General features: G+C 35.7%; 4 protein-coding genes across 17 annotated transcripts; 2 read left to right on the top strand and 2 right to left on the bottom strand.

Annotated features, from left to right (window-relative positions):
• Positions 1-38,795: 38,795 nt before the first annotated feature.
• On the bottom strand, positions 38,796-176,824 carry DZANK1 (double zinc ribbon and ankyrin repeat domains 1). 14 transcript variants are annotated; one of them, XM_074287769.1, is made up of 21 exons: positions 176,712-176,824; positions 170,222-170,345; positions 148,244-148,397; positions 145,650-145,767; positions 144,292-144,385; positions 143,913-143,983; positions 141,116-141,201; positions 140,038-140,155; positions 116,697-116,810; positions 113,407-113,499; positions 107,867-107,944; positions 106,876-107,025; positions 103,651-103,852; positions 77,207-77,310; positions 71,210-71,281; positions 63,657-63,753; positions 63,222-63,316; positions 54,497-54,577; positions 51,191-51,318; positions 40,246-40,320; positions 38,939-39,776 (listed from the first exon to the last, which is right to left on the bottom strand). In XM_074287769.1, the coding sequence occupies exons 2-21, from the start codon at positions 170,328-170,330 to the stop codon at positions 39,611-39,613; spliced, it is 2,205 nt and encodes a 734-aa protein (XP_074143870.1). In that variant the 5' UTR covers positions 170,331-170,345; positions 176,712-176,824; the 3' UTR covers positions 38,939-39,610. The 14 variants fall into 14 exon arrangements, with proteins under 14 accessions (XP_074143876.1, XP_074143877.1, XP_074143880.1 ...); XM_074287766.1 differs by having other exon boundaries at positions 38,940-39,776; positions 107,867-107,989; XM_074287768.1 differs by having other exon boundaries at positions 38,940-39,776; positions 107,867-107,947.
• A 277-nt stretch (positions 176,825-177,101) lies between these two features.
• On the top strand, positions 177,102-193,565 carry POLR3F (RNA polymerase III subunit F). The gene is made up of 9 exons (XM_074287763.1): positions 177,102-177,262; positions 182,445-182,562; positions 183,441-183,508; positions 183,644-183,711; positions 185,709-185,821; positions 186,499-186,642; positions 186,834-186,941; positions 189,510-189,701; positions 192,779-193,565. Exons 1-9 carry the CDS (start codon positions 177,201-177,203, stop codon positions 192,854-192,856), a joined length of 951 nt encoding a protein of 316 aa, XP_074143864.1. The 5' UTR covers positions 177,102-177,200; the 3' UTR covers positions 192,857-193,565.
• An 8,317-nt stretch (positions 193,566-201,882) lies between these two features.
• On the bottom strand, positions 201,883-211,284 carry RBBP9 (RB binding protein 9, serine hydrolase). The gene is made up of 5 exons (XM_074287765.1): positions 210,345-211,284; positions 207,093-207,135; positions 206,304-206,409; positions 203,113-203,198; positions 201,883-202,201 (listed from the first exon to the last, which is right to left on the bottom strand). Exons 1-5 carry the CDS (start codon positions 210,444-210,446, stop codon positions 201,975-201,977), a joined length of 564 nt encoding a protein of 187 aa, XP_074143866.1. The 5' UTR covers positions 210,447-211,284; the 3' UTR covers positions 201,883-201,974.
• Positions 211,285-228,265: 16,981 nt separating this feature from the next.
• On the top strand, positions 228,266-260,907 carry SEC23B (SEC23 homolog B, COPII coat complex component). Its single transcript, XM_074287759.1, is given in 21 exon segments — positions 228,266-228,390; positions 231,683-231,906; positions 232,747-232,804; positions 233,860-233,946; positions 235,612-235,848; positions 235,943-236,028; positions 237,253-237,397; positions 238,616-238,774; positions 239,497-239,612; positions 241,898-242,021; positions 243,679-243,759; positions 245,706-245,795; positions 247,115-247,221; positions 247,872-248,025; positions 249,031-249,108; positions 249,429-249,590; positions 250,881-250,931; positions 250,933-250,968; positions 254,307-254,462; positions 255,294-255,359; positions 260,416-260,907. Coding segments are annotated over 20 exon segments (2,304 nt in total). The 5' UTR covers positions 228,266-228,390; positions 231,683-231,685; the 3' UTR covers positions 260,506-260,907.
• Positions 260,908-262,703: the final 1,796 nt, after the last annotated feature.

Genomic DNA, 262,703 nt, shown 5'->3' with positions numbered 1-262,703 from the left:
TGCTGAATGCTTTTGCTAATAGTTTGGGGATGATATTAAGTTTCTTGTTAATAATCCTGCTCATATTTACATAGTTGGGCTTTTTGTTGTTAGGTTGGGTTTTTTTGTTGTTTTTGTTTTGCTTTTGTTGAGGCGATGGGGGTTAAGTGACTTGTCCAGGGTCACACAGCTAGGAAGTGTTAAGTGTCTTGAGACCCGATTTAAACTCAGGTCCTCTTGACTTCAGCTGCCCCTAAAAGATTCTTACAGTAATCTTTAAGCCTATAAAGCAACTGGATATTTCAGAAGAATCTCTGTGAAGAAAGTAGCTATTTGAGTTTATTTAGCAAAATTCCTTTTCTCAGTTATTACCTAAAATTGTATTGCTTCATATTTTGGAGCCAGAGTAGGGTTTAGTGTAAACCATGGCCCCAAAGCCAAGGTGTGAAAGGGGACACTAATCTGGGCCTGCGCAGAATGGGGGAGCAATATGGCCTAGTGTCAGATCAGTTTCCTGAAGTCTTGGCAAGTTTGCATGCTTACACAATTACCTCCATCATAACCCTGCACAAGGATCTTGGGAATAGGTTGTGAATAGTCTACATTCTTGACAGGTTCTGCTTGTAAATTGGCTGGTGATAGGTGGAAGAATATAGATGAATAAAGAACTGGGGCTACCTTAATGTCTTGCAAAAGTAAACTGCTTCAAATGAGTTAAATTATCTTGAGGCCTGTGGGGAGCACCATGGGTTTTTTGTTTCCTTTTTGGAAACCAGACCTAATCAAGGGATGGTGCCAAATTTAGAATGCTGCTTTCAAAGTGGTAGCACTTTTCCCTTAATTGGTAATTGGTAGTTTTGTTTTTTTCATTTACAGATAGTTTACATGAAAAATATCAACAGGTTGCAAGCCCTTCTACAGAGATGATTGAGGGAGAATAGTTCCTACTGTCATATTGTTAGAGGACTATTTTTACAACACTTTCCATGGGTCTGAGTGTGTTTGTACCAGGCTTGTGATGACCAGTTGTTGCTTCCATATAAGCCCAACAAAAGTTGTCATGTACCAGAGATCTGTAAGGATTGACATCAGGCCAGAAAAAAGCCCTGGAAGCTAGTATTGTTGAAGAAAGCATGAATAGGAGCGGCTATTTCAATTATTCTATATTCCCTACAAAAAGGAATAGAAATGCTCTCTTCCTCCATCCCCAACACACAAACTCATGTTTCATAAGAGGGAAAAAAGATTGAGGGAAGACTATAACTTTTTTTTTTTTTTTTTTTTTTTTGGGGGGGGGTTGAGGCTAGGGTTAGGTGACTTGCCCAAGGTCACACAGCTAGGAAGTGTTAAGTGTCTGAGACCAGATTTGAATTCAGGTCCTCCTGAATTTAAGGCTGGTGCTCTATCCACTGCGCCATCTAGCCGCCCCCCAAGACTATAACTTCTGAGGAAGTTAGAAAACGAGAATAGGACTAACGAGGGAGAGGGGAAAGCTGAAGAACCAAGAAAACAAAGTTCAGCTCAAGTGCCACTGGGTAACTTCTAAATCTTTCCATTTGCTAGTATCTTTCCACCTTTACCTTTTATTTTTCATATACTTGCAAATGTGTGTATCTCCATAGAAAGGTGTAAGTTCTTTGAGGAAGGAGGCTTTTTTTACTTTTTACATTTAGACTAAGGGAGCATAGGCCCAAGCACACAGTAGGTGCTTAATCTATGCACAGGGCATCTCTGAGTCATTATGGTTACCTTGCTGCTGAGGAAGTCCCCTGGATCCTCTCATTACCACAGGCAATTAAGGCTTTAAATTGAAACAGTTGTTGATCTGCCCTAAGCTGCTGAAATCACTGGTCTAGATAAAAAGGAAACCACCAAATGCCACTGGGCATTATAAGCTTCCCATCCCTGGAACTGCATTTGTAACATTTCTCCACTGCCCTCCCACAGTACCTGCCATAGCTTAGTAGTCCTCAGTCGCCATTAAGACATCATGGCTCAAGATCAAAGATCAGGACGTACTCTAGAAATGTCCCATTGGTCCTCGATTTGGAGGTGAGGAGGCCTGAAAGTGAAGTCATTTCCAGAGTGATAGAGAAAGGAACAGGCTGTCTCTTTTCTGACTTGTAGATCAGTGCTCATGCTGGACTTTGTTCTTGCCTCCTAAGGTGATGTTTAAAAAAAAAAAAAAAGAAGTTTTAATATAAAATTTTTCAGTAAGTAAAGTTGCTTGACTGGGATCCAAAGTAGGACCAATTTAATGCTGGCTTATTTTGCTCTATATAAATAAGTATTCTTAGCAAATTCCTGTGAATTTAGAAAATGGAAATAGGATTACAAGGGATAGAGAGGGAAGCCTAAAAGGACAAGTAATAAAAATAGTTAAAAGCAAACACATCATCCACATTTTGCCAAATTGTCTCATAGTTAAAGGTAAGTTAAATTAAAATATATGGCCAGTGAATGATTCAGCACTCTGGGAAACAAAGCTTCCTTTGATATCCTGTGAAAGTTTTTGGAAAAATAATGTTTTTGTTTTTTTTGTTTTTTTTAAAGGTTTATTATGGGGTTTAGAAGTAAAGTTAAAGTCTAGTTAGTAATAACTTGAAGGTAGAGACAAAGGGCCACCAGAAATAGGCTTCTAGTGGACAGAGATCCTTGGCAGACAGGCGTAAGGCTGCCATGTTAGGAACCTCTGCCGGAAAAATAATATTTACTCAGTTTAGAAAATTGTGGCCTAGCTGTCATGTTTACTTGTGCTGTGCTCATAGTCACTGTAGAGATACAGCAGCAAATGTGAATCAAGAAGATTAGTTTAATTAAATCACACAGCAGAATAGAAAAGAGGATTCTGCATGAAATCATGACTGCATTTGATAATGTTTGCTTTTTATAATAAAGTTACGAATAGTACATTTTTAAAACATAACTTTGGGGATATCATTTATCTATTTGTTTTCAAAATACATGCAAAGATAGTTAACATTCACTCTTGCAAAACCTTGTGTTCCAAATTTTTATCCCTCCCTTAGATAGCAAGTAATCCCAACATGTTAAATATGTACAATTATTCTACACATATTTCTATATTTATCATGCTGCATAAGAAAAAATCAGATCAAAAAGGAGAAGAAAAATAAGAAAGAAACAAAAGGCAACAAAAAAGATGAAAATACTGTTGTCCCTATTTTAAAAATTGTTTATTTTGTTTTTCATTTGGGAATAAAAAGTATTTCCAAAAGGGGGGAAAAAAAAAGATTGCTCTATTACTAACTTATAAGTACCATTACCAGCCCTCCATTAAAAACCAAGAGAAAAAATTTATGAAAAATAAACAATCAGGGGCAGGCACAGTGGTTAGAGCACCAATCCTGGAGTCAAATTCAGTTTCAGATTTAATGCTTCCTAGCTATATGACCCTGGGCAAGTCAATCCCAACTACCTCAAAAAAGGAATGAAAACTAATAAGCATATCCTAGCAAAAGGAATCTAGGCTGTTGGAACATGTTCAAAAGTTGACAAACTGTCAAGAGGTAGGGTAATTGAACATTGTGTTGATCAGAATTCTTACATCTTTCAAACCTGTTTTTTCTTGGTAATATTTCTGCCCTCGTATGAGTTAATGTTTTAATCACTTCTCTGTGTCAGTTCACACACTTTAACATTCTATGAAATCTCTTTCATAATTTCTTGTGTAATTAATAATCTTTACATTCATATTTACACACAGTTTGCTTAGACATTCCTCAGTTATTTGAGTCCATTTTAGGTACCCCTTTTAGATTGTAGTTCTTTCCCTCTATTCTCTTTAATACACCTTTCAGGATGGTTTATTTCTCTTGGAATTATTTTCTCCTCAATATTATCTTCCTTCTTAATCCTCACCCCCTACCCCTCCTTCCTGGAGGAGTATAAACATATATGTTTATACCTGATTGTTTCCTGGCTTGTGGGTTCACTCATCTTTGTCCATTTTAGATGAGTGAGGTTTATCTGATGCTGCCCTTTATGAAGATTATTTTGGTAAATGAAATGGTAGATGCACTGGATTGGGAGGAAACAGGGAGACCAACCAGAGGGCAATAGCAATACCTGTTTGAGGAGAGGAGAACCTGTACCAGGATGGTGGCTTCGATCTCAGCAAGGGATAAAAAGCATTCCCTTTCTCAAATGTTGGCTCCCTCCTCTTGGTGCTAGGCCATTAATCTACTCTCTGAGAATGAAAAATCACAAAAAGATAAGGATACCTTTTTAAAACAAATTTAAGTAATATTTCCCTTCCCCCAATTACATGTAAAGGTAGTCATTTAAAAAAATTGAGTTCCCAAATTTCAAACTTCCTTTTTCACCTCCCTCTTGTGAAGTTGAATGAATTACAGTAAAAAATTGATTTTAATAAAGTTATACTAGTGGGTGACTTCATCTTTCCCATCTCAGAAGTAGATAAAACTACAAAAACAATAAACAGGAAAGAAGTTAAGGAAGTGAATAAAATTCTGGAAAAATAATATATAATAGAACTCTGGAAAAATTTGAATGGGAATAGAAAGGAACATGCTTTTTCTCTTTGGTACATGGCACCTATACAAAAATTGTATGTATTATTACATAAAAACCTCACAATCAAATGCAGAAAAGCAGAAATATAATGTATCCTTGTTGGATCATAATGCAATAAAAATTACTTTCAATAATGGATAATAGAAACATTAAAAATTAATTGATACCTAAATCAAGAAAAGCCAAAACAGAGAAAGAAATGTATATATCAATCAATCTAATGAATATTGATGCAAAACTTTATAACATTAATTAAGAGATTATAGTAATACACTGTGACCAAGTAGAATTTATGTCAGGGATGCAGGGCTGGTTTAGTGTCAGAAAAACTATCAACATTATTGACCATATCAATAACAAAACAAATCGTGTAATTATCTCATTAGATATAGAAAAAGCCTTTAACAAAATACAACACTCATTTCTATTAAAAACACCAAAGTATAGGACTATCAAGTGAATCATTGAAAAAAAATGAAAGAATGTGGTCTAGCTGGATCAGATCTCAAACTGTATCATAAACTAGTAATTATAGAACAGTTTGATACTAGCTAAAAAATAGTGGGGTAGGTAAGATTCTGGGGAGATGGTGGAATAGGTCATAAAATTCCAAACTCTTCAGATTTTCCCTACAAACAAAACAAAATTGGCTTCAGGGTGGAAAACAAGTAAGACTGGGGCAGAACAGGGTCCTCCCAGCACAGCACAAGAAGACCTGAAGAAAGATTTCTGGACTAGGGTTTAACTGGTATGATAAATAAACACCCTTAGGCTGGCTCAGCAAAAACAGCAATTAGGTGGCTCTTTTCAGCAGCAAGGTGATTGAGGCCAATTCCAATGGCCTTGCTATGGAGAGAACCTCTGCATGCAGAGAGGGATCTGGACACTGACTGTGGATCACAACATAGCATTTTCACCTTTTTGATGGTGGTTTGCTTTTTGTTTTTTTTATTTTTTTCCCCTTTTGGATGTGATTTTTCTTGTGCAACATGACAATTGTGGAAATATATATAGAAGAATTGCACATGTTTAACATATTGGATTACTTGCCTCTAGGGGAGGGGGAAGGGGAAAGAGAGGGAGAAAAAAATTTGGAACACATGGTTTTGTAAGAGTGAATGCTGAAAACTGCATATATTTTGAAAATAAAAAGCTTAAAGAAAAAAAAGCAGTCAGGGAACTCTGAGGCTAGCTGGGTTTGGAGTAACAACTAGAACCACAGGAGCTTTCACCTGGTCAGCATGGGGAGTTGGGAGTCTGAGTCCAGGAAGACAGGGGAACTTCATCTGATAAAGAACACTAGGCCCAGCTGTGCTGCTGAGACACTGCCCTGGGCCAGAAGGAACCAGCATCTTTTGGGGTAAATGCCGAGGCTGGGGGGCAAGGAAGCTGCGGGCTGCTGGTTTTTATAGGAGGGTGGAGCTCTTGGTTTAGGGTTCCAGGCCAGAGGGGATAGCTCAAGAGAAACTAGAAGCACTGTCTCCCCTATCCTAGGAGTAAAGGTAATTATACTAATAAATTCTCATTTAAAAAAAAGAAAAAAAAAACCAGGTAAAGAAGAACCCAACCATGTAAACTTACTATGGGAATAGGGAAGACCAAGATTCATCTTCAGAGGAGAACACAAGTTAAAAAAACAAAACACTCCTACCCCAAAGAGTAATGTTAAAGGGTTACCGGCCCAGAAAGACTTTATCGAAGAACTCAAAAAAAGACTTCAATCAAATGAGAGAGGTTGGAGGAAAAACTTTTTTAAAAAATAAGAACTACCCAAGAAAAACAAGATTTTGAAAAGAAAGTCAACCAACTAGAATAAGAGATTCAGAGTTTTAAAGGAGAAAATAATTTTTGAAAATTAGAATTGGTCAAGGGGAAGCCAGTGAACCTATAAGAAATCAAATAGTAAAACAAATTCTAAAGAATGAAAAAAATAGAACAGAATGTGAAAACATAAGAAAAACAACAGAGGCAAAATGTTTGTGGCAGCCTTTTTTGTAGTGGCTAGAAACTGGAAGATGAATGGATGTCCATCAATTGGAGAATGGTTGAGTAAATTATGATATATGAATGTTATGGAATATTATTGTTCTGTAAGAAATGACCAACGGGAGGAATACAGAGAGGCCTGGAGAGACTTACATCAACTGATGCTGAGTGAAATGAGCAGAACCAGGAGATCATTATACACTTCAACAACAATACTGTATGAAGAGGTATTCTGATGGATGTGGATATCTTCAGAATAAAGAAGATCCAACTCACTTCCAGTTGATCAATGATGGACAGAAACAGCTACACCCAGAGAAGGAACACTGGGAAGTGAATGTAAACTGTTTGCACTATTGTCTTTTTACCCAGGTTACTTATACCTTTGAAATCCAATTCTTAACATGCAACAAGAAAATTGGATTTACACACATATATTATATCTAGATTACACTGTAACATATGTATTATGTATGGGATTGCCTGTCTTCTAGGGGAGGGAATAGAGGGAGGGAGAGGAAAATTTGGAAAAATGAATACAAGGGATAATGTTATTAAAAAAAATTACTCATGCATATATATGTACTGTCAAAAATTTTTTTATAATTTTATAATTATAAAATTAATAAATAACAATTTTTAAAATATATTTTTATAATTTTGATGAATTTTAATGTAAGTAATATATAATGAAATAAAATTTTATTTAAAAAAAAAGAAAAACAACAGATATGGAGAACAAATAGTTCTGAGCTATGTGAAAGTTATGATAAAGAACCTTCATATAATTATACAAGAAATAATCAAAGAAAATTGTCCTGAAGTGAAAGAATAAGAGGAGAAAGTAGAAACAGAAAAACCACTGAAAGAGATCCTACAAAGAAAACATAGGAACATCATTGGTAAATTTTGAAACCCCTAGATCAAAGAAAAATTTTTACAAGAAACAAAAACTTTTAAAATATGCTGAAGCTCAGTGCTACTACTGGGATTATATCCCAAAGAAATACTTAAGAAAGGAAAGGGACCTGTATGTGCCAAAATGTTTGTGGCAGCCCTTTTTGTAATGGCTAGAAACTGGAAGATGAATAGATGTCCATCAATTGGAAAATGGTTGGGTAAATTGTGGTATATAAATGTTATGGAATATTATTGCTCTATAAGAAACGACCAGCAGGATGAATACAGAGAGGCTTGGAGAGACTTACATGAACTGATGCTGAGTGAAATGAGCAGAACCAGGAGATCATTATACACTTCAACAACAATACTGTATGAGGATGTATTCTGATGGAAGTGGATATCTTCGAAGATCTAATTCAGTTCCAATTGACCAATGATGGACAGAATCATCTACACCCAGAGAAGGAACACTGGGAAATGAGTGTAAACTGTTTGCATTTTTGTTTTTCTTCCCAGGTTATTTTTACCTTCTGAATCCAGTTCTTCTTGTGCAACAAGAAATTTGGTTCTGCACACACATATTGTATCTAGGATATACTATAACACATTTAACATGTATGGGACTGCCTGCTATCTAGGGGAGGGGGTGGAGGGAGGGAGGGGGAAAATCAGAACAGAAGGGAGTACAAGAGATAATGTTGTAAAAAATTTGCCATGCTAATACATACTGTCAAAAAAAAGTTATAATTATAAAATTAATTAAAAAAATAAAGTATAAAAATATGCTGAAGCTACAGTAAGAATTATAAAATCTATTAGCGACTACAGTAAAAAAAAAATAAAACAAAACTGCAGGTCTTAGAATATTATATCTCAACAATCAAAAGAAAATCAGAACAGAAGGGAGTACAAGAGATAATGTTGTAAAAAATTAGCCATGCTAATACATACTGTCAAAAAAAAGTTATAATTATAACTTTTTTAAAAAATTTTTATTTTGTTTTATAATTATAACATTTTTTGACAGTACATATGCATGGGTAATTTTTTACAACATTATCCCTTGCACTTACTTCTATTCAGATTTTTTTCCCTTCCTCCCCCAACCCCCTCCCCCTGATGGCAAGCAGTCTTATATATATTAAATATATTATAATATATTCTAGATACAATATATGTGTGTAGAACCGAATTTTTTGTTGCACAGGAAGAATTGGATTCAGAAGGTAGAAATAACAGTTTACACTCATTTCCCAGTGTTCCTTTTCTGGATGTAGCTGGTTCTGTCCCATCATTAATCAATTGGAATTGGATTAGCTCTTCTCTATGTTGAAGATATCCACTTCCATCAGAATACATCCTCGTACAGTATCATTGTTGAAGTGTATAATGATCTTCTGGTTCTGCTCGTTTCACTCAGCATCAGTTGATGTAAGTCTCTCCAAGCCTCTCTGTATTTCTCCTGTTGGTCATTTCTTATAGAACAATAATATTCCATAACATTCATATACCATAGTTTACCCAACCATTCTCCAATTGATGGACATCCATTCATCTTCCAGCTTCTAGCCACTATGAAAAGGGCTGCCACAAACATTTTGGCACATACAGGTCCCTTTCCCTTCTTTAGTATTTCCTTGGGGTATAAGCCCAGTAGTAGTATGGCTGGGTCAAAGGGTGTGCACATTTTGATAACTTTTTGGGCATAATTCCAGATTGCTCTCCAGAATGGTTGGATTCTTTCGCAACTCCACCAACAATGCATCAGTGTCCCAGTTTTCCCACAGCCCCTCCAACATTCATCATTATTTGTTCCTGTCATCTTAGCCAATCTGACAGGTGTGCAATGATACCTCAGAGTTGTCTTAATTTGCATTTCTCTGATCAATAGTGATTTGGAACACTCTTTCATATGAGTGGAAATAGTTTTAATTTCATCATCTGAAAATTGTCTGTTTATATCCTTTGACCATTTATCAATTGGAGAATGGCTTGATTTCTTATAAATTAAAGTCAATTCTCTATATATTTTGGAGATGAGGCCTTTATCAGAACCTTTAACTGTAAAAATTTTTTCCCAATTTGTTACTTCCCTTCTAATCTTGTTTGCATTCGTTTTGTTTGTGCAGAAACTTTTTAATTTGGTGTAATCAAAATGTTCTATTTGTGATCAATAATGGTCTCTAGTTCTCCCTTGGACACAAACTCCTTCCTCCTCCACAAGTCTGAGAGGTAAACCATCCCATGTTCCTCCAATTTATTTATGATTTCGTTCTTTATGCCTAAATCTTGGACCCATTTTGATCTAATCTTAGTATGTGGTGTTAAATGTGGGTCCATGCCTAGTTTCTGCCATACTAATTTCCAGTTTTCCCAGCAGTTTTTGTCAAATAATGAATTCTTATCCCAAAAGTTGGGATCTTTGGGTTTGTCAAAGATTAGATTGCTATTTTTATTCACTATCTTGCCCTGTGAACCTAACCTATGCCACTGATCAACTAGTCTATTTCTTAGCCAATACCAAATGGTTTTGGTGACTGCTGCTATATAATATAGCTTTAAATCAGGTACACTTAGACCACCTTCCTCTGACTTTTTTTTCATTAGTTCCCTTGCAATTCTCGACCTTTTATTCTTCCATATGAATTTTGTTATTTTTTCTAGGTCATTAAAATAGTTTCTTGGGAGTCTGATTGGTATAGCACTAAATAAATAGATTAGTTTGGGGAGTATTGTCATCTTTATTATATTCGCTCGGCCTATCCAAGAGCACTGAATGTCTTTCCAATTATTTAAATCTGACTTTATTTTTGTGGCAAGTGTTTTGTAATTTTGCTCATATAATTCCTGACTCTCCTTTGGTAGATATATTCCCAAATATTTTATACTATCGACTGTTATTTTGAATGGAATTTCTCTTTGTATCTCTTGTTGTTGGATTGTGTTGGTAATGTATAAAAATCCTGAGGATTTATGTGGATTTATTTTGTATCCTGCAACTTTGCTAAAATTCTGAATTATTTCTAAATAATTATAAAATTAATTAAAAAAATAAAGTATAAAAATATGCTGAAGCTACAGTAAGAATTATAAAATCTATTAGCGACTACAGTAAAAAAAAAATAAAACAAAACTGCAGGTCTTAGAATATTATATCTCAACAATCAAAAGAACTAGGCCTGTGGCCAAAATATTATATTCAGCAAAATTAAGCAAAAAATTGAATGAAAAAAAAAAGACATTCAATGATCTTGCAAATTTTAAGGATTTGTCTTAAACTTGAATTCAATAAAAAATATAACATTAAGAGCTAACATGAAAGACTAAGTTCAAGGGACTCAATAATGACCAATTGTTTATGTTTTAAACATGAAAATATAATCTATATCTAAGCTTGACATTAGTAACTAGGAAGTCCAAAAAGAAAAATTGGTACAGGCCTGAGTATGATCTGACTCTAAAAACCAAAATCATCTAGGAAAAGGTAAAAATAGTCATTATGTTTTACAGATGAGGTGCAGAGGAAGAACTGACAGAGGCATTAGAAGAGGGAGAAAGGCTGGTAGTTCTGAAATCTATTTACATCAGAAATGGGTTAAATAAGGAACAATTCATATACACACATATACCATTAAGGGTATAACACCTTCCAAAAATGTATAAAGAAACAATAAGGAAAGGAATGAGATCAGGTGGAAGATAGAGGAGAGTATTAAAGGGAGCGGGATAAGGTGTGTAGATTAATGGAAATGGAATAAAGAGAAAGGGGAAAGGGATGGGAAAGCAGATAAGGGAGGGATCCAGGGGGAAGGGGAAGTTAAGTAATAGCAAGTCAAGTTAAGGAGTAGAATTAAAATAGAAGACTTAACCGGGATAGGAAAAAAGAGACATACACAAACACTATAAGGATCCAGAGTGGAATTTAATAGGGAAAAAAAAAAAAGAGCTAGTAATAAAATCAAATTTTAAAATTCAATCAAGTGAGAAATCTACAGTGCATGACAGCCATATTAATATTATTTTAGATGCATGTCTACATGAGTGTAAATGTATCTGTGTGTATTATAGACATATTTTACGCCATTAAACAAACTAGGGAAGGGATGTAAGGAGGGGATAGAATTTGGAACTCAAAAGTTTAACTAAAAATGTTTAAAAATTGGAAAAAATAATAAATGATGCATTCATTTTGCACCTTATCTTGGTATACAATGTAGGATGTTGATTTAAACCTAGTTTCTGTCATACTGTTTTCCAGTTTTCTCAGCAATTTTTGTTAGTGATTTCTTGTCCCAAAAGCTGGGGTCTTTTTAAATACTAGATTACAGAGGTCATTTGACAACACTATGTCTTGTGTACTACTCTATTCTACTTATTCTCCAGGATAGGGTTTCTTTTCTTTGTTAAAAAAGCAACAAATTTTTTTCTAGAAAGCAAATTTTTAAAAACTTTATTAGCATGATTTTTAGGTTAAAAATGTAGGGGCATTCTCAAATAACTCTAAGAGGAGTCCAATGAAAAATAAAAATATTTGAGCCATAAAGTTCTGGTTTTCAGATAATCTGATAATTGTTATGTTTCTTTTAAACACTTTACTGAATTATCACAGCATCATGAAATTTCAGTGTAAAGGAGGATGGGTGGTATCTAGTCCTAAAAAAAAATTATCTTTTCCATAATCCTGGGGCTTTTCTTACTATTGAAGAAAGGCTCTTCAACTCAACAGGACAAAGAATTCTGGGTCTGACATCAGTCAGGCCGTACCTGCTCCCTGTGGCAGACTTTTCATCAGGAGGAATGGGGGCGGAGAAGCGATGATGAGAACATCTATACAATGTGTGTCCCTGCCTCCGGAGGAATAGGGGATTCTCAATCAGAACAAATTATTCTAGCTTCTAATTTCACTCGTACTATCAGGACCCCACCTTGCTATGCTATTTTCTGTGGCAAATTTATCCTCATTTGCTTAGATTTGGGTGGCTCAGAATGTAAATAGTAGTTGCCTCTGCTCTGGCCACAGCTCAGCGGTCTTCCCTTCCCAAACTGAAGCCTTCATTTTGCCTTGCCTTTAGTCACCAAATGGACATTGTCTCAGACGAACGAAGACCTCCTGGTGCCCCCTGGCTCTGGCCACCAGGAAGGATGCCTCAGGAGGAGAGTTAGGGGCTGATGACTGCACAGTTCTGCCTCCCTGAAATCCAGTGCAAGACAAGCCATTGTTCCCCTGACTCCACTGCTCCCCTTCGAGAATGAAATACAAGCATCTGCCTGCAGAGCTGGGACTCCAGGAGGAATGTGGCTGCACACACACGTATGTGGGTACAGAAGAGCCAGGAGTGCCCAGAGCTAGTGAGGTTCTAGTGAAACAGCTCCCCTCCCCCCCCAGCTCCAGGGCTACAGAGCATCCAGCTTCTCTAAGCCTTTCCTTTGGCGGGTTTCTCCTCTGGAAGAGAGCAATGGGTAAAGTGTTCATAAAATGTTTGACCAGGAAGCTCCAGAACCAGTAGAGAGCCCCAAGGATAGTGAGTTCCGCTGGCTTCTTCCCGGTCTAGTCGTACCATTAGTGTCCAGTCTTGCTCCAGTTGGTTTCTGTGGCAGCTCCCCTATGGAGGGCCAGAAAGCAAAGATAAGAATATTTTATATCATGTATGACCAGTTGTTGCCTTAGCTAGTAGGGATTTCCAGCCAGAACATGTTGTTCTAGCTTCTAACTGCAGTGGGCCATCAGGGACCAGCCTTCAATAAATGATATCATGTAAGAATTATATTGGATCTATCTGAACTGATAGAACTCAATTGATGGCAGAGCCAAATTTTAGTCTATAAGCTCTAAGTTAAAAAATGGCTTTATACAAGTTGGGCAGATTACATGCTTCATAGTCACATATTAAGACACATGAGTAAGGAACTACATAGAGACTTTTAATTTAATTTTTCAGTGAACAAAAATTTGCTTTCTTTACCTTCCCCACTCCCAAAGAAAAACAAAACCCTTGTAACAAATATGTAAGTGTAAATAAAAAACATTCCCACATTGTCCATATCCAAAAGGGTATGTCCCATCTTGCAATTAAGGGGACTTGGAGTCAATAAGAGCTAAATTTAACTCCAACCTCAGACATTTGAATTGTGTGATCCTGAGTGAATGATGTCATTTGCCTTAATTTCCTCTACTGTTAAAATGGGGAAAATAATAGTACCTACTTTGTAGGGATTTTGTGAAGATCAAATGAAATATTTGTAAAGTTCTTGGCACATATTAAGCATTTAATAAATACTTATTAGCCACTTAAGAGGCAAGCCTACCCATTAGTATTATATGTTTTAAATTTTAAATATGAAAATTACAAATTGTTTAATCAATACTTGTGCATGTAGATTAAGACAATTCTGAGGTATCATACGCACTTCTGAGATTGGCTAAGATGACAGGAAAAGATAATGACAAATGTTGGAGGGGATGTGGGAACTGGGACACTGAGAAAACTACATCAGAGAAATTCTAATAGACTTGTGATGGAGTGAGCCACTTACACCCAGAGAGAGGACGCTGTGGATCACAACATAGCATTTTCACTTTTTTTGTTGTTGTTTCCTTGCTTGCGAAGAGAAATGAGCAGAATCAGGAGATCATTACACACATTACACATTACACAAGAAGAAGAAGATTTATATGATGATCAACTCTGATGGATGGGATTCTTTTCAACAATGAGGTGATCAGAGCAATTCCAATAGACTTGTGATGGAGAAGGCCTCTGTACCCAAAGAGAGGACTGTGGGAACTACATGTGGATCACAAGATAGTATTTTCATGTCTTTTTGTTGTTTGTTTGCTTGCTTTTTTTTCCTTTTTGATGTGATTTTTCTTGTGCAGCAAGTTATATGTGGAAATATATTTAAAAGAAATGCACATGTTTAATCTATATTGGATAGAATTTTGCAAGGGTGAATGTTGAAGATGTATTTTTTGCATGTATTTTGAAAAATAAAAATCTATTATAAAATTTAAAAAAATATCTGTGTGTGTTATGCTTATTATATATTTAAGATTTTTATGTTACAAAAGAAATTCTTAATTTTATTTTTTTTTCTTTTTTCTTTTTTTTTTTTTTGAGGCTGGGGTTAAGTGACTTGCCCAGGGTCACACAGCTAGGAAGTGTTAAGTGTCTGAGACCAGATTTGAACTCTGGTCCTCCTGAATTCAAGGCTGGTGCTCTATCCACTGCACCACCTAGCTGCCCCCCTTAATTTTATTTTAATAAAATGAGCCAAACATTAGTTGTAAGGAGCATATAATAATTTTTTGTTGCCAAACACATTTGCTAAATGAATAAAGGAAGGTATCACACAATAGAATTATTCTGTCAGCAAAAGGTGGATCAGTGGATAGAGGATTGAAGAACAAATAAGGAATAATAAGAAGAAGAAAAATAAAAATTCAGCATGTTTCTAATACAAACTAAAGCTTTGTGCTTTGAGAGAAATAATTTCTCTCGGTGCCCTTGCCAACTCCATGAAGTTACAAATTAGTGATAAGTTACTGATTTCTTTCTGTATCTTTCCACATCTGGAGTACCCCCACACCAACCAGAAAAATCACAACTCACACTTACATATATAATAGAGCTTCCCTTTCACTAAGCCTATGAGGTATCTACTTCAAATATTATTCCCATTTTACTGACAAAAAAACAAACTGAGGCTCGGAAAAGTTAAGTGATTTGTTTACAATCTTATACCTCAGTAAACAATCGAGGGAATTCCAAGTCATTTTTAACTGACTCCACATCTAGTATTCTATTTACTAAGCACTAAAGCTTCCAGGACATATTTCTCACTAATTGGCTCAGGAAACACTACTCTTCACACTTACTGTGTGCAGGGCACAGTATTAGGTTTTATAGAGGAAGTACAGCATTGTATCATGGGTACAAAAATCCCAGATAAAATGTCCAGGCTCTGTAAATGTTCAGTAGGATCCTACGATTCAGGGCCAAGCCAAATGTCATCTTAAATCTTTTCAGTTTATTAATTTCTTTCTGCTTTATGTCCCTAAACATTTCCTTGTCAACTAGCCCCCAGTTATTTCAATTGTGTCAGCTCTTTTACTTGGCAGAGATACTGGAGTGTTTTGCCACTTCCTTCTCTACCTCATTTCACAGATGAAGAACTGAATCAAACAGGGTTCAGTGACTTGTCCAGAATCACACGGCTGATGAGAGTTGGAACCTGCAAAGATGAGTCCTCCTGACTCAGCCCAGGGCTCTCTCCACTGTCACTAGGCCAGACTAAGTCCTGAGGGGTCCTACCTGTCTGGGTCCTACAAATGAGGCAATCTGGTAAATAAATGAAGTTTCAACCTCCTTCTTTAAGGAAAGAAGAGAAGAGACCTTCCTTGTGTTGACAGAAGCTTTAGTTGAAGGCAAAGAGATTTCAATATCTAATGGATTCTTGATATGTAAATTGGAAATCAAGGAGATTCTTTATGATATGATAAACAAGTATTAATTTTCCTTTTCTTCTCCTTGTACAAGCTCTGGAAATAAAAATAATGAAGAGAAAGTTCCTGCTCTTAAAGAGCTCATAATCCAGTGGGAGAAGACAGTAGTCAAAAGGAAGCTAAAAAGGATAATATGGCGTGATAATAATGGTGGAGACATGTTTTGCTACAGAGCAACTGGTGGCAAAAGAAGAGATTAGTGGGATTGGAAATTTTTACTCCTCCCTTCAGAGTCCATCCAATCAGAGGGGCAGAAACTACTCCAGGTACCAAAACGGAACTAATCTCCCTGATCTTGACTATGTGGTGATGAGTTTAGAGGGTAGGAGTGGGAGATTGGGAACAAAGCAGGAAAGGCAGGGGGGAGGGGAGGGAGCCACTGGAGAACCAATCAGCTGGTAGCAAATAATCCAATAATGCCTAGGGAAGCTTTCTTGGAAAAATAGAAAAATTATTAGGTCTGCATCTAAATTAGTTTCCTAATTTGCAAGATGGTGATCATATTTCTGTACTATATACTTCAGGGTTGTTGTAAGGATATCATTAAATGTGAGTTGCTATGATTCATAAGGGTTTCTCTGAAAATATCAAAATAGGGTTGGAATTCCTGGGTCAGCAGATGCATTTGGAATATTCCTGTAGTGGGAACCGCAAACCTTCTGTCCAGGTCAGCAGCCTGACCTGGGATTCACACTGTCCCCTATAGATCACTGATTTGCATAACCTGGACCAGCTTCTGGGGAGGGAAATGGAAAATAAATTATGAACCCTGACAAGATTCATTAGGAAGCGTGCTGCTGGTCCTGCTAAGTGAGGCAGCTTCTCCTGAGCAGGCCCAGGGTAGAAAATGCACCTCTGAGGTGGTATAAAAAATACGTTTCTAAAACTATCTGAAAATTCACAGCACTTGGGAATGTGGAAACTGAAGGTAAAACAATAGAAATCAACCATGCTTCAGGGACAGAAATCCTAGAGCTATGTTCCCTTCCTGGCTGTACTTCTGACTCTCTGGGCTTTGCCCGGGGACTCATGGAATACCCACAATGCCCAGGTTTGTGTGCTAGCCCTCATTCCAGAACACCCTCCTCTCACTGGGGAGTTCCTTTCCAGGGCCTTCATTTTGGACGCAATCATAAGCTGACCACACTTCATTCCTTTCCCTAGTTCTGATACCCTCCACATTTATTTCACAGCTCTGCTGCTATGTAGGTGCCTTCTCCCCCACAGGCCCCCACTTTCCAGGCCCATATTATATGTTGTCTTCCCCTCCTAGCAGGTAAGTTCCCTGAGGGCAGGAACAGTTTGTTTCTTTTTTATTTTCAAAATATATTCAATGGATGCTTTCAACATTCACACTTAAAAAACATTGTATTCCAATTTTTTCTCCCTCCCTTCCCCTACCCTCTCCTCTAGATGGCAAGTAATCCAATATATGTTAAACGTGCAATTCCTCTGTACATATTGACACAGTTATTCTGCACACGAAAAATCAGGGGAAAAAGGGAAAAAATGAGATAGAAAACAAAAAAGCAAGCAAATAACAAAAAAGGTGAAATGTTACATTGTGATCCACATTCATTCTCTCAGTCCTCTCTGTGGATGCAGATGGCTCCCTTCATCACAAGTTTGTTGGAACTGGCCTGAATCATTATGGAAAACAGCCATGTCCATCAGAATTGATCATTGTATAATCTTGTTGTTGCCGTGTGTAATCTCCTGGTCCTGCTCATTTCACTCAGCATCAGTTCTTGTAAGTCTCTCCAGGCCTTTCTGAAATCATCCAGTTGGTCATTTCTTACAGAACAATAATATTCCATAATATTCATATACCACAATTTATTCAGCCATTCTCAGTTTCCGGCTCCTTGCCGCCACAAAAAGGGCTGCCACAAACATTTTTGCACATGTGGGTCTCTTTCACTGTTATATGATCTCTTTGGAATAAAATCCATGGAGACACTGCTGGGTCTTAAATTCTGGGTCAAGGACTTTTTTTTGTCCTTTGTACTTGAAGAGCCTGTGACATGAAGTTGGTGAAGTCATGACATGCAGGTGAATAGGATCACAGAGACTGCAAGCAAACTAGCCTGGCTTTCTCCTCCGGAACCATGGAGATCAGTGGCTAGAGGTAGATCGGGGGCCTGGAGATGGCCCTCTGATTTGCTTTAGAGGCAATAGGAAGGAAGGCAAAGTCAAGCTTATCAGTTACATCCCCGGTTCTACTTTGTGGGGAGCAATGACCTCAAGAAGTGACCATCCTTGGAGGACTCCGGGTCCTTTGGGTTAGGGGGAGACAAGGGCCCGAGCCTCCCCCAGTGGAGCCGAGCTGCTCTCTGTACCTTGGGAGCCTGAGAAGCGGGGCTGTCAGAAACAGCAGTAGATCAGGGCCTCCTAAGGGCCCAGGACCGGGCAGAGCCTGATTCGCTTCAGTTTAGTTTTTGCGGCAGAAGTTGCTGTCTCTACCCTCAGGTAGTTTCACCGAGGTAATGGTTGGATCTTGCCTTTCCTTTTTTTCCTTCCCTTTTGTGGGTGTGTCGCGGGAGTAGAAAGATGTGAAATCATAGCCCCAGAAAGCTAGAGAGGAAACCCACTTGGCGAGTTCTCAGCAGAGTGAAGCATGTTACCAGTAGACTTCTTTAATAATAGCTTTTTATCTTTCAAAATACGTCTAAAGACAGTTTTCAGCATTCACCCTTGCAAAACCTTGTGTTCCATATTTTTCTTCCTTCCTCCTCCCCTACATTGCAAGTAACTCAATATAGGTTAAACATGTGCAGTTCTTCTAAACGTACCAATAGACTTTGGATGGAGAATGCCATCTGTATCCGCATGGAAACTGAATATGGACTAAAGTACACTATTTTCACTGTATTATTGTTTTCTCACGGTATTCCCCTTTTGTTCTAATTTTTCTTTCTCAACATGACTCATATGCAAATAGGTTAAAAATTGATTATAAATGTATAGCTCATATAAATTTTTTATTTCTTGCTGTCTTGGAGAGGGGGAAGGTAAGGGAGGGAGGGAGAACAATTTGGAACAAAGTCTTATGAAAATGAATGTTGAAAACTATTTTTACAGGTATTTGGAATAAAATACTATTTTAAAAAATAAATTCGTGTGTTCAAAGCCTGAGCTCTGGGGCATATTTGATTGTCCAAAGGGCACCGTGGAGGGAAGGATAGATATTTCTCTTTATCCTCCTTCTACCCCTTCCTCCCCCTTCCATTAGACACGGATCTAGGAGCAGAGCAGGACATAGTCCATTCAGCAGTTTGACTGAGTGAGAGAGAACAAACTCTACATAGATACCATGCTGAAAGGCAGTCCCTTGAGGAAGGAAGCAGATTTGAATTATAGGGTCTCTCCAATAGCATCTGGGCTCCCATTAAGCAAGTGGATTTTGAAAACGACCAGCATGGAGTCGCCAGCTCAATCTAGACAGGTGGTATAAGGCATTCAGAGCACCCTCTCCTATTTCCTCAGGTTGGGATGAAAAGACAGGCTATAGATGCAAGAGATTTCACCATGAAAATCTTGAGTAGGGAAAGGATTAGACTCTGGGATCCTGCCAGCAAGCTCCCATAGAGTTTCTGCATGAGAACTCTCTCTCTGAAGAGGACAGAACTTCTAGGCTCTGTGATACCAGGAGTTCTATGTTGCTTTGGCCACAGATCTCTGCCTTTTTTCCCTTTTACTTATTTTTAATTTATTTTGTTTTCAATTCATGGAACAAAACAAGCATTTCCGTAAGAGTACAATAAAAGATGATTACACATGAAACTGGAAATCTGTTATTGTAGTTAAAATGACTTAGTCACTCAAAGGCATTTTAAAAACATTTTCAGTAGTATTTTATTTTTCCAAATACATATACAAATAGCTTCAATATTCATTTTTGTAAGATTTTGCAGCCCAAGTTTTTCTTCTTTCCTCCCCCAGACAGCAAGCCATCTGATCTATTTCTGTGTGTGTGTGTGTGTGTGTGTGTGTGTGTGTGTGTGTGTGTGTACTTGTTTTGTTTCAGGTGGAAGAATTGAAATGTGAGCTCCTGTAGCCTGGGAAGGAATATTAACACATCAGCAAACATTAGGCACCTACGGTGTGCCAGGTATTACGCCAGGAAAAAGACAAAATGAAAGTAGTTGCTGCCATCAAATACAAACTTTTTAAAGGCAGCAACCATTTTCCTTTTATCTTTTTGACAAGATGGAAGATGATTAATGAAAAGGCTCACTTCTTGAAATGCAATAATTTTCCTTAAAAGGCATTGAAGGCCAGGACTGACAGTTTCTGACCAAAGAACACCCAACCCAATCTATTCTGTGTGTCAGTAATCTCTTTAGCCTTAAGTGTCACCATTTGGATGATGTAATTCCCGTGGATGCCACGGAAAATCCGAGGGCATTGCAAAGGGAGGAGAGAAGGAAGCAGCCAACAGTGCTGGAGCTTGGCTGAGGGCCACCAATGATGATTTTTTTAAGGACACTGAACTCGCCCTTTCACATCTTCCTAGGTAGAATCACCAGGTTAGAACTCGGGGAAATTTCAGAGTTCATCTCTTGTGAACTCTTTGTTTTAGAGCTGAGGAAGTGGCTGAGTGACCTGCCAAGGCCACGTTGGTTGGAAGCAGCAAAGCCGGGGTGGAACCTCAGTTGGGCTGGAGCTCCTGGGGACAAATTGCAAAAGGAGCCGTTACTACAGGACGGGCCTCTCATTAAGCCAGTGGATTCTGATAATGGCTAGAATGGAGCTGCTGCCCCCTCTCCTATCTACTCTCTGAGGGTAGACGGGGACCGGAGGTGGGATGGCCTAGTGTCCCCAACTGCACCGCTGTCAGCTTTCAGGGAAACAGAAAACGGAGGTGGCTGTGTCTCCCTCCCCAGCTCCTCTCTCCTAAATTATTTCATGAATGAGGGGAGGAGCACAGATGGAAATCTGAAAGTTGCAAACTTCTCTAGCAAACTAGAGTTCCAAACATATCTTCAGACACCGGAGAAAATATGTCTTATGTTGTTCTCTCCATTAACCTTCACAATTCCATGAAATTCCCCCTTTACCTGACAATAATGATCCCTTGGCAAAACAGGGAGAGGTTTAGAGGGACTCTGATCCTAAAAGAAGTCCCATTCTCTTCCTCTCCCCTCTCCCCCCATAAATACTAAAATTTTTCTTTTTTTTATAAATAAAACTTCATTGCTATTTTAAAAAATTTCACTTGCATTTCAAAATGTATTTCTGCTAGATCACCTTCATACCAACCATCATGACATGGCTCTCTTCAACAGTGAGATGATTCCAAATGAAGGTGGTCTAGCTGTACCTGATCTAGAACTATATTAAAAAGCAGCAGTCACTAAAACCATTTGGTATTGGCTAAGAAATAGACTAGTTGATCAGTGGAATAGGTTAGGTTCACAGGACAAAATAGTGAATAACTATAGCAATCTAGTATTTGACAAACCCAAAGATCCTAACTTTTGGATAAGAACTATTATTTGACAAAAATTGCTGGAAAAACTGGAAATTAGTATGGCAGAAACTAGGCATGGACCCACATTTAATACCACATACTAAGATAAGATCAAAATGGGTCCATGATTTAAGCATAAAGAATGAAATCATAAATAAATTAGAGGAACAGAGGATAGTTTACCTCTCAGACCTGTGGAGGAGGAAGGAATTTGTGACCCAAGGAGAATTAGAGATCATTAGTGATCACAAAATAGAAGATTTTAATTATATTAAATTAAAAAGCCTTTATATAAACAAAACTAATACAAACAAGATTAGAAGGGGAGTAACAAACTGGGAAAATATTTTTACAGTTAAAGGTTCTGATAAAGGTCTAATTTCCAAAACATATAGAGAATTGACTCTAATTTATAAGAAATCAAGCCATTCTCCAATTGATAAATGGTCAAAAATATATACAGACAAATCAGATGATGAAATCGAAACTATCTCCACTCATATGGAAGAGTGTTCCAAATCACTATTGATCAGAGAAATGCAAATTAAGACAACTCTGAGATATCATTACACACCTGTCAGATTGGCTAAGATGACAGGAACAAATAACGATGAATGTTGGAGGGGCTGTGGGGAAACTGGGACACTGATGCATTGTTGGTGGAGTTGTGAAAGAATTCAACCATTCTGGAGAACAATCCGGAATTATGCCCAAAAAGTTATCAAACTGTGCATACCCTTTGACCCAGCAGTACTACTACTGGGCTTATACCCCAAGGAAATACTAAAGAAGGGAAAGAGACCTGTATGTGCCAAAATGTTTGTGGCAACCCTTTATGTAGTGGCTAGAAACTGGAAAATGAGTGGATGCCCATCAAATGGAGAATGGTTGGGTAAATTATGGTATATGAATGTTATGGAATATTATTGCTCTGTAAGAAATGACCAGCAGGAGGAATACAGAGAGTCTTGGAGAGACTTACATGAACTGATGCTGAGTGAAATGAGCAGAACCAGGAGATCATTATACACTTCAACAATGACACTGTATGAGGATGTATTCTGATGGAAGAGGATATCTTCGACAAAGAGAAGATCTAATTCAGTTCCAATTGATCAATGATGGACAGAATCATCTACACCTAGAAAAGGAACACTGGGAAATGAATGTGGATTACTTGCATTTTTGTTTTTCTTCCCAGGTTATTTTTACTTCTGAATCCAATTCTCCCTGTGCAACAAGAATTGCACAGAACCAAACAGTTGTTTGGTGCTGCATACATATACTGTTATATAGGATATAGTATAACATAATTTACACGTATAAGACTGCTTGCCATCTAGGGGAGGGGCTGGAGGGAGGGAAGGGAAAAGTCAGAATAGATGCGAGGGCAAGGGACAATGTTGTAAAAAATTATCCAGGCATATGTTCTGTCAATAAAAAGTTATAATTAAAAAAATACAACAATAACAAAAAAGATTCATTTGCAAAATTAAAAAAAAAAAAACAAAAACAAAATAATGAGATGATTCAAACCAATTCCAATTCTTCAGTGATGAAGAGAGCCATCTACACCTAGAGAGAAAACCGTGGGAACAGAGTGTGGACCACAACATAGCATTCTCACTCTCTCTGTTGTTTGCTTACATTTTTTTGTTTTCCTTCTCAGATTTCTTTCCTTCTAGATCCAATTTTTCTTGTGCAGCAAGATAACTGTATAAATATGTATACATACATTGTATTTAACATATACTTTAACATATTCAACATGTATTGGACTACCTGCCATTTAGGGGAGAAGGTGGGGGAAGGAGGGGATAAGTTGGAACAGAAGGTTTTGTAAGAGTCAATGCTGTTTTGTAAATAAAAAGTTATAATAATAAAAAAGCAACCATCATATTAAGAAAGATTTGACATTGTACATAGTGTTTTACCCTTAGTCCCCATCTTACTACCTAGTCCCCAACTTTTACAAAGCAGATGAAGAGTTGCTCTTTCATATCTTTTCTTTGAGACCAAACTTGGTCCTGCTTCTTGTAGGATTTGGACAACTTCTCTAGGTCAGAGAGCCTGGGATCTCGTTTTCCAAAATACATTCTGTTTTTGATTTCACAAGGCTTTTGCCTATTATAATAGAATTATTGGGAACAGTTTCTCTAGCCCTAACGAGTAGTATTAACTACATTATTAATGTTAGCGCACTTGGTATATATAGATTGGTCCAGGAAAAGGCTATTTATGGTGACTCCTATTAAGGATTATAAATATTATCCTATTGTTCTGTATACCTAAAATTATGATTCTCAAACCTGGAACTTTCACATAACACCATTCTGATTGATACAAATAGTTCTGCTGCTTTTTGTATCCCTAGAACTTAGCACGTTACCTGACACATAGGAGTATCTTAATAAATATTTATTAATTGAAAGTTAAAACTAACCTGGTTATATTAAAAAAAAAAAAAAAGAAGGGGGGGTGGAGCTAGCATAACAAGAAAAAGGAGTTAGAAAATATTTCCATCATAGAGGCAGCTCAGAGGTAGATAAAATATTGGACTTAGAATCAGAAAGAAATGAGTTCAAATATGACCTTAGAAACTTAATAACCACATGACTCATTTTATTTCTGGGCTTAGGTTTCCTCAATAGTTTTTAAAAAACAGGATAACAATAGCATCTACCTTACATGGTTGTTGTGAAGATCAAATAAGATAACTTTTATAAAGTGCTATCCAAATGCTAGCTTTTATTATATTCCTAGGAACTTTCTCACAAATGTACATCCATGGGAAGAATGTCAAATAGATTTTTAAAAATTTTATTAATTTTTGACCTTTACTTTTACAATATTTTCATTTCCATTTTCCCCCCTCATCTCTCTACCCTTCCCCAAGATGGCAATCTGATATCGGTTATACATGTACAATCATATTAAACATATTTCCACATTGGTCATATTGTGAAGGAAGAATCAGAACAAAATAAAAAAGCAAAAACAAAAAAAGTGAAAATATGTTTCAATCTGCACTGAGACTCCATAGTTCTTTCTCTGGATGTGGATAGCATTTTCTATCATGAGTATTTAAGAATTGTCTTAGATCATGGATTGCTGAGAAGAGCAGAATCTCTCGGAGTTGATCATGTGCATAACGTTGCTGTTACTGTGTACAATGTTCTTGCTCGGCTTGCTTCATGTAAGTCTTTTTCTGAAATTTTTTTCCCTGAAATCTCATCATTTCTTTTTTTTTTTTTTTTTTTTTTTTTTTTTTACATTTAAAAAAATTAATTTTATAATTATAACATTTTTGACAGTACATATGCTTGGGTAATTTTTTACAACATTATCCCTTGCACTCACATCTACTCTGAATTTTCCCTCCTTCCCTCCATTCAGTTTCTAGCCACTACAAAAAGGGCTGCCACAAACATTTTGGCACATACAGGTCCCTTTGCCTTCTTTAAGTATTTCTTTGGGATATAAGCCAATCTCATTATTTCTTATAGCACAATAGTACTCTATTACAATCATACATCACAATTTGTTCAGCCATTCCCCAAATGAGGAGCATCCCCTCAGTTTCCAATTTTTTGCCACCACAAAAGAGCTGAATTTAATAACAAGGCACATACGTAGTGAAGACATGTGGTCAGGACAATTACCATTTCTGAGACTTCAGGGCTTTGATGACTTTTTTCCTCTTGCAGGGCCTTGCCTTCCTGGCCCCAGTTAATGCCACAGCTTGGGCAAGATTTCGTTTCTCGCCACCCCTCGAGTCTTGGTTGCCAGTGGAGTTTTCCCTCCAATTCACTTGATTCCCTCTCTGCTGCCAGGTCATGCTCTTTGAAGGGGCTTTCTCCTTTGAGTCACTGCCTTTCCGTGTCAGTGTGGCCATAAAGAGTCTGTCTGCTTCAAACTGAATGTTGCTCAGTTGTGCCTCAGACTTTCTTGAACTGCTAACTGGAATGTCTCCTACTGACTCCATCGCTCTCCCGTGTCCTCCATGCAGGAAGGACAGAAAAATCTCTAATTTCCTTCTCAGTGTCTGATACTGACTGAAATGGTAGTGAGCTCTCAGCCTTTCAAGGGCCCATCAGGGTCATTGGTGAGATTCCCTTTCCAATTTAATCAACAGTTGAATTCCACCAAGGACAAATTTTTTCCCCCTTTTAAAAAAGAGATAGAGTCTAGTGACAGTCTTTAAAATTAATTGAACATTTCCTTATACCTCAGACTTTCTGATTATACTTGGGATCCCTGGGCTGGGGAGTAAAGCTCTACTACCTTAAAATGTTGTTCAGATGGAAATTCTCACCCTTTGATGAGTGTCTTTAGGTATATCATATGTATCTGGGTAAAAAGACCATTATCTGCTCCCAGTGTCTCTAAGCTGATGGCAAGATGGGAGAGGACTCAAAAGGAAAGCAGGACGGGAAAGCGGAACTGGGTTTGCTAATATAATTTTTATATAATAATATAATAAATAATTGTATTTGCTAATGTAAAATTAATCAGCTCTGCCTAAATCTCAGAATATGGCATCTCATAGTTGATTAAACTCTTCCTCCCTTTCTCTCATGGTTCCACCAACCAGTTGATGTCTCAGATATCCAGAAACCCGTTTATTTTCTCAAAATACATTTTTGCTCCTACACGAGTTGAACCCAAACTACAACTGTTGTCTCATCTTCCTTTGCTAGTTTACTCAAGCTGCTCTTTCACGTGCTCTGGGAGGAAGTTTTATTAGGTCTGCAGGGTGGAACAGAAGCACAGACTACAGGAACGTTTACAGTAGTACATCCAGTGCTAATGAATCAGCCACGTTTGAGCTGTGTAGCTCACGGAGAGTTCAGTACATTTATTGCCTGGCCCCGAGGGAATGTGAGCTGGCAGCAACCTCCACTCCTCATTAAGGAGATTGCAGATCACAGTAGTTGGAGATAAGGTCCCAAATTATTCATGAGGATCTGAGAAGAGGTGTTCAGCTTTGTGATGGCTTCAAAGGGCTAAAAAAGTGGAGATTGGAAAAATTCACTCATAGGCACACAATCTTAAATTAAGTAAATATAAAGGAAGGAAGGAAACGCAGAAGAAAGGAAAGAAGGAAGGAAGGGAGAGGACTGAGGAAGGGGAAAGAGGAAGTCTTGGAGTATGTGGAGTGCTGGGACATGGATGGCCAGGGTTTCCTCTGAAAGAATTCAGGTTCAGAGCGTCTCCCAATCAACCAAGGCATTTATTTGGGCATTTACTGGGGAGAAAGGATGACACATCTCAAGGGCCACAGCTGAGAGAGTGGAGAGATTTTATAGAGAAAGGAAAGTAAGACAGATAAGGAGAATTGGGCAGAGCAGGAAAGTTTTGCTTGCCTTTGGCTAATCTTCCATAACACGGGCCTGGGAAAAGTCCCAGTGGTTGATTTATTTGGGATAAGGACAAAGAGAGAAAATTAGAAGACCACATTCTAGTTCTCTGCTTCTTAACCCACCCTCTTTTTCCCCTCCAATGTTCTTCTTCCCAAATGGAACACAAACTCCTTGAGAGCAGGCAGTGTTTTGTTTTGGAAGGGAGGCTGTGGTCTCCGGAGTTCCTGTAATGATTCCTAAGGTTAAAACGCGATTGACTGGAATACTGGCCATTCCGCTCACATCCCTGTGACTAAATCAGGAGGGGGTTAAGGTAACACGGAAAGCCAGTAACTTGGCCTTCCTCCTCTGGCATCCCCATGAGTTGTAAGTTAGCTGAAAAGAAGGTTGCTTCTCTAAGCAATCCCAAGTTAATTTTCCTTCAGTCTACAAAGGAGATGGCACTGTGAACCTGGGAGGTGGTATGAGGAGGAAGAAAAGTACTCCTTATAAAGAGGAAGAATTGTTTATGGGCAATTATGAGTTCCTTATGGGTTTTCTGAAGCATTTGTGGAACAAAATAAAAGCTTCATTATACTTCTCGTGGCACACAATATCTCAGCGGCCTGAGCACACTTCCCTTTATTCTGCCATCACCGATTACCTTGCTGCTCCATGCTATCCCTATTCCTCACCCCTTATCTAATCTTGGAACCATAATCAAACCAACACTTCCATTTTTTCTGGAAAGAATACGTCAGTCTAATAACCTGTAGTCCCACTCACTATAGCTTTCCAGACCAAGAACGCCCCTCCCTGAGCATCACTTGTATTGTCTCTCTTACTAGAATGTAAACTCAATGAGGGAAGACTCTTCACTTTATCTTTATATCCCAAGAGCTTAGTGCTTGGTGCATCGTAAACGGACATAGTAAAAATTTAATAAATGCTTTTTCATTCATTCATTTATCAAGGACGCCTTGTTATTAGCTGGTTCTTGGAAAACTTGCCATACTCAAAATTGTGTTTTTTACTGACAAAGTTCTTGGAAAACCAAAGTCACTTTCATACCAACAAGAAAGATAAGAGTATAACTTTCTGGAATTATTTAAAAATACTTGGATTTCAGCTCAGCAGTAATGTTGAAGTTCAGAAGGAGACCCCAAAAGGTTGGGGCTGTAGAGCAGTATCTCGAGGTGTCTCAAAAGAATTTGCAGGTTTGAACCCATCTCCAAGTCAAGGGGCAAAGCTTATTGTAATTGTAGTGTCAGGATTTAGCAAAGAACCAGGAGCAAGAAGGCAAATTTTTAGGAAAAGATCCAGTTCTTCATGTCACTGATCCGCTAATTTTATGACTCAGAAGTAGAACTGAGAAGGGGTCCATTCACTATTGTCTCAGGAACTTGGTTATCACTGACTATTTGACAGCAACGTCTGCAGGAGTATCCTAAGGCCAGAAGACTTTCGAATCACTGAGGGATTGTTAGAGCAGAAGCCCTCTAAGGTCAGGGGACCTTCGCATCACTGCTATATTTCCCCCAGACGCTGTACCTGCTTTGGTGAGAAACAAACATGTCAATAGGCAATCTCTATAACATGAAGCTTTTTTTTTTTTTTTATCCATCCTGTCTGTATAATGGGACTCTGGGGCATTCGAGACCACTGAGATGGTGTCTCTTCCTGTAAGAGAAAGTGATTACATGTAAGCAATAATAATGGGGAAACATGGCTGGTAGGGTTTAAGGAAAGATTCCTAGATGTACCCTGGAAGCCTGAGGGAGCAATGCAGCAGAGCTGATCTAGGAGAGGCTGCATTCTACATCTAGAGTGGAGCTCTACAAAGTAAAGTTATTATTCCGATAACACTGTTAGTTCTCATTTATAAGGATTAGCCTACCCATACCTTCACTTTTCCCTCTCACCCATGGGAACAGATAATTGGGCACTGCCCCAGAGAGCAGCTACATCATCTTTCTCAATAGTGCATGTGGCCTTGAGCCCAATGAGAAGATAGGTTTTTATATGAGAAAACTGACACTGAAGGTTTGTATCCTTTTGATTCATCCAGAGCCAAAATGAAAACCCAGAGGTCAGACTTGCATGCCTCCTGGGCCCAGTGGTAGTTTTAGGTCTCCAGTGAGACTTTATGTGAAAAAATGCTTTGAAAAATAACAAATTCCTCCACGCAGCTAATCAGAGAACCAGGGCTATCAGGGTGCAAGTTGGGGCTAAGGACCAATATGGTACAGCTACTAGGGGAAACAGAGCAGTAATGCGAAGGTCCCCTGACCTTAGAGGGCTTCTGCTCTAACAATCCGTCAGTGATTCTAGAGTCTTCTGGTTCTGGAATCTGTGATCCCAAGGTCGCTATTCCCCAAACTCGGAGTGCTATTGTTCTGGCAATCTGTCTGTCAATGAGTGTAAAAGTCTTCTGGCCTAGGAATATAACAACATTTCTTCCCTTAGACTTTAGTGATCCTGAGACTCTCTAACCTTAGGATGCTATTGTTCTGACAATCTGTCAATGATTCTAAAGTCTTCTGGCCTTAGGATAGCCCCAGATTTACTGGTCAGTGATAACCTAATTCTGAGACCACTCCTCAGTTCTACCTCTAGGCCATAAAATTAGCATGTCAGTGACATGAAATAGATAAATTTGTCTCCTGGCTCCAGGTTCTTGGCTAAATTTTTTCGGAATTTAGCCCGTTTCCATGGTGTTATAATTATGACAAACTTTGCCCCTTGACTTGGATATGGGCTCAAGCCTGCACATTCTTCTGAGACCCTTTGAGGAAGGGAACCGGGAACTGAGTGGATGCCCGTCAGCCGGAGAATGTCTGAATGAATTGTGGTAGGTGAGTGTCGTGGAACACTTGTTCTGTAAGAAACGATCAAGAGGATTTTAGAGAGGCCTGGGGAGACTCATGTAAACGGATGCTGAGTGGAGGGAGCAGAGCCGGATCCTTACACACAGCAACAAGACTATGTGATGATCAATGCTGAGGGAGGCGGCCCTCTCCAACAGTGAGACGATTCCAGGCAATTCCAAAGATTTTGTGAGGAAGAGCCCTGGGCCCCAGCGTGAGGCCTGTGGGAGCCGTGTGGACACAACGCAGCACGGTCACTCTTTTCATTGTTTGCTGGCATTTTGTTTTCTTCCTCATTTTTTTCTGGTTTGATTTGAGTTTTCTTGTGTAGCAAGATCATTGTATAACTATGCGTATCTTGGATTCAATTTATATTTCTACCCTGTTTATTATTTATTGGGTTACTTACCATCTAGGGGAGGAGGGGGGAGAGGAGAATTTGGAAAACACATTCCCCCTCCCCCCAAGGGAATTGGGGTCAAGTGACTTGCCCAGGGTCACACAACCAGGAAGTGTTCAGTGTCTGAGATCAGATTTAAACTCCAGTCCTCCGAAATTCAGGGCTGGTGCTCTGTCCACTGCGCCACCTAGCGGCCCCGGAACACAAGTTTTTGCAAGGGTCAATGTTGAAAAATTATCCATGCATATGATTCAAAAATAAAAGACTTTTTTGCCTCAGCAAAAAAAAAAAAAGTTTGTAATTTAAAAAAAAAAAAAAAAAAAGAAAGAAAAGAAAATGGCCCCAATCTCCCAGATGGGAAGCCAGGAGGCAGTTTCTAAAGGCCGCAGGGCACAATGTTGGGCTCCACTCAGAGTTCCGGGTTCTCCACCCCGTCCCCAGTAGCACCCAGAGAACACGGGGAAGTGCACGTGGGGCTCTGCGGCTGGGAGGGGCCGCCAACGGGTTTCTTTTTCAGCCCAAGGTTTTCTCAGGACGGGATCTTGTCATCTGGGACCTCAAACCGACAGTTCCAGTTCCTCCGGCCCACCTTCTTCGGCCCCTTCACGCACCCTTTCCTCCCCATTCCCGAAGGGGCTGACTGGGAAACATTCCTCCCTACCCCTCATTCCCCTTCCCCTCCTCCCCACTTCTCCCCCCCTCCTCTTCTCCTCTCCCCATTCCCCTTCCCCCTCCTCTTCCTCTTTCCCCCCTCCCCTTCTCCTCTTCCCCTCCCCCCACTCCCCTTCCCCCTCCCCCCCGCCGGAACCGAGCTCCTCACCAAAAGCCCCGCCTGGGGGCGAACCCTCGGCCTCATTACCACTTCAATGGGCCCAGCTGCAGGCGCTAGCTTGCAGCCTCCACCCCGCCCCCGCCCTTCTTCCCCAGTCCCCGGGGCTCCCGGCTGGGAGCTGCTGCTTTCCCAAGCAGTCTCACCTTCCCTCGAGGGGCTGGGCCCCAGTCCCGGCCCCGCCCGCCCGGTTCCCAAGGTGTCATCCATCCCCAGTCCCGCGGCCGGAGGCCCAAGGCTAAGTCCTCCCTCCCCGCCGGGCCGCACCCAAACCCGAGCCTGGCCTGAAACTCCGGGCTGCGGGTGAAAGTTAGGAGAGTCTTTAGGTTAATCCTTCTCCTCCCCACAGTCTAATTAATTGGGTTGTTAACCGCTTTCTGCGGTCCCTGAGGACCTCTCCATCCCTCCCAGACTTTCCCGCCGACCGCCCCAATTTCTCCTAAACTCTCCTAGCGGCGCCCCGAGAGAACTGGCGACGGGGTGAATCCGCTACTCTCCTCCGGGGGCTGCAATATTTCCCACAGTTACAACCTAATTCTGTCTCTCTCCCTTTTTTCAATTATACTTAATGTATTACACATCAAAAATCCTCTACTTTCAAGAGAAAAGGAGGTGTACTTTCCTTTTTTATAAAGATTTTTATTTTCTAAATATATGCTTATAGTTTTCAAGATTCACTGTTGCAAAACATTGTGTTCCAAATGTTTTTCTCCCTCCCTTCCTCCCACCGCCTCCCTAGACGGGAAGTAATCCAGTATATGTTAGACATAGGCAATTTTGGCTGTGTGACCCTGGGCAAGTCACGACCCCAATTGCCTCAGCAAAAAACAAAAACAAAAAGTGAAATTCTTCTATGCATATTTCCACAATCCTCCTGCTACACAAGAAAAATCAGATCCAAAAAGAAAAAACGAGAAAGAAGTCCACAGTGCAAAGGCCAGCGAGGTGTCATTAAGGCAATTCTCATTTTATTAGTAACACCCAAAGCATCATAGTCCGGGATAGGTTGGACACCAGCCACCTTCTCTCTATCGGGAGAGCTTCTTATCCATACGAATAACTGGGGTATTATTGGCAGGGAGTCAGTCAGTGAGTGTTTTAAGAGCACCTACTATATTCCCGAGGCACTGTGCAAAGTCCTGGATGGTGGAGATCGCCCTCAATTTTTTTTTAGAGACTCGAGTACAGTGCCTGGCACAAAGTAGGTGCTTAATAAATGTTAATTAATTGATTATTAGACTCAATGGTCAAAGGAAACTTAATGATGGCATAGTAATAAATTTGTTCCTGCTGAGTGCCCACTTTCTAGGGACACTTGTGTTATCTTCAAAGAATTTTGGAGGGGGCAGCTAGGTGGTGCAATGGAGAGGGCACCAGCCCTGAAATCAGGAAGATCTGAGTTCAAATCTGGCCTCAGACCTTAACACTTCCTGACTGTGTGACTCTGGGCAAGTCACTTAACCCCAGCCCCAAGGGGAAAAAAAGGAAGGAAGGAAGGAATAGGCAAAGAATCTTGGGTGTCAGAAAATGATGGATATTTGGATTTTCTTTTTTTATGTGGGTCCACAGACCCTTCATCTCTGCTTTTTTGGTCTTAAATTATTTGATTTGACTTCTGTCTTGGGGAGAAAGCTCATTTTTTCTTTGCCTAATTGTCATGATGGAGAAAAATGATGAAATAATATTGTTTTCTCATCAGTGTATGTCCTTAGAGGCAGTATGACATAGCGGATAGTTTCTGGGAGATCTGGATTCAAATCCTACTTTCATCCTCTAAGTTTGTGACCATGAGAAAATCTCTTAGCTTCTTTGAGCCTCAGTTTCTTCATCTATCAAATGGGAATAATTCTATTGTGAGGATCAAATCGGATTCCATATGGAAAGGTTTTGTTACCCTTAAAGTGCTATAGAAATATAAGATGATTTTTTTTTCTCCAGGAGAATATAACTGTAATGAAAGCAGGAACATTTTGGCTTTTGTTGTTATAATCCTGGTGCCTTGTACACAGTGGGTACTTAATAAATGCTGTGGTAGTCCTGAGTTCCAGAGCACAAGTAAGGAGAGGAGAATCCCAAGCAGAGGCAGGTTCAAAGTGTAGTAATGATTTCTTTTCTGGCTTTCCGAGTCTCGAGGAAAGTCAGAAGAAGAGAACGGGGGTCCCTCATTTTATACTGTGGGATCAGGCAGGATCCAGATACTGCCTCTGCCCTTTCCCTCCAAGACTTCAGGGCTCCCTTTGTTGCTAGGGTGACCAGAGATGAGAGGACCAGAGACACAGTGGTGACGCTACAGGAGGACATCCCCTACTGCCTCCGCATCTGGACCAGGGGAGGAGGCGGCTCTCCGGGGACTGCCAGATTCATCGGGCGGACAGTTGTTAGGGGGAGAAGGATCCAGGAGAGCGTCTAGTGAATGTCTCCCTCCCTGCCCCATGACTCACTGCCCCTCCTCCTCTTAGCTTAAAAAAAAATCTAGCAGCCATTAAAGCCTTGTCTGGGAGATTGATGCTGGCGCTGGCTAAGGGAGAGGATGGGATTTTGTAGAGGGAGCACTACTAGCACTAGCACGGCTGAGGCACATGTGGAGGAAGAAGAGACAGATTCCATTACAGAAAATGTAATGAAGTTATATTGAAATTATTCTCCTAGACTAGTGTTCTACAAACAGGAGAACAAAAATGAGGGAGTTTACATATATGTGTATGTTTAAATTATCTATAATAATATTTATATATTTAAATTCTATATAAAGTCATAAATATAGTACTTATAAACTATATTTTGTGATATTTAGATTTTATTTGCATATTTATAATATATAAATTATAAATAAATGAGAAAACAAATATACATATATTTTCTCTCTCAGTCTCTTTCTCCACATATATACAACACACCTATTTATATTTAAATTTAGTAGAAGTAGGAAGGGCTCAAACTCAGGGACTGAAGCCAAGCCTAGGAAATGGGGTTATACCCCAGAGAAACCTCTCATCATTCATCACTCTTGGGAACACAGTCCAATATCCCTCCAAACCTAAATCTAGAGTCTCTTGGTGAGAATCTATCTGCAGCTATTTTGTGACCCGTAGGAACCATACAATCCCCTAGTATTCATTCTTCTTCAGTGTTAACACTGATTGAACTAAATAGTCCATTGAGATAATACATTAGTCATTCATTCTTTATCCCTGTTGCAATATCTAATAAAGATTGATTTTGAATTTTAAATTCATTCATTCATTCATTCATTCAGCAATATTTATTAAAGACTGGATCTTTAATATACAAATATAACTCACAGGTGACTTCAGGCAAGTCACTTAACCCTATTTGTCGCAGTTTACTCATCTGTAAAATAGGCTTAAGAAGAAAATGACAAACTACTCCAAGAACTAGGAGGATCCTTGGAGATCACCTAGACCAGCTCCATAATTTTACAGATGAGGAAACTGAGCTCACCCAGGGCTGGGAGTCGATCAGCTATTTGTTGCACTATGAAAGAGGGTTGGATCCGTAGGAGAGCTACTGGGTTCAAGTCTTAGTGTACAATCTACTGCTGAAGTCACTTCCCCAAATCTCGGGTTCTTCATTGTTAAAATGGGGATAGCATTCCATGTTTTGTTGTCAGTCATATCTGACTTTTCATGACCCCATTTGGGGTTTTCTTGGCAAAGATACTGGAGGGCTTTGCCACTTCTTTCTCCAGCCCATTTTACAGATAAGGAAACTGAGGCAAACAAGTTTAAGTGACTTGCTGAGGGTCACCCTGCTAGTAAGTGTCTAAGATCAGATATGAACTTAGGAAATTGAGTCTTCCCGACTTGGGATCCGCACTCTCCTGCACCACCCATCTCCCCTTGTTTCCTTCTCTTACTTACCTCAGAGAGTTTTGGGGGGATTGAATGAGATGATATACATTTTTATATCTACATACATTCTATACAAAAATGTAGATGTGTATCTCTATGTATAACACACATCTTCCTACCTACCTATCTATATTGCATAAACATGAATTTTTATTTCCTCACTCTCACATATCTTTCTTCAGGCCACCTGGTATGGTCTGACATGCTCTCCAATCAGGGCTGGAGAACAAAATGTGCTGCTTATATGGACAAATACAATCATATTAGAAATCACTCACCTAGATTGAGCCCAGATCATACTATTTTTTAAGAGAGCACGAGAGAAACCATTAGTTAAATGCACCAATTAGTTACTTAATGTTATGCTCCTGCTGGATAAACAGATCAGAGTGGTCAGTCCAGGGAGTGTGACTTCTAATTTTCACACATTCCCCAAAGTTCCTAGGACACTGCTGGGTACACATCAGGTGTTTAGGCAGTGGTTGATCTTCATGCTTGAAAAGATCTAAAATGACATCACTGCATGGGAGTCGGGGTATCTGACGGCTTGGAAGGCTCTACCACAGGTGGGGCACAAAAGTCCCTATGAACATTTGGAATGGAGATGTCTCTAAATTTGCACAGCTGTTCAGAATGTTCAACCTGAATTACTGAATTTATGAAGCATACAACTTAAAATGTCATTTTCTAGTTCTCTAGGAAAACCTGTCTTTCACTATTTGTGAATCATGTAATATATGCAAATCTTATGCAAATTGTAACCATTACGAAGTTCTTGTTTCCAAAAAAAAATGTCAACTTTAGTTTGAAAGGAATACAATATAACTAAGTATTTTAAATGTGGGAACATTGTGCATAAATTCAGGATTTTCTGATGAAATTATTTAGTGTGTATGCAATAATAGAGGCATTAATTAGCTTTAGATTTCCCTGATCTCAATAAAAAGTTCAGTTTAATAAACACTTTTTAGCCACTAGATCTATGTCTTTCAAAGATATTTTTGGCACAATGTGAAAGATGAATTTTAGTGGGGAATAACCAGAGGCAAGGAAACCAGTTAGGATGCTTTTATAATAATCCAGGTGAGAGGTAATGAGAGCCTGAACTAGACCAAGGAGGATGAAGACTGGAAAAGTCATTGCATTTGAGAGCCATTTCAGTAAATGGAAAACACTATAAAGGGCGGAGAAATGAGTGGGTGGTGAGAGGCAAGAGGTACCTGCCTTGCTTTCTTCGAGACAGCTCACATCCCACCTTCCGCAAGAAGCCTTGCCTTGCTTTTTCCCCATTCTGTCCCCTTCTAACTTTGAAGACTATTTTATCTCAGCAGCTCTTATTGTAATAGCAAATAATTGGAAATTGAGGGGATGTCCATTATGGGGTGGCTGAACAAGTTGTGGTATATGAATGTAATGGAATACTGTTGTACTATAAGAAAAATAAGTAGGTGGATTTCAGAAAAGCTTTGAAAGACTTCCATGAACTGATGCTGAGGGAAGCGAACAGAACCAGATCATGGTACCCAGGAACAGCAACATTGTATGATCATCAGCTGTGACTAACAGCTCTTCTCAACAATTTGATGATTTAAGACAATCCCAAAAAGACTCACTATGAGAAATGCTATCACATCCAGGGAAAGAATGGAAGGAGTCTGACTGCAGATTGAAGCTTACTAACTTTGTTTTTGTGTGTGTTTTGTGTGTGTTTGTGTTTTCCCTTTTGTTCTGTTTCTTCTTTCACCACATGAGTAATGTGGAAATGTGTTTTAAATGATTACACATGCATAACCTGTATCAATTGCTTGCCATCTTGGAGAGGAGGGAAAGGAAGGAAAAAGGGGAAAAAATTTGGAACTTAAAATCTAAAAAAAAAAAAAAAAATGAGAATTGAAAATTGTCCTTACATGTAATTGGAAAAAATAAAATGTTTACATTAAAAAAGACTTTTATATCTATCATCTGCTATATACACATATATTCACACTTATATGTGTATAGATAAGATTGAATGTTGCTTCCTCTATTAGAGGGCAGGGTCCTTGAGGACAGGGACTGTATTTTTGCTTTTCTTTGAATCCCCAGTGCTTAGCCCAATTTCTGACACACAGTAAATATTTTATAAATGTGTGTGGATAGATTAATTGATTTTTAAAAAGTTTGCTAGAAAAAGAGAAGATGAAGATGGAATCACTAGCTCTAAGGGGGAAGGATGTTGGGATGCAATTATTTTTTGGATAGGGAAACATGAGTATGTTTATAGGCAGAGAAGAAAAAGTCAGGAGTAAAAAGAAATAGAGCAAATTAGCAGAGGTGGAATAGATAGAGGTAGGTTGGTCTTCCTAGAAGGAGGATTAATAGAAGCAGGAAGAATAAAGCATTCCTAAAACTCATGTCTGATGATGTTATCCCACTTTTTCAATAAACTCCTATGGTTTCCTATGAGTTGTAAGATCACATACAAAATGCCCTGTTTAGTATTTAAAACCCTTCATTTTTAATTCCTTTTCTTTCTTTACAATTCCACCAAAATGGCCTCCTTGCTGTTTTTCACATTACATACTTCATGTTCCATCTCTATGTCTTTGCCCTGGTTGTCCCCATGACCATAATATAGTTCTTCTTCACCTCCAACTTCTTTATCTCCTTCTTAGCTTCATCCAAAGCCCAGAGGAAAGGCCATTTCCTATTCTGATTCCCCCCGTCCCCCCTCCAACTTAGCTACTATTATCTCCTCCTCTAGCCCTTGCAAATTATCTCATATTTATTCTCATCTTAATATATGCACTTAGTGTCTTCCTAGAAAGAATCTAAGCTCCTTTAAATCAGAGACTTAATTATGTGTATGTGTGTGTATACGCACGCACACACACACACACACACACACACACACACACATATATGTCATGTTTGCAAGGGTTATCTGCTTAAGATGGTAGGGGTTCAAGTTGACGGTGGGCAGAGGTGAGTGGGAAGGCTGGGTTAAGGTTTTGAGTGGAAAAGGTTTGGAGCAGATGCTACAGAGTAGGGAAAAAAGATTACTGAGCAGAATCCAGTTTAAATAACAGAAATAGATAGTGAACGCAGTCCCTAAACTTGAGAACAGAGAAAGCAGGTAAGAAGGGAAGGAGGGGAAGGAGGGAGGAATAATTCAAAGAAAGAGGGAGAAAGGGCATAGACATTTATATAACAGCTCTACATACCAGGCTCTATGCTAAGAACTTCAAAAATAGTATCTCATTTGGATTAATTAGTAACGCCTCTTTTAGGCTCAATGTGGGGACTAAATGAGTCACTCATACTTTGCTGGATGATTAACAAAAGGAGATTTACTTTGCTCTCGTACAGAAAAGTTTCTCTGGATGTGGGCTCCCTTGTCTCCATTTAGAAAGGTGTACCTGTGGTCACAGAGGGCCCTGTGTCTACCTGGATTTTTGTATCCCTAGGTCACCAGGAGGCTGGGTCAAAGGAGGCAAAGGCCAATTAAATTTCAGGGACACCTTTGTTGCCTTTTAAGAAAAGTAATTAAAAAAAAAAAAAAAAAAGAAAAGTAATTCCCTTGGCAGGGAAATAGACCCCTGGTCCCATTCCATAGGAATTGTTGATTTGCAGATTGTACTAGCAGGTTGAAGGGGTCTAGAGTATTGGTGAATACCAAGTGAATTGCAAAGATTTCAGGCTGGGTGGTGGCAAAGGGAATCAGAATGGTGATCTACTGGGAGAATAGGAGAGAAGTGAGAAGAAGCAGAGTGAGGGACTGGGAGAAATATAGGGGCAGGAAACTGGCCAAAAAGAATTTGAGAACTGGGATCTTGGAATGGAATATCATCTGATGGTTAAATTTAAGATGCAGAAACATTTGTGGGTATCTGGAATGAAAAAATGAAATCATATCCATGTATCTTAAAGGCAGTTGCATCAAATTAGGAATATTCATCCTTCTTTTTCTTTTGGAATTTTTTTTAATTGACTTTACAAAAGATTTCCATCAAGTTGTTGTCCCAGATGGTAGCCACTGAACCACTTCTCTTCCCAAGGTTTTCTGGGAGAAGCAGCAGACAAAAGCTTAAGTACCTATTCTCTATGTCCTTACCCTTCACCCCAAACTTGTCATCAAATCATTGGAAATCAAAAGTAGATCCCATTCGGAAAAGTTGGGGGACTCACTGAACTACTTGATCACACACAAATTGGAATATCCAAAAAAGAAACAAAGTTGTGTGTTTGCATAATGATTTATTCAAACATGATTTATAGAGTTAAAGGTTAAATAAAAATATCTGACATAAACTGTTCACAAATATAACAGAAAAAATTTTCAGAAGTTTACAAGCAAGTATAGATGTATTTATCACAATAAGCAATAAATAGGGAATGGCTTTGTATGTTGGTTCTATTCTCCTCATTTAATAATTCTCATAAATATATAATGTCCTAACTGGCTAAACTGAACCTACTTAAATTAAAAATTAAATTAAAACTAAAAGATATTAAATTAAAAATGAATTGATCCAATAGACTTGTGATGGAAAGAGCCATCTGCAGCCAGAAAGAGAATTATGGAGTCTGAATGTGGATCAAAGCATTGTATTTTCACTTTTTTTTTTTCTCATTTTTTCTTTCATCTTTTGATCTGATTTTTCTTGTGCAGCATGAAGAATATGGAAATAGGTTTAGAATAATTGCACATATTTAATCTATATTGGATTGCTTGCTATCTATAGAATGAGTTTGGTCAGAGGGAGAAAAATTTGGAATGCAAAGTTTTGTAAAGGTGAATGTTGAAAACTTTCTTTGCATATTTGGAAAATTTTTCAAAATTAGTTGAGAATGTTGTGTGTTTATTAGCAATTTTCCTTAAATAAAGCCAAACTGGCATTCAGGAGTAAGGAAATAGGGTCAAAAGTCTTTGAGACTGAGGTTCTTAGATTGGGTATGTTGGTCTAGGATTCCTTGATCAAGTTTTGCAGCAAATAATGAGATAATTTCATCATTCCCCGTCTTCAGAGCTAAATCATATGCTGATTCTCCTTCTTCATTTTTCTTTTGGATATTTGCATTATATCTGCAAATGAAATAATATATGAAAGTGGAAGTGGCTTAGGGAAAGGTCGTCTAGTTAGCTATATTCATCATATATCATAGAGCTCAATCACCTGGCTTTCATACGGAGGTATGAATATATCTGGCTTGAGAAATAGGTGTGCATTTGGTAAATAAAGAAAAGCATAAGATTGGTACATTTTATACTTCATTTTGAGGGAATTTATTGATATAAAAAATACAATTATAAATCTTGGGCAATGTTCCTTGGGCAATCCAAGTAAACTGAAGATGAGTGACAGTGCTTTCATTGTGCCTTTGAAAGTTGTTTATTTGCCAAGCCAGTGTCTCAGTGGCCTAATAGGGCTTTTTTTACAGGGGAGGCTTTTCAATACCAGGAAAACCCCCTTTAGCAACTTTTTTTCCAGCAGGATTGCTTCTATGCCCACATTTTCCTTCCATCTTTCCAATATCCAACTCAATAAACTTACCTCAATAAGGCTGCTACGCATTTCTTCCCTTCTGGGCCCAGCAGACATGCTTCATGAAGAGCTGTGTTTCCCAGCCTGTTGGAGGAGGAGGAAAGTTTGCTTATTTCTGACCAAGGCTTCGATATTATAACACTGTAAGGAGAGGATGGGCACTAGTGGGTAGGTACTGCATAATGCTAAGAACTGACACGGATTCTACCTCAAAGTTCATCACTGACATACTCACTAATTGTGGAAGATCCTATCAGTGTCCTCCTTTATCCTTTGTTTATAGAGAGGCTGTGAAGATGAATGAGTTTAAGTTGCAGAGAGAAAGAGAAGTCTTATTAAACTAAAATTAAATGTAGATTTAAATCAATATGAATATGAATAACCACATATGACTTTTGTATCAAAGACATCCTCCTTAAATGAAGGGCACAAATCAGATATATATATATATACATATATATATATTGTATTTATGTGCATCTTTGTTTCTCAAGATATATATAAATAAATGTAAACCTAAATATTCTTACACACATATTTTGAGAACTTTTTACTTCTCCAGCTTATCTGTCAATGCCCAAGTGCAGTCTGGGAACTTCAGTGGCTAGCACCCCCTGCAAGCTTCTCCTTGTGCTCACAAGGCTTCAAAGCAGCCAGTACAAACCACAGAAAACCCTCCTGCCTGAGTCCATGGAGAGTCATCCCTTTCTCTTTCTGGTGGTCTCCGCCTGTCCTACCTGAGGGGCCGCCAGCAGGGAAGAGGACAGCAGAAGCCCCCAGTGACTCGCCTGACTCACAATGTTAGATGGGCAGGCTCCATAGGTAAGGGCTCAGGGCTCACTGTTGGATAGCCCCTGACTAATGTCTCCTGGGCTCTGGCTCTGTCTCTGCCCCATATCGCTATCAGGGATCACGGGTCCCTGTGGCTTTGTCTCTGAACTTTTTCTCACTCCTTTCCTCAGCTTTACTTGGGTATTTGCTGTTGTTCACTCTCTCCTCAGGAAATGGTGTCAGCAGCAGATCATGAAAGGATCACACTAGAATCTCAGCTTGGATTTTAGAGCCAGGATGCCCAAAGACCCTCCCCTGGACCCATAGGCCTGTGGCTTGACGCTTTAGGCAAAGGCTCAGAGTATGACTTCTCTCCACAACCACCTGCCCCTGCTTAGTTCAGGGAGCAGATCTCATTTCTCTTTCTTTTGGCTGTCGGCATTTCCAGGGGCATCTGGGCAGAGGGGAGAGATGCAGAAAAGCTCACCCTCTTTTCCCATTTCCCTTCTCCCCATCCTATTCCTGGGGGGGCTGGACTTTGCCAGGCAAGTTACCCACATCCCTTCTCTATGGATCTCTGAAGGAGAAATGAGGAGGAAGGGGAGTCAGTGGGAGACGCCACCTCTGACCCCCCAGACCACTGGAGAGTCACCGTCCTATCTTATGACAGGATTGCACATACTGAACAACTTTGGTATGAGTTCACGGAGACCACTCTCTTGAATCTGCCATATTTCTATATACTTATTATTCATAACATAAGTCACATAATGCGCTCTCCCCTCCCCTTGCCATTGCCACCACCTTGGTACAGGCCCTCAGCAGCAGCCGAGACATGATCTCCCACCTTGAGTCCATCCTCCACTCAGTTTTCAAAGGGATCTCTGAAAGTGTCGTGTAACTTACCCTACTCAAGAAACTCCAGGAGTTCCTTTTTTCTCTAGGATCAAACATAAAATCTTCTGTTTGGAGTTCAAAGTCCTTATAACTGCTCCCCCCCTTTCCAGCCTTATACTCTTTGGCAGATGTACTTTGTGACCAGTGACAACAGCCTCCTGGCTGTTCCTTACGTGACACTCCATCTCTCAACTTCAAGACTTCTTTACCGGTGGTCCTTCATACCTGGAATGCCCCTTCTCATTTTCTCCTCTGAGCTCCCCTGGTTTCCTTCAAATCCTGGCCCAAATCCTACCTTCTATAGAAAGCATTTCCTAATCTTCCTTAATTGAAGCACCTTCTGTTTATTTTCAGTTTCCCCTGTATTTAACATGTTTGTATATAGTTGTTTTCATATTGAGTCTCCTAATAGATTATGAACACTTTGGGAACAGGGATTGCTCTTGGTATTTCTATCACTTAACATAGTGTCTGACACATAGTAGGTGCTTAATAGATGTTTATATCTGATTTAATGCATATTATTTTGCCAGTCTGACAGAGGCAAAACCACTTACAAGACTTAAGTTAGCTTATCTTGTAGGATTGATTTATCATGAGAATAAATCTTGATCAATAGATCAAGGAACTAAAAGGAAATCAGTGCCTATGGAAATCAATCAAAAGGCTTCCTGGGAATAAGGCAATTGAAATAAACTTAGGCAGTAGGAATTGAATTTCTTTATGCTTGTCATTTTTGTTATTATTTACTTTTTAAGTGTCTGTTGTGAACTGGAATGTTTCTTATATATATATGTTATAAAGCAGTTTTCACCCATTTAGAAAAGCACTAGTTTTCTCCTTCCCTGTTTTAGTTTTAGTTTTTCATGTATTTCTCCCTCCCGGGACCCAAGAGTCAGGCAGCCTTCAATGAGTTTTGGCTTCACGCCTGGATAGAAAGAGCTTTCTCTTCCTCCTTTTCATTTTCAGTGGGACAGAGTATTCCGGGATGAGCAGATATTTGTGATCTGTATAGCAGATCTCCTATTTCCCTCCCCCACCCCCTTTTCTTAAATTCCCTATTTGTCAGTCATCACCATCCTAATCTTGGTGTCCTTCCCAATGCTCCCATACACTCCAACAGTTGCCCATAACTGTCACTTCTCTGCACTCCCACAACCACTGCCCTAATTCAGACTTCATCATCACTCACTGCAGTGGCCTCCTGGGAGTCTCTCTCCCATTCTTCCCACTACTGCCAAAAGGATTTTCCTCAAGAACAGGACTGATGATGGGACTGCTCTAATAAGCTCCAGTGGTTAACTACCGAATCTATGAGCATTTTAATCTCTTTTTATGCTTATTTAAAAATATATATTAACATAGTAGTGAATATATAATTTATAAATACATATGTGGGCATATTTTTTCCTTTTTACTAATGGGATGTATGATGTTTGGAGACTGCTACTTTATCTAACTGTATAAGGACCTGGACCTTGTTTCTTCTTGGGTTCACTTTGGCCATCCCTAACTGCTCCCCACACCCCTTTGTGATCATCTCTAGTCAGTCAGCCAAATGTCATCTGGACTGTTAATGGGCTTTCTGTTTTGAACCGAAACACATGTTTCCTAGTTACCAGCTTCAATTTGTCTTCCTGGAATCTTTACCTTCTACTGTCTGTTTTCCTTGCCTCAGTGCAGAATAGGGAAGCCACATACCATGAAGGTGGTTCCTACCCTATTCTCTCTCCCCCTTCCAGAGAAGCCTTCTCTTGGACTCCCCACATGTAAAAAAGTTGCCTCTTTGTGCTAGACAACCTCTTGGCCCCGGTCCTTGGAGAGCCGAGTTCTTACTCCATGGTTTCCCCTGAGCTTCAGGCTGCAAGAAATTTAAAGTGATTGGCACATAATGTTTAATAAATGCTGATTGATCCACATGTACCTTTCTTACTGTTGGAATCCAAGTTCTTATCCCTATTGCAACTGTGTGGGCTTAGCTAGGTTAAAACCTAACATTTCTGTACAATAGGTATTCCTCTTCCTTCCAATATACCCACACCATGTGCCCCTGCATTCCTGTGACCCAAGAGGTGTGGCAGGTACCCCTCAAAGGGCTCTGTGCTCTAGGACGGTGGATGGCAAGAGCTTCACTGTCCCCCAACCTTCTTTTCATTTTTAAGGGGACATCAATATTCCATTGGACATACTAATGTTCAGCTTTGAAAAACTATTCAGAAATTCCTCATTACCTTTGATTTTCTTCTTAATTGATCTGACTGAAGTAAATCCAACAATCTCTTAGGATGGCTGGTTCATCCTATATTAGTGACCTTGCTGTACAGGACCATATGAGTACCTTTCTCTATAACTTCATGTGGCTAGGCACCTATTCCTGAATTAATCTTGGGATCTCCATTTTGCTCCCAATCTTCCCTTCAGTATCCTTTTCTCTTCTAAGAGATGACTTGGAGTCATCAAGGTCTAGATTTTGAATTCCTTAGAAACTACTGGAGTGTTCTGGGGAAGGTCACTTAATCTCTCTACAATTTTATCAGCTGTAAAATCACTGGATAATAGTCAATATTCTCTAAAGTCCCTTCAGTATCTAAATTCAAGGAACCTTCCATTAAATCCCTGATTCTGGGCTCACAGCTCTTTGTAAGAGAGACATAACTGGTACATCCTTATGGCAGATCAATTATGGACTTTCTTGGCCCTCCTATTTAATCTTCCTATATATCTTACTGCTTTTATAATATCCTGAATCACTGAGCCATAGAACATGTTCCTGCTCTGGTACATGGAAGGAAAAGAAGGAATGAAATTTTAATCATATAGTAAGTAACATTAAACCATTACTTTTCATCTGTCAAGGTAGGCTCATGAAATCAAAAACACATATTGCTGGTAGGAACATCCTTCCAAAGGACACTCAATGATATCGTCTATAATTGGCATATGGGGGACATTATAGCCTGGGAGCATTTGTAGGAGGCTACAACTTTTCAATTGTTAGAAACATGGATAAGAAGCAGTCTGTGAGAAAACTGACTCAGTTCTTTCTAGATACTGAGGCCAGGACCAGATGTCCTAAGATTTACCAGACCAGGATGTTTTGATGAAATGTGAAATTTACTAAAGAGAAAAGTTTGTTTTAATTCATATTTTCATCCAAAATTCATCCAAAACACAGATCTTACCAAGTTTTAAAAGGTGAGATTAATGTCTTAAGAAAAAAGTACAGAGTTTTGAATTAGAATAGACCACAGAAATCAGTTATTCCTGCATCACATTTTATAGAACTATAATAGAATCCCCTATCATTCATGTCCATTGGCTACCTAATAACTTAGCTAGCTAAAACTCTTGATGTCAAGGAGAATTAAGTCATGTAGCTGGCCATTTTCCCATTATGCTTTACCAGAGGAAATCCAAGATTGTCCAGATGATTGCCATTGTGCTAGGCAGCAGAAATGTCTGCATTTTCAAAGGGCTGGGCTAGATCATTAGACTTCCCTCTTATCTCCAAAAACTTAGCTATCACATCTCTAGGCCTGGGTTTGTTTAACCTATAAAATGAGGAAGTTGGACCATGCAGCCTCTAAGGCCCTTTCTTGCAGTAAATTTTATGACCCTATGATTTTATGATGGTGCTTTCCATTGTGCCAAATCAGCCTCTTATTACCCCATTAAGAGATGATAATATTATGTCCAATCTCAACCACAATGAGTGATGGTGTGAGAAGGAATTTTGAATATTCTTATTTGCTGCAAAACTCTAATCTGGGAATATTTTTCAGTTAAGGAGTTCTTACTTTGGATGAATTTTAAAAAATACATTATCCTCAAAGCCTCTGGGAGTTTCCTTCTTTACAATGAAGATTGGCTTTCCTCACTGTCTGGTGAAAAGGCTGAAGCCTTTCTTTAGTAGACCAATTCTTCTACTATGATCAACTTCCACAATATAGTTAATTTATTTGATTGATTTAACAGTGACTATCTGCAAAGAAATCTGAGGCTAGCTTCAGTTCCCAGGATTCTCCTGGCTGAGGGTGGAAAGTTGGAGCACAGAATACCAGGACCCAATTTCTGGCCTGACCTAGAAAAAGGTCCTTGCTCTGAACCCTTCGGAGGCAAAAAAGTTTCAGATACATCAGGGGTTGTGGCATATTATCCCTAGTGAGAAACAGAAATCAAGCTACCAACTGGAACAGGAGTTGAGAGCTACTTTGGTCCCCTACTCCCAGAGAGGCAGGCCCTCAGATGGGATAAGTCAATGAAGGCACATATTGAGCAATATTTTAATGGTTGAAAACTTGAGATGTTAGGCAATAGACCTGTGGTAAAGGTATGGTGGGTCAATCAACCAACCGCATTTAATTGTCTACTATGTGTCCGGTATTCTCAGAGGGGAATGTTCAGTAGTCACAGGCTCTACAGGTAACATGGGCCATTTTGGTAAGAATAGAGAAAAATTCCTCAGGTCTAAGTAGTTTTCAGTCTCTGAGGGTGGGATAAAAGAATGGAAGAGAAAAGGAATAAGTGCTTATCATGCCTCTATTTATTATAAACAGGACTGAGGTGACCTAGTTACTTGGCTGCTTATCCTGAGCTATGAAATCAGGCACTATTGGGTCTGGGAGAGCCAGCTCCTAGGAGATAGGCTTGAAGCCCAGATTTTAATAATTTGGCTGAAAAATCTCTCGAATCAAAGTCAGGACATTAGAGTTCCAGTGTCCTTTCTGACACTAATTCTGGGTCTCTATTTCTTCTGCCTAGTCATCTCTGAGCAGTTCTAAATCTGTGAGTCTGAGATTTGAGCTCTATCTGATTCTGTCTCAATTACATGGAAGGTTGAATGATCCTTCCTCTATGGCCAGAACAAGTCATTTCCCCTCTCTGGGCCGCCAATTGCCTTCTGTAAAATGGAGGTGTTGCACTAGAGTAGGGGATCTTAACCTGTTAACTTACATTTCACTAAGGTTAAGTGAACTTGTTTTAAAAATATTTTGTTAACTATACCATATTTCAATATATTTGGTTTTCTTTGTAATCCTCTGTATTTTATTTCATGCATTTCTGTTTATTTTTGACCATTTGATCATGAATCGGTACCTTAGAGAAAGCAGCCTTTTCAGCTTTAACATTTTACAAAATGTGATGGAAATGAAAGTTCTAAGAATGTTGGGTGACATCTATAGGTATACCCTAAAAGAATTAAGATTGAAACAGTTCTTCTCACATTCTTTTTACCTTATCCACTAGAAATTCCAATGTTTGTTGCTTTTTTAAAAGAAATTCTATCAGCTGTTATTTCTCTATACCCTTTCCATACAAATACCATCTAATAGTTTAATTTTCTTTACCTGCTACTATAAATTAGTCTCCAATTCCATTTTAAGGTTGGGACTGTCAAGTAAAATTACTTGCCACTCCTCATATTTTACTCTCTCTTATACAAATCATTTAGTTAAGCTGGAATGTTTTCTCCTTGCTACTACATTTGCCACAAAGCCCTTTCTCTTTCAAAATTTACTTTTAAAAATAATTCCTCTCAGCATAATCCCATTTAGTCACTCCAGTCATTCAAATCATCTTTTTCATCTTCATCTTTCTCAGCTTCTTGATTACCTATAATTTTAATGTATTCCTTTTGAAACACTGAAATTGGTTCTATATATACTCATGTTTCCCTCATTTGGACTGATATGCATAAATTGGTCTCTTCTAGTAGATTGGAAGTTAAATGAAGAACAGCTATCTTTTTCATTTGAGTCCATTCACAGCTTAGTTTAAGTGTTCTATAAACAATATGGATTGAACTGATGACTAGATTTAACTAATGTCTTATTTGTTGTGAGAATCTCTCAATAGTGACATTATAAGCATCTGAAATGTGATAGTAGAATTCTGTAATTGACAATATTTTGTATTAATTACCTCTTGGTTACTATTGATTTCATGCAATACTCTTCAAATAACTGGATTGTACTGTGATAAAATATACTTTAGAATACAATGACTGTAGAAATCTGATGTGTCTTTAAGTCCTCTGGAGAGTATCTCTTATTTAGCAGAGACTCAATTAAATACATGTTTTATTAAGACCATAATGAGAAGTACAAAACACTATATAGAATTGGGGATCCAAAGACAGAAGTGAGCTTCCAATCTATTTACATACTACATTAAATACTGTGCATAGCCCATCACAGCTGGTATATGTAGCTTCTATCAACCAAATGTTATCTTCAGAATCTAAGAATCATGGTGAATTAAGGAAAATTTCTTCCTAGAAAATCTTACCAATTAAGGGAACAATTCTCCTCAATTAAATAAAAAAATATGGGAAAGAAGAAAGAGAGATTATTTTAACTCATTGGGAGACACAAATGTAAGTATATTTGAATATGGTAAATTTGAGAATTGAGACTTGTGTGCACTTTATGCAAATACTTTCCTGTCATTTTTTCAAATTGTCCAGCTAACAGTCTCAATCTAGTCTCTGTTTTACTTTTTCTAGAAGAAACTATGATTTAGTAAGAATATAGGTTAAGTGTCTTCATTTTTGCTGGTGAACATGTATTTCTCCTTATCAGTTTCCATCAGGTGCAGAGATTCATTATAGAATACAAAATCATGGAACACTCCTAGCAAGCAGTCTGCAGTTTGCTAACCAATTCAGTGGAAAATCTAACTTGTAGGCAGTAACCTGGGCTGTGCTTCCCTCTGTCTGGCAGGTGGGTGAGAGAAGAACACAGTGCAAATGTTTATTTGTCAGTGATCATTATCTTGAAAAAGAAACATAACTACCCCCCAAAAATCCTAAATAACATTAACCACTGTTCATTATTCTATAATCTTTGAGAGCATGAGATTTGATATTTATTTATTAGTATATCTATACATTAATTTATTTATTTAACCTGCCTTCATTGAGATACTGGGATAGGAAGAGAGATAATCTTCTATTTTGCTCAGGGAGAGGCCACTTGTTCCACTTTACTCCTTCACCTAAATGTGATCTGAATCAAATCAATAACAATGATGATAATAATAATAAGAATTATAAGAGTTTTGTAAAATGCAGGTAAATCATTATTATAATGATTTATTATATTATTGTTATATTATACTTAGAAGAAACATTTAAAAATCTTATACAGAAAGAGTAAATTGGTCTACTAGATACTGGGGATCCAAAGACAGTTTCCAACCTATTTACATACTATATTAAATTATGTGCTTAGTCCAATAAAGCTGGTATAGCTTATACCAACCAAAATATCTTCAGAATCTAAGAACTGTGGTGGATTAAAGTAAACTTCTTCCTAGAAAACCTTAGCAATTAAGGAAAAAAATCTCCTCAATTAAACAAAAAAAATTTGGGAAAAAAGAGAAAAATTATTTTAACTCATTTTTTGACTCACTATTTTGACTCTGGAGTTAAAATAAATATGGAAAATTGGAGAATATAGTATATCAAACATCACCTCTGTTAGATATCTCACAGAACTTTTGTATTTTAGGAACAGTGAAAAAAAGTGCTTCTACATAGTTCTATGATCAGGTTTTCTTCTAATAAAAACTACTATTGTACATTAGGCCAACTGAGTTAATGTTATAAAACCAGAATCATCTATTAGAAAAATACATACATAAGCCCAGTATAAAAATGCTATTAATAACACTTTAGCAATTAGCCCTTAAAAAGAAACTGACAAAAGAATTCACAAAGTACTTTTAAGATCAAAGGCTAACAACATTTGAAACAATTATCTGTACAATAAATCTTCAAGAGCTAGTTAAGATATTCTGCTATTTGATAAAATAATACTAAAAACTGAAAAGAAGCTAAGTAGAGGGGAGGAGGGACTGCATTCCAGGCATGGGGGACAGCCAGAGAACTTTATAATCTTCCATCATTTTTTTCATAATAATTTACAAATGAATTTATATTTCAGCAGCAGCATAGTAAAGTGAATAGGGCACAGAAGGCCAGGGTTCAAATAATACCTCAAATATTACTGGCTCTGTGACTCTGAATAAATCATTATATTTTTCTGTGCCTCAGCTTCCTCCTCCAGGAAATGAAAGTTGGCTTTTAATATCCCTTCTAGCTTTAACTCTTATGATCTTATCATATTCGACATGGGCAGTGTCTTTGGCTGCCATATTGTTCCACTTTGCATATGTAAAGTATTTGCTGACTAATGTGTCTTTTAGGCCTCAGGTTTCTCAATTACAGAAATTTGTTTATATTGATTAAATTTCTACATGAAATTGTTATAAACATAATTGATGTCCTTTCTTTTATCCACTTCTCCTTTTGGGCAGTTTGTTCAAATAGGTCAGATTGAAATTGTTATAAATCTACTCCAGATTTGTCCCACTTTTATTTTCTTCTAACTTTGTATGAATTTTTATTCATATTCTAGAATATTCTTGATGAAAACACAGGAAGGGCACATGTAGACTTTTACAGCTGTTTTCCTATAGTAGATTACATTATCATAATGATTTAATGATTTTATACAAGAAAAAAATTTCACACTAGATGGCATAGTGGCCCTAAAGTCAGGAAGATCTGAGTTCAAATCCAGCCTCAGTTATTTACTTAACACTTAGCTGTGTAACCCTGGAACTTAATGCCAACTGACTCACTCACACACACAAAATCTCACTCTATCTATTGTTTGTTGATTAGCAACAAATATTTGGTGAAGAAGAACAAGATGGAAAAGGCTTTCCACTAGCAATGAGTCTTCCATGCCAGTGTAAAATGAAACAAGATTCAGAAATGTGTAATCATGGAAATAATTTTATTTACTGATTTTCTAAGTATGAACATCAAAAGAGACATCTTATAGGGAGATAGATGCTCAAAGGTATTTGCTAGTGTTAAAGTGCTCTGTTGAGACCTATCACCTAAAATGATATGCATGTGAGAAGTAGTATAAACATATATAATGGGAGCTGGTAATATAGCAAGAACAGATGGAAAGCCTGAGTTGTGCAATAGTATCTAAGAGATATTTTTTAAAAGCCAAAAGGAGACTTTTAGCTTGTTGGCTTTATGGGAAGATAGGGACAAGAGTAATATAGGCTAAGAGTTTGGATACATTTCAGTTTGTGCCAGCAGGAGTATCCAAACCAAAAAAACCACAAACCCATTAAAGTATAAGAAACAGCATTTAAAATTGGAGTTTTCCACTCTACATTCTGTAAATTTGTAAATTTTGTAGTTCATTCCTAAAGAAAATGAAAATATTTTAGCTGATGCTATTCAGTTGGGATTACTTACGGTCCTGACTGGTGGTCAATGTCTGCACCTTTTTGCAGAAGAACTGGTATTGCTTCATGGTGCTTATTTAAAACAGCCACAGTTAAAGAAGGTCTGTCTTCATTATTGGTGCAGTTGGGATCAGCTCCCTACAATGGATAGAAAAAGAGATAATTTTAATAAAAGCAGAGTGATTGCAGAAATTAGTAAAAAACATGAACTAAAGGAGAGGAACTTCAAGAGTTGAGATCAGACTTATAGATGATCTAGAAGTGTGAAGAAACAAATATTGATTCTGTAAAATAGAGAAAAGGCATTATTATTTGCAATTCCTCGAGTTATGGGAAAGAGGATTTCCTGGCTCATCATGAGTCGAAATTTTAACCTTTCTTTACAAAGAACCCTCAGGGCAGGTGTTGAAGTTATGCTTAGAAAAGTGTGAACTTGGAACTCATTCATGCCCTTTCAGCCAGAAATCCTACTATTAGATATATACTCCAAAGAGGTTAAAAACAGAAGAGTTCCATAAATAACAAAACATTCATAACAGTTCTTTTGTGTCAGAAAAAAAAACCAACTAGAAACAAAGGGTAGCCATTTATAAAGGGATAACTAGCTGAACAAATCCTGGTTTATGAAATAACAGAACATTATTATTCCTTATGAAAGGCAAATATGAGAAATTCAGAGACATGTGGAAAGATACATGAATTTATGTGAAGCAAAGAAAACAGAATGAAAAGACTAATATGCATAATAACTATAGTAATGAAATCTAAAGATACCAAAAAGCCACTGAATATTAATTTCAATGACAAATCTTGGTCTCAGAGAGTGATAATGAAATATATTCTTTTTTTTTATTAGCACAGAGGCAGGAGACTATAGGTGCATAATATATTGACAAGTTTGTTTTTTTGGTTAGTTCAGTTGTTTTTCTTTGTTACAAGAAAAATTTCTTGGTCAAAGGATATGAACAGACAATTTTCAGATGAAGAAATTGAAACCATTTCTAGTCACATGAAAAGATGCTCTAAATCACTATTGATTAGAGAAATGCAAATTAAGACAACTCTGAGGTATCCACTACACACCTCTCAGATTGGCTAAGATGACAGAAAAAGATAATGACAAATGTTGGAGAGGATGCAGGAAAACTGGAACAATAATACATTGCTGGTGGAGTTGTGAATGAATACAACCATTCTGGAGAGCAATTTGGAACTAGGCCTAAAGGATTATCACACTGTGCATATCCTTTGATCCAGCAGTGTTACTACTGGGCTTCTATCCCAAAGAGATCTTAAAGAAGGGAAAGGAACCCACATGTGCAAAAATGTTTGTGGCAGCTCTCATTGTAGTGGCTAGAAACTAGAAACTGAGGGGATGCCCATCAATTGGAGAATGGCTAAGTAAATTGTGGTGTATGAATGTTATGGAATATTATTGTTCTGTAAAAAATGCCCAGCAGGATGATTTCAGAGAGTCCTAGAGAGACTTACATGATCTGATGCTGAGTGAAGTGAGTAGAACCAAGAAAACATTGTATACAGTAACAATTATGGAATCAATTCTGATGGACTTGGCTCTTTACAACAATGAGATGATTCAAGCCAGTTCCAATGATCTTGTGATGAAGAGAGCCATCTACTTACAGAGAGAGGACTGTGGGAACTCTATGGATCACAACACAATATTTTATTTTATTTTTTTTGTTATTTGCTTGCAATTTGTTTTCTTTCTCATTTCCCCCTTTTTAATATGATTTTTCTTGTACAGCATGATAATTGTGGAAATATGTATAGAAGAATTGCACATGTTTACCATATATTGGATTACTTGTCAACTAGGGGAAAGGATGGTGGGAAGGGAAGGAAAAAATTTGGAACACACTTTCACAAGGGTGAATGTTGAAAATTATCTATGCCTATGTTTTGAAAATAAAAAGCTTTGCATTGTTTTCTTTTTCATTTTCCCCCCTTTTGATCTGATTTTTCTTGTGCAGCAAGATAATTGTATAAATATATATACATATATTGGATTTAACATATATTTTAATATGTTGAACATATATTGGATTACCTGTCATATAGGGAAGGGGTTGAGGGGAACGAGGGGAAAGTTTGGAACACAAAGTTTTGCAAGGGTCAATGTTGAAAAATTATCCATGCATATGTTTTGAAAATAAAAAGCTTTAAAAAATAAAATAAAATAAAAAGGAAAAATTTCTGGAAGTAGGTGCGGGTGAGAGGGAGAGTATTTAGGAAAATTAATGTGGTATTAAAAAACAACCATTAGTCAATTCAATTTTCTGTATCACCGCACTGTGTACTCTCTTTTCCCCATAACCACTCCTTACCCAGCAAATATTTTTTTTAAAAAATAGCTCTTGCAATACCTTGTGTTCCAAATTTTTCTCCTTTTCCTCCCCACCCTCTCTTCTAGACAGCAAGTAATCCAAAATATGCTAACCATGTACAATTCTTCTATACATATTTCTACTTTTAGCAAGCTGCACAAGAAAAATCAGCTCAAAAAGAAAAAAAAATGACAAAGAAAACAAAAAGCAAGCAAACAACAACAAAAAGAGTGAAAATGCTATGTTGTGATCCAGTCTAAGTTCCCACAGTCCTCTTTCTGGGTGTAGATGGCTTTCTTCATCACAAGATTATTGGAACTGGCCTCAATCATTTAATTGTTGAAAAGATCCATGTCCATCAGAATTCATCATATAATATTAATATTGCAATGCACAGTGATCTCCTGGTTCTGCTCATTCTACTCAGCATCAGTTTAAGTCTCTCCAAACTTCTCTAAAACCATCCTGCTGGTCGTCTCTTATAGAACAGTAATATTCCATAACATTCATATACCAAAATTTATTCAGTTCTTCTCCAGTTGAGCATCCACTCAGTTTCCAGTTTCTGGTCACTACAAAGAGGGCTGCCACAAACATTTTTGCACATGTGGGTCCCTTTCCCTTCTTTACAATCTCTTTGGGATACATACTCAATAGAGATACTGCTGGGATCAAAGGATATACACAGTTTGATAACCTTTTGGACATAGTTCCAAATCAGCAAATCTATTTTTAAAGACATGTAAAACTTTCTAAAACTGTACTTATTACCAGTATATTTTTAAAGCTGAAAGTAGGTAACATTTAGCTTAAAGTTTTTAATCTAGTGTTTAGATCCATATTAAAACAGCTTTTTAAATTTAACATATAGGCTTAAAAAAATTGAAAAAAATGTTATCAGAAACAACTGGACAGGAGGCAGTATATTTGGCAGTTTTGAAGAGGGTCTTGGTTGTTATTACACTTACTTCATCAAGCATTTGTTCAACCACAGAGATTCTTCCATCTCCTTTTAGACTTATTTCCTTCAGTAGGTGTCTACTTTCAGGCTACAGAAATACAGAAGATGGTTTATAAACATTCTCTTCTGAATTATATCTTTCCAATCTTTATCTCAGGCTTAATCATGGGAGCAAACCTCTTGAAGAGTCAGTTGCTTAAAGATTAAAGTGATATCGAAATAGGTTTACTTCAATCACCAATATTGACAAGTTAACATGGGACCACAAATACCTGATAGAGAAGCTGAGAATTTGATGGCATGAAAGAAATAAGGAAATAAGCGTGAATCAAGTATTTACTATGTACCAGGCACTGGGCTAAGCACTTTTTACAAATATAGGCTCTTTGCTCTCACAACTCTGCAAGTGAGGATCATCATCCTCATTTTACAGCTGAAGAAACTAAGGCAGTCAAAGTGAAGTGACTTGCCCAAATCCAGCTACTAATTGTCTGAATCAGGATTTGAACTCAGATCTTTCTAACTCATTGCCTCACTGATATGGCTGTTGGCAAACAAATTGAAGTGTTAGTGTATAATGGTTTGTTATAAAATCTGTATTTGAATTATTTATGGGATGCTTTAGATCTTTTGGGTTTGTAACATTATCTTGTTATATTGTACCATGTTTTCATTGTCACTATAGGATCTGAGTGCATTCCTCTTCCCCTCTTTTTCTGTTTTTCTCTTAAGACCATCAAGACATAATAGAATCACTCCCAGACCTTGTCTAAATATATTTCTTCTATGACCCTTGATGATGATAGGGTTCAGAGGAGACACATGGATCATTTCCCATATTTGAACATAAGCAGTTAGTGTCATTAATGGTCATTCATGTTTGCCTTTCTGTTTCTTTTAACTTCTCTGAATTTAAATTTCTATGTCAATCTGGTCTTTTCATCAGGAAAGCTTAAAAGATCTTAGAAGTGGACGCCCATTAATTGGAGAATGACTGAATAAATTATGGTGTATGAATATTATGAAATATTATTGTTCTGTAAGAAATGACCAGCAGGATGATTTCAGAAAGGCCTGAAGAGACTTGCATGAACTGATGCTGAGTGAAATGAGTAGGAACAGGAGATCATTATACAGTTCAACAACAATACTATATGATGATCAATTCTGATGGACGTGGCTCTTTTCAACAATGAGATGAACCAAATCAGTTCCATTTGTTCAATAATGAAGAGAACCCACTACACGCAGCGAAAGGACCCTGGGAAATGAGTGTGAACCATAACATAACATTTCCACTCTCTGTGTTTTTGTCCCCTTTCATTTTTGATTTCCTTCTCAGGTTGTTTTTACCTTATTTCTAAGTCCGATTTTTCTTGTGCAGAAAAATAACTGTATGGACATGTATACATATATTGTATTTAATATATACTTTAACATATTTAACATGTATTGGTCTACCTGCCATCTAAGGGAGGGGGTGGGGGGAAGGAGGGGAAAAGTTGGAACAGAAGATTTTGCAAGGGTCAATGCTGAAAAATTACCCATGCATAAATCTTGTAAATAAAAAGCTGTAATAATAAATAAATAAATAATTAAAAAAAAAAGTTATTCTTGGCTGTAAACTCACAGCCTTCTAGAATACTACATTTCAAGTTCTTTGCTCCTCTACAGTAATGACTATTAAAATATGTATGATTCTGACTATGGCTTCACAGTAATTGAATTATTTTTTGCTTATAGTATTTTTCTTTGATCTGGAAACTTTGGATTTTGGTTATGATGGTCCTAAAATTTTTTACCTGGAGTTTTTTTCAATAGAGGGTGGCCTTCTGCTAACCCAAACGTCCCTGTTTTTATTGAGGGCCTCATCATCCTTTCAGTTACTAGCTTGCAACTTCAGCATTATGCCCCACTCCTTATTCTCCTGTACTTACACATAATTAAGCAGGTGTCAAATGTTGTTTCTAGCTCCCCAACATCCTCTGATCTGTCCCTTCCTCTCCATTCACATGGTCATTCCCAAATTCACACCCTTATTCTGTTATATTAAAAAATAGCATTAGTGATTCCATTTTGTCTTTACCCCCTATTTTATGAAGTTAAGCATATAAGTCACCTGATTTTGGAGAAGTCACAAGATTTACTCCCCCTCACCATGGTCACCTAATTTATGGAATATCACAAATACCTTTCTTCCTCTCACCTGTCTCCTGATCCTCTCCACCAATAAGAAATCAGGTGTCTTAATCCCTACATCTTATTGTTCCTGTTTTTCACTCTCTCCAAATCTTACATTAATTGTGTAGAAACCAATGGTCAACATCCTTTGCTAAAGAGGACCTTTGGACCTAATTTGTTTCTGCAATTGAATGCACAGCTAAATAAACCATTTGTCTGGATGAAACGTAGTTTCTTTAGTCCATTGTAACAATCCCCTTTCATCTAGTTAAGTATAATAGTCTATTTGGGTCAGAAACCTCAGTGTCTTTTCCTTTCAGACTGATTTTAAAAAATGATATTAAAAGAACATTCTTTGCCTCATTTCTTTCTTACCTAGTCTTAATCAACAAATGGACAAAACTTCTGTCAGTCTAAGACCTGTTGAAGACCTTACCTTAAAAAGGTCAAGATCTCCTACTGTATTCAGGGCCATCTCCGATTGGCTCTTGAGGGGTAAGGAAAGCAGATGACCTTCCTCAGCCCTCCCCCTCTTAAATCCAATTCACTTGCATGTCATGGCACACTCTCCATACTATCATAGTCATCTTTAAGAACAAAGGACAAACAAAAACTTCTGCAACAGCCTATTATTTGATTTCCCTGCTTCAAGTCTCTCCCTATGCCATATTACTGTCAAAATGATTTTCTAAAGGAAAATGTCACTTTCATATTCAATAAACTCCAGTAACAACCTACTGCCTCTAGGATAGTTTTTTTTTTTTTTTTTTTTGGCTTTTAAAGCCAACTTTTACAACTTGTAATTCCATGATGCAGCTATATGGGCACAACCAATGGCTCTCTATCATCTCTAGGATCACATATAAATTCTTATTTGGCTCTTTATCCTGAGGTAGCTAAATAGGACAACTAGTGGCTTCCTATATATATTATAGAAATATATAATATATAAACTCTATTTGCCTTTCAAAGTACTTCACCCTAATAAACAATAAATGTTTATTGCCTCCAATCTCCTGTGTCCAACTACCTTTCAGACATCTCAAATTGTTTGTCCAGTAGACCTCTTCAAACTCAATATGATCAAATAGAACTTATTATCTTTCCCCCTAAATCTCTCACTTCCTATCTTCCCTGTTATACCACCATCCCCCCAGTCCCTCAGGCTCACAACATGGGTATCCCCCAAGACTCCTCACTATATCTTACTACTTCCTCCCCATCATCCAGTCTGTTGCTAAGCTCTGTCTCTCGAATATGCCCCATTCCCTCCTCTGACACTGCCCCCAATCTGATACAGGCTCTTATCACTTTACAATTGGATTACTACAATAGCCTACTGGTGGGTCTGCCTGTATCAAATCTTTCCTGACTCCAATCTGTCTTCCATTCAGTGGCTAAAGTTATTTTCTTAACTTAAAGGTCTGATCATGTTTCTTCCCTACCCTACCCTACTTTCTAGGAGCAACACAAAATGCTTTTTTCAGCCTTCAGATCCTTTCATAAGCTAGCCCTCCTACCTGTCTGGTGGTCTTATGCCTCACTCCCTGACAACATTACTCTTTGATCCAGCAACACTGGCCTCCTGGCTGTCTCATAAACAAATACTTTATCTCTTAGCTCTGAGCATTTTCTCTGACTCTCCTCCCTGCCCTTTCTTTGCTTGGGTGCCCTTTAAGTCCCAACAAAAATCCCATTTTCTACAGAAAGCCTTTCCTAACCCTTTTCCTAGTGCATTCCCTCTGTTCTATATCCTAGGAACCCGCATAGAGCTTGTGGATCCATGCTGCTTTATGTCTTCCCCATTAGGCTGGGAGCTCTTTGAGGACAGGGAGGACCTTTTGTCCTCCCCCAGGGTTTAGCTCGGGGCCTGGCACATGTTTTCTGACTGACCCACACATGACTTTATAACACAATAAAACAATTGGAGGCAGAAGTAGATATAGTGCCAGATGTCCTGATTGGACACTTGGAGAAAGCAAAACCAGAAGTAGGCTAGCAAAGATAGGGGATTAATTTGGGCCAGGAGATAAACTATCTGAGAAAATTTGTAATCAGTCAGATAAGTGCACTACCCAGGTAGGGCAAGGAACTGGTGAAGGGGAGAGAGACTCCAAGCGGTTCAAGTCTATAAGAGGACTTTCCTTTTGCCAAGAACTTCTGAGCTGCCTGCGTTACTGAGATTGGGAGAATTTGGTAGTGAGAAATTCTAAGTGGTTTGAGTCCGAAAAGGTTCTTCCATTTTCCTTTGGTAAGATTGGGTGAGTCCTCCATCAAAAAGGATAAAATACGGTGAACCTGGGGAAAGGAAGGTAGCTGGCTCTAAATACCCCATCTAAGTGTTTTGAAAAGATAGCCCCTTAGGAAGAATGGGGATGGAGTATCAAAATGATATTAAATACTGTTGTTTTGTTTGGGCAGGTGCCTTACTCAGAGGAACTGTCAATCCTCACTGGATGTAAATTCAAAGGGGATTTTGATTCTGGGGTTTTTGAGACTAATGATTAAATTGCTTGGTATTATCTCTATCAGCTAACTTCAGTTAGTCTATTGTATTTTTAAGGAAGCCTTATTTACATGATTAAAATTCTGAAGGCCTAAGCCTGAGACTTGCAGAAGGATTCCAAAAGGAAAAAAAAAAATGCCCTCTCTGGGATTTTCCATGCTTCTCTCACTTGGAGAAACTTGTGGAATCTGTTCTGACTAGGCTGGTGTTTCTGGATGATAGAGTGTATTCTATATTCTATGGGTTTTAATTGGTTGTATAGAATCATTTTAAAGTTTTTCCCATTGTTTAGGGAGATTCTGAGAAAATGGTCTATCTTTATCCTTTTGAACATGATTAATACCTGAATATGTTTTGCTATAGCTTAGTTTTTGAGTACCTTAAAGTAAAATGATTTGTGTAATGTTGAATTTAAATCCCATCTATTTAGATATGAAGATGTAAACTTTCTAGAATGAATCTCTGTTATCAGTGTAATATTATAGTCAATACCTATTTAAGATATGTGATCCTTGAATGCTAAATTCACCTGAACCTTTGATTAATGAGACTTGTTATTTGAAATAAAATCTCTTGAGACTTTAGCTGCTATTACTTGGAATTATGAATTCAGGTATGATTATATGATGGATCATCAAGCCAGTGATCCACCATCTGAAAGGAATATGCCAAAATCTACTCAGAAGAATGTGATCCTGATTTGTTATAGATACTAACTTCTAGTATCTGGGTAAGAGTTGGGAGGACATCCTTGGCTTCCACTTAAGGTGGGCTCCTTCTGACTCAGTTTTCCAGGGGTGTTCCTTTGAATAACGCACCTGATTATTCCTGAGTCTGGTCTAAGGTGCCCTTGTTATTGCATTGCATTGAACTTGCAAGCAATTGTTATTGTACACAATTAGCTAAGGATGCTTTATCCTGTCATGTATGTGCTCTCAGGCTGAGGATTGAAGGACCACTTTTTGATTATAATCATGTCCCTGCTTTTTCCTCAAACAAATTTCTATAATGAGGGCAAGGGTTCAGTAGAAGCTATGAGCACAATTCAAGTGTGTCAGATCTTTCCTATCTGAAAATATGTGGTCATTATATCCTAAATAAGTAGTTAAGTATTTGGCCTAGTCATCTATCTGTTGCTAGATGCATATATCTGTCTGTTTCTTTTAGCATTCTGTTGTTGCTGACTTTACAGATAGGCATCTTTATTTGTGAAGAGTTGCCTACTCTAATTACTGGAGACACAAATGGTAGGGGGGGAAAGATGGCCCTAGATGGGAGTTGGGAGGTACAGAACCCTAATTTGTATGCTGAATAGGCTCATTAGACTTCAGGCCATGGTCAAAATAATTACTAACCAGACAACAAAAGTAGTGGATTTGTTAGCAGACTACAAAAATTAGAGAAGCAGTACTTAGACTAAAGAAACAGTACTCCAGCATAGAATGGTATTAGACTACTTGTTGGCTAAAGAAGGTAGTGTTTGTGGGAAATTAAATTTTTGCAGAGTGAAAATTGATAACAATGGACAGGTAGTAATGGAAATTGCCAAAGACATCAGAAAACTGGCCCATGTCCCATTCCAGACCTGGTCTTACTGATATGATTTATGGTGTGAGGTTTATCACAAAATGATGGCAGGGACCAAAAGTTGGGGTTTGGTCATATGAAGAGTTTCTGGTGGCCATTCTTTTTGTAAAAGGGTAAATTTATTTGGGGGAATAGGCAAAATGAAAGAATATGGTGAACATCAGGAATGGTAAATATGAAATAGAGTTGGGAAAGCATATAAAGACAAGTTCCCCCATGAGGTGGGAGAAAGCCATTGTCTGGCAGACTGACCAGAGTTAGCTACAGGAAAGGTACTGTGAGGGAGGAAAAGAGTCTTATAGTGGGCTTGGTTCTAAAGAGAATGTAGCAAAAGTTTTCATCATAAGCATATCTTTTATGGGGAAAATGTAGCCTTGGGGATTGCTAAGGTGCAAACTGAAGAGGGAGGGTCAGAAAGACAGACAGCTGACCAGGTCCCAGACCATGCCATCAAGATAGTCTGTAAAGCTTAACTTCTCCCCCCCTCCCACCCCAAGGCTGGGGTTAAGTGACTTGCTCAGGGCCACACAGGTAGGAAGTGTTAAGTGTCTGAGACCAGATTTGAACTCAGGTTCTCCTGAATTCAAGGCTGGTGCTCTATCCACTGTGCCACCTAGTTGCCCCAAAGCTTAACTTCTTTTTTTTTTTTTTAATTAATTTTATAATTATATATTTTTTGACAGTATATATGCATGAGTAATTTTTTTTATAACATTATCCCTTGTATTCATTTTTCCAGATTTTCCCCTCCCTCCCTTTACTCCCTCCCCTAGATGACAGGCAATCTCATACATTTTACATGTATTACAGTATAACCTAGATACAATATATGTGTAAAACCAATTTTCTTGTTGCACATTAATTATTAGCTTCCGAAGGTATAAGTAACCTGGGTAGATAGACAGTAGTGCTAACAATTTACATTCACTTCCCAGTGTTCCTTCTCTGGGTGTAGTTGTTTCTGTCCATCATTGATCAGCTGGAAGTGAGTTGGTTTTTCTTTATGTTGAAGATTTCCACTTCCATCAGAATACATCTTCATACAGTATTGTTGTTGAAGTGTATAGTGATCTTCTGGTTCTGCTCATTTCACTCAAAAGCTTAACTTCTTAACTTATGATAATAAGACAGCCTGGGAAAGCTAAATTCCCATTGAGATTGTCTCAAAGATTGTTGTGTCTGTCTTTAAAGATGCTAACTAGATTGGAAACAGGATGGAGGAATTAACAATGGATTACAGACATTATTGGTCAGGATGATAAAAATCAAACAACCTGGAGGGGGAGTCCAGTTAGACTTGAAATATTAAAAGACAAGGATGGGCCCCAGTAAAGAAAAAAAGGACAAATCAGGTCCAGAGGGACTGGAAACGGAGAAAAGATGGTTAAGAAATGTATCAAAAATAGTTTGAGAGGTCTGCAAAGGTTAATAAATAAAGAGGAGGGATTGATGGGATAAACTGAGTGAAGACCTCTCATAATGTGGCTTCGACCTAAGCTCTAATTGTGACTTGAGACTTTGTAATAACAAATTGAGCTATAACTAAAAAGTTGCAGATGTTCAATTGTCTTGGATGAACATTTTCTCTCCTGTTTCCCATATACACACACTTCTTAGTTAGTATTTAGTACTTGATGGGTAAAGAGTTTGTTATTTATTAGTATTTTTGTTTTGTTTTGTTTTGTTCTGGGATAAATTTCCACATTTAGAGTGTAAGCCTAGACTCCCCCAGACAATGGGAGAATAGGTCGGGAGGAGGGGGACTTTTGCATTTGGGTCTATTTAATCTTGTGTTTTGCAGTTTGCACTTTGCACTCCTCTACTAATACCTTGTCTGTTAGGAGTTGTCCTCTCTCATGAGATAGTAATAAATCCTTTTTTGCTTTTTACCTTGAAAGTCTCTGATTTTCATTTGGGTTGGGGTCATAGCTGTCCTACATAGCAAGTAATTGTACTTTACCGAATCTCCATTTCCTAATTCATAAAATGGGAATAATAAGACTTTCATCTATTTATCATACAGGGTGGTTATACAAAAAAGTACTTTGAGATATTTGTAAATGTCATTTGGACCCTCCAAAAGATTTTTGTAATAAATTCCCTTTTTAATAGGTCTTTAAAACAGTTTCTAAGAATTTGAGAGATTAATTAAAAGGCAGAATTATACAATGGAAAAAGAAAACCTAAACTGGATGAAAAACTGAGGAGACAGGAGCAATAGTTCTTGCCACAGTCCAGTTAGTGATTTAGATCATTATTTAACCTCATTTAACTTTTTTCTTTATTTGAAAAATAAAAGGGTTAGACTATTTCACCTCTCAGAATTTTAAAATTCCTAAAATTCTGTGATTGTTTATTAAATGTATTCATTTTCTATTTCTCCATTTAATTGTTATAAATGGCAGTGCTATCTTTTGTCCTAGAGAAGGCAAGCACAAAGAATAAAGATTGTACATACTGAAAGAAAGTCTTCCCTTCTTTGAAATGGTCTTATCTTCCTTTTATTCATTATGTCTCTTGTAGAGTCTGAAGTGCTTTGGTTGTTTTCATTGACTAAAGAAGAACATAAAAGAGTTAAGATTCAAAGAAATATTCTCTCCCTGCAATGCAATAGCATATAAGACAATTTGTGATCAAGGGGAAATCAGGGAATAAAAAAAATTAGATGGGAGAAGTTTTCTCTTAACCAAGCCCCAAAACCTCATTATGGTACTTCTGGGGCATTTCAGCTGGTATAGCCTTAATTCCAAGAAATTGTCAAATAAGCAGAGAGGTATCCATATATAAATTATTGTAATGGGTAGTCAAGTACATGATTTTCAGGTTCTCTGTTGTCATTAACAAGTTTTATGTGATACTCTTCAGTTGCTGAAAACATTAAGGGAAAACTCACCAGTATACAAATGTCTACCATAATATCCATTTTGACCTTCTGTTGTTGGGCTTGGAAAATACTTCTCATAATTTATTGGCTTGTTGGAAAAAATAGTCTGGCAAATGACATAAAGAATGCATTTTAAAAGATAACCCTGAAATACTTTTTTTTTTTTAAAATGAGTACACAGCAATTAGCTAGGGCTAATTCAAGATTTTTAAAAAAGGCAATATCTGAAACAAAAAGAAAGAATGAAAAATAAAAGTTAGCAAATTAATCCTCAAAAACAATGAGCTTTTATATAATACATATGTAAAATATGTATCTAGATTCATTTAATTTTAGAACTCTTAGTATGTCAAGGAAAAAAGATAGCCTAGAGAATCCAGAGCAGATATCCATGATGATAGAAACTTCAAAAGAAAGTGAAAGACCTCACATTTAAAAAAGATATTACATATTAATTTAGACAAGAATCTGCAGGGAGAAGATAGGGAATAATGATTGCAAGTTCGAATATTGACTAGAACATCAAGTAGAAGCAATGTATTTAAAAGTAGATAAAAATATTTCAGGATATAAAGGAACTGACAATCTGCCAAAAAACAAACACCATTACCAATATCAGTGGAGATAAGAAAACTTATAAAAAAGATTTTTAAGAGTTGGTGGATTAGAATGCTAAGAAAGATTGAGGTGAAAGATATATAGTAAGGGAACAGCTAGAGGGGACAGTTGATGATCCTGGAGTCAGGAGGATCTAAGTTCAAATCTGCTCTTAAACACTTAACACTAGATGAGTGTTCCTGGGCAAGTCACTTAACCCCAAATGTCAATCAAAAACAAAACCACCAAAGAAAGATATAAAGTACAATCATTGAGTAAATAAGAGTATAATGAGAACTGTACAGTATAAACAATATCTTTTCACAAATGGTTTCTTTCTACAAAGATTAAAAAATGTAGGTGTAGAACTGTTCTATGGAGTTCTGTGGAGAACTAAGACCCAAAGCTAGACTATACATCACCTCGAGAAGTGAATTTAAACTTTATTATCTTAATGACACAAACAAGTGAGAAATAATTCCAATAGCTATGGTAAAATATGTTATATGTTTATGTTTAAGTATTTTAAGAAATGAGGTGGGCTATCTTCTGATTCAGTTTCAAAAAAAAAAAACCAAAAAACAAAAAACCCAAAAAAACCAAACCAAGGCATTTAAATATAGAAATCAGGGTGATGATATGTACTGTCTATGGCAATTCATGTAACCTATCAGTACCTCTGACACAATCAGGTAGGACAGTATAACAGAAGTTACTTATTTGCATTAGTAGTGTGTTGCCTAATTTGGCACTCATTCCCTTCCCTAATGAAGTCATAGGTTCAAATTCCAAACCTGAAATCAGAAGTAAAAGAAACCTAAATGTGTGGAAACTTGAGCCAGACATATGGATTTAGAACTGCAAGGATTTCAGGGGTCATCTAGTCCAATACCCTTATTTTACAGATGAAGAAATAGGGTTGGTGGTTAAATGACTTGCCCAGGCCCACAGAGGCAGTGGGTACTACTCCAAATCTAAGACTATTTGTGCCACATTAGCGGTCTCTGTAATAAATGTAGAAAACAATAATGCTGCATATTTAAAAAAGCTAATCATTGACATTAGCTTTGTGAATATGGATAAGTCCTTTGTAACACTATCTTTGGGGACACTCTTTATAGCATGTTATGGTTGGTTAACGCCTTAAAAACTTTTTTTTTTCTCAATCAATCAGCATTTATCCTTTCATCCTTCACTGGGGGAGAAGGGGGTTGTTATTAGAGGTATTCATAGTCTCTGTTGACTATTTTCAAATCTAGCCATTCTTCTCCAACCTCTCTGCTCACTTCCAATCACTTTTCAGATATCTTGAATTGAATGTCCAGTGGACATCCTCAATTTAAGACGTCCAAAACAGATCTGATCTTTCTCCCTAAATCCTGCTTTCCTAGCACCTTTCCTCCACCAAACTCCTGTGCCCCCATTTCTCCTATTACTGAACAGCATTAACACCATTCTTCAAGTCCGAGGCCTGGTGATTTCAACTTTAAATTTTTTTTTTTTTATCTCTTAAGTTCCCTCCTCTGAGAGAAATATCTCTCCCCCTGACAGAGCCACCTAGCTAATACAGGCTGTTATCTCCTCACACCTCTCAATAGCGATTGAAATCTTCTGTTGGCAGGTCTGCTGGCTTCGAGTCTCTCCCTATTCCAACCCATCTTCTGTTCAGACAATAAAGTGATTTTCTTCTTTCTCTCACTCTTTCCCTTCCCTCCCTCCCTCCCTGTTTCTTTCTCTCCCCCTCTTCCTCTCTCTCCCTCCTTTTCTCCCTCTATGTGTGTGTGTGTCTCTCTCTCTTCACACACACACAATATGCTATTTTTTCTTAAGCAATCAAGAGAGTTTTCAACATTCATTTTTATAAGATTTTCAGTTCCAATTTTTTTCTCTCCCTTTCCTGTTTCCCAAGACAAGCAATGCGATGTTATACATGTGCAATCATGTTAAACATATTTCTAGATTAGTCATGTTGTGAAAGAACCAGAACAAAAGGGAAAAACCACAAGAAAAAAAATACACACAAAAAGTGAAAAAGGTATGCTTCCATCTGTATTCAGACTCCATGGTTCTTTCCCTGGCTGTGGATAGCACTGATTTTCAAAAATGCAGTCTGATCACAACACGCTCCTCTGTAAACTCCAGTGGCTCCTTACTGCCTTCAATGCTAGGTTTGGCATTCAAAGTTCTTGGACCCCTCACAGCTTTTTTATCTTTCATTCCCTGAGATGTATTCCTTGACTTAGAAATTGACAATTCTCCTTTCTCAACTTTGCCTACTGACTTCTCTGGCTTCCTCTAAGTCCCAACTAAAATCCCATCTTTTACAGTAAGGTTTTTCAATGCCTCTTAGTTCTAGTGCCTTTTCTTCTGTTAATTATTTCCTATTTATCCTTATTGTATATATTTATTACATCATATATATTTATATACATTATATGTATATATTTAAATATATATTTATTTGCTTCTCTGCTGGATTGTAAGCTCCTTAAAAGCAGGAACTATCCTTTACCTCTTTTTGTATCCATAGTGCTTAACACAGTGCCTGCACATAGCCAGGCCCTTAATAATTGCTGGAGTTTTTGGGGTTTTTTGATAAACAAATTCCCACATTCGTTATGTCCAAAAATATATTTCATTTGGCATCTTAAATCCATCACCTTTTTGTCAAGAATTAGTACTACTTCCTTTCTTAGGATCCTGGAGGTAATGCTGAGCATTTGGCTTTCTAATTACATTATTCATTAGCCCTCTCTACTATGTCTCTTTCCAAAAATTATGATTAACAGACATTTAGAAAAGGTATTAAGAAAATTGAATAAGAATAGTTTATACAAAAGAAATCTTCCAAATTCTGGGACATACTATCTAAAATATATAAATATACAGGTCCATGGTGAGAAATAGTAGTAGGATTCATGTAAGGCAAAGGGATAACTCCCAGATCCTGTTGCTTTGTGGTGTGGATGTACCTTTTTGAATCCATAGCTGGCATTCTCAATAGGACTGGGAGTGGAGGCATCCAAAAGACAAACTGTCCTACCTATAAAAGTAGTTTCCAGTTGGGGCTTTGTTCTGTCTTTGGAAGTGGGTATTTCCTGTGTGCTATATGATTTCATTCAAGGGCTAATATCCTAAAATTCTATAAGATGTATTAGGTGTTTACTCACAAATTGTGTTGAAATCGAACGAAAATTCCTTAGTACCCAGTATACTGATTCAATTGAAGCATCTGGGACTTCTATGATTATGTTAATTTGGATAGAGATATCTCCACCCTTTATACACTTAATCTTCTGGATCCTCATTTTCAAAACCTAGCCCCAATGGGTGGGGAATGGGATGGAGGGGGTAAGAGAATTTAGAACTGAAAATAAAATTAAAATGGAAAAAAATCTCAGATCATCCATTTATTAGCTATATAAACTTAGGTAAGTTTAGACTTCATTTTTCCCATTCTTAACTTTCCTCATCTGTAAACTGGAGACAAAAATGCCTATTCTCTCCAGGATTATGAGGCTCAAATTAAGTTCGTGTATGAACGTTTTTAAGAACGTCCAAGGGTAATATAAACGGGAGCTCATCTACTTCTTCCTTCTTCTTTGTTCTTCTCCTTTTTCTTCTCCCTCTTCCTCTCCCTCCTCCTCTTTCTTCTCTTGCCTTCTTCTCTGTCAAAATCACCCTTGTTTATTTCATCAATACAGAAAGTATTCTGTGAAAAACTCCCTTTACCAATAATCTCAGCTATATGAGTTAACTTATTTTTAGAGAGTTGTCTAAGTCACTGAAAGGTTAAATGATGTAATCTAGGTGATATTTGTTAGAAATAAGTTTTGTATGTCTTTCTGACTGGGAGGCTATGCTACCACTCACATATTCATTGATGAATTAAAAAGTAATAAAAATTTAGTTGCTTTATTTTAAAAGGCAACTTTCTTAGACTGTAACTGGTAGAAGTAGCTTTCTCACCTGTAAGTTCCTTATATTAATGAAATCACAAGTCTAGTGTTGAGTTGTTTTCAGTCATGTCTGACTCTCTAAGACCCCACTTGGAATTTTCTTGGCAAAAATACTGGAGTGGTTTGTCATTCCCTTCTCCAGCTCATTTTATAGAGGAGGAACGGAGGCAAAAAGGGGTAAGTGACTTGTCCAGGGTCACATAACTAAGGCCAGATTTGAACTTAGGCCCTTCTGCCTCCATGGATGGGACTCTATCCACTGTGCCACCTAGCTACCCTGTTCAAATCTAGCACATATTCCTTTTCCTTTCTGTTTTAAATTTTTATTAATGTCTTTTTTTTTTTCATGACTATAGTTGCTCCCAGTATCCCTCCTTATTGGCTTCCAAAGAGGTACTTCAAATAAGAAGTATTTTAAAGGCAAAAAGAAAAGGAGGGAAAATCTGTATGATCTATACAATAATAAAGTCTAAAAGTACATGCAACGTACAACACTTGTGGACCTTTCATCTCTTAAAAGAGATAGAATGGGATTGTTTTTTCATATGTCTTTCAAGCCATGCTTATTCATTTAAATTTTTAAATATTCATTTTTTATTTTGGGGGAAGTAATGAATCAATTTGGTATAAGAACAAAAAGTAGAACTTCTGTTATATATATATGTTTCCTGCTCTTTTAAAAAAAAAAGAAAGGAAGTTTTTCTGCATTTACCATGCAAATGACATTGGTGATCTCAATTGATCCATATGTCAGATGACTATGTGTGACACATAGTATATTAAGTTTCTGGTTTTGCTTTGATTTTTTTTTTTTTCTCTGAGACAATTGGGGTTAAGTGACTTACCTAGGGTCACATAGCTAGGAAGTGTTAAGTGTCTGAGGCCACATTTGAACTCAGTTCTCCTGACTTCATGCCTGGTGCTCTATCTACTACACCAACTAGCTACCCCTAGTATATTAAGTATTTTAAGGGAAAAATGTAATTCCACAAAATGATAGGGTCAACAGTGATACCCTCATTCTTTCATTTGTGTATTTCAATGTATTGAATTTACATACACTTGGCTAAGTGGTTTCATTATCTAGTTTTAAGTAAACACAATAGATAAGTTGATTTAAAAGATTTTTGCAAAGGACTTGAGTTTTAAGATCCTAGTAATAATGGGAGCACAAGATTCCCAACAACAAGAAAATGTTTGTAAAGCTATCACTTCTAATCTTAGCAGCAGCCCTTCATTAGGCACATTAAAAAGTAAAAATAATAAAGACTGAATCAGAATTGATAAGAAGTGTAATTAGAAATTATCAAAATTATGATTTTAAATATGGATTTATATCAATTGTTGTTTATACTGAATCTCACGCTTAAACAATTAACTAATGATAGTATAAAGCCATCATAGTTAGCAAGTTATTTAAAAAAACATTCAGAGTTGTGAATAATTTTTTATTGTTATTCAAAGTCATATAATAATCCAGCACCATATCAAATTTTGCTGAAGGTAAATGTTTATGTTATTTCTTTTTCTTTTTTTTAGGTTTCTTATTGAATACCGAAAGACAAAAGCCACATGCTTTTGGAGAAACTCATATTCTTGTTGTCATAGTAAAAATGACTGAAATAAAACTTGGAAAACAATACCATATCAGACTAAAATTCATTCCTTTGTCAGATAATACTTTTGGAAGACTTATAGAAAACATCATTGAAAATTAAAAGAAATGTGTAGAGGGGGCAGCTAGGTGGCACAGTGGATAGAGCACCAGCCCTGAAGTCAGGAGGACCTGAGTTCAAATCTGATCTCAGACAATTAACACTTCTCGGCTGTGTGGCCCTGGGCAAGTCATTTAATCCCAATTACCTCACAGGAAAAAAAAAAAAAAAGAAAAAGAAATATATCGAAAATTACACAGTGTGGGAAGTTTGATTCTCACAGAGTTGGATGAAAAATACAAATATGTCTAACATGCTTAATTTTTGTTGTTGCTTAATCATTTCAGTTGTGTTCAACTCTGATCTCCATTTGGGATTTTCTTTTCAAAGATAGTGGAGTGGCTTGCCATTTCCTTCTCCAGCTCATTTTATAGATGAGTAAATGGAGGCAAAGAGGGTTAAGTGATTTGCCCAGAGTCACAGTTAGTAAGAGTCTGAGGTCAGATTTGAATTCAGGAAGGTGAATCTTCCTGACTTCAGTGGTTATCACTCTCTCCACTACACCACTTAGCTGCCCCTAATATGCTTTATGTTGTGATAGTTGCTACATTGCTTTGTTTTGTTATTTTGTTGGTGAAACATGAAAGATATATTGGAGAAGATATGGTTTCAATAGTAAGGTTGTTTTTATTTTTTAAAAACCTTACTACTGAAACCATATCTTCTCTAGTATATCTAACCATATATAAAATGGAGAAACTGTCAAAGTGTAGCTACTGAGGGAGCAACTACACTGGAAAAAGGATTTCAAGGTAAAGTTACCGAGACATAATTGCATTAAACATGAAATTCATTCAGTGTATCATCTATGATCAAGTCACCGTAGTGAAGAAGAGAATAAAGGGCTATAAGGTATTGCTGATGTGGTTATGGTTATTTATTTATTTAATAAATTAAATTAAAATATTTATTAAATATATTAAAATAAGATCTTCAAATAACTATCTTCATAAACTTTGTATTGCAGAGGCAAGGGGCCATAAAAATCTTTTCTATCACATGGAGTACATTGACAAAATGCTGAAAAGACCTTAAGGATGAGTTCTGCATTGTTCTCTCTTGAGTATTTTATCTTGGTCAGACACATACCTTAGACCCAGTGCCTAGGTTTAGTCTATTTTTCAGTTCCATATTATTATATGACTTGCTTATTATGAATTTTAAAAATGTTTCAAGACAAATGAAAGCATTACCATGAATTTTTAACTCAAAAACAAGAAAATAAATAGATCTCCAAATTTAGTGTTTTTGTTATTGTTGATGTTTTAACAATGTGACTTTTGCTACCCACCTTTGTGATTTGCATGTAATTCAGTCTAATGCTGACTGAATAATTGTCTTCATGGACTGTAGCTGAGAGAAGCTGTTAAAGAAAGAAAGAAAAAAACCCAAACATATAAAGTAGGCATTAACAATTGTTTGATACTCATTGACCTGAAAAATAACCTAGAAAGTAAGGGGCTTTGAGCTATATGTTTGATCTGCTTGTGGATCCTTAGATATTTAATTTTAAACTAGTATCTCTTCTTTGTGAAAGGATAGAGTTCAGGAAAGAAAACAATGGAAACATACTGGTTAGATCTGAGAAATCACTTAATTGTTTCTGTTAAATTATCTTGTCTAAAAATAGAAGGATTAGATTATGTATTCATTAGGAAAGACTTTTATCCTTGAGATTATAAAACAATAAAGTAAGCTGACAAAAATAGATTATGTAATATTTAATAATAAGAGAGATAATTTATATGAGATATTTTTATTATATCTTAGTGTTGTCAGGGGGTAGACAAGATTAGGGGATCTCAGAACCACAGTTTCCAAGTCATATTAAGCAGCCTTCTGTTTAGATGAATATTTAAATACATTAACAAATTTTTATGAAGAAAAATATAGATTGAAATAGTAATATTAATACCTAAATAGGATGCAGCATATAATTACCTAAGAATACCATGGAATGTAAAAAGTGACTTAAAAGATAGCATCAAAGAGATGTGTCAACACCTGTAAGATTGGCTAGAATGACAGGGAAAGGTAATGCAGAATGTTGGAGGGGATGTGGGAAAACTGGGACACTGATACATTGTTGGTGGAACTGTGAATACATCTAGCCATTCTCGAGAGCAATTTGGAACTATGCTCAAAAAGTTATCAAACTGTGCATACCCTTTGACCCAGCAGTGCTACTACTGGGTTTGTATCCTAAAAAGATCTTAAAGAAAGGAAAGGGACCTGTATGTGCAAGAATGTTTGTGGCAGCCCTCTTTGTGGTGGCCAGAAGCTGGAAACTACGTGGATGTCCATCATTTGGAGAATGGCTGAATAAATTGTGGTATATGAATATTATGGAATATTATTGTTCTGTAATAAATGACCAACAGGATGATTTCAGAAAGGCCTGGAGAGATTTACATGAACTGATGCTGAGTGATGAGCAGGACCAGGAGATCATTATATACTTCAACAACAATACTATATGATGATCAATTCTGATGGATGCTGCCATTTTCAACAATGAGATGAACCAAATCAGTTCCAATAGAGCAGTAATAAACTGAACCAGCTACACCCAGGGAAAGAACTCTCCACTACATAGAATTTCCAATCCCTCTAATTTTGCACACCTGCATTTTGGATTTCCTTCACAGGCTAATTGTACACCATTTCAAAATCCGATTCTTTTTGTACAGCAAAACAACTGTTTGGTCATGTATATATATATTGTATTTAATTTATACTCTAACATATTTAACATGTATTGGTCAACCTACCATATTGGGGGGGGGGGAAGGAGGGGAAAAATTAGAACAAAAGGTTTGGCAATTGTCAATGTTGTAAAATTACCCATGAATATATCTGGTAAATAAAAACTATTAAAATAAAAAAAAAGAGAGATGTGTCAAATTACATTAAAAAATAGCATTAGTAACTCCATTTGCCTTTGTCCACCTTTTTGTGAAGTTGGTTTCAGATGCTTGAAAGTCACCTAGTCTTGGAGAAGTCTCAAAGGTCACCCAACTTAAGGAATATCACAAAATTAACCTTTTCATTCTGAACTCAGTATCACCTGATCTTTACCAATCAGGTAATCAGATATTTCAAATCTTATAATCCTCTTTTTCATTCTTTCCAATTATATACTAACTGTAAAAATGAAAAATCATTATCCCTGCCTATCAAGAGCTTTGGTCCTGGTTTGTTTCTACCACATAAATTTCTATAAATAAATCATTGTTTGGATACTGCTTTGATTTCTTTATTCCATGTAATAGTTATAGTGACCAACAAAGGAACTGAGGTTGTGTAACTTACTGGACTCTTGCTGAAGGAACACCTAAGGGTGTTTTTTTAAATTAAAAAAATTTTTTTTATAGTTTTATTTATCAGATATATCTGAGGGTGTTTTTTGATAAGATTTCTTCTGAAGGACCTCTTATCTCTGGACCTCCATGTACTAAATTATATTGAGTCTAGTTACTGATATATTTTAGTATAATTGCCAAGGAATCTGCAAATGATTTGGAAGCTGAGAAGTAGATCATCTAGAAGTTCTCTTCAGAACTTCCCTGAGGATGAGGTCTACTTTAGGATGTCCAAGATGTTTCTACAGACCACACAACTATTTAGGACCTCTGGGACTCAAGATGAAATACACTGATTAAGTGGACATTAAGAGTGGGTTATAGGATTAGAAGGAAACAACATTATTTAATATTAATGATTATTATTGTTTTGCTTTGGTTTTTTGTTTCATGGTATTTGTATTTATTGAATTTTCTTAATTACCTTGGTGACCTCTCCTCTCAAATTAGTCCATGATGAGCCCACTAAACAGTTGATTTGACCAAGTAGCCTGACTATAGGTTCACCTATAGAATCTATTTAACAAGATTTGTCTCTTTAGGGGATATATGAAATTATGACTCTGGTTGTACACTGTTCCTCTTTACTCTTTGATGACGCTTAAGGTAGGCTATCATTCTGTCCTGAAATTCTTGATAAAGCATTTGACTCCTTTTTGACTTCATCCAGCATTTTGGGAATATAAGTTACCTGATTTGGGAGAAGTCATAAGATAGACACCTTCTCCCAGAGGTCACTTAACTTAATAAATGTCACAACATTAACCTCCTTCCTCTCATTTCAGTGTCACTTGATCCTTTTCCACAAATAAGAAACAATCTCTATAATTCTGTTTTTCTCTCCAAATTGTATATTAACTTTGTAGAAACTTATGGTCATTGTCCTTGGTCTTGTCCATCAGCCTTGAACCTGATTTATTTCTGCAACTACACACACATAAGTCACTATATGGATATTACTATTCCATTTCTTTATTCCATTGTAACAATGACCAGAGAAAAGATGGGCTGGTCATGTGATGAGCACAAACAGTCTATGGGCTATCAAGAGACCTAGAAGATTGCTAGAAGTTGGGTGGACACCCATTGTGGAAGGTTTATAAATAAAGTACTAAGCACAGATGGGGTGTACCTTATACCTTTAGGGAGGACCCATATTGATAAGCTCACAGATTTAATGAAGAACTTTAAAAAGTGAAAAAGCATTAAGAAATTAATCAGATCAACAAAATATTCAAACAATTTGAGGTGAAGACCATTAAACTAGACCTGACACTTCCTTCTAAATACTATGAGTCTGTTAATCTTCTGTAACATAGAATACTTTGGAAAATATATAATCAAGTAGTTCAGCCCCTACAAATGTTAAAATACTTGAAGGAAAATTGAGATTTTTTTCTCTGACCATACTAAAGCACCAAAACAACTAGGTTTAATGATGGCATATACATAATAGAAGCAGGAATGTGGGCTAAGTGGGTAAAGAACAATGCTCTTGCTTTTTCACCTTTTGCTTGGCTTGATTTTTTTTTTTTTTTTCATGCTAAGCCAGAGGAAAACTTGTATCTAAGAATCTCTAACCTAACCTAGATAGTTATCTAGATAAGGGAAGACCTTATCTCAATCTTGGTTTTTGTTAACTGGGTATAGTGGTTATGACTAAAGAACTGTGAGATTCTTGCCACAATATCCTAGCACAAAGCTTCTTAAGCAACTCATTAGTATACAAATTTGCTTTCATCTTTAATAAATAATAAAATTATATGTATACCAAAGAACTGTTTTAAAATTTCTTAAAGACTTTTTATAAGTAAATGTTAGATTTGTATACCTATTTTATATACCTACTAAAAATTTATTACTAAAATTTTCTTGAACAAAAAAGGATCATGAGTGGAAAAAGTTTAAGAATATTTGCCTTAGCAGCCTGGGAAACTGAGATGACTTGAGTGGCCCTGATATAATATAGCTTCTAGGGGAAACAGAAATAATTCTAAGGTACCTTGACCTTAGGGAGCTTCTGTTTTTAACAATCTGTCAGTGATTCCAAATCTTCTGGCTTTGGAATCTGTGATCCTGAGGCTCTCTGATCTAAGAATGCTACTATTCTGTCAATGATTACAAAAGTTTTCTGGCCTAGGAATATAATAATATTTCTTCCTTTAAACTTTAGGGAAGATATATTAGTGATCGTGAGACTCTCTAACCTTAGGATGCTATTATTCTGACAATTTTGTCTGTCAATGATTCTAAAGTCTGTTAATGATTCTAGGACAATCCTAGATTCACTGGTCAGTGATAATCAAATTCTAGGCCATAAAATTAGCATATCAATGACATGAAGAACTGGATAAATTTGTCTCCTTGTTCCAGGTTCTTTGCTAAACTCTTAGACTTTAGCCCGCTTCAAATGGCATTACAATTACAATAAACTTTGCCCCTTGACTTGGATGTGAGTTCAAGCCTGTTCAAACAAAACAATACACCCAATAGAAATGTCATGATACCAGAAATACCATGGGGCCATAAAATGAACAGAACAATGTGCCAATGGATATTTCATGCATTGTAGTCACCAATACACCTACAAGCTCTATTGCAGATCCAGCTGTTTCCTCCAATATCCAGCAGAGATGCCATGCTCAGCAGGCCCAATGAGAGCAGTTTGTTGAACAAAAGCTATCAGTGGACCAGCACCAGTAGAGGTATGAGTTCTTTCTCCACATACCTTTGCTACATGTTCCTTATACATGCACAACTTTTTTGTGATCTCTATATTATACATACATATAAATATACACATATATTTATAGATACACAGACATAGACATGAGGAGGCAGTTAAGTGGTAGAGTAGATAGAGTGCTGATCTTGAAGCAGGAAGATGATTCTTGCTGAGTTCAAATCTATTATTCTATTATATTAATACCTAATTATTAATTTATACTCTCTCCTCTGTACCACCTAACTGGCCCTGTTCTTAGAAAGTTGCCTTGAACACTGACTTGTCCAGGGTCATACAACTAACTGGTATACATAGAGATGGGATATGCATTCTGGTGTAAGCTGCCTCGAAGCTTTAGCTCCATCTTAAATGGACTCTCTAACAATGCATGTACTTGCTACTAAATAATTCACTGATTCTTCAAGCAACAAGGCTAGACAAGTAAGTTTGGGGACTTCCAAGTTACTGGTAGTGTCCTTAAACTGGACATGGATTCTACACTGACTCAGAAAAAAAGATTCTTTGTCTGAGTCATCATGATCATTTTTAGCAATACCTGGCTATTTTTTTATTTTTCTGGTCAACTTCCTTGCTGGGCCTGCCTAACCTGACTCTATGTAAAGCTCTCATAAGATTATAACATGAGGTGCTACAGCTGTAGGCCAAACATTATAAGGACTTTGCTTGGGAAAAAAACAAAAACAAAAAACAAACCCCCCAAAACCACTTTCAGCCAGAGTGGAACAAATATTGGCAGAGCTTGACAATCCATGATTCCTGGATTTTTTATACTTTTTTTGCTGGATTTATATGCACAAAAAAATGAGAGTTAATACATTGTAGGAAAATTTACAGAGATAACAAATGATGATGTTTAGTCATATATCACGTTTCTAGAAAAACTCTAAAAATGTGCCTAGTTTGTAGCTGTGCCTACTAAGTAGGCCAATAGGACTTGAAAGTGTTTTTAAAAAGATATCTTTTTGGGGCTGCTAGGTGGCGCAGTGGATAGAGCATCAGCCCTGAAGTCAGGAGGACTGGAGTTCAAATCTGGTCTCAGACACTTTTAACACTTCCTAGCTGTGTGACCCTGGGTGAATTAATTAATCCAAGTTGCCTCAGGGGAAAAAAAGAGTCATATTATTACTATTCTTTGACCTGTCTTTTTTATCCATATATTTTACACTTTTTGTTTTTTTACCTTTCCCATTCTTGGTTCTCCAACTAAAGCCCTGAAATTAGGGTTGTTCTGGGCATAACTTTTGAGATGAGCAAAGATGTGATCCAGCTGTTTCCTCCAATATCCTGAAAGATAGAAAAAGAAAAAAAAAAAAAAAGCAGTCATTTTGATCATTCTGTTACTTTATAGAACTGAGAGAAAAAAAAAAGTTCAAATGAGAATTTTTTTGTTCATGTCTTATGCTTTGTTTTTAAACATTTGAATATTTTCGGTAGCTAATTTTTTGAAGTCAGTATTAGAATGTCATTATAATTACTGATTCTTAAGGCACAGAGAATAGCTATTCCAATCCTCTCATTGTGTAGAGGAGAAAACTGATCCTGAGAGCTAAGAGGTTTGCTTATTGTCACACACATAATTAGTGGCAGAATTAGAATTAAAACCTAGGTTTTTAAAAATTCTCAATCCATTATTTTTCCCAAGACCTCAACTTCTCTCTAATAGTTCAATTTGTCTCAAAATGATTCCTAGATCTGGGGGAGGGGGGGAATCCAGGTTTCTTTTTTAGTGTTGGTTGGCAAGGAGATTTGGATTCTATGCTTAGCAACAGTATTGCTAGGGTAACATGATTGTAAATTCACTGGAAACTCATTTGATCTTTTTATAGTTAAATAACAACAATAATAATAGTGATGATTACATTCATGTAAATAACACATTCAAGTACATAGTGAAAATATGAAAAAAAATTGGATAGCTGCCAAAATGTCTTATTAATTTCAATCAAGTAGACAATGGAATGATGTCAGAACCTTTTACTATGTTTTTGTATGGCACAGACATATACTATTCAAAGTTATATTTAAATGATGCAACCATTCTTCAACTATTTGACAACTACTTTGTTTCCAGTTTCCCTCCGTGACTTATTTACCCTAATTCTCCATTTGATGAATTTAATTCTATATATCACCAAATGGTAAGTGATAAAGGGCTTGAGCCTCTGTCTTATTTTTTTTTTCTTAAGGATTAAAAAAAAAAATCTACCAGAGACTTAGGACTGCAAGTATTTCCCTTAACTGTCCATTTTTTTTTTTTTAAATTTGGTTCCCCTTAACGTTCAAAAACCAAAATATAATTTAAAAAAAAAAAAAAAAAAAGCTTGCACATTTTTTGCCTCTAGAAAGATTCTGAGATAACAGCTGGAACTTCTTTCTGCTCCTAACAGTTTTCCATCTTCCAGGACACATTCACAGAGACTTCCCAAGAAGTCTTCTCTTCAATAGTTTCATCTTCAGGGTAATAATAGTTAGAGGAAGAAATTGCTGAAGTTGCAAATTCTTGCCTCTCATCCAACTTCTTCTCCTACCTAGCTCAAGGGAAGATTAAGGCCAAAAATGCCAAAGGGGGAAATAACTATAATTTCATCATCCTACCACACCTTTTACTATGATGCTTTCACCTTTGTCCTCCCAATAAGAACCTGGAGTCCCAAGAAGTTAAGCCAATGGTCCACTTTAGAGGAAAAAACAAAGAGTAAAATGCATGATTTAGGATCCTCTTAAAGTTTTCAAGACTTAGACATTGGCTTAAATAATCCACCCTTCTTCCCAATGTTTTCTCCACAAAGTCATATCATTTGAGGAGCCTACTGACAGAGGAGGAAGCAGGTTCAAAGCCTTGCCATAGTCCCACAATTCACATCAGAGAGAGGTTTCAAGGTCCAGTCTTCTAAGTTTGGTTCTCTTTCTGTTACATGACATTAGTCATGGTAATCCAATTGCTCTGAAACATTTTTCTTTTTTGTTGCCATTAAAGAAGGCTTTTTATCACTTTTCAAAATCCAAGTAATCTTTATTTATAGCTGTTTCCATTCAGCAGTGGTAGTAGATTCACAAGTCTTAGCTTTGGAAATCATTTAGTTCATTTACCATGTGAAATCACGTGATGTATTGCTGATTACCTTTTTATGGGTATAGTTCCTCAGACCAACTAGATTATAATAAAAGTAGCTAACATCTATATAGCATATACTCTACATCACATTCTTTACAACCATTATATTCTTTAATGTTCACAACTACCTTGGGAGGTAGCTTCTATTATTATCCCCATTTTGCTGATGAAGAAATTGAGGCAAACAGTGGTCAAGTGACTGTAAGGTCACAAAACTGGTAAATAACTGAGACAATATTTGAACTCATAACTTGTTGATTTCCAGCTCAGTGTTCTACCCACCTCAGCACTTAGTTGTTACTTTTTGAGGGTTAAAAAGCATTAATTATTTGTCTTCTCATGAGATAGACTGTCAAATATTGTTTTTTATGTTCAATATAGTCATTACGAGTGATTCGTGTTAAACAATAAAATGGAAACAAGTATTCCTATGAATTTCAAAATAAAATCTATTATCGCTTGTGGGTTAAGTCTGAAGATAATGGAATGGAATTAGTCATGGCAAACAGATCCCTTTGGTTTTATGATCCCATGATTCAAATTTAATATACAAAACTTCTTTGTTATTATGCTTCATATTCAATATATCTTTAAAATTACTTGGTCCCTTCTTATTTTTTAATTAAAGCTTTTTATTTTCAAAACATATGCCTGGGTAATTTTTCAACACTGACTCTTGCAAAGCCTTATTATTCCACATTCCCCCCTTCCCTTACTCTCCTCTCCTAAATGGCAAGTAATCTAATACATGTTAAATATGTTAAAATACAATATATGTATAAATATACAATTATCTTGCTGCACAAGAAAAATCAGATCAAAAATGAAAAAAAAACAAAATGCAAGCAAACAACAAAAGGAGTGAAAATGCTATTTTGTGATCCACAATCAATTCCCTTTCTGGATGCAGATGGCTCTCTTCATCACAACATCATTGGTCCTTTTCGTATTTCTTCCTTCTCTCTATAATTACCAATTTACTTTCATTTTCCTTCAGAATAGTTCACTTAATCCTTTTCTTCCTTAACAATAAGGTCTTGGTTAAAGAATCAAAATTTTAGAATGGAAAAGAAATAGGAAATGGTCTAATATCATCCTCCCTTATTATAATGTTTTTTTAGCAGTATTCTTTGGGTTTAATATTCTCTGAGAGAATTTTAGTGGAATACTAGTGGAACTGCAATTCTACTTGAAGGAAAAAAATATGTTTAAAATTAAACCTCACCCAATACATTATGAATGTGCTCCATTAGCAAAATATATACTGATCCATTTAGCACAAGTCAGAATACCAGATCAATGATAATTCTGAAAGATATACTTAGTTATTAAGAGATACTTAAATTTTTTCATATACATTAGCATAAAAATTAATTATCTCTTAGAAATTTTGCCTTCTGAAGCTGGGAATATGTTTTATTTGGTAAAGCTACTTTACTGACCCAGATATTTAAATCAACTTATTCTTTCAGCAAGCTTTAACTTCTCTAAAGCTTAGTGTCTAATGATTTGCCTTCACTTGCAAATTTCATCAGAATGAATTCTCTAAAAAATGAGATCAAAGAATTTTTTGTGTTAATCTTTTTATTTATATCATCTTCATTTCTTAATTAATATTGACCCAAGGAGTCATCTCTTGTAACAAAGAACAAAAGAAAAGTGGGGGAGTGGGGGGAAAAGGTGTAATAAAATTAACTAAGACACACCTAGCAACACATGTATGAGAACTAAGCACTTTAAAATATAAAACCTTCTGAAAGAGATGTCAAGTGCTTGCATCATATTCCTGCTACTTACTCTAGACCCCACACTATTCAATGTACTTTTCTTCTCCAAGTATCCCTTCACCATCAGTCTCCAGCACAAAATATTGGTGACTTGTATACAAAAGCACCTGATTATTGAAGAAGTATTGCAAGTACCTAAGACATATTCATGAAGATAAAAAGTGATATTAAAAAAAATTTGATTTTTAAAGAAACACTATATTCAAATCAATGCTGTATTTTGTGTCTGATAATTATAAAGATCTAAATCCTGTGAAACAATGTGTATATTATAGCACTGTAAAGATCCTTTTAATCAATATAAGGAGGCTATTTTAAAAGGTGCCATTTAATTTAACCGAGCTTCAATAAGTGATTCTTCTCTTCTGGGATTCTGTATTAGTCTTCTGTCAAACTTCGTAACACTACAATATAAGGATTTTTGGGTATTATCAATCAAGAGCTTAACTTTTCTTTAAACATAATTAATGATTAATATAACATAATAATCTTATTTAAATCAAATAAGTTCCTTTTTTGGAGATTATAAAATTCAAGAAATCATAAAATAATTCTCTTTAAAGCTCCCAACCTCTTAGAACTAAAGGACAAAATGAAAATGAAAAGAATGCACTGATCATTTGAAAAAAATTCCAAAATGAAAACTTGGAGACTCCCAAACACTGAGCTAGTTCTGGAAATGTGTATGTCAACTCATAATCAATATGTACATCCCTGGAAAGTAAACTGCCAAGATAAGTGATCTTATCTACAGCATCCAGAATTTCTCCATTTGTTATAACTGATAGCTCCATGTATAGATGGCATGGTGCTGGCTGTTGGAGAACCTCTTTAATTGTTAGTTAAAATTGGGCAAATAGAAGAAAAATGATCCATATTTTGTTGTATCTCAGCCTCAGAGGCTATATTGAGTGTACAATCATCTGTAAACAAAAAGTCATGCACCAATTCTCCCTTTGCTTTACTCTTTGACTAAATTCACTTTAATGCATTTTTGTCTTAGTTGAAAACATTGACAACATCAGTGAAAACATCATGTTAAAAAGCATTGGAGTAAAACATGGGTCTATTTTATTCTATTTGTGGCTGGGAAAATGCAAAAGCCTTGTCCATTATTTAGAACCTGTGCAAGAATGCCATCTTGAAACTGGAATACAATACTGATGATACAATACTTCTCAGGGCATCTACATTTTGCTATGATCATCCACAAGCACTTATAGACTAACAGTTTCAAAAGTTGTGGTTAGATAGATAAATTTCATAATCAGACCCCTGTTCTGCTCCTGGCATTTCTCCTGATGTGGTTAGGCAGCAATATCATGTTGACCATTCCTCAGCCCTTTCTGATGCCATATTGGCTCTTGGGTAGATGACAGTAACAAACTATTCACACGTGGAAAAGCACTAACGCATTCTAATCAATTGATGTTGAGCTTTCTGATAGCTGTCTTGCCTTGGAGCACTGTTTCTGCTGACTGTGAATGTTTAGCTTGAGGATGAGTCTATGATTGCTGGATAATGCACTCTCACTTCCTCTGTGTTTTCCCTTTATGATACATGGTTTATTGAAAGCCAATGTTTGTTGTGAGGGTGCATCCATGACATTTTGTTGTGTTTAGATAAATGGAAGACAGTGTTGGTGATGAGAAGTCATAAGACACATATCTTCAGTAGTAAGTGACTGTTGCTGTTTCCAACTTCATTCCTTGCAAGGACTCTCTGCCATGTTTGACAGTCTTACTTTGACATTTAAGTCACACAAAATTACTTGTCCTCTTTCAGCACTCTGAAGAGGAGGATCTCCAGGTTTTCATAAAATTTTTTACTTCATCTAGCTTCATTATAGTGGGAGCACATGCACTGATGATGATGATGTAGCACTTTATTTCAAGTAGCAATTGCATTATCATGAGCCTGTCATTCACTCCTTTTGAGAAACATACAAGCTTGCTGACTATATTAGACGTGATGCAAAATTGATACCAGTTTCACAATGTTTCCATCACTGTGGCAGCTCTAGAAAAACATGTATCCAGCTCTAAATTTGGTAAGCTACTCTTCATTTGCCAATCTTGTTTTACTCAGGACTACTATATGGATGTGATACCTGCTGGGTTCTCTTGTGACAAGAGCTGTTTATCTTTCAGGTCCAATGGATTTCTTTTTATCCATATGTGTGTGCCCATTCCATGTACTGCAGGAAGTGGAATCATCTTCACAAAAGTTTTTGTACTGCTGAATACTATAAATGCTTATCTGTTTCTGTAAGGGCTTCTACAGGAGTTTCCTTTGAAAACCACATGAAATATATTGTATTTAACTTATACTTTAACATGTTTATTTAACATGTATTGGTCAACCTGCTATCTAGGGGAAAGGGTAAGGGGAAGGACGGGAAAAGTTGGAACAAAAGGTTTTGCAATTGTCAATGCTGAAAAATTACCCATTTACCTTGTAAATAAAAAGCTATAATAATAATAAAAAAAAGAAAGCCACATGAAACCGAGCTTCTGGACAGGGTCTGACAGAATGGAGCCCCTCTGCAATTCAAGAAACTTGAAAACTTCCAAGAAAGGTCAGTCTCATTGGGTGAAAAGAGGTTTTAGCCCAGCTCAAACAGACTCTGGGAAAGCCAGTGAGAAAGTTTTAATCACAGCAGATCAGTCGGTCCTGGCTCAGCAGAGGAGGACAGCAGGGGGCAGCCTCCAGTCCCAGATCAGAAGACAAACTTTGAGAAACCAGGCTGTTTCCTGAAAAGAACAGGCAGAGCTACCCCTGCAAAAACACAAGGGGACACTGTGCTCAAAGCCAAGGCTCAGAACTGCACCGGAAGCTTGGGATAGCTCCTCCCCTATACCCCAGGAGCAGATCTCAACCATAAGTTACAAAAGAGGAAATACCAAAAGAAAAGGAGCAAGAAACAGAAAAGGACCTTGACCAGAGAAATCTACTATGGTGACAGAGCAGACAAAAGCACAAACTCAGAGGAGGGCAGAATGTCCACATAGGAAATTTCAAAATTGGTCTCAAGCCCAAAGAGTCTTCTTGGAAATGCTCAAAAAAAAGACTTCAAAAGGCAAATGAAAGAAGTAGAAGAAAAAAATGAGAAAAGAAATGAGAAATATGCATGAGAGAATCAGTAGTTTAGAAAAGGAAAGAAAAAAAATTGTCTGAAAAAAACAATTCCTTAAACAGTAGGAAAAACCAAGTGGAAAGAGAGATACAAGAGCTTCTGCAGGAATTCTATCGTCTCTGGATGCTGCCATGTCTTAGGCTAAGAAAGTCCATTATGTCCCTGGTCTTTGACTTATGCTTAGAAAGCAATTTAGAAAGGCAAGGATGGCCAGGAATTTGAGGTCCAGACTTTTCCTTAGATAAGCTGCTTACTTATTATTTGCTAGAGGGATGGAGAGGTAAAGAAGAAGATAGAGGGGAAAAGCCCATCCCTTCAGAGGCAAAAACTCCCTCCCATTCACTTTGCTATACTCCAAAAGAAAGATGTAAAGGAAAAGATGGAGGCTGAGAATGTTTGTTGGCAAATTGTACACTGTCCTCTTAACAAGGTGCCAAATAGGTATGTTTATATTGCATAGTGGGAGAGATATGCTCATCAAATTGACCAAGAGAAATTCCCTTGATCAACATCTCCTTAAATTGAAATCCTATATCCATGTGGCATAGTTTGCCTGACATAAATTTCATATTCAGAGAGGTAGATTACTTCTCTCTTCACTTCAAAACTCATGCTATCCTGTTTCTGACACCACCAAATCTTTCAGCTAACAGAAAATTGTAATCACACCTATTAAAACTATGAAAATTTTACAGGCTTCATAGAAGCCTAAAATGAGAAAGAGCTTTTCCAAGAGGGTATGTACCATTTCAAAATATGAATGATGGATGACATAGAACCCAAAGAAATCCCTTCTGAACACTTGATGTCATTTAAGATCTCAATACTTCCATACTAGGGTGGACCCATGATCACAGCATTGTGAGTACTTCCTCCCCCTAATCAGAATGCATTCTTTCTTTGTCCTTTCTTATCATCCTAGGTGATTTTTTTTTCATCTTTTTCTGTGAATCTTTAATAATGAATATGCACTACCCTTTGACCCAGCAGTGTTACTATTGGGCTTATATCCCAAAGAGATTTTAAAGAAGGTAAAGGGACCTGTATGTGCAAGAATGTTTGTGGCAGCCCTCTTTGTAATGGCCAGAAACTGGAAACTGAGTGGATGCCCAACAATTGGAAAATGGCTGAATAAGTTATGGTATATGAATACTATGGAATACTACTGATTCCAATAAGAAATGACCAGCAGGATGATTTCAGAGAGGCCTGGAGAGACTTACATGAGCTGATGCTAAGTGTAGTAAGCAGAACCAGGAAATCATTATACACTGCAACAAGAAGACTATATGATGATCAATTCTGATGGACGTGGCTCTCTTCAACAATGAGATGAACCAAATCAGTTCCAATAGAGCAGTAATGAACTGAACCAGCTACACCCAGGGAAAGGACTCTGGGAGATGAGTATGAACCACTACATAGAATTCCCAATTCCTCTATTTTTGTCCATCTGCATTTTTGATTTCCTTCACAGGTTAATTGTACATTATTTCAAAGTCTGATTTTTTTTTTGTGCAGCAAAATAACTATGTAGATTGTGTGTGTGTATATTTTTTACATATACACACACACATATAGTATTTAACATATACTTTAACATATTTAACGTGTATTGGTCTACCTACCATCTCAGGGAGGGGGTGGGGGGAAAGAGGGGAAAAGTTGGAACAAAAGGCTTGGCAATTGTCCTTGCTGAAAAATTACCCATGCATATATCTTGTAAATAAAAAGCTATAATAAAAATAATGAATATGCACAATGCATAGGAGTATTATCTATTAATCCTTTAATATTTTATGAATACAGCATTTGGGATTTACATGGTTTCCCTTACTATTACTAAATGACATAATACTTTTTTATAATAAAAAATTGAAGTTAAAGCATGTCTCTATTTTGAGGCCCATTCAATTGAGATTTAGTTATTTCAGCACCAGAAAGGTAGTCTATACTATAAACTTAGAAGATAATGTTCTATCAAATCTCTACTATAGAGGAATAAAGACAGGAAATTTATTGAGGCAAAATTTCTGAGTTTAGTTCTTGGTCTGCCAATTGCTCACTTTATTATAAATTTACATTAGTTCTCTAGTAATAATAATAATAATAATAAATTCACAAAGTGCTTAAAGATTGGCAAAATACTTTAAAAAAAGGACTTTGTGATATTTGTGAAAAAATAGAGGAATTGTTCAACATATGTTGGATCACTTGCTAATGGGGGGAAAGGATAGAGAAAGGGAGGGGAAAAAATTGGAACACAGGATTTTGCAGGGGTAAATGTCAAAAATTATCCATGTATATATTTTGAAAATAAAAAGCTTTCATTAAAAAAAAAGAACAAAAAAAAAAAAAAAAAAGAAATTTGTGAATGAAGTGAGAAGAGCCAGGAACACTGAACACAGTAATAGCAACACTGTACAGAAATCAACAATAATTAACTTAGCTCTTCTCAGCAACATAATGATCCAAGACAACTCAAAAGACTCATGATGGAAAAGGATATCCACATCCAGAGAAAGAATTTGTGAAATGTGAATATAGATTGAAACATACTATTTTTTCTTTCTTTTTTTCTTTTTTAAATTGTAATTTTTTTTACAAACTGCTTCTTCTTTCCCAACATAACTAATCTGGAAATATGTCTTACATGTTTGCACATACATAACCTAGATCAAATTATTTACCATCCTAATTAGGGAGAGGCGAGAGAAGGGAAAAATTTTGGAACTCAAAATTTTGTCAAAAATGAATGTTAAAAATTGTCTTTAAATATAACTGGAAAATACTATTTGAGTATTTTTTAAAAAGAACTTCGTGAAATTATCCTTATTTTATGACTGAGGGGAAAAGATTCAGCAGGATGAAGTTAGCTCATTGTCACTAAGACTACTGGACTTGGAGCTGTAATTTAAACCTGTCTTCTGGTTCTAAGTCAAAAATATTTTCTACAATTCTATTCTATTTATCTAGGTTTATTCTGAATTCTATATATGAATGTATATATGAATGCCAATTAAATCTTGTCCTTTTATTTCATTACTAATATTTATCTGAATTGACTTAGATGGTAGAATGATACTTTTGCTCTGAAATACAGGTATAAAGACACAAAGATTCACATAACTATGCAATACAAGTAACAATGTAATTTTGTTTACATGAAAATGAGATGTCATCATGATTTTGTTATTCCCTCTTATGGAACTACATGAGTATATTAGAAATGCCTCTACAAAATAGGTTACAAAACTGTATCTTATTTTTTTTAAGGTCATTAAAAGGATATTGTTTTTCCTTCAATTACATGTAAAAACAATTTTAACTGTTTTCTTTTTTAAATTTTGAATTCCCAATTATCTCCTTCCTTACTCTCCCCCCAATTAGCAAGCAATTAGACATAGGTTATACATGCATAGTCATGCAAAACACATTTTCATGTGAGTCTTGCTATGAAATAAATCATAGGAAAAAAACCTCAACCCCAAAATAAAGAAAAAGTGCACCAATTTTTTCTCTGTAGATGGATAGCACCTTTAATCACATATCCTTCAGAATTGTCTTAGGTCATCGTACTGCTGAGAAGAGCTGTTTGGTACAGTTAGATGGCACAGTGGATAAAGCACTGGCCCTGGACTCAGGAGATTAGCTGTCATTCACATTGCATATCATATAACATTGCTGTTACTGTGTACAATGTTTTCCTGGTTCTGCTCATTTCATTTTACATCAGTTCATGTAAGTTTTTTCCAGGTTTTTCTGAATAGCCTGCTTGCTATTTCTCATAGAAGTATATCACACACACACACACACACACACACACACACAGATATGTACATGTATGTATGTATGCACAAAAATAGCACTATCACAATCAACTACTTCTTCAGCCATTCACCAACTGATAGACATAAGCTCTTTGCCACCACTAAATGAGCTACTATAAATATTTTTGTACATTTTTTTGCTTCTCATCTTTCTGCGATTCAGATGTAATATAACTGGATAAAAAGGTATGCGTTAAAACTATCTTCTGACTTAAAGTTTTGCCCATATACAATAAAAACATACATGGAGAAAAATACAAAACAGGCATTTTTCCCCAGTTATATTGGACTTTTGTAACATTCTGAGAAAAAGACGTAAATTTCACATAAAAGTCAACTAGGACTTTGAAAAAATCAGGCTCTGGGCTTAAAAGGAATGAAATATAGTTCTAGTTATTATGTCATGTCTGCTTAAATTTCAATAAAGCATTTGTTAGGAATCTCTGATAATACTTATTATGATGATTTATGATTATTATGAATGAATGCTTTTGTTTTCTAATATTATTGGTACTAGTAGGAAAAATGTTGGGACTAGAAGAAGATCAAATAAGACAACAGGGTCACATTGGAAGATGTGAGTAGAAACCAAATCAAAATTAGTGAACCAAAAGCAATTCTAAAATTGTCCCTATAAAATCTAAAAAAAATTTTTTTAATACAACACGACACATTTCCTCATAGGAACATTTCCTATGAGACTTTAAAGTACTATTTCCTTGCTTCTTCAAATTTTGTCTGCAATTAGGATATACTGCCACCTGGTGAACATCAGAGTCATGATTAGAGCCATAGAGTGCTTAGTTAAGATCTGTGGAAACCAGGGGCTTCTATAATTTAATGGAGAAAGTCTCCATCATCCTTAAGTCCCTTCTTTTCCCTGACCCCACATATCCAATCAATTGACAAATCTTGTCTTTTCTTTTTCAAAAGTTATCTCCTGAATTCAATTTCTCCTCATTATTCATAAGGCCGTAATCTTGGTCTGGCCATTCATCACCTTTTTTTTTTCTTCCTCCTCTCCCATTTTCTTTTGAGGCAATTGAGGTTAAGTATTCAGGGTCACACAGCTAGTGAGACTGGATTTGAACTCAGGTCCTCCTGACCCCAGGACCAGGGCTCTCCCTTGGGCCATCTAGCTGCCCCTCTTCTCATCACCTTTTGACAATGATAGCTTAGTTGTTCTCCTCACCTCAAACATTCTCCTTCTGCAGTTTACCATTTACCTGACTGCCAAAATGATTTTTCTGAACATGTCACTCCTCACCTCAGCAGACCTCTCTGTGGCTTCTTTAAGGTTAAATGTAAACTCTCATTTAAAAACGTTCACAACCTGGGCCTTTTACATTATCTCCTTTCATGCTTTATGATCCAGATGTGCTATTCTTAGTATTCCTCACACATACACTCTATCTTCCATCTTCATCCCTTCGCTTAGGTATTCTGTGCCTGGAATGTACTATCTCTGACTTTAAAAGTCTCTTAGAACTCCTTGTTTCATTCAAGATTTGGTTTAAGAATCACCTTCTATACAAAGCCTTCACTGGTCTTCAAAGTAATAGTGCTCTCCTTTCCAAAATTATCTTACATTTTGGGGCATATACATTCTGTATATAATACATAGGGATACCCACATACATGTGTCTATACACACACATATGTTTTCTCTTACCTAACCCCAGAATGTAAATTCTTTGAAGGCAAGAACTGTTTCATTTTTGTCTGGTACCCAGTTCAGTGCCTACCACAAAGTAAGCTCTTAATATAGTCTTCATCATGGATGGAATGACTAAACATTTAGTATGTGTAAGAGACTATGCTAGATAAATTAAAAAAAAAAAAAAGACTATCATTGCCCTTGAGCAGTTTGAAACCCAGTAGGACAGATACACACACAAATACACACACATATATACATCTACACATATACATACATATATATATGTACATATAGTACTTAAGTATGTATACATATGTATGAATATACTACTATATATGCAAAGAAGTCTTGAAAAATGTATAGTAATGGAAATATATATGGTGAGATTAGACTACAAAACATTACAAATGAGGAATTATAATTGAAGAACAGTATAACAGATTTTATCAAAGAAATATATGAACCAAAAAGATATACTGGTGATAGGCTGAGATGGGCTTTACTAGTACTCTCATAATGTCAAAGAACAGAAAAAGAAGGCCTCTAGCACAGAAGGTGAATCCTCTATAAGAGGAAATGTAGAAGTCACCCAGGATAAGCAGAAGTTGCAATTTACATCACTGGAAGGGTAATCTATATCAACAGTTCCCAGATCCATCTGAGTATTTTAAGGAAAATAAGACATATTAACATATTATAATATAAAACATAAGATAGTAAGTTCAGAGGACAAGTATAAAGTACTATATAGTATGAGACATTCAGGGAAGAAGAAATAATTTCTGGATAGAAGAATAAAAGAAAACTACAAGCCATTTCCCAATTGATAAATAGTCAAAAGGATATAAAGACAATTTTCAGATGAAGAAATTAAAACCATTTTTATTCATATAAAAATGCTTTAAATCACTATTGAACAGAGAAATGCAAATTAAGACAACTCTGAGAAACCACTACACCTCTCAGACTGGCTAAGATGACAGGAAAAGATAATGATGAATGTTGGAGGGAATGAGGGAAAACTGGGACACTAATATATTGTTGGTGGAATTGTAAACTGATCCAACTATTCTGGAGAACAATTTGGAACTATGCCCAAAGGGCTATCAAACTGTGCATACCCTTTGCTTTAGCTGTGTCTGTCTCTACTGGGTCTGTATCAAGAAATCATAAGAAAGGGAAAAGGACCCATACATGCAAAAAGGTTTGCAGCAGCTCTTTTTGTAGTGGCAGAAAATTGGTATCCATAAGGTGGGAAAAGGCTGAATAAGTCATGATATATTATTTTTGGTAAATGAAGTTATGGAATATTATTGTTCTATAAGAAATGATCAGCAGGATTATTTCAGAAAGGTTTGGGGAGACTTACATGAACTGATGCTAAGTGAAGTGAATAGTACCAGGAGAACACAAGGTTTTTCCTGGGTGAATGTTAAAAACTATCTTTGCATGTATTTTGAAAAATAAAGAACTATTATTATTATTTTTAAAAAAGAATAAAAGAAAGCTTCATGAGAGAGATGTTATCGATAGAATTTGAATGAGATTGGAGAATAGGACATACATAATGTGAGCAAATGCACAGAACTATAAAAAAATCAAGTTAAGATCTGTGAAGAATAAATAGTCCAGAATATCAGTATTATATAGCATTCATGAAAAATAGTAAAAGGAATAGAAAAGAAGGTAGGGCCACACTGATTGTGAAGGGCCATGATTTCTAGGTTTAAGGAATTTGGATGTTATTTGGTAAGCAAAGGAGATGAATAAAGATTTTTAGTAGAGGATGATATGATAAAGGCTGTGTTTTAGGAAGATAGTATGAAAGATATATTAACAGAAGCAGGGATTTGAGAGAAGTAGATAAACTAGAAGCCAACTATGAAACTTCTAGCCAGCAGTAATGAGGACCTCAACTAAGGCTAGGAGCATGGAAATGAAGAAATTGAATTGTGGACAAGGAATTGACAGGATTTGAAAACTGATTTTATGTGAAGATTAGGGTTAGAAATTAAGGACAGAAATAACAAAAAATCAATCCAGTATTTTAAAGCATGAAAAGCTTAAATTGTGATGTTATTAACAAAATGGAAAGTTAGAAATGGCAATTTAAAGGAAAGATAAATTTGGTTTTAAATATGTTAAACAAGTTCCTGGTGAGACATAAAAGGAGCTATATATATATTTGGCAGTAGAACACTGGAGAGCTGCCAGGAGTAAATATCATTTAAAAACTCATCCTCATAAAGATAATAGCTGAAACTGAGGGTAGGCAAGATCATTAAATGTCTGGAATGTAGAAAGAAAAAAGAACCTTATATATAACTTCACAGGGGGAATTAGTGTTCTACTCCTTTTATCAAATACATGAAGATTAATTTTGGTATCCATAGGAAAAAAATTGACAGGGGTAATTTAATCAGATTAAGTGTACTTCCTACATTTATAGTTAACTTCCTCCTAAACTGATGATTTTGTAGAAAATTAGTTGACATGCTCAAGGAAGAAACAGACCATACTTGTAGAATCTATGTATCCTAATACACTCTAGAGCCAGTAGAGGTCTCAGAAGGGCTGCAAAGGAGACAAGAGTGTTCTTCCAGCTTGCTATTCTAGTTGAGTGTCCTGCAGTCTTAATTTGTGAGAAGAGGGAAAAGACGGCAGGCAACCTCCCAGACGGTTAGTAGGAGTTGTAACACCACAGACTGACAGCAACTATCCGGGTACAGCTCAGACTAGCTAACCAGGAGTAGCAACTTCCAAGGAAGTTCCCAGAAAGTCTCAGGAAGATGGAAATATCAAAGATGACATCACCAAGTTTCCTTTTTTATAATCTCTTTTAGTAATGTCCCAGTTTCTGGAGATTCTAGAGCAGTGATTAGAAGGCTCAACTTTCTTAACCTTGCTTAGGAGGCAGAAATTTATCTATAGGTAATAGGGTGCTACAAAATTTCATTTGGCCTAAATTGAACATAATCACATTTTAGAAACAGGAAGAGATCTACCCAGCAGTTTAAGTAAAACACAGAAACAAAACTGCAATAGATTGCGTGGGCAAAAGAAAAACAATTCAAGTATCCTAAAAAGCTTTCTTTATCTTCTAATAAACTCTTCCCATTGTCAAGAGAAAGGCCTTGAGGCTTGCTCCACATAAAAGATAATACAGCCAGTGCTCAAAATGTAGTGTTGCAACTTTCCCTTCTGATTCTATATTAAGAATGCTGACCTAAATAGGGAGAAAGGAGTAGGAAATTTGAAAGGATTCTAATAATAAGGAGAAAAGGCATCAATCGATTAATATATAGTCCTGAATGGATATGATTACATTCTCTAGAAAAACTATTTAGAAAGTATTGGTGGGGCAGCTAGATGATGCAGTGAATAGAGCACTGGACCTGAAGTCTGAAGGACTTGAGTTCAAATTTGAACTTAGACACTTTATATTTATTAGTATGACGCTGAGCAAGTTACTTAATCCCAATTACCTTGCAAAAAAAAAAAAAAAAAAAAAAAAAAAAAAAAAAAAAAAGAACGTGTAGAATTCAAGACCAGCACTTGTCATTAGGGGCAGTTAGGTAGTGCAATGGATAAGTAAAACCAGAGTTCAAAACCAACCTCAGATGCTTACACCTGTGTAATCCTGGGCAAGTCACTTTTGTCTGTCTCAGTTTCTTCATCTTTGAAAATGGGGATAACAATAATACCAACCTCAAAGGTAAATATGAAGGTAGAGTGAGATAAGTTGTAAAGTGTTACATGAATTCTATTATTACTATTGATTACAAAAATTTAAATGGCAACATTTATATACATCATGAAAAGCTAGATATTATGGAAAATACTACAATAGTCATAGTTTTATTGATACCTATCCAGAAGAACACCCACTTTATCAAACAGAAAATAAGCTGGTGCTGAAAAATAGAAGGAATGATCAACTGAACTGAGTTTAAGTGTCATGAAAATCAAGGTATTATGACATTATAAATTTAGAACCAGAAAGAACACAGTTGGTCATTCAGTTCAATCCTCTCCTGTTACAGATGAGAAAACTGAGGCCCAGGGAAGGTAAGAAGTTGTTCAAAGTTAGCTAGGATCACCAAAAGGGACTGAGAATTGGTCTAGACTTCTTTAATTAGCAATTAGAAAGTTACAAGTGACTTTTTTTTTGCAAGGAATTTCAGTAGAGTATGGGAGAAGAGGAAGTAGATTATATTCTAACCTCTTATTTTAAATCGATAACTTTCTATTTATATATATTTTTGATAGATAATATATACTGTTGGGTCTTTTAAAAATCATTTTGTAATCCTCTCCTCTTTTTGCATAGGTAGGTAAAGCATTTAAAGACATATGTGTGAGGCACTATGCTAAGCACTGGAATACAAAAACAATAAAATAAACATCTTAGAGGAATTTTCATATAGGGTAACTTTCTTTTTCTTTTTTTTTTCTAATTGTTTAAGAAACCTTTTAATAGTTTGATTAATTAGGAACTAAATTTAAAATTACTATGAATCAATTCTATTACTATTATCATTCATTATTTAGTTTCATCATCATTATTATACTGGTGCAGTAGGGTAACTTTCAAATTCATTGATATTTAATGCTTTAATAGCAAAATTAAATTTGCTTTTCCCCTCTATTATATTCTACTATATATATATATATATATATATATATATATATATATATATAATATAATTTTTTATCAGTAAGGACTGTTACATCGTATTTCATCAGTATTAACATACATTACACACACTTTACAACTATTATCTCATTTTACTTTCACGGTTACCTTTGAGATTGGTACTCTTAGTATCCCCACTTTTAAAGATGAGGAAACTGAGGCAGACAGAAGTGACTTGCCCAGGATCAGATAAGCATCTAAGATTGGATTTGAACTCTGGTGTTATTTATCCATTGCACTACCTAATTGCCCCTAATGACAAATCATTACACACATTCTAAACTTTTTGTTATCTCTTTAAGGTTTTTTTTTTTGTTTTGTTTTTTTATATTATATGCCTTTATTCAGGCTTGTTCCAATGGTCTTGTGATGAAGAGACATCTACACCCAGAGAGAGGACTGTGGGGACTGGGTTGTAGATCACAAAATGATATTTTCACTTTTTTATTTTTGTTTGATTGCTTTTTGTTTTCTTTCTCATTTTTTTCCCCTTTTTGATCTGATTTTTCTTGTGCAGCATAATTCTGGAAATTTGTATAGAAGAACTGTGCATGCTTAACATATACAGGATTACTTGTTTTTTGGAGGAGTTGGGGAAAAGGGAGAAAAAAATTTAGAATATAAAAATTTTGCAAGGGCGAATGCTGAAAATTTATCTATGTATATGTTTTGAAAATAAAAATCTTTAAAAAAGAAATTATACATGTGTGACTCAATCTCTGCCTCAATTTCCCCACCTATAAAATAATAATAGCACCCAGCTCACAGGATTTTTGTCAAGGGAAAGCATCCTAATTTCCGTGGTATAGACATGTGAGTTTGATAATATTAACTTTCCTCTCTTTCCAAAATTCACCAATTCTTCATTGTGACGCTAACAAATGTGTTTATTTTGACATGACAATTTGCAACTTCCACACAGGGGTTCCTAAATTTAAACTTTTCTTAGGCTTTTGCTTTCTGAATTCCTTTTTCAGGGTTGATTGGTTTATCAAAGGTCTTAGTTACAAAGAGTTTTCATTAATTTGATTTCCATCTCCTTCAATATGATTGTTGTGAAATTTTACTGATTAAAACAATTCTATTGTTCTTCTATCACCTGTATAGAATTTATATTTAGCAAATGAAAGATCACTCAAAGTTGTAAAGTTGTTCTAAGATTTACAGGTTGAAATTCTGCTTGTAGGTTTGTTCTAACCTTAATATAATAAGTCCACTATCTGACTATATACAAACAATGGAAACCAGTGTTCTGTCTGGACTTTATTTTTATGTGATGTTATTCAATACTTACTATATATAACATCTTGAAAATACTTTTGATATACAGACATGAAACTTCTGAATAGTTTATAAACTTGTTTCTTTTTTTTTCTTAATTCTAAGCCCCATTTTTCAATATATTTTTTAAACATCTTCCCCTAGGTTCAAATTCCTTTGCATTGAAGTCACTGAATGTTAGATCACACATTGTATTCCATAAATGCTGAGGTTTTCTGTTTCTGTTTGTAGATGATTGAAGACTTGATAACATCAAGTTCCATAATCTTGATAAATTCACTTCTACTCAGAAGAGTAGATTCATCTTATCAGTTCACACAGGAAAAACTAAACAGATAAAGAATGTCTATTGTGCCTATATCACAATTTGCTTATATCACAATATTCAGTTAGTCTATAAGGGTATATATCTTGGATATTTCTTAAGCAGACACTGTAGAAGGCCAGTAAGCTAGATCTTCAAACCAGAAAAAGGTTAGATTGCATTTAAGAAACTGATTTTCAACAATCCAAAGTCCTTATATGGCTCTTAAGGTTCTTATACAGCAGGTTCTCAAGCCCTCTTCCCTTTCTAGGAATCCTCTTCTGGAATACTTGAGCTTGCTTGCTTACTTATTTGTTTGTTTGTTTATTTACTTGATTTTTTTTTATTAAAGGTTTTTATTTACAAAACATATGCATGGGTAACTCTTCAACACTGACTCTTGCAAAACCTTGTGTTCCAAATTTTCCCCTCCTTTGCCCCACTCCCTCCTCTGGATGGTAGATAATCCAAATACATATTAAATATGTTAAAATATATGTTAAATCCAATATATGTATACATATTTATACCATTATCTTGCTACACAAGAAAAATCAAATGAAGAAGGAAAAAAAAAAAAACAGAGAAACAAACAAAATGTAAGCAAATACCAACAGAAAAAGTGAGAATGTTGTTGTGATCCACATTCAGTTCCCATAGTCCTTTCTCTGGGTGTAGATGGCTCTCTTTATCACAAGATCATTGAAAGTGGCCTCAATCATCTCATTGTTGGAAAAAGTCTCTTTCATCAGAATTGATCATCCTATAATCTTGCTGTTGTCGTGTACAATATTCTTCTGGTTCTGCTCATTTCACTTAGCATTAGTTCATGTAAGTCTCTCCAGGCTTCTCTGAAATCATCCTGTTGATCATTTCTTATAGAACAATAATATTCCATAATATTCATATACCATAACTTAATCAGCCATTCTCCAACTGATGGGTATCTACTCCGTTTCCAATTTCTAGTCACTACAAAAAGAGCTGCAAACATTTTGCACATGAAAGAGTCCCTTTCCTTCCTTTACAAATTATTTATTTATATGCTTCCTAAAATGTAGCACCTGGAATTGAACTCAGCACTTTATATGTGGTTGATAAGGACACACAATAATATGGCAAAATTACTACTTTCCCCCGTGCCCCTTAATTCAATAGTTTGGAATAGGGCTAAATCTTAGTTTCCAGTTCATTAAATGTCCCAGCAACTGTTGCCTAATTATGCCTTATCCAGCTGAATAAATTGTAGAACTGGTTTTTTTGGACCAGTAGATCTCATTCTCTTGTAATTAAGGAGAAGAATGGCACAGGGGATAGAGTGTTACACTGAGAGTCGGGAAGACCTGAATTAAAATCCCACCTCTAACAATATATGTGTGGCTGTGAGCAGGCCATTTAACTTCTCTGAACTTCAGGCATCTTTCCAAAACAACACATTATTATAATCTGTGATGGTGGAGGGAATTCTTAGATTGCTAATATATCTCAAATTAATCTTGTTCAATTCAGTACAATTCTAACTACTGTATATTCTTTTGGATCTTTAAATGTCATCCAAGATATTGGCTATGATTTGTGCTTTTAGAGGAATACTACTTGTACTGTAACTTTCCCTTTCTAAAGCTCATAATTTCTTAAAACCATGTTTTAGAATTTTACCAGGGATTTAGAAGTTAAACTCACTTTTCTATAGTTCACAGATTCTATTCCTTTTTTTAAATGAGGACATTTGTCCTTTTCTAATTCTGTAGCATCTCTCTCAATCTGCAAGATATTTCAAAGATTACTTAGTGGCTAAGCAATAATATATGCTAGGGGTTCTTTTAGAGCCTAAGCCTAAGTCAGTCAGTCTTTATAGCTTGAAGTTTTGAGAGCCTTTAAATATTGAGCTATCCAATCTAGTGTTTGAGAAACCCAAAGATCCCAACTTTTGGGATAAGAATTCACTATTTGACAAAAACTGCTGGGAAAACTGGAAATTAGTATAGCAGAAATTAGGCATGGACCCACACTTAACACCACATACCAAGATAAGATCAAAATGGGTCCAGGATTTAGGCATAAAGAACGAGATCATAAACAAATTAGAGGAACATAGGATAGTTTACCTCTCAGACTTGTGGAGGAGGAAGGCATTTGTGACCAAAGAAGAACTAGAGATCATTATTGATCACAAAATAGAAAATTTTGATTATATCAAATTAAAAAGCCTTTGTACAAACAAAACCAAATGCAAACAAGATTAGAAGGGAAGCAACAAACTGGGAAAACATTTTTACAGTTAAAGGTTCTGATAAAGGCCTCATTTCCAAAATGAGAATTGACTCTAATTTATAAGAAATCAAGCCATTGTCCAATTGGTCAAAGGATATGAACAATTTTCAGATGATGAAATTGAAACTATTTCTACTCATATGAAAGAATGTTCCAAATCACTATTGATCAGAGAAATGCAAATTAAGATAACTCTGAGATAACACTACACACCTGTCAGATTGGCTAAGATGACAGGAACAAATAAAGATGAATGTTGGAGGGGATGTGAGGAAACTGGGACACAGATGCATTGTTGGTGGAGTTGTGAACAAATTCAATCATTCTGGACAGCAATCTGGAATTATGCCCAAAAAGTTATCAATCTGTGCATACCCTTTGATCCAGCAGTGTTACTACTGGGCTTAAATCCCAAAGAGATATTAAAGAAGGGGAAGGGACCTGTGTGTGCTGTTTGTGGCAACCCTATTCGTAGTGGCTAGAAACTGGAAAATGAGTGGATACCCATCATTTGGAGAATGGTTGGGTAAATTGTGGTATATGAATGTTATGGAATATTATTATTCTGTAAGAAATGACCAGAAGGATGAATACAGAGAGGCTTGGAAAAACTTACATGAAGTGATGCTGAGTGAAATGAGCAGAACCAGGAGATCATTATACACTTCAACAATAATACTGTATGAAGATGTATTCTGATGGAAGTGGATATCTCTGACAAAGAGAAGATCTAATTCAGTTCCAATTGATCAATGATGAACAGAATCAGCTATACCCAGAGAAGGAAGACTGGGAAATGATGTGGACTACTTGCATTTTTGTTTTTCTTCCCAGGTTATTTTTACCTTCTGAATTCAACTCTTCTTGTGCAACAAGAGAATTGTATTGTATCCAGGATATACTATAACATATTTAACATGTATAAGAATGCCTGCCATTTAGGGGAGGGAATGGTGGGAGGGAAGGGAAAAGTCAGAACAGAAGTGAGTGCAAGGGATAATGTTGTAAAAAATTACCCATGCATATGTTCTATCAATAAAAAAATTATTAAAAACTATTGAACTATCATTTCTTCATTTATTTTGGATTTCTGTTAACTGCTAACCATTGTTAGTTATCTAAATCCAAAAATCTAATCTCACTGATCTAAAAATCATTCTTGAGAAATAAAACAGAAGTTAAGTAGGAGTTAAGTAATACAACCTTTTCATCATTATCCATTTCTTCTTTGTCCATGTGACTTTCCTATCCCCCCCTTTTTTGGTGCTTCTAATATCTTTTTTTTTTTTTTTTAATGAAGCTGGGGTTAAGTGACTTGCCCAGGGTCACACAGCTAGGACGTGTTAAGTGTCTGAGATCACATTTGAACTCGGGTCCTCCTAAATTCAAGGTTGCTGCTCGATCCACTGCGCCACCTAGCTGCCCCCTAATATCTTTTTAAATAAAAAATTTATTTGTAAATAATTTTAAAATAAAAACTTCCTAAATACATGCAAAGATAGTTTTCAACATTCATTTTTATTATAGCTTTTTATTTACAAAATATATGCATGGGTAATTTTTCAGCATTGACCCTTGCAAAACTTTCTGTTCCAACTTTTCCCCTCCTTCCCACCACCCCCTCCCCTAGATGGCAGGTAGACCCATACATATTAAATATGTTAAAGTATATCAACATTCATTTTTGTAAAATCTCATGTTCCAAATTTTTCTCTTCCTTCTATCCTCCTCTCCCTTCCCCAAGACAGCAAGAAATCTGCCTATCTCCTTTTCTTTTTGATCTTCCTCTTGATGGCAATATAATTTATAAACTCCCAAATCCTTTTGGTTGTCCTTAGCATTTATTGCCAGCCTAAGCTCATTTTGGGCTTTTGAATTCCTGTTCTTTTCTTTTCTTTTTTCTGAGGCTGGGATTAAGTGACTTGCCCAGGGTCACACAGCTAGGAAGTTTTAGTGTCTGAGACCACATTTGAACTTGGGTCCTCCTGAATTCAGGGCTGGTGCTCTATTCAATGCGCCACCTAGCTGCCCCAATTCCTGTTATTTTCTTACACAGTTCTGAGAACCTCTCAGAGTTTCGGCATTAGTTGGTCTATGAAGTAAAAACCTATTTTAAGAAAAATACCAAAATAGTTTAAATTCAAATATGGTATTCAAATAAAAAAACCCTTTAAATTTAAATCAATAAAAACAACCCATATAAACAAAAGCTTTAGGGATAGGGTGTCATCAATAAAATTTTTAAGAATGTGAAGAGATCCTGAAACCAAAAAGTTTGGGAACTGTTGCTCTATGGAAGCAAGTTGGCTTTTTCCTAGCCGCTTTCTCACCCTGGATATATCTTTTTTGAAGTTCCCTCCTCCAACTGACAAGTTTTTGCCAAGAGCCATCCTTTCCGAAAATATTCAGATTATCCATGCTTACTCCTCTCTTAGATCTATTCCTGACTTTCTGCATATTTCTGCGTTATGCCAGCTTCCCTTTATTTTATTTTTTTATCTTCACCCATTAGAATGTAAAGTCCTTTAGAATAAAGGGCTGTCTTTTTTTTTTTTTGGCTTATATTTATATTCCCTCTACTTAGCACAATGAGTATGCTTTGTAAGTGCTCCATAAATTACTTATCATCTAATGTATTTGTCTAGATGCACTCTATCCCTATCTATATATTTCTATATTTCATAAACTGAAATCTATATTCTTAGTCATTTACTTATAAATATAACTTTTTTCTCTTGAATACCCTACCTTTAATTGACTATAAAGATGAAAACACCACTTGGGGCCTCAGAATATTAAGGTTTTTACCTAGGACTCTATATTTATCAAAGATTTCTAAGTTTCTTCTAGAGGCATCACTTGGATCCACAATGAGTTATCAAACTTAATAAATTTGGAGTTCTCCATCACACCCTAGATATATGCCTTGAAAAGACAGAAGACCAAAGCAGCTATTTATTGTCCTGTCAATGAACAACAGAGAGGTATATATATTGCATTAGGTTTATAAATCACTCACTCTTTTACTCACTATCTGCCTTTCTATCCAGCTATCTATTATTGATCTTCACAATAATCCTGTGAGACTGAGAGTTTAAGGGATTGGTATTCAAGACCAGGTTTCTGATTCTCTAACCACTGCTCTCCACCCATTATTATTAGTTGAACTCCTATAGATATTCCTCTTTCCATCTGAGGAAACTAAGCAACCTATTTGTTTCATAGACTCAATCTTGCATAGACTTTTGGTTACATTCTACAAACCCAATGGTATGTACATGCTATCAGATTTTTCTATTGCCTAATGAAGTAATATTTGCTTGATATCAAAGTATTTCTGTAGGATCAGATGCTCTTCCTTCTCCTTTTTGGGGAATAAGAATTTTTTTATAGAGCTGACTTAGGTTAATTGTTAAATATTAAAGGGCCTTTAATTGTATATGGATTTTTATTAGAATATTTTCCAAAGCTGTTGTAGATCTTTTGACAGTACTCAAAACCTGGTGCTGTATAACTATTAATAGCTTTTTTTGTTTGTTTGTGACAGCAAGAGAATTGGGGCTAAATAACTTGTCTAGGATCACACAGCTAATTAAGTGTCAAGTGTCTGGGGCTGGATTTGATCTCAAATCCTCTTGACTCCAAGGTAGGTACTTCATCCATGGCACCATCTACCTGCCTCATCACTAATAGCTTTAAACATGTTCTTTTCATTAAACTTTGATTTCAGCATGACATTAAGTATCTTAAAATTCTTTACCACCTTCTCCTTAATTCCTTTATGGTCATTATGTCTTACCTGGAATACAAGATATTTGAGTTTTTGTTATTATTTGTCTTTTTTTTTTTTTTTTGCTAAATATATCTTTTATTGGCCAAAAGAATAAAAATAAAAATTAATAACAGGCTTTGAAGAAATAATTCATGAACTGAATGGACCTTACACCTTCTGGCATAATCTGCTTTCCTAAATACTTTATACCAACAGATTCTTTTGCTTTTTGACTAATTATGTCCTTGAAATTTACCTAAACAAGTTCAAACCCTCCACTTTCCTTTTTATGATTCTCTGTTGTGATAATAATAATAATAATAATAATAAAAATTAAAGAAGGAGAAGGGAATAGAAGAGAAAACACATTTATATAGCAACCAACTGTGTGCCAGATGTTGTTTTAGGCTTTTTTTAAAATTACAAATATGATTTCATTTGGGAATCAACAACCTGAAAAATAGATGCTGTTATTATCCTCATTTTACAACTGAGGAAATTGAGGCAAACTAAGTGATTAAAGATCACATAGTAGATGTTTGAGATTGAATTTGAAGTTGGTCTTCCTAATTTCTACTCTATCTACTATGTACCAGCTGCTTCATTAAGTAAAATTACTTTGGAAGAACAAGAGATAAAATAAAAAAGTACTAGTTATCACAAAATCTTTGAGAAGTGTGGGAAGGAAAAGCAATGCTTCCCAAACCCCAGTTTTGTTTAAAATATTTCATCTCTCCTGTTTAGTCTTTCTGTGTATATGCATTTCTCTTTTCATTAAAAATATCTTTTTTATCTTTAAAAAAATAAGAAGAAAGAATTCAGATTTAAATAGACTTAATTAATCCTAAAAAGTTAATGGGTCAAAGAAGAAACTATGAAATGATAGTTTTACCAAACAACATGAGAAGAAAACTTCAGAGATGCACCCAAAACAGATTCAAAAAGACACTGAATCTCTGGGAGTTGATGAGATTATCAAAAGAGAGTATAGAAAGAAAAAAAAAAAGGTCCAGGGCAGAGCCTTATGGCATACACTTAATTAGTAGAAATCACAGGCATTAACATTTAACAAAAGAGATAGAGAGGAGCAAGCAGGAGAAGATCCAAGAGAAAGCAAATACTTGTGCAGAGGAGAAAGTAAGTCTCTGCTATACATTTTAAAGTAAAAGTTGCCTGATCAAATGTTAACCACTATGATTGTCTTTCAATGTACCAACAAGTCTTTCATGGGACACAAAATTGGGACCAAAGAAATGTAAACATTATCATAAATTGAAAGAATGATAAGTATTATAATAACTGACTTGAACTAAGAAAATAAAAAAGAAAACAATAAATTATTTGGGAAATATTTGTGAGATATTCAGACTGATGATTTTGAAGGGCACCTGAAAATAAGAACAAGGTCACATTTGGATAGGATCTTTGGCTTCAAATATTCTAAGCTTGATTAATCTGCTTGATTATGCCTCTCTGACCATTCAGATATGGGCACCTATCTTCAAAAGATTAATTACGAATGAGAATTATCACAGTGATTTTAATTTTGCATTTGTTTTCTCAGAAAGCTCAGGGAGGCAACCAAGTAACAGGTGATGTTCTGATAACAGTTATACCAGAAAATGGTAATGTAAGGGGTTACGATACAATTTGACAATAGTTAAATAAGAATGGAAAAGAAGTACTTTAAAAAAAAGCTGGAAATATTTTTAAATACTAGAAAATAATGTCCCCAATGATCCCTAAAGAAATCATATCTTATACTTCACCTCTTCCAGGACTGATGGCGGTGAGCAAAGGCCTGTGATCATTCCTCTTCTCCTGCCTTTCTTTTTGAGAAAGAAAATCCATTTCTTTTTTTCCAAAAAACTTGTTTGATGGGTAAAACAGGCCAATAGTTTGCGTGCCTTTGTCCTTCTTTTCTGGCATATTAGATTTTATTTTGGGAGCATATGGCCATGTTGATTGAGACTATGAAGCAAAGTAGAAAAAGTAAAACTTTAAATTTAATTTTTCTATTCTTCTTAACTTCTCTAGTCTTCACATAAAAATTACATTCAGAAGCATGAAAACTTTTTCTAGAGAAATAAACAATGAACAAAAGAAACTGTCAAAGTAAATAGAATAGGAAAGATATTGGGAAAAACAGGGAATGAAATAAACAGAAAAAAATAGTAAATGAAATAGTCTAAACTTTTTACTTTGTTTTCACTAACCCTTTTTTTCTGTTGATCATTTAAGAAGTGTTTTTGTTCATTAAATGTTACATAAGTACCACATTTATCTAGGTAAAATGGAGAGTTTCCAAAAAGGCCTAATTATGTCCAGGTAGTCGCTTATGAATTCAAGAATGCCATACTAAATTACTTTCAGCATTGTTTCTATCATCTATGAGAGGCTGTAGAAGAAGTAGGAGCAGAATGGACTAATAAAAAAAGCTGAATAAATAGGAGAGGAAAACCAAGAAGATGATTTGGAGGACTCTGGCCTTGAGAAGGAGGACAGAGATTAAATTTTAGGAGAAAGGGAGGAAAAGCTGAAGAACAATTCAGCCTCAAAGAGGAAGAGGAGTATTCAGTTGTTGGGGAAGACTGAGAGAAAAGAATTAAAAAATGGAGAAGAAAATATATTTAGAGCATCAAGATAAGTAAAAGAAAATGCTAAAATCCTAAGAGTTACAGAGAAATGAAAGAAAGGTATACATGGCCATGAAATCAATGAAAGAAGAAGATGAATGTGTCTGGTAGAAAGACATAACAGATTGTAAAGGTCTTAGGGTATTGTTTGAAAGACAAGTTGCAACCACTCACTAGCAGATTTTAAAACAAGGCTGAATACCCTTGGGGTTTTTTTTGTTTTGTGTTTTTCCTACTTTGCTATGTCTATGGAAAATTATTTTTGGGAGGTTTGGTATTTGTGGGATTTGAATAAAAATTTTTTAAAAGGCTAAGAATATTAATTACTAGAGAGAACATGTATATTATGCTGCCCTACCTCTGTCCTTTATGTGTGTCATGCATTGAGTGTACAATATTTGTATTTCTACTCTTGACAAGTAATGGTTGGTTTCTCTTCTAAAAGTGAAGGTGAGGGGGCTCAAGGAATGCTTCTCTTATCCTCACCCAGAGATTACTGGGGACAACAAAGCTTTTAAAAGTTCTTTGAAAATTAGGTGTGAAGATTTAATGGAAAAAAATTAAGTAAACAAAGCATAACATATCCTCTAACTACTCCAAACTTGCAATCACACTTACAGGTTAGGTCCTCAGAAATGCAATTACAGCCTTGGGTTCTAAGGCTAACTCTGCATGTAGATATTTCTACTAGCACACAAACCTCTGCCAGTGTGCTTTCCATGAAAAATCAGCTTAGTACAATTGGCTTTTAGCAAAAGCTTTACTGAGATGGTCTAAGAAAAAACATTCCTCCCATTAAAAAAATACTTTCTACAAGTATACACAGAATTCATGGGAAGAGTGGGAATAAATTTAAAGAGTATAACAGTTGTGGGGTCCCCATGTATGATACACATGAACAAATGGTTATTTACAACTCCTAGAACTAAAAATCCTTTCTCACTTTGTGAGAAATTTGCTTGTGCCACTTAGAATTCCAATTCCTGAGCTGATGAATTGTGAACAAGAACTGGACTAGTAAATTTCTGGAATTTCTCCAGCAATTAAAGCCTCTAGAGATATACCTAGCTCATCTGCATAGCAAATCGTGCCATTCCCTTCTTGAATTAACCAAAGAAATTTGCACATTATAAAAGGGTCACAATATACACTCATTTTTGTTTACAAATTAAGATTTTATCATGTATAACCACCCTTACACTTAACATCTTATGATAACATTCTAAACCCTTTATAATTTTATTATTATTATTATATATTTTCTATTGGTAGGGGGAGGAGATGAATCTCTTAAAACTTTCTGAAATGCAAAAAATAAAAGTGATCTGTGTCAGAGAATGAAGAGTAGAAGAATATCCAGAGAAGAAAAAGAAGACAATTGTAAATTTAGATCTAAAACACAAAATTGAGTATTTTTTTCAACAGGAGGAAGTGGGGTGTTTTGAAGAAACAGCAGCTACTTCACCTCTAAGGACAAGATTAAAAGAGATGGTCAGATGTGAGATCCCCCAGAAGGGAATCACTACCTCCCAGTGCCTCAGACACAAAACCTCTCCTCAGACACTGACTGCCATCACTCTGGCAGTGCCTTCCTACTTTTCTAGTCTTATTACACTTCTTCCTCAGAACATTTTCTTTAATCCAATGACACTGGCCTACAAATAAGCCATTCCACCTCGAAGCCCAGAGCATTTTCTCTCGCTGTCCCATACCTAGAATGTTGTCTTTCCTCCCCTTCATCTCCTAACTTCCTTTAAGTCCCAACTAACATGCCACCTGAGAAAGGAAGCTTTTCACACCCCCTCTTAATTCTCAGGCCTTTCCTTCATCATTTCCATTTACCCTGTACATAGCTGGTTTTGTATATATTTGTTTGTATGTTCTTTCCCCATTATACTATCAAGTAGTTTTAAGAGAGGGACTGGCCGTTACTTCTTTTTGTATACTTAGCATTCAGGACAATGCCTGGCATAAGAAAGAACTTAATAAATGTTTATTGATTTATTGATTAATGCCTATTGGTGGGTTAGCCTGCTTCAAATCTCTCCCTACTGAAATATGGCCACCTCAGTTGCCAAAGGGATCTTCCCAAATTGTACTTCTAACACCCCACCCCACATCCATTCTTTCAGTTAACTCCTCTAGCTTCCCATCACTTCTAAGACCAAAGGTAAAATTCTCTGCCATTCAAGGCCCTTCATAACCCACACCCTTATCTTTCCAGTCTTACATTTTCCTCAGCCCACACAAATATCTCGAACAATAATCAGATATACATTGACAAATGGTACACAAATTATCTGAATATATGTAAACAATCCAAAGTATATATGTGGCATTATCTTTTACAGACCTTACCTCAGAAAAAATCTCCATTTCTTTACCATTACCAGATCCTATGTTTGTGAAGGGTTCCAAATATTCACCACAAGAGCCACAGTACCGAGCATTTGGATAATTGCTGGCTCTGCATTTAGCACAAATGGAATAGCAGGCAGGAACAGTAGGCTAGGAAAAAAAAAAGATTTTTCTCATTTTCAGTGACAATTTCAAGGATCTGTGATTTTATCAGTATGGTCCTCCTTCTGTCAATGTAAATCATAATTCCTCTGTAACATAGTAAATAGTCTCATGAGAAAAAATTCATTATTTTTGCAACCAGTATGTCCAGAGAGAGAGAGAGAGAGAGAGAGAGAGAGAGAGAGAGAGGAGAGAGAGAGAGGGAGGGAGAGAGGGACAGAAGAGAGGGAGAGAAGGGAGGGTGGAGAGAGAAAAAGAGAGAGACAGCGACACAGAGAGACACAGAGAGAGAGAGAGAGACAGAGAGAGAGAGACACACACAGAGAGAGAGAGACAGAGATGAGAGAGAGAGAGAGAGAGAGAGAGAGAGAGAGAGAGAGAGAGAGAGAGAGAGAGAGAGAGAAAGGCCCAGTCACTGGGCCTTGAGGACTTAACAGAGCTTGTGCTCTGCTAGTATCTTCAAAAGCATAGGATCATCTCTATACCTGGAGAAGATACCATAATAGAATAGAATTTTCATCAAAGTGACCTAGGGTTACAATGGCTATACCAATCAATAGACCATATTTTCTGACAGTGATTACTAGAGCCAGTGATTTTAATGACTATTAATTCAATCAAAAAGGTAATTCATTTCCCCCCTGCAATTAAAAAAAAATTATCCCTATCTTTCGATTCCTTGAAAACATTGGGTAAATAAATAAATGTCCTTATAATCCTAAGAAGATAATTCTGGGACTAATAAAGGTCATAGAGCAGAAGTACTGGATCTGTCAGGGTAAGCTTCAAGGAAATCATGGATAAAGAAATCTGAGATGAATATACATACCTTAGCTCCACACCAGTCACAAAAACGTGCATCACAACGATTCTTACGGCCACATTTTGAACAATAAATGGTTGTTGCCTTCTGATTGAGAAGAGATGAAGTTACTTCTCCAATGAATATTGGCTAGTGAAATAAAACTATTTTTAAGAAAGAGAAACAATATTTTCTCCATTTATCCCCTACCCAACAAAACAACCAAAACCAAGCAATTACAACACTTAATGAAGCAATACAGAAAAGCTAAGACTATATCACTGAAATATTTCTGGCTAATAAATAAAATAGGCTTTAATGTTATTTATATAGGGTAGACTGTTCTTTCTTTTGTGGGAGAGCAAGAGATATATCTGTAGTAAGCTTAGATACTGAGATTAAACCTATGCATGACAATTTGAAGAATTATGACTAAGCTATTAAAATAATCAATGGAATATAACCTGAGACCCTAAATTGGTTCTACTGATAAAAGATTCTCTTCTCATTGGCAGAAATCAATGCTTTGAAACTGAGAGACAGGGTAGTAGAGTTGGTGAGAATGGGAAAGAAGAGTGATCTTGATAGACTTCAATTAAGGAAAGATATTTTAATCTCTCTTCAAAGTTATGAAAGGAGAAAGTCTCTAGAAGAAACTGACATGTAGAACTTCAATTATGTCCTCATTGTTAGAGACTTCAGAAAATTTCTCTTGCGTAAGATAAGGGATTCTCTCTCTTGGTTGAGTTTAATCACCTACTTCTCAATAGGAGAGCTCCTTCAATCCATATGGTCTGGTATATATTCTCATTTGAATATGTTCTCTGATTTCTATTCGTCTAAGACTTCCTTGCTATTTGTTATATGTATTCATTGTGGAATCTGAATTTGAGGGGAAGTCAAGTCTTTGATATAATGCTTGGAGTTCCTTTTTCTCATCAATGAAGATTGATCAGGAGTTTAGCGTGAACCTGAAAACTATCTCCTTTAAACTAACAATATGTCAGGAAGCACATGGATATAATTCTAGCCTAGTACTCCTTTCTGAGGAGAGCAGACTGGCTGGTTTCTGGTCCCATCTTATTTTTTCCTTCTGGAAGGAATTCAGGTCTCCCTTGGAGAAGGCTGGGAGTAGAAAAGAGGCTAGAGATACTTATTTTGGCTTCCCTTTGGGCTATACACAATACTCTTTGCTATAGATATTTATGTATTATGTTTATTTGTACACCAGGATGATTTGCAGGCTCTGTATCCTTTTTTTTTTTTCCTGTAAGATAACATCGTGAACATACATGATCTACCAAAACCAGGACTTAATTTCCCATAGTGCTTGAAGTTTGGAAAGCATTTCTTACAGACAGAAATTCTCTAGACTACATTTTCTTAAAAAGGGGCATGTCTGGTCATAAAGATGAAGGCCATAAAAATATATCCAAAAGTAGGATATCCAGAGGTGAAGGGGTTAGAGAATATAGGAAATGGAAAGCAAACCATAGGTAAAATTCAGAGTAGAGGACAGAAGGAAGGGTGGAATGGTACTACTATGGCATCCTCCAAACCCAGGAATCCTGCCTGAAGTTTAATCAAGAGACTTCCTAGATCTCCAGACTGAGCTGAGAGACTTTCTGAAAAGGGGAGACTGACTAGTCTGCTCAATTGCTGAGAGATGGTTTACCTACTTCATCATAAGTTTTTCTCAGGAGGTTTCTAATCCCATCCATCTCCTTTGTGGAAGTGTAGGAGACTATATCCATTTGTGTATGAGGAGTTAATGATTTTAAGCATTTTATTAACTTCTCTATTACTTTATATTTTTAAAGTCTTAAATGTTTTCTCATACTACTGTATATTTTTAAACTGTTTCTTGTATAATTGCATGATTAGGGTTTCATGCTGTGATTTGCAAGATTGATACCCCCACATCACTAAATTTGTGATAGAAACAGGGTTCCTGAGGCATTTGGGACATATGCCATGGGTTTCTGTAACTAATGTCTCTAGTTTACTCTAGGACAATGAAAAAGTGTAATAGAAAACATAATTCCTTTCTGTTCAATAATGCCTTCCAAAAATCTGCTGCAAGCTTTTTAAAAGGTATATATTAGCTACAGTGCAGATGCTACTGCCAACATAAAGATTTCTGAATATGTGGACAAGTTAAAAAAATCTCTGGAAGAAATTTTTTGTATATCCACTTATTCATTTTATATGTTAAATGACACCCTGAAAGAAGTTAATGCCTAGGTTATTTGTTCACTTAAGAGCACTCTGCTTTACTATAGAATCTGGTTCAGAAAAGAGTCAGGGGCAATTGAAATCATAGTAGCTTACTTTGTGACTTTGAAAGTTACAACTCAATAGAAGAAATCTGAAAGGAAATATGATTACCAACTTGGCCAACCAGCTCTTGAGTTCTCATAGACACAATAAAGGCAAGATTCTCACAGTAAGCAGTAAAGATATTTTGCAGGGATCAGGGATAGTTAGCAGAAAACAGTTTTGAAAAGTTTGGAATTAGAATTTTAATTCATTTATCAAAAAAGGAATCTTTTGTATTTCAAACTTCCTTTAAAAAAAAAGTCACTTTATCCCATCACATTAAACAAGGATATGAAATTGAAAAGCAAATTTAGTTCCTAAGACATGTAAATGCTAAATACTGATATAGTAAAATCCCTATTCATTCAACATTTACCATTTTGATGGGAAAAATTCAATTTTAAAAATCTTGTTAAAGCAGTTTTGCCATCAGTTATGAGCAGAGCTGGGCTAATGTACAGTTTATGGGGTTAATAGAAAGGTACATAAATCCTTATTTATCTGTACAGAACAGATCACATAGTCTGAGGCAAGAATAGAGTTTTGATTGATGATTTATTTGCCTCTATTAGTAAAGAATATGATAAAGATTCTACACATCAACATTTTAAATTTTTATTGCTTTCCAAACTGTCATATTTCTCCTATTCCTTGGAAGAAGGCACAATAATGAGCTGATTTATTTTAAACTATAAGTTATTTTTAAAATCACTAAAATATCATCCTAAACTTAAATTCACCCACTAATATTGTGGTTTATGATTTTAATCTCAATCTAAAAAAATTCCACTTTATATAGCAAATTCATGAAAATACAACACATGAACTATGTTTATATTTATATGTCCATATTATTTCCCCAAATTATTAATTAAAAATCATCAGTCAGTTCCATCAACTAATATTTGATTTCTTAACTACTCTAACCATCACAATCCATATTATAATTCTCTTAGGCAATTGTGGAATAATATGGCTTGGAAATAATGGATGGAAATAATATGTGGAATAATTACGGATAATTTTCAGAGAAGAGAATTCACTCCAAATATGGTCAACAATTGATCATGGTCTTCAAAACAGAACAAGTTTTTCTTATAATATTAGCTGCCATTCTAGCTACTTGTCAGTAATGTTAGGAAAGGGGAACACTAAAAAGGTAACTCCCCAAGTCTTCTTTAACAGAAAACTAATTTAAACTAGAAAAGGCTTACTTTGTAAAAGGCCATATCCATTGTAATTCAATATATATCACTTCTAGTTTTTTCAGCATAGCAATTGCAAAAAAAATGACCTGATGCTACTGCTGTTTATAAAGATGACTAATGCTCAGTAGTGGAAAAAAATTCCTGCTTAAGCCCCTGAGGAGTCATTGAGATGTGACTGAAATGCTAGCTTTTCTCTCATTCTTAAAGGTAGAGAAGGGCAGAAACTTCATGAAAAGAGATTCAGGAAAATATAGGTATAAATAGAAAGGAAGTATAGGCAAAAAACCATGCCCACTTTGCTTGTAACCACGTAGACAAGAAAGCAGGCAGCACTGGGGGCCCAGCAGTACTAGGAAAAGATGAGTAAAAGGCTGGACAGATCCAATTACTATGGAAGCAGAGATAATAATACACCTGCCCATGCAAGTTTGTTCTCTACTAGATTCTTCCCTATCCCCTCCCTAACTCATTCCTAACTCCTCCCTAACCCCTCTGACCCTGCTTTTACTTTCCTCCCCTTCTACCCTCCAATTTTAAAAGTCCCCACCACCAGAGGAATCTGGTTTAATTGTATATGGTTTAGCCTTGCTTAATCATATCTGATTTACATTATTGATCAGAGAAATGCAAATTAAGACAACTCTGAGTTATTACTTTTTATCTTTCACATTAGCTAAGATGACAGAAAAAGATAATGATAAATATTGGAGGAAATGTGGGAAAACTGAGATACTAATGCACTGTTGGTGGAATTGTGAAATGATCTAACCATTCTGGAAAGCAATATGGAACTATGCCTAAAGGGCTACAAAATTGTGCATATCCTTTGATCCAGCAGTGTTTTCTACTGGGTGTGTATCCCAAAGAGATCTTAAAGGAGGGAAAGAGATCCACATATGCAAAAATGTTTGTGGCAGCCCTTTTTGTTCTGGTAAGAAACTGGAAACTGAGTGGATGCCCATCAGTTGGAGAATGGCTGAATAAGTTATGGTGTATGAATGCTATGGAATATTACAGTTCTATAAGAAATGACCAACAGGATGATTTCAGAGAAGCCTGGAGCGACTTACACGAACTGAGCTGAGTGAAGTGAATAGAATCAAGAGAACTCTGTACACAGCAACAAGATTATGTGATAATCAAATGTGATGGACTTGGATATTTTCAACAATGAGGTTATTCAAGGCAATTCCTATAGACTACATCCAGAGAGAGGGCTATAAAGATTGAATATGGATAACAATATAGCATTTTTCATCTTTTTGTTGTTTGCTTGTTTTTCTTTCTCTTTTTTATGATCTGATTTTTATTGTATGGCACAATAAATATGGAAATATATAACCTACGCTGGATTTCTTGCTGTGTAGGGGATGGGGGAAATGATGAGGGAGAGAGAAAAACTTGAAACACAATTTCATAGGGGTAAATGTTGAAAACCATCTTTGCAGGTATTTTGAAAAATAAAAAGGTATTATTATTATTTAAAAAAGAAAATAAATCATATCTGATTTAGCCCATGATCCATTTCATATAATAAATGGCATCTTTTGTGACTGTGATAAATATCTCATGAGGTTTCACACTGTGAATCGCTCCTCCACTTGGTACTTTATTTATCTGATACTTCTTCAGGATCACTTTCCTTAGAGTCACTTCTGCCTCTCTGCTCAGTGTTTGGTTTGATATTTAACACTGGGAAAGTAGCTCCAATGCAAAATTCCATGGCCAATGGTCTTTTCCAAGAAAGAGAAATCCCCTTCTGACCCCTACTGCTTTCTGAAGAGGCACAAGGGCAAAGAGCAATCCCTTTTCAAGAGGTGGGTTGAATTTCCTCCAAAGTTGGCTCTCTTGTAGGCTACCAAAAGTCAATGTAAAATTAGGTGTCCATGTATTAGTTGGGGGAAAGCATAAGTCTTAATCTGGTACTATAGCTTTCTTTATTTCCTTAAAATCTAGGGAAATTGTGCCAAAGCTTTACCTCTTAACAACAATGCAATTTTAAGATCAAGCAAGCTTGAGTCAATTATGCATTCAACTTACCACATGTGTTTCTGGCAGAGGACTCTCACAGGTCACACAATGTTTAAAGGGAGCAGGGTTTCCAGTTCCACAGGAAAGGCAGATTCCCTTATCCTTAGAAATAAAGAATAATGTGTTTAGGCAAACAACTCAACAAAATAATAATCAAAGCCCTCATATAGTGTCAGCCATCATATTTTTAAACACATCTTTTTTTGGGGGAAAATGAACCAGAATAAGAGATAGGGAAGTTAATCGTTAAACAGAAAGGAGCACTACTGCTGGCCTCAGGAAAGGAATGGCTTTAGATTAAAATTCACACTAGAAAATAATGACTATAATTTGGAGGAAGGGGCATGATCCTGTTATAAAAGTTGCAGCTACTGCTCCAATGGATCCCTGAGGAGAGGAACAGAATAGGAATTTCCTCAGAGTTTTAAAGGATATCTGAGATTAAAAAAAGTTCCTCTGAGAAATCAGAAGTTTTTTCATTTTATTTTATTTAAATAATAACTTTCTTTTATATTATATTTTTAAAATACATTGTTTTATGAATCATGTTGGAAGAGAAAAATCAGAGCAAAAGGGAAAAACCATGGGAGAGATAAAAAAAAAAAAAAAGAAAAAAAGGAGTGAACATAGCATATGTTGATTTATACTCTGCCTCCTTAGTTCCTTTTCTAGATAGAGATGACATTTTTCTGTCCAAAGTCTATTGGAATTGCTTTGGATCACTGAACTACTAAGAAGAACCAAGCCTTTGATAGTTGATCATCATACATTCTTGCTACTATTGTATGCAACAATATATTCCTGGTTCTGCTTGTTTTGCTCAGCATTAGTTCATGTAAATCTTTCCAGGCCTTTCTAAAATCAGCTTGTTCTTCATTTTTTATAGAACAATAATATTCCATTATCTCCATATACCACAACTTGTTTAGCTATTCCCAATTTACGGCCATCTATTCATTTTCCAATTCTTTGTTACTACAAAAAGAACTGCCACAAACATTTTTGCACATGTGCATCCTTTTTCTCTCCTTTATGATTTATTTCCTTGAGATACAGACCCAGTAATGGCATTGCTGGGTCAAATGGCATGCACAATTTTATAGTCCTTTGGGCAGAGTTCCAGATTCACAACTCCACCAATAATGCATTACATTTATCATTATCTTTTTGTTTGTTTGTTTGTTAATAGTCAACTTTTATTTATTAATCATTTATTAAGTGCCTACTATGTGTCAGGCATTGTACTAGATGCTGGGAATACAAGGAAAGATAATTCTGGTTTCCTTTTTTAAAAATTAATTAATTAAATTAATTTTTACAAAAAATTTTATGCATAGGTAATTTTTCAGCATTGACAATTGCAAAACCTTTTGTTTCTACCTTTTCCCTCATTCCCCCCACCCCTTCCCCCAGATGGCAGGTTGAACAATACATGTTAAATATGTTAAAGTATAAGTTAAATACAATATATGTATATATGTCCAAACAGTTATTTTGCTGTACAAAAAGAATCGGACTTGAAAAAGTATACAATTAGCCCGTGAAGGAAATCAAAAATGTAGGCAGACAAAAATAGAGGGATTGGGAATTTTATGTAGTGGTTCATAGTCAACTCCCAGAGTTCTTTTGCTGGATGTAGCTGGTGCAGTTCATTACTGCTCTATTGGAATTGATTTGGTTCATCTTATTGTTGGAGAGGGCCTTGTCCATCAGAATTGACTAAATAAGTTGTGGTATATAAAGATAACAGAATATTATGATTCTATAAAAAAAAAAGGCAAACAAGCTGATTTTAGAAAGGCCTGGAAAGATTTACATGAACTGTTGCTGAAGAAAACAAGCAAAACCAGGAACACATGGTATACAGTAATAGCAAATATGTGGATGATCAACTATGAAAGACTTGGTTCTTCTCAGTGCTTCAGTGATCCAAGTCAATCCCAATAAATTTTGGATAGAAAACGCCATCTGCATCCAGAAAAAGAATCATGGAGACTTAATGTAAATCACACATGCTATGTTCACTTCTTTTTTCTGCCTTTTTTTCCCCTCATGGTTTTTCCCTTTTGTTTTGATTTTTCTGTCCCAAAATGATTCATAAAGAAATGTGTATTTAAAAAAGTTAATATATATGTACAACCAGAAAAAATAAAATAATTAAAAAAAAAGAAATTATATCTTTAGTGCTATAAAAATCAGTCTACCAAGGAGATGTATTGTTGAGCTAGGTAAAAATAGCAAATTATTTAAAGAAAGCTCTAGAATTTCAAGGAAAATAATGTTTTTAAAAATCTAGCTTCCAAGGGAATACCTCATAGAGCTAGATAAAATGATAACAGAATTAATCCAAAGGAATAAAAGACAAATCAAGGGAAATCTTCAAAAAAATATAAATTAAGGAATTCTGTCTTCAAAACAATAATCAACAAAGATGTTTAATACTGATTTTAAAAAGTGATGGTCTAAGTGTGAATCAGAAACAACAAAACTCAATCCCATCACCCAATAATAATCTAGGAATATAAATTAATTGGGGAAACGGAGGCAGGTGACCTTGCCCAGCCCTCTCTCACTTAAATCAAATTCACTTGCATGTCATGGCAGCACCTTCCAGATGTCATGGTTGCTTTCTAGAATGAGGAACAAACAAGAACTGTTGGCAGGTTACTTTACTATTTAATATGCATTACATAAAGTGAAGGACTTATCTGTGGCAATTAACCAAACAGATAATCTATATCAACGTGCATTCTCTTTTAGAAAAACCTGGCAAGTCCTCCATGAACTCAGACAAAGTGAAATGTACTTCATACAAAGTAATAGCAATGTTCTTGCATGACCAGCTGTGAATGACCTTGCTATTCTCAGCAGTAAAATGATCCGTGACTATTCTAAAGACTTATGATGAAAAATCTATCCTAACCCTGAGAAAAAATTGGTTATATCTGAATACAGATTGAAGCATAGTCTCCCCCTCCCTTTTTGTAACTTTATTTTTCTTGAGGGTTTTTTTTGGCGGGGGGATATCTATGTTTTCTTTTATAACATGACTTCTATGGAAATGTTTTTCTAATTTCACATGTGCTTTTTTAATGGGGTTTGGGAGTGGGAATCTGGAGAGAATCTAGAACTCAAAGTTTTAAAAACAAATGTGAAAAAATTGTTTTAAATTTAACTGGGAAAAATTAAATATTAAATAAAAAAACAACCAACCACATAAATAAGTTTAAAATGTGCATTCTACTATTCAAAAACTTATTACTTTCAATAGCTTTTATTCATGATTTGATTTTCATTACCTTTAAATGAACATTGTCCTGGGACTGTAGCTGTGGATCAAGAGGGGCCTCACATACAATACATAAAGGAGCGTTCACTGGTACGATACTTTTGCATTCACTGCACATTCCCATCTGTATAGAAGTGATTGAAAGTTGCCTTTTATTTTGGAAAAAAAATTAAGTGAGGGGGAAAAAAGACTTTGGTATGTAAAATAAATGTTTAGGTAATAGTGAACTATAGAGAAAGTCATTGATTAATGAAGGGATTTCACAAGGCCTAAAATTAACCCAAATTCCTTAAGTGGCTGTGCAAAAGCAAGTCAATATACTAAGTGTGAATATGTTTTGAGATTTTAAAATAAAGATATCATTTAAATTACCTTAACTTTTTTCAATCTTTTCTTCAAAATGAAGATTAAGACAGACTTAACGTCTTTCTTTCCCAATGCCAAATAATGAAGTAAGGGCCTTCTTGAATTCTATTTGCAAAGACAAACTAATCTATATACTTTTCATAATCATATTTCCTACTTCAAACTTAGCATTTTCAATATCTAAGTTCATAATTTATTAATAATAATAATCTCTTCTTCAAAAGAAATATTTTATGGATGGAAAATCAACTAATTAATCTTTCACCTCAGAATAAGGTCATAAATAAAGGATGATATTATTATTGACTTGCTTTCTGTATTTTGACTGTGGCTTGGAGTAATCACATATGAGTTAGCTCTCTGTCATCCATTTTATCTTTTCTTGAGACTATCACAACTCTAATCAATTTTATTTTAGGTAATGATCTTGATCTAATTTACCAAATCTTTTTTTGTATTGCTGATTCTTATAACTATGATATTGGAGAAGACAAAAGAGATTCATGGCTTTTGGAGTTTATGGGAGAATGGAGAATGAGAATAGAAACACACAAAGAGAAAAAGTTGGGAAGTGTGTCATTGTTGATGCATTAGGAAGATAAAGATAAGGTCTACATTAACAAAGAAAGGGTAAGGGAGAAAGAGTAAAACAGGCCAAGCCTAGGAATAGGTCTGGACCTTGGAGTAGACAGTTCTTTTGTGAGAAGAATTAGAAAGGGATCTGCCAGAAGTTCCTCTGGTTGGCATACCAGATCCTGAAGATTCACTGGTGTGTTCTGATACAGATTGGATGGAAAACCAAAGCCCAAATTAATAATTATGACCACTTATTTGCATAATGATTTAAGGTTTATATAATGCCTTTTTTCCAACACTGTGAAGTATTGGGATAGAACATTTTTTTATTTCCATTATACAAAGGAGGAAATGAAGGCTTAAGAAAGCTGAATTAAACCTCATCAAGCTATGTTGCTTCAAGGAAAGCTCAGGGGAAATGTCTGAACCTTGGCCTCCTGACTCCATGTGGGGCACATCATGTTGCTACTTTTAAACTAACAAAATCGTTTTACAAGGACCATACAAAACTGAGAGACATTTAGTTTTCATTTGGGCTATATTAAACAATGCACTGAAGCTGAGCTCTCCCTTAATATAAGTTCTGCAAAAAAAGATGAAGTTAAAGGGTCTTCTATAGAATTCTTTCTTTAGCTTTACCTGTTGAAATTCCACCATTCATTCCATAGTTATCATTCAAGAAATGGTTCCTATCCACTTTTCAAAAAGTTGCCACTTATAATAGCTAATAATATTAATATAGCCAGTATTTATGTGGTACATTGATGTTTGCAAATGTTTTACAAATATTATCTAGTGTTATCCTCACAATAAGCCTGAAAATTTCGATTATTCTCTCTATTTTACAAATGAAACTGAGACAAACAGGTTAAATGACTAGTTTAAGGTCACAAAGTTAGAAAGTCTTTAAGGCCAAATTTGACTTTGGAACTTTCTGACTCCATATTCAGTACTCTGTCCCTTCTACTCTGGTTTTCCCCGTAGGAAATTTTTCTCCTTTCCACCAAAATTGCCTATCACTTTGTGCTTCTCAATGTTACCATGTTTATTTCATATCATAGATATTTATTTGCATTCTTCTCTTCCCTAATGAAATATAGACTTATTGAGGTCACAGACCATTTATTCTTCTGTATCTCTACTAGTGGATTACTCACAGCAGGTTCTGAGGAGAGCTCCAGGGAACAGAACTGGCTCTGAAAACCTTCTTGAACTATCAACTATCTTTATCAGTCTGTGAACTCTGAGAACATCCCTATTACTTCCTTCAGGAAAAAAATGCAATACAGGGTTTTTAATAGTTATTTGATTTAAGTTGGCTGCTGGGCCAGAATGAGTGTGCATGTAGATGACCTCTTATATTCTTCCTTGTTGGCTTGTGAGTGGAAAAACTTATTTTGAGTTGTCATGAGGAGGGAAGAAGCAGAAGGATCCATCTCCTATGTGTCCATGAATTCATAATTGTAATGTTCTGGCTAGCTTTCTGCTACTTGGCTGACTAGATGAGACGAGAGACTGTAGACTGGCTGACTGAGACCACTGGCGCAGACTGGGAGACTAAAGGAGACAATAAAGACTTTGGAATTTATTCCTGACTATTCTTATGGTGAATTATTGCTGAGACCAAGGCCCAGTTCAGAGGACCTTCAGAAAGCTAGCCAGGACATTACACATGGCAGCTCTATTTATTTTGCCTGTTTTGTGTTTATTCTTTCTAGATCTTGGGTGAATTAGTACTCTAAGAGAAAAAAGCATGACTTGTTTGCATCAAAGAAGTTTGAACAAAGCTGAATTGAAGTAGCTCAAAAGAAATGCGAGATGTATAAATTTAGAGACAACTACCCAAAATGTTCATATGGTCTATTTGTACCTAGCCTGTGGTAAAGCCTTCTGAAATGTACTGGTCTGATCAGTAACAGATGGACACACTATACATTACTATTCACTTGGACTCCATCATTTCAAGCAACTCATGTGTTTGATGTGGAAACTGTTCCCATGCTGGCTAATCAGCTATTGGGTTTCCTTGTTGCTTTATTTGAATTGTATATATAGCTTACAGATATGCAATAGAGTGGGCTACCTTTTTTTCAGCTCTCCTCTCTGCTGGACAACTACTAAACTTTTTTTCTAAATTTTCCAGTTTAGGAATCTTTCATTTTTAGTTCATAAAGTGGTATCTGAATTGGGACTTTGAATAATTGACCCAAGAGGTTGGATTTAATCTAGATAAGATTACTCTTCATAGAGAAAACTGGGTGAGTAACCCTGTGGTTCAAGTGGAACACAATCAAACTGCTCCTTTCTCTGGACTAGGTCTTAGTTCTCAGAAGTCTGGATGTCCAGAAAGTTAAAGGCTGTATACCATCTCAACTTAGGCATTTATTTAAAGTTAGAACTAGCCTAGTCATCCTTATCGGCAAATAAACGGCCCTTTTGGACTGATCAAAAAGAGTTTTGTGAGGGTGGATACATTATCTGTTAATTTGGCCAGTCCTTCAGCAGTCTCTCTTTTTTCCTCCCTCTCTCCTTCTCTTTCTCTTCCTCTAGGTCCCTTACTTTCCAGTGATTATTTGAAAATAAACCAAATACACGGACTACTAACTGACAATGGCAAATGCAAAGGCCCTTAGGTGAACAATGTGACTTGCTGGCAGGAGTCCTTTGTCCATTTTAGTTGACTGAATGACCCTGATAAACTAATTGCCTACACTCATTCACTTAAGATGATCTGTACTTAATGAGAGAAGCTAGTAGGTATATTAGTCAAAATAAACTGTTAATCAGGGTTGAGCTGTTTGTGGGCCAAGTGTGCATACCCCAAACAGTAGGAAATCTCTCTTTTTCTCCCATTCTACCTTTCCTAAGAGCTTTTCAGGAAATCTTCATCTACTGTCCTGTTTCCTGTTGCTCATAGATTCTGCTACCTTAGAAGACTTTCAAGGGGGAAATATAGTTAGAAAGATTGCTATGTAAAAAAACTGCTTTAGGGGAGCCAAGATGGCAGACCCAAAACTCTCCCAACATTCCCCTCTAAATAGCTTAAAAATAATGCCTCTAATCAAATTTGGAGTAACAGACCCAATAAAAAGTCAGGATAAGAAAATTTTCTGGTTTAAGAAAACATAAAAAGTAAGTAATCTCTTAAGTTTTAAATCAAGTCTGAAACACCGAGATGGAGTTCTGATGGAGGTTTGTCTGGAGCTCATACACTTGGTGGTAGCAACAGTGGTGGCAATAGCAGCTTCCTGTGGTTTCTGCCCAGATACGATGATAAGGTTGGACAATAGCTCAGAAAGAGATTACAGAGAAACTTTGCTCTCACTGGACGAAACTCTGACTGACTGGCAACTCTACTGATCATATGTGGCTCTAGGTCACAGTTCAAGAAAGAGAGGGGTGCTGATGGTTAGTCACGTAGGAAGAAGGGAGATAAGGGATAGTATGTGCAGCTACAGAGGACCAGAAGCCATTCCTTGGTAAAGCAGAGAGTACACATCTCTTCTAGGATCACAGCACCTTGTAGATCCCAGAACTAATTGTTAAAAACTCATGAAAAAGCCTAAAGTTTGGCCCATGCCTCTCCAACCCCAGGTAATTAACAGAGTCCACCTTCAACACAAAGTTCAGAGTCAAGAAATAAATTGGAAAAAAGGAATGGACAACAACAACAACAAAAATGACCATAAAAAGCTACTATAGTGGCAGAGGAGAACAAGACAGAAACTCAAAAGAAGACAACAATATGAAAACAGCTACCAAAAAAGCCTCAAAAGAAAAATGCTAATTATACCCAAGCTCACTAAGAATTACTGGAAGGGTTAAGTATATGAGAATAGTAGAGGAAAAAATGAAAATGATGCAATAAAATTATGAAAAGATAATTAATAGTTTGGTAAAAGAGGCACAAAAATAATAACAAAAACAACACTTTAAAAAACAGAATCTGTCTAATAGTAAAAGAGGCACAAAAATTCACTAAATAAAAAGAGGTACAATATCTTACTGAAGAAAATAATTCCTTAAAAATCAAAATTGGGCAAGTGGAAACTAATGATTCCATCAATTATCAAGAAACAATAAATCAAAGTTAAAAAAATATGAAAATAGAAGAAAATATGAAATATCAGAAAAACAAGTGACATGGGAATACATCAAGAACAGATAATTTAAGAATTATAGAATTACCTGAAAGTCATGATCAGAGCATAGGCATCATATTTCTTTTCTTTTCTTTTTCTTTTTTTTTTTTTTTAACTTTTAGCCAAAAGTTACATTTACTTAGGAGAAGAGGTTATAGATAAAATGAAGAGATGAAATAAGCACCAGGAGTGATAAACATGAAGCAGATTTGGGAGAACAATAGGATTACCAAGAGGTTTGAAAGAAGTCATTAAAGGAATATGCAGGCTGGGAGCCAAGATGGCAGAGAAGCCACACGACTTTCTAAGCTCTCTCTTACCCTCACTACCAACTATTTAATTCAGTCTCAAAAATAGCGCTTGACTGGTAAAACCCACGAAGATTAGAAGTACAATTTACAGCCGAAGAAAATCTGGAATTTGTTCAGAAAAGGTCTGTCCTGAGGGGTGAGGAAAAAGACTGGAGCAGATAATGATAGACTAAAGGCTAGCTTTGGGCTGGGGAGGCCTCTGGGGTTAGAAAAGGTACAGAGACAGAGGACTCTGGTATAGGCTGATTGCTCTACTCTGCTTGCAACACAGCAGATCAGCAGAGAAATCAAAGCCACTTTAAAAAATGCCAGAAACTATAGTCTGCCTATAGCTACCCCAAACCGAAAGTGGCTCAGCACAGATCACAGCACCGCTACTGTATGGGGCTTTTCCTTGGGGCAGTTAAGAACCTGCACGGCAGGGGACAACAGTCCGGGGAAGCTTCTAATCTCACAGTGGGGGGCTCAGCCTGAGGCAGTGGAACTTCCACAGCAGCTACTGTGCTTCCAGGGGCAGTGACACTTCTGGTCTGTGCACTGGGGCTATTAACTAGTCAGCTGCTAATATCCACAACCTCACTGGAGGGCTTTGGTCTGGGGTTGTGACACTTTCACTGTTCAGCCTCTAGCCTCAGGGCAGTCACTAGGCCACACAGCTGGAACTCTTCACTGGGCACTTCTGTAGCCCTGCCCATGCTAACCAGCTCTGAATCACTTCTGATGGGGGGAGGGTCTCTCTCCCAGAGCACCCTCATACCTTTCCAGTCTGTTCACAAGACAGCTGCCGTCCATACTATCTCTGTTCTGCAGAGGAAGCTGGTAACCTCCTTGCCCTGAAGGCAGACCCTATAGGTTTTTAAAAATGAATAAAAAAATGAAGAGAATGATTGATACCTTCTATACAGAAAGAGAACAGGTTTGCAACCCTAAGGAGACTAATAGAAGATAGTCTCCAGATAATACCCTGAAGGGGAATGTTACCTGGCCCCCATCACATAACTCTCTCTTAGAAGAGACTATTAAAAACCTCAAAAGATAATTAGAAGAAAAATGGGGCAAGGAAAGAGAAGCTATGCAAGAGAATAACAACCTCCTGAAATGTGAATTGGAAAAGGTAAAGAATTCACAGGAAGTGCAGGGAAACAAAATTTGTGAATTGTAAAAGGTTAAAAAATACCTGGAAAGTAGGATTTGCAAATTGGAAAAGATAAAGAATTCCCAAGAAAGTAGGATTTGTGAATTGGAAAAAGAAAATAGCGTAAAAAAATTAGTGAAATGGAAAAAAATTCCATAGAGCAAAACAACTCATTTAAAAACTCAATTGGACATATACAAAAAGAAGTAAAAAAAGTGAATGAAGAAAATAACTCATTAAAAATCAGAACTGAATAGAAATGAATGATTCATTGAGACACCAAGAATCAGTCAAGCAAAACCAAAAAAAAAAAAAAAAAAAGAAAGAAAGAAAGAAAAAAAGAAAAAAAGAAAAGAAAAGAAAGAAAAGCTGGAGAAAAACATCAAATATTTACTTGGAAAATCAACAGATCTGGAAAATAGATCTAGGAGAGACAATCTGAGGATTATTGGACTTCCAGAAAACTATCATAAAAAAAGAGCCTAGATTCTATTTTACAGGAAATCATCAAAGAGAACTGCTCAGAGGTAATAGAACCAGAAGGTAAAATAAGCATTGAAAGAATTCATTGAACACCTTCTGAAAAAGACTCTTAAAAAACACAAAACTCCACGGAATATTGTGGCCAAGCTGCAGAACTATCAGACTAAGGAAAAAATATTACAAGCAGCCAGGAAAAAAACAATTCAAATACTGAGGTGCCACAATAAGGGTTACTCAGGATCTGGCTGCCTCCACATTAAAGGATCGAAGGGCCTAGAATCTGATATTCCAAAAGGCAAAAGAACTTGGAATTCAGTAAGAATAAACTACCCAGCTAAGCTGAGCATTTTCTTCCATGGAAGAAGATGGACATTTAATGAAACAGATGAATTCCATTTGTTTCTAAGGAAAAAACCAGATTCAAACAAAAAAAATTTCATCTCCAACCACGGGACTCAAGAACAGCAGAAAAAGGCAAAAGGAACTCTTGAGAACTGTATTTCTGTTGTGGATATACAGAAAGTCCATATGTATAATTTGATTTTACTGATATAACATAAAAAAGGGAAGTAAAAATGGGAGATAGTGTCAGAAAACGGGAAAAAAGGAGATAAAAAGAGGGAAACTACATCCCAGGAAGAAGAAAAGAAAATTTATCATATCTGAGGGAATTTAGAGAGGGGGAGGAACATTGTGTGACTTGTACTCTCATCAGAATTAGCTCAAAGAGAAAATAATTGACATATTTGTTTTACAGAGAATTCTCTCTCACCTCATTAAAAAGGGGGAGAGGAAAAGGGAAAAGGAAAAGAGTAATAAGGGAAGGGTACAAGAAAGAGGAAGGGATTTTTTTATGTAATATTTTTATTATACCTTTTTATTTACAAAACATATGCATGGGTATTTTTTCATCACTGACCCTTGCGAAATCTTCTGTTCCAACTTTTCTCCTCCTTCTTCCCTCTCCCCCAGATAGCAGGCAGTCCAATACATGTTAAATATGTTAAATACAATATATGTATACATTTTTATACAGTTATCTTGCTGCACAAGAAAAACCAGATTTAGAAAGAATGTAAAAATAACCTGAGAAGGAAAATAAAAATACAAGCAAACAATAGCAGATAGAGTGGAAATGCGATGTTGGGGTCTACACTCATTTAGGAGAAGGGATTTAAAGGGAGGGAGAGAGATACTAAAAAAGGGAGAGCTCTGTGACACAAGTGGGGCCCATAAGTTTAATACTGGGGAAGGGGTTCAGGGGGGACAAGGAAAAAAAAGAATAATCTGGGGATAATATGATGGCAGGAAATACAGAATTAGTAATTTTAACTGTAAATGTGAATAGGGTGAACTCTCCCATTAAGCGGAGGTGGGATAGCAGACTGGATCAAAAGTCAGAACCCTACAATATCTTGTTTACAGGAAACACATGTAAAGCAGGGAGATACATACAGAGTAAAGGTAAAAGGCTGGAGCAGAATCTATTATGCTTCAACTATAGTCAAAAAAGCAGGGGTGGCCATCCTTATCTCAGATCAAGCAAAAGCAAAAATTAATCTAATTAAAAGAATAAGGAAGGAAACTATATCTTGCTAAAGAGTAGCATAGACAATGAAGCAATATCGATAATAAACATATATGCACCAAGTGGTATAGCATATAACTTCCTAAAGGAGAAGTTAAGAGAGTTGCAAGAAGAAATAGATAGCAAAATTATAATAGTGGGAGATCTCAACCTTGCACTCTCAGAATTAGATAAATCAAACCATAAAACAGATAAGAAAGAAATTAAAGAGGTAAATAGAATATTAGAAAAATTAGGTATGATAGATCTTTGGAGAAAACTGAATGGTGATAGCAAAGATTATACTTTCTTCTCAGCAGTTCATGGAACCTATACAAAAATTGACCATATATTAGGACACAAAGATCTCAAAATTAAATGCAGGAAGGCAGAAATAGTAAATGCTTTCTTTTCAGATCACAATGCAATAAAAACTACATTCAACAAAAAGTTAGGGGTAAATAGACCAAAAAGTAATTGGAAATGGAATAATCTCATCCTAAAGAATGAATGGGTATAACAGCAAATTATAGAAACAATAATTTCACCCAAGATAATGACAATGATGAGACATTATACCAAAATCTGTGGGATGCAGCTAAAGCGGTAATAAGGGGAAATTTTATATCTTTAGAGGCTTACTTGAATAAAATAGAGAAAGAGAAGATTAATGAATTGGGCCTGCAACTTAAAAACTAGAAAAAGACCAAATTAAAAACCCCCAACCAAAAACTAAACTTGAAATTCTAAAATTAAAGGGAGAAATCAATAATATTGAAAATAAAAAAAAAACTATTGAATTAATAAATAAAACTAAGAGTTGGTTTTATGAAAAAGCCAATAAAATAGATAAACCTTTGGTAAATCTGATCAGAAAAAGGAAAGAGGAAAACCAAATTGTTAGTCTTAAAAATGAAAAGGGAGAACTCACCACTAATGAAGAGGAAATTAGAACAATAGTTAGGAGCTACTTTGCTCAACTTTATGCCAATAAATTTGATAACTTAAATGAAATGGAAAAATCCTTCAAAAATCTAATAGCTTGCCCAGATTAACAGAGGAGGAAGTAAATTGCTTAAATAGTCCCATTTCAGAAAAAGAAATAGAACAAGCTATTAATCAACTCCCTAAGAAAAAATCCCCAGGACCAGATGGATTTACATGTGAATTCTACCAAACCTTTAAAGAACAATTAGCCCCAAATGTTATATATTTGAAAAAATATGGAATGAAGGAATCCTAACAAATTCCTTTTATGACACAGACATGGTACTGATACCTAAACCAGGTAGGTTGAAAACTGAGAAAGAAAACTATAGACTAATCTCCTTAATGAATATTGATGCTAAAATCTTAAATAAAATATTAGCAAAAAGACTACAGAAAATCATCCTCAGGATAATACACCATGATTAAGTAGGATTTATACCAGGAATGCAGGGCTGGTTTAATACTAGGAAAACTATTAGTATAATTGACCATATTAATAATCAAATTAACAAAAACCATATCATCATCTCAATAGATGCAGAAAAAGCATTTGATAAAATCCAACATCCATTCCTACTAAAAATGCTTGAGAATATAGGAATAAATGGACTATTCCTTAAAATAGTCTTTAAAACCATCAGTAAGCATCATATGTAATGGGGATAAACTGGAACCTTTCCCAGTAAGATCAGGAGTGAAACTAGGTTGCCCACTATCACCATTACTATTCAATATTGTATTAGAAATGCTAGCCTCGGCAATAAGAGTCAAGAAAGAGATTAAAGGAATTAGAGTAGGTAATGAGGAAACCAAACTATCACTCTTTGCAGATGATATGATGGTATACTTAGAGAACCCCAGAGATTCTAATAAAAAGTTATTAGAAATAACCCACAACTTTAGCAAAGTTTCAGGATACAAAGTAAATCCACATAAATTCTCAGCATTTTTATACATCACCAACGAAATCCAACAGCAAGAGATACAAAGAGAAATTCCATTCAAAACAACTGTCAAGAGTATAAAATATTTGGGAATATATCTACCAAAGGAAAGTCAGGAATTATAAGAGCAAAATTACAAAACACTTGCCACAAAAATAAAGTCAGATTTAAATAATTGGAAAGACATTAAGTGCTCTTGGATAGGACGAGCGAATATAATAAAGATGACAATACTCCCTAAACTAATCTATTTATTTAGTGCTATACCAATCAGACTCCTAAGAAACTATTTTAATGACCTAGAAAAAATAACAATAAAATTCATATGGAAGAACCAAAGGTTGAGAATTTCAAGGTAATTAATGAAAAAAAAATCAAATGAAGGTGGCCTAGCTGTACCTGATCTAAAACTATATTATAAAGCAGCAGTCACCAAAACAATTTGGTATTCACTACATACCTGTCAGAATGGCTAAGATGACAGGAATAAATAATGATGAATGTTGGAGGGGATGTGGGAAAACTGGGACACTGATGCATTGTTGTAAGAGTTGTGAAAGAATCCAACCATTCTGGAGAGCAATTTGGAACTCTGCCCAAAAAGTTATCAAACTGTGCATACCCTTTGATCCAGCAGCGCTACTACTGGGCTTACATCCCAAAGAAGTACTAAAGAAGGGAAAGGAACCTGTATGTGCCAAAATGTTTGTGGCAGCCTTTTTTGTAGTGACTAGAAACTGAAAAATGAATGGATGTCCATCAATTAGAAAATGGTTGGGCAAATTATGGTATATGAATGTTATGGAATATTATTACTCTGTAAGAAATGACCAGCAGGATGAATACAGAGAAACTTGGAGAGACTTCACATGGACTGATGCTAAGAGAAATGAGCAGAACCAGGAAATCATTATACACTTCAACAATGATACTGTATGAAGATGTATTCTGATTGAAGTGGATAACTTCAACATAGAGAAGAGCTAATCCAGTTCCAGTTGATCAATGATAGACAGAATCAGCTACACCCAGAAAAGGAACACTGGGAATTGAGTGTAAACTGTTTGCACTATTGTCTTTCTACCCAGGTTACTTTTACCTTCTGAATCCAATTCTTACCGTACAACAAGAAACTCAGTTTTACACACACACACATATATTATATCTAGGATATACTGTAACACATGTAACATGTATGGGATTACCTGTCATCTAGGGGAGGGGGTAGAGGGAGGGAGGGGAAAATTCGGAAAAGAAGTGAGTACAAGGGATAATGCTGTAAAAAAAATTACCTATGCATATGTGATGTCAAAAAAAATTATAATTATAAAATTAATTTTAAAAAGAAATTAAAAAAAAAAAAAAAGGAATATGCCATGGTGAGTACACCATTGATTGGCATTAAATCTATAGAGGAGTTTAGCAGACTAGCCAGGATTAGCTATGGAAAATAGAAAGACTGTAAAATCCTATGGGGAGGAGGGAGGGAGGGAAAAAAGGAAGGTAGGGAGAGACAGAGAGAGAGAAACAGAAGGACAGAGACAGAGACAGAGAGACAGAGAGAAAAAGAGAAACTGAGAGACAGAGAGAGAAGGAAGGAGGGAGAGAGAGAAAGAAAAGCACCTCATAGCAGGCTTAGTCCTGAAAAGGAATTAGCAAAGATCTTCATCATAAGCACCTTTTACAGGGGAAATAAAATGTTGGAGGATTCTGAGAGAGGAGGAGAAATAAAGGTGGGAACAAGGATAGATATCATATTTAAGAGGTCAAATAGAAATTGAAAGAATCCACCAATTAATGAAAGGGATCCCAAAATGAAAACTTCCAGAAATATAAAAGTCAAATTCAAAGACGCCATATCAAAAGGGAAATATTACAAATAGCCCAAGAAACAATCCAAATACTACAATCAGAATCACAAAGGATTTAGTCGCTTCTACAATAAAAGAGCAGAGGGTGTGAAATATGCTATTCCAGAAGGCAAACGACCTAGAATTACAAGCAAGAAATCACCTACCTAGCAAAAGTTAGTGTAATCACTCAGGGGAAAATACAGATGTTTTATTAAGTAGAGGATTTTCAAGCACTCCTGAGAAAAGACACTAGAGCTAAATAGAAAATCTGACAAGCTTCAAAAGAAGCATTAAAAAAAGTAAACATGAAACAAGAAAGAGTAATTATAAGGATCATAAGTTAAACTGTTTATATACTTATACAGGTAGATGATGCATATAGTTCCTAAGAATTTTATTATTATTAAGGCAATTTGGAAAAAAGTCCACAAAGACAAAAGGCATGGGTATGATTTGATTAAAAAATGAAGGGGAGAGAAAGAGGGAAAAGCAGGAAGGGAAAGAGAAAAGGGAAAAAATTTTCTTACATAAAAGAGGCATTCAAGAAAGAACTTTTACAAATGAGGGGAAATGGGAGGGAGTGGTGGCAGACTATGCTTTTAAACTCTTATTGGAATTGGTTCAAAGAAGAAAATATATAGGAAAAAACACACACACATACACATTCAGTTGTGTATAAAAATATCATTTAGCCAATAGGAAAACAGGAATGGGAAGGAAAAAGAAAAGGGGGAGCAAGGATAAAGAGAGAAGGTAGATTAAAGGAGGTAGTGATTAGAAACAAAATAGTCTTTTTAAGAAAGAATAGGAGGAATAAATAGAGAGGAAGAAAAAGAAGATGGGACTGTGTAAGGGCCCTTTAAATGGGCGGACACAGTGCATCGGGAGATTGAGGCCCAGAAGTAATTTCTGTGGATATTAGGACTGCCCTTGGGCGGGATCCTGGCCATATTGAGATAGTTTCGTAATGGGTGACTCTCTCGCTGATTGGCTGTGTGTGTGACCTCACAGGCCCTATGTAAGCCCACTGCAGGCAGCAACCGCCCTCTTTAACCTCGTGCTGTTCACCCTGGCTCCTAGCCTGGGTGGCCAAGCCAAGATGGGTAGCCGAAAGAGGTAAGGATTTTGGTAGTGAACACGTGGGTCTTCTGACCAGGTGTTCACTCGGGAACCAACAAGTCAGGGCATCAGTCAGGGCATTATGTGAGTAGGTATAATAAAGGCTTTTAAGATTACACGTGATTGTTCTTGAGTGCGCTACCGGTTATTAAGCTATAGATTCAAGAGATTGTGGCCAGAGACCTTAGAAGGCCTCAGAGGAGGCGAGCCGGGTAGAGCTCACACTGCAAAGGACAGTGGTCAAAGGTACTCTGGTGGGTCTAGGACAGACTAGTAATTGTAACTGCCAGGAGAGCACGTTACAAATGGCGCTCAACGTGGACGCATCAGAAATTATCAGGTTTTGAAAATATTTAATATACAGAATTAAGATTCTGAAAGATCCGGTAGAAACGCCACTTAAGAGGGAAGACAGAGAAGCAATATGGACCCAGGTAAATCTGGGATCAGACTCAAGGACACAGCTGAACATAATGCTTATTATATAAAGAGGTTAAAGAGCCAGATGGAAGATCTTTTAACAAAGATCACCACTGAAGAACAGCAGGAAGCTTGTAATCAAGCTCCCAGAAGGCTATCCCCACACCCAGTAAATATAGCTCGGAGAGGGAGCAACCTAGAGCTAGTGCGTATGTATGACAGTATAGAGTACAAAATGCAACAGCTAGAGTTGATGGAATTGCAGGTTAAACTACAGATGGAGATAGAGAAAGAAGAAAAAGCTAGGTTAATACAGATAGAACAGGAAGAGTTCAAACCAGTGGCTGAAACTAAGGAAGGAAATAAACGAACCACATGGACTAAAGTTGTAGAAATTCTTCTTAGCATTTTGTTGGTTTACCTCCTGCATTGTTGTTTTAAGGAATTTATTGATTACTCTTCCATTGAGAAGTTTAGTTCTTTTTATGTGCAAAGCTCAGGTTTGATTTTAAATCAGCCTTTGGGGAATTTTCCAATTCTTCTTCCCTCTGCCTCACCTTCTTGGGCCAAGGGAGTAGGGGGAGGAGGAAAAGGAAGGGCGATAATACCATCAGCACTGCCCATTAATCCATTCAAAACTCCGGTGTCTTCATTTCAAAGGACTGGAGTAGGCTTTATGGCCCAAGGCATAAAGGAATTGTGGGGTATTGAGTATAATCAGAAAAGTTTTAAAAATACAGTTCAGTTAATTTCTAAGAAACCTTACAGGGATAAGGCCTTGCAGTTAGAGAGAGTGGAGTTTTATACTTGTAAAACTGCTAGGATCGTCTTTGGAGAGTTGAAACTCCTCTTTTCTTACCTCGTGGATTTTCCACTTCCACAGGTGAGCTTGATTTCCCAACCCCCTACGGGTACTTATAAAACAGTGTTTATGTCTAGAATGGGTTGGAAAATTGTTGTTTTAATCACTAGAATAAATAGACAGTGTGTGATCTTTGACCCAGGAGGAAAAGTAATATCAGATTTATTGATTCACACTCCTGGAGTACAATTCGGTATCAGAAATTCAAACTTTGATTTTTAGGCAAAAGAATTCAGGGATATAGCCGAGTGTTCTAGTAAAGTCATTACTGCACAGACTATCCCCAAGATCTTCTCTTCTAAACAAGAGAAGGGAATTTTGGGATATGTGATTGCTTACAATTTTTAAATTTTGATTTTACATTTTAAAACATTTTTGATTTTACATCTTCAAATTATTTTGATTTTACATTTTAAAGTTATTTTGGTTTTATATTTTTAATCTATTTCGGTTTTACACTTTTAAATTATTTTGGTTTTACATTTTTAAATTCTTTGCATTTTACCTTAGCAATGCACTTCGGGCATACACAGAAAGTGCAGCTAAGTGACAGACTGACTAACTTTTGTCTGACTTTTGTTAATCTTTTTGACAACAACTTTGTTTCCACTGTGATGTGGAAAGGCCTGGATGGCATTTGGAAAGGCCCAAGTTGGGCCCCGGGGACATTCCTTCCTAGGTGCAGATCCAGCAGTAGAGTTCATCCCCACCAGAGACATTTGTAACCTGGGGATCCAAGAGAAGGACCAGACAACAGTCCAGAGAGACCAGCCAGATGTCCGCAGCCCTTCAGACGCTGATGGCAGCGATGCCCCTCCTGACCGTGACACCAGAGACAGCAGACACAATTCCAGTGTTGCAGCTGAGATGGACTGTTTTGGCTGATACGCAATATAAAGAAAGACTGTAAATGGACAATGGGCCTGCTTGCTTCTCCCATGGCCACTTGCCATATGGTGGCCTGGGGAGAGGCTTTGCCCTATGCTTTCTATTGAAGGAATATGCTTTTAAATTAGTGGGTGAAAAACCAACACACCCACCTGCCATTGTTATTGAGACAATGTTACTGGACATGACTTTGCTTATGTGCACCTGTGAAACTAGAATTGTTCTAGAATTGTGAAAAGTGCAATAGAGAATTGTGATAAGCTAGAATTGCTCTAGAATTGTGAAAAGTGTAATAGAGAATTGTGAGAAACTAGAATTGTTCTAGAATTGTGAAAAGTGCAATAGAGAATTGTGATAAGCTAGAATTGCTCTAGAATTGTGAAAAGTGTAATAGAGAATTGTGAGAAACTAGAATTGTTCTAGAATTGTGAAAAGTGCAATAGAGAATTGTGATAAGCTAGAATTGCTCTAGAATTGTGAAAAGTGTAATAGAGAATTGTGAGAAACTAGAATTGCTCTAGGATTGTGAAAAGTGCACTTGAGAATTGTGATAAACTAGAATTGTTCTAGGAGTGTGAAAAGTGCAATAGAGAATTGTGATAAGCTAGAATTGTTCTAGAATTGTGAAAAGTGCACTTGAGAATTGTGATAAACTAGAATTGTTCTAGGAGTGTGAAAAGTGCAACAGAAAATTGTAAGAAACTAGAATTGGTCTAGAACTGTGATAAATGTAACTAGAATTGTGACAACCTACCTACTGATATTTGTTAACTAGAATTGTGATGTTTTACCTTGTTGACTTCCCACCTCAGTGTTGACATCCTACCTCATTGGCATCCAATCTCTTTGGCCTATTATCTCGAGTATGACTTTGATGAATGGGTTGAACATTTGGGCCACTGTTGAGCCTGGTTCTTATTGTCATACTTCTGTTTACTGATTTGCTGCTTTGTACCTCCTTGGGCATAACACTCTGTCATCTCATGGATCAAGTGAACTATAGCTGGTGCTAAAAGTTTAGCTTGATGAGATGTGCGGTTCCCGCAAAACAAGAGAAAGGGAATTGTAAGGGCCCTTTAAATGGGCGGACACAGTGCATCGGGAGATTGAGGCCCAGAAGTAATTTCTGTGGATATTAGGACTGCCCTTGGGCGGGATCCTGGCCATATTGAGATAGTTTCGTAATGGGTGACTCTCTCGCTGATTGGCTGTGTGTGTGACCTCACAGGCCCTATGTAAGCCCACTGCAGGCAGCAACCGCCCTCTTTAACCTCGTGCTGTTCACCCTGGCTCCTAGCCTGGGTGGCCAAGCCAAGATGGGTAGCCGAAAGAGGTAAGGATTTTGGTAGTGAACACGTGGGTCTTCTGACCAGGTGTTCACTCGGGAACCAACAAGTCAGGGCATCAGTCAGGGCATTATGTGAGTAGGTATAATAAAGGCTTTTAAGATTACACGTGATTGTTCTTGAGTGCGCTACCGGTTATTAAGCTATAGATTCAAGAGATTGTGGCCAGAGACCTTAGAAGGCCTCAGAGGAGGTGAGCCGGGTAGAGCTCACACTGCAAAGGACAGTGGTCAAAGGTACTCTGGTGGGTCTAGGACAGACTAGTAATTGTAACTGCCAGGAGAGCACGTTACAGGACTGATGTAAACAAACCATTAGTAAACATAGCTATGAATTTGAATGGGATAAGTTCACCCATAAAATGGAAGCAGATAGCAAAATAGATTAAAAACTAGAATTCAATAATATGCTGTTTACAAGAGATACACTTAAAACAGAAAAGGGTTAAAATAAAGGGTTGGAGCAGAATCTCCAAGAAAAAAAGGCAGGGCTACAAAGAGATCATAAAAAAGAGGAAAGGACCCACATGTGCAAAAATGTGTGAAGCAGCCCTTTTTGTAGTGGCAAGAAACTGGAAACTGAGGGAATGCAGCCGTCAGTTGGAGAATGGCTGAATAAGTTATGGTATATAAATGCTATGGAATATTATTATTCTATATGAAATAACCAGCAGGATGATTTCAGAGAAGCCTGGAGAGACTTGAATAAACTGATGCTAAGTGAAGTGAGCAAAAACAGGAGAACATTCTACACAGCAACATGATTATATTATAATCAACTGTGATGGATTTGGCTATTTTCAACAATGAGGTGACTCAGGCCAGTTCCAATAGATTTGTGATGGAGAGAGCAATTTGCATGCAGATAGAGGCTCATGGGGACTGAATATGGATCACATGGTATTTTCACCTTTTTTGTTGTTTGCTTGCTTTCTTCCCCCTTATTCCCTCCCCCCCTTTTTTCATCTGTTTTTCTTGCACAGTATGATAAATGTAGAAATGTGTTTAAAAGAATTGCAGGTGTTTGACCTATACTGGATTATTTGCTATCTTGGGAGAGGGTATAAAAAAAAAAATTTGGAACACAAGGTTTGTAAGGGTCCTTTAAATGGGCCGGCACAGAACAAACAGGAAGTTTGAGTAGCCCGGAAGTAATTTCTGTGACTAGGGACTGCCTCATGGGCAGGACTCTTGTCATATCTAGATAGCTTTGTAACGGGAGATAGCTCCCTCTCTGATTGGCTGTTTGAGTGACCTCACAGACCCTTTTTAAGCCCACCATAGCAGGAAGTTGAGCTTTTTATCCTGGGGTAGCTGAGCTAAGTAGATGGATAGCTAAGAGAGGTAAGCTAGCTTAATAGTGGAACATATAGGTCTCTCAAAGACGTGGTGTTCATTTGGGAGTTAACAGATGAGGGCATTATACGAGCAAGTAAATAAAGACATTTAAGTTTGCACATGGCTGTTCTTGAACACATTATTGGTTATTAAACTACAATTCAAGAAATCGTCGCCAGAGACCTCTGAAGGCCTCAGAGTAAAATTAGTTGACACTGTAAAGGTCAGTGGCCAGAGGTTCTCTAACACCCTGGGAATTAGGAGAGACTGGCAATATAAAATACTGAGTAATGCCAGGGCATTTGCAAATGAAGTGATTTCCTGGGGTTAAGTAATAAACATTATTTTACAAAGGTTCAAGGATAAAGTTAAAAACTATCTGACATGTATTTTGAAAATAAAAAGTTATCATTAAAAAAGGTAGGGCTAGCAATCATAATCTCAAACAAATCAAAAGCAAAATTCCTAAAAAAAAAAATAGCTAATTCAAAGAGATAATTGGAGAAAAGATACAATAGACAATGAATTAATATAAAAAAAATTTACAGCAAGTTTCCCTGTTGAGAAAGACCTTATTTATCAAATATATATTAAGCAAGAACTGAGTCAAATTCATAAAAAAGCCATTCTTCAACTGATAAATGGTCAAAGTGAAGTGGGAGGGAAACTGTTCCTTTTACTGAAGTTGTGTTTCCTTTATTGAAACTATTTCCTTTTGATCTGTGATCCCTTTTGGAGTCTAAGCCCTTCTTCGGGAAGGCATATCCCCCTAGATAAATTATCTTTCAGTGATGCCAGAACCTTTGATTCAATTAGAAATCCTGGTCAAAAAGCACCTCTTTGAAGTGTTGTTAATTCCAATAGGAGATCTGGGCTGGAAAGTGATAAAGCATCTAAACCTGGAAACCCAAGTCCTGAAGTCTCAAGACTCCTTAAAAAAGGGCAGTATCTGGAATCATTCCTTGCAGAAGTCAAAGCAATTTGCTAGGACCCTCTGCCCACTGATAAGACATTCTCTTCACAGTGTAAGATTCCATTTCCCCAATAGGACTTTGCCACTATAGAAGTCAGTCTCTTAGCAAACTAGTTTCTATCCAACAATAAACTTTCATTTTGCAATTAATAATTCAGGATAAGTGAATTCTTTCACTTTAAACCTGCAGCCGACCAAAAGGAGGATTTTAACAACTCTCTCATTGCCACTAACCTCATCACCATTGGGAATTGAGGGGATACAAACATCATCAAAAGGATATACACAGGTAGTTTTCAGAAGAAGAAAGCAAATATATTTATAGTCATGAAAAAATGCTCTCAACCATTATTGATTACTGAAATGCAAATTAAAATAACTCTGAGGTATCCCTTCACACTTATCAGAAATGACAAATACTAGAGGAAAGGAGGAAAAAAATAGATACACTAATGAACTGTAGGTGTAATTGTGAACTGATGTAACCATTCTAGAAAACAATTTGGAACTTTGAACAAAGGGCTATAAAATTGTGCATACTTTTTAACCCAGCAATATGCTACTATGTCAGTTTCTTTAAAAAGACAAAGAAAAAGAAAAAGAACCTAGGTGTATATATTTATAGAATCTCTTTTGAACTGATAAAGAATTGGAAATTGAGGGGATGCTAATCACTTGAGGAATAGTTAAACAATTTGTATTTTGATGGGGATACTATTGTGTTATGGGAAATGATAAGGAGGGTGGTTTCAGAAAAATATTGCAAGACCTATATGAACTAATGAAAAGTAAAGTGAGAATAACTGGGAGATTATTGTACATAGGAATAGTAATGTTGTAATGATGATCAATTGTAGAAAACTTGATCAGTGAAATGATCTAAAACAATTCCAAAGAACTCAACAATGAAAAAATACTATCTGCCTCCAGAGAAAGAATTATTTAACTCTGAATGCAAATTGAAGTTTAATTTCCTCACTTTATTTCTCTTGCTTTTAAAAAAAATATAGCTATGCTTGTTTTTTTTCCCCCTTTGATTTGATTTTTCTTGTGCAGCATGATAAATGTGGAAATATGTTTAGAAGAACTGCACATATTTAACCTATGTTGGATTATTTGCTGTCTAGGAGAGGGGGAAATGGAAAGGAAGGTGGAAAAATTTGGAACACAAGGTTTTGCAAGGGTGAATGTTGAAAATTATCTTTGTATGTATTTTGAAAAATAAGAAACGCATTATAAAAATATAGTTAATATGGAAATATTTTACATGATTTCATATATATTACTGATATCATATTTTTTTGCTTCCTTAGTGGGCAGGGGAGGAAGTGAAAAGGAAAAAAATTGGAATTCAAAATTTAAAAAAGAAAATAATATTTAAAATAAATAATAAATTTTAAAAATTAAAAAAATAATAATAAATAAAAAACTGAATCCAGAGAGTTTAGAATACTGGGAAAGATTAATGAAGTTTCATATAGGAAACAATTCTCCCAGTTGAATATAATCTAATGCTAAACTTTCTATATCAATAAGCAGAGGATTTACTCCCATTTCAGACTTTCGGTGAGAAAGTTTTAAGAAGAAAATAAAAAGAAAAAACCCTGCACCACAAAACTTCTATGTCCTTTCAGCCCTGGCCAAAAAATCAGACAAAGAAAGAAAGGAAAACTTTTTCTATTTGGATTTTAAACTCCAAGTTTGGATTTTTAAAATATATAATGTATGGCATTATGTTCTTGGAAAAACACTTAGCCAGAAGTGGTTTTTTAATCCAAAGATCTTTTTTTCTCCTTTTTTTTTTTTTTTTTTTTGAAATTGACATCTTAATCTCTAGATAAACTTTAAAAAATTGAAACCTGAGTTAGAAATATAGTTGTTTTAATCACTTTTAAATACTACTCAAATTAACTTAAAAACTTAGCTAATACTGAATAAAAATAATATAAATGAAATACCATGTTATTAGGTAGAGGAGTGATACAACCCATGAAAAACTCACAAGACATTTATCACAGGATATAGGATGCAATTTAATTTGTGAAACAGCTCACAGGCTAAATTAAATATGATTAAGTAAGACTGAACCATTTATGATAAAGCAAAGAAAGTATGGTGAAGGACGCTGACCTTTGAAGTTGGAGGGAAGAAGGAAGGGATGCAAGGGCATGGTTTAAGGAGCAAAAAGTAAAGTGCTCTTTACTCATCACTGTCCTGTAACAATTAAACAAAGACTCTACAGGTACCTTTCTAGAGATGGTCATTTTATATTCAACAGCAGTGATCTTCTCATTTCATTTTGCACAACAGTCAATGAACGCTGATATTTTACAATATCCTCCCAAGTAAACACAATAGTTAAGATTTATGCTGAACAGTGAAGGGTGATGTAAAGAAAAAGTTTGATAAAGCATTTTTTCTAGTTAAGTAAAAAATTAATGGCAAGTTAATATCAATCCTGTCATTCTTACCTCCACAACATCAATCATATCTCTTCCCTTTTCTCTGCTCTCAAAGCCACTCTCTTAGTTCAGGAACTCATCATCTCTCACTTAGATTATTCCCATTGCCTTCCAATTGGTCCACTTGACATGTTTCTCCCTTCTGCAGTCCATGTTCCTAACATGGGTGATTTTCTTAAAGCATTTTTATAAAATGCTTAATAAATTCTTAATGTGTCCATATTGCCTCTAGGATCAAATTTAAGTTCCTCTGTTTAGACTTTAAAATCCTTCACAACCTGGCCTCTATCTTCCAATCATATACATTATTCCCTTCCATCACACTATGGTCTGACATATAGTGGTGGTCTTTCTCAAATGTAATATTGGCTGAAATTACTTCCTGCCCCTCCACCTTGGAATCCTCTCATACCTAATTTCTACATCTTAAAATGTTATTTTTCTTTCAAAATCTTCCTGAGCACTATCTTCCAGAGGCAACCTTTTCTGATCCACTCTCCTCATCAGCTCCAAGAGTCCTCAATCTTCCCCAAATCTAAATTTATTTTATTTATTTCATATATGCTTGTTTATATAAATGTTCTCTTCCTTAATTAAATGTAAGATTCTTGAAGAGAACAGTTTATTTTGTCATTGCATCTTCAGTTCCTAAGGTATGTGGTTAAATACTGCCTACTAAGTGATTAATCATTATTGATATTTAATCAACACATTCAAGACAAAGTTTCCAATTTCAGGTATGAAGATTAAACTTTGCCTTATTTCAAAACCTAGCTACTTCTTCCACATAGTAGAGTAATTTGTGGATATGTGCATTCGTGATAAATATTTATTTTGATCAAACTATAATTGGAATAGCATGTGTGGAGTTCTTGTTTTAGAAAATACACTGACAAATGGTATCATATAAAGAGGATGATGACCAATATAAAGAGGATGATGACCAGAGTAGTAAAGCTACTTAAAATCATATCATATGAGAAATGATGGAGAGTGAATGGTTAGCCTGATGAACAGAAAACTTAGAGGAACATGAGAGATGTCTGAAGGGCTAGATAAACCCAGAGATTACACATATTCTATAGATTCAGAAGAGAAATAGTGCTACTTGTAGGGAGCTAGAGGGAAACCTACCTAATAACTAGAATGGTCCAAAACTGCCTAAGTAAAGAAGTGTGCTAGCAAAAGCTAGATTACTTGTCAAGGATGCTGTACAATAAATGCATGTATAAGATAAGAGATTGGGTTAAATGCCTTCCCAATTCTAAGCTTTTTTGATCCTTGAATATTTTTCTTCATTATATTTATATTATGAATTAAATTCTACACTGGACAAGAATATTTTTTCTTTCAGGAACATTATGATGAAGGATGCTAAAGACAAAATTGATATTTCAAACAGGAGAAATACTCAACATTTAATAAGAAGCATGAACACTAGAATGGGTCCAAAAAAAGGTTTTTCTAATCTACAGTGTAAAAAAACTTAGAGCTTCTTAGTACTAAGTTTAGTTGGCTGATACTTGATACTCTCTATAAAGAGTGAATAAATAAAAGATAATTTTCAGTTTTCTCACCTCAGCTTCTTCTGGGGGTGGATAATGTTGACCAAATATAGGTGGAACAGGAGTGCCACATTCTTGACAGAAACGCGTGAAAGGGTCACATGGGCGAGTAGTTAAACAATTTGTACACCTAAAAAACTTGGGTTATTAGTTGAATGTATCTTATGATTCAATGTTAAGAATATGAAAAAATAAGCAACCATAGCCACAAGATACTTTTAAAACGTTTATACTGATGTGGTGTAGCTTCTGGGGAGAATGTAACCCTGAGGCTGCCCGGCCTTGGGAATGATACAGTTAGGAACAATCTATTTCTTCCCCTAAGTTATTCTGCCCCAGTTTACTGTTTGTGATAGGATCCTGTCAGATAGCAGGCTAGTGATCAGTGATAGTGGGGTTTCTGAGAATAAAGAGCAACAATAATGAGGTGTTGACAGTGCAGAACAAAAATTGGGTGTTTGCCATTTGACCTAGTAATCTTTCAAGTGGAAGGTTCCCCACCCCCAGCTCTGCCCAGAGAATTATGGGTATTGTATCTGCACCTCAACTCCACCTCTAAACCACAAAATTAGCATATCAGTGACACGAAGCACCTGGTTTCTCTAATTTTTCCCTATAAATTCATCTTTCATTGCTCCTGGTTCTTTGCTAACTTCTTTTGGAACTTAGCCTACTTTAATTGGCATTACAATTATAATCAACTTTACCCTTTGACTTGGAAATGGGTTCCAGCCTGCAAATTCTTTTAAGATACCTCCAGATGCTAATTTGGAACCCTAACCTTTGGGGGTTACCCCTGAACCCCAACATTCCCAATCAGCCCATCCTGAGTCTGAGGTAAAGAAGAAAAAAAGGAAAAAAAAAACACCAGTATCTCTGCCAAGAAAATTCTAAAGGGAGTCACAGAGTGGACATGACTAAAAAATGAGTGGACAACAATAAAGGATCTTCGATGGTTTGAAGGAGTTACTTAAAAACTACAGTAAGTTTAAGTATCATTAAATGATGTTTTTGTTATGTTCTTCCCTCAAGTTTGCCATTGTCCTTTCCTATTGCTAAAAATTAAGAATAAAGGGAAAGCTTTACTTACTTGAAAAAGTTTGTTGCTTTGTTAAGTCTCAGGACTTGGGCACTGGTCAACTTTTTCTGGCCATTTATGCCTGGTGAACTAGAAAACTAAAAAAATAGAGATATTTATTGGTATTTTAGCATAATGATATGAAGAAAGACTGCAAAATTACAGTTTGATGTAAAAATGATATAAAAACAATTCCAGGAGGTGTAAAATAACTTTAGCCTCAAACTCCAAGTATAACTTTAGAATACTTAGAGTTTAACTGCAAATATACAATCTATTTGAAGAAGATATTTTATAATTTAAAAAATGTTTTTTGACCCAGAAATTCCACTACTCAGCCTGTACCTTAAGGAGGACAATTGCAGAAATTAAGCTTTCATCTATACTAAAATATTCTTGGGAGTCCTTTTTGTGGTAATAAAAAAATTAAAAATAGGGGCAGTTAGGGGATGCACTGGATAGAGCACTAGCCCTGAAATCAGGAGGACTTGAGTTCAAATCTGGTCTCAGACACTTAACACTTCTAGATACCTGACCCTGGGCAAGTCACTTAACCCTAATTGCCTCAGGGAAAAAAAAAAAGAAAAGTTTTCAGTTTTCAGTGAAGTAGAGATCAGAGAGGATGACAGAAGTAGAAATGAATGTGATATATAAGATGCATAAAACAGATTTTTAAAAAATCCTTTTAAATGCCTTCAATTAACTAGCCAGTACCTTGATGTTAAAATGCTTTATTAATATATGTTTGGTTTTTTTTTTTTAATCATATACCAAAGAAATTTAGGAAACAAATCAATATGAAGCACTTCAACTCACTGTTAACCTCTGAAAACAAACACATTGTTCTAGTTCGCTAGTGCTTCTGTGCCATCCCCAGGAACAAAGTCATCAGAGAGTTATTAGAACCAGTTTGTTAAAGAATAACTTGGTAGGCCTAAGTTTGAGGAAGATTGGAGAAAACTTTTCATTCACTTAAAGAATAATAGTGTGCTAGTTAGTGCATTCTAACTCCTGAAATTAATTTTTATTACTTGTTATTATATACTTTGGATTTACCTTTCTGTGCATAATTTTTTTTCCCTACTCCCCTGCCTTGAGGGCAGGAAATTTTTTTTTTAGTCACATAATCACCTTATTTCAAAGTTGTAAAAAATCTTGTTAAGAACTGAACCAACACCTAGAAAGGAATACCCACTACAAACTTGGACAACCTCAAGTGGGAAGGTGCCCACTGCCTCACAAACCAATATCAATTCCCTGATCAAAACTCTTCAGTGATTCCCTACTACAAACTTCTTAGTTTGGCATCTTAAATGCATGCCATTTAAGACCTTCCAGAATTCCAACTTTAACCTACCTTTGCATCCTATTTGTCATTATTGCCCTCTACCTACTCTGCATTTCAGCCAAACTGGAATGTTAAATGGCCTCCAAATCACACAGGCCATGTCTTGCCTTGAAGACTGTGCTGACTTTTTTTCTCTTTTTTGGAGTCTTCATATTCCTCCAAAAGATTCAGCTCTATTGCTTTCTATAAAGTGTTCCTTGACTTCCCTGCTCCCAGATGTTAGGGTTCTCTCCCTCAACTGTCCCTTCCTCTTTTTATCTCTTTTCACTTTTGCCTTCTGCACTCCCCACCTTAGGCCTTTTGAGCCATATTTATCTCTGACTGTCACACCAGTAGAATACAAACTCCTCGAGGGCAGATATTATTTCACTTTTGTTTCTTTAACTCTCACACTCAGCACAGTGCCTCTACCTCAAGTGTTTGCTGAATTGGATTGCCTGAATGACAGCAATGTCCAGAGACAAGCAGAGAAAGGAAAAGGAAGTCTGAGCTATAATTCTGAGGAACAAGCCAATGGGTTTGAAACAAGAGGCCATAGCAGAGATGGAAAGAGAAAACCAGGTCTCAGGGAAAAAGAGGGGTCAGAACCCAAAAGGTAGGTGATTAGATGGAGGAGTCAGCTCTATCACAGAATACCAACAGTAGTTCTCTGACAGTGTATCTGCAGCATCCTGAGTAGGGGTGAGCTCACAGATATATATGAGATATATATTTTAGGTCATCTGAGTGTGTGCTGATAGCACGATGGAGAGAGTGATAGTGAGGGCTGACAGAGAACTCTTAGACCTGGGAGACATAGATCACTGTTTAGAAAAAAGTACAGCAACCTGCTAATGTGCTCTTCCAAAGCCTGCTATGATGGGTTATCAGGTATAACAACAGGAAGCTTAGAAGGACCCTCTAAGCTGAAAGAGATTTCACTGTAAGCTTAATTATGGACTCTATGTGTCTGGAATAAGTACATGATGGTTCTGAACACAGTTTCAAAGATATTCCACTAATTCACAGAGAAGCTGTGGTCCATATCCACGGAAGCAATACCCATATTAACCAAAATCACAGATCCTTGAAGAGCCCAAAGAAAGAAAAGCATAAATATGCACATCAAAATTCAGTAATAATTAGTATTGGGAGGACAATGATACTGTTAATGTTATAAACTTTCTGCATTACAATTAGATAACTATTACAGGAACATGATATGACCCACAGAACCACAAATTATCAATATTTTAGAATGATTAAAAGGTAAGTACTTCTGATTACTTAGGTGTAAATTATAGGATAATTTTAATGAAGTAAAATTTATTTCTTTCAAGTACAAACAATTCAATTTAACAAACATTAAGTACTCATTGTCTTATCAGGCACTCTCCCAAGCAATGGATGCACAAAGAAAAAAAACAAAGTACTTGAAACCACCAGAACTTGCATAGTTATAGCCATAAATTTTTCTTTTACCTGGGATTTATGATTAGTGGGTTGTATAAAAACTAGTTCTTCTTTGCAAGATGGGATTTCCATTGGACTATCTGGGGAAAGGCAAATTTACAAAGATTTATTTTCAACTTAAGCCTCTCCTTTAAATTCTAAAATGACAATATATGAATAGCAATAATTATACATAGCTACAAAATTATTTTTAATAAAGGACTATGACTATTATAGTCCTTCCTTAAAATAGCAATTATGAAAAATACATTTCTGGGAAATTTAAGTATGTAATTCAAAATTCAAATTTTTTTTCTGAACATTATTTCCATATTTGTTCATATGAGGAATTAATGCATTTTTATGGTTTTGAAATGCTAGATTTAGTCTTCATTGTATCATATCATACCTTGACATTTAATTTCAGCATTATAACCAGGTTTATTTTCACTATTTTTAGCTCTTTCTCCAAGTTTTGATGCCAAATTTTCATTTTTTAATCCCTAAGAATGAAAGATTGCATATCAATAATTCTATTACACCTAATATTTTATTATAAAATTAAAAGTTACTACAGGAAAAGAATAATAGTTAAAAATCTTCTACTTAAAATTGTCTAAGGCAATTTGTACAGAATAACTTTAAAAAGCAGTTTAAAAATTCATTGCATGATATCAAATATATGAAATCCAGAGGCTTATATTAGTTATAACAAGTCATGAATTCAGTACGACAGGACAGAACAAGAAGAATCTAGACAAGCTCCATCAACAAGACCAATGTGGTAGACAACAAGACTTAAAAAAGCAAGATGCCACAGAGAGCAGGGGTGAGGAAAATAAACATATAGGCCAAGAGTTATTAATTTATAAGACACAAAATCCCAAGGGGTCTATAGATAGGTTTCAGAGGGCCAATTAACTTGGATGGAAAAAACTGCATCTTTTTTCCACTACTAATATAATAATAATTATAAATATAAGCAACACAGATAGAAGGGATCCATTAAGGCTTCACTCAATTGCCAAAATCAAAGGCATCAAATTCAAATTGAAATATTAGCCACTAATTCATATATAAGGATCTCTGCAGGTCACAGTTTGACTAGTTTTAAAATGTAATATTATACATATTTTTGAAAATGTTTATTTTGCTAAATATTTTTCAATTACATTTTAATCTGATATGAGCTGCATTCAGGAGTGTCATGGGTCACATGTGGCTTGCAGACCAGACAGCATGGTAGTTATTCTAGGGAGAAATCACAAAACTAGAATCCGGGTTATCAGGTTAAAATGTGGACACATCTGTTTCAAATGACATTAGTCACAATGTCTAGACTCTAGTATCTGCTTGATTCCCCAGTAGGGACCTGAAACTTAACCTCCAATTATATATATACTTGAACTTTGCTTCTTCTTGTGCCCTTGTTCCTGATCTCAGTTTCTAGAGATTGACCTGATACATACTACAATGAAATAACCAAGAGCAAGAGTTGTCTGCTCTCTGTCTTGGTTTTCAGTGATTTAAAGTGATTTAAAATTAAGTGATATTGTAAGGAGATCAACCTAGGAGTTGGTATGTAAGGTATATTAGAAGGAGAAGAGTAGAAAAGGATGCCAATTAAAAAAATAGTACACAGTATAAGACAGATAGTAAAATAAAGGTCAAGCTGTTGACACTAGGAACAGAAAAGAATTGACAGATTAAATGAGGTTGCAAAGTTGAAAAAATCAGGAGTTGGAGTCTACCTTTATTATAACTTGCCTGCTTTTCAAAGTTTTTGTGAACATTTTCATCACTGTCTTCTTGAAAAGAAGTTATACTTGGTGGCTCGAAGTCTACCTGAAATATCTTAGTTACGATGCCACTTTCCCTGCAGTCTCTGAAAATTAATAAACAAAAGGTTCTCTATAACAGAAAGGCAGAAAAGACACTTGCAGTAAATAAACAATAATAATAAAGTTATCAACATTTTTATTTCAATTACTTAATTACTGAAATACACGACAAAAGGGAAATATTGTATGAATTTCTGTTTTCTCTTCTTACCATATGTTCATGGCCAAGTGAAACATGTCAATATACTATCTTATCATCAAATATTGAGGCTGCCTATGCCTCAAATCATACTGGATGATGATTTCATAATATAGTACAAATGGCACCATATTATGAAATCACTATCCAATATGATTAAACAGGATTTCTTTACTCAGACAAGGATCCTTCAAAGTAAGGACTGAATGCATAAGCATATGATTTAATTATATTCACTTTAATTATCAACATCAATATTTTAATTATGGTTAAATCTGATGCCTCTAATTTCTTATGTAAAATGAAAGATAAATGAAATATTTTGATAGAGATGTTAACACAGTATCTTAAGAAAGTAAACAGTATTTTCTGACCAGAGAACAAATTGCTAGTTTTTTTTTTTTATTATTATAGCTTTTTATTTACAAGGTATATGCATGGGTAATTTTTCAGCATTGACAGTTGCAAAACCTTCTGTTCCAACTTTTCCCCTCCTTCCCACATCCTCTCCCTCAGATAGCAGGTAGACCAATACATGTTAAATATGTTAAAGCATATGTTAAATACAATATACATGTCCATACAGTTATTTTGCTGCACAAGAAAAATCAGATGAAATAATTCTACAACTTCTAGCTGATCTACTTGAAGGGTTAAAGTATGTAGTATTTTGTATTCTGTTACTGAAATTTTCAGATCATCATTGTATTAAACAATTCCCCACCTTGAAGGTAGACCAGCAGGAGGAGTATAAAAGGCACTTTTTAGGTCTATATTTTCTAGGCATCCAGACATGTAATCTTGTAGTTTTGTACTTGAAATCTAGATAGTTCCATAAATAGTGACAAACCTGTCCTGTTGGATAGTGATACAATGATATTTCACTCCTGTCACTAAATAAGCAGTTGATCCTTCTTTCAGGAAACATAAAGCTAAAAGTCTCTAAGTTTAATAAAATGAAGCTTTATGTGAAAACAAGAGAAAGTTATTGAGTAGGAAGGGGAAGAAAAGATAATGATTAAATAGCTTATATCAAGTATAATTAGGGTTTGGTACATGTCAAGATCAGTTATAATGGTGACACTGGCCCCTAAAATTAGGGGAACATAGCCAATGGTAGATTTGAGAATACCTGAAGAACTCTAAAGGGAATTAAAAGTAATAGACCAGGTCCTGAGAGAGTGGGGCCAAACTCAATCATATTATACAAAACATAACAGGCATAGGATCTGTGATTTCACTACGGTAGAGTAGAACTATCAAACACATAGTCCCACAAGCCATATGTGACCTACGATTAAAATGTAACTGGGAAATATATAACAAAATAAATAAAAATTAAAAAATTAAAAAAGCATAGATAATATTACATTTAAAAACTAAGTCAGTATGTGACCCACAGGGATTGTACTCATTTATAATTTTATGATCGTTTCTTTTTGAGTTTGACACCACAAGGGTAGAGAACTTCCTTACCCAATGCAGGCTGGAACCTTTTTTGCCACTTACAATCTTTGCCTAGGCAAATGATTAAATAATTTGCCCAAGTTAACTATGTGTAACTTGTGGGTTGAGGTCCCTTTAAGATTCCTTTTTAATTGCCTAACCCACGGTTGACCTTGATTCACAAATCCTGGTCAAAGGCACCCTTTGAATATCAGGGCCCAGTCCCCACCATCAGCTCAGCTTCCTCCAGACCTCACCTGATCTAAGCTAACAGAAAAGTCCTACCCCCAAGAACTTGGGGGGCACCGCCCATCATCTTCTAGGTATAAAAGAAATGAGCCTGAGAGCTCTCGTTGCAGGAACCCTCCCAGCCAACACATGGTATCCTTCCAGCCATTTAAGGGTTCCTGCCTGCCCAGCGGCCACCTTTGGCCCTGGCCTCTTTCTAACTTTACTTCCAAATTTCTACAATAAACCTTTTATTTATCAATCTAGGTTTTCGGGCCTGTAAATTCATTTTACAGGAGACACTGTGCCTCATGGGATTATCTTATTATCTATGTGCCGAGAAATAGGGTTCCCCCTTTCCTTTCCCTCATTATAACTATGTGTAAAACAGGGGCAGGATTTGAACTGAGGTACTGCTGGCACTGACACTGGCTCTAGTGTTCTGGAAATAGGAATCAAATCAACACAAATATTCCTGCAAAGGAAATGTCAAAATATTACCCCAATGCTCTGATCACATCCCTGTGACTTCCTAGTCAAAAGCCTCTTCCCCATCCAAGTTGTCTTCCCTTATTAGAACATAATTTCTTTGAGATCAGCAACTGTTTTGTTTGCTCATATTTTGAAGAAATGTAGTGCTAACATACCTTGAGACTGCCTTTGCTTTAACCTGTATTTTTCCATCAGGAAGAGTGATTGGTCCAGTATACTTAAAAGTGCTATTTTCACCAAATCCTTTTCTCTTTAATAATTCAGGTTTGCTGCCATCCAAGGTATAATATATAATGACACCTGGAGTGTCTGGAAGTCATAAAATAAATGTCATAAATAATATAAAAGCCAGAAAAACAATCCATAAAGAATAAACTATAACTGCATTTTTTTTTTTTTTTTACTCATTTGTTAGGGAAACTATAGAAAACTTCTGGGACGGCTAGGTGCCAAAACAGAGAGTACCAGATGTGGAGTTAGGAAGACTCTTCTTCCTAATTTCAAATCTAGCTTCAGATACTTACCAGCTATGAGACCCTAGGAAGGTCACTTAATCCCAAATACCTCCATTCATACATATAAAAGGAAAAGAAAACCCTAATGGGGTCATGCTGAATCAGACATGACTGAAATGACTAAACAACAACAGGGAAATGTTTTGCATGATTTCAAGTATTTAATAAGTATTCTATTGCTTGCCTTCTTCATGAGTGGGAGAGAGCTAGAAAGAGAAAGAGAATTTGGAACTCAAAATTTAAAAAAAAAAAAGAAATTAAAAAAAAATGTTAACAAAATAAACATTAAAAAAACCACCTAAGCTAAAATTCAAGCTCAGATCAAGAGCTACTTGCTGCCAGTTCACATGCTAATGGATTCATAAAAAGTGACCCACACAATGACACTAAGCCCACTGGGCTTTGACCATTTTCCTATTTTCAAATACTCTTTGTATTGGGTAAGAAGTGAAGAGGAAACCCCAAAACTTTGAAAAATCCTTAAAGGAGAAAACCTCCTTAGACTCTGACTCAGGGAGGAGACTCCACCCCAAGCAGAGTTTCATCTTAGTTATCTAGGTGGGAATGACTCAGTCCCAAAACTCATTGAATTCAATTCAAATTCTAACCCTGGCTGAAGCCCAGCCAGGAGCCAACCTGAGACTTCACCCACAAGCCCCCTTCAGCTTGTAGCCAAAGCCCCCTATTATAAAAGAGTCAGGCTGGAGCTCTCTCTTTGCAGAGGTTCCAAACATGGCAGCCTTATGCCTGGCTTGCCAAGGATTTCTGCCCCCTGGAACACTGGTTCCTTGCCCTCTTATCTCTCCTTCAACTTTACTAACTAGACTTTAACTTTACTTCCAAACACCATAATAAACCTCTTTTATCAATCTAGGTTTTCGGATCTATAAATTCCTTTACAGGGGACTCTTGCCCTGCCACTAGACCTCATTTAACTCCGTATCCTTGCGCCAAACCCAAAGGGGTTGCAGGGGAGCTCTATTTGACTTCCTGTACCCCAAATCTGCCACTAGACCTCAATTAAACTCTAATTTCATTTAGATACCCCAATTCTAGACCTCATCAGAAGGAAACATGGAAACCATCAACCTTCATTAGATTCTAATCCATTCAGAAGGAGGGTACAAACAACAATAAAAGCTGGATCTAGACATAATCACTATCATACTCATGAATTTTTTTAATCAAATTCATGATTATCAAAAAGCATCAATGATGCATTTCCAGCAGTCTTTTGGAAGCACTCTGTATGTGATCATAAAACTAGGCCAGGAAGTTGAGCAGGAATATTTATTACAGTCTTTCAAAGGTGGCAATTTCTAACTTCTAACTCTAAACTTCTTTTTTCCAGTGGGCTAACAGTGCTTCTCTTTTATTCTATCCCTCTGTAGGTAACTTAAACTCAATTACTTGGTAATGTCCTCCAGAGTTAGGTAGCTCTTGTGCCTCTCAGAATGTACCCATCTATTTTTCTCTACTGTGTCCCATGTGTGACCCTACAGGAGCTCAATAACTTCTTCATTCCTTTATTAAATAACACTTGTCTGAATGTTTTAGTTCTCCCTTGAAAAACTTCAGTGATTATCTCTGAAGCCCCCATGCTGTAGCTTAAATGACTGGTTAATTGGAATGTATGGATATTAGCTTTTAAAGATATATTTATAAATAGATAATAAAATTTCTCTCTAAACAAGGAAAAAAGTCTCTTTTAGTAAATGACTAGACCATAGGATTCTTCAAATGATTAGGTAAATGAAATATGCCTTTTAATATGATAAAAAACCGAGTTGTTTAAAAACACACTTACAAAAGAATAGTTCTACTTCCCATAGCTGTAAAAAGTATATGATACGTTTATTTGCTATAGAATGATTTTGAATATTAAGTTTCCCTCTCCACTCAGAAGGTATTGTGGAATTTGGTGTATGGGGTCAGCATAAGCCTACTTTCTTCCAGTGCCTGTTCTCAAGATCAATCAGAGACTCCATGCAAACAACTATTTACAAAGGAGTTATAGACAGGATAATTGGAGATTATTCATAAAAGGTGGTTCACATTTTTAAGGGAGACAAGTACTCATGTAAATATAAAGTAGGTGAATACAAATATATACATTGTTGTAGCATGCTGTTGTCTCCAGAAGCTGCTGCTCTCTGGGAGGAGATCTGCTGTGTCAACTCAAATCTCTCGGACAGATTCTTCTTCCTGCAGAGAGCAGCTTCAAGTCTGGTCCAGACAAAACTCTCTTTCCTCCAGAGCTGCCCTCTTTTATCCTCCCAGAGAATGGGCGTGGGATAATGCAAGGGCTTCTCGGAAAAATTACTTCAACCAATGAACTTGCTCCTCCTAAGCATTCAAGCTCCTCCCCAGGAGTTCACAAGTAAAACTCCCAGTAAAGGCTGGAACTAGAGAATTGTTAAGTACTGACTTAGCACTTAGTAAGAACCTAATATCTCATTATCTCATTAGCACTTAGTAAGAACCTAACACATTGTATATACACACAAAATATGTAAATACAAAATAACTAGCAGTTAGGGATGGGACAGATAAAGGCACTAGTGTCCAAGGTGAACTACAAAATCAGAAAAGGCTTCATCCAGAAGATGGAACTTGAGATGACAAGAAGGACAAGAAGGGCCAGAGGTAAAGAGAAAGTATATTGTAAGAACTGTGACAGTCAGGAAAAAGGTGGGAGATGGAAGATGAGGAATATGTTCATGAGGATCAAAGAAAAGTTCTTAGGGCTGGATCACAGAAGCATTGCAAAGGGAATAAAGTCCAATGAGGCTAGAAATATAGGTTGGGGGGGGGGTCAACAGAGCTTTAGAAGCCCTGTATATAAGGCTAACAACCCCTGCCATTGACTGCTGTAAGTATCTGGATTCTCTGGACCTTGAGGAGAATATACTTTAGATCCAAAACCAAAGGGGAACATTTTCACAGGTATTATCAAATAAATTTCTTGATGAACAGTTAAGTAGCTCTGGGAGATCTTCCTGCTCTGGATCCAAAAGCAACACTATATGTTGAAGGAGCCTTGACTCTAGAGTGACTTGGGGGGAAGAGTTGATAAACGTAACTACTCTTGGAATCAGATCAGTGTTTTAATGACGACTTCACAACTTGATGTCTCTGTCTACAATTTTCTTCCATACGCTTCTAAAGAGATATTGGAGTAAGAAATCAAGCCATTCTCCAATTGATAAATGGTCAAAGGATATGAACAGACAATTTTCAGATGATGAAATTAAAACTATTTCTACTCATATGAAAGTGTTCCAAATCACTATTGATCAGAGAAATGCAAATTAAGACAACTCTGAGATATCATTACACACCTGTCAGATTGGCTAAGATGATAGGAACAAATAACGATGAATGTTGGAGGGGCTGTGGGAAAACTGGGACACTGATGCATTGTTGGTGGAGTTGTGAAAGAATCCAACCATTCTGGAGAGCAATCTGGAATTATGCCCAAAAAGTTATCAAAATATGCATACCCTTTGACCCAGCCATACTAGTACTGGGCTTATATCCCAAGGAAATACTAAAGAAGGGAAAGGGTCCTGTATGTGCCAAAATGTTTGTGGCAGCCCTTTTCATAGTGGCTAGAAGCTGGAAGATGAATGGATGTCCATCAATTGGAGAATGGTTGGGTAAATGATGGTATATGAATGTTATGGAATATTATTGTTCTGTAAGAAATGACCAGCAGGATGAATACAGAGAGGCTTGGAGAGACTTACATCAACTGATGCTAAGTGAAACGAGCAGAACCAGAAGATCATTATACACTTCAACAATGATACTGTATGAGAATGTATTCTGATGGAAGTGGATATCTTCAACATAGAGAAGAGCTAATTCAATTCCAATTGATCAATGATGGACAGAATCAGCTACATCCAGAAAAGGAACACTGGGAAATGAGTGTAAACTGTTATTTTTACCTTCTGAATCCAATTCTTCCTGTGCAACAAGAAATTCGGTTCTACACACATATATTGTATCTAGAATATATTATAATATATTTAACATGTATAAGACTGCCTGCCATCTGGGGAAGGGGGTTGGGGGAGGAAGGGAAAAAATCTGAACAGAAGTAAGTGCAAGGGATAATGTTGTAAAAAATTACCCATGCATAGGTACTGTCAAAAAAAAAGTTATAATTATAAAATAAAATAAACAAACAAACAAAAAGAGATATTGGAGGCCAGAGATCCTGAGTTCCTAAAAAAGCCTTTCTTTATATACATTACATTATTGAAGCAAATTTCCCTATTTCACATATCATCTTCCTCAGGGAACATCTTTCTCATCCAGATGTGCTTACCTATATCCACATCCATTCACTCCATGTCAGCCTCAAACCCCTCTTCCAACATTCTTGGTGACCACAAGCAGTACTTTTCCTTTACTCCCCTTTCCTAGGTGGCTCTAGAAAGTCCTCAGCTTCTATGCTTCTGTGGGGGCTTAACAGTGAGATAGATACCCAGTCTTTGCCTCCTAACAGTTCCCATTAACTTGGTTCTAGATGCTGCCTTCAAGGATTTCCATGCTTTAGCCACCTGATATAAAGAACTCCAAAAATTACATAAGATCTCTAAGTGAGGAAGAAAAAAAAAGTAAACAAACAAACAAAAAAAGTGAAAATACTATCCTTTGATCCACATTCAGTCTCCATAATTTTCTCTCTGGATGTGGATGGCTCTCTCCATCATAAATCTATTGGAAATGCCTTGAATCACTTCATTGTTGAAAAGACCATACAATCTTGTTGTTGTTGATGTATATAATGATCTCCTGGTTCTGTTCACTTCACTTAGCATCAGTTCATGTTAAGTCGCTCCAGGCCTTTTTGAAATCATTATGCTGATTGTTTCTTATACAACAATAATATTCTATAACATTCATATACCATAAACTCAGCCATTCTCCAACTGATAGGAATTCACTCAACACTACATGTTTGTAACAGATATTTTTTAGGGGCAGCTGGGTGGTGCAGTGGATAGAGCACCAGCCTTGAGTTCAGGAGGACCAGAGTTCAAATCTGGTCTCAGACACTTAACACTAGCTGTGTGACCCTGGGCAAGTCACTTAACCCCAGCCTCAGGGAAAAAAATAAAATAAAATGATAAAAAAAAAACCCAGATTTTTTTAATAACAAAATTTATATCTCAAAGAACAAAAGGTCAACAATTTTAACTGAAATAATGAAAAAAATACAAAGGAAAGTGGTCTAGCTGTACCAAACCAAAAACTATATTATAAAGCAGCAGTCATGAAAACTATTTAGTACTGATTAAGAAATAGAGTAGTAGATCAGTGGAATAGGTTAGGTTCACAAAAACAATCGTCAACGATTATAGTAATCAATGTCTGATAAATCCAAAGACTCCAAATTCTGGGAAAAGAACTTACTCTCTGACAAAAATTGCTAGGAAAACTAGAAAATACTATGGTAGATATATATATTTTTTAAACAATTTTAACATATATTGAATTGCTTGCCATCTAGAGGAGGGGTTGGGGGTAAAGAGGAGAAAATCTGAAACACAAGGCAATGCAAAGGTCAATGTCAAATTATCCATGCATGTTTTGAAAATAAAAAACTTTGAAACAAACAAAAACGAAATAAAAACATTATGTAAATAAAAAAAGAAAGAAAGAAAAGAAAATTCTATGGTAGAAACTAGGCACTGATCAATACTTAACACTCTACTTGTCAGATCTGTGAAGAAAGGAGGGATTTATGGCCAAAGAAGAACCTAGAGAACATTATGAAATGCAAAATGAATAATTTGTTTTGATTATGTTAAATTAAAAAATTAAAAAAGCAATGTAGCCAAAATTAGAAGGGAAGCAGAAAGCTGGGGGGAAATTTTCATATCCAGTGTTTCTGATAAAGGCCTCATTTCTAAAATATATAGAGAATTGACTCAAATTTATAACAATATAAGGCATTTCCCAATTGATTGGTCAAAGTTTTCAGAGGAAGAAATTAAAATTGTTAGTCATATGAAAAAATGCTTTAAATCACTACTGATCAGAGAAATGCAAATTAAAACAAGTCTAAGGTATCACTTCACACTTCTCAGATTGACTAACATGACAGGAAAAGATAGTAATAAATGTTGGAAAGGATGTGGGAAAACTAGGAAAGTACTACATTGTTGGTGGAATTGTGAACTAATCCAACCATTCTGGAGGACAATTTGGAACTATACCCAAAGAGCTGTCAAACTGTGCATACTCTTTGATTCAGCAGTGTCTGTACTGGGTCTGTATCCCAAAGAGATCATAAAAAAGGGAAAAGAACCCACTTGTACAAAAATGTTTGTAAGAGTCCTTCTTGTAGTAGCAAGGAATTGGAAAGTGAGCGGATGTCCATCAGTTGGGGAATGGCTGAATAAGTTATGGTATATGCATGTTATGGAATATTATTGTTCTGTAAAAAACAACCAGCAGGATAATTCCAGAGAGGCCTAGAGAACTGATGCTGAGTGAAATGAGTAGAACCAAGAGAACATTGTACACAACAATAAGATTATGTGATGTACTATGATGTACTTGGCTCTTTTCAACACTGAGAGATTGAAGGCAATTCCAACAGACTTGTCATGCAAAGAACTATTCGCATGAATTATAGAAACTGAATGTGGATCAAAGTATAGTATTTTCACCTTTTTTGTGTTTGTTTTGTTTGCTTGTTTTTTTTTTTTCTTTCTCATTTTTCCCTTTTTGGTTTTTCTTTTTAAAAAGTAATAATAGCTTTTTATTTTTCAAAATGAATGCAAAGATACCTTCTAACATTCACCCTTGCAAAAACTTGTCTTCCAAATTTTTCTCCTTTCCTCCCCACTTACCCTCTCTCTCCCCCTCCTTAAGAGTAAGTAATCCAATATAGGCTAAACATGTGCAATTCTTCTAAACATATTCCCACATTTATCATGCAGCACAAGAAAAATCAGCTCAAAATGGGGAAAGAATGATAAAGAAAAAAACAAGCAAGTAAACAACATTGTGATTCACATTCAATCCCCATAGTCCTCTCTCTGGATGCAGATGGCTCTCTCATCCAAATCTATTGGAATTGCTCTGAATCATCTCATTGTTGAAAAGAGCCAAGTCTATCCATCACAGTTTGATCTTATTTTGATTACATAGCATGACAAATACGGAAATATATTTAGAAAAATTGCACATATTTAACCTACATAAAATTGGGCTTACTGTTTAGGGAAGGGGGGAGGAAAGGAGGGAGAAAAATTTGGAACACAAGGTTTTGTAAAGGTGAATGTTGAAAACTATCTTTGCATGTATTAGGAAAAATAAAAAGCCATTATGTAACAAGTATTTTTTTTTCTTCTATTCTCTCAAAAGAGTGGTAAGGAACCTGTAGGAGGAAGAGCATCAAAGTTGAAAATAAAAAATCATTTGAGAAGACATTCATTTTCATTTTTAGGCATTTTCAATCATTTAATTTCAATCACTTAATCATTTTCAAATTAGGCAGCAAGAAACCAATTAAACAATACAATTAAGAAAAAAAGAAATGGATTCTTATGTGTTCCTGTTCTATGGTTTATAGTCATTATTTTAACTTCACAAATAAAAAAATTAGGAATTGAAAAAGGCACATTAAATATCTTTAAATTTTGTAATTTTATTGTTATGTATTTGTATGATCTACATATATTTATTTAAATATATTTTGCTTTAGGGATAAAATAAATATAATGGCTTATTGAAGAATTTCATATGTATATATGCATAAGGTAGCTAGGTACAATAGATACAGCCCTGGGGCCTGGAGTCAGGAAGACTTGAGTATTTGAGTTTACTACTCTTTGAGTCAACTATATTGAAATGAGTGCAAATTAATTGCACTATTTATTGTCTAGCCCAGATCTCAGTTTTTTCCCACAAGAATGGCATGACTTTGACAAATGATGTCCTAAAATCTAGTTAAATAGTAATATAGCATTCCCTTGATCTAAAAGTTTAGTAATCCTGTCAAAAAAGGACATGAAGTTAATCTAAAATGACCTCTTCTAGAGGAAGCCATCCTGGCTCTTTGTAATCACTGCATCCTTTTCAAAACATATTTCTTACCAAGATAAATAAATAAAAGCCAGACAAACTTACTTATAGAAAATGAAAACCAACTTTGGTAGATTTCGGTGTAATAAATAATCCATAATTTGCATAATTGCCCTTCTGCCTCTTCCTTCTACCCAACACTTCCCTCCCTTCATTCCTTATATATCATGTGCTTCTGAATGAGAAATTTTTAACCAAAATTTTATTTAGTTGATATGTTTTATCTTTGGTCATATCATCTTTGGCCAAGTTTCCAATTCTTTGATCAACTGTTAGTAACTTAGTCCTTAAACAGATTTAACATCTGAAATATTAACTACAGAAATATATTTTTCTGCCCTTTGTGGCTAAATTTTTTGAAAATGCCTTCACTTTCTCTGCTCTCACTCTTTTCCTAAATCCTCATATCATTCCACTGAAACTGTCCTTTCAAAATTTACCAATGATCTTTTCTCAATTATTATTCTTGATCACTCTTTTTATTTTTCCAAGAGTACTATGAAATAGTTTTATTGGTTCATAAGACTTTTCCATGTTAAAAATACTCAAAACACTATGAAGCATTAAATTATAATTATTTTTCCTTAACAGTTAAAATTACCAGAATATACTTTTTAAAAAAGGAAAACTATAATATTACTGAATTGAATTAATAAAATAAATTTGTGACTTACTCTGACACTCACTTACTGAACATTACTACCAGTTATTTTCCTTAATATAATTCCTTTGCAGAATACAAATAAATTATACTTCAAGGTCAGGCATTTGATCACAGAAGTAATTCTGCCTCCCATCTGAAGAAGTTAAGATCTTGGCACAGATCTCCCTTACCCTCCCATCCTTCTGAACAGGTAATGAACTTAAAAAACCCCAGGGCCTCCTCCTTTTCAACTCTCCCTAAAAAAATACCACACTTTCTACTTGTACCATACATCTTATACTTCAGCATCCTTTTTGCTTAAAGAAGTCTATTCCTCTTAATTCTTCAGGCAGATATTCCTGTTTCACAAAATCCTTGAGAAAATATTGTATTTGTAGCCTTTTCCATAGACAAGTCCTTCATGAGTCTGGTGGGTGTGTTCCTCAGGTACATTGGGACAGAAGAGAACCTGGGGTTTCTCAAGCAGATTTTGACATTGTTTTAGGCACTGTACATTTCAGCACGCTCTGGGGCTCTGGCCAAATAAAACACATGCTATGTTAGAAGGACCTCACATTTTGGCATCACCATAAAATGCCAGCCCTAGGAAGCAGCCATTATATGGGCCAACTCAGAAGAATTTGGCAGGCGTATGTCCTTGCTAACAAATATTACCAGTCTTTTGGTTCTAGCTGATGGGGGTTTGAGGTCCCTTTAAGCTAGGATCTTTTGATTCACAAATCCTGGTCAAAAAGCACCCTTCTGAATTCCAATGATATCTGGGCCCAGCCCCCACGGGATCTGAGCTGGCTTGGATTTTTCCAACCCCCCACTATCTGCTCAGGTTTCCCCAACCCCCACAAACAATTTCTTCCTTATCTGAAAACCTGCCAGGATCCTGGGACTCCATCCACCTTCAAGATCAGCAAGAGCCCCCATTATAAAAGGGGCTACTTTGGAGTTCACACTTTGCAGAAGTCCTAAGCATGGCATCCTTATGTCGTGTCATATCAAGAGTTTCTGCCCACCGGATCTATTCCGGTGCCCTTTTATCTCTACCCTCAACTTTACTAACTAAACTTTACTTCCAAATCCCAAAACCTTTTTTAACAATCTAGGTTTTCGGGACTGTAAATTCCTTTACAGGGGACTCTGCGCCATCACAGGACTATCCTTGCGCCGACCCAAAAGGGATTCCCCCTTTCCTAACTCTCATCATATACAGTGAGTCCACTGAAAGGAATGCTTGTCCTTTTAAGCATCCGTGAAAGCCAATAGAGTGAGGCATTCTGGTCTGAGCCATGTGCGGATTTATGAAGTGCAGAGACAGTTATAATACTCTTCTCTAATACCGTTAATCACCCTTACTTCCTCCACACTCCCTTCTCCTAAGGTTTTTGGGACACCCCTTTGTCTTGCTTCTTTTCCAATCAGACTGCTCCTTCTTAGGTTCCTTTCCTAGACCCTAAACCATAATAAATCCTCTTAACCACTGGTGTCCCTCAGGGTTCTGTGCTGAGCCCTCTTCTCCCTAGTTACTGCTTCACTTGGTATCTCACCAGCTCCCAAAGATTTAATTGCCATCTCAATGTTGAAGACTCTCAAATCTACTTATTTTGACTTAACCACTATTCTGATCTCCAGTCTTCCATCTTCAATTGCCATTCAGACTTTTCAAACAGAGTATCTAACAAACCTGTCCCAACCAGAATTCATTATCTTTGCCCTTCTCCCTCTCTCCCACCTTCCCTGTTAGTGTAGAGGGATCACCATTCTCCCAGCTCCTCAGGCTCACACCATAGCAGTCTTCCTTACTATTCACTCTCTCATTATATCCAATTGATTGCCAAGGCCTTTTACTTCTGCCACAAATATCACCCTTCCCTTTTCCTCCTCTGCCACTGTCACTACTCCAGGTGAGACACTCACCATCTCATGCCAGGAACACTGTAATAATCTGCTGGTGGGTCTGCCTGCCTCAAGTTTCTCCCCAACTTCAATCTATCCTCCATTCAGCCACTAAAGTGACTTTCCTAGAATACAGGTCTAGGAAACCATATCACTTGCACTACCATCCCCCAACTCTGCCATATAAACTCTTGTGGCTTCCTATTGTCTCCAGGATAAAATTCAAAACTCGCTAACATTTAAAGCCCTTCATAAATAAGCCCCTTCCTACCTTTCCAGTGTTCTTTTACCTAATTCCCCAATACATATTCTTTGATCTGGCCTCATGGCTGTTCCATGAACAGAATACTACATCTCTTGACTTGGGAGTTTTTTCTGGCTATACCTCATGCCTGAACATTCTCCCTCTTCATCTCTACCTATTAGCTTTCCTGGTTTTCCTTTACATCCCCATTTTCTACAATAAGATTTTACCAATCGGCTAAGGAACTTGGTATGCAGCCAAGAATAACTTACCCAGCAAAAATGAGCATCGTTTTCCAGGGAAGAAGATGGACATAGAATGAAATAAATGAATTCCATCTATTCTTGATGAAAAAACCAGACCTACATAAAATGTTTGATCTTCAAATACAGAACTCAAGAGATTTCTAAAAAGATAAAAAGAAGTCTTGAGAACTATACTTCTGCCATAAAAATATGTAAAGAACATATGTACAATTTGTCCTAGAAACTAGAGGTGGAAAGGAAATTATATCATAAAAAAGTGTAAAGTGGTGGTACTACATCTCATGAAGAGGCAAAAGTAACCTATTATATCTGAGAGAAAGAAAGGAGGGAGATGAATATAATATGTATCAATAGACATATTCGATTTATGGTGAAACTTCTTCCACTTCATTGAAAAGTGAGAGGGAAGGAGTAAGCTAAGGGGAAGGGAATACAGAAATTGTGAGGAAAAGGGGTAAAATAAGAGGAGGAACTTTAAAGTGGGGGAGGGACACTAAAAAGGGAAGGCTGTGAAAAGCAAGTGGTGTTCACAAGTTTAATACTGGGTAGGGGGGTAAGAGGGAAGGAAAGGAGAAAAGCATAAGCAGGGGTTAACAGGATGGCAAGCAATATAGAATTAGTCATTCTAACCATAAATGTGAATGGGGTAAACTCCCTCATAAAGAGGAAGCAGTTAGCAGATTGGATCATAAGTCAGAATCCTACTATATGTTGTTTACAGGAAACACACCTGAAACAGGGTGATACATTCAAACTAAAAGTAAAAGGATGAAGCAGAATCTACTATGCTTCAGGCAAAGCCAAAAAAGCAGGGGTAGCCATCCTCATCTCAGATCAAGCAAAAACAAAAATTGATCTACTTAAAAGAGATAAGGAAGGGCATTATATCCTGCTAAAGGGTAGCATCAATAATGAAGCAGTATCAATATTAAACTTATACACACCAAGTGGTGCAGCATCTAAATTCTTAAAAGAGAAATTAAGAGAGCTGCAAGAAGAAATAGACAGCAAAACTGTAATAGTGGGAGATCTCAACCTTGCACTCTCAGAATTAGATAAATCAAACCACAAAATAAATAAGAAAGAAGTCAAAGAGGTAAATAGAATACTAGAAAAGTTTGATATGATAGATCTTTGGCGAAAGCTAAATGGAGACAGAAAGAAATATACTTTCTTCTCAGCAGTTCATGGAACCTGTATAAAAATTGATCATATACTAGGGCATAAAAACCTCAAAATCAAATGCAGTAAGGCAGAAATAGTAAATGCATCCTTTACAGACCACAATGCACTTAAAATTACATTTAATAAAAAGCCAGGGGAAAACAGACCAAAAAATAATTGGAAACTAAATAATCTTATACTAAAGAATGATTGGGTAAAACAGCAAATCATAGACATAATTAATAACTTCACCCAAGAAAATGACAATAATGAGACATCATACCAAAATGTGTGGGATCCAGCCAAAGCAGGAATAAGGGGAAGTTTTATATCTCTACAGGCCTACTTGCATAAAATAGAGAAAGAGAGGGCCAACGAATTGGGCTTACAACTAAAATTGCTAGAAAAGGAACAAATTAAAAACCCCCAACCAAAAACTAAACTTGAAATTCTAAAAATAAAAGGTGAGATTAATAAAATTGAAACTTAAAAAAACTATTGAATTAATAAAACTAAGAGTTGGTTCTATGAAAAAACCAATAAAATAGACAAACCCTTAGTAAACCTGATTAAAAAAAGGAAAGAGAAAAAGCAAATTGTTAGTTTTGAAAATGAAAAGGGAGAACTCACCACTAATGAAGAGGAAATTAGAACAATAGTTAGGAGCTACTTTGCTCAACTTTATGCCAATAAATTTTATAACTTAAATGAAATGGAAAAAATACCTTCAAAAATCTAATAGCTTGCCCAGATTAACAGAGGAAGAAGTAAGCAGTCTAAATAGTCCCATCTCAGAAAAAGAAATAGAACAAGCTATTAACCAACTCCCTAAGAAAAAATCCCCAGGACCAGATGGATTTACATGTGAATTCTTCCAAACATTTAAAAAACAACTAACTCCAATGCTATATAAACTATCTGGGAAAAAAACAGGGATTGAAGGAGTCCTACCAAATTCCTTTTATGACACAGACATGGTACTGATACCTAAACCAGGTAGATTGAAAACTGAGAAAGAAAACTATAGACCAATCTCCTTAATGAATATTGATGCTAAAATATTAAATAAGATATTAGCAAAAAGACTTCAGAAAATCAACCCCAGGATAATACACTATGATCAAGTAGGATTTATACCAGGAATGCAGGGCTGGTTTAATACTAGGAAAACTATTAGTATAATTGACCATATTAATAATAAAATTAATAAAAACCATATGATCATCTCAATAGATGCAGAAAAAGCATTTGATAAAATCCAACATCCATTTCTACTAAAAACGCTTGAAAGTATAGGAATGGACTATTCCTTAAAATAATAACGAGCATATATTTAAAACCTTCAGTAAATATCATATGTAATGGCAATAAACTAGAACCTATCCCTGTAAGATCAGGAGTGAAACAAGGTTGCCCACTAACACCATTACTATTCAATATAGTACTAGAAACGCTAGCTTCAGCAATAAGAGCCAAGAAAGACATTCAAGTAATTAGAGTAGGAAATGAGGAAATCAAACTATCACTCTTTGCAGATGACATGATGGTATACTTAGAGAACCCCAAAGACTCTGCTAAAAAGCTATTAGAAATAATTCAGAATTTTAGCAGAGTTGCAGGATACAAAATAAACCCACATAAATCCTCAGCATTTTTATATATTACCAACACAATCCAACAGCAAGAGATACAAAGAGAAATTCCATTCAAAATAATGGTCGATAGTATAAAATATTTGGGAATATATCTACCAAAGGAAAGTCAGGAATTATATGGACAAAATTACAAAACACTTGCCACAAAAATAAAGTCAGTTTTAAATAATTGGAAAGACATTCAGTGCTCTTGGATAGGCCTAGCTAATATAATAAAGATGACAATACTCCCTGAACTAATCTATTTATTTAGTGCTATACCAATCAGACTCCCAAGAAACTATTTTAATGACCTAGAAAAAGTAACAACAGAATTCATATGGAACAACAAAAGGTCGAGAATTTCAAGGGAAGTAATGAAAAAAAAAAATTAAATGAAGGTGGTCTAGCTGTACCTGATCTAGAACTATATTATAAAGCAACAGTCACCAAAACCATTTGGTATTGGCTAAGAAATAGACTAGTTGATCAGTGGAATAGGTTAGGTTCAAAGGGCAAGAGAGTGAATAAAAATAGCAATCTAGTGTTTGACAAACCCAAAGATCCCAACTTTTGGGATAAGAATTCATTATTTGACAAAAACTGCTGGGAAAACTGGAAATTAGTATGGCAGAAACTAGGCATGGACCCACATTTAACACCACATACTAAGATAAGATCAAAATGGGTCCAAGATTTAGGCATAAAGAACGAAATCATAAATAAATTGCAGGAACATGGGATGGTTTACCTCTCGGACTTGTGGAGGAGGAAGGAGTTTGTGTCCAAGGGAGAACTAGAGACCATTATTGATCACAAAATAGAACATTTTTTTTTTTAAATATATATATATATATATATATATATATATATATATATATATATATATTTTATAATATTATCCCTTGTATTCATTTTTCCAAATTACCCCCCCTCCCTCTATTCCCTCCCCCCGACGACAGGCAATACCATACTTTACATGTGTTACAATATAGTCTAAGTACAATACATGTGTGTGAATATCATTTTCTTGTTGCACAATAAACATTAGAATCCGAAGGTACATGCAACCTGGGCAGACAGATATTAGTGCTAACAATTTACATTCCCCTCCCAGTGTTTCTTCTCTGGGTGTATCTACCTCTGTCCATCATTGATCAACTGGAAGTGAGTTGGATCTTCTTTATGTTGAAGATTTCCACTTCCATCAGAATACATCCTCATACAGTATTGTTGTTGAAGTATACAGTGATCTTCTGGTTCTGCTCATTTCACTCAGCATCAGTTGATTTAAGTCTCTCCAACCCTCTCTGTATTCCTCCTGCTGGTCATTTCTTACCGAGCAATAATATTCCATAACCTTCATATACCACAATTTACCCAACCATTCTCCAACTGATGGACATCCATTCATCTTCCAGTTTCTAGCTACAACAAAAAGAGCTGCCACAAACATTTTGGCACATATATGTCTCTTTCCGCTCTTTAGTATTTCTTTGGGATATAATCCCAGTAGTAGCGCTGCTGGGTCAAAGGGTATGCACAGTTTGATAACTTTTTGGGCATAATTCCAGATTGCTCTCCAGAATGGCTGGATTCTTTCACAACTCCACCAGCAATGTATTAATGTCCCAATTTCCCCACATCCCCTCCAACATTTGTCATTATTTGTTCCTGTCATCTTAGCCAATCTGACAGGTGTGTAGTGGTATCTCAGAGTGGTCTTAATTTGCATTTCTCTGATCAGTAGTGATTTGGAACACTCTTTCATGTGAGTGGATATAGTTTCAATTTCTTCCTCTGAGAATTGTCTGTTCATATCCTTTGACCATTTATCAATTGGAGAATGGTTCGGTTTCTTATAAATTATGGTCAGTTCTCTATATATTTTGGAAATGAGACCTTTGTCAGAACCTTTGTTTTTAAAAATATTTTCCCAATTTGTTACTTCCCTTCTAATCTTGTTTGCATTAGTATTATTTGTACAGAAACTTTTTAGTTTGATGTAATCAAAATCTTCTATTTTGTGATCAATAATGATCTCTAGTTCTCCTCTGGTCATAAATTCCTTCCTCCTCCACAAGTCTGAGAGGTAGATTATCCTCTGTTCCTCTAATCTATTTATTATCTCCCTCTTTATGCCTAAATCATGGACCCATTTTGATCTTATCTTGGTATATGGTGTTAAGTGTGGATCCATATCTAATTTCTGCCATACTAATTTCCAGTTTTCCCAACAGTTTTTTCCGAATAATGAATTTTTATCCCTAATGTTGGAATTTTTGGGTTTGTCAAAGATTAGATTGCTATAGATGTACCCTTTTTTGTCCTTTGTATCTAATCTGTTCCACTGATCTACCGGTCTATTTCTTAGCCAATACCAAATGGTTTTGGTGACTGCTGCTATATAATATAGCTTTAGATCAGGTACACTTAGACCACCTTCCTCTGAGTTTTTTTTCATTAGTTCCCTTGCAATTCTTGACCTTTTATTCTTCCATATGAATTTTGTTGTTATTTTTTCTAGGTCATTAAAATAGTTTCTTGGGAGTCTGATTGGTATAGCACTAAATAAATAGATTAGTTCAGGGAGTATTGTCATCTTTATTATATTCGCTCGGCCTATCCAAGAGCACTGAATGTCTTTCCAATTATTTAAATCTGATTTTATTTTTGTGGCAAGTGTTTTGTAATTTTTCTCATATAATTCCTGACTTTTCTTTGGTAGATGGATTCCCAAATATTTTATACTCTCAACATTTGTTTGGAATGGAATTTCTCTTTGTATCTCTTGCTGTTGCATTTTGTTAGTGATATATAAAAATGCCGAGGATTTATGTGGATTTATTTTGTATCCTGCCACTTTGCTGAAATTTTGAATTATTTCTAGTAGCTTTTTAGCAGAGTCTTTGGGGTTCTCTAAGTATACCATCATGTCATCTGCAAAAAGTGATAGTTTAATTTCCTCATTTCCTACTCTAATTCCTTGAATCTCTTTCTCGGCTCTTATTGCCGAGGCTAGCGTTTCTAGTACTATATTGAATAGTAATGGTGATAGTGGGCAACCTTGTTTCACTCCTGATCTTACTGGGAAAGGTTGCAGTTTATTTCTATTGCATATTATGCTTACTGACGGTCTTAAATATATACTCCTGATTATTCTAAGGAATAATCCATTTATTCCTATACTCTCAAGAGTTTTTAGTAGGAATGGATGTTGGATTTTGTCAAATGCTTTTTCTGCATCTATTGAGATGATCATATGGTTCTTATTAATTTGATTATTAATATGGTCAATTATATTAATAGTTTTCCTAATATTAAACCAGCCCTGCATTCCTGGAATAAATCCTACTTGATCATAGTGTATTATCTTGGAGATGATTTTCTGAAGTCTTTTTGCTAATATCTTATTTAAGATTTTAGCATCAATATTCATTAAGGAGATTGGTCTATAATTTTCTTTCTCAGTTTTCGATCTACCAGGTTTAGGTATCAGTACCATGTCTGTGTCATAAAAGGAATTTGGTAGGACTCCTTCATCCCCTATTTTTTCAAATAATTTATATAACATTGGGGCTAATTGTTCTTTAAATGTTTGGTAGAAAAAATAGAACATTTTGATTACACCAAATTAAAAAGTTTCTGCACAAACAAAACTAATGCAAACAAGATTAGAAGGGAAGTAACAAATTGGGAAAACATTTTTACAGTTAAAGGTTCTGATAAAGGCCTCATCTCCAAAATATACAGAGAATTGACTTTAACTTATAAGAAATCAAGCCATTCTCCAATTGATAAATGGTAAAAGGATATGAACAGACAATTTTCAGATGATGAAATTGAAACTATTTCCACTCACATGAAAGAGTGTTCCAAATCACTATTGATCAGAGAAATGCAAATTAAGACAACTCTGAGATACCATTACACACCTGTCAGATTGGCTAAGATGACAGGAACAAATAACAATGAATGTTGGAGGGGCTGTGGGAAAACTGGGACACTGATGCACTGTTGGTGGAGTTGTGAAAAAATCCAACCATTCTGGAGAGCAATCTGGAATTATGCCCAAAAAGTTATCAAAATGTGCATACCCTTTGACCCAGCAGTGCTACTGGGCTTATATCCCAAGGAAATACTAAAGAAGGGAAAGGGACCTGTATGTGCCAAAATGTTTGTGGCAGCCCTTTTCATAGTGGCTAGAAACTGGAAAATGAATGGATGTCCATAAACTGGAGAATGGTTGGGTAAATTATGGTATATGAATGTTATGAAATATTATTGTTCTGTAAGAAATGACCAACAGGAGGAATACAGAGAGGCTTGGAGAGACTTACATCAACTGATGCTAAGTGAAACGAGCAGAACTAGGGGATCATTATACACTTCAACAATGATACTGTATGAGGATGTATTCTGATGGAAGTGGATATCTTCAACATAGAGAAGAGTTCCAGTTGATCAATGATGGACAGAATCAGCTACACCCAGAAAAGGAACACTGGGAAATGAGTGTAAACTGTGAGCACTGGTTTTTGTTTTGTTTTGTTTTGTTTTTCTTCCCAGGTTATTTTTACCTTCCGAGTACAATCCTTCCTTTGCAACAACAACAAAATTCAGTTCTGCACATATATATTGTACCTAGGATATTCTATAAGATATTTAATATGTATGGGAATGCCTGCCATCTAGGGGAGAGGGTGGAGGGAAGGAAGGGAAAAATTTGGAACAGAAGGGAGTACAAGGGATAATGTTGTTAAAAAAAAAATTACCTATGCATATGTACTGTCAAAGACAATGTTGTAATTATAAAAATTAATTAAAAAAAAAAAGATTTTACCAATCCCTCTTAATTCTAGTGACTTCCCTCTGCTAATTATTTCCTATTTAATCTGTACACAGCTCATATGACCACATTTGTTTGCTTATCTCCTCTATTAGATTGTGAACCTTTTGAGGGCAGGAACTATCTTTTGCCTCTTTTTATGTCACTAGGACTTAGCACAGTGCCTGACACATAATAGGCAGTTAATATTTATTGACTGCTTGAGTGATTGTTAGTGGAAAAGTTTAAAGTAAAATTTGAAACAACTGCTGTGGATGCCCACAGTTAACAATGATATTTGTCAGGTGTCAACACATTTTACATATTCTCATAATTCCTTATCAAGCTGTATCTTTTCAAGGAAGATTTTCTGAGAAGCTTCTAAATCTTTAAGATCAGATAACTTGACTCCCAGGTCAAGCAATGTGGCTTGCTCCTTTCCTAACTTGGGTGGAACTGCTTATTTTTCTAGATTTTCTATAATTTCTTTAATAACATCTTCCAAAAATTTTCCAGAAAAAACAAAGTATCTAAAACAAAGTGATAATCCAATTATATATTTTGTTCATGTCAGACCATATCTGGAATATTTTGAATAGCTCTGGATGATACATTTTAGAAAAGACATTGCTAAACTTCATAAAGTAGGCTCACAAGAGTGCAACCAGGATGGTGAAAGGAAAGATGCTATTCTACAGAATTTGTTTAGTAGAAGGAGTTAGAGATTTTTAGCCTAATGAAAAGAGAAATCTGTGGGGATATGGTAATTATCTTCAAGTATTTGAAGGGGCTTTAGGGATGATGGTAGAGGTTTCTTCTGACTTTAAGATTCTGTGCTTCTTTCTGATGAAGAGTTTTTTCCCCTTTTCTCCAGGGACAATCCTACCACATATCTTTGATCTCATTTCTTTCAGCAGATGCCTATATAATTTCCTTTTCTCTTTAGTTTTCAATAATTTCCTAATATAGATCATATTCTTACAAACACATCCTCATCCTTAAAAAAAGATATAGTCTTTTGATTACCTCCTTTAAATATTATCTTTTCTCCTTTTCACAAATAACTAGAACATGGTTTTTATATTTTTTGCCTCCACTATTTCTTCTATTCTCCTCTTGACCTTTATTCCCTATCAACAATTGTTTATTGGATTTATCCAACTCATTTGTCTCATAGATATTTCTAACTCTACTCTTAAAAATAAAAATAATTATCCTTCCTTTTAAACAAAACTTTTTCTTAATTTCATTATTTCTATCAAGGGCATTGCCAAGCACCCAGATTCCCAACTACAGCCATCAAATATTTAATTGAAATTATTCCCAGTATTAGGTTCTCTGCTGTTTATTAATTCCACTTTTACAACTTCTCTGGCATCTATCTCCTCTCCATTCATATAGCCACTATTCTAGTCAAGGCTCTGACCTAGACCACTACAATATTCTCCTAATTAGTCTCTCTGCCTCAGGGTTCTACCCATCTTTCACTCTATAATCAAAGTAGTTTTCCTAAAGCATAAATCTTAACTAGGTCATTCTACTCAATAAGCTCCAGTGACTCTTTTCTATTGCCTCTGATATAAAATACACGTCTTTGCTTGACTTTTAAAGATCATCACAATCTGGTTAATAAGCTTACCTTTCTGGGTATTATTATCTACTTGCATTTTCTCACAAGGAACAGTCCAACTGTTCCTGCCTTTGCACTGAATGTTCCTCATGAGTGGAACACTTTTCCTGACTCACTTCTATCTCTAAGAATCTGAGGTTTCCTTCAAGACTTCTTCAAGTGCCATTTTGCAATCAGGAACCTTCCCAATGCCACCATTAATCTAGAGTTCCATAGTGTTTCCTCAAATATGTTAAAAGCTCTTTGAGATCAAGGGATATTTCATTTTTGTCTTTTTATATCCAGCATCTATCACTGAACTTGACGTACAATAGTGTGAGAAAATTTTATTGAATTTTTTGAACTTATCCCTGTTTGGCTGAGAAATCTCTAAGCAATCAGACTTAGTTAATGCTTATCTCAGGATCTAGGTTATCCAGAAACCCTCTCAGATCCAAAGAATGATTCAAAGAATGTGAATAGTTTTCTCCTGTAACACATCTGAACTCATGTGTGTTATCTGGAAATTGCTTCTATAGTGGCAGATCAGTTATTGTTTCCTTCCTCTTTTGTTTGAGTCCTATGTTATGAGTAACCTACAGATGGTGGTGGGGAAGGGGGATCACTCCTTTTTTGGCTGTCTTCTCTATTGATGACTTAATAAATTTATTTTAAAATTATTTCAGTTTGGGGTTTTGTTCATAGACTAATAGCAGGTACTTAATAATTGCTGACTGATTGGATGGCCAGTTTCTTCTTCTGTAAAATGAAGCTGTGAGTTACACTGCTAGTCTCTCCAAAGGTCCTTTCAGATCTAAATCCTAGAATCTTATGAATACAAGCATCTAAAATCATCAAGGCAGACAGCATAAATGTACATAATCTGCAGGGCTCAATCTGTTTCCTTTCTAAATGTCAACATTCATTTATTTTTATGTTTATGTAAAGAGAAAACTAATCTTTCTGTGTACCATAAAGAAATCATATTTCATTAGGAACTATATTAATTTGCTGTATTCCTATTAAAAATGTTGGTTTTCAAACTGTAATAATGAACTCCCTGATAAACTTTGAAGAGATTCTGGAGATTTCTTATAAAGGCATATTAAAAAAAAGAAGTAGATTTTAAAATTCTGGAAAAGAAACACAATAAACCAAGTAAGCATTGCATTATGTGTAATCAACAATGATTTAAGTCATTCTTAATTCTTACCTGATTTCATTTCTACAAATGTATTGGTGTTTATTTCATGTTTGTTTTTTCCTGGACAAGGAGCCCTTAATGGGATAATCTGAGGAACATAAACTGAACCGGCAGTCATTTTCTCTGTTACAGTCTAAGGAAAAAAAAAAAAAAAAAAAAAAAAGACAAGTCTGAAAATAATACACAATGTATGCTCTCCTGACAATTTACTCAGTTATTTGAATATAACTGCTAATAAGAAGTGACTCTTTCTGAATTAAATTAAAAACTATTAAGGCTTTTAAAAACAAACAACTTTTCATCAAGTCCTGTTCAGCACTCTGCCTGGCACAAAGTGGGTACTTAATAAATGTTTATTGACTGATTTCATTGGTATAGGGAATGAAAACTCTTTCCACTGATGCAGATCCAACCAGTCTGAAATTTGTAAATCATAGGTACTGAGAGGTTAAATGATTTATCATTACATCCTAGCCAATACATATCTAAGGTAACTTCTCTACCAATTTGGACAGGCTGCTTTTATTTTCTCCAAATATGGCTTATTTACATAGACGTTGGCACATTTGGCATCAGTCCAAAAATCCAGATGACCAGAAAATATGCGTCATACTCTTCAGAGCTTCCTAAGATCATTAAAAGAAATCTTCTGTCTCCTTTACACCAGAGCCATGAGTTTGATCTCATCCTTCTTGCCTTTCAATAGTTGAAAAGATCATTTAGGAATGGCTACAGCTAATCTTTTCTCCTACAGCATAATCTTTTCTCCTAAATAAGTAATGGGAGACAACTGAGAGCTCACCTCTATTCTGTGAAATGTATTCAGGATAAGTGTAAATAATATTGAAATCTCTTCAGTTAAGTGCTAGAAACAAGGCTACTTTCTTTTTCTTTTTTTTTTTTTTTTCATTCTTTTTATTATAGCTTTTTATTTACAAGATATATGCATAGGTAATTTTACAACACTGACAATTGCCAAGCCTTTTGTTCCAATTTTTCCCCTTCTTCTGCCACCCCCTCCCCCAGATGGCAGGTTGACCAATACATGTTACATATGTCAAAGTATAAATTAAATACAATATATGTCCAAACAGTTCTTTTGCTGTACAAAAAGAATCAGACTTTGAAATAGTGTACCATTACCCTGTGAAGGAAATCAAAAATGCAGGCAGACAAAAAATAGGGGTATTGGGAATTATGTAGTGGTTCATAGTCATCTCCCAGAGTCCTTTCGCTGGGTGTAGCTGGTTCAGTTCATTACTACTCCATTGGAACTGATTTGGTTCATCTCATTGTTGAATATGGCCACGTCAATCAGAACTGATCATCATATAGTATTGTTGTTGAAGTGTTTAATGATTTCATGGTCCTGATCATTTCACTCAACATCAGTTCATGTAAATCTCTCCAGGCCTTTCTGAAATCAACCTGTTGGTCATTTCTTATAGAATAATAATATTCCATAATATTCATATACCACAATTTATTCAGCCATTCTCCCACTGATGGGCATTCATTCAGTTTCCAGTTTGTGGCCACTACAAAGAGGGTTGACACAAACATTCTTGCACATACAGGTCCCTTTCCATTCTTTAGTATCTCTTTGGGATATAAGACCAGTAGTAGTAATACTGCTGGATCAAAGGGTAAGAACAGTTTGATAACTTTTTGAGCATAGTTCCAAATCATTCTCCAGAATGACTGAATGTATTTACAATTTCACCAACAATGTATCAGTGTCCCTGCTTTCCCACAAACCCTCCAACATTCTGCATTATCTTTCTCTATTATTCTAGCCAATCTGACAGGTGTGTAGTGGTATCTCAGAGTTGTCTTAATTTGCATTTCTCCAATTAATAATGACTTGGAGCATCTTTTCATATGGCTAGAAATAGTTTCAGTTTCTTCATCTGAGAATTGTCTGTTCATATCCTTTGACTATTTATCAATTGGAGAATGGCTTGATTTCTTATAAATTAGAGTCAATTCTCTATATATTTTGGAAATGAGGCCTTTATCAGAACCTTTGACTGTAAAAATGTTTTTCCAGTTTATTGCTTCCCATCTGATCTTATCTGCATTAGTTTTGTTTGTACAAAAACTTTTCAATTTGATATAATCAAAAATTTCTATTTTGTGATCAATAATGATCTCTAGTTCTTCTTTGGTCATAAATTCCTTCCTCTTCCACAGGTCTGAGAGGTAAACTATCCTATGTTCCTCTAATTTATTTACAATCTCATTCTTTATGCCTAGATCATGAACCCATTTCGACCTTATCTTGGTGTCCGGTGTTAAGTGTGGATCCATGCCTAGTTTCTGCCATACTAATTTCCAATATTCCCAGCAATTTTTGTCAAACATTGAGTTCTTATCCCAAATGCTGGGGTCTCTGGGTTTTTCAAATACTAGATTATTAAAGTTATTGACTGTTTTGTCCTTTGAACCTAACCTATTCCACTAATCAACTAGTTTATATCTTAGTCAATACCAAATGGTTTTGGTAACCGCTGCTTTATAATATAATTTTAGATCTGGTACAGCTAGGCCACCTTTGTTTGATTTTTTTTTCATTAATTCCCTTGAAATTCTTGACCTTTTGAAACAAGGCTACTTTCCAAAAGCTATTTTGCAATTAACTAAGATCACGGTAAACTTCTTCCTGAAATTTTTGCAACTGGGTTAGAAAAATGACGTTAATCCAATGTTATTACACATAACTCTGCTTCTAACATTTCACAGTCTAATTCAAATGGCCCACTTGCTACTTTTTACATACAAAATTTCATTTCCTGCTTCCATGCCTGAGCACAGATATGTTTCCTATGTCTTCAATGTCACTTCCATCTCTTAGAATTCCTAGCTTCCTTCAAAGCTCAATTCAGGTACAACCTCCTAGAAGAGTCATTTTCTCACTCTCCTTGATGCTAACACCTGTTTTCCACCAACCACTTTGTACAGATAGTCATATCAGCAGCTAGGAGGCACAGTCTCCTGGACCTGGAGTCAAGATGGTCTTAATTCATATCCAGTCATATCCAGATACTTACTAGCCATATGACCATGGGTAAATCAATTTCTTTTTTTTTTTTTTTAATATTTTACTTTTCCAAATACATGTAAAGATAGTTTTCACATTTATTTTTATAAAACTTTGAAATCGCTTAACTTCTATATGCCTAAACTTCTTCATCTGTAAAATAGGAATAAAATTTGTTGTGAATATTAAATGAGGTAACATTTTAAAACCATTTTGCAAACTCTAAAATTATATAAAAGTGCTAGTTATTATTATTATATTGAAATGTGTACACGTTATGTCTTTCAATAGAAAGGTTCCTTAGGGGAGGGGTAGTTTCATTTTTTTATGTGTTAATCTACCCCTTATATACCTAGACTCTAGCACAGCACCTGGAACCTAATAATCACTAAATAAATTCTTGTCTGATTGGTACTAGGTCAATAGAAATATACCTAGGGTGAGGGTTTGGGGGTTAACAGATAAGATTTCTTCCTTTAACATTTTTAGACTTAAACTTTAAGGCATCTTACAAATGCTATTATTGTTATTATCATCCTCCTCTATCTTCTTAATATCTCCTCAGCTTTAGCTGATAGTTCAAAAGTATTTAGCCCATAGTTTCTATTCCCTAGAGTTAGGTGTAGTGGGCAATAAAACATAGAGTTAATTTGATTAAATCTATAAAGGGATCCTATGCTTTGTTAGAAGGATATTCTTCACCAGAAGCCAGCCCTATCATGTTAAAAAATTAAAGGAATCTATTATGATCTTAATATGTATGTGGAAGACATCACAGGAGGCACTGAATACACATTTAAATATACATTTTATACATTTCTTTTTTGGGAAGTCAACCTTTCCAAATCCTTTTCTGCAATGACCAATCAAAAATCAGACTTCTTGATCAGCTGAATGTTTCAACACATGGTCTGCTATAGAAAAACCTTCCAATACCTGTCTTTTTCCTTCCAGGATTGAATTATATCTTAATTCAAACTGAACTACAAGCCTGTGGCAAGACATGCTATTCCTTCTAGTATAAAGACTTTTAACTTTGGCAGACTAGTGAAGCCTAGGGAGCCCTTCTCAGAATATGATTTGTTGTCTATTTCAAAGCAAATTAAAACATTGCAGTTAGAGGTTAGTAAAAATAAAAATGTAATTTATTTTTTCTATACAAATTCACAGACCCCCTGTTATCTATTTGCAAATCCTTGGAGGAGACTTTGAAGAGGTTCCTGGATCCCAGGCTAAGAGCTACTGTTCTAGAAGTACCTTGGGAAAAACTCACAGTGCTTGAGTTTTCACATACATAGTTGTATATCATTTATCAGATACACAGTTAAATATCATTCAATTAATCTAATTATGCTATGTGTATGTATCTATGTACATATAAGCATAAATATATGCCCTTGCTATGTGATATATTGATATACAGAAATACTAGCTATATGTATCTAGGATATGGGGATATATATTCTCATTATATATGCATATAATTACCTATAATGTGTATATAAATTCATTATGTATATATGTGTATATATCTACATATATAAGAGCTGTGATATATGTACATACACATATACGTGTGTATACATAGATATACATATACATGTATAGAAGCTAGGTGGTACAGTGGATAGTGCCAGACCTGAAACAAGGAAGACTCTTCTTCCTGCTTTCAAAACTGGTCTCAATTACTAGCTGTGTGACTCTAGGCAAGTCACTTAACTTTGCCTCAGTTTCCTCATCTGTAAAAAAGAGCTGTAAAAGGAAACCACTCCAGTATCTTTGTCAAGAAAACCCCAAATGGGGTCATGAAGACAGACACAACTGAAAACAACTGAATCACAACAATCACACACACATACACACAAGTACTTGCACAATAACTGGGAGTGAACACTCTAGCTCAGTGGTCCTCAAACTTTTTAAATAAGGGGCCAGTTCACTGTCCCTCAGACTATAGTGAAAACAAAAGCTCACACTGTCTCCGCCCTCAGCCCATTTGCCATAACCTGGCAGCTGCATAAATGTCCTCCACGGCCGCATCTGGCCCGAGGGCCGTAGTTTGAGAACCCCTGCTAGCTCATGGTGGTGGGATGACAAGCTAGCACAGTTTTCCAAAAAACGAATCTAAAGGAGCAGCTTTTCACACTGGGGTTTCAAAACTCCACAGACATCTTAGTGCAGCTGCATTTGTCTTTGCCTTCCCTAACATATCTCTAGGCAAATACCATTTTTAAGTCAAGGAACAGGTGGTAGTGATGCGATGGATGGAGTTCTGAGTCAAATCAGGCCTCAAACACTTATTAGCTGGTGACTTTGGACAAGCCACTAAACCCCTCTTTACCTCAGTTCCTCATCTGTAAAATGGGGACACACTGAAGAAGGAAATGGCAAACCATTCCAATGTCTTTGCCAAGAAAACATCATAAAGTCAATGGGTTATTTATTGTAAAGTCGAACCTAACTGAACAAGTGAGGAACAATATACATTGGCTGTATGTGTACATTATATATGTATGTGAGTATATCTATGTAACTATAGATATATACTGGTTATATGTGTATGTAAATATATATATGTATATATATATACTGTATTTGTGTGCCTATTTATGTGTGTGCATATATATAAGTATACATACATATAGAGGATCTATAAGTATAAAAATATATATACATATATATATGCATACAGCTGTTTTGTATGTACATATATTATTAGCTTGCTGTATTAGCTGTCACTTTATGGGAAAATTGTTCTCCAAAGTTGTACATATAAATAGCTGTGTACAGATGTATTATATCACTTATACATAAAGTCAGTAGTGACTTTTGTGGGTAAATTACTCCTCCCAATTTTATGCATATATTATATGCATATTATGTATATATAATACATATTATATGCATATGTTACGTATATATTTCTTTATATTCCACATAAATGTGTCTGCCACAATTCTACGTATATGAATGTTTACATTTCTTCGGTAGCAGTGATTTTTTTGGGGGGGATCGAGAACGAGACCCCCTCGGAATTGATCAGTAAAAAACTGGCTAAAAGAGCGCCCTGCGGGGCCCAGCAGTCGGACAAACACCCGGACGCTGCCTCGGGGAGCGAGCTCTCTCCACAACTACAGGCCCGGGCGGCGGCCCTTCCTCACGCCCATCCCAGGGCAGAGCTAGTCCGCGGGGCCATTCGCGCAAGAGCTCGGCACGTGCCCTCGGCATGCAGAAACTGCCCGGGAACTAGAGAGAAAGACTAGGAGAGGAACCCGAAGTTGGCGCAAGGGTCGGCCACGAAGCCCCCAAGGTCATCTCCAAACGACACGCTTTCCTAGCAGGTGAAGGGTCACCCCATTCATCTGGACCAGATGCTTCCCGGGCTCTCCCGGCCTACCGCCCACCCCCGGAATCTCCCCGTGCCCGCCTAGACCGACCACAATCACCTTAAATCCTCACCGGGTGGGTCCTGAGACGCTAGTTACCAGAGACGCTCCAGCACCTTCCGAAACCGCGAAAGAGACTATTTTGATTGGTGTAAGTCTTGCTTCCTAGCAACTGGCTCCGCCCCCTACAAGCTGTAGGGAGAATCCTTCGAGTTCTCCTAACTCAGGGAGCGTCGTAGGTGTCTAAATATTAGCCTGATCATGTAAGAAAAATAATGAACAGAGCCTAAGAGGACAAAGAAACCCATTCTGTCATTACACATATAGGGAAGTCCTTTAAATAGTTAACGCAGTGCACAAAGCAAGCAGCACTAAATTGTCAAATGGGACCGGCGTGTCTTAGACTACTTTTGAGGAGAACAGGGTCCTTTGCTGCGATGCGACTCAGAGGAAAAGGCCCCTTTCAGGCGGCTGGAGGCGGAGTCCGGATGGATGGTGGTTGCCGAAGGTTGGACGTAGGTCCTGGTGGCTCAGACCCGGCTTTGCAGAGCAGGGTTTCGTCATGGCTGAGGTAAAAGTGAAGGCGCAGCCGCCGGATGCCGACCCGGTCGAAATAGAAAACAGGTAAAAAGGATACTCCGGATTTATGTATAGTTTGTATTCCCGTCCTAATGATGAGGTGGAATCTTCCCCTACTGCCAGCCCACTTTCTCCCTCCCCCCCAGCTCGGGGTTCGCTGGAAGACTTGGGGAGTGAAAGGTCGGGGCCAGGGGCGGTGTAGAGAATCTGTCAGGGGGCTTTGCGCTCCTCCCCTTTCTTCCCCCTTCCCCCTCTTAACCTTTACAAGTATGTGTGGCCTGATGAATTCGACCTGATTTCGGAAAGTTAGCACACTGCCGCTTAGCTTGTTCTTGCTAATGTAGAGACCGTTATCGTCTTAAGTTACAAGTGTAGGCTGAGGTGGCAGGGCCGGACACATAGTGCATAAGTGCTGTTCGTTATTCATTAAATGACGTGAATAAAAAGGTGCTTTATAAAGTGTTCCGTAGTGGTGATTACGTGAATATATTTCAGTCTAATGTGAGGAACTGTCAGAGTCAAGGGCACTGCTGTTTTTGTTTCTCACTAGTATTTTATTTTGCTAAATACACGTAAAGTTTGTGTTCCAAATTTTTCCTCCCTCCCCCAAATAGCAGACAACCCGAGAGAGCTTAAACATGTGTAGTCCTTTTAAACATGTTTCCACATGTGTCATGTTGTGCAAGAAAAAATCTGACCGAAAAGGGAAAAAAGTCATGAGGAAAAAAAAAGCCAACAACAAAAAGATGGAAATACTGTGCCTTGATTCACTTCAGTTTCCATAATTCTCTCTCTGGATGTGGATGGCTCCCTCCATCACAAGTCTGTTGGAACTGCCTTGAATCACCACATTGTTGAAAAGAGCCAAGGCCATCACATTCTTGTTGCTGGGTACAATCCTAGTTCTGCTCATTTCACTCAGCATCAGTTCATGTGAGTCTCTCCAGGCCTTTCTGAAATCATATTGTTCATGTTTTCTTATAGAACAATAATATTCCATTATAGTCATATACTATATATATATATATATATATATATATATATATATATATATATATATATATATATATATATGTATATATATATATACTTATTCAGCCTTTCCTCTCAGTTTCCACTTCCTTGCCACTACAGAAAGGGCTGCTACAAACATTTTTGCACATAATGGGCTCTTTTCTCTGTTTTATGATTTTTTGGAGGATACAAACCTAGTAAAGACACTGCTGGAGGACCAGGAGATCATTATATACTTCAACAACAATACTATATAATGATCAGTTCTGATGGACGAGGCCCTCTCCAACAATGAGATGAACCAAATTAGTTCCAACAGAGCAGTAATGAACTGAACCAGCTACACCCAGCGAAAGAACTCTGGGAGATGACTATGAAACACTATATAGAATTCCCAATCCCTCTAATTTTGTCTGCCTGCATTTTGGATTTCCTTCACAGGCTAATTGTACACTATTTCAAAGTCCGATTCTTTTTGTTCAGCAAAGCAACTGTTTGGTTGTGTATACATATATTGTATTTAATTTGTACCCTAACATATTTAACATGTATTCAGAAGGTAAAAATAACATGGAAAGAAAAACAAAAATGCAAGTAGTCCACATTCATTTCTCAGTATTCCTTCTCTGGGTGTAGCTGATTCTGTCCATCATTGATCAATTGGAACTGAATTAGATCTTCTCTTTGTCGAAGATTTCCACTTCCATCAGAATAATCCTCATACAGTATTGTTGTTGAAGTGTATAATGATCTCCTGGTTCTGCTCATTTCACCAGCATCAGTTGATGTAAGTCTCTCCAAGTCTCTCTGTATTCATCCTGCTGATCATTTCTTAAAGAACAATAATATTCCATAACATTCATATACCACAATTTACCCAACCATTCTCCAATTGATGAGCATCCATTCATTTTCCAGTTTCTAGCCATTACAAAAAGGGCTGCCACAAACATTTTTAGCCCTTGGTTTCTAATGTTCTGTTTGGTGAAAGTCCACTGTATTTAGCTGGCCCCATACCTTGACCATATTTCATCCTATTGAGCTTTATTTCATGCTGCTGCCCTTTTCTTTTACCTGCCCTCCTCCTACTTGGGAATAGTAATCAACACTGGAGTTGGAGTGGCACGTGTGAGAAGCAAGGAATCTCGTGTCACTTGATACATGGAGAGAATATAAGGTGAAAGTAGACTGGAAAGATGTGGGAGGGGGAAGGTTATATAGGACTTGGAACCCAAACAGAGGATTTCTATTTGATCCTGGAGATAATAACTTCAGGAGTTTATTGAGTAAGTCAGACCTGTATTTTGGAAATATGAATTTGACAACTTAATGGAGGATGGATTATAATGGGGGAGATAATTGCTAGAGGACAACCAGCAGGTATTTTCATAATCTAGGGATGAGGTGATGAAGGCCTCCACCAGGGTTTTGGCAGCATCAGGAGATAAGGAGACACAAGAGATATTTTTAAAGTATTAACAGGATTTACCATCTCATTGTGTATGGGAACTGAGAAAGAGTAAGGAGTTAAGATATTGTGGTACAAAGGAGCAATGTGTAATGTGTATGAAAAGGTATGTTGGGGCCAAGTTGTGACGGGCTTCAAATGCCAAAAAAGAAATTTGTATTTTATCCCAGAGGTTGTAGGGAGCCACTTAAGCTTCTTGAGGAGGGGAGGGGCACAGTCAAATTTATGTTTTAACTATATGGACAACTGAAGAGGGGAATCTCTGAGACAAAAAAGACAACAATAACAACAACAACAATAATTAGCACTTATATAGTGCTTTAAGGCTTACAAAGTGCTTTTACAAATATCTCATTTGATCCTCACAACAATCTTGGGAGGTAGGTGCTATTCTTATCTCCATTTTATAGATAAGGAAACTGAGGCAAGCAGTTGCCCAGGATCATATAAATAGCAAGTGTCAGAGGCCAGATTGTTTCAGTAGTCCAGGCAAGAGATGCTCAGAGACTGAATTGTGGTTTGAGTTTAGAGAAGGAGATAGATATGAAAGCTGTTTTATTGAAAGAATTGACAAGACTTAATTGACTATAACAGCTGTAGAAAGAAGAGTAAAGAGATGATATTGTGAATTGACAGAATGAGAAGGTAATTAATTGTCTATGTGAGAAAAGGGAGAGTGTTGGAGGCTGATTCTGAGTTAAGGAATTTGAGTGACTAGATGTAAAGTTGTGTCCATGTTGAAAACAAGAAAGTGAAGCAGAGAGTAGGATTTGGGAAGAAAGATGAGTTCTGGTTTTGATGTATTGAAATGCTTATTGTATATACAATTTGCAAGTTCCAGTCAGCAATAGGTGATGAAATAGAACATGAGTTTGTTCCTTGAGGATAAAAACATTCAATTGTTTATTTTTATATTCTCAGTAACTTAACCTAATGCCTGATACATAACAGAGATTCGATAAATGATTGATCAACTGGAGCTAACAAAAGAGAGACCGGGTCTAGATAAATAATTTTTGGGAATAATCTATATAATGGTAATAATTAACTAGCTAGTAGCCAAGAAGGGCATTGAGAGAGTATATAGAAGAAAGAGAAAGGACAGTCTTAGGGTCCACCCTTAGTAAAGGGAGAGGGCATGGTCACAGAAAAAGAGATTGGAGGAAATCAGAGAGCAAGCATCATATGAGGAACAGAGAAAAAGTCTGTTTGGCTGGATCACAAAGGATTGAAGTGGGAGTAAGATTTAATGATGCCGAAAAGTCTGTAAAGCTTTAAAAACTAAATGAAAGAGTTGATATTTGATCCTATAGGCAATTGGAAGTCGCTGGAGTTTATTGAATAGGAGAGGGGCCTGAGATAAGGTAGTAGCTTACATGAGAGTAGAGAAAGGAATTGGATATGAGAAATGTTGGGAAGGTTAAAAAAAGCAAGATTTGGCAACTGATTAGATGTGTAGAAAAGTGAGGAGTCCAAGATAATGCCAAAATCACAAACCTAGGAGTCTAGGAAGATGGCAGTGATCCATATGACTCATATATTTGGATCCACAGATACCCGGAAGATCAAAAATTCAAAGAAAGCTTCAGCATACACCAAAATAATGGGGCAGGATGAGGGAGATGGCAAATCAGAGAGGAGATGTATTATAATAATGATATAAAACAGAAGATAACAGTGCATTTCTAACAAATAAAAATAGAATTATTGTTAATAGGAAAGAAGGAAGAATCATATCAAATGGCCTCTGTTTTCTCAGTAAAGTATGAGAAGTGGTTTTTTGAAAGGAGCAGGGAAGGTTGGCCTAGAAGGTTAAGGAGAGAAGATTTGGTTATTTGCTTTGGGAAGTGTAATAGAGAATCATTTAGGGAAGAATAAAAGGATTGCCTTGTTGGGAAGGGAGCTCAGTTGAGATTTGATGTCATAAATTTATAATAAACCCAGTTAGAATGGTTAAGTACATTTCCTCCAGCACTATTCAATAGCTTCGTGATTGTACCTGATTATATGCTAGGTCCTTTCTACAATTTTAATTCAAGTCCGGAAACAATTATTTTGAGCCTACTATGTACAAAGTACTTGTGCCAGATTGTGGAAGGGATAACAGGAATAAATCCATTTCTTACTCTCAAGGAGCTCACAATTCAATATAAACAAACTGTCCAGTGATAGGGTGATATTCTTCGGGAAGTTTTATTTGGTAGTATAAGCTAGAGAACAATATAATGGTGGGGAGAAACAATGGCATTGTCTTCTTATATGTACATAGCAAATTTATGAAATATAGGAAATTCCAAGTCTTTTGTGTTAGGTCTTTAGTATGTCATACTTACTTCACCTTAAGATATACCCTCAGTCAGTCAATAAATATCAAATGCATAAGTACTGGAAAGACTAAGGAAAAGTAAAAAGATAGGCTCTTCTCTCAAGGAGCTCACAATATAATGGAGGAAAACATGCTAATAACTATGTATAAACAAACTGTAGATAGGATGAATTGGAAATAATAAAGGGACATTAGAATTAAAAAGGACTGAGAAAGTCTTCCTATAGAAAGTAGTATTTTAGATGAGAATTTAATGAGTTTTACTCTAATTTAAAATTCATATTTAGTAAAGAATGAGGAAAATCAATCATAACTACTATCTGTTAGATATGGGAGAAAAAAAGAAACATTATTTCATAATGCTAGCTTTTTTCCTTGAAATGGGTTGTATAAAATATTATTGATGTCTTTGTTCATAGGATTATAGAATTATGTCATCAATTCCCTCATGGGATCACAGACCAAGTTATTCAGAATGAAATGCCTCATATAGAAGCTCAGCAAAGGGCCATGGCCATCAACAGACTCTTATCTATGGTAAGGTAAAATCTAATTTTTTAGATGTCATTTATTGATTCACAGAATTGGCTTCACCAGCTTTGGTGAAGGTCCTAGCTAAACTGTACTCCTAGAATAAAGTTTAAGTACCTACGTGCAAGTGTACTTGCAGAAAAATTGAACCCTTGCTGGAATGTGTCTTCAAAAAGGTTCCATTCTGCTTATATTCCTATGTTAGCAGTTAAACCTATGAATGCATTTTTTAATTTAATTATATAAAAATTTTTAATTATATAAAGATCATGTTGACAGAATTACTTGAAAAATCACTTGAAACATTTCCCATATTTAATTATATCACAATATAACAATTCATAACTTTGTGAGATCAGATAACTTATAATTATAATATCTCCATAATGCTTTAGGATTTGCTTCCTTCTTTTTTGTCCTCATTTTATAGATGATGAAATTAAAACTCCAAGACGTTCAATGAATTGCCCAGTCATATAAGTAATAAATGTTAGAGGTTGAATTTAAATCCTGATCATAAATTAATTCTAAGTATTGCAACTTTTATTTGATTATAGAACATCTATGGTTATTTATGCTGAATGTGCATATTTTGTTATTAGGTAGGATAGTTGCTCACAACTTTTAAAAAGTTTTTTCATGAATTAGTGGGACCACTTATTTGATTATGGGTAGTTCAGACAATTACAACATGGTAAGATACCTCAAAGGCTACCTTGTTCAAATTATACAAGATTCCTTATGAAGGCTAGTAAATATAGAAGGGCAGAGTACAGCATTGGGGTATTTGTGTTAGATAAAACTATTAGAAGTAAATATTTTGAAATTCTTTATCAAATTTGATGTCTTAAATAATTAACTGTTGTCTATAAAAACAATTACAGGGACAGTTGGATCTCTTAAGGAGTAATACAGGTCTTCTGTATAGAATAAAAGAATCTCAGAATACCGGGTAAGTTCTTATATCTATAAAGAAATAAATGTAACAATATAATATTTCAGTCTATGAATATTTTCAAAACCAGGAAGGAACTTCAGAAATAAAAATCTAACAATTTTTTGGTTTCTGATAACATTTTTTTTTCAGTAAAATGAAGGGATCAGATAACCAAGAGAAGCTAGTATATCAAATCATAGAAGATGCCGGAAACAAAGGTATTGAAGAATTATGTCTAAAATATTAGTGTTGTAGTATATAGCATTTAGTATGTACTCTTTCAATTCTGTATTAGTGTTTGCTTGTAAAAAATATAGTACTATTTGAAATTGTAATTCTAATTCTATATATTATCAACTATAGAAAATTGTTTTTAAAACGAATGGTAATTTTAACCTGTTGATTAGATAAGTAGCTTGGTATAGAGGCGTTATAGTTAGGAAGACTCAAGAGTTCAATTCCTGCCTCTAACACAAGGAGCTCTATAACTCTGGGCAAGTCGCCTAAATTTTCAAAGCCTGAGCAAGGCTATTAAGTTGCAGAGCAGGATTGAGCTGAATTAATAGAGGGAGTTTACACCAATGAAGTAATAATATAAAAATTTCAATAAGCAATTTTAGATATTAAAAATTGTTTCATCAGTTCATATCAAACTAGTTTTGTAAGCCAACAAAATTAAATTTTCTGTATAATGTATGCTATACACACGTATGTATAAGACTTTATACACACCCACACACCAAACTAATGGCACCTTTGTGTATTTCTTTCCTTGATCTCCTGATTTAGAAAAGAAAATTTATTTATTTATTTTTATTATTTTTTTAATAGTTTTTATTTACCGGATATATGCATGGGTAATTTTACAACAATGACAATTGCCAAACCTTTTATTCTAATTTTTCCCCTCCTTTCCCCCAACCCCCCAGATGGCAGGTTGACCAATACATGTAAAATATGTTAAAGTATAAGTTAAATACAATATATGTATACATGTCCAAACAGTTTTGTTGTACAAAAAGAATTGGACTTTGAACTAGTGTACAATTAGCCTGTGAAGGAAATACAAAATGCAGGCGGACAAAATTAGAGGGATTGGGAATTCTATATAGTGGTTCATAGTCATCTCCTAGAGTTCTTTTGCTGGGTGTAGCTGGTTCAGTTCATTACTGCTCTATTGGAACTGATTTGGTTCATCTCATTGTTGAAAATGGCCACATAGGAAAGAAAATTTAGAAAAATATTTTCCCCATATAATTTCTTTGCAATATTTACACCATTTCCCTGTTTTGAAGCAACAATCATAACTACTAGAATAGATTTACAGAGAACTTTAGTTTTATTGTTGGAGGCAACTTTCCTTAGGAGCTACTTTGCAAAAGATAACATGGACTTTTGTCTTCTAGGGCAAAGGATTAAATTAAAGAATCTAGAAGCATGACCAAATTGCTTACTTGATTCTATATAGAATGAGAGAAAGTAGATTAAGTAAGAACTCATTCCTGCCTCAGTTAAATAGCAACTACTCTTCTTATTCATTTCCCTGTTACCTCTTTTGGGTCTTTAGTAAGTTCAGTCAAGAAATCTAGCATCTTCATTTCTACCAAGAAACCTATATTAGAGCTACATAGCTTTTCTTTCAGAGATATTTAAAAGATACTTCAATCCTCAATGGAAAAGGGAAAGAAATCTTTAATAAAAATACTACTTTTCAATAATTTTACATGTCACTTTATGCTGTCTTCCTTTTCTTCCCTTCTGTTTTCTCCCTCTTGGTTATATTGACACATACAAACTAGCTTTTCTCATAGAAATCTTTGCTTAAAATTTTTTTCATTCAGTGGTAAGGGTGGAATGGAATGTTTACTTAATCTTCCCCATCTTGATGACTGGGATGGAAATATATATGTTAAATATGGTTTTTAAGGTTTTATCTACTCTTTTAGACACTAAAAAATTATTTCCTCTTATGAAAAGACGAATTACTAGGATTTGAGATTTTTAAAACTTAGAAAATTTTGTATTGAGTGACTTGATTTTCTTTTTACAATTTAAGTACACTCAGAAACCAGCAAGTGACTATAGTATTTGCTCATATACTTTGTTATTATAGCCAGTTTGGGAATTGTAACAAAATAGTTAGCAATAAATACAGATTAAGTATTATTTGACATGAGATATTTTGAGTTCAACTACTTAAACTTTTTTTTTTAAGGTATTTGGAGCAGAGATATTCGATATAAAAGTAACTTGCCATTAACAGAAATCAACAAAATACTAAAGAATTTGGAGAGTAAAAAGCTTATCAAAGCTGTTAAATCTGTTGCAGTAAGTATTTTTTTTTCTTTTAGCGCTTCAAAATATACACGTGAAAGTACTGTCTTTGTTCAGAATTCATAGTATAAAGTCCTTGTTAATCAGAAATTTGATGTTTTAATGAATTCTTTTTATTTAAAGATTAAAAAGTTTTTGTTCAGATATAATCCTGTTTCTTTATTTTTCTTGTCTTGCTATGACACAGAAGAAATTTTAAAGCCACTTTCAGCTAAGAATTGTTGCTTAGTGGTATTGATCAGATAATTTCTGTGTTAGCATCTTAGCTATCATTTATTGATGTCTCTCCTATTTCTTTCTCCCAATCCTACCATACTGATAAGCTCCCTGCACACAGTAGAGGTAACTTGATTAATAACTTTCAGTGCTGACCCTTTAGAGACATATGCCAAGTAACTTTGTTTACATAAGCTTGGTTAAAACTTAACACTAATTTTCAGAGACTGAACTATTTTTCAGTATATACATGTAGAGAGAGTAAAATACTGGCTTTTTGGTATTTAGAGTATACTTACAGATTGATGATTATAATATAGTCTTTCTCCATTTTAAAGTATTGCCTTCCTTCATACATATATCTTTTTATGGGTTAGAATAATAACCTTTAAAGTTTGGGGGGGGAGAATTGTATTTGTACCCTAGTAAATAAAGTTTTGTATATTTCTTCACAGGCCTCAAAGAAGAAGGTTTACATGCTATATAATTTACAACCTGATAGATCAGTAACTGGTGGAGCCTGGTATAGTGACCAAGATTTTGAATCTGAATTTGTAGAAGTTCTAAACCAACAGTGTTTTAAATTTTTACAAAGCAAGGTAAAATAAAATAAAATACTGCTATGATCTTTTTTTGTCTATAATTTAATCCTTTTAAATAACATCTAAAAATCAAATATGCTAGACTAGGTTTGTTTGCTTAACTTAATTTCTTTAGTTTGACAGCATTGTATAAATTGTTAAAAAAGCATTCATCACTTCCTAACTGAAATTTTTCCTTAAACTTTTAGGCAGAAACAGCTAAAGAAAGCAAACAGAACCCCATGATACAAAGAAACAGTTCATTTGCTTCATCTCATGAAGTATGGAAATATATTTGTGAACTAGGCATTAGTAAGGTCAGTATCAAGTTTCATACCTTTTTGTTTTATTACATTTTAGCTCATAAAAAGTGTTCATCAGTCTTAATGTCCTGCAGTTGCTCTAAGCTCTTGTCCAAAGACAAGCTGTTACTAGACCTGAAGATGTGGGCTTAAATCAGTATTTGACAAATGTCCTTCAGAATTTGGGAGCTACATGGCTATTTTTCCTTTTAAGAAAATAAAAAGGGTAGCTAGATAGCATAGTGGATAGCGCACTGGCCCTGAAGTCAGGAAAACATTGAGTTCAAATCTAGCCTCAGACACGTAACACTTATTAGGTCTGTGACTTTGGGCAAGTCACTTAACCCCAATTGCTTTACCAAAAACAAAAAAATAAAAAAAAATAAAAATCAGGGAAGTGAGCAGCATACTGACAGAGCCAAATCAGGTTAAGATCCAGGTTTAGAGAAGGGTTTTGAAAAAGATCCTTTTGATTAAGGATTCAGGAGAGGGCTGAGCACATCTGGCCAAATTTGTCCTAGCATAGGCAGAGCAGCATCTTGTGTCCCAGATAGTGGAGCTTAAGCCCAAACACACAGGGGAGACTACAGGTAACCAGATGGCTTGATTCCTTTCCATATTGGCTCTGGTGATTTCTAAAGTTTCAGGCTAGTTGAAGAAAAAGGAAGAAATGAAGAAAGGGAAAAAAGGATGATTTGTATATATTATCTCATTTGATCCTCACACAATCCTGGGAAGTAAGTGCTCATCCCCATTTTACCATTAAAAAAAATTGAGACAGGCAATGGGTTAAGTAGCTTACCCAAGGTGACCCAGCTAGTAAGTGTCTGATACTAGATTTGAACTTGGGCCTTCCTGTCTCCAGGCCCAGCACCCTGTGGTGCTGCCCTCTACCATCTATTGTACAGAATGTATAACAAAGCACCATATCTTTCATCAAGCAGTTCTTATTTTTAGAAAGAATTCTTTTTTCTTTGAAAGACTTAGGTTTCTAACTTGAAAGAATGAATATTTTAGCAAGTAGTTTGGTTCATTTGATAGACATCTGAACTTGGGTTCTGTTTAAGCACTGTGCCATGTGCTGCCTATACACCCCTCAGGGGCTGTGGGTTTCTGGCTGAAAGAGGCTGTAAGACTGTCTGGTTCAGCCATGTTCTTTTATTGCCTGTGCTTCCCCTCCTTCCTCCACACTTCCCTGTATAATTGCAACATTTTGATAATTGGAAATACTGAAAGGCATATTCTCTTTAGTTGCTAAATCCAGTGTCTTTTTCATTGACTTCTTTGCAGTATTTGATGCTATTAACCACCCGATTTGTAGGATTATTTTTTTCCCCAATGTTTTCATGGCAACTTTCTCCTAAATATTCTCTGTCCTAGCTGTCCAGCTCTTCTTTGTTTCCTTTCAGAACTATCCTGCATGTCCTTCCTCTGAATCAGAGGCAAGGAAGCCCCGGGCAAGGACGCAGTGTAGAATAGCAGAAAGATCACAGTCCCTGTAATCTGGATTCAAATTTCCCCTTTGGTGCTTATCCCATGTGTGTGACCTTGGGCAAGTCTTTGGGCATCCATTACCTCTTTTTTTTTTTTTTCTGAGGCTGGGGTTAAGTGACTTGCCCAGGGTCACACAGCTAGGAAGTGTTAAGTATCTGAGATTAGATTTGAACTCGGGTCCTCCTAAATTCAGGGCTGCTGCTCTATCCATTGTGCCACTTAGCTGCCCCAGAATCCGTTACCTCTTAAACTAAATGCAGGAGGTAGAACTAGATAGCTTCTAAGATCCTTCCTAGCACCTAGTCTAATAATATTCTTCTTTATTACTTCTGCTTTTGTAATCCCTAACTCAAGTTTTGCCTCCTTCAGAGAGCTTTGATTAATGAGTTATTTCTATTTCTCTTCACCATACTCCATTGAAATTGCTTTATATTTAGTTTGCATATATTTTATATTTACTTGTCTATGCTATTTCTGTCCAGCAAAATGTAAGCTCCTTGAGGTTAGGAATTGGATTCATATTTGTCTTTGTATCCTGGTGCTTGGAATAGTACCTGCCATATAGCAAAACCTGAATAAATGCTTGTTCATCTGAAGGAAATTGAATTTTAACTTGTAAAGGCTGCATCTCAAAAATGTCATGAGACATGGAGTCAGGTAGACTTATGATCAAATCCTATCTCTAACAATTACTATTTAACCATGAACTAGACATTTAAATTCTCTGAGATTCAGTTTTTTATCCGTAAATGGCTACAATAATACATGTAAATCTTGCCTTATAAGGTTGTTGTTGGGCTCACAAATGATATTCACAATGCCAGGAATGTAGTAAGTGCTTATTAACTACTTGTTGACTTGACTCAAAAGAATAAAAATACTACTTAGTAAACCTTAAAATGACATACGATCATCTATTATTGCAGTTTTTATAATTTTTTCCTCCTCTGTTGTACATGTGACAAATATGAACAGTTTCTATGTTTAAACATTTTAAACAAAAAACAGAAAAAGAGCCTTGTATATGAACCTTTAAATCTCTGTTATACATAGTATCATGAGCGTTTTTTTGTTTTTTGTTTTTTTAAGGTGGAATTGTCCATGGAAGACATTGAAACAATTTTGAATACACTTATTTATGATGGCAAGGTGGAAATGACCATCATTGCTGCCAAGGAAGGTACAGTTGGCAGTGTAGATGGACATATGAAACTGTATCGGGCTGTTAGTCCAATCATACAGCCTACTGGCTTAGTTCGAGCACCTTGTGGACTCTGTCCGGTAAGTTAGGATATTTTATATTTTTTAATTGTTATCAAAATGAACATACTAAATAGATAACCTAGTAGAAATAAAACTAGTTGAAAGACTGTTGTGGGTAAGCATGAGCTATCACATATGAATTTGCTATCATAATTTTTGGGCTCATTGGTCAGTTATTGAGCAGATTGTGTCTTTTTTGCACACTCATTTATTATGAGATCAAGAATGGACTGTGCACCCCTGAGAGTTAGAAAATTTGAATTTTTAAGCTCCAAAGCTAATTAGTTTTATCAAGTGAACAAATCATTTACCTTTTCTCTACAAAATATTCTTTAGCTCCTTGTCTTTTATTAAGATTTGCTGTTGAATTGTTCTTTTTTCCTGAAGTAATTGGGGTTCTTGCCCAAGTGACTTGCCCAAGATCACACAGCAAGGAAGTGTTAATTGTCTGAAGTCAAATTTGAATTCGGGTCCTCCTGACTTCAGAGCTGGTGCTCTATCCACCTAACTGCCCCTGCAATTGGGCTTTTTATGCTCTAATTATTTCATATATAAATAAAGGTAAAATTTAATTTTTTCCTGATAGCATTCTAGCATTAAAAATTCGTGCTACAATTTTTGTAAGATGTAAAATGTTTGATAGCAAAATCTTCATATTTATAAATCTACTTGTATTCATTTATTTGAAAAAATATTTTATCAAATACTCTATATACAAGACATCATGAACAATACAAAGATGAATAATACTTTTATTATTTTATATACATGTGTGTGCACACATACATATAAACTCATTTCTTCATACACACATACATATTATGTATATATTTTATACATTACATACACATAAGAAACTTAAGCTAGTGGTAGAGGAAGACAATATGATAATAGTTCACATTTATATAATATTTAAAGGTTTACAAAATGCTTTTTCACCACATCCTTGAAAGGTAGATAGTCTTAAGTATCATTGTTCCTTTTTATAGATGAAGAAATAGTCTCACAGACATTAATTATCAGTCAGGAAATAAATCCAAATCTTCTGATCTCAAATTCACACTGCTCTTACTACATTTATATTGAAAACAAACTCAAGAAATAAAAACAGTGCTATCAGATTCAAAAGACAGAGAAATCACTTCATCCTGTGAAGGTATAGAAGGCTGTATTTCATGAAAGTGATTTTAAAATGGAGATTTTAAAAATGAGTAACATTTCCACAAAGGGAAGAACTTAAGCATGGATTTCTAGGCAAAAGGATAGTCTAACTAAAAGCACATAGGTGGGAAAGCACAAGATAGATTCAGAGCATGATTAATGGTTTGGTTTGACCAGGTACAGAAGTAGTAGGAAGTTAGTAAGAAATTAGACCAGAAAAATAGTTTAAGGCTATATTCTGTTTTAATATCTTAGGATACTGAGATGCCATTCTGAGCCATTCAGTTGGAAATGAGCAACTATTGAAAGTTTTTGAACAGTTTAATGGCATGATTAGAATTTTACTTTAATACTGAAAGGACCAGACACACTAATTCTCACACATACACACACACACAAATTTTCCTATGAAACAAAATTCATCTTACTTTCTCTTTTCTTTGCCTTATGGATTAAAAAAAATAAGGTAAATCAATTGATACAGATTGGTCTTTCAAGACAGTCTTAAATTCTAGTTCTTCTAGTGCTGATTAATCTGGAGACAGTATAAAAGATAGGTTGAAGGAAATGGGAAAACATTTATGCCACTCATACAAAACTCCTGTAATCAAAACTGGCAATTGTGTTAAGCTTTAATTTTTACAAAACATTTTATATTAGCTCATTTGATTCTCACAATAGCTCCTTGAGGAAAATAATACAGATATTTTCTCCATTTTACAGTTGGGGAAACTCAGACTTGTAAAGATTAAGTGATTTGTCCAAGATCATCTCCACTAGTAAATTTTAGAGGGAGAATTCAAACCCAGAACTTTCAAGGCTTTAGTGCTTTTTCCATTATACTTTTATTGGTTGATGGTAAGATAATACGGATCCCACCTAAGATAGTAGAATTATGATTTATAAGTGACTCTATGGAGATAAAATGTTTCAGTGGTCTTAGCAACTGGCTATATTTCACAAATAAGAGAGAGAAGAATCAAAGATGACCTCAATGTTTTCCAACTTGAGTGCCAGTGATAGAAATTTGAAAGTCAGAAAAAAGTACTGATTTAGTGAGTAGAAATGCAAAGTTCAGCATTTGGAATGTAAAAAGCAAGTTGAGTATAAGATTTCAGGAATAAGGAGTGTTTGACAATTTCACCTTTAGAAGGAATGAGAAAAATAAAGCTATTAGATCAAATATTAAAAGGTCTTTGAATAGAGCAAAAAAAAGTCTTAATTGCAAGGATTTATAGGGGATGGAAGAATAAAAACAAGAAGTGTAGACTTAATTTCTCTTAAGAAATTTGTTGAGAACATAAGGGGAGAATTGGAGGAGATTAGAGAAAACTGAACATGTTGATAGGTACATTTGATAGATTAAAAATGCAAGAAAGGAGAGATGATTAATAAAGATCTTAAGAAAGAAAAAGGGAGGGAAGAAATAAATTAATTAAAACAGAAATGTTAAGGTAAAGAGATAAGGAAATTGAGAAAACTCAAGTCATGTGGCTTAGAAGATCATTCTTTTTATTTTTTTGATAGCCTGTATTTTAAAGTACAGGAACCACAGAAGGGTTACATGATTTTTCTATGTTCATACAACCATTAAGTGCCGTGGCAGGATTTAAACTAAGCTTTTCTTTATGCCTAGTCTAGCTGCCTACTTCATGCTTCCACCCTAGGTAAAATGATTAATATGAGCATTTCATTTTAGTGGTATATTAAAAATTCTCATATTTATTGATAAATTTACCTTGCAACTGAAAGTCAGATCCTGTGATGATCCATTATTAGGCACTATCTCAATTCTTTAAAATTCAAAGAATTTCATTTTGAAGATTGTAGATTTTTTGTTATAGTAAGGTATGATATAATTGACATCTGTGTCTGTAGTGAAATTGTTTTTTAAATTTAAGATTAATTGGAAACTTTTTCTTTTGTTCCCACAGGTTTTTGATGACTGCCATGAAGGTGGTGAAATTTCACCATCAAATTGTGTATATATGACCGAGTGGCTGGAATTTTAATAGTAAAATATACATTCTTCTCACATTTTACAAATGCAGGAAGAAAATGAAGTTACTTTGAAAGCCAAGAATTATAATTATCATGAAATATTGAAATTGGTTAAAAGCAGACTTCGCTAAAAAAATACAGACTTCCTGCTGTGAGAAACATATTGATATTTATAAAGATTAAAAATCCTGATATATATTGATGAGGGACCAAAAGTCCATGTGGTACCTATTAGAGATTAATAGTAAAACCATTCCTTCTACTAATAAAGGACCGTCAGAATAGAAGGAATTCACCTCCAAGCTGTAAAGGATTATTTTTGAATGATTGTTAAGAGGAAAACTAAACTACAAAATAATTCTTAATTTGCCAAGGACAAAGGTAATAAAGGGAATTGGAAATTTCCCCTTCCTATGTTGCTGCTGGAGACAAGTAATTTTAAGCTGACTAATGCAGAAACTGTGAAAAAGCATTATATCTGCCTCACTACCAGTATTATTGGTACTTATCATTACCTTATCATTTGAGCAAGAAATTGAAAGCTTCCCAGATGAAAAGGATTAAAGGTAAGTAGCAGCAGCAACAGCAACAGCAAGGACAACAAATGCAGACTAGGTGGATATGTGGAAAAGTTAGGCATTGGAACATCATGGAACAGAAAAGCAACTGAATATACTATTTGGCAAGAATAGTACTAAATTTTGAAGAAACAAAAAGAAAGGGGAAATGGTTCCTGCCTTCAAGGAACTCATGCTGTTATAACTCATGCACGTAAGGGAGAATTCATCTTCATGGCAGGTGAAAAGGCTGTGAGTCCAGCTGACAAAACAGCAGGGGCTGATGATGGTAAGACTGTAGATCTTAGGGAGCAATGGCAGAACAGAGAGTCCTCAACCAGTGACTGTTGGGAAGGGGATAGTTTGAGTGGACCCAAAGGTTAAAATGTCTGCGTTATTTCCAGCCAAGAAGGGGATGGGATGTTGACATCCCGAAAATGGATATCTACTGCTTGGTAGGAACTTAGGAATTGGACATTTGTGATTAAGTTGGGAATGAGGAAAGGTTCCCCAAGCAAATTCATGCTGGCCTCTCGAGGTGCCCCTTGGTGGACTGAAGCAAGTGACGGTAAGGTGACTGCCATGGTGCCTGCTAACATTTGTCTGTTTTCAAACCATCTTGTTATTGGGCTGGGATAGAGAAGTAGTATAACAAGTTTTTAAAAAAAAAAAAAAAAACAAAAAAAAACTTCAAGCCAAAATAATGACATTTACCAAGGATATATGTCTTTTTTCAGTATATAGGTGTTAATTATATTCTTGTTTAGTAAAATCATTGATTTTATTGGAAACATTTGCTTTATTTTTAATATCAATGGCTCGCTTCCATTGTTGCCCATCATTCTTATTTAATGACAAATCAAAATAAAGTTAACTTTTCCTTGGTATAGGATGAATAATTTTGTGTGTTTAATATTCCTTTTACTCTCTCCCTTTGTGGTATTTAAAGTAATGTATACTTTGATGACTCTTATGACTTCATCAAAGTGTAAATGCCCTCAGATTCTACTTTCTCCTTATTGGTTCTTTATGCTAATTATTTTCATTCTTGAACAAATCCTACCAATATTCTAAAAGCCTTCTTCAATGGTTTTTATATTTTGTGGATTATATTTTGAATAATACAAATTTATCCATCAGACTTTTGTCTTTTTACTAACCTATCTCCTTTTTTGCTGTTATGCCCTGATGAATTTTATAATATTTCTCTAGTAAGAGAGAGGAAGGGAATAAACAGTTATGAAGTATCTATTATGTGTCAGACACTGTGCCAAGTGCTGCCTATTTTGTACTATTTTAAAAATTGTATTTAAATACAATAAAACCTATCTTAAAAATGTAAGTCATTTTTATTGTGCAGTCTTACTTACAACAGGCTTTAGCAAACAATTTCATGGATCTTATATGGTCTACAAGCTGGACGTTCCCCACCCCTACCCTAAACCCTCTCTTCCTATCTCCTTATTACTATAGAGGCCTTACTCTCCTCCCAGCCCCTTAGGCTTACAACTTGTAGTCACATCCAATCTATTGGCAAGACCTGTCAGTTTCACCTTTTCAGCATCTCTTGAATATACATCTTTTTCACCTCCAACACTGTCACTATTCTAGTGCAGGCCCTCATTACCTCATATTTCCATTATGCAATAGCTTGCTGGTGGGTCTGCTTGCCTCAAGTCTCTGCCCATTTCAATCCATTCTCCGTTCTAATGTGATTTTCCTAAAGGAAAGGTCTGACTATGTCATCCCCTTACTCTAAATCCAGTGACTCCCTATCACTTGCAGGATCGAATTCAAAATCCTAGGGGTGGCAGGTAAAGCCTTTTTATAACCCATCCTACCTTTCCAGGCTTCTGAAATCCTACTCACCTCCCCATTCTCTATACTTTTTGGTCCAGACTCCTAGTTGTTTGGTCAAACAAGACACTTAAGCCCTTAATTTCATGCATCTGACTGCCACTCCTAGAATGATTTCCCTCTTCAACAAAGCCTACTGACTTCCCTGGCTTCCTTTAAGTCCTTACTAAAATTTTATATTCTAGGAAGTTTTTGCTAATCCCTCTTGATTCTAGTGCCTTACCACTCTTAGTTTTCTGTTTATCCTATATACAGCTTTACTGTAGATATTACTTGTCTCCTGCATAAGATGATGAGATACCTTTTTTGTATCTCCTTCGCTTAGAACAGGGCCTGGCATATGGTAGGTAATTAACGTTCAATGACTGACTAGTTTGCCAACTAAACCTTCATAAGTGCCAGCATTAGTCTTTTAATTTGCTCTTTTAGTGATAACCTACAGCTTTGGATATTTAATATTCCATATAGACATGTAAATCTGACTTCCATCAGAACATGAAAGATGTGTATATATAAACAAGGGGGAAAAGATTTTATAATTTTCAGTATTAATTCACAGGAAACTCTGTGTGAAAACTTTGTTTTTCTATATGGAATCCATGTTTTGTTTTATGTGCACAACATTTTATTTTCCCAAATACATGCAAAGGTAGTTTTCTACACCTTTGCAAAACCTTGTTTTCCAAATTTTTCACCATCTCCCTACCCAATATAGTAAGTAATCCGATATAGGTTAAACATGTGCAGTTCTTCTAAACATTTCCAAATTCATCATGCTGTGTAAGAAATATCTAATCAAAAGGGAAAAAATATGAGAAATTTTTAAAAACAAGGCAAAAATATTATGCTTTCATCCACATTCATTCCCCAGAGCTCTCTAGATTCAATCCATGGGATTTTTTTTTTTACAACGATACTAGAGTGGTTTGCTATTTACTTTCTCTAGTGAATTAAAGCAAACAGGATTAATGGTTTGCCCATGATCACATAGCTAGTAAGTGTCTTGAGGCCACATTTGAACTTAAGTCTTCTTGACTCCAGACCCTGGGCTCTATTCCCTGAACCGCCTTGCTGCTTCCATAGTATACACATATTTAATATTTTTTCTTCAGCTTTTATGATCATTAAAATTTATGCAAATCCATGTTTCTCCCTACTGAAGTTTATATTGTAAAGTATATATTGATACATCTTGCATGTAAAGACACCACAGCAAGTATTTTTCATTATTTTAAATATTAGAAAAATTTTTAAATGTTTTATATAGTGAGTATGATATAAATATGATAGGGAAAAATATCAGATGAAAGAATTTGAGCCTGCCAATGACCTTTAACTTGAATTTTTAAAGCTGTATTTATTTAAAACTGAAATAGAAAATAGAAAAAGGAAGAAAGATAGAAAAAGAAACAAAAAACATTGTCATGTACACATAAGAATGTAAGGGAGGGGTCAAAATATGTAAGAATAAATTTCCATTCCATAATAGAAGGGATTATATTCAGAACTGTCCCATCTTTCTTTGCTTCCTTTTGGTTTTATTTTGTTCTCAACATACTTCTTTATTCTTTTTTTCGCCTTTTCTCTCCCTCACCTTCCCAAGCAGGCTACAATTAAACATGGACATATTAATGTATACTAAACACATACAAATGTACACACACACACACACACACACACACATATATATATGCATATGCATATACCCATACATCTAAAACATTAAGTATGGCTGACAAAATGTTGATTGAATCTTTTTAAACTTCAACAAACTTTCAGCAAACTGAGATCAATAATTACTACCCCTGCTTTTTTCTCCAATTAATTCTCCTGGTCATTGCTATTGTATTTCTATGTGTCTCTTGTTTCTTATCTCTGCTACCTCTTCTAGGTTACTTCTGGATCCCTACTTCTAGGGATACTTACTACTAGGATCCCTCTCTTTTACCCCTTCTTTCCCCTCCCTCTTTATCCCTTTCCCATTACACAATTTATCCCAGCCCTGTTAGTCCACACATCCTTCTAAATCCTGCCTTATCTGATTACCTCCCCTTCTTATTTCTTTACAGATTTTGGAAGGTGTTATACCTTTATGGTTATTTATGTTTTGTTCCCTCTTTAATCCATTTAATCCATTCTCATATCAGTAGGATTTCAGAACTCTCCTTCCCCCTCCCCCGAATTCACTTGGATGTAGACTTGGCATGACTGGAAAAAATACAATGAAGTAATAGGTTCAAGAAAGCCACATATAACAATTTCAACCCTTGAGTAATATTGGAGAACCAACAATAGATATCCTTAAACTAATTTATGAATAATTAAGAGATCTGTTGAGTAAGACAGAAAACATAAATGACTATAATGGTTTAAGGGAATAGAGCCTGAGAAAATTCTGGGGCCACTTAGTCCGATTTACTGATCCCTTCCCATAGAGTTTACCTGAAGGAAGTTGGTATGGGTATTATTCTTGCCAGGTATCTGATGGGGGAGTGGGGGAAGAAGTGTCACTGCTTGTGGAAGGAGGGAAGAAAGGAGAGAGGCTCATTCTTCTGAAAAGGTGTGAGGGATTGGAGAGAGCTGGAATTTCTTTATGTGAAGAAGCAAGCAAGTAGTCCACTAGTTCTGTTGTCTCCTTAACCAATGGAAATCTCCTCGTCCTTGCTTTTTTTTTTTTTGCCAGCACCACACCTACTCCCCTCTACTTATTTTCTGAAGGAATGTTTATTTTTCAGATCTTTTACATTTCCCACTCTGGGACATAATTCTCAGGTGGCTGTAGACTGTGAGTTAATATATGCACATGTAGGACAGGACAAGGAGTTCTTGAATTACAGGACTGATTAAATTAAAGCCTACTTGGCAAGATGCAGCATTCTGATTGCCCTTGATTCTAACAAAAAGTACTTTGTGGCCTATGTAGGAAGCCTCAAATGGAAGTTTGGAGTAATCTTTAAAACAGGGTGCTGAGAATGGTGAAAAATGTCTATTAGCTTTTCTTGGTAGGAATTTTTTTCCCAGAAAACAGAAGCTGGGATGAAAAAGATGTGTCATTAATACTTATGTGGCAAAAACCTTTCTTTTTCTTCTAATCCCAGCATAAGACTAACATAGCTAAACTTCTGTGAAGAAGTCCAATTGGAAATTGTGCAGGTAATCATAATTTTTTTGTAAAATTATATTTTATATATATAATATATAAATCTCACTAGCACTCCTTTTCCTGGAGTTTGTTTTTGTTTTTGTATTTTAGAGATATTTGGTCTGCTGACTCAGAAGGAAAGGGAATGTTAAAATTTGAAACGGGGACATAATTTTATTTTTAGGTGGGAGAGGAAGTAATACATGAATACATCTATGATCCCATCTTTTATCCTTACTTTAGGGTTCTCAGTAATCTGTGTGTTCTTGTATGGTGCTTAGGCTATCATCTGTTATGCTTCCTTCTTTCTACATAGCCAGCCCATCTTTCCTGATTATGTGTTTCTTGGATAATATCTTTTATACCACTCTTTTAGCACAAAGCATCATTAATGTTTGCACCCTAATTAAGACAACTTTGAGGTACCACCTCACACCTCTGATTGGCTAAGAAGACAAGAAAAGATAATGAAAAATGTTGGAGGGGATATGGGAAAATTGAAGACACTAATACATTGTTGGTAGAATTGTGAAATGATCCAACTATTCTGGAGCTATGCCCAATGGGCTATGAAACTGTGTACACCCTTTGACCCAATAGTGCCATTACTGGGTCTATATCCCAAGGAAATCATAAAGCAAGGAAAAGCACCCACATATGCTAAATGTTTGTAGCAGCCCTTTTTGTGGTGGCAGAGAATTGGAAAAAGAGTAGATGCCCGTCAATTGGAGAATGGCTGAATAAGCTGTGCTATATAAAGGTAATGGAATATTATTGTTCTATAAAAAATGATGAACAAGCTGAGTATAGAAAGGCCTGGAAGCTGAACCAGGAATACATTGTACACAATAACAATAAGAACGTGTGATCAACTACGAAAGACTTGGTTCTTCTCAGTGGTTCAGTGGTCCAAAGCAATCCAATATATTTGGGATAGAAAATGCCATTTGTATCCAGAAAAAGAACTATGGAGATTGAATATAAATCAACACATGCTCTGTTCACTTTTTTTGTTATTTCTCTTCCATGGTTTTCCCCTTTTGTACTAATTTTTCTCTCCCAACATGATTCATAAAGCAATGTGTATTAAAAATAAATTTTAAAAAATGAATAATGATCTGGACACCTGAAAAAAATTAAGCCTTTTGCACATAGTGGTGTTGATAATGTTAAAAAGGGAGTGCATGATTGCTGTCTTCAAATAGCTGAAGTGTTATAAAAAAGGAAGTATACTTGTTTCCTGTAGTTCCAGAGAGCAGAACTAGGACCAACAAGTAGAAGTTATAGGAATATAAACAGAAGCTTTCTAACAAAAAGGGCTTTGGAACAATGGAATGGGCTACCCTGAAAAGTAATGAGCTCATCATAAGAAGTATTTGACTAAAAGTTGTAAAAACATCTGTGAAAGATGCTATTGAGGGTGTTCCTTCATTAGCTAGCTATCAAATATCCATAAACATCCATTATAATGCAAGTTCCTATGATCCCAGGGGAGTTCATTAAGGATTTATGTGGAAGATTCAAGCAAAATCTTTATAAATGCTAAACAGTAGCTTAGAAGCTGAATTCTAAAAGATGTATCTAATTTATTTTTCATTAAAGTGTCACATTTTGTGGATGTATTCATTCTAGAATAGTCTCTGATTTGTAGATTCATTGGATTGTGTATCACTGACTGGAATGTGTCTTAGGAAATATCTAGCCTAAATCCCTAATTTTATACATGAGGAAGCTGAGTCCAGGAATTGTAAGTGGTTTGTCCAAGATCATACAGCTATTAAATAGTGGAGACAGGATTTGAACTGAGACAACTGTTCTATACACTACATGTACTCTGATCACCCTTAAAAATTATGGATATGCTAAAATGGCACTTCGCCCTCCACAAAGATATAAGATAATATGGAGATTCACATTAATGCCTTTTTCTTTTTAAAAAGAAAATTACATTTCCTTTTCCAAACAGATCTGTCCATATTTCAGAGTTATATGAGGATTAAAAAAAAAATTTACAAAAAAATTGGTAAAGCTAGTCAAGCTAAATGTACCTAGTCTTTGAAGGAAGCAAAAATCTAGAGATCCAGTCAAGGAACCCTTAGAAATATTTATTGATGTTCAGGTGTTTTCAGTCATATCTGACTCTGTGACTCCATCTAAGGTTTTCTTGGCACAGATGCTGGAGTGCTTTGTCATTTCCCTCTCCAGCTCATTTTACAGATGAGGAAACAGGTAAGTGACTTGCCTAGAGTCACAAGGGCTAGGAAGTATCTGAGGCCAGATTTAAACTCAGGAAGAGGAGTCTTATTGACTCTAGGCACCAAGAATTACTTAATCAAAGCAGCTTACATTGATGTTGAGTGGAGGTTTTTGAATAAAGAGATAGAGGCAGTATTGTCTAGTGAATAGTATGCTGGAACTGAAGTGGAGACCTAGGTTCAAACCCATCTTCCACACCTCACAGACCATTAGGCAAGTCATTTAATCTCTGGGTGGTTCTGGCAATTGCCTAGGCTTAACCAGTTTAAGGATTATATATATGGGCTACTGGAGATCACTGATGAAATCCTCCTTGTAAAATGCAAGACTGGTTACAAATCCCAGTGGAATTGTCTCTTTCAGTATCTTCCCGTTAACTCTTTCTTTTAAAATTATCTTGACCTATTTTAGTCTTTATGTCTCTATGGCCATTCATCTAGCAGACATTTCCTGTGTTAGGGGCTGAAGGATAAACTTTATTAATTTTCAAAGACCAGTCTTTGACTGACTTGAATTTCCCACTCCACACTTGAGCAGACAATTTTTGTGAGGTGCAGTGAACCCAGAAAGTCTCCACCCAATATCCCAAACCTGTGAATGCGAGCCTTTAGTATGATACACACAGCCTGTCACTAAAACCACACCAAATTGCACTCACAGGGTGTTAGCATTTGGAGGCCAAAGATTTCTTAAGGAACACCCAGGCCCTCATTTTATAAATTTGGATAGATTCAGATTCAGAAATGGGTTTCTGACCTTCCAGAGTTTTCTTTCCACCAAACCTGTTTGTCCTCACCACCACCCATAGCCCGAGTAGCCCTCCAGTAGAACAGGTGGTATTTCTGTAGCTACTTCCCAGGTAATGTGCACAGCAGGAGGCACGCTAAGCCTGTGTACCTTGGCTGCAGGAGCCAAGGAGAACCTGTGCAGGAGAATGGGACCCATCACTCTCCAGGACTCTGCTACTTTGTTGGCAAAGAGAATCTTTTCCCACTCTCCACAGCACAGCCACAGAATATCTGTGGTCTCTCTTAACAGTTTTTGTTTCATGGTTATACCCTCAATCAGCTGCTACTCCCTGGAAGCACGGCGTGTGCCCTGGCTTCTAAAACTTCCCTCCTTGCCTAATGCTAGAGACTTCGTGTCCAGGGAATAATTATTCGCAAACCTGGAAAAGAACATTGAAACAACTGTGCTTTGGTTAAAGCTAAGCATTTGGGCAGTGTTACTTAATCTCTGCTGTTTATTGTCCTTTAATGAGCATCCAGACTATAAAATACAGATCTGGTCATGACAGACTAACAGAGTTCACCAAGGCTAAGCAGGTACATTCAGCATAGACTGCACCACGCTGACTAGTTCATTAAACTCAGTATTTTGAAAGTGGCCACGGTCCGTGAATTTGTGCAATTTGGCTCCCAACTCATTGGCCACTTCCTGCTGTTCACTCCAGGGAAGGAAAGGATCATCAGTGGACCCAAACTGTACTATATGTTGGCAATTGGACTTGATCTTCTCCCACTGCCAAGGACGATTGAAGTATCCTGTGAAGCACAGGGGGAAAAAGCTAATCATAAGTCTGGGAAAACAACTTTTAGTATTAACTAGACACTTTACTCTAGCTAAAACACAGAGGACTAAAACTTTCTGCATATAAGTCAAATGCACTTTTGTACTTGATTATCAATAAGGCTTGAAACTGTATCATAAATGAGGAGAGAGAAAATTGTTCCCACACTCCTATTAAGATAACAAGAGTCATATACCTGTAGACTAACCAGACATAAAAGGCTTGTGCCTAAAAAAATACCTAATTTTCCCCTCAGTGAATAATTGATAGTTTTGCACAGAGAGGCTTTTTTTTAAATCACAGGCTAAACATGAAAACTTAAATAAGGCAAAGACCTCCCTTAAATGATAGCTTTTTTATAGTCTATGCTTGGGTGAAGAAAACAAGAAATACAGGTTGCATTTTCATTTCTTCCCCACTATGTGCTCAAAGTCTAAATTTGTTCCTTGCATTTTTGATTCTTCCTTTTCTCTCTCCATCCTTACCTTCATTGCATTGGTAAATATAATACATTTTTTCTCTATCATTGTGGATCAGATTTGACATTCTCAGAATGGTATAATAAAATAATGACTTTAAGCTGTCCTCGAGAGAGAATATATAATAAATTAAAAAAAGAAATGAAGTCATATATAATGGATATTATTATATCTCAGTGAATAGGGCAGGGACAGGAGAGAGTTTGGAACCCAAAAATGTTCACAAATGAATGATAATTTTTTTTACATGTAATTGGGAAATATTTAAAGAAAGAAGTGAGGATTATAAACGAGAATAAGAAATTTGATAATTGACATTAGAAAGCAGGGCATAGATAAATGAGAAATTAGGAATCAAAATAAATTATAGGAAGGTAGAGATGAAAGGGAATAAAACCTAAATTACCACTTGCTCGTTCATTCTCATCCCCCAAATCTGATGTATATGCAGACACTAATATGATAGCATATACACGATGTGTTTCTGCATACCTAGAGAAAAGAAAATAGTATTAACAGCTCATATCACAATACTTCTTTCCTGGAATTGGTCAAAGTCAACCAAAAGAAAAAGTTTAAATCAAACTTTACTTTGTTTTCAGAAAGACTATAACAATATGTTATGGGAAGGAACTATATCCTCCCCTTCAAAGGAAACTCAGAATCCCCAATCCAAAGGCTAATCACTGAAACTTTCTACAACCTCATAGGCTAAGTGGCTTCTGGAAATCTCAGTAAATTAACAATTTAAGGGCAGCTTTTGTGGCTAAGCTACTTTTCCTGTATTACTAGGTTATATTTGCTTTTGAAAAATATATTTCTATCTAGAAAAACTGCACATGTTTAACCTATAATGGATTGCTTATTGTCTAGGAGAAGGGGAAGAAGATGAGGAAGGGAGAAAAATTTGGAATGCCAAGTTTTGCAAAAATGAATATTGAAAACTATCTTTGCATGTATTTGGAAAAAATAAAAACCTATTACAAAAAAAAGAAAGGGAAAAAACATATTTCTAAGGATCCTCCTACCTTTGGTCAGCTGCAGGGGCTTTTGAAATATGTAGCTTCTACAAGCTAACTTTTTCAGAACTAGAAGAACTAGTAATTTAGATGATAAGGATAGCTCCTTCTTTACTAAAACCCTTCTAAATGTGTAGTAATGGTCAGCTGCAATTGCCCTGAAAGTTTTAACCCTTTTGTCCCCACCTTCCTGAATCACCCCCATCCCTACCCTTCTTATACTTATTTGTGACTGTCTCTACTGGTCCACAATTTCAGGATGGCTCCAGTCATGCTTCACTTTAATCCCTACTCTCATGCCTTCCTCTAGATAGTTTCACTCACCTCATTGCTTCCCAGGCACCCTCTTCAACTCTGCCCCCATCTCCTTCCAGTTCTAGAATACTGATCAAATCAATTTTTCCATTGTTCCTAATTCCTGAAAATGGTATATCAGTCTCTTTCCCATAGCCTCACTCATTTCAGCAACTTTTAGGATCAAAGTACCTCTTTTTGCCTAGAGGGTTACCACTGACTAATGTGTATTTTCCCCCCATTCGAATATAAACTAGAGGGAAGGGAACTTGTAATTTATATTTATTATAAATTTGTATTTATATTTGTATTCTTCATTTGACACAATGCTTGACACATAGTAGGTACCTAATAAGTACTTTTTCAATCATTCATTCAATTCCCCACTGAATAAGTAATAAACATATTTGAATAAAAATTCTTTTAGAGAATTGCTTCTCATAAGCTTATAAAAGACTACTTTAAATCATTAATAATAAGAAATAAAAAGCAAAACCACTTGGAGGTGGCAAGGATCATAACATTTGGGAATAGTTAATTCCCATTGACTCTTGGGCTTGTAGGAACTTAGGCACATTAATATATTGTAGGAGGACTTGCAAATTGGTTCATTGGAAAGCAATTTGGAATTGTAAAAAGAAAATGAATAAAATACCCATAATGTCCCATTTCTATGACTCCAGGTAGGTCAAAAATAGAAAGAAAGATACTATGTACACCAAAATATTTATAGCCATATTTTTTGTAATAGCAAAAACTCTATAATAAAACAATGTCCAACATTTGAACTGGGAATGATTCAAGCATTTCTGGTATGTGAGTATAATGAAATATTACTGTGTATAAGAAAAGATGAATATGAAGAATCCAGGGAGGTATAGGAAAATATAAATTGATACAGTGAAAAAAACATAACCAGGAAAACAACATACATACATCATGGTTATAACAATACAGATAGAAAGAACATAACAACAACAAAATAGAAATTAAACTGTAAGTAAAAAGATCAAGCTTAGCCCCAAATAAGAGACAGAAGAATATACTCCTCCTTTTTCTCAGAGGTATGAGACATGGAGGTGGAATATAGCATATATAAATATATATATATATATATATATATATATACATATATATATATATACATATATATATGTATTCTAGATTTGAATGATGTGTTGGTTAATATTGATAAGCTACTTTCTATTTTATTCTTTGTTATAAGAGATGGATGGCCTTTTGGATGAGGAAAAGGAGAGGAATATATTTTGAAGTGGTCATATAAAATAAAAAGTTAACAATAAGAAAATTGCTTAAGAATTGCAGAAGATAAAAAATTCATTGCCCTACAGCCAACTTAGCCAGCTAGATTGTTGCTACATCAATATTAAAAGCTTTTCAGGCTTTGTTTAATCTTTCAGAGCTTATGTTCTACTGGCATAGCCTGAAACAATCCAGAGTCTCCTCTGCCATAGTGAGGTCTCAGAATAGGGATGTGAAAGGGTTTTAAAACATACTGAGAGAATATATAGCTTAACAGGACTTGGGACAAGTTGCCAAAAGCAATATCTTAATTTTTTAGGTATCCCATTGTAGCACATTAGCATTTTAATTTTGCCATTTCACTGTTTCATATTTGACCCTTTCTTTTATTACACTGCTAATATGAATTTATGTGACTAGAAGATTATATTTGGTGAGTAATTCTGTAATGTGGAACAAATACAGTATTTAAGCTGCTTCTGGATGTAAGAGGCCAAGCAAACAAAAACATTTAGTACAGTAAAGCCCTCTAACCAAGAAAGAAACCCAGCTCTAAATTGCTCATCCAGCTAGTTATGTATCTACCCTCTCTTTTTTATGTGGCATAAAGGGAAAGAGTACTGAATTGGAAAGCTGTTATTATTTATGTATTACAGCTGAAAACTGTTGATAATGGGTGACAATCCACAAGTGTTGCTACTCCAATTTCACTTTTCTTTGATAACTATGGAATAGCAGATGAGAAGGGAGCGCATTCCAAGCATGGGAACAGCCTGTTTGAAGGGATGAAGATGCAAAATGCAGTAGTGTGTCTGAGAAATGTGATTTTGACTGAACTGAAGAATGCATAAAGGAGAGAGAATAAGGCTGGATAAGCAGGTTAGAACCAACTTGTTTAGGGCTTTAAATGCTAACAGAAACAAAAAACTTGAGATGCAAAGAGGCAGGCAAGTAGAAGATGTTTGGGCATACTTTTTTGGGTGTGGATAATGACCATGAACTATTTTACAAGCAGTCATACCTCATGGCAGCAATGGCTCCAGAACTGTGTCCTATGATGATTGTCTTCTCATCACAGTTGAATTCAGACTCCATGAAGGGCAGCCAAATACTTTCTCGAGCTACAACTAATTTTACACATATAGATAACAGTTAATACTATTTAATAATGATAATTACAATCATTTAAGATCAAGCTACTTTTTAAAGAAAGTATATAGTTTTGTGAACGCTTAAAATTGCATAGTAATTTCAAAAAAAAAAAGAGTTTATATATTAGACACAAATCAGGACATGGGATAAGAGCCAAGAATTTCTTGGTGCAACAGTTTGATAAATGTCATTTGGCAGATGCTTTTATTTTGTATTTTCATGAGAAACCAACAGCCACAGGTCAAGGAAATAGATAGTTAAAAAATTCTCACAGTACTAGTAAAATATACAGCAACATAATCAGTTTACAAGTAGTATACTTTTAAAACACCGTCTCAAACATATACTCTCCCCAAATATAATTTCTTTTATTCTTCATGAAAATGTGACTTTTAAAAGGGTATTTTTTTCTGAGAAACTATTATAAAAATGAGGAACAAAAAAAACAGGCTGAAGAAAAAAAATAGAAAATTGAATTTTGCCTCGTGGCTCAGTGACAATTGTCCTTGAAGAAACTCAAAATGCAACTCTCTTGGAACCATCTGTTTTAGAAAATTATTATGATGATTTTTCTTCTCTTATATCATTTTTATGCCTATGGTAAAAAATGAGAACAGATAAAATAAGGTAGAGGGATTTTAAAAAAATAAAAACTTACTTGGGTCAGGCATATTTTGAGACAAACACTGGAAATCGGGTATCTACAAGAGAAAGATATCTTAGGAACCAAATTGATTAGATAATACTAGATAATTTCCATAACAAATGGTTTCTGATATTACTGTTATCAATTCATTTAATTATTTATTAGTGCCTACAATATAATAAAAATTGACTAGGTACAGAGAAGGAATGAATAGGATATCTATATATATCTATATCTCTATATACATATATATATATATATACATATATATACATATATATGTATATATATATATGTATGTATATATGTAGTATGAGGTCCCTGACACATAGATTGATATTTTTCCTTAAAAGGCAATGAAATTATCCTTAAGATTTAATTGATCCAGTTCACGTAGGCTTAAATTGTAAAAGTAGCTTCCTGGTTGCCTAAGTACAAAGCCCTAGTAGTTGAGGGCTTCTCAGGCTTGAAATATTTCTAACCAGGCACATCTCCCTGGCAATGTGGAGGCAGGGAAGCTGTGCCCACCTGAATCAGTTCTGCCTCCTTGTTCACCATCCTTTCCAGCTAGTCTTTTTGTTAAGTGGTGGATAGGTCTCCATTTCATTCTACTGTTGAGCCTGACAACCAAACAACTCTGAGCCAGGCCTAGCCTAGAACTTACCCCACCCACCCACCCCCCACACACACTTACAGAGAGTCATAGAATTTCAGAGTTACAAGTTCTAATCCAACTTGTCCTGAAGAATGATTTCCTCTAAAACAACTCTGATGGGGGTCATCCAACTTTTACTCAAAGACCTCCCAATGAAGAGGAGCCATTACTTCTCAAGGCAGCCCATTGCACATTTGAGTAGTTCTAATTGTGAAATGTTTCACTGAAGGTGCTTCTCTGCAATTTACAGTCATTACTTCTAGTTCTGCCCTCTGAAGTCAAAGAGTCCAGTGCCATATGATGGCCTTTAAATTATTTGGAAGACAGTTTGTTTTCTCTTATTTTCTCTTCTCCATTCTAAACATTCACATTTCTTTCAACTGAACTTCAAGGTCCTTTGAATTCAAGGTCCTTTACCCTGATTGTCCTGCTCTACATATCTTCAGTCTATCAGTATTCATATACATGAAATAGGGGACTGTATTAACCTAAAAAAACTAACAGCTGCTCTGAGATAGCAAAATATGAAAGATTGGACTAAACTTCTGATGTGGAAATTTGGAGCACCAATGACAGACTCCCTAAAAAAATAAACCAGAATTCTCAGCAGCCCCAGCTCTTTATTTAAAAAAAAAATTGCTAGTTTAAATATTCACTTAAAATCTTTTTTGAGTGCCAAATTCTCTCCCTCTTAAATATTCCTCCCCTCATCCATTGAGAAGGCAAGAAGTGTGATATCTATTATACATTTGAAATCTTATAAAACATATTTCCATATTAGCCATGTTACAAAAAAAGAGAGTCAAGAAAAATAAAGTGAAAAAATTGTGGTTCAATCTGCATTCAGATTCCATAAATTCTCTCTTCAGAGATGGATAGCATAATTCATCATATCCTAAGTTTCTCAAAATTGTCTTGGATCATTGCATTGATCAGAATAACTAAGTCACTCTAGTTCTGCATTTCTTTGATTGCCTCTGTCCTCATTGTTCAGTTATGTCTGAAATTGTACAAGACTCCATTTGCTTAAAGCAAGTAATTCAATTATAATCAGGGATAGGGAGAGGAAAACCACTAAGACAGTACTGGCCCTGACAGCACTTACCACTTAGGAGGAGGATGCAATGAGTACACAAATACTTACATTGGAAAATGAATGAAAACAGGTTCATTAGAGAAGTATTAGCAAAGTACAAAGTGTCCCAAGCTTTAATAGCTTAAAACAACACAGAGACTTTGGGGGAACTGCACTTTTTAGTCAAGAAAGCTTCACAGCACTTACATGAACTGATACTAAGTGAAGTGAGTGAATCAAGAGAAAATTATACACAAGATTATGTGATGATCAACTTTGATGGACCTGGCTCTTTTCAACCATGAGGTGATTCAGGCCAGTTCCAACAGACTTGTGGTGGAGAGAGCTATCTGCATCCAGAAAAAGAAGTATGGAAATGAATGAGGATCACAACATAGTATTTCCACCTTATTTGCTTGCTTTTTTCCCTTTTTTTGATCTGATTTTTCTTGTGCAGAATGATAAATGTGGAAATATGTTTAGAAGAATTAAACATGTTTACCCTATATTAGATTACTTGCTGTCTAGGGGAAGAGAGAAGGAAGGAGAAAAATTTGGAACGCCGGGTTTTGCAAGGATGAATATTAAAATTATCTTTGCATATATTTTGAAAAATAAAGACATTTAAATGATAATAAAATGAGTAGGATTTTTAAAAACTAAAACAAAACAAAAAAGCAAGTTTTATAGTTTAGTAACATTTTAGGCAGCTTAGAAGAGACAAGTACTTCCAGCTCTCATGGGAAAAAAGGCTGGAGTGGAGGAGATGAGAGAGTTGCAAGAATTAAGTAAAAAAGGCTGAGGAAAAAGCAAAGGGGAGCTAGTGGCTGAACTACTACCAGATCTCCATCAACAAGACTGGACTGAGTAAGACCCAGTCAACAAAGTTTTAAGCCTCTACTATGGGACAGGTGCCAAAAAGCAAAAATGCCCCTAAAGAGTTCATATTCTAATGGGGGTAAGAGGGGAAGGAAAGGAGACAACATGAAAATCATATATTATTTCAAAGAAGGTAGGTACCAGCAGTACAAGGGAACTGAAAAAGACTTCCTGCAGAAGGGGGATCTGACTAGTCTTAGTAAACCGTCAGAGAAACCTATCCTGATTCCTCACCATTTGCTGATCTCAGGCAGCTTACTCACCTCTGTGAGCTCAATTTCCTTATCTGTGAAATGGGATGTAATAAAACGGTTTTCCTAGATACCTCCCAGGTTTCCTCTACACTGTCAAGCACTCTATAAATAGGAGAAATTAGGATGATGATTTCAAAGGAGGAAGACATTTAAGCATTGATGTATAATTTTTGGGGTAGAAATATTTCTGAAAAGGAAAAAGGCATTACCAGCATTGTTTCTCCCTGTCTAAAAATAAAGATGCAAATGAGTCATGAAGGAAGAAAATAAGAGGAACTGTAGAAAAATGCTGAGAATACAGGTAACCATTTGCCCGTGACCAGTCCACAAGACTCCTGGCTCTGAACTAGAAAGGGAATAAAAAACCACATGGCTAATTCTTACAGAAAAAGCAGTCTTACCTTCTCCAGCCTCTTCTTTACCCATCCATACCAACCATGGGTCACCACATCACCTCCTCCATTTCCAGGAACAATCACAGCTTTGCTAGGAGAAACCATCATCCCAACTAGGAATGTTTCCCCAACGCACTTCTATTTCTCCACTGAGGAAGGCTGTACCTATCACGAGAGGGTAGGAACTTAGGGCATCATGGGACTTGTAGTCTTTACAGCAATAAGGTCCTAGAAATATTAGCACTCTAGCTAAAGACTTTCCAATTCAAAATGCAATAAGGGAAACGGTTTTGTTTTGTCTTGTTTTTTACTTTTTTTGCAACATGGCTAATATGTTTTGCATGACTTCACATGCATAATAGGTATATTGTTTGCTTTTTCAATGAGTAGGGGAAGAACTGAAAGAAAGGAAAGAATTTGGAGCTCAAAATTTTCAAAATGAATCTTAATAAAAATTAAAAAAAATAAAACCCAGTGTGGTAGTATGTAATTTGAAAGGAAAATCAAGCCAAAAAGTACATTTTCCTGCTAGTGACAAAAAAAGAACCTGTCACAAAGGATGAAAAATTTATACTCTGTCTTATAAACTGATTAGTTAGTCTGTAACATAAAACAGCCCTAGATGGCGTCTGTGTTTCCTTCTAGCTCTGTGATCACTTATCAGTTCTTGTCTCTGATCTTCCATCTTTAAAATGACAAAATAAAATCTGTCCTACTTCGTACACAGGACAATCTACCTACAGCACTTTGCAAACCTTATCAGGGATATTAGCTACACAATATTTTTATGATTTTTACTGGTGTGGAAACTCCTTTCATTTGGGAGATAACAATATAACTATAACTTACTTAGTTGCCTGAGGCTCATTAATTTGTTTATGGCCCTACAGCTTGCTAATAGGTCCTGGTGGCAAGTTTTGAAGCCACATGTTTCTGACCCCAGAACAATGCTCTAACACTATACAACACTGCCTTCTTGCAAATTTCACAAGCCTGTTGAATGATTAATATTATCTCCTATAACCTGCTGACATAAAACCAAATTTCTATTTTCCTTAAAATAAAAGAATAGGAACTGGAATTGTGATTTCATTAAAACAGAGAATTCCACTGTTTGGTCATGTATACATATATTGTATTTAATTTATACTCTTAACATATTTAACATGCATTGGTCAACCTGCCATGGGGAGGGGGGACAGGAAAAATTAGAACAAAAGGTTTGGCAATTGTCAATGTTGTAAAATTACCCGTGCGTATATCTGGTAAATAAAAACTATTAAAAAAATAGTAATAAAAATTAAAAAAAAAAAAACCCAGAGAATTCCCAGGTGGGGGACTGCCTTACCACTGACAAGTGAAATGACTTGCTTTGGATCAAGGAACCAGCATGTATCAGAGCTGGAACTTAACATTACTTCTGGGTGGCTCTACACTAAATCACAACTGTCTCTTTTCTTTACAAAAAGCTTGTGTTTTTCTATTGCAAAAGATTTCTTTCTTAGTGATTTCTTCTAAATTTTTTTTTTTTTTGAAAATGGTAGTTCCAATGTGATTGATATATTAGGGAACAATTTGCGCATAGTGAATTTTGGTGTATTTATTCTTGATTTCTTCTCACAAAGACAAGAGGGTAGTGAACCACACTCATCCACATTTGGTATTACAATTGTCTACCCAATTTCAGATAACTCTCCTGCCCCTTCACAATCATTCACAAGCTGCAATCCTTCTCACTCCCACATCTACAAGCAAACTTCTGTTCTTTATTCAAGGTAAAATGCCATACTTATTGTATATCTTTTGTTGCAGTAGGAGCTGTGGGCAGAGGAAGGCTGACCATTAGCCCAGGAATTCCCCTACCCACCCGCCTCATGCAGACCTTCAGCCTTGGCGGAGGCCCTGGCCTCTGGTTCTGGAGTTTCTACTGCCCTCAAATGTAGCTGGGATCATTGTACTGAAACTCAACTGAAATGTAGGCTGAATAATATCTCTATGGATCCTGCTCCCATTTATGATGATATTTATGTATTTCTTTTAAAAAAATTTCTTTATTTTTAATATATGTTGCTTTATGAATCATGTTGGGAGAAAAAAATCAGAACAAAAGGGAAAAACCATGGAAGAGGGAAAAAAACAAACAAACAAAAAAAGAAATGAACATAGCATGTGTTGTTTTATATTCAGTCTCAATAGTACTTTTTCTGGATGCAGATGGCATTTTCTATCTAAAGTCTATTGGGATTGCCTTGGATATTTTTGTATTTCTTAAGCATTTAATATGTATAAAACTGTATTACCATTTTTTTTAAAGTTCCTATCTTTTTAATGTGTCACTAGTGATGTTTTTGAGTATTGCTCCCCCATTATGTTTCCTCATAAGCACTGTGGTGTGATTTTGTGGTGCTTTTTAATGCATATGCCATATTGCAGCAGAACAGACTGTAATAGTTTTTCTTTTTGAGCCTAAAGCAGCTGTTAGCATAACAATAAATTAAACATCCCCTTGGTTTTATTATTCATTTCTTTGTGCTTTATATTTTCCAGAGGCTGTTAATAATTGAAGTCTGCAAAGTGCCTGTATAACAAACAGATGATATTCTTTTGAAGCCATAACCTAGGATAGGATAAAGGCAACTCTCAGGTGACTGACCATGGAGATAAAGGTGGAACAAAGATGCACACACAACTCATCCTATCAGCTCTCACAAAGATCTTTAAGGCTGTCTCCTGTAGTTGATGGTTATATCTGAGGATTAGGGAAATTGAGATGAATCAAAGGCCAGAAGCCAACATTACCTTAAAAATCTAGTTGGGGTAAACTTCAGCTTCTGAAATAAGAACTCACTATTTGACAAAAATTACTGGGAAAACTGGAAAATAATATGTCAGAAACATAGCATAGACCTACATCTCACATCCCATACTAAAATAAGTTCAAAATAGGTACATGATTTGGGCATAAAGGATGATACCATAAACAAATAGGAGAACAAGGGATAATTTACCTATCAGATCTCTGGAGAAGGGAGGAACTTATAACTAAAGAAGAACCAGAGAACATTGTGAAAAGCAAAATGGACAACTTTGATTACATTAAGTTGAAAAGTTTTTGCATAAACAAAACTAACAGAAACAAGATTAAAAGGAAATTACAAAGCTAGGAAAAAATCTTCACAGCTAGTGTTTCTGATAAAGGTCTCATTTCTAACATATATCAAGAACTGTTGTCAAATGTATAAGAATACATGCCATCCCCCAATTTATAAATGGCCAAAGGTTAGGCTATCTCTCCCATGGTTTCTTTCTTTTGTTCTGATTTTTCTTTCCCAATATGATACATAAAGCAATGTGTATTGAAAAAATAAATTTATCAGAGTGAAAATATGTAATTGGAAAATATTTAAATAAAAATACAATAAAACATAAAAAAAAATCTAGTTGGGGTTTTAGGACTGCTGCAGGAGGTGATCCCAGATAGGAGATTAGGCAAGGTGAAGGAGACAAAAATGGAGATAAATATAAGGTCTCTAGGCAGGAGAAGGGGGCAGAAGTTTTAAGATTATGGCAGGGGGTATATAATTTGATTCTACCTCTGTATCATAGCCCAGGATTGAGGGAAAAGTCAGGGAAAGGAACCAGGAACTAGTCATTATTGTGTCAGGCAAGCATTAGTACCATTTAAACTTCAGAAGAAACAAGATTGGTGCTTTGACACCCCATTCAGGAATGCAAGAAGGGGCAAACTATGGTACTGACACTAATTCCCAACCCAGAAATTATACCTTTACATGAGTAAAGAGAAGAAAACCCCTAATATAATGAAATACTATGGAGTAAGAAAAATCTCGAGTTAAACTTGAAAGAAAGTAGTAACTCCACAATAAGTACAAGGAGATTAAAAAAAAAAATCTTGACTTCAAGGACTTTGGCAGTGGATAGAAGAAAGGAAGCAAGAGATAAAAAATGAAATTAAATTGTGAAGGTCAGAACTAAAGTTGATACTCAGAGGCTCATAGATACAGAGCTGGGAAGAACCATCACCAGCCATGTCCTTTGGTCTCATCATATTACAGGTGAGAAAACAGAAGGCCAGGAAATTTAACTGACTTGCATAATATCACAAAGATATTAAATGTCAGAGGTAGGGTTTGAACCCAAATCCTTTCCCTCCAGATTCAGTAATTTTTCCACTGTATCACATTATCTCCCATACTCCAGATGTTGTCTAACTAACCTGTCTAATCAGACAGAAGGTAGAACAGAATTGACTTTCATGTTCCTATTCATAGAAGCGAGAAGAAGAATGAATGAAACCTAAGATTGCTTTGGTTTTCTAGTCTGCTTTATCACACTATTGATTCACAATCAAGTTTATATAAATGATTAAAATCCTTTTCAGGCAAACTATTGTCTGAGTATATATCTCCCCATTTTGTAAAATAGATTTTTTTAAAATTTAAGAGTTTACAATTAGATTCATTAAATTTCTTTTTACTTGAATCAGATCAGTTTTTATATGCTATTAAATCATTACTCCATCATTAAATGCACTAACTATGCCTCCCAATTTTGTATTATCTACAAATTTGATAAACTCTCCATCTATGCCTATGAGTCATTTATTAAAGTATTAAATAGCATAGACCTAAACGTAGATCCATGGGAATCTTCATTGGAGAAACTGGCTTATAAATTGACCTTGATTTCAAATTGTCTGGTCCCAAAATCAGATGTGCAACCTACAGTTATATGTTGACCCCCAAACTCCCAAGTATTGCCTGAAATAGATTAAAATATAATTGAGATTTTTGTTTTTCTTCCTAGATTACTTTTACCTTCTGAATCCAATTCTCTCTGTGCAAAAGAGAACTGTTTGGTTCTGCACACATATATTGTATCTAGGATATACTATAACATATTTAACATGTATAAGACTAACTGCCATCTAGGGGAGGGGGTGAAGGGAGAGAAGGGAAAAGTTGCAACAGAAGTGAATGCATAGGACAATCTTGTAAAAATTACTCAGGCATATGTTCTGTCAATAAAAAGTTGTAATAAAAATATATATAATTGAGAATATTTAACAAAATAAACTATAATAGAATATATGCAGTGTTAACATGTGGTTTTCTTTCTTTCTTTTTTTTAAACAGGAAAATAATATGCATTTTTTTCCAAGATAACATGCATCCTGCAAGGATTCTTACATAGTTTAGTGGCCCTGGTTCTATTTGAGTTTGACCCAACTAATATAATCCATACCATTCCATTTTCCCCACAAAAATAGCTTGAAAAGTTTTTCCAAAGGCCTTGCTAAAATCTAAATAAATATGTCTCATTCAGTATAGTGCAATAGAAATAGTGTTTTTATTTTAGTCAGATGACTTGAATTCAAATCCTGTCCCTTACCCCTGCATTCTTGACTGTCACATAATTGCTATTAGACTAAGTTTCCTCATTTGTAAAATGAAGAAGTTAGACTAGTTGACTTTGCCTCCTAGATCTAAATTATGATCCTGTGATCCCTGATCTATCAATTTAGTAGCTAGTATTAGAAATTGGACCTATGATTTCACTGGAACAAGGGACTCCCAGATCGAGGCACTCACTCTATTATGAATATCTGCACTTTTATCAGCAGCTTAAAATCTTTGAAAGTTTTCTCTAAGTTAGTTGTTTTTATTGTTGTTGTTGCTCCCTCATATTTGAAGAAGAAATAATACCATGAGGGTATCTTGACTTGTTCATGAATTGGATTTAAGTGAGGAAAAGCTACACAAAGTTGTCAGACTCATGCTCTCCTCCAGAGTTATCCAAGTCCAGTGGCAAGACAAAAATTTAGAAATTAAATGACTTGTATAAGGTCGCACATTCAGTAGGAGGATTTGAACCCAGTGTTTCTTACTCAAAGGTCCATTTTGTAGCCTATGTTTCTTTGACTATCATCAATTTAGTGATCCTGTCAATAAAAGTATGGTATGACTTTTTCTTGATAAAGACATACAGAAGAAATCAGGGCAAATTAACTCAGTACTCTGGGATTTCCAAAATATCTCCAATTTACATTTCCTGACATCATATATCATTTATTATTATCAAATACATTGGCTTAAAGAGTTCTATGTTTTTCCCAAACTATATGACTGTATTTCTTATTTTCATCTTGCACTTGCCCTCTTCTCTTTCTGCATGCCATTCTTTGTTTGACATGATCTTTCTCCATACAATTAATATTTTCCATTATAATCTTTTGTGAAAGCATATTTTTAAAAACCTCCTTTTTAGGACAACTGAAAATAGTAAGAAAAATATTTCTGCAGCCAAAACTTTTTCCAGATTTTTTTTCTATAGGAAAACATTTAAGAGGTCAAGAACAAAAAGCTGAGTCCTGGGGGGAATGGATTAATAATGGTGATCAAATTTAAAACAAAAAAAAATATATCTGATCTAGATAAAATCATTGTCTTTTCCAAATTTGCAAGGGATTAAAATATCAGGGAAGTTATCTTTGATTACTTCAAGAAAATGCTGTAGGGAGCAGTCAAGGATAAATTGAGAACTTATTACTTTTAATTTTGAGATTCTTCTGGAATATATTGACTTTAAAAAAAGGTTTATGAAATTGTATGGGAAAAATATTAATTCTATTTTCACTAGCCCCTGATTAAAACTTAGCATTTCCTTTAATTATGAATGTAGGCAACAAACCACACTAGAATGAACAGTATCTACGACTTTGATACCAACAAAAAACAGATGTTTTCATATCACCTTACTATTGTTACAGCTATCTTTAAATACTGTTTACTCTCATGACTGCTTCACAATTATTGTTATATTAGACCTACCACTAGACTGCAGTAGATCCCCATAGAAGTTTTGAATTGAAACTGAGACAGATCAGCTTCAATTACTCTCTGAGACAAGCAGGAAAGGGCACGGATGGGGTCAGTTTAATATAATCCTTATAATCCCACCCTCTCTGGAGGTCCTGGGTCATCCACCCTGCTGTGTCCAGTCAGAAATGCAACCCAAAGGTGAAATCTCCTCTATAAATCTGACCATGGCACCCTGTCTCATACTTTCTCCTCAGCCCTCCCCATGCCTTATGATGTCCTTCTCCTTCTTCCAGCTATCTAATTCTTTTTTTTTCCCTGAGGCAATTGGAGTTAAGTGACTTGCCCAGGGTCACACCGCGAGGAAGTGTTAAATGTCTGAGACCAGATTTGAACTCAGGTCCTCCTGAGTTCAGGGCTGATACTCTATCCACTGCATCACCTAGCTGCCCTCCCAGCTAACTAATTCTTTAAGGTGCTACTCTTCTGTATGAATTTAGCTTGCATGTCAATGGTATATTTCCACCTCAGGTAATATTTCCTTTCTCCTAATTAATTGTGAGTCTGCTAAGGAACTTGTCTTTTCCATGGTTAATTGCTAAAACATCTTTCCTTGCTAACTATATGGTGTCCTGGTTTTATTTCATACTTAGTATTTCTGATGTCTATTGTATCTCTTAATTTTGTCTGTCATCTCTTTTCCTAAATAAGCCTAAGTTTTGGCAAAGAGAATGGCCATTATGAACTCTTAACGTTACCTTACCCTAACATTTGGTGCTACATCAATCTCATCATTTGGTGCTGAAGTCCAAACACATCATTTAGACTTAGGAATTGCTTTACTGGACATATCACTTCTTTCCAGGAAAAGCTTACTTTTCCACAAAGTGGAAATTCATGTGAATCATGGATTTAAACTTTTTGAGATAAGTTTACAGTGTAAATAAACTATATTAGATGTGAAAGTGAATATATCTGTACTTGCAAGAATTGAAATAGCATAGATCACTGATAGTTAATGATAGTTAAGTGATACAATTCTCATAAGAAAAGGTGAAGGCTTTTGCAGTTTGGGCTCAAAATTTATTTTTTCTAAATGTCACAATCCGAGCATGATTTATGCCTGGCAATCCAGATTTTTAGTAAAAGCAAGCCCTGGAATGTGAGACTTTTCTGAGAAGGTCACCTTTAAATTTTATTTACTTAAGAAGCTGCTACATGGGCTGAATTGTTTGTTTAATAAAGTAAGTTCCAGGAACAATAACATCACTTCTAACCCGGATCTGAGACTGAAAAAGAATTTATCTTTCTCAACATCTGACCTTAAGAGAGTTTATTTAGTCTTAATGCTTACATAATGTATTTTTCTGAGTTATAGAGTAACTAAATCAAACTTTATTCATTTAAATTTATTCAGATATAATATCGTTATGATGTTAGTCCATATGATTATATTTTGTTATTTTTTTCTAATGAATTGCACAAATATTTTATGACTGTCATCATTTTAAAGAGTTATTTTTAGTTATGGTTTGTTTTCTGAATTGAATCAAATTAGCCAACTCATTTGGAAAATATAAAAATAATTCTGAAAAGTCAACCTCAGGCTTTTATATGTTATTTTCCACTATTATTTTAATGCCTACTAGCTGATAGAGACAACAGTATTGTGGATAGAATATATAATAGGTTTGAGGTCAGAAAGGCCTCCAGATTTTGCTTTTGATACTTATTGAGGGGTTCTAGACAAAAGAAAGTGAGGCAAGTATTTGTGCTGAAGGCACAATTATTATAAAGTAAAAACTCTCTTTTGTTAAAAGGTCCCCTGAATTTATCTTTCTGATTTGCTATATTTTCCAAAAACACTAAACCCAGAGTGTGCAGAAGCCTGAATGTGTCCTGAACCAAGTTCCTCCAAGCTGACATAATTTGTTGTTGTGCCCTACGTTGGATTTCTTTGTGTGTCCTTGAGAGGCAAGATAGGCACTAGCCAATCTGTCTGTCTGGGATAATGCTTGTACAGCTGGGGTCCTTTGCAAACAGGCAAACCCTCAAATCTTCATTGACTAGCAGTTCCCAAAGGGAAAGAATGAAGCTTTTCCCATCACCTTGCTCCAGCCCATGGGGAGTGATCTTGTCTGTTTTCTCACATTTGATGCACTGGTCCCCCTCCCATGTCACACTCATTCCAGGTATTGTCTTCTCTCTTAGTCCTTCTATTAAAATGTAAACTTCCGTGAAACTGGGTTCCACATGCATGTTTATTTCCCTTGAAAAAAACTTACAAAGGTTCCTTTGTGTCATAAGTCTTGTGACATTGTGATGCTTATTGACAGTTTCCATTAACCTTGATCTCAGCACCCAGAAATCCTTACAGTGATTAAATCCCAGTCATAGCCTGCGTAGGCATTGTGCCTTGTATTGTACATGGTAAACATTTATAAATGTTTGTCGAATGAAATGCTTTTGCTGATTCCTCAAAGAAAGATGGCTTTCTTGCAAGTTATCCAGGATAGATATCAGATTTTTTTTTTGTGTGTATTGTTTTAATTGTCATCTTGATTCCTTTGTTAACCTTTAGGTGTTTTACAAATATGCTATAAAAATTATTTTTGTCTAGATCTTTGAGGAAACTCCTTTTATCATTGCAGATCAGATATTATTCTGCAATTTATAATCTTAGAGAATGCATGTGACATGCTTAGCATCCCACAGAAGGACTTGGACATAAGTCTTCATAACTCTGAGGCAGCTTCTGTAGTGTCAAGTAGCCCTGTCATTATCACTAGTACCATCATGATTGTCATCATTTAAATCTCTTTTATCTCTGACCATCTTCATACAATTCATCTCCACTTGTTTGCTCACTTAACTGTCTGTCCAAATTTCTTTTTCTTTCCTTTAAGGTAAATTTTTTATTTCTATTAGTATCTAGTCATGAGGCAGTTAGGTAGTATGTGGATAGAGCAGTGGGCCAGGAGTGAGGACTCATTTTTCAGAGTTCAAATTTGGCTTCAGACACTTACTATCTGTCTGACCCTGGACAAGTCATTTAACCCTGTTGACCTCAGTTTACTCATCTATAAAATGAGCTGGAGAAGGAAATGGCAAAGCCTTCTAGTGTCTTTATTGAGAAAAGGCCAATGGAGTCAAGAAGAGTCAGAGAAAACAACTGGATAACAATAATCTAGTCATAATCTTGGAGAAGCTTTTTTTTAATCTGATAGTTTGAGACCAAAGAAAAAGGATTTATTGCTCACATTATGCATTTGAACAAAATGTTTATCTGGCCTAGTTTCTAAGTGCCTAATTTGTCTCAGACCTACTCTAGGATGATTGTAGAGAAAAAAATTTCATTGTTGATACAGCAGTGAGGAAACAGAAATAAAATGTCACTGTTAAAAATCATTTTAGTGAAGATTCAATTAACAAATTAACAAAATTCCCCCTGTTTTTTTTTTTTTTTTAATCAATGCTGACCTCAATATTAAAGAAGTTGGGAAAGTTCTTGAGTCTAAATTGTCAGTATCTAAAAGATCAAGTAGAATTGTGGAATTCCTTGAATTGACACAAATTGTAAGTGACTCCTCTGTGCCTAAATAGCATCATAGCTAGTCTTTGTGAGCTTCTATGGCTAAAAAATTAGTCACTGAAGGCAACCTGATGCTAAATCTCACCAAACTTATCTAGGTTGGTTCTTGGATGATATACAGTCCATTGTCAGGCCAATATTGAAAATTTTTGTAAATATTAGAACTGGCCAAATATCTAAATTCTGCCATCCTAACCTTAGGTAATTGAAGATTATCTTCATGAATTTGTACAATATTGCCTTGGTTTGTTAATTCTTACTTAGTTTTTTGATACAAAAAGGAGGCTCACAATGGGCCAGTTGTGGGGATATAAAGATAGAAATGATACAGTTCCTGCATTTGAGGATCTTATGTTCTTTCAGGTAAAATCATATTCAAAATAGATACAAAATACAAGCTGATTTCCAGGACTGGGGGCACTATTAATGGAGAGGAGAGATCAGAAAGGTCTTAGGTTAAAAGATGTTGCTTGTGTTGATCTTTGAAGGAAATTGGGAATTCTAAGAGGCAGAGGTGAGGGGTAGTATATTCCAAGGAGCAACAGCATATGCAAAAGCACATGGAAGAAAAATTGAATGTAATGTAGGAGGAAAAGCTAAAAGACCAGTTTGGTTGAATTATAGAGCGTGTGAATGTCAATAATGTAATAAACCTGGAAAGGTAGGGTGGAGTCAAGTTTTAAAGGATTTTAAATGCAAAACAAAAATCTGTATTTGAACCAAAATGAGTTAGAGAGCTACTGGAACTTCTTGAGCAGAGGAATGACATGGAAGCTTTTAAAGATTATCTATCTCTATAGGTCTATATAAGTGTTTATTTATAGTAAAACATTGATTATAGATCTATAGAGATAGATATTACTTTGACAGGGAAGTAGGAGACTGGATTGAAATGAAAGGGACTTGAGTCAGATAGACCAATTAGATTATTTTTTTCCATTTCATAATATTTTATTTCCCTCCAATTAAATGTTAAAACAATTTTTTAAACATAAAAAAAGTTTTGAGTTCCAAATTCTATCCCTCCCTTATTTTCTCTTTCTCCTTATCTGAAACAGTAAGCAATCTGATAGTTTATCTTTGTACAATCATATAAAACAGTTTCATATTAATAGTTTTATATAGGAAGACTGGAATTAAAAAAAAGAATGTGAAAAATAGCATACTATAATCTATATTCAAACAATAATTTCTCTGGAGGCAGATAATATACTTCATCCCGAGTTCTTTGGGATTGTCTTGGATCATTGTATTATTGGCTAAGCAATTTACAATTCTTCATCATACAATATTGCTGTTACTATGTATTAAGTTCCCTTGGTTCTGTTTACTTCACTTTGAATCAGTTTATGTCTTTCTGGGTTTTTAGGAGATTATTTCAAAGTCTATAAGGGTCTGAACCAGGATAGTAACCATGTTAAATCTTAAGAAGGAAACAGATTCTGGCTCTCAAGGAGATCACATTCAAATGGGAGAGCAGCACATATGAAGTTTTGGCTGCTAGTGAGATTGAAAGTTGCCAAAGTCCTCATGATGCTGTTTGAGCGGTCTAGATTAGTGGCTTTAAGAGAGTTGTTAAGAATCCCCTTTAAATCAGCTGCAGGTTTTAGGAGTTGAAAGAATTCATTCATTCCCGAATTATTAGTTGCAAAATGAAAGTTTATTGTTAGATAGAAATCAGTTTACCAAGAGACTGACTTCTGTAGTGTTAGATCTATTGGAGAATGGAGTTTTGCACTGAGAATGCAATTCTCAGTGGACAGAAAGTCCTGGCAGCTGAGTGAGCTACTGAGGTCCATCTGCAAAAGACCTAGGTTGAAGGAAGCTATTATATTGGGTGTCTTGGTGAGGGCTAGGACAGCCCAAGTTGGCTCATCTACAAGCTGGGTTTCAGCTTGAGCTGGAATTTGAATAGAATTGAATGAGTTTTAATTCAATAGGGTTGGAATTCTTTTGCTCAGGACTGAACCAACCCCACCTAGATAGCAGAATAAAACTGTTTGTCTTGTTTCCCTCAGGTGGGGTCCCTCTCTGAGGCAGAGTTGAAGATTTTCTCCTTCTAGGAGTTTAGAGTTTCCAGGTCCCTTCTTCACTTGGGATACAACAGCAAAGTAGATGGTAACATAATGCTGCTTCTTGAATGTTATTTGTTCTGATAAAATCTATTAGTTTCTGATGATGAATCAATCATTTGAAAGTGCCTAGGACTATGATGATAAGAAGCTTCTTTTCTGTCTTTAGCAGCTGTGAATCCTTTAAGATTAGTTACCACATCTTAGGATGATGCTTATAGACACTGGATGAGAAGCATTGCTAAGGCTCTGGGGTTCAGAGTTCTTGGCTGTCCTTCCCCAGGATGATGTGCAACTTAGTTTTTATAGTTCTCCTGGAGGTATCCATCACCTGAATGATTCTTTTAAATACTGTGAGTTTCTGGATGATTTTTTTTTCCTTTCCTGATGTGGCTCATCCTGCCTTTGATATGGGTGTTTATGGCAAGGAGAGGGTAGCAGGTTAAACATGTGCAAGGAGTGTCACACTAGACATGTGAAGTAGGCATGTTAAAACACACACAGCATGGTTCCACACCAGGTTTCCTTCCATTCAAGCCTTCTTTCTCTCCACTGCATCCCCCTCCCACTTTTCCCAAACCAAGATTTTGCTCTTGGCGAATAAAAGGATTGGATTTTAGAGCCAAGGGGATCTGAGTTCAAATCCAAACTGCCATTTTTTATCTGTGTGAGCCTATTAGACAAGTTGACAGTATTTATTATTAAGCATTTACTATATGGCTGGCATTTTGTTGATGATACCAAACAAACAAACAGACAAAAAAATCAAAAGAAGTTCCTGCCCTCAAGGAGTTTTCATTTTGATAAAAAGGAAATCTGTATGCAAACAACTACATATAAAGAAGGTATCCCAATCAGTATAGTCCAACTCTATTTGACCTCATGGGCATTGTCCCTGGATTTTTGAATTCTTCTTGCCTCCAGACTTAGTGGATCTGGATCACCTAGCTGACTCTACAAGAAGTTATAGAAAAGATAAACTGGAGATAAGCATAAAGGCAGTTGAATTAAGGGGAGTAGGAGAGGCTCCTTATATTAGGTGGTATGAGGGTTGACTTGAAGCAAAGAATCCTGGAGACAGATGTGAAGGAAAACATTCCAAGCTTAGGAGATAAGAACAAAAAAAGCATAATATCTGGAAATGGAATTTTTGTTAGGAACCTCCCAGGGTTTCAGTTTTCTTTTCTTTCTTCCTTCCTTCCTTCTAACCCTCCCTCCCTTCCTCCCTTCTTTCTTTCTTTCTTTCTTTCTTTCTTTCTTTCTTTCTTTCTTTCTTTCTTTCTTTCTTTCTTTCTTTCTTTCTTTCTTTCTTTCTTTCTTTCTTTCTTTCTTTCTTTCTTTCTTTCTTTCTTTCTTTCTTTCTTTCTTTCTTTCTTTCTTTCTTTCTTTCTTTCTTTCTTTCTTTCTTTCTTTCTTTCTTTCTTTCTTTCTTTCTTCCTTTCTTTATTTCTTTCTTTCTTTTTTCAAAATACATGCAAAGATAGTTTTCAACATTCACTCTTGCAAAATCTTGTGTTCCATATTTTTTCTCTGTCTGTCTCCTCTTCCCCCTTCCTCTAGACAGCAAATCCAATATAGATTAAACATGTGCAATTCTTCTAAACATATTTCCACATTTATCATGTGGATCAAGAAAATCAGATCAAAAAGGAGAGAAAAAAAAATAAGAAAACAACAATAAAAAAGATGAAAATACTATGTTGTGATCCACATTCAGTTCCCACAGATTTCTCTCCATCACAAGGTTATTGGAATGAGGGTGAATCACCTCATTGTTGAAAAGAGCCAATTCCACCACAGCTGATCATATAATTTTGTTGTTGCAGTGTAGTGTTCTCTTGGTTCTACTCACTTTAGTTTGCATCAGTTCATGTGAATTTCTCCAGGCATTTCTGAAATCATCCTGCTGATTGTTTCTTATAGAACAATGATATTCCCTCATATTCATAAAATATAACTTATTCAGCCATTCCCCAACTGATGGGCATTCACTCAGTTTCTAGTTCCTTGCCACTACATCCTTGCCATTACAAACATTTTTGCACATGTTGGTCTTTTTTCCTTTTTTATGAACTCTTTGGGATACAGACCCAGTAGAGACACTGATGGATTTTCAAAGGGTATGCACAATTTGATACCCCTTTAAACATAGTTCCAAATCAGAGTGTAAAGGGCTGAAACTATGAATAGTTGTACAGGCAACTGAGCACTTAAGGCTAATTACCTATTTGATGTGAGACAATGACTCTATTAGCATATGTTTTGGATAAATGGCTCTTTTCACAGTTGATACTGGCTCAATGTTTGATGTTAAGATAATTGTAAGCAAGGATTAGAGGGTGGGTGACAAAGGGCAGAGACTCACTTTGGGGGCAGGATGAGGAGGAGAGAAGTTGGTGACTTTGGACTCAAGAATCAAGGACACATCTTTGGCCAACCGTGGCAGTTTGTCTGTTTACTTCTCTTCCTAAAGACCAAAGACTTTTAATTTATCCTCTCTGGCTGACCCTGAGGCCTCAGGGAGCTAGCTTAGTTTTCTAACTTTAGAGCTTTAGTTTTCTAAACTGTGAAATAAGAAAGAATATTATGGGGGGAGGGAAAAGAGGGGATAGCTAAATGGTGTAGTGGATAGAGCACCAGCCCTGAAGTCAGGAGGACCTGAGTTCAAATTTGGCCTCAGACACTTAACACATCTTAGCTGTGTGACCTTGGGCAAGTCACTTAACTCCATTGCCTCAGCAAAAAAAGAAAAAAGAAAGAACTTTGTTTTGAAACAAGTTTTTGAAGTGGGTCCTAAGACCATTCCAAGGGACTTATTTTCATTATAACACAATAGCTTTATTTGTTTTTAAAAAATAACCTATTTTTCAATCACATATTGTGGAAGGCTAGGTTTAAAAAAATAAATCACACTAGGCTAAATGCAGAAGCAAAGATAAGAATTTGTCTGTCCTCTATTAAACTAGACATTCAGAGATTTGCAAAAATATGCCACTTATATATTTTTTTGTTTTGAAAAATATGTTTGTCATAAAATGTTGATAATCTGAATATGTAATAAGTTTGTTATTGTCACTTCAAATGAATTAATCTTTTACAATTTATGATATTTAATGTAAATTTAGTAGTTATTTTAGTCACATTAGTATCCCAAATAAACAAATCTCTTTGGGATTTTCAATAACTCTAAGTGTCAAGAAAACCTTATTTAAAAAAAAAAAAACTAGTATTTTATTTTTTCTAATTTTATGTAAATATAGTTTTCAACATCCACTTTCTTTTCTTTTCCTTTTTTTTTTTTTGGTTGTACATATACATTATTACATATTTCCATATGAATCATATTGGGAGAAAAAATCAGAACAAAAGGGAAAACACACACACACACAAAATCAGAAGAAAGAAAAAAAGATGAAAATAGTATGAATTGATCCATATTCAGTTTCCATAGTTCTGTCTCTGGATGCAGATGGCATTTTCCATCCAAAGTTTATTGGGATTGCTTTGGATCACTGAATTACTGAGAAAAAACAAGACTATCATAGTTGATCCTCATACAATGTTTTTCTGGTTATGCTTGTTTCACTTATCATCAGTTCATGTATATTTCCAGGCCTTTCTAAAATCACCTATTCATCATTTTTTATAGAACATTATTCCATTACTTTCATAAGCCATATCTAATTTAGCCATTCCCCAATTGAGAGGCATCTACTCATTTTCCAATTCTTTGTCACCACAAAAACACTCGCTATAAACATTTTTGCACATGTAAAATTCTTTTCTTTCTTTTTTAAAAAATATTTTAATAGTTTTTATTTACCAGATATATGCGTGGGTAATTTTACAACACTGACAATTGCAAACCTTTTGTTCTAATTTTTCCCTTCCTTCCCCCCTCCTCCCCCCCATGGCAGGTTGACCAATACCTGTTAAATATGTTAGAGTATAAATTTCTTTTCCTTCTTTTATAAATTTATTTGGGATACAGAACCAGTAGTGAAACTGCTGGATTAAAGGATAGCAAAGTTTTATATCCCTTTGGGTATAGTTCCAAAATGCTCTCCAGATTGTTTTCCAAATCTGTTCACAACTCCACTTACAGTGGGTTAGTGTCCCAATTTTTCCACATCCTCTCCATCATTATTATCTTTTCCTGTCATTTTAACCAATCTGATATGTATGAGGTGATACCTCAGAGTTATTTTAACTTGCATTTCTCTAATCTATGGTGATTTTAAGGCATTTTTTCATATGACTTTGGATGGCTTTAATTTCTTCATCTAAAAATTGTTCTTATTCTTTGACCTTTTATTACCTGGGGAATGACTTCTTATAAATTTGATTCAGTTTTCTCTGTATTTTAGAAATGAGGCCTTTATCAGAAACACTGATTGTAAAAATTTCTCAGCTTTCTGCTTCCCTTTTAATCTTGGCTGCTTAGGTTTTGTTTCGGCAAAATCTTTTTAATTTAATGTAACCCAAAATTATCCATGTTGCATTTCAGAATGTTCTCTAGTTCTTCTTTTGTCATAAATTCTCTCCTCCAAAAATCTGACGGGTAATCTATTCCATGCTCTCCTAACTTACTTATATCATCCTTTAAGTCTAAATCATGAACTCATTTTGACTTTACATAGGTGTTGGTCAGTGCCCAGTTTTCCTCATTCCATTTTCCAGTGCTCTCTGCAATTTTTGTCAATAATGAGTTCTTATCCCTGATGCTGGATGGAGTCTTTGGGTTTGTCAAACATAGAATAGTCACTGACTATTGTGTCCAAATGGTTTTGATTACTTCCACTTTATAATAAGTTTAGTTTTTCTTTGTTTTTTTTTTTTAAATTGATTCCTTTAACCTTTTACTTTTTCCAGAAGTTTTGTTATTTTTTCTAGCTCAGTTTTTTTTGGCAATTTGATTGATATGGCATCTGATACGCCATCTGATATAGAAACCCTCATTTTTTAAGCACCAAAGTGGGTCCCGAGACCTGCGGTGGCAAGGGGCCCTGGGAAGTAGCCTCCATGCAGAGGAGGCCGGGTCTCCCTCAGCGCCTGGCCGAACTCCCTCAGGTTCCTCCGGGTCCGCCCCGCCCAGCTCCGGGGCTCTGATGTCATCAATTCAGCTTGCTCAGTCTCTAGGTGACGGGCAGATTCGGTCACTGGTTGCAGACGGATCTTGAAGAACTTGGGGGCGGAGACGGGACGGGAGAGAAAGAATTAGAGGAGAACTCGGACTTCCTGTGTCTGCTGTTTACCCTGACCCAACGTGGCGGTCCTGGCTTCGCCCGACCTTCTTCCTCTTCCCTTTTTTGGAAGGGAGGAGGTGCTCTTCTCTGATTGGTCGATGCTAGGGCGACGTGGCGCTGACGCGCTCCGGCTCCGGATCCAACCGGCGTCCAGCTGAGCTGGACTTGGCGCTGGGCCCGGGCGGTTGCCGGTCGCTTCCGTCTTAGGGTGTTCAAGGCCTGGCTTAGGTGAGTGGAATTGAGGCGCTGGAAATTGATGGTCTACCGCGCCTGGGGCAAGAAAGGAGCGAGGGAGACCAGGGGGTGAGAACGGCGCGGCCCGGGGTCGGGAGTGGGGGTCTGGCGTCCCCCAGCCCAAGCTGGGGAGAATGAGGGATTGAGGGCAATGGGGACCCGGCAGCCTGACCCAGCTTGTGGGCGTAGATTTGTCCGGAGGCTTTCTCTCTCCTTCCTCCGGGGTTCGTGGTGTGTCCCGACGTTCTGGCCGGTCCTGCCTGGGCTGGGGAGCTGGACTGTGCGGATCGGGACCCTGAGGGCTTCACAGAGCTTTCCTCCGAGTTTCCAGATGCTTGCTCTGAGGAAGAGGAGTCAGGAAAGCTGGGAGGGGGGAGGAAAAGCACCTGGCCGGAGAGAATTTAGTTGTCGGCGGCGCTCTCCGGGGGGAGGAGGGCAGTTTGGTCGGCATCTTGTTTGGGGGAGAACTGGCCTTTAGGGTTAAATATCACGCTGTGATAGAGTACACTTGCTCGGGCAGTGTCTCCTAGTCCTTTCGTTCCTGCTTAAATCTTCCCGGTTTGGCGTTTCAGTCACAACTTTTGTTGGCAGAAAGAGTGCCATTGAAAGGTCGCGCTTCCAGCTGCTGGCGCGGTCTTGAGCAAATCACTTACCACTTTCGGCCCCAGCTTCCTAATCTTTAAAATGGGTGCTTAGGATCAGATCGCGTTATAAAGCCTCTTTTAATTTTAAACTCGTTACATAATGATTACTGAGTTTAATGTCTGCTCAAACTACGGTGTGGTCAGAATACAGTCGTTTTTCCTCATCAACCAACATTTCTTCAAAGCTTAGTTTTACTGTTTGGGTTCCTTATACCTCTTTTTATCTGAAGGCTGGAGGTGATATTTGCAGTGTTATCTCAGTGTGGAAAAATAAAGGTGATGGGTGTGTTATTTCAGTGCGGAAACCCTGGTTACCGAGGTGGTGAACAGGAACTGAGACCATTTCGAAGTCAAGTTTGAGGTGTATGCTTGCATTGTAACAGTGAGGGTACCGTTTACTTAGGAAATATCAATCCGGGGATGTTTACCCGGAGCTAGAAGTTTCCTCTTCTATAAAATGAGGCCTGGGGAAGCTTAGTGACTTGCCAGAAGTTACATTTAAGAGAGAGTGAATCCAGGAGTCTTTTCGCTATTCTTTTACTATTTCCCAGTTATTTCAGTTTTATGTAGTTACAGTATGGTGTTTAAACTAATTAGGATTTTTTTTTTTCCTGAGGCATTTGGGGCTTAGTGACTTGCCCAGGGTCACACAGACAGGAAGTGTCAGAAGCCAGATTTGAGGTCAGGTCCTCCTGACTTCTGGGCTGGTGCTCTGTCCACTGAGCTAAGTAGCTGCCGCAGGATGTTTTCTTTTCTCAGACAAATTGGGCCTTATTTTTCATTATATGCAAGTGCCATTAGAGACCACTTTGCCAATCTTTAACTTGGTGCAATAATTCCTTTTTTCTAGGAGGTCTATCCATTTGGTTCCGATTAGCCAGATTGTGTTGTTTTAGGCTTTTACCTTACATTGGTTATGAACAGAATGTATAGACATAAAAGGGATTTACACAGCTTTGAAAAAATTAGGCTGAATGAACAAAACAGTAAACATAATAAACAGTAAGATCTTACATAGTCTAACACTTTGGCCAAAGACTGCAGTGGCACAACCATTAAGAACTAAATAGAAGATTCTGTGTGTACTTCAACATTAGCAACATAGAAGAAATGGAACAGGGAAGTACAGTTCACAAAGGAACACAATTTTCACACACTGATTGAACCGAAATAATACAGTATAGAAAGGGAGGGGATACTTTTTCTAATAACAGATTTATATAAAGACTTAGCTTACGTAGTATCAAAGAACCAAGCACCGATCCTGATTTTCTTTCTTTCTTTTTTTTTTTAATAGTTTTTATTTACCAGATATGTCCTTGGGTAATTTTACAGCATTGACAATTGCCAAACCTTTTGTTCTAATTTTTCTTCTCCTTTCCCCTCAAGATGCAGGTTGACCAATACATGTTAAATATGTTAGAGTATAAATTAAATACAGTATATGCATACATGTCCAAACAGTTGTTTTGCTGTACAAAAAGACCGATCCTTATTTTCAAATGCTAAAATCAGATTTTTTTTTTTTTTTTTTTTTTTTTTTTTTTTTTTTGTGAGGCAATCTGAGGATGGATTTGAATTCAGGTCTTCTTGACTCCAGAGTCAGTGGTTCTACTTACTAGGCCACCTAGCTGCCTCCTCAGATCTTATATGAACTTTTCTATGACCAGAAAAGTAGCAGAGACCAAAGGAATATTAGAAATATCTTGAGCTATCCAGCTTAAATTATACAAACCAATCCTACAAAGTATACCTTATATCACTTTTTTATGATCTCTGTGTCAAACCTCTTGAGGCCGTGTGATACCGTAGTTAGCCTGAGTAGATTCCATGGGGTTACTGTTAGAATTAAATGAGATCATTATAATATGTATCATTATATAACATATAATAATATAATAAAATAACACATATATCTAAGGAGTGTGTTTTCTAAACAGTGTTATACATATTTGATGAAAAAGAAGGAATTTCTACATAAGTCAAATATTATAATTTTTTTCAACCTCCATATTTTTTGGGGGGGACTAGCTAAAATAACGTTAGCTGGTGAATTTATCTATACAGTTGACAAGAGCTATGTTTCTGTGAAGTCTGAGCTAGCTCCCTGTTGACCTAAGCATCAGCCAGAGTCAGGATCAGCAAAAGTCCTTGGTCTTTAGGGGGAGATGTAAAGGAGATGGACAAAAACTCCACGAGCTCTCCACAACCTCCTCTCCTCCTTGTCCACAGCAAAAGTGACTCTGTCTTGTTTTGTTCCACCCCCTAATCCCTCCTACAATTCTCTGTATACACCAAAAGATCAAGCCAGCACAAAATAGTGAGAAGTATAATTTTCCAAGCATATGCTAATAGAGTATTGTCCAATAGGTAATTAGCCTTAAGTGCTCTGTGGTCTGATTCCAGTGCACCTATTCAGAGTTTCAGCCCTGATTAGTTACAGTGTTTTTATTTAGGGGGATTTCACACTGATTTATACAATATTTGATCAATAGCAAAAGACTTTATATATTTAGATTTAATAGAGTTAGTCTTTCCTTATACTAGTGACATCCCTTTGTGCAGCAAAAGGTACGATATTAATTCTAAATCAGAAGATGGGATCACTGAGGGGAAAGACTATTGACATGCCTATATCTGATTGATAAGTGATAATTTAGTTTATTACTGGTGATAAATGTGTTTATATTAAAATTTTATTGTCAGTTCCTTTTCAGACCATGGCAACATATCTGGAGTTTATCCAGCAAAATGAGGAGCAAGATGGTATTCGTTTCAGTTGGAATGTATGGCCATCCAGCCGCCTTGAGGCTACAAGAATGGTTGTCCCTTTGGCATGTCTATTTACTCCCTTAAAAGAACGTCCAGATTTACCTCCAGTACAATATGAACCTGTACTTTGTAGCAGGCCAACTTGTAAAGCGGTTCTCAATCCACTTTGGTATGAATTTTAAAAATGTTGATAAAATGATAATTAGAATAAAATATGTGTGATACTTTTGTGATACAGATTAATATGTAGTCTGGTTAGAGTAACATAGTTTATCAGAACTCTAGTCAGTCAGCAAATATTCATTAGCATTTATTATGTATAGGGATATACTATGCACTAGGGATACAAAGAAAGGCAAAAGCATGGTCTTTGCTTTCAAGGAATTCACATTTTAATGGAAGAGACATGAAAATATCTACATGCAAAATACATATAATACATAGAACGTAGTCTTAGAGGTAAAGGATAAGCAGTGAGGGGAAGCTCCATTGTGAAGGGAGAGAAAGAAAAAAACCTGCAGATGGTGGGATTTGAGTGGAATTTTGAAGAAAGTTTGGAATTGAAGTTGAGGGAAAATATCAGACCTAGGAGACAGCAAATGCAAACGCAAAAAGTTGGGAGATAAAGTGTTGCATATGAGGAACAGCAAGGAGGACATTTTTCACTTAAAAATTCATTATTAAAAGAATTTTTGTAACTCGTATTGAGTTTTTGGGAAGCATACTACCTTGATAGATAGGATTCTTAGCTGTTAGATTTGGGTTGAAAGTTAGCCAAATAGGTCTTTATGTGAAATAAAGTGTAGTTTCCATAGATGTGACAAGGACATGTTTAAATAATGAATTGGTATATCTGATTAGGAAATTTTATGCAGAATTTTTAAAAAATCATTTCAGTAAATTATAAGAATATCAATATATTGAGATGTATCTTAAATTTGCAAGTCAGTATTCCATCCCTAAAGGTAGTAACTATATGTTTAAATGTTTTATTTTCTTTTTGTAACAGTCAGGTTGATTATCGAGCTAAGCTTTGGGCCTGTAATTTCTGCTTTCAAAGAAATCAGGTAAGTGAATTATGTTTAAAATGAAGCAACTAAAAAGATGTTTTTTATAAATGTCCATGACATTGTGAGACTTGATTGCTGGAATAATAGAAACCTTATCTGACACTCCTTTCAGGAGCCATTCTCTCAGTTCACATTGTCATTGTTTGATTGGTTCTCCAGAATGTTGACTGTTCCAGGATTTTAGAATGACTCTGTGGGTGTTGATCTTCCTAGAGGCTAACTCTTGAGCTCCCCTTTGGTGTGCTTGCCTTTAATTAGACAGTAGATCCAGTTCTTTAGCAAAGGCATTTACTCAAATGGCATACCAAGAATAATCATTACTAAGCATCCTCAACATCAGGAGCATAGTCTCCTACAAACACAATCTAGGAGGGAGAAAAGTGGGCACAAAGTTAAAGTACATAACGATGAGGCACATATGTAGAAAATATAAGTGGCCCGGGCAATTTATAGCTTCTGAACTAAGGTCCTAGATACATTTTCTCTTTCTAAAGAAAAGAAGATACATACATTGCAGATGAGCAACTTGACATATGTGCTACTTCTAAATTTTTAGAACAAAGGTTGATTTGAAAACAACTTGTGCTTACACAATTGGAAAGAATACACAATAATCACTAAGTTTAGTCCTGGCAGGAATGCAGAAAATAGGTACATGCTTTTTATTGGTGATAATACTGAGAACTTAATATTTTTGAAGCGCAAATCTGAGTGTGTACTAGAGTTTTATAACATAAAAACCAGGGGGAGGGGGCAGGGTCTGTTTTCAGAATGGGTTAACAAATTGGGATATTAATGTAATGTGATAGTTAAGAAGGGAAAATATAAAATAAAAGGAAGAATAGGAGCCAGAAGTTCAGTATGTGCATTGACATTTTTATCAGTGGAAAAATATAAAACTAGATAAGATAAGAAAATAAGTGGAGTTTGGAAATTAGCTTAAATATGTTTATAGTTATTTATGATTTAAATTGTTTTGTATTATACAATTGAGCAGCTTTATAATTTTAATTTTTTTCTTTAGAAATACCTTAGAATGATTTTCTTTTTAGTTCCCTCCAGCATATGCAGGCATATCCGAAATGAATCAACCTGCAGAATTGATGCCCCAATTTTCCACAATTGAGTACATAGTACAGGTAATTTGTTAGTATTACTTTAACAGTGTTCTAGAGATTCTCTTATTGTGTGTGTGTATTTTGAATCTTTTGCTTTTCTTACTAGTCAGAACTACAAGAGAAAGGCAGTAGTATTAGAAGGTTTTTATGAGAGTCAAAACACATAAGTTTTTAAGTCTTGGGAGAAATGGTGTTGATCCCAGCTTTAGGCCATGAAATTAGCATGGTTCCCAGATAGACTGAAATCTATGTTTGTTTGTTTTTTAAATTCTAGCTTTGATGTTTAACTTGGTAATCATATGGCTTATGTAATCTTTCCCTTCAAGAATAAATATTAATGATAATATTCTATTTTTATTTATTTTTTAATAGATTGGGATCTTTGAATTTTTGTAATACAAAAATGAATTCACTTTGAATCTGGCTTTTTTATAAAGTTTGTCATTGAACTTTAAAAAATGATTTTAAGTTGTGATAGTAAAGCTCAGACTCTTTAGATTGAATGATAATCATGAACATTTCTAGTAAAGGAATTTCTTCAGTAACATAGAATAAGAAACATAGAACTCTTAAAGAAAACTGTGAGACTTTTCTGATATCCTAGTTTCCAAGCAGGTTAAACATCAAGCAGATTCATTTTATTAGAAAGAAATTGTGGGTGCTGAGTAAATTTCTGGTCCCCTTCTACTTCCCTTTATATTGGTAAAGTCAGCCTCCATTGTGGTGTGAATCTGGAGTGAGATGACCTATGTTCAGCCTGAGCTCTGTGACTTACTCCCTGTGTGACTTCGGACACATCACCCCTACCTCTCTGAGCTTTACTTTCCTTAATTATAAATAAAGGAAAAGGGGCTTGACTGGATCAGGGTCCTTAGTCTTTTTGTGTCATTGACCCCTTTTCTAAGCCTTCATAGAATAACATTTGTATTTATGCAGGTGTACAAATGCAAGCAATTTAGATGTATAGGATCATAGACGTTTTGAAACTAGTTAGTATGAAAAATGGTTATCAGAAATTTTTTTTAAAAATTAAGGACCCCAGCTTAAGAATCCTAGGTGCTTTTGAGGGTCCCTTCCAACTGTTAATTGCTTTTATTTGGTCATAATGGTCAGCTTGATATTATACTCTTAATTGATTTAATAATTCCATTATGTTCGAATCAATCTCATGTCATCACTGGATATGAGAGTTCATATTAAGTGAATACCAAGATTAAGTTACCATTATTGCTTATAGTTTACTTTTAGCATTAGTAGTTTGAGACAAATCATTCTGATTTCTGCTCTCTTCCCCTCCCCCCCCCAAATCTTTCGTGTAGACTTCTAAATCTAATAGCTTCTAGCTATTTCCTGCCTCCACACTGCTTTAAGAAAAGGATCTAATGTTAGGGAGAATGCTAGACTTCCTGCTACAATAATTTTCATATACGCTATTCTAGGATGATTTTTTTCTGGCTCGTACAAAACAAGAGGAAAACATGTTGCTTTCCCTTGCTAGATTTTTTTTTTTTTTTCAATTTTCTTTGTTTATTGAAAGTAATACTAATGATAATATAAAGTTAAAGTATTAGATTAGGGAATAGTTTTAATTGCAATTAGAAATAGATTTCAAGACCTTTTCTTTTTAGGGGGAGAGGAGTAGATAATTTATTTAAAGTTTCTTATGTTATGTTCTTTCTTCTTAAGCGAGGACCTCAGACACCCTTGATTTTTCTCTATGTGGTTGATACTTGTCTGGAAGAAGAAGACCTTCAAGCTCTAAAAGAGTCTCTACAGATGTCCTTGAGCCTTCTTCCTCCAGATGCTTTGGTGGGTCTAATCACTTTTGGTAGAATGGTGCAGGTTCATGAGTTGAGCTGTGAAGGAATCTCAAAAAGCTATGTCTTTCGAGGAACCAAGGATTTGACTGCAAAACAAATACAGGTTTGTTTCTTGGATGTGAAAACTCAGAACATTAGAAACTTTTCCAAGATTTAAAATATTTTGTAAACTGAGTTGTTTCTTCTCTTGTTATTAGGATATGTTAGGCCTTACTAAACCAGCTATGTCTGCTCAGCAAACAAGATCTGTTCAGCCACAGGGACAACCTTTTATTTCAAGCAGGTAAGGTCAGATTGTTATTTGACCCACAGTAAAAGAAAATTTAAAGTGTTGCCAAATCTCTTTTCTTTTCTGAAAAATAAAGATTTGAGCCTATAAATTAAATTTCCAAGTTATATTTTTGACATTTTTTTAGAAGGCAGTGAGAACTTATATCCTGAACCTATAAAAATTTTTAAGTGCTTTTTAATCCATTATTTTTAGATTTTAATATCAGATTTCCATACATATATATGTGTGTGTGTGTATAAAGGTTTGGATTTTTTAAAAAAAACAAACATTTTTATTAATTTATTTTATCCCAGTTTATCAGTTCTTTTCCCTGCTCCCATAGTCATCCCTTATTATAAAGAATGCAAAAACTCCTCCAGTTTAAAAAAATCTTACTATGAAAAATCTGACATCTTCAGTATTCCTATGTATAGTATCTCTACCTCTGCAAAGAAGGGGTGAATATTTCTTTTCATATCTCTTCTTTGAAGTTAAGCTTGGACATTATAATTTCACAACATTAAGTTTCAATTGTTTTGTTGTTCTTTCCATTTCTATTAATTTTGTCATCCATATTATTTTCTCAATTCTGCTTTCTTTACTTTGTTTCATGTTATATGTCTAAACTTGCTGCTCTGTAATCATTGTATTTATTATTCCCTTAAATTCAAGTTTTAGAAGTTGTTTAGCCACTCCTCAATTGGTAGTCATTGCCAATATTCTTCACTATCCCAAAAAGTGCTACTATATAATCTTAGCATATCTATCTTTTATAAATATAAATACTTATCGTATTTTTCCTTAACTTCCTTGAGTTATATGCCTAGCAATGGAACCTTCATATTAGGATAGTTTTTAGTTTTGAAAAGAATGCATGGAGCAGCTAGGTGGCACAGTAGATAGAGCACCAGCCCTGAAATCAGGAGGACCCAGTTCAAATCTGGTCTCAGTTAACACTTCCTAGCTGTGTGACCCTGGACAAGTCACTTAACCCCAATTGCCTCAGCAAAAACAAACAAAAAAAAGAATGCTTAATTTGAGTATGGAGAATGAGATTTATGAATGATATGTTTTGGGAAGTATATATAAATAAATCATTCTGTTGAATTCCTTGGAGAGGCATATTATTAAAAATTATTCACTATTTAAGGTTGAACAGAGGTTTGTTACTGTTCATGCTTTTAAGACCAGAATGCTTTTAAATTGATACTGATGGGCTCATTTGAAATCTTGTAGGTTTCTGCAGCCAGTTCATAAGATTGACATGAACCTGACAGATCTTCTTGGGGAACTACAAAGGGACCCATGGCCAGTAACTCAAGGAAAAAGACCTTTGCGATCTACGGGTGTTGCTTTGTCTATTGCTGTTGGCTTATTGGAGGTAATTTAGATTTTTCTGTGACTTCTTAAATGAAACAGTGATTCAAACAATGTTGGTAGTTTTGGTTGGTGTTTGGTAGTGTTTTTAGTTAATTAGTAGTTTAGTTTATTTGGAAGTATTAATTCATTATTACCTCACATTTGAGTGTACCGTTACTTAGTGAGAAACAGAGAGGGGCTGGTAAGAGAAGTGGGTCATAGGAAATGCTGGCAAGTTGGTCCAAGGTTTGAACTGGAAGAATATATGCCTTGCTGAATGGAAAATATTTTCTTTTTTTTTAATCTTTATCTTGTTAAATTTTATTTTCAAAACATATGCATAATTTTCAACACTCTCTCTTGCAAAATCTTGTTCCAAATTTTTTTCTCCTTCCTTCCACCACCCTCTCCCCTAGACATCAAGTAATCCAATGTTAAACATGTGCAATTCCATAATTATCATGCTGCACAAGAAAAATAAGATCAAAAAGGAAAAAAATGAGAAAGAAAACAAAAACAAGTAACAAGAAAAAAGGTGAAAATATATTGTGGTCCACACTCAATCTCCACAATCTGTAGTGCAGAAGCTCTTTTCATTACAAGTGTAATGTCTGGGCTAGCTTTTTGGAGGTCCTCTGGATGGGCCTTGGTCTCAGCAAGATAGTCACCAACAGGATGGACAGGACTAGTCTAACGTCTTTATTGTCTCCTTCACAAAAAAGGAATCTGATCCAGTCCCAGTCTGACCCAGTTTTCTCCAGCAGTCTGACTTTGTCATAGTCTAACTCAGTCTGACTCTGTCCCCAGTTCTCTCAGCCCTTAAATACCCTATTATAATTACATCAATTGTAGAACTATTACATTACTATGCTAAGTACTGAGTATATGTAAATTAGAGAATCATTATATCATCAATTCTACTAAGTTAACACCTTGGTGTAAGTATCTTTGTTTCAAGTATACTTCTCTAGAGTTCTACCCCTTTTCATATAAGACCATTGGAACTGGACTGATTTACCGCATTGTTGAAAAAGAGTCATGTCCATCAGAATTGATCATCATATAATCTTGCTATTACTGTGTACAGTGTTCTCCTTGTTCTACTCACTTCATTTAGCATTGGAAAAATCTTAATATTTATAAATGTAGAGGAAAATTCATTCAGATTTTCTTGGGAAAACTGGTAAACCATATTTTCCTAATCTGTATGTTTCTAAAACAATATAACTAATATCCTTAGGGCACTTTTCCAAATACTGGAGCAAGAATTATGTTGTTTACTGGAGGTCCACCTACTCAAGGACCAGGCATGGTAGTTGGAGATGAATTGAAGGTTCCTATTCGTTCCTGGCATGACATAGAGAAAGACAACGCGCGTTTTATGAAAAAAGCAACCAAAGTGAGTACTTGAAAGAAAACACTGGTAGTTTACCTATTAACAAATCCATATTATAGCTACAAATCATAGAAACTGTTGTACTTGGTCCATGTTGTCATTTGAGAAGGATCAATGTGTGTTGTCCCTGGGGGCTTGGAAGATGGAATTCAGAGATCTATGATGGGGTTCTTCACTTTTAATAAATAATCTTGCACTCATTCTGCAAGTTATTTCAAGCACAACTTTCTATTCTCATTGTCCATGAAGAGTATCCATAAATATTTGGCTGATAATAATTGACTAATGATTGATGATTTTATTGATTTTGGCCACATTTAATCAATTTTCTAATTTGTACTCTAGTTAATGTAAAATGTCATTAAATGGAGGTTTGTAAGTTGCTTTTCTGAAGAATTAATGTTTATTCTTTTCTTTTCTTTCTTTCTTTATTCCCCCCCCCTGAGGCTGGGGTTAAGTGACTTGCCCAAGGTCACACAGCTAGGAAGTGTTAAGTGTCTGAGACAGATTTGAACTAGGGGCCTCCTGAATTCAAGGTTGGTGCTCTCTCCACTGCACCACCTATCTGCCCCTAATATTTATTATTTTAAGGATAAAACAAATATCTTTTTCACAGTTAAATACAAATTTGAATTTTATTCCCCTTAGGAGAATCAAGAAACATAAAAGAATGTAAGGAAATATGTTGGTAATGTGATTTGAAACAGCTTTTCTCTTTGTTGCAGCATTATGAAATGCTCGCTAATCGTACTGCTACAAATGGTCACTGCATTGATATTTATGCCTGTGCTCTTGATCAAACTGGTCTTCAGGAGATGAAGTGTTGTGCAAATCTTACTGGGTAAGTGAACATACTATGGGAGAAGAAAAGTTTTGTTGAGGGAAGAGAAATAGAAGATAAACCCTGTTTAATTAGGGATAGAATTTTAAATCCTAGATACAGTGTTACATGGCATCTAATTTTTTTTTTTTTTTTTTACTCTGGCCAAGTCACCTAACCCCTCTGTTTGTTTTAGGTTTTTCATTTTTAAAATGGGATGATATTTTTGTGACGATCAAATGAGATAATAAGGTGGCAGCTAGATGGTACAGTGGATAGAGCACTGGCCCTGTGGTCAGTAGGACCAGAGTTCAAATCCAGACTCACTTAACTCTTAGTAACTGTGTAATCCTGGGCAAGCCAAGGGCAGGGAGTGGGGGGAGTGAAGGGTGGAAGATGGGGAGGGGAATGAGATAAAAATCATAAAACATTTAGCATTGAGTCTGGCACATAATAAGTTCTATATAAACATTAATTATCACTATAACAGCATCATCATCTATTTATTTATTTATTTTATGTTTAAATTTATTTTATTTATTTATTTTTATTTATTTTTTTAATTTTTAATTTTTTAGCTTTTTATTTACAAGATATATGCATGGGTAATTTTACAGCATTGACAATTGCCAAGCCTTTTGTTCCAATTTTTCCCCTCCTTCCCCCCACCCCCTCCACCAGATGGCAGGTTGACCAATACGTACTATAACAGTATTATGTTAAATTTCAAAACAGTGCTTTAAGAACTATTTTCCTTTTGTATTTTTTTCTTTGAAAGCTGTTCTTTTCACTCAGTATTTACTTAGACTACAGAATGAACCATACTATTGCTCAGCAGATCACTGTTCATTTGCTAAATTGCATGACACAAAAAAGGAATATTGACAATAAAAACTTTAAGTTACACACGTGTACAAATACATATTATGTACATATGCACATACATGTATGTATATATTATGGGTGTATATTATAGATATATCTTGATTCATGGTGGAAGAAAATTAAATTCACTTAATTTTGGACTTAAGCTTCTAAAAATCTGTCCTGGACAACCTAATTTTAGATTGATTCCTATTTAAACATTCTGAAAATGGCCACTCAATTAATTACTTTATTAGCTGCTGAATCAAAGATTTTAGCAAATGAGTGGAAACATACTTTTCACCTTTCGAGAGAAGTAAGGGAACATATTGGTTGATTTTGCTTAATATTTGCAACTTTAATACTTAAGAAAATTTGGTTTCATTCTGTTGGTACTCTTTTACTGAGGCATATTGCAATTGATAACATGATCAAAACACTCCTCACCCTATGGCTTATCAGCTTTATTTTGTGATGAAGCCCACCAAATTTAGGTTGACATTTTTAAAAAAATTTAATATTTTATTTTTTCCATAATTTCATGAAAAAGTTTTAACATTGCTTTTTACCCCCTAAATTTTCTCCTTCCTTGTGCTCCCTCTCCATTGAAAAGGCAACCAGTTTGACATAGATTATTAGGTGTGTAGTCATGCAAAATAAATTTCTATGTAAGTCATTCTGTGGAAAGAAAAGACAGACCAAAAAAACACCAAGAAAAATAAAGAAAAAGTATATTTGATCTACATTCAGGCTCCATAGTTCGTTCTTTAGAGATGGACAGAACCTTTTTTTTTTTTTTTTTTGGTTGAGGCTGGGGTTAAGTGACTTGCCCAGAGTCACACAGCTAGAAAGTGTTAAGTGTCTGAGACCATATTTGAACTCCGGTCCTCCTGAATTCAAGGCTGGTGCTCTATCCACTGTGCCACCTAGCTGCCCCCTATATAGAACCTTTCATCATAAGTTCTGAAGAATTGTTTTGGATCATTGTATTGTTGAGAATAATTAAGTTATTCATAGTAAATTATCATACAATTTTGCTGTTTACTGTGTAAAATGTTTTTCTGGTTCTGTACATTTCACTTTGCTTCAGTTCATGTAAGCCTATCTATGTTTTTTTGAGAGCATGCTGCTCTTCATTTTTTCCTCAATAATATTTTATTTTTCCAAATATATGTTCATTTAAAAAATTTTTCAATAGAATTTTTTGTTGGCTAAATACATGTAAAGAGAGTCTTTAACATTCATTTTTGCAAGACTGTTCCAAATTTTTCTTCCTCTCTCCCCTTACCAAGAAAAGTATCAATCTGACAGAGATTAAATATGTGCAGTCCTTTTAAAATATTTCTATATTTGTGATTTTGTACAAGAAAAATTAGACCCAAAGGGGGAAAAACACAAGAAAGAAAGAAACAAACCTTTCTTCTTCCTTTTAAAATTCCTAGTGGTCATATGGTCATGGGAGATTCCTTCAATACATCTCTCTTCAAGCAGACCTTCCAAAGAGTTTTTAGTAAAGACTTCAATGGAGATTTTCGAATGGCATTTGGTGCTACTTTGGATGTTAAGGTAAGATATGAAAGTCTTCTCCTCCTGCCCCATTTATTATTATTTTTTTTAGTGTTATGAATATTAGCACTTATTATACCATCAGATTACATAAGTGCACAGGAGAGTATCATGGTACTTGTACCAGAAAGAAATAAGGAATGTAAATATAATAATGTTCTACTTATTTCAGTTATCTTATTTCTGGTAGTTTGAATATATATGCCAATCTTCTGGTAAATGGGAAAAGGTTATAAAGAGCTTTAAAAAGTAGCCCCTGTGAAATTTTAATTCCATTTTAATCATTCATTTCTTAGACACAGAGCAGGCCACCTCAAGTTCTACCTTACCATATTTTCAGATCATGGGTATGGGAAAGCAGAAGAAGAGGCCAGTTAAGGAGAAGGTATATTCACCCATAGTATTAGATGAAAACATACTTGGTGTTCAGTGTCCAAGTATACAGAGAAAAACTAATACAGCCTAGAGGAATATAGTACTCTGGAACATTTCATTGTAGTGCAAATGGGTATTACATGTTACAGTTCATTGATGGTCATGAGGATGACCCTGATATCAAGAAAAAGTAAAAAAAAGGGGATGTTGCAAAACAGAGTTGAATATTGCAGGTGACAATTGAGAACTATATATAATTTAGTATCTCACATTTATATATGCTATAAGGTTTACAAAGAATATTCCTAATTATCATTCTTAAGACATAGTTATTATCATGACCATGTTTTAGATGAGAAAACTTAGACTGTGGAAGGTAAATTCTCTTTAGTTAGCCAACCTACAAGTTTTTCAGACAAATTTTGCATAGTCTGGTACCATGTTTCTGTTGCTTTCTCTTAATTGCTAAATTCTAATGTTAAATTTGATAGCTAAACTTAAAATTTTGTTGTATGAATTTTTCTGCAATATGAGTTGAAAAAATAGTTACTCATTATTCCAAGAATAGTGATAAAATACCATATGCAACAACAGTTCACATTTATATGATGTACAATTTGCAAAATACTTTACAAATATTTCATTTGATTCTCACACCCAGTTTTGGAGATACATACTATAATTATCCCCACTTTAAAGATGAAGTGACTAACATATTTAACATGTATTGATTGACCTGCCATCTGGGCGGGGGGGGGAAGGAGGGGAAAAATTGGAACAAATGGTTTGGTAATTGTCAGTGTTGTAAAATTACCCATGCAAATATCTGGTAAATAAAAACTATTAATTTAAAAAAAAAAAAAAAAGATGAAGTGAGGCAGACAGAGGTTAAGTAACTTGCATTTGATAATACAGTTAGTAAGGATCTGAATCAGAATCAATTCAGAGCTTTCTGACTCAGGCCCAGTACTCTCTCTACTGTGCCACCTTTGCTGCCTTAAGACAGTTGAATTAAATTTAACAGATGCTGACAGCAGTCATACTTTGGATATATAAGTTATTTTTAACATAATTTATATACAATTCATAGAGGGAATTAATTACATTTTAATCAAATAACAGTTATCCTGCAGAGATCTGCAACAAAAGTTATATATAATTGCATATGATTTTTTTTTCTGTAGAGAACATGCTTTTGAATTTTTTCTGACAAACTTTATTGGGTTTGTGGGATGAATGTGATTCTCAATTTTACATTTTGTATTCTGTAATTGTGTTTTAGACTTCTCGAGAATTAAAGATTTCAGGAGCAATTGGTCCATGTATATCTCTAAACGTGAAAGGGCCATGTGTGTCAGAAAATGTGAGTAGAATTTTTTTCTTCATTTCAGAGAAGTTGGAAAATTATCAGTTCTGATGGCAGTGCATTAAATTATTGTTTTATATTTCTTTAGGTAGGAAGGATTTGTTCCTAATAGAATTTTTTTGTTATTCTGATAGACCATAAACTTCAAGCTTGCATTTAGGCAATGTCCCTAAGAGGAAACAACTTTTTTTTCCTACTCATTATGAAATTAAAGACACTTGAGAGAGAACTTGGCTTCAAAGTGCTTATTTTCTTTTTTTGTATTGATGGCTTATTGTTTTGCTTCTTTGAAGAACTGATTTAAGTGATACTTGAGTTCTGTTGTGTGGAAAGTCCATGCTGCCTAAGAGGCTTAGTTGTGTTTTGGTAACAACAGACCATCAAGATTGAGCTTCAAACAAATATTTAATGTTAACTTAGTGGAAGAAGTCAGATACTGTTAGCCTGCCCCTTTTTTTCTAAGCGGGAAAACCCAGGTTATGCCTGGAGTTCAAAGAAGAGACTTAAAGCTTCTCAAAAGACTTTCCTCACAATGACCCTATGAGAGGTCAGGCACTGTGTACTTGTACATGATACTGCTTTATATAGTCACAGAGGACCATGAGACCTATATACCTCTGCAGTGATAAATAGTAGGACTGATTCCCAAGAACAAACTTTACTAGCTTTGCAGTTTTGCTAACAAGGTTAGCCCTGCTTCTTAACTTCTCCCAGAGAATAGGCAATGTGAGCAGATAAGATTTTGGTGGTTGATAGCCATACATAGTTCATGTCCCCTTACTTCAGCTTACTTGCCTTTTTCTGATCTCTAAAGAATAATACTCAACATTTTCATTGTAATGCTGGAGAAACTGAGACAAGATAGAGATTAAAGAGTTTTTAATATTTTATTTGGATTTCTGAAAGGGAGAGATTTTCTGGGACCAAAGCATCCAATTTGGTCCCAGGGCTAAATCAGAGTTTTGTCTCAAAGAATGTGAGATTCCAATAATTTTTATAAACATGGCTTCAAAATCAGGGAGAAAGGAGTGGAGTCCAAACACTGGTGAACATCGGGAATTTCCCAATGTTTAACTTAGAGATAGAGGATACCAATTAGGTATCTGAGATAGGACATCTGGAGTTTTATGACTCTTTTGGAATGTCAGAGTGGCTAGATCTCTACAGCCCTAATTATCTCAGTCCTAATGGTGAGGAAGGGGGAGGGGGTTTGCAACCAGGGGCATTGAGGCAGAACAATTTAGGGAACTGGCACAACATCATGAGATGAATTAGTAAGAATAATACTAAATGTTGGTTTGGATTTTGCCACTTTCTTTAGATGCTAGAAATATTTTGCTCTAGAATAGTAAATGTAGTATTTTTATCCTTTGGTCAAATGAATATTTTCCTCTTTCTAAAGAGTTCAAATTCTAATCTTATATTCTCTGAATTTACAACTGTGAAAGCAAGCATTGTACTGTAAATAGGCATTTTTGCATTTGTTACTAAAAGTCTAAAGAAATCATATGCTTTTGAAAAGTGCAAATTTTTCTATGGAAAAATTTTATTTACAGTTCGTTTTCATATAGTCAGTACGCTTAACTTTTTCTTAAGTACATATGTATATATCAAGAAAGTAAATCCAGAAAAGAATTAAATAGCTCTCTCATAATCCTTATTCATTGCATTTACTACCAGACTTGATTCCTTTAAGTTCCCCTCAATTTAGTTTGTCACTTGTATCTTTTTAAGTAATATGATGAGAATTGGTCCCAATTTCTCTTGAGATATATTAATTTTAAAATAGCACAAACTAAAATTTATAATTTTATGCCTTATTAAACAAGTTATAGTTCTGTTGCATTGAAACTTATCTGGAAAGATAGTTCTAAAAGTAATACTCTAATAAACTTTTTTCATTAGCAGTTAAGTACCTTTAATTTTTGTTCCTCTTCTTTTAGGAATATGGCATTAGTGGTACTAGTCAGTGGAAAATCTGTAGTCTGGATCCCACGACAACTCTCGGCATCTACTTTGAAGTAGTTAATCAGGTCAGTCTTATTCTTTTTTTTTTTTTGTCTTATTCTTTATGGTGTGTGCAAGGAACCGTACCAGGTGCTGTGAGAAATGCCATTTTTGAGAGCCTAGGGAAGAAGCTTGAGCAGACAGTCTGATAGAAGATAGCATATGAATTCTGTAAGGATGGTACAAAGAGAATGCTTTGTTGGCCCAAAGGAGGAGAGTGAGAAGATAGAGCAGATAGCATTTGAGCTGATCCTTGGAATACAGGTAAGATTTGATAGGTAAAGGGAAACCTTTCTAAGGGAAGGGAATATCATGAACAAAGGGAAATGTATAGCCATTCCTTTTGAGATTAATTAGTGGGAAATAAACCTGAGAGGGTAGTTTGAGGCCTGACTATAAAGAGTCTGAATTCTTTTGTTTTGAGACTTTTATTCTGTAGGCAGTAGAGATCCAAGAAACAGTGTTGCATAGTGAATGGAGGGTCAGCCTTGGAATTAGAACAATGGGATTAGGTCATATCTAACACAAAGTGCCTCTATGTGACCACCAGTACATCACTTAAATATCTCCTTGTTTTAGGAAAACTCTCCAAGACCATAAATCATAGACAAGTTGCTGTTCTGCTTCAGTGAAGGAATTTCCATATTCCATATTTCCCGTTGTAGTAAAATCAGGTCTAGATGCCAGCTTCTTAAATTGTGGATCGTGACCCCACGTGGGATCTCATAACTGAATGTGGGAGTTGGAAAATTATGATTTTTATTGTCAGTAAATATTTGACTTGTATACCTATTTTATATATCTTATTATCTAGGATCATATAAAAATTTATGTGAAAATGTGAAAAGGGTTTGTGAATGAAAAAAAGTTTAAGAAGCCCTAGTCTATATCACAGAGGTGAACAGAAAAAAAAATGTTTTGAATGTATTGAAGTTTTTGAGCTAAGGAAATGAAAATATAGCCATATTTTAGGTGCTGCCATATCTATTAAATTACCATGTTTCTTAATCTTTTCCCAATAGGAGATACTTTAAGATACTTTTTCCTGTACATCATTATTAATGTAATTATATATTCTGGCTCCAGTTAAGCAAAATTTTATTTATGCTTCCTAGGACTTGCTTCATGATTAAGCAGATAACTTAAATCTCCACACTGGCAAATTACTTTGATGGTCTTTGAGATAACATTATTTTTATGATCTTTTGTCATAATATTTATAAGCTTCTTGCTGAAAATTCATGGTGTGTTGCATGTGATAATGGGGCAGCTTGCAGATTATTTGTACCAGGGCAGAGATATGGTATAAAGTAACAAAACAATTTAACACCATTTTTTTTCATAGCACAATGCACCAGTACCTCAAGGAGGCAGAGGAGCAATTCAGTTTGTTACCCAGTATCAGCATTCCAGCACCCAGAGACGAATCCGAGTGACAACAGTTGCCAGAAGGTGAGATTTTCTCATTTGTTGTTGTATTATGTTAATTGAATAATTCTTCCTGTGAATAAAGGTTTTATTATTTATTGATGAATTGTTAAAATTCTACTGAATGGTCTTGAGCCAAATTTTCATGTTTGACTTGATCTACAGAAGAAGCCATGTTAATTACTACTGCATTCACTTGCTTTGTAACCATTATACCAGGTTAACAAATAAAAATCACTACTTCATTTTATTCTGTGTTTTAAATCAACCCATTTTAATGAACTGTTAATTGTTTTTAATTTATTTATAATATCGGTTTAGAGGATAGAACACTATTAGAACTTTGGAGACCTGCAATTTAATCTTGTTTTCTCCTCTTATTATTTTAGAATACTTGACAGGTTACTTATGTATATTTCCTTTAGAAAAATAGAAGTAATAGTTACTGTCTTCAGGGATGATGCGTGGCTAATTGATAATGTATAAATCTGATAAAACTTCAAATTTAATAGTTACTGAAGATAAAGATATAATATGACCAAGTTCTTGAAAAACTGAGCTTTTGAGGAGAAAAAAAAATGTTATAAGATAAATTCTTTTATTAAGTTTTTTTTCATATATATATATATATATGAGTCAGAGCTACACCATTAAATTAATTTTGTAATTTCCAGTTGGGCAGATGCACAGAATCAGTTCCAGCATATAGAAGCTGCTTTTGACCAAGAAGCTGCTGCAGTATTGATGGCTCGGCTTGGAGTGTTCAGAGCTGAATCAGAAGAGGGACCTGATGTTCTTCGATGGCTAGACAGGCAACTAATCAGACTGGTAGGTGTGGACAGTTACATTTTGATTATTTCTTTATTTTACCACTGTTTGTGTCAAAAAGACACTCTAATAATGAATCAGAACTTAGCTGGATGTGAGAGGTGGGGGATGTGGAAAGAGTTTAAGATAATTTCGAGGGTATAAACATAGGAAATAGTAGTAACACTAGTATACAAAGTGTTTTAGAAAGACGAGAAACTTGTCAGATCAGCTGGGGGGAGGTTGTAGGAATTCAGGCATAACTTGATAGGATTAGAACTAGGGTAATAAAGCAGGGAAATTTTTAAAGGGAAAAATCAGGGCTTAGTGGCTGATTATATGGGGTTAAAGAAGAGTAAGAAATAATTTAAAAGTTTGAGGTGAGACCTGGGTGATTGAGAATAAAGTGGTATTGTTGAGAGAGATGGGGAAAGGGCATCACTTTTAGGAGAAAGGCCATTAACTTAATTTGTAACTTGAATTTGAGGTAGAAAAGGGGAATATAGAGGTAAGGAGAAGGGAATAAACATATTTATAGGTAACATTTATATTTGTTTTTATTTATATAAATTGATTTATGACATTTTATTTATATTGTCATATATAACACATTTATATAAGCAAAAGGAGCCAACTTAGATCACTGGAAGAATTTTTGAAGGAGATGGTGAATGAGAACATGTAGTAGGGCATCAAGAAGTCTGAGGATTACATGATTCTTTAGATTCTTTCACTGAAGCAGAACAGCATCTTGTCTATGATTTATGGTCTTGGAGAGTTTACATCAAGAAGGATGTTATTGATAACTGTAGAGAAAACAGCTTTATTGAAGTGGTGAGATAGCACCCACATTACAAGGCAGTCACAAAGAAATGATCATGATGAAGCAGAGAAAAGAGGAATATACCACAGAATCCATGTGACATTGAAAAGAAGTTGTCACAGTGATAAGAGGGGCAGCCCTAATGTCATCACTGTGTTATTGCGATCAGACTAACTTGCACTTGTTTTATGTTTCTCCACCAGTGTCAGAAATTTGGACAGTATAACAAAGAGGATCCCAGTTCTTTTAGATTGTCAGATTCATTTTCTTTGTATCCTCAGGTAAGGAATAAATATTTCATTAAAGTATTCTACTTTAGAGGTTTATTTAATAATTTGAAGAATTGATTCTTTAAAAGTTAAGTCTCTAGGTCACTAAAGCTGATTCTTTCGCCAAGGGTTACAATCAAAAATTGTGCTTGATGAAAATTTTTGTTAAAAGTACTTTTCTGATTTTTTTAAACAATATGCTGACTATAATTTAGCCTTTTCTTTGATTCAAATATCATTCTAGACAACATTTATTAACTTTTACAATATGCTAATTTTCTTTTTTTCCTTTCCACTGTTATTAATTTTCTATTTTTTCTTTGAATATGCAGTTCATGTTCCATCTTCGAAGATCCCCATTTCTTCAAGTGTTTAATAACAGTCCAGATGAATCATCTTATTACCGGCATCATTTTGCCAGACAAGATTTGACCCAGTCCCTCATCATGATCCAGCCTATTCTTTATTCTTATTCTTTTCATGGTCCACCTGAGGTACGAATTGATGAAATTTATTTTTAGTAATTTTACGTAATGATTTTTTCAGTGAACTTAATTATATAATAAGTCATTTTAAATTGTCTTTTTTTTTATAATACCTTAACAATATTTTTTATAGTAAGTGTATAAAATTTTTTTTCACTGAAGCTCACTATTGATTTCTTTGTATTATGAACAAATTATATATATGGAATAAAATGTAGTTCTTAGTAATGGATAGTAATGTTTCCAAAGCCCATTGATTTTATCTTTATAATGCCTCTTGCATCCTTTGTGTTCTCTCCTCTGACACTGCTATCAGTGATGCAGGCTCTCATCTGGCACTGGAATTATTACAGTAATCTGCTGGTTTCTCTCCTAGCCAAGAGACTCTCTATTCCACGCCCTCTTCCACTCACCTGTCAAAGAAATCTTCCAAAAAAAAAAAAAAAGCCATATCACCTGTCTGATGCAATAACACCAATAACTGTCACCTTTAGGATAAAATATAAAATCCTCTGTTTGGCATTCAAAGCCCTTCAAAGTCTGTTCCCCTGCAAGTCTTCCTTTCCCCCCTCCCTTTTTCAATCTTATATATCATTCCTTCCGTGTACACTTGATACAGTAGCCTCTGTGCTATTCTTCAAACAAAATACTCCATGTCCTGACTTCAATGGCACTAGCTGTCCTTCATTCCTGGAATGCTTTTTCTCATCTCTGCCTTCTGATTTCTCTGGCTTGCTTCTAGTCTCAGCTGAAATCCCACTTTCTAGAAGAAAACTTTCCTTATCACTCCTTAATACTCTTGCCTTCCTTTAGTTGAACGTATCTCTATATAGTTGTTTGCTTATCACCTCCCTCATCAGACTCTGTACTCCTTGAGAGCAAGGACTGCCTTTTACCTTTCTTTGCAATCTAACTACAAGGCCTGCCACGAAGTAGTCAGGTAATTAATGTTTATTTGCTGACAGACTGACTGGAGCTGGAATAGAAAAGGAGCTTTCTGCAAAGGTTGGAGACTCTTGGGAGTGGTTTCTCAGTTTATTATTGTTTTTTCTCCATAATGGTCAGGAATTTTTAAAAATATATTTAGCATATTAATCCATGCTATTGAAATTTAAAATTGTCAAGCAGAAAGCAGAAAGATTGAGAGAGAATGCAAAGATTTGTCATTTAAATTAATATGTTCAGTTTTATAATCTGTAAACTTAGATAAAGCTGTGAATATAGTAGGCAATAAAAATTTTCTTTTTTGAAGTTTCTGATAATTTCATCATTTTAATTTTTCCCCTACTCTTTCCTCAGCCAGTACTTTTAGACAGCAGCAGTATCTTAGCTGACAGAATTCTACTGATGGGATACCTTTTTCCAAATTGTCATCTACCTTGGTGAGGTAAGGTGACATAGTTACTTGCCTGACTTATTCTTTATGAACATTTCTGATCAGATAGGACCTGAATAATAATGATGATAATGGTGATGATATTAGTAAGTCTTGGATAGAAAACAGTTATCTTCATACTGTGGACAATTTTCAGGGAGTATCAATTTTTTCATATTTCCAAGTTGCATTTAGCTTGATGAAAAGGGACTAGAAACATCTGGAGCCAGTTCTTCCCTAAAGGGTTATTTAAAGCAAACTCTGTTCTTTTAGACTCTCATATTTGAAACTACCATGCAGCGCAGCTTTAGGTGTCTATATATCACTGGCAGGGAAATATGGCATTGAGTAAGGGGGCTGTAATGAAAAGACTGAAATAAAAGAAAATATGGAGATAAGTGGAGATATAAAGTAAATGAATAAAAGTTTAGCATACAAGCAGGTAAATCAATAGACAATAACCTAAAAATAGAAAGAATGAGTAAAATTTCATAAAAAACTAAGTACATTTGGGAAAAAACACAATATGAAAGAATGTGAATCCATAGTGTTGATAAAAGAATCATGTAGATTCCCTAAAAGTCATATAACAATAAAAAGCAATCCCAGAAATGATTCAAAAGGGAACTATTCATAAAAGAAGAAATTAATAATGAATTTAGCTCAGAAATTAGAGGTCTCATTGCAGAATTAGAGTAAACACAATAGGAAAAATTGAATGACTAATGGAGAACTTTATAAAAGAATTAGAAGCTCTGAAAAACAATGACAGATGTGGAAACAGTGTCTAAGAAAATTTGGCAGAAGAAAAGCCAAAGAAAAGAATTCTAAAAGTAGCTGATTTTTATGCAAACCATATTAACTAATATTGAAGATAAAATGCACAGGAATATAACTTAAAGTTTCAGAGTTTTAGGTCTGGTGTAAAAAAAAGAAAACTTTTCTCATAATTAGAACATCCAAAAGTGAAATATGATGCCCCTGAAAATAGCATGTTCCCCTTAAGTAGAGATCTTCACGCAGAGGATATTTGAGAGTGCTGAATTCCTTTGAAAAATGTGTTGGATTAAGTGCTATTGGAGTTCCTGGCTCTGAAATTTTCTGATTTTGTATCTCAAACAGACTCCTGTTAGATTAAATTCCCTTTCTTGTTCTAAATCTTATACTATCAGCTGAACTATTTTCTTGTTGTGCTTCGATTTATAGAAGCCCATTTATAGAAGTGACTGATAAGATTCTCCTCTTCTGGGGGATGCTGAGGCAGCTTGATGGTGATATAGTCTAGCTTAGGGCACTGCCCCTGCAGTCAGAAAGGCCTGAGTTCATGCTTAGCCTCAGATACTTAATAGCTATGTGACCTTGAGCAAGTCACTTCATCTGTGCCTCAGCTTCCTCTTTGATAAGATGAGGGTGATGATGGCATATCCTTCCCAGCATTATTGTGAGGATCAATTGGCACAATATTTCTTTTTTTTTTTCCTGAGGCAGTTGGGGTTAAGTGACTTGCCCACGGTCACACAGCTAGGGAGTGTTTTGAACTCAGGTCCTCCCGACTTAAGGGCTGGTGCTCTGTCATCTGTGCCACCTAGCTGCCTCCTGGCACAATTTTTCTAAAGTACATAGCACAGCAGTCTTTAGCACAGTAGTGTTTGGCACAATAGTAAGAACTTTATAAATCCCAAAAGTCCTGCCAAACCAGAGGCATAGTTGACTTTTTAGACATTAGAAAAATGAATATACACAAAAAAGTGAGAGTTTGTATTTACTTTGGTTCTTTTTACACCTTCTCTTATTCCTTTTTCTAGTACTGCCTCTGCCATTATCCAGGATAGGGTGGTTTAAAGTTTTAGCTCATTTGTGATCCTAGGAAAGGTACTCCTTTAGAGTAAATCATGGTGTTTTTTTTGGTTTTTTTTTTTTGAGGGAAATGTGCCCAGATACTGAGTTCTGATGACAACAAAGCATATGTGATGCAGGAATAAATTGAATAATTAAAAAAGCTTCAGCCACCATTTCTGATGGATTTAAAGGAGAAACAATCAGTTAATAATAATCGTTAGAATTTATATAGTGCTTTAAGATCTGCAAAGCCCTTTACTTACTTTATTCAATCCTTTTAACATCCCTTGAGGGTAGGTACTATTATCTTTATTTTATAATTTGTAGTTTAAGAGACAGAATAAGTCCAAGGTCAGATAGCTAAGTAAATTTCTAAGGCACCATTTGAATCCTTGTCTTCCTGAATCCAAGTTCCTGAATCAAATGTGCTGTTGTCTAGTTGTCATTCATCACCTTATTTCTGTCAGTGGCCTTCTAGACACTTCTGTAGTCCAAGTTAAACATATGGCAACTGTACAAGGAAGTTAACCCAGGCTAGTGTATATAGGATCAAGTAGCTGGCTTCTAAACACATTCTTAGTATGATCTTTACAGAATTTTTAGGTGGTGAAAATCTTTGTCATTATCATATCTTAAACAAGTATTTTTCTGTGTTGCTCTGAGACAATGTGGTAGAATGGATGGGGGTGCTGGACTTAGAAGACATGGGTTCATATCCCATCTTTGGCATTTATTAGAAGTGTGACCTTGGACAAGTCATTTAACTTCTGGAACTTTCTAGGTGAAAAACAATCAATAGGTTGCATTCTGTATTTATGGAACATGGGTACCATACTTATAAGTTCCCCAGATTGAAACAATCGTTATTCTTCATGTGCAGTTGTCATTTATTTGCATGTTTCTACTATATTACTAAACGAGGTAGCCTGGATGATTGAGAAAGAAAGAATAGGTTAGATGCAACAGATAGTTTAAGAAGGTGACTAGAGTCAATACAGTAGAGAAGAAAGAGTACTAAAAAATGATGTTAGTTTTTAATCCTATGAAGTGGGAGACTCTTGACAAGAAAAATGTCAGGAGAGGTAATTGATTATGGGGAGTGGACAGTAACATTATGCAATAAGTTTTTTTCCCCAGTTTCATTTATAACATGTTAACAAAGGTAAAGCTTAGAAATTCTGGGAATTAAAAAGTGCTCTACTGACTTGTATCTTAGAATTTTACATTAGGAAATGCTAAAAGATTCTATGTGATTATGTGATTTAAATGTAGTTATTACCAGCTCCTTTGTGATGTGGATGCTTTGGGTCTCTTCTGCTTTATCATCACCTTAGAATTTTACTTCCTTATCTTATAATATTGGTGTTAGTAATAAATTGTTATTTATTTCACTTTTGTTGTTGGGATGTCAGATAAGTTTCACAGAAAATTAAATTTTACAGGATATTAAAGATTTTCCCATTAAAATTTTTTTGTCTTTTCTTTTTTTTTTTTTTTTTTTTTGGATGTAGACCATAGCCCAGTGGCGTAAAGCTGGCTATCAGGACATGCCTGAGTATGAAAATTTCAAGCATCTTTTACAAGCTCCATTGGATGATGCTCAGGACATCCTGCAAACTCGATTCCCAATGCCAAGATACATCAACACTGAACATGGAGGTAGTCAAGTAAGTTCAGAGACACTCATCACCAAGTTAGCAGAAAGCTGAAAAATTTGTTTTTAGCCTCAACAACTCATGAAGACCATTTCTTCTTAAGATACAGAAATATTTTGGTAAATGTGAGCAGAGATAAAATGAAAATTTTGAAGTAAACTTGCAAAATAACTTTTTAAAAAAATTTATAGCTATAATGCTATAGTTAAAGAAGTTGATTTAAGAATAGAGAAATATTTTGAAAAATAAAGTGTTTTTCATTACTAAAAACCAAATGGAAGAAAACTGGATTTAGTAAAGATTTCTTAGTCTTAGTTTTTACATTTACTAAATATATTACCATACTTAAGTCACTTCACCTTTTATGAGATTCACTTTTTTCCAAAAGTAAATTGGGAATAAGAGTTATATCAGCTGAACTCCAGAAATGCTGTAAGGCTTAAATAAAGTAGTATATAGAAAGAGCTTTTTAAACTAGAACATACCATACAAGTATAAGTTATTATTGTGATCATTATTTTTACTGATTAAGGAAAACAGGTTCTTTAGCAGGGAAAAATTACAATTAAAAAAAAAAATGAAGTGCTTGATAGTCTGCTTAATCTAAGGAGTGCATTTTGGAGTTAAAGAATCTTCAATTCTATTTACTAATAATGCAGCCTCAGAAAAGTAACTCATCCTCAGTTTCCTCATGTCAGATGAAAATAATAATAGCTGTAATAATTTAGCATGGATGTGATGAAGAAAGTACTTTGTAAACATAAATGTCAGGTTTTATTCTTTATACTCAGTAATATAAATAAAATTTATAATCATTAAATAATGCGTTTTAATATTTTTAAGGCTCGGTTCCTCTTGTCGAAAGTCAATCCATCTCAGACACACAATAATTTGTATCCTTGGGGACAGGTAAGGAACTGAATTTACAAAATTATGGCAAGACTAGATATCTATCTCCTACTCCATCATCATCTCACCCCCTTCCTCTCACCCTCCTTTTGCACTCTCCAGCACCACCATTAATCAATGTTCTCTTTCATCAGTTTCAAGTACAGTACCACATTGTATTACCACAGTCTAATCATTTAATCTTTGGATTTACTTTCTCATTTATACAATAAGAGTTGGACCAACTAACATTTTCACAGTAATATTGTTGTCAGGTTATCATTTGCACTATAGCAGTGTTTTTGCTAAAACAGATGATGACTAGTGGATTTTGCCTTAAGTGAAATTTGATTGTCTTTATGTCTGTCCATCTATCTCTCTCTCCACCCCCTACACACACACTCTGATAGTATTATTATGTTAAATTCAATTCTCTTCTGATATACTGAATCTTCATAATAGATATGTAGGAGCAATAAAAATTTTCTGTAATTATAAAATAATTATTTTCACTAAGATAAGTTTACATTGAAAATTGATATTTACAAAGAATCTGCCCCAAAAGTTACTGTAATTGTCTATGAAAATCTGATTTGGAATTAATTTTTATAAATTATTTTGAAAACTTTCTCAGTTATATAACAGGGTAGAAGCAAATAAGGTAACTCTAAGAGATATCCCTTTTAATCTTTTACATTTCTTAGGTAATTATTTCTGTTTTAATTCAGTGAGGTATCAAAATAAATATAAGTATTAAAACAAGTATTAAAGGAAATGAAGAATAGAAATGAGAAAGAGGAATAATAATAATAATACTCTTTGGTAGCTAGTTGAACATGAGAGGCAAAAAAATCACATGAAGGTGCCATTCTCTTGAAGTTTAGAAATGTAGAAGGAATGTGACCTCAAATTAAGAACTATGCTTATGTTTATGTCTCTAGCATCTGGTATGGTTTTCTTTACACAATATGATCAATAAATGCTGTTGACTAATCAATAGGCATTAATCTGATATATTTTATTTGCCATACACAGACTTTGTTATTTGCTTAGCAGTGTGCCAGGAGTACTGGAAAATGCTTCAAAGTTTAGCTGAGTTATGCTGTCCTCAGTCATGAAGCTGATAAGAGCACAATAACACTAGAATAGTGTTAGTGTAGTTTTCAAGTTTCAGTGCAGAGTGATTTGTGAAGTCCTGGGTGAAGCATGGCTTTAGGTTCAGAAGAATTCAGCAGGCATGAGAGAAGAAAATTCTATGCATTGGGAATAGAGTAAGGAAATATTTTTAGTTTAGTTTGGCTAGAGCTCTGAAGTGGGTAGAGGGTAGTAATATGATAGAAAGATAGACTGAGCCATACTAATCAAACTCCCAAGAAATTATTTTACAGATCTAGAAAACAAAGTTCATCTGGAAGAACAAAAGGTCAAGAATTTCAAGGGAATTAATGGAAAAAAAATGCCAGTGAAGATGGCCTAACTGTGCCAGACCTAAAACTGTATTATAAAGCAGCAGTCATCAAAGCCATTGGTACTGGCTAAGAAATAGAGTGGTTGATCTGGAATAGGTTAGGTTCAGAGAACAAAATAGTCAATGACTGTAGTAAAGTATTATACAAGCCCAAAAACCCTAGTTTTTGGGATAAGAAACTCACTATTTGACAAAAACCGCTGAGAATATTGGAAATTAGTATGGTAGAAACTAGGCATTGACTCACACCTAACATCCTAGACCAAGATAAAATTGAAATAGGTTCACAATTTAGACATAAAGAGGGATATTATAAACAAATTAGAAGAAAATAGGATAGTTTACCTCTCAGATCTGTGGAGAAGGAAAGAATTTGTTAACAAGGAAGAACTGGAACTTATAATTGAACACCAAATAGATAATTTTGATCATATTAAGCTAAAAACTTTTTGTACAAACAAAACAAATGCAGACATGATGAAAAGGGAAGGAATAAATTGGAGAAACATTTTTACATTTAAGGGTTCGATAAAGGCCTCATTCCTAAAATATATAGAGACTTGACTCATTTATAAAAAGCCACTCTCCAATTAATAAATGGTCAAAGGATTTGATAAGACAATTTTCAGATGAAGAAATTAAAACCATTTCTAGTCATAGGAAAAAGTGCTCTAAATCACTATTGATCAAAGAAATGCACATTAAGACAACTCTGATATACCACTACTCACGTCTCAGATTGGCTAAGATGACAGGAAAAGATAATGATGAATGTTAGAGGGAATGTGGGAAGTGAGACATTGATACATTGTTGGTGGAATTGTGAACGGATCCAACAATTGTGGAGAGCAATTTGGAATATGCTCAAATATACATACCCTTTGATCCAGCAGTGTTTCTACTGAGTTTATATCCCAAAGAGATCTTAAAGGAGGGAAAGGGATCCACATGTGCAAAAATATTTGTGGCAGCCCTTTTTGTAATGGCAAGAAACTGGAAACTGAGTGGATGCCCATCAGTTGGGGAATGGCTGAATAAATTATGGTATATGAATGTTATGCAATATTATTGTTCTATAAGAAACAATCAGCAGAATAATTTCAGAGATGCCTGAAGAGACTTACATGAACTGATGCTAAATGAAATGAGCAGAACCAGGAGATCATTGTACACATCAATAACAAGACTTATAAGATATCAATTCTGATGAATGTAACTCTTTCCAACAATGAAGTAATTCAGGCCAATTCCAGTGGTCTTATGATGAAGAGAGGCATCTACATCCAGAGAGAGGATTGTGGGAATTGAATGTAAATCACAACATAACATTCTCACTCTTCTTGTTGCTCATTTACATTTTGTTTTCTTATTCATTTACTTTCCTTTTTGATCTGATCTTTCTTGTGCAGCAAGAGAATTGCATAAATACATTTACATATATTGGATTTAACATATATTTTAACACGTGTAACATAGGATTACTTTAATAATTAAAAAAAAAAGATACACTGATGCCACTGATAACCAAGCAAAGTAATGGGAACTTTATTTTTTGATGGAGATTTTTGAGGAAACTAGTGGTAGTTGAACATCAGTGTTGAAAAATGTATTTGAAGATGGTAATAGTAGAGGACAAGAAGACCTGTCAGGAAAGTATGATGGTGGTTTAGGCAGGTGATAAGAAGAGCCCTGTAATAAGGAGGTGGGAGGGGGTGTGGATCTGGAGGGGATTGAAATGAGAAATTAAAGAGAGAGAATAATGATAATGATAATAATACTCCTTGGTAATTGAACATTAGAGGAGAGGAAAGGGAGAATCTAAAGATGTCAGGATTTTAAGCATAGGAATTAGGGTGAATTTTTGTGCCGCTGACAGAAGACATAAAGAAGAGCAAATTAAGTGGGAAACATAAGCTCAGGAAATATTTTGAGTGTAAGCTTCTAATAGCACATTCTTCTTTTTGTAGACTTTGCATTATGTGGTGAGAACTTAACTATAAATTTTAAGTTATATACCTCCAGTTGAGTGTTAACTTCTTTAGAGTAGAGGCTTTTGTCTTTGTGTGCTCCACAGCTAGTACCATGCTTTGTTAAATTGAGAATTCAGCTGCAGGTCTAGGAGCTTAAAATAGATGTGCCAGAGATAACAGTTTGGAGTAATCTGTATAGCTGAAGCTGTAGGAAATAGTAAAGTTGTTCAGGAACAAGAATAAAGATGATTAAACACAAACCCTTCGGAAATATCTATGTGAGAGGTGGGATGAAATGAGGAATCTAAAGAATGAGAAGAGAGGTTATACCAGAGGGGCCTTGAAAGTGATTAGTTTCACAGGTTGTAGAGAAGTCAAAGAGGATGGGACTGAAAAAATGAAGATGTCATTGATCTTTGAGAGAGCAGGGTTACTAGCATGATGAAGTTGGTCACATCTGAAGGGGCTAAGAAAAAAATTACTTGGTGAGGAAGTAAAGTATCAGGTGTAGATATTTTTTTCTGGTAGTTTAGCAGAAAAGAAAGAATGAACTGGGATCCAGGAATCCAGACATGATAGATTTTGGATTTGAATGACCTGAGTGTTTTTGCAAGTAAATGGGAAGGAGCCATTTGATAGGGAGGAATGGAAGAATCATATGACAAGGTGGAGTGAAATGGTGACTTGACTGCTAGAACAAGATCCTTAAAAAGGGAAGCAGAAAGGACTGGCATCAGGAAGGAAGTAGGGAGGGAGGGGAGAAAGAGGGGGAGAGAGAGAGAGAGAGAGAGAGAGAGAGAGAGAGAGAGAGAGAGAGAGAGAGAGAGAGAGAGAGAGGAGAGAGAGAGAGAGAGGAGAGAGAGAGAGAGGAGAGAGAGAGAGAGAGAGAGAGAGAGAGAGAGAGAGAGAGAGAGAGAGAGAGAGAGAGAGAGAAGCAAAGAAAGAAGTATGGAGGGAAGGAGGAAGAGGAAGTTTTTCTAGCCGTATGTCACATTGTTCTCCTCTGTATATTCTGTATTCAAGTACATTCTATCCTTTTCTTTGTCTTTGCTTAACCTGTTCTTGAAGCCTGATCTCTTCATTTTTCCCCTCTCTGCCAGTTGAATTCCTGTGTCTTTGAAAACTCAGCTCAATTGCTTCTGCAACATTAATTTCTCATATCACATATCCATAATACTGATCTTATTTCTATGGCTCTTACATAATAGTGTTTTGTTCTTTGCTTCTATGTTTCACTTATGTATGTATTACAGCCTTAATATATGTCGTTCCTGTCAGATTGTTATAGATATGAATGAGATCAGGGGACCTAAAACTAAACTGCTACAAACTCTTTGTGAGCTATGCCTAGCAAAGTGTCCTGCAAACAGATACTTAGTAAATATTTTTTGAATTGGATTGGGTCAAATTGGATAACTGGAATTTTCTTGGGGAAACAGGAAGCTAAATTATCTATTATTTCCGTAATAGAGAAAGGGAAAGGTTTGTAATAGAATTCTCATCTTCTTGCAAAAATATCTACTAGACGTTCTACTGAGTTGTATGTTTTACAAAATAATGCTCCCCCCGTAATCTCATTATTTCTTTTATCAAAAAAAAAAAAATGAAACCTAAAATATCTTTATTTTTTGCTTTTCAGGAATCTGGAGCCCCAATATTAACAGATGATGTTAGTCTGCAGGTATTCATGGATCATTTGAAAAAACTGGCAGTGTCAAGTGCCTCTTAAATTGAGAAAGTAGCAGGAATATTCAAGAAAGAAGACAATAACTAGACTATGTTCCTAACTATTTGAAACATTTACTACATTCCTTTTACTTTATTGTAAAGATTTTAAAATGTCATCATGTATCCCATACATTCAGAAGCAGGTGTTTGTTTTTTTTTGTTTTTTTTTTTTTTTAAACACACTTTTGATTTTTAATTTATTTGTACTCATTACTTTGTTCTGTCTTTTTTCATGAACTGTAACATAGTTCATTGATATTTTGGAACTTACAGGTTTCTATTAGCTTTCTTTATCCTAATATAATATTCTGTATAAGGTATGGGAAACTTTTTGCAGCTGCTCAAATGAAAGAATAATGGATGTGAAGAAAATAAACTGGATGGTGAGAATACTAGCTGAAAACGTGTTATAGGAAACTTGAGTTCCTGTTGTTTTCTTCAGAGAATTTACCCATATTACCCATAATATACTTCCTAGAGAGACAATGTATCTGTGTATGGAACGTTGGTCCTGGAAACAGCAAGAAATGGAGTCAACAATCCTATTTAGGAAACTTCCTTACTCATGCTTCCTTGGCTGAGACACTTAATACCCTGGGCAGCATTTTTCTAAGATTGCAGAGTAGGTGCCAGCCTGCATTAGGAGAGGAAGTTTTTCATTGAGGACTACATGGTGGTGATGGGGGAGGGAGGTATCACACTGAGAGGGAGATCCCTGCAGGCCACAAATGTGATACCTCCGGCCTCAGTTTGTTTGACACCTCACCCTTACATCATTGGGGTCACAGTTCCAGTCTCTGTCCCTACCTTACTTTTCCTGAACTTCATCTTTATTTATCCTCTAAATGACAATAGGAAAAGCATGCCAGTAGTGTCATATTAGAGTAACATGATCTGAGGGGGCCAGGTCCAAAATGATGTCCCCTGAGCCACCTTGACTGTGCCAACCAAGGAGTAAGTACAATCTGAACACATCTCTAAATTGAGTCCACAAGCATTTAAAAATATATTATTATTGGTGTATTGTTGCATATATGTGCTAAGCACTAAGAAAGGCAATCCTCCCACCCTCATGCCAAGGTCTGGCCTAGCTCCTCTGAAGGGCTCAGAATCAGTTCTTGTCAGGATAAGTAAAAGTCCTTTCCCCACGTTGGGCGCCAGATTGTAAGAGTCCTGTCGGCTCTAAGTTATCCTTCCAGAATGCCGTCTCAACTCAATCTCAGACTAGACTCTCTCCTTCCAGCCTGCCGTCCCAACTCTGTCCCAGACTCAACTACTCTCCAGACCCAATGCTTGCCCTCTTTTATCCTCCAAGAGATTGTAGTGAGAACTCAACGGGGCCTGGGAAAATTACTTCAACCAATGAACTTGCTCCTTTTAAAAGTTGTGTAAACTCCTTTCCAGAAGTTCAAAGGTGTAAACTCCCCCTAAAGGCCTGAACTAAAGGTGTGAATTCTGAGCTAGAGAATTGCCCAGACAACCTGAGTTCTCACCTTGTAATCCTAATACCCTCTCTTCCAAAAAAAAGCCCTACAGTCTTTGTTTTCAAGGATTCATGGTGTTAATGGAGGAGACAGCATGTAATGAAGGATAAATACAAGATAAATTTGAGAGAGTGGCACTAAGGAAGAATCATTTATGAAGGTCATATGTGCTAGGCATTCTGTTAAGTGTTCTAAAATTAGCTCATTTCATCCTTATAACACCCCTGAGAGGAAAGTTCTATTATTATCATCCACACTTTACAGGTGAAGAAACAGCTAGACAGAGACTAATGATACTCTAAAGCATACCGATGCTTTACTAAGCATCTGAGGCTGAATTTAATCAAGGCTCCCTGCCTCTAGGCCCAGATCTCTGTGCATTGTGGCATCTCTTGACTGCGTTGACTCTAAAATAGAGCACAAAAATGGGCTTCTGACATAGGGTGAAACTTGAAGTTGGGAGGTTTTGAGATGATCCAGGCTTGGGAGAGTGCCCAGAATCAGGAGATAGTGTCTTGGTTGAGGTGCAACTAGTAGGAGTCAGTGTCATTGGATTATGGGAGATAAGACTGATGATAGAGTGTAATGAGTGGTTGTCATAGTCATGTGCCATTAGAGAAAAGTATTTTTCTTTTTTTTTTTTTTTTGACATTGACTACCAGATAATTTGTAAGTAGTAGTAATGCCATTAGAATAATAGCTCTCAAAAACAAAA

Source organism: Sminthopsis crassicaudata, chromosome 2, assembly GCF_048593235.1.
Source record: "Sminthopsis crassicaudata isolate SCR6 chromosome 2, ASM4859323v1, whole genome shotgun sequence".
NCBI lineage: Eukaryota > Metazoa > Chordata > Mammalia > Dasyuromorphia > Dasyuridae > Sminthopsis > Sminthopsis crassicaudata.
Note: the sequence above shows the minus strand (reverse complement) of the source record. Positions and strands in the feature narration are given on the sequence as shown.

What these genes read in the sequence shown, in the direction of transcription:
- DZANK1 (XM_074287766.1), bottom strand. Translation starts at nt 170,330, where the DNA reads ATGACTGCCGGTTCAGTTTATGTTCCTCAGATTATCCCATTAAGGGCT. An exon ending in AGGACAATGTTCATTTAAAG is followed by an intron (nt 113,500 to 116,696) that starts GTAATGAAAATC and finishes TTTATTTCTAAG; the next exon opens with GATAAGGGAATCTGCCTTTC. An exon ending in AAATGGAGATTTTTTCTGAG is followed by an intron (nt 103,853 to 106,875) that starts GTAAGGTCTGTA and finishes TTTGCTTCATAG; the next exon opens with TCTCAATCAACATGGCCATA.
- POLR3F (XM_074287763.1), top strand. Translation starts at nt 177,201, where the DNA reads ATGGCTGAGGTAAAAGTGAAGGCGCAGCCGCCGGATGCCGACCCGGTC. An exon ending in TTAAATTTTTACAAAGCAAG is followed by an intron (nt 186,643 to 186,833) that starts GTAAAATAAAAT and finishes TTAAACTTTTAG; the next exon opens with GCAGAAACAGCTAAAGAAAG. An exon ending in GTGAACTAGGCATTAGTAAG is followed by an intron (nt 186,942 to 189,509) that starts GTCAGTATCAAG and finishes TGTTTTTTTAAG; the next exon opens with GTGGAATTGTCCATGGAAGA.
- RBBP9 (XM_074287765.1), bottom strand. Translation starts at nt 210,446, where the DNA reads ATGATGGTTTCTCCTAGCAAAGCTGTGATTGTTCCTGGAAATGGAGGA. An exon ending in TCAAAATATGCCTGACCCAA is followed by an intron (nt 206,410 to 207,092) that starts GTAAGTTTTTAT and finishes GTGTAAAATTAG; the next exon opens with TTGTAGCTCGAGAAAGTATT. An exon ending in TGAGAATGAACGAGCAAGTG is followed by an intron (nt 202,202 to 203,112) that starts GTAATTTAGGTT and finishes TGTGCTTCACAG; the next exon opens with GATACTTCAATCGTCCTTGG.